At 32.9% G+C, this 288,358-nt stretch overlaps 3 protein-coding genes and 2 long non-coding RNA genes across 9 annotated transcripts; 2 read left to right on the top strand and 3 right to left on the bottom strand.

Annotated features, from left to right (window-relative positions):
- Window positions 1–58,272: 58,272 nt before the first annotated feature.
- LOC142242789 (uncharacterized) lies at window positions 58,273–59,222 on the bottom strand. The gene is made up of 3 exons (XR_012724193.1): window positions 58,815–59,222; window positions 58,552–58,753; window positions 58,273–58,481 (listed from the first exon to the last, which is right to left on the bottom strand). It is a non-coding gene; the product is annotated as an uncharacterized LOC142242789 (long non-coding RNA).
- Window positions 59,223–150,286: 91,064 nt separating this feature from the next.
- On the bottom strand, window positions 150,287–282,538 carry Brf (Brf RNA polymerase III subunit). The gene is made up of 8 exons (XM_075291948.1): window positions 282,329–282,538; window positions 281,898–282,266; window positions 280,769–280,873; window positions 162,250–162,399; window positions 156,691–156,917; window positions 155,831–156,627; window positions 155,647–155,759; window positions 150,287–150,791 (listed from the first exon to the last, which is right to left on the bottom strand). The coding sequence occupies exons 1-8, from the start codon at window positions 282,399–282,401 to the stop codon at window positions 150,652–150,654; spliced, it is 1,974 nt and encodes a 657-aa protein (XP_075148063.1). The 5' UTR covers window positions 282,402–282,538; the 3' UTR covers window positions 150,287–150,651.
- lute (BTB/POZ domain containing protein 3 lute) lies at window positions 182,620–270,771 on the top strand. 4 transcript variants are annotated; one of them, XM_075291942.1, is made up of 6 exons: window positions 182,620–183,333; window positions 221,705–222,226; window positions 265,166–265,720; window positions 265,802–265,952; window positions 266,018–266,692; window positions 268,528–270,771. In XM_075291942.1, exons 2-6 carry the CDS (start codon window positions 221,821–221,823, stop codon window positions 269,102–269,104), a joined length of 2,364 nt encoding a protein of 787 aa, XP_075148057.1. In that variant the 5' UTR covers window positions 182,620–183,333; window positions 221,705–221,820; the 3' UTR covers window positions 269,105–270,771. The 4 variants fall into 4 exon arrangements, with proteins under 4 accessions (XP_075148057.1, XP_075148058.1, XP_075148059.1 ...); XM_075291943.1 differs by having other exon boundaries at window positions 182,621–183,333; window positions 265,805–265,952; XM_075291944.1 differs by lacking the exons at window positions 182,620–183,333; window positions 221,705–222,226 and adding an exon at window positions 244,246–244,573.
- Window positions 246,873–250,608, top strand: LOC142222023 (uncharacterized). 2 transcript variants are annotated; one of them, XM_075291947.1, is made up of 6 exons: window positions 246,873–247,119; window positions 248,854–249,185; window positions 249,239–249,292; window positions 249,359–249,543; window positions 249,893–250,046; window positions 250,112–250,608. In XM_075291947.1, exons 2-6 carry the CDS (start codon window positions 249,077–249,079, stop codon window positions 250,258–250,260), a joined length of 651 nt encoding a protein of 216 aa, XP_075148062.1. In that variant the 5' UTR covers window positions 246,873–247,119; window positions 248,854–249,076; the 3' UTR covers window positions 250,261–250,608. The 2 variants fall into 2 exon arrangements, with proteins under 2 accessions (XP_075148062.1, XP_075148061.1); XM_075291946.1 differs by lacking the exons at window positions 246,873–247,119; window positions 249,359–249,543; window positions 250,112–250,608 and having other exon boundaries at window positions 247,126–249,185; window positions 249,893–249,937.
- Window positions 282,539–283,030: 492 nt separating the features above from the next.
- On the bottom strand, window positions 283,031–285,871 carry LOC142222021 (uncharacterized). The gene is made up of 7 exons (XR_012718244.1): window positions 285,538–285,871; window positions 285,141–285,472; window positions 284,745–285,076; window positions 284,360–284,680; window positions 283,975–284,295; window positions 283,590–283,910; window positions 283,031–283,525 (listed from the first exon to the last, which is right to left on the bottom strand). It is a non-coding gene; the product is annotated as an uncharacterized LOC142222021 (long non-coding RNA).
- Between the last annotated feature and the right edge of the window lie 2,487 nt (window positions 285,872–288,358).

The raw sequence follows: 288,358 nt of genomic DNA, 5'->3' as shown, positions 1-288,358 counted from the left end.
AGAGAAAGTCAAAATCTTTGGATCCAAGTAAACTTTTTTGAGTGTATGGACCGATATGGAGAAATTTTTACATGTCTTTTGGAGGCCATATACAAACACAATGTACAAAATTGTGATTGGATAAAATTTGGTCCTCCAAGAGGCTCCGGAGGTTAAATCTGGGGATCAGTTTATATGGGGGCTATATATAATTATAGACCGATATGAGACCAAGGATCGGGTGAAATTTGGTTCTCTAAGAGGCTCCGCAAGCCATATATGGAAGTCGGTTTATATGAGGGCTATACGTTGAAGTGGTCCGATATAGCCCATTTGCAACACCATCCGATCTACGTTTACAGCACATACTTGCGCTAAGCTTCACGTCGATAGCTTGTTTCTTTGGAAGTTAGCGTGATATCAAGAGATGGCATTGAGCACATGGAATCGGGCAGCACTCAGTGATAAGAGAGAAGTTCACCAATGTGGTATCACAATGGACTGAATAGTCTAAGTGAGCCTGATACATCGGGCTGCCACCTAACCTAACCTAACCTAAGAGATGGACGGACGGACGGGCATCACTAAATCGACTCAGAATTTAAAAACACGACCCAGAATACATATACTTAAACCAATATTTCGATATGCTACAAACGGAATGATATATAGCACCATTCTATGGCGGACGGTTAATTAACCCTTCGACGGGAGAGAAATTTCCTGGGGACCTTTTTCATTTTCAAACTGAAATTACATCTTGATGGTCCAGACCCCAACATGTATTCCAAGGAAAATGTATCTAGAATCGTTTAAAAAAGTTTCAAAGCGACTCGATAAATATTATAGTTTCTATTGTGATTTGAAGCATTTTAGTACGGAAATGTTTGAAAAGGTCTTCTAGGACCTTGTACAAAAATTTCGAGAAATCGTTAGTAAATGCACGGTATTTTCGATTAATTTATTGATTAAACAGATCTCTGAAACGGAAACGGAAAAACATATAGACATCAATGAAGAAATTAGTGATGATGACGATGGTGAAGAAGAAGAAACTGATGCTCTGCAACTGATATGAACCAATTTCTCCTTGGTAATTAGAGTGTCAAATTTCAACCGGATCGGATGAAATTTTGAGACTTAGACTAGGTTAGGTTAGGTGGCAGCCCGATGTATCAGGCTCACTTTGACTATTCAGTCCATTGTGATACCACAGTGGTGAACTTCTCTCTTATCACTGAGTGCCGCCCTATTCCATATGAAGCTCAATGACAAGGGGCCCCCCACATTGCAGTCAATGCACTAAGAGAAGTTTTGAAACACTCAGAAATGTCACCAGCATTACTGAAGTGGGATAATCCATCGCTGAAAAAATTTTGGTGTTCGGTCGAAGCAGGAATCAAACCCACAACATTGTGTATGCAAGGCGGGCATGCTAAGTTAAATACTAATCGGATCGAATAAACTTTGCTCTTCCAAGAGTATCAAATTTGGGGGTCGATTTATATGGTGGCCTTACCTGAAAGTGGCTCCATATGGAACATTTGCAGATGCATCCGACATACATCAATAACAACTACATGTACAAAGTTTCAAGTCGATATCTTGTTTTGTTCAGAAGTTGGCCTGCTTGATCGAAGAATTTCACCACTACCCAGAATATGTTATGAGACCGATGTGTTTCAAATGGAATACAAATTTTGGAGGAGGGTATAAAAAAATGTAAACATATATTTTCATATAAAATTGCGTAAGATAATTACAAATTCCGTGGGGCCTTTTGCTCCGTATAAGGGCAACGGATGACTCAACCGTCGGAGGGTGGAATGAACTTCGCGTGTAATTAATATAAAGAACATCTTTGAGAGACCATTTTTGGAAGTATTTTTAATGTTGTGCCTTTCATTTGTATACCCTCCACCATAGGATGGGGGTATATTAACTTTGTCATTCCGTTTGTAACACATCGAAATATTGCTCTAAGACCCCATAAAGTATATATATTCTGGGTCGTGGTGAAATTCTGAGTCGATCTAAGCATGTCCGTCCGTCCGTAGTTGTTATTGATGTAGGTCGGATGGTATTGAAAATGGGCCATATCGGTCCACTTCATATAAAGGGACCCTCAGATTTGGCTTGTGGAGCCTCTAACAGAAGCATTTTTCATCCGATCCGGCTGAAATTTGGTACATGGTGTTGGTATATGGTCTCTAATAACCATGCACAAATTGGTCCACATCGGTCCATAATTATATATAGCCCCCATATAAACCGATCCCAAAATTTGGCTTGCGCAGCCTCAAAGAGAAGCAAATTTCATCCGATCCGGCTGAAATTTGGCACATGATGTTGGTGTATGGTCTCTAACAACCGTGCAAAAATTGGTACACATCGGTCCATAATTATATATAGACCCCATCATTAGCGTAGCTAGAAAATTTTCCTAGGGGCGGCTATAGCCCCCCTAGCTAAAAATTAATAGACTGAAGTTATAGATTCACTTAAACGTCTAATGCCCAATCCTGCCTTTAGGCGGGCTTCGTTATATGAGGAAGCCTTTAGTAAAACACACATTAAGCCAACAAAACTGGGTAAAATAAAAAGAAAATTTCGTTAAAACTGTTCAAGAAGCTTTGCAGCATATACTGAATTTTACCGTATACATTTTTCTTGTGGCAAAAAAATTGGGGCATTAGAGGGTTAATATTTTATTTTATAAAAATGAATAAAAGTCAGACTTCAACATAACTAGACAATTAATTTATAATAAAGCAACTAATAGTTCCATAATTTTTCCCAGCAAAAAAAAAAATTGGAAGTTGTTCTACAGACACAACTTTATGGTAAAAGCACTTCCAAAAATGTCCTCATTAAGATGCTAATTGTTTTAGCTATACAGGAAGTTTTTAAATTCAATATCTACAACTTTTTTTTCATATTTTTAATGGGTATTTGTTAAAATACGTTAAAAAAGGGTAAAAATTAATAACATTTTGCCACAAAAAAGCCAACTCTATTCTAGAAATATCGATAATTTTTGGAAATGTTCGAGGTCAAACGTTTCGGTGTAAGAATGCATTAAAAACTTAAAAAATTTGTATTTGGAAAAATATCACAGAAATTTTTAATTCACATTCAAAACACTGAATTCAGTGCAACAGCTGTTGAAATGGTGGACATCCGTCCTAGGACAAGCCCATGTTATATTCATAACTTCTGCGCCAATTTTCCACCACCTCCGGATCCAAATATAACATTTTCATTACTTTTTTGGTAACGCTTTTTTGCTGGATATATAAAAACAATGGAAAATCGTAAATAGGTTTTCAAATTCTGGGGGGGCGCTAAAATTTTTCTGGAGGGGTCTAAGACCCCTCCCCAGAGGCCTTCCTACGCTTATGGACCCCATATAAACCGATCCCCAGATTTGGCTTGCGAAGCCTTAAAGAGAAGCAAGTTTCATCCGATCCGGCTGAAGTTTGGTACATGGCGTTGGTATATGGTCTCTAACAACCGTGCAAAAATTAGTCCACATCGGTCCATAATTATATATAGCCCCCATATAAACCGATCCCCAGATTTGGGTTGCGGAGACTCAAAGAGAAGCAAATTTCATCCGATCCGCCTGAAATTTGGTACATGATGTTGGTATATGGCCTCTATATATAGCCGATCTCCAATCACACCAAAATTGGTCCATATCCATCATTTTATTTCTATAGAAAATTTTGTCAAAATTTTATTTCTATAGAAAATTTTGTTAAAATTTTATTCGGTTCATAATCAAATTTTCATCATTGTCAAAATTTTATTTCTATAGAAAATTTTGTCCAAATTTTATTTCTATAGAAAATTTTGTTCAAATTTTATTCGGTTCATAATCATGGTTGCCAGTCGAGCCAAAAATAATCTACCAAGATTTTATTTCTATAGAAAATTTTGTTAAAATTTTATTTCTATAGAAAATTTTGTTAAAATTTTCTTTCTATAGAAAATTTTGTCAAAATTTTTATTTGTATAGAAAATTTTGTCAAAATTTTTATTTGTATAGAAAATTTTTAGTTGTATAGAAAATTTTGTTAAAATTTTATTTCTGTAGAAAATTTTGTCAAAATTTTATGTTTATTTTATCAAACTGAATTACATACGTATTTGATCGATCTTTGTTGATTTAATATAATATATACCACATATGGACTTACATACAATTTAGAATATGGTGTTAGAAGGTTTTAAGATACCTTGGCATCGCCAAGCGTTACCGCAACTTAAGTAATTCGATTGTGGATGACAGTGTTTAGAAGAAGTTTCTACGCAACCCATGGTGGAGGGTACATAAGCTTCGGCCTGGCCGAACTTACGGCCGTATATACTTGTTACCTCCTACCGTACTTATGATTGATGTCAATCCTTAAAATTTAAACATTTTTTTCTATAATTTCCACAATATGTAGAATGTGTCATCTCAATAGCTGGACAATGTATAAATTTTCCATTTATTTGGCATTTAGCACGACTGTATACAGGGGGAGAATGCTCAACATAAATACCCACCCATCCACTCAGGAAGCACAGCCACGACCATTCATGGATCCATAAAATGATACATGATGACTATGATGGTTACGATGACAATGGCAGCGGCAAAGGCAATGATCAAACAAATACACCCCTGGGCATTATTATCGGATGAATTCCTTTAGGTGGTTGGTGGTGGTGGATTGATTTCAAATATTTACTTAAGCAAAGGGAGCAATATCTTCACCATGATGTTCGTTTGTGAGCCTGAATATGTGTGCATGGGTACATGTAAGTGGCTCTGTGTGTGTAAACACATGCATATCATTGATTTATATCAATGACGTCCATATTCGCTAGTATCAATAGCGGCGTTATACAATCTGTTCCCATCATGCTACCAAGAAGAAGGACATTTCCCTCCTATTCGTATTCGTTATTACTTCGTTGTACGGGGTATATCTTGGGGTAACCTGCCGCGAATTATTAGCGTTTGTATGTGTGTTTGGAATAATATGGCATAGACATGGTCACAAGTGAATGAGACATGGTTGTTAAGTCATGTAACATTGATTTGTCAGACTGTAATGAAAATCTTCGAGACCATAAAACTCCTGACCTATAGGTATAGCATAATAATCATGAAATCATACATTAACGCATTTTTCGATGAAAAAACCTTTAAAGTTAACTGACATAAATGAGTAATTATTAGCTAGACCACTGATGAAATTATTGTAAAGGGCCTAGTTCAAGGCTTTTTGGGGAAAAATAATTCAAGCCGTGTAAGAAAGACACCAATTTGGGCGAAGCTGACTTCATCATATCCTAAATAAATCTTATACTCGTAGAAATTTCAGCATGCAGAACATTCTCGGACCAAATCTTAATTACCCAAATCATGGATCAAATATAATAGCTTCCTTAAAAATCCCGTCTTTGTAGCGGGTTATTTAATAATATATATGGGTATGGTGAAACATACAAAGGGCTCGTTTCTCGAAAATAAATTTAAACTATCCCCACAAACCACATGGATGAATTTATGAGAACAAGTTTTGTTAGAGTTTTAAAGGAATCTTTAACATCTCTTCTATATATGAGTGAAAGAAAATCGAATGAAATAACACATTCCATATGATTTGATAATCTTAATTCTGTAGATTATTATCCCTATTAATAAAATAACCATGAAATGTAAAATCTTGAAATTTGACTTTTAGCTTCGCGTACTTTGGATTATATGTTATGGGTGCCTTTTAATTTCCTCAAGAATTTGAAAAAAGAGAAAGATCTATATGAAGGCTATACTAAATCAAGTATATACGGCCGTAAGTTCGGCCAGGCCGAAGCTTATGTACCCTCCACCATGGATTGCGTAGAAACTTCTACGAAAGACTGTCATCCACAATCGAATTACTTGGGTTGTGGTATCTCAAAACTTCTTAATATCGTTTTCTAAATTGTGAGTTAGTCCATACGTGGTATATACTAGACAAAAAATGTATGTATAGGTAAGTGTAGAAATATTTACGAATCGATATGGACTTTTGCAAGCGACCCCCATTTTGAAATATGGGGGTCGCTTACATGAAGGCTATATACAATTATGAACTTGATATGGACCAATTTTTGTGTGATTGGGGATCGATTTATCTGAGGGCGGAGATGGACATAGTTAGGCATGGGTGTTAACGGCCATATACGGTTTATATGGGGGCTATATATAATTATGGACTGATATGAACCAATTTCTGCATGGTTGTTGGGTACCATATACTAACATCATGTACCAAATTTCAACCGAATCGGATGAATTTTGCTCTTCCAAGCGGCTCCGGAGGTCAAAACTGGGGATCGGTTTATATGGGGGCTATACGTAAAAGTGGACCGATATGGCCCATTTGCAATACCATCCGACCTACATCAATAACAACTACTTGTGCCAAGTTTCAAGTCGATAGTTTTTTTCGTTCGGAAGTTAGCGTGATTTCAACAGACGGACGGACGGACGGACATGCTCAGATCGACTCAGAATTTCACCACTACCCAGAATATATATACTTTATGGGGTATTAGAGCAATATTTCGATGTGTTACAAACGGAATGACAAAGTTAATATACCCCTATCCTATGGTGGAGGGTATAAAAATTTTGCCCAATACTCCAAGAGAAGGGATCAAGTCACCTCAAACTTGTTTCAAGAGCAAAACGTTATTTTTTGGATTAGGAACATGCAACATGTTTATCACAACCATTTTATTAATCACCCGCTTCTTATTGAGTATTATTTTCAGCGACGAAGCAAATTTTTGGCTCAATGGGTATGTAAATAAGCGGAATTGTCGATTGTGGAGTGAAGATTAGCCAGAAGCATTGCAAAAGCTATCACTGCATCCGGAAAAAAGTCACAGTTTTGTATGGTTTATGGGCTGGTGGCATCATTGGACCATACTTCTTCAAAGGGGATGCGAATCATAGCGTAACTGTGAATTAGAGGTGTGCACGTAACACGAAATTGTCATGACTCACGAAAATTTTTGTGATTCACGCGTGAATCGTGAGTCACGCTGATGGTAACGGCGTGAGTGAGCGTGATTAACAAACCAAATGTCGTGCGTGAGCGTGAGTCGCGAAAATAATTTCTTCGTGAGTGTGCGTGATTAACGAATTTCGGAAAAATACGCTCACGAAAATTATCCCGCCCACGGACATAAAACCCTTACGAGTTGAATTCATTTCAAGGTAAATTACTCATAAAGTTATTCGTAAGTCACGACAATTTTCGTGAGTCATGGTATTTTCATGCGTGAGTATAAATTTTCTTTTCGTGAGTGTGTGTGAGTCCTACCAAACAATATCGTGCGTGAGTACGATTTTACCGTCGTGAGTGTGCGTGAGCGTGAGTAAAACATTACTCACGTGCACACCTCTACTGTGGATGGTGAGCGCTTCATCGCACAGTGGTCGGTGCTGTATGGAGTTAGCGGCCAAAAATACTTCCAGTATGGGTAACATCGTGAAACTTCGATCACGGCTTTATAATTATGTCAGAACTGTTTAATGATAAAATGGAATTGATTGATGACGTTTTGGTATAGTCCCCTATATAGACCGATCTCCCGATTTTACTTTTTGGCCTTCTAGAAACTTTAGTTTCTATCTGATTTGGCTGAAAATTGAAATCTAGAGGTGTTTTAGGACCAAAAATTGGAGTACTGAAAATATTGAGTATTGGTCCATGTTTTGGTATAGCCCCCATATAGACGGATCTCCCGATTTTATTTCTTGGTCTTCTAGAATCCGTAGTTTTTACCCAATTTGGGATCTTGGGCTTATACAAACCGTAGTTTTTATCCAGTTTGCCTGAAATTGGAAAACTAGAGGTATTTTGGCACCATAAAGAGATGGGCCGAAAATGGTGAGTACCGATCCATGTTTTGATATAGCCCCCATATAGACCGATCTCCCGATTTTACTTCTTGGGCTTCTAGAATCCGTAGTTTTTACCCAATTTGCCTGAAATTGGAAATCTGGAGATATTCTAGGAAAATAAAGACACGTGCCGCAAATTGTGAGTATCGGCCCATGTTTTGATATAGCCCCCATATAGACCGATCTTACTTCTTGGGCTTCTAGAATCCGTAATTTTTACCAGGGCTGTGGAGTCGAGTCAATTTTGCTCGACTCCGACTCCAGCATTTCTTATTAACGTGAACTCCCACTCCGGAGTCGACTCCAGGGGGTGTACCTAAATCTCATTTTAACAATATTCCAATTATAATTTTAAGGTGTAGTGTTCCAAAAATAGACCAATATAACTATTCTATTTTGCCATATGTGTTTATATGTCCTAAAGATCCCTAATTTTAAATTTTGATACGACTCGACGACAAATCTCAGCATTTTAGGGATGTAAAGAACTCAACATTTTAATGTCAGGCCAATAAATTAAAATACGACACAAGACTATATAGAGACCACATCAAAATATGGGTATAACAACAATCTCCAGAATATGTATTTATAAAATCAAAAAATTTCAAAAAATAATTAGGCTTCCAGAAGTTTAAGAAGTAAAATCCCGGTATTAATCGATATAGGCATTTTATAAAAAATAAAAAAAAAATAAAAAAAATATAAAAAAGAAAAATACACAAAAAAACATAAACTGCCAAAAATTAGAATAAATATATATAAATATAATATAAATAAAATGGTGAAACATCGATTTATAAATGGTGTATCAGTTATGGACATTAGAAGCCATTAATTTAATGTAAAGAAGTTCGAGTGGCTTTGATGAAACAAACATTCTCCCAAAAGACCGGCTCAGATGGCACGTTGGCAGAGGTTTAATTTAAAATTACAGCTTCCAAGGACATCGGGTGTATATGGAGATTTCTCAAGTAATTATCTCCATATACAAAATATGGGCCCACGGTAAATTTCCGCATTTATTTATGGATCTCAAATAACTCTAAATTCAAAATTTTGACAAATATTATGAAAATTTTAGACTGGGAAAAACTTCTTAAAACAAGTCGGAAGATGGGTTTATATGTAGGTGCTACATCACAAGCTGTCCGGTATGACCCGTCTTCGAACTCAACATGTCTACCAAAAAATTTAGAACGTTAGGTTTAACTGCTATATTGCCTTAAAATTATACCTTTATCAAGAGTACATAAATGGTCAAAAATCGATATTTTTATATGTTAAAAATGGACAATAAAGGGTGATACGGTCAAAATTTGGTCAAGGGAAAAAGCGTGTAAATCAGTGAAATCGTTTATTTAAAAAATCAAATTAAATTTCTTTTTCAAGTTCAATTAGTATAAAATTCAGTAAAAATATTCAGTTAGGCTTTCGCTTTTCCAAATCCGAATTGCCGGGCCTCACGCTTGACACCTGCCATCAGATTTTGTACAGCCACCTTGTCCACCTTCTTCGCCGCAGAAAGCCAGTTTGCCTTGAACTGCTGCTCGTCCTTAGCAGTTTTTTGGTCTTCTTTAGGTTCCGCTTGACAATAGCCCAGTATTTCTCAATTGGGCGGAGCTCTGGCGTGTTGGGAGGGTTCTTGTCCTTGGGAACCACCTGCACGTTGTTGGTGGCGTACCACTCCATGGCCTTTTTACCGTAATGCAAGATGCCAAATCCGGCCAAATTTCTTGGTTGACAGTCCCGGAAGCTATGAAAATGCTGCTTTGCAAGCCACAGGTACAGATGGCTTGCCAAACCAGATATTTCTTTGCGAACTTTGACAGTTTTATGTGCTTGAAAATATCTGTTACCTTTCCCCTTCCTTTTGCCGTATAAAACTCCTGTCCCGGAAGCTGCTTGTAGTCGGCTTTGACGTCGTCCATTACCACGCAGTCAAACTTCGTCAGCATCGTCGTGTACAGCCTCCGGGATCGCGCTTTGGCCGTCGTATTTTGTTTATCATCGCGATTTGGAGTCACTACCTTCTTGTAAGTCGATAGTCCGGCTCGTTTTTTGGCTCGATGCACGGTTGTAGGCGATACACCCAGCTTATTTGCGGCATCTCGGAGAGAGAGGTTAGGGTTTCGCTTGAAACTACCGGCAACTCTCTTTGTCGTCTCAGCGGCTTCCGGTTTTCGATTTCCCCCCGATCCAGACTTCCTGGCTGTCGACAAACGTTCCCCAAACACTTTAATTACATTTGTAACGGTTGATTTGGCAACTTTTAGCGATTTTACCAGCTTTGCGTGCGAGTAGCTCTTTTCATTCAATTTTTTACAACATGCTTTTTTATATTTTTAATGGGTAATTTTAACTTTTTTGTTTAAAACTGGTTAAAAACATTTTAAGAATTCATAAAATGGTATAAATTATTTAAATTTTGTCGAAAAAATGCTAAATCCAATCTGAAAAAAATTGTGAATTTTTGAAAATATTTGAGTTCAAACGTTTTAGACAAGCGTTATAATCCATTAAAAAGTATTTATTTGACAAAATATATATTAATTTACATCCAAAACATTGAATTCGGATCGCACCTAAAGAAGTGATGCAAATTCAGTGAACCGCCTGTTGAAATATCTTATGACAAGCCCATGTTAAATTCATCGCTTCTGCGTCCATTTTGCACCACTTCTGGATCCAAAAAGAACATTTTCATTACTGTTTTGGCGACGCTTTTTTTGGTGGGTAGTTTTATCGGTCCATTTGATAAGGCCTCCATATAGAACGATTTCACTTATTGAGGGTATAGAAGGGGCACTGATCATGAAAATTGCTTGAAACTGAATGCAAAATTTCCAGATTTTACATCTCGTAGTCATTTAAATAATTGGGATGCAAATCCACAGATTTTAGATTTCAAATAAAGGCATTATTTCATCATTTTCTTGCATACTTACAAGAGATGTTTATGATTCCTCTAAAATTCAAAACAAAAAATGGTTCTTATAAATTCAGAATCTGATCTAGTCTTCATAGGTAAAATCATTACATTTATCTGTGCGAAGCGTACTGGTTGAACTGATCTGTCATCAAAACCCCCTGAAATTGTCAAAGGAAACTATTATATTTGATTCATGGTGGTGGGTATTTAAGATTCGGCCCGGCCGAACTTACTACTGTATATACTTGTTTTGTTTAATATATACCCCGTATGGACTTACTTACAATTGAGAAGACGGTGTTAAGAAGTTTTAAAATACCTTGCCACCGGTAAGTGTTACCGCAACCCAAGTAATTCGATTGTGGATGACAGTCTTTAGTACAAGTTTCTATGCAATCCATGGTGGAGGGTACATAAGATTCGGCCTGGCCGAACTTACGGCCGTATATACTTGTTTTGTTTGAAATAGGTTAAAAACAGTGTAAGAATTAATAACATGGTACAAAGTTTCTAAATTTTGTCTAAAAAAATACTAAACCCATTCTAGAAAAATTTAATTTTTTTTTTTAATATTTGAGGTCAAGCGTTTCAAACGCATTAAAAATCATTAAAAAGTATTTATTTGGCAAAATATCACAAAATTTATTCAATTCACATCCGCTTAATTCGGATCACTTCTTTAGCATTGATACAAATTGAGAACAGCGGCTGTTGAAATGGTGGATATCCGTCCTATGACGAGCCCACAGTGTTGCCAATTTGGTGCTTTTAGCACCAAATTTAGTGCTTTTTGATTTCTAAAAAGCACCAAATTGCCTTTTTGGTGCCTTTTCAAAAAAAGCACCAACTTGGTGCTTTCTGGCATTTTCATTTAGTGCTTTTGGTGCTTTTTTATTTTGAACAGTATTAAGTTTAATTGATACAAAAATTTTGATTAGACTTTCAAGAGCCGAAGAAACTCAAATTTATTGCCAAATATAGAATTTGATTGTTATGAAGTTGGTATTGATTATTTTTTAATTAATATTGTTATTTAGGGTATTCTGTAGGAAAGTCGAACGATGAGTGCCGAATTTTTGAATTTGGTAAAGATGTCATTAAAAACGTTGTATTAAATTCACAAAAGCACGCAGAATTAGAATAAGCAATAGACTTCTTCCATATATTAATATTTTGAAAGTTGAAAAACATGACTGATCAAAATGAATTGGACGAAAGCATTAAAACTGATCAAAGTGTATACTTAAATAGCGGTTCATAATGGTGAGTACTAAGTTCGAGTTTTGCCGCTAAAGTGAAAACTATATCAGTAAAAACGGTATAAAATTATGCATATTTGCTGGAAATTTTATTATAATGGGAAATAGCCAAATTTTCACAAAGTTTGTATTCCTTAAAATGAATTATTAAAGAAAAATAATTGTGAAAAAATGACTATTTTAGCAGCTAAACTCGATCTTAATACCCACCTTAACTTCTTAAAATTCCATTCATAATACATCTTCGGAAGTTTTTTTTTTTAGTACAGCATTTAATTTTCGATTTTGTGGTGGAAGGTGGTATGTTAGAATTTATAATATATTTTTGGTGCTTTTTGGCCTTGGGGAGTTGGCAACACTGCGAGCCCATGTTAAATTCATCACTTCTGCGGCAATTTTGCACCACTTTCAGAACTTTTTTAGGACGCTATTGTTGCTGTGGAGCTATCTATATTTCAATCCATGGAGTTAATGTGTTATAATAATATTTGAACTATCGAATTATCCATGTAAATACTATTTAAGTATATTTGTTGTTGTTGTTTTTTCGTTTATTTGTATACTGGTAACACCTTCTTGCTGTCACTTCTCTGTAACCCAGATTCTTTTCTCTTGAGATTGACATTGATGGCTAAATGAACGAAATATCTGGACTGACACATTTGGAATGCTTTGGGGGTTTCTTAATTGGACATTGAAGCCTGTGGTAAAAATCACACACACACACACACAAACCGTTTTGAAAATCCAACGCTAAACCCTTTAAGTGTCGGATGCATTGACTCAGACAATTGAACTGCTTGCTAACCTAAAATACAACCAAGTTTTCTATCTCTAGCTGGTGTTTGGCTGGGAAAATAAATGGGTATTCTTTATGTGGAAGTGGAAGAGAGATGTGATGATGAAAAAACAACATCACACGAAGAACAATTAACACCCATACGCCCCTGGGTCCAGTAGTACAAATGAAACAATCAAATAAACAATAGTTTATTGATTGATTTCTTCATTCATTTCCCCACCCAGCTTTTGCTCTCTCTCTCTCTTCCCCTCGCTCTCTCATACACGCACACACACAAACTCTGCTCAATGTGCATTCATACCCAATTAGAAAGGACGGAACGAGAGTATAACATACAGATAGGAAAAGAAAATTAAATGGAAATACTTGGACAATTACAACAACAATGCATGTTATTGTTTTATATGTTGAGCTATTGATTTGTTTGTTTTTCATGTACATAGAGGTTAAACCCATCTACTGGGTGAACCCATTGATGGTACACTCAACAACAAAAGTGAACCCACCAGAAAATAAAATGTAGCTTATTTTTAGAAATTATTATACCCTGCGCCACACTGTGGAAAATGGTATTATAAGTTAGTGCATATGTGTACAACACCCAGAAGAAGACGAGCTAGACACATTAGTGTCTTTGGCACTAATGCTCAGGATCAGCGTTACCGTTGGGAATTTTCAAAAAGTTGCATTCGTCGAAAAAAGTGCTACAATTATTTTTGAAAAGTGGCACATTCTTTCTATTAACTTATACCACAAAAAAAAAACTTAAAATATTGTACAATATTAAAGAAAGCAATTCAGATATTCCATAAATAAAGTAAAGTACATATTTGTTTACAGTTACTTGTAATGAGATGATCATGAAGAATCCCTTTCTTAAGTTCCTTGTCAACTAAATTTGGAGTTGACAGCATGAAATAACAAGTTTCTACTTTGTTAATTTGTTTTTCATCAAAGTAAGCTTTGAAAGATGTGTTCAGCGCTCTGCTATGAGGAAACGTTAAAATATATTTTGAGAATTCATACAAACTGGCAAACAACTGCTCATTAAAATTATTTTTTACATTTACTAATTTGAACAAAAATTGGCCATTTTTGTACTTTCATATAATTGCTATAACTGGGATCTTCAGATTTAAACTCTACTAAGTTAAGCTTGTTTCTAAACTCATCAGACCTTTTAATTATATTTACGATATCAAAATAATTTATATCATCAGTGGTATTTGAGTAATGCGGATCTAAGATTCTTCACCACTACTGTGGTACAGGGTACCAAATTTCAACTGACTCGGATGAAATTTGCTTCTCCAAGAGGCTCCAAAACCAAACCGGTTATATATGGGGGCGACATATAATTATAGACCGATGTGGACCAATTTTTGTATGGTTGTTAAATATCATATACTACCACCACGTACCAGATCGGATGAATTTTGCTTCTCCAAAAGACACCGGAGGACAAATCTGCGGATCGGTTTATATGGGCGCTATACATAATTATGGACTGATATGAACCAATTCCTGCATGGTTGTTGGATACCATATACTAACATCACGTACCAAATTTCAACCGAGTCGGATGAATTTTGCTCTTCCAAGGGGCTCCGGAGGTCAAATCTTTGGATCGGTTTATATGGGGGCTATATATAATTATAGACCGATGTGAACCAATTTCTCCATAGCTGAAATTTGCTTCTCTTAGAGGCTCCGCAAGCCAAATCTGGGGATCGGTTTATATGGGGGCTATATATAATTATAGACCGATGTGGACCAATTTTTGTATGGTTGTTAGAGACCATATACTAACACCATGTACCAAATTTCAGCCGGACTGGATGAAATTTGCTTCTTCTTGGTACATGGTTAGGTTAGGTTATGTGGCAGCCCGTTGTATCAGGCTCACTTAGACTATTCAGTCCATTGTGATACCACAGTGGTGAACTTCTCTCTTATCACTGAGTGCTGCCCGATTCCATGTTAAGCTCAATGACAAGGGGCCTCCTTTTTATAGCCGAGTCCGAAGGGCGTTCCACATTCCAGTGAAACCACTTAGAGAAGCTTTGAAACCCTCAGAAATGTCACCAGCATTACTGAGGTGGGATAATCCACCGCTGAAAAAATTTTTGGTGTTCGGTCGTCGCAGGAATCGAACCCACGACCTTGTGTATGCAAGGCGGGCATGCTAACTATTGCACCACGGTAGCTCCCTGGCAAAGTAATGGCCCCTGTTTTTGGGATGCGCATGGAATAATTTTTATCGATTATCTTGAGAAGGGAAAAACCATCAACAGTGACTATTACATGGCGTTATTGGCAAAACGGTCCCATATGAAAAAGAAGAAAGTATTGTTCCACCAAGACAACGCACCGTGCCACAAGTCATTGAGAACGATGGGAAAAATTAATGAATTGGGCTTCGAATTGCTTCCCCACCCACCGTATTCTCCAGATCTGGCCCCCAGCGACTTTTTCTTGTTTTCAAAGCTGAAAAGGATGCTCGCAGGGAAAAAATTTGGCTGCGATGAAGAGGTGATCGCCGAAACTGAGGCCTATTTTGAGGCGAAACCGAAGGAGTACTACCAACATGGTATCAAAAAATTGGAAGGTCGTTATAATCGTTGTATCGCTCTTGAAGTGAACTTTGTTGAATAATAAAAACGAATTTTGACAAAAAAAAATGTGTTTTTCTTTGTTAGACCGGGGACTTATCAGCCAACCTGTTATATAAATGAAAAAGCAAGTAGTCCGATTATTATACCCTAAACCACATAGTGGTTAGGGTATAATAAGTTTGATCGGCCAAAAAATGTGCCTACCATAAATATTGATTTTAGACCCCATAAAATATATACCGATCGACTCAGAATCACCTCCTGAGTCGATCTAGCGCTTGGTGTCCGTCCGTCCGGCTGTCCATGTATTTGTTGTTCACAGGATTCCGGCCGCAATTATTAACCGATTTTAATGAAATTTGGTACAGGGAGTTTTTTGGGATCAAGGACGAACCCTATTGAATTTGGAAGAAATCGGATCAAATTTAAATATAGCTCCCATATATATGTATCGCCCGATTTCGACAAATGGGGTCACGTTGCGCGTTTTTTTAAACGGATCGTCACCAAATTTGGCAAAAGGTAATCTTTTCCATCGCCCTTGAAGTCTGCAAAATTTCATCCAAATCGGTTCAGATTTAGATATAGCTCTCATATATATGTATCGCCCAATTTTCCCAAATTTGGCCACTAAACCTTTATTTATCAACCGATCTTACTCAAAGTTGGCTAAATATAATCTTCTATAGCACTAACTATATGTGCAAAAAATCATCGAAATCGGTTCAGATTTAGCTATAGCTCCCATATATATGTACCGCCCGATTTTTCTAAATTTGGCCATAGAACCCTTATTTATTAACCGATCTTACTAAAAGTTGGCTAGATCCAGTCCTCTATAGTACTAACTATATGTGCAAAATTTCATCGAAATCGGTTCAGATGTAGATATAGCTCCCATATATGTATCACCCGACTTTGAAAAATTCGCCCCTAATAACCTTATGTTTGACCATACAGGCCTCATTTCTTAACTGATCTTACTCAAATCTTGCACAAGGTAACCTTTTGTGGTATTAATCAAACCCGCAAAATATTATGCAAATTGGTTCAGATTTAGATATAGCTTCCATATATATGCATCGCTCAATTTTCCCAAATTTGGCCATAGTACTCTTATTTATTAACCAATGTTACTCAAATTTCAAATTTTGATGTACTAGCCGATCGTACTTATACGTACACGCAAAAAAATAATTCTTTCCTCCCAAACGAAATTTTAGACAAACAAAGTTCGTTTCTCATTTGCTTTTCGCTGTAAGGAAGTGTATTTGGAAGAAAAGTATATACTTTTTGTGATAAACGTTTATTCTTTTCCAGGATGTAAAAACAATTTCATAAAGCCTAGCTCAAAAAAAAACATTATTTTCTTGCTAATTGCATTGTCCCTCACATCTTTCTCACATCCACGAGGATTTTTAGTTCTTAACACCTTTTCCTGTAATACCAACAATGTAGAAGAAATTATACGATTTTATAAATTGTTAAAATTTTTTTTACCTTTCGCCTGGACGGAGAATCGAACCGCGGACCATGCACATTGTAAGCCAACACACTAACCACTGAGCTATGTACCTGTTATGGTCATCAATAGATAAATATCAATATAAGTTATAGTTATATAGCATTGCGGCGCCCACGAACCGAATAAACAAAGTTTATTTAACAGAAACAAACACTTAGTTTGGCACCGTGGAGCAGTGGTATCTACGTCCGACTCTCATGCCAAGGGTCGTGGGTTCGATCCCTGCTTCGGCCAAAGTTTTTTTTTTTGCTTTTGTTTTTTTTTTTTTACATATATTCCAGATATATTCGGAAGATTCCGAAAAAATGTTCAACATTACATTGTACTATATTAAATTTTGAACTGTAAAATGTGTCTTATTAAAGACCTAAAGTCAGAAAAGAACAGTGTTTGATATAAACGAAATGGACTGTGTTGTTATTTCTAAAATATTTGGTGATAAAAGTTTAAAATTTTCGAAGCAATTCAAAAAACTCTAACAAAAGAAAAACGTTTTCGGTACACGTTTTCCAAACGTTTTTTTTCTTTGCGTGTACTTGTAGCTTTTATATAACAATATTGCTCGATTTTTACAAATTTGTATTTATTACCCACACTAATTTAACGATTTTCTCTTTTTTAATAATGGGCTCAATATTAGTGGCATACTAACTCCGTACACGCAAAGAAAAAAAACGTTTGGAAAACGTGTACCGAAAACGTTTTTCTTTTGTTAGAGTTTTTTGAATTGCTTCGAAAATTTTAAACTTTTATCACCAAAAAAATTCGTTTGTTACAAAATTTTTATTTTTTCAATAAAAAAAGTTATTTTTGAAATAACAACACAGTCCATTTCGTTTATATCAAACACTGTTCTTTTCTGACTTTAGGTCTTTAATAAGACACATTTTACAGTTCAAAATTTAGTATAGTACAATGTAATGTTGAACATTTTTTCGGAATCTTCCGAATATATCTGGAATATATGTAAAAAAAAAAAAAACAAAAGCAAAAAAAAACTTTGGCCGAAGCAGGGATCGAACCCACGACCCTTGGCATGAGAGTCGGACGTAGCTACCACTGCTCCACGGTGCCAAACTAAATGTTTGTTTCTGTTAAATAAACTTTGTTTATTCGGTTCGTGGGCGCCGCAAGCTATGCTATATAAATATAACTTATATGGATATTTATCTATTGATGACCATAACAGGTACATAGCTCAGTGGTTAGTGTGTTGGCTTACAATGTGCATGGTCCGCGGTTCGATTCTCCGTCCAGGCGAAAGGTAAAAAAAATTTTAAAATTTTATAAAATCGTATAATTTCTTCTACATTGTTGGTATTACAGGAAAAGGTGTTAAGAACTAAAAATCCTCGTGGATGTGAGAAAGATGTGAGGGAAAATGCAATTAGCAAGAAAATAATGTTTTTTTTTTTGAGCTAGTCTTTATGAAATTGTTTTTACATCCTGGAAAAGAATAAACGTTTATCACAAAAAGTATATACTTTTCTTCCAAATACACTTCCTTACAGCGAAAAGCAAATGAGAAACGAACTTTGTTTGTCTAAAATTTCGTTTGGGAGGAAAGAATTATTTTTTTGCGTGTAGGTGCAATATCAACACAGCCAGTGTTGCTAGAAGGGGAAATTCCCTATATGTAGGGTTTTTCTAATATTTAGCGTCTTGTAGGGACGTAGGGCCACAATGTAGGACATTTTCACTCAACACAATTTGTAATAATTTTTACATTTTGGTGGCTCTAGAGGAGGAAATTAGAAGCCGGCAAAGCTTGATATTTAACAATGTGTGGTAAACTATATTCCTGTAGAGAGTTTTGTCAACATTTTATTTCTATAGAACATTTTGTCAAAATTGTACTTCTATAGACACTTTTTTCAAAATTTTATTTCTATAAACAATTTTCTCAAAATTTTATTTCTATAGAATTTATTGCCAAATTTTATTTCTATAGAAAAATTTCTCACAACAATTTGTTTATAGAAACTTTTTCCAAAATTTTATTTTTATAGAGATTTAACAAAAAAGATTACTAATTTGGGTAGAGTTCTACAAACTGTGGCAACCGTGGTGGTAATAGAAATTTATATTCTAAGTTATATACGTTGCATATTCATGTTTTAAGATAATAAAGTATTTAGAACCATTTTAGTTTTGTAAAATTTTTGAAATTTAACGAAAAATATAGTAAAGAAAATTATTTGGGAATGTATGGGAAAGCAGGGAACTTTTTTTGTCCTTGTAGGGTAAACCGAACATTTTCCGTGGCAACATTGACTATGAGCTATAGTCAGATTGACACAAAGCACCCATAAACATGTACCCCTTAATTTTCTTAAATATGCAACTGCGGTTTATCTCCCAGACCTATATGCTACCCCACAAATGCTTATGATTACTAATTCTGTAATGGTGGTTTAGGGTATGATATAGTCGGCCCCGCCCGACTTTCTACTTTACTTACTTGTTTTTTTTTTTTTTTGTTAATGTACGGGACACGTGTGTAGAAAGCATGTAGTGATTAATCAGTACTTCAGTTGTTTTGCCAGATTTCCCCTGACCCTACTCTTTAAAAGAGTTCAAATCTTTTCGAATTTGTTTTCCGATCGAAGGATATGGTTGACTAAGTTAACGAAAATATGCTTCGGGAAGCGCAGCGATGAAAAAGCCTTCCATATACCTAAACTACCTCTAGATTTTGAATTTCGTGTAAATCTGATCAAATTTGGACTTCTAGAAGCCCAATAAATCAAATCTGCAGATCGGTCTATATGAAAGGACCGATACACATCATAATCGACACATATATTTGCGGACCTATAATACCCTAGAGTTTGAGTTTCACAACTATCGGTTAAAAATTGAGATTTCTAGAAGCCCTAGAAGTCAACTTAGGTCTATCTGGCGGCTCTAGAAAAACATGGGCCGTTACAAACCTCATTCGGCACATTTGTTTATGTATCCATAATATCCATAGGTTTCCATTTTAAGCCAGCTGGTTGGTATTAAGGTGTATTTTGTTGCTTTTTTTCATCTATCAATTACAGTTTCGTTTCAGTCTGGAGGATAATTTGAGGCTTACCCTGTACCATAGTACTAATTTACGCCCTTTTTAATTAAGTTTTCTTCTCTTGGTTGGTATTTGCTTTTCAAAGGATTTTCTTTTCAGCTTCCGGCCATACTGTGGCTAGGACAACCAACAAAAAAAAAAGTTTATGTAATTGACTTCTGATCCAGGAGAATACAAATTCTTCAAATTATCTTGATTTGCTATATGAAATCGTGTGGGAGAAAAAAACTATAAAGTTGTTTACTATTATTAGCAGCATGGTATCCGGTCCGTCGTACTGCCAAATGTCATAATCCTAGCTTGGATTAGGTTATGTAAGTGACACCTCCTTATTGCAAGCTTACTAAGACCACTCCAGCAAAAAAAAAGGAGCCTCGAAAAAAGTAGTTTGGATCTCCAATTTGTGATCCGAAAGTAGTAACATCTTGGATCATATCCAATGAATTTTACATGGGCTTGTCCTTGGATGGAAGTACTCCGTTCTTGGATCCTTTACATTTCTTTAGAAGTTGTGCCTTTGAATGAAGAAACTAAAAAACTAAACTTTCATTTTTTTCACCAATTTTTTGGGGGACCTGTCCATTGGGGCCAATAAAGCCTTATATGTTTCAAAAGTCCACAGTATCATCCGATCGATGAAGAGAATTTATACGAAAATATAGAACAATTTTAGATCCACAAAGAGGGCACACCTCTGTATGTAATGTAGTATATATCGGTCCATTGTTTGGTATAGACCTCATATAGACCGATTTCCGGATTTAACTTCTTGGGCTTCTAGACCACGATTTTTTTTATCCGATATGCTTAAAATTCAAAATGTAGAGGTACCGCAGGTCCACAAAGAGGTATGCCGAAGATGGTGTGTATCGGTCAATGTTGCAGTATAGCTCCAATATAGACCGATTTGCCTTGAAACACCCCAAGTTTCAACTCATTTGTCTGAAATTCAACATCTAATAATGTTTTAGGACCACAAATATGGTGTGCATCGGTCCATGTTTTGGTAAAGCCCCATATAAACCTGTCTCTAGATTTGACTTCTTGGGCTTCTAGACACCCAAATTTTTTATCAGATTTGTCTAAAGATGTAAATTAGGTGCACAAAGACCTTTGTCGAATTTCAATTCCATGAAGCGTTGCCAAGTTTTTTATCTCAAACTCTTTACATTGTTAACCGAACACGAACAAATTTCCTTTAGACCATTTTCTGGGGACCTGGGGCCAATAAACACGTACAAGTTTCAGAAGTCTACAATGTCATCCGATCGATTAAGAGAATTTATACGAAACCAATGGGAAGTACACCTTCGTGTACAATTTTTGGGCAATGAAAATCCGAACGAAGTTTTAAAGACGTTTGTCGAATTTCACTTCCACGAAGCGTTGCCAAGTTTTATTTCTCAAACTCTTTACATTGTTAACTGAAAACCAACAAATTTTTTTAGACCAATTTTTGGGGACCTGCCCAATAGGGCCAATAAGGCCGTACAAGTTTCAGAAGTCCACAGTGTCATCCGATCGATGAAGAGAATTTATACGAAACCAATAGGAAGTACACCTTCGTGTACAATTTTTGGGCAATGAAACCCCGAACTAATTTTCTCAATTTTTGGGGACCTATCAATGGGGCCTGGCGACCTAGGGCTTTACTAAACCTTAAATAGCTGACAAGCTTTTTATCATCTTATCTCTCCTTTTTTCTCAGATCGGGTTGTATTCATTGACATGAGAGAAGTTCATCCTTGTCCCTCCAGGGATATTAGTGCAAACAATTAATTTAAAATCATTTCCAACCTTCATTTAATACCAACATTTCTTTGAACCGATTTATTGTTCTTGTAGCTATTTCCAATCAGAACCCAAGAATTCACTGACTTTGTAAACCCAATTGAATCTTTACTTAATTCCATCTGTACCATTTTCCTTCTTTACTGATAAGGATGTGTGTTAGCTGTTGTCTGCTTAAGACAGTAAGCACAAACCAAGGTAAAACACACAAAATGGCGTTTTGGAATTCCTTTGGATCCTTTTGAATTAATCTGGTTGTGCTAGCCACGGCAGTATGGGGATGTGAGAAAGAAAGATAAATTAAAAAGGATTTCAAGATTAAATTATTCGAAGTATATTTGTGTAAATTGTTGTGATTTTTTATTATTTTTTTTCCAACCGGAAATCCTTGCACACGTATGTGAATGATTATAGATAGTGGTATGTGGGTCAATTGGTTTTTCTTTCAACATCTAAGACAGTGAAATCATGTTGGTGTTGGTTTTTAGTGCTATGAAAAAATATCAACAATTAAATGAGAACATGTGGCAAAGAAAATCAGTGATTTTTAGTAATTGAAATGAAAATACACAGTCCTAGCGAGGTGAGGTCAAGGGGTAAGTACATCCGAGGCCGATGAAGTTTTACTAGACTAAAATCTTCTGAAATATCGCCAGAATTAAACAACGAGGTTTTGATTTTTGTCTGAGCAAATTGGGGACTGAGTGTTGACAAAATTAACATTCAACAAACACGTTGTTCATAGCTAAATTCCAAATACTTGGACGGATGATCGAGGTCAACCAAATAAACCTCGACACAAGCAAAACTGAAACCAACGTCCGAGTAAAATAAAATCAAGGTACAATGGATAGTTCAGTCTATACCCGAGTCTTAACGGAGTTTCTCATTATGTGTAAGAGTTAAATGTAATTTTCCGTACTGAAATAAAACGATCTATTAAATCTTAACAAGTACATACGGGCGTAAGTTCGGCCAGGCCGAAGCTTATGCACCCTCCACCATGGATTGCGTAGAAACTTCTACTAAAGACTTTCACCCACAATCGAATTACTTGGGTTGCGGTAACACTTGCCGATGGCAAGGTTTCTTAAAACTTCCTTACACCGTTTTCTATATTGTAAGTTAGTTCATACGTGGTATATATTAAACTAAAAACAAGTATATATGGCCGTAATCTCGGCCAGGCCGAATCTTATGAACCCTCCACCATGGATAGCGTAGAAACTTCTACGAAAGACTGTCATCCACAATCGAATTACTTGGGTTGTGGTATCTTAAATCGTTTTCTAAATTGTGAGTTAGTCCATACGTGGTATATATTAGACAAAAAAGGTATGTCTATTTAGATAAGTCTAAAAATAATTACGAATCGATATGGACTATTGCACGGTACGTAGGGAGGCAGAATTGAAATTTGTGTGATTGGGGATCGATTTATCTGAGGGCTATATATAACTTTAGACCGATATGGACCTAGTTAGGCGTGGTTGTTAAAGGCCATATACTAGCACAATGTACCAAATTTCAACTGACTCGGTTGAAATTTGCTCCTCCAAGAGGCTCCAAAACCAAATCTCGGGATCGGTTTATATGGGGGTTATATATAATTATGGACTGATATGAATCAATTCCTGCATGGTTGTTGGATACCATATACTAACATCACGTACCAAATTTCAACCGAATCTGATGAATTTTGCTCTTTCAAGGGGCTCCGGAGGTTAAATCTGGGGATCGCTTTATATGGGGGCTATATATAATTATGGGCCGATTTCGACCAACGTTTGCATGGGTGTTTGAGGCCATATATTAACACCACGTAACAAATACCAACTGAATCAGATGAATTTTGGTCTTCCAAGAGGCTCTGGAGGTCAAATCTGGTGATCGGTTTATATGGGAGCTATATATAATTATGCACCGATGTGGACCAATTTTTGGACCAATGGTCATTAGAGACCATATACAAACACCATTTTCCAAATTTCAGCCGAATGGGATGAAATTTTCTTCTTTTAGAGGTTCCGCAAGCCAAATCTGGGGATCGGTTTATATGGGGGCTATATATAATTATTGACCGATGTGGACCAATTTTTGCATAGTTGTTAGAGACCATATACTAACACTATGTACCAAATTTCAGCCGGATCGGATGAAATTTTCTTCTCTTAGAGGCTCCGAAAGCCAAATATGGGGATCGGTTTATATGGGGGCTATATATAATTATGGACCAATTTTTGCATGGTTGTTAAATACAATATACTAACACTATGTACCAAATTTCAGCCGGAGCGGATGAAATTTGCTTCTCTTAGAGGCTCCGAAAGCCAAATCGGGGGATCAGTTTATATGGGGCTATATATAATTATGGACCAATTTTTGCATGGTTGTTAGAGACCATATACTAACACCATGTACCAAATTTCAGCCGGATCGGATGAAATTTGCTTCTATTAGAGGGTCTGCAAGCCAAATTTGGGGGTCCGTTTATATGGGGGCTATACGTAAAAGTGGACCGATATGGCGCATTTGCAATACCATCCGACCTACATCGATAACAACTACTTATGCCAAGTTTTAAGTCGATAGCTTGTTTCGTTCGGAAGTTACCGTGATTTGAACAGACGGACGGACATGCTTAGATCGACTCAGATCGACCCTTTCCTTTCTTATTTTCCCCACTCGTACACTAAGGGAGAGCTATCTCCCTAGTGTTAAGCCTCCTTCCCCATTACACATCACCCCATCATAAAATGGAGGAGAGCCGTCGTATAATCGTAAGACTGTTTTTCCTTTACCCTACACCACTATAGGTGCGAAGTATAATGACTATTGTATAAGTTGTCATGACGTGGAGGAAAAGGAATCAATTAAACACCTCTTGTGTGAGTGTCCTGCTTTTTGTGTAAGGCGTAAGCGAATTTTAGGAGCTATAGCTTTAGATTACTGGCTGACCTGGAAACGTTAACTTAAGCAGTTTGTTAATGTTTTTGGAGCAATCTGGTTGGTTCCACAAAAGTAAATAATAGAGAAGGTTCAGTGGTTAAGACTAGAAGTGCCCATATGTAATAGGTACTTTTAGTTAAATGTGGTATCACAATGGACTGAATAGTCTAAGTGAGCCTAAAATTTAATCGGGCTGCCACTTTAACCTAACCTAACCTAACCTTACCCTACACCATTCATCTTCTTTCACTGGAGAAGAGCTATCTAGTTGTGAGTTTCCTTTCCTCACCTACATAGTCCCGTTCTAGAGGAGAGTTGCCTCTCGAGTCGTAAACTTCTTTTCTTCACCTACACGGTCCCGTTCTGTGGGAGATGTCTCTCGAGTCGTACACTGGAAGAGAGTTGTCTCTCGAGTCTTACGCTTCCTTACCTCACCTACACGGTTCCGTTTTTAGACTGGAGGAGAGCTGTCTCTCGTGTCGTAAGCTTCCCTCCCTCACCTTCACGTTCCAGTTCCCTGGAGCTGTCTCTCTAGTCGTGATCCCGTGCCTAACCTCGTCCTAGCTTTGGAGGAGAGTAGTCTCTCTTGACACGAATCACTTGTCATACCTCTAGCCCTGGCGCCGAGGGGAAACCTCATCCTGACCCACCATTGGACCGCAAGGGAAGCAGAATCCGATCTGGGAGCACCCACGCCACTACAAATCCCTTGCTGATAATCGAAAACGTTTGCTGACCACCAAGTCCGAGTACAGCTGGGTCTTATTAAACCTCTGGCCCTGCCGACCGGTTCAACACCCAGGATCGTCTGGCATCAAGATAGTTTTTCTTTTGCACTTCTTCTGTAAATTAACCATAACATAATAAACTCCATTCCTTTCTCCTAAACCATAAACTTGCCTTCTCGCTCTTCTCCGTCCACGAAACCAAAACTTTCAAAAAAGTTTTTCAGCGGTGGATTATCCCACCTCAGTAATGCTGGTGACATTTCTGAGGGTTTCAAAGCTTCTCTGAGTGGTTTCACTGCAATGTGGAACGCAGTTCGGACTCGGCTATAAAAAGGAGGTCCCTTGTCATTGCGCTTAACATGGAATCGGGCAGCACTCAGTGATAAGAGAGAAGCTCACCAATGTGGTATCACAATGGACTGAATAGTCTAAGTGAACCTGAAATATCGGGCTGCCACTATACCTAACCTAACCTAAAACTTTCAGTGACGAGACCTGGCCCCGTGAGCTTACCCTAGTCAGAAAGGGGGTAAAATCTCGCCGTTATATAACCTAATTAAATTTTTGGCGATGAATCTCCGTTAATGACCGGTGTTGGGAAGATGTTCTCTCACCTTGGTATTACTGCATTTATGTCTCAGTAGTTTTGTATAAAAGTTTCCATAGGAATTTAGAAAAATCAAAAAGCATTTTGCAATTTCTTGAGTAAGGAAAGGACACAATTTAGATCTGCCAGAAATATATATTATAATGCAAAAAAAAAAAATGATATCAAAAAGAATTATTGATTACCTATTATTGGATGCTAAACCGATAAGTCAAACAATTGAAGTCTTGTAACAAAATCCTCGTGAGGATAGATCTACTGCTTTGTCATATAAAGGCTGCCAGGAGCCAGTGGTGCGGCAGCATCAGATATAAACATAAAGCTGATAGGCATAACGAAATAAATTTGAAGATAGCGATTGCCTTTAATATCAATTGAACACATAATAGACCTTGCAGATATCTAAAGTTTTAAGAAATCAAGAAAAATATAAATCCTATCCCAACCATTTCAAGATGTCAAAAATTTGATATGAAATATAACTAAATGGAACCTCATTCTGGCTAATTATCTTACTCTTCCTTCGCTTTAAGAACATTAAAAAAATTTATTTAGAATTGATTCCGAGCCAAAGATTTATGGGGAAATTTTCTTATCTGCTTTTCCTCAAAAATCGAAGATCACTGAAATCAACCTTAAATATCACCATAAAATTCTGGAAAATTGTCTTGCATTTCCTCTCACATAGAAAATGTAAATTTCATCAATCATTTTGTGGAACATATCGAAACAATTCTCCATATATTCTAAATCTTAATGTTCTCATTTCGTTGTTCTTCCTTAGATTTACCAATTAACAAACTGACAATAGGAATGCTGTTTCATGTCCAGCATTGTTGGAATTCACATGCTTTGGTTTTTTGCTGAAATCGTTCATCGTCCGGAAGGGCTAATTTGGAACAGCATCAAATATGCTGGCGGAAAAAAGAGTCAGTGGCGAATGGCAAACTGATGCCAAGTTGACGACATGATGCCGGCTTCCGTGGGTAAGCAACAAACACAAAATACGAAGGAAAATAAAAACAATACCCAATGCCAAAAAGAGAATGGTAGAAACAATGGAAAAACCGAAACCAGCGAAATCAAACTTATGTTGCCGGATGAATGGTTTAGCTGTTTCCATTGCTATTGTGGTAAACTTTAGAGATGTGCTAGTGGGTGATTCAAATCAAATCTTCAAAAAAATCGCCTTTCTAACATATGTTCCAAACATATTTTGCAGGAAGCACATATATTATTGGATATTGCCGAAACATTATTATGTTTGTTTTATGTGAACATATTATATGTTTGGAAGCATTTTGAGCCCAAAAATATTATATGCTTGGAAGAATTTTCTCCCCAAGAAGATTGTGCTCATTCCCTCACATAATTTTCACTTCCACGAAATTTTTAATTCTTGGCACCTTTTTCTGTAATATAAATAATGTTGAAGAAATTATTCAATTTTATAATTTCTTTTCAATTTTACCTTTCGCCTGGACGGAGAATCGAACCGGGAACCATGCAATTTGTAAGCCAACACACTACCACTGGGCTACGTAGCTGTTATAGTCACCAATAGACAATTATCGTTATAAGTTACATTTATATAGCATCCCAGCAAAAAAAGCGTCGCCAGAAAAGTAGTGAAAATTTTCTTTTTGGATTCGGAAGTGGTGCAAAATTGGCGCAGAAGCGATGATTTTAACATGGGCTTGTCATAGGATGGAAGTCCTCCATTTCAACTGCCGTTGCACTGATTTGCATCACTTCCTAAGGTGTGATGCGCATCCAGTGATTTGGATGTGAATAAAGAAATTTTGTGATATTTTGACAAATAAATAATTTTTACAATTTTTGTATGATTTTTAACGTATTATAACGCTTGTCTAGAACGTTTGACATCAAATATTTTTAAAAATTCGCAATTTTTCTAGAAAGGATTTAGCATTTTTTTCGACAAAATTTAAATAATATGCACTATTTTATTAATTTTTAATCTGTTTCTAACCCATTTGAAACAATAAAATTTTAAATTTCCCATTAAAAATATGAAAAAATCGAGTTATAAAAAAGTGACTCAAATGAACTTCCTGTGCAGTTAAAATAAAGAACATCTTTGGGAGGACATTTTTGGAAGTGCTTTTCAAGTTGTGCCTTAAGAAGAACTACCAAATTTTTTTGCTGGGATAGTTTGCAGCGCCCACCAGCCCATGCAAACATAACATTATTTAACATTATATTATTAGCATACGTTCCGATTTCTTTTAACGAACCAAGAAAAAAAATTGTGCCCATAATGCCAAAATGATAAACAAAACACATGTCCACACATACATAAAATGCTGCTCTCAAGACGAAAACACACGCTGTTTCTTTTTCAAATGTCCATTCTCTTGGTTCCGAATGTCTATTCTCTTTACTCCGAATACTCATCCTAATATTCAAATTAAATAATATTTAGACTTAAGCATATCAAATTTTTGGCCTTATAAAACATTTTTCCGAAACAACATACAAGCGGTTTCACAGAAATTGCTCTCTTTTCATTCTCTCGCTGTGTTATGTTGATATCTTTCGTCAACCCTCCCGGTTTCCATCTCTATTTCTTTCTCTATACTCTCTCTCTCTCTCTCTCTGTCGCTCTCTGAATAAAATATCACAACATATATATGTTTACTCGAAATTTGTAAATTTATATATGTTTACATTCACACATATTATTTTTATAAAACATTCATGCCCCAAACATAATATATTCTAACATATTAACATATGTGTCCCAAACATTTAGTGTTAGTTTAGGAACATTACATGTTTGCACTTAAATATATTGTGTTTAAAAATTGTGCCCGAAACACATTTTGTTTATATCGGAACATATGAAAAACATATTTTTCTAACAGTGTATGCAATGATTCATGACAAATGAACATCTTGAGAAAACTTAAAATGTTATTGAATATATCTAAAACTGAGACTGACGTTGTTCTATATTGGAATTAGATCGGTTTATAATTAGGCAAATTACTGCAAATATTTAGGAAAATGGGTTGGTACATAAATACCCAGCAAAAAAAGTTTAGACTATATTTTGTGGGGCTATGTTAAAGGTTATGTCTATATAGGGAAGTCCGTTTCAAATGATGCATTGGAAGGCAACATGGAAGCATTGATTCGTGACATAACGGTAGATATTCTGATATTCTGAAAAGAGCCAATGAATTATTTGATACGCAGTTGTCGCCAACATTTGCATAAAAGAATCTTCAAATAATAAATTACATGTATCGTATGGACCATACTATCGATTCAAATAAAGATTTCAAGCATTTTCCTCAATTGTATGTGTTGCTCTGTTGAAAAATTAATTTTGCACCACTTCTGGATACAAAAATAACATTTTCACTACTTCTCTGGCGACGCTATAAATCGATAGGCATTACACTATAAACCGAATTGTGGTGAAAATAGGTTACCTAGTTTTTTTACAACTAGTAGAGAAGAGCCAACTTTTTGAAAAAACAATTTTTCATATTGGTTCGCTTAAAATTAGCAAATACTTATAGATTGATTGACAGTGGAGTCTTCTTTACTTTACGAAACATCAGTTGGTACGCTCACGAACGAAAAAAAAACTGTTTTTCGGTGTAAAAATAATATGTTTGGAATTTGAATTTCTATATGGAAATTTGGCCCTTAATGGGGCTAATAAATCTCCGGTCCGGTGGATCTTACGGCCGTATATACCCTTATTTACTTAAAATAAATAAAGCTTAATCGATTTACTTGAAATTTTCCTAGACCATAGCATACATTTAGTTCCTGAGGTAAAGAAGTTCTATTTAATTTTTGATATCTGGACCGAGATATTTTCTCTAAGGTTGTCTAAGTGGTGTCACACACTAATTGCTAAGAGATAGAGGGAGAGAGAAAGTTCTACACCTATAATTTATTTCACCCCAAAGTATTTTTAACAACAAATTCAAAGCCACTCACCCATTCATCTCTATACGAAAGTGTTGAAGAAAATTGCTGCTGCTACTAGTGCATCGGTGTCAATGGTGCCATCACTATTTCCATGTATTCACTTTGTCATGTTGCCTATTTCTTCTGTTTTAGCTACTACCGCTTCAGTTGCTGCAACATTGGGAATTACTTGGGACAGCTGCGCTTGGTGTGGCGCATTCATTGTTGTTCAATGCTCTGCCATGCTGCTTTTTAGATTTTTGGCGCCAATAAGCCATTTTGTTAATTTGCTGCATTTATCAACTATCCAATAGTCCAAAGCTTGCTCAAATGCATTTGTTTTGGAGGAGTAGTGAAAACAACAATGAAATTCAGAAGGAACATATGAAGGGCCCTGAAATAGGAATTTTTTTTTTTCGATTTATTTCGCAGACATGATAGTTTCATTCTAATAATTATGCATATGGAGAAAGTCTCTATACGAGTACTATACTCAAATAAACATTTAAATAGTGCCCTTCACTTAAAGATTTTTTTATTAATTCCAAGTCAAAGAAACAGTTTCATTTAAATAAAGATAATTTAAAGAACAAATTCGGCATTAAATCTAGGTGCCATAAACTTAAAATTGCTAACCAAGAGTACGTCTGACATACCACCGACAATACCGTGGGCTTAGGAATAATTAGGTTAGGTTACATACCCTTATAGGACGAAATTTTTCGTGTTTTCTATACGTAAGATAGGATGGTGATGAGGGTTTAATATGTTTGTTATTCCGTTTGTACATGGTTAAAACGCACATCAGCTGGATTATATGAAATTTGTACCTCCAATCTGCTCCGGAAGCTCAAATCTGGGGATCGGTATATCTGTGGTCACAAGCCATAACAGCCGAAGTCTGTTTTTCAATATTTTCAGTAGAGGAGTTTAAAGTTTTGAAATCAGAAGAAGGTGTTACAATACCATACGACCTACATCCACGGTTGCCACAGTTGGTAGGATTCTATCAAATATGGTAGATGTTTGACTGTTTGGTAAATTGTGACAACACTTTTCTCTATACAATTTTGACAAAATTTTCTTAGAAATAAAATTTTGACAAAACTTTTTATAGAAATTAAATTTTGACAAAATTTTCTATAGAAATACAATTTTGACAAATGTGTCTATGATTGACAAAATATTCCTATACAAATAACATTTTGACAAAATTTTCTATAGAAATAAAAGATTGACAAATTATTCCTATAGAAATAAAATGTTGACAACATTTTCTATAGAAATAAAATTTTGATAAAATTTTCTATAGAAATAAATAAACTGACTGAATTTATTCTGATAATTGGTTGATAGTTTTGCTGCAAGTAGAGGATGCTGATGAGGTATGTGGTAATTCCGAAACGTGCGTCCATCCAACCATCTTGCAGTCTATAGGGCTTTGCCCAAATAAATTTGACAAACATTCTTTTCCTCTGTTGGTTAAGCTACACTTGTAGTTTAGTCAATGTATGGTTTTAGGCTGCAATAAAAACCAACATCAATGCTTAAAGAACAAAACCAACAATAACAAAACAAAACGAATGGAGAAATAAAATTTTGATAAAATCTTCTATAGAAATAAAATTTTGACACAATTTTTGGCAAAATTTTTTAAAGAAATAAACTTTTGACAAATTTTCCATAGAAATAAAATGTTGACAAAAATTTCTATAGAACTAAAATTTTAACAAAAATTTCTATAGAAATAAAATTTTGACAAAATCTTCTATAGAAATAAAATTTTAGCAAAATTTCTATAGAAATAAAATTTTGACAAAATCTGTTATAGAAATAAAATTTTGGCAAAATTTCATAGAAATAAATTTTTGACAAAATCTTCTATAGAAATAAAATTTTGACACAATTTTCTATAAAAATAAAATTTTGGCAAAATTTTCCATAGAAATAAAATTTTAACAAAATTTTCTATAGAACTAAAATTTTGACAATATTTTCTATAGAAATAAAATTTTGACAAAATTTTCTTCGAAATAAAATGTTGACAAAATTTTCTATAGAAATAAAATTTTGGCAAAATTTTCCATAGAAATAAAATTTTCTATACAAATAAAATTTTGACAAAATTTTCTAGAGAAATAAAATTTTGACAAAACTTTCTAGAGAAATAAAATTTTGACAAAACTTTCTAGAGAAATAAAATTTTGACAAAATTTTCTAGAGAAATAAAATTTTGACAAAATTTTCTATAAAAATAAAATTTTGTCAAAATTTTCTATAGAAATAAAATTTTGACAAAATTTTTCTATAGAAATAAAATTTTTGGACAAAATTTTCTATAAAAAAAAATTTTGGCAAAATTTTCTATAGAAATAAAATTACAAAAAAAAAATTTCTACAGAAATAAAATTTAAAAAAAAAATTCTATAGAAATAAAATTTTGACAAAATTTTCTATAGAAATAAAATGTTGACAAAATTTTCTATAGAAATAAAATATTGACAAAATTTTCTATAGAAATAAAATTTTGACAAAATTTTCTATTGAAATAAAATTTTGACAAAATTTTCTATAGAAATAAAATTTTGACAAAATTTTCTATAGAAATAAAATTTTGACAAAATTTTCTATAGAAATAAAATTTTTGGACAAATTTTTCTATAGTAATCGGAGCCACCATGGTACAATGGTTATCATGCCCTCCTTGCATTCACAAGGTCATGGGTTCGATTCCTGCCTCGACCGAACACAAAATTTTTTTCAGCGGTGGATTATCCCACCTTTCTGAGTATTTCAAAGCTTCTCTAAGTGGTTTCACTGCAATGTGGAAAGTCGTTTGGACTCGGCTATAAAAAGGAGGTCCCTTGTCATTGAGTTTAACATGGAATCGGGCAGCACTCAGTGACTCAGCACTGAATAGTCTAAGTGAGCCTGATACATCGGGCTGCCAACTAACCTAAGCTAACCGTATATAGAAATACAATTTTGAAAAAAGTTTCTATAGAAATAAAAGATTGGCAAAATATTCGTATAGAAATAAAATTTTGACAAAATTTTCTATAGAAATAAAATTTTGACAAAATTTTCCATAGAAATAAAATTTTGACAAAATTTTCTATAGAAATTTTGAAAATTTTTTCTATAGAAATAAAATTTTGACAAAATTTTCTATAGAAATAAAATTTTGACAAAATTTTCCATAGAAATAAAATTTTGACAAAATTTTCTATAGAAATAAAATTTTGAAAATTTTTTCTATAGAAATAAAATTTTGACAAAATTTTCTATAGAAATAACACGCAGAGAAGAAACAGGATTGTCACAATCATATTCGAAGAGCAAAATAATATGATAGGAGCTATTTTTGCGGCGACCATGTAACATTTTCAACTGCAACCATGTTGGCTCAGTGAAAATGGTTCTAAGAAAAATAAAATTGTTCTCATCTAAAATGTTATTATATTGATAATAAGAATTTTCATTGTTTATTTGTATTTATAACTAGCGTAACCCGGCCCGCTTCTTCAAATATCACAAAATCAGGTATACGATACAATATCAATTTCATAACCTCTCTCACGTCCTCAGTAAATTTCAAATAAATTGGAAAAGTTTAATTGTTTCTCTGTATGTACTTAAGGAGAAGGGGATGTCCCTCTATGCCCATTTATTTTTCCCCGACCAAATATTAAAAAATCAGGAACCTGATGTAAATTTCGTAACATTTTAACTTTTCCGCAAAATGAAAATCGCGTATACCTGCTCAATTTTTTTTATAAAATTCTTTTCGCTGCAAAAAATTAAAAAATTAAATGTTCACTAAAACAATGTATGACCATGTAATAGTTCTAGACGTGTCTATACGTAACCTATAAAATAACCTTTTTATCTGCAAAACAGTAAAAAAACTTGAATGGTCAGGTACATGATTTTCCCGACCATGTAATGGTCTCAAATTCTATCATTTCAATAATAGAACATGTTTGCGGCATTTGATAACCATTTAAATGCTTATTGCCAACATATATTTTTCTCGGCTCGAAAATTATTTTTACAAAGACAAAATACATAGTTTTCGCTAAAATTACCTACTCTAGATAAGCATTAAATGGATGCGGCAACCATGTCCAAATATGTTTTTTCTGTGCGTGAAAGTTTTGGCAAAATTTTCTATAGAAATAAAATTTTGTCAAAATATGTATAGAAATAAAATGTTGACAAAATTTTCTATAGAAATAAAATTTTGACAAAATTTTCTATAGAAATAAAATTTCGACAAATTTTCTATAGAAATAAAATATTGACAAACATTTCTATAGAAATAAAATTTTGATAAAATTTTCTACAGAAATAAAATTTTGACAAAATTTTCTATAGAAATAAAATTTTGACCGGTTCCAAAAAGAACATTTAACTACTTTTTGGGCGACGCTTTTTGCTGGGAACATTTGACAGTCAAAAAACATTTGTTCGCATTGGATGCCACACAGCTTGTCAATCGCCGAAAAAACGATCGTGTCGATTGCTCGAAAGAAATGTTCGTAGTGCTTTGAACTACGTCTATGACATCAAGATATTCTAACAAAAAAGAACCACGAAAATCAATTGAGGCCTTATAATGCCAGTGTAACTTCTTCCGACAAACACTGTCTCATCATGATTGCCTATGTAATTGCATGTGTTTTTGGAGCTAAAAACACATTTAGACGATTTAAATGTTTTTCTTCATTCATTAGAAGTTTGCAGGCATAACATAGGGATGGAAAAAAGGAAAAAGAGAAACAACAATATTATGCTGCAACTTTACATTTAATTCGAATTTCATTTTCATTGAGAAGAAAATGTGTGCTACAAATTTCGGAAAATCCGGACAGACTAAATTTGGATACATCTAGTGATTGTCTAAATGTTATCAGAAATTTATTGCAAATGCTTTCTGTTTGTCGTATCTTTTGTGAAATGGCAAATTTCACTTTTGTTCCTTAAACAAAGTTTCTTTGTTAAATTTCCTATTAAATCTAAACTGACCCCTGTCGCATTGTTTTAAGTGAAATGCATTATAAATTATTTTATGAGAATTTTTGGTGTAGCTCATTTCGCACCGGCATTGTTCGCTGTTTGGTAATGGTGAAATTTAAGTTACTATGGGGGAATTTATAAAGTTAAAATTTAGATTTGTAATAGAGTAACCGAGAAGAGCTAAAGTCAGGAGGAGCCCACTATACGAGTATGTCACTCTTTAGTATATATCGGCCCATTTTTTCATATCGCCTCCATATAAACCGATTTCCCGATTGGATTTCTTGAGGGCATGGAACGGCAAGTTTTATTGGTTGAAATTGAAAACCTTGGGGTATTTTATGCCAATAAAAGTATATACGGCCGAAAGTTCGGCAATGCCGAATACACCATGATATGCGTACACAGTTCTACTAAAGAATATCAACCACAATCTTATTACCCGGGTTATGGTAACCAATTGGCAATAGCAAATATCGTTTTATTTCTCTTCATTGTCTTTTAAATTGCAAGTTAGTCCATATGAAGTCTACGTTAGATAAGAAAGCCAGATTAAATACATATATAAAGCTCATTAGTTCTTGGTGCGTTTACAGAGAGGAGTCTATAGATAATTTTGAATAGATATGAGCCAATTTTCCCATGGTAATAACGGGTCAAATTTCAACCGTATCGTATAAAAATTTTGACATAAATCATTTTTTCACTTGTAAAAAAATCTTAGGTTGTAAATGTAGCTCTCCCTTGAGTAATAGATCTGCTGAAGCAGTTTCGTTACATTACGTTAACTGGCGCCCAACGTGGGACCTCAGAAAACATCTCCTGAGCATTCGCTTCAAATTGCTCGTATATATTAAGGATGAGGTTATACAATATTTTCTCATTTTCTTTAAGGTTATTCTGGATTTCTTCAAGCCAGCATTGCGGACGTCAAATCGTCAAAGAATTACACAAAGAAAAAAAACGTTTGGAAAACGTGTGCCGAAAACGTTTTTCTATTGTTAGAGTTTTTTGAATTGCTTCGAAAATTTTAAACTTTTGTCACCAAAAAAATTCGTTTGTTACAAAATTTTTATTTTTTCAATTAAAAAAAAATATTTTTGAACCAACAACACAGTCCATTTAGTTTATATCAAGCACTGTTCTTTTCTGACTTTAAGTCTTTAATAAGACACATTTTACAGTTCCTAGTAAAAATGTAATATAGTAGTATCCCAGCAAAAAAAGCGTCGCCAAAAAGGTAGTGAAAATGTTCTTTTTGGATCCGGAAGTAGTGCACAATTGACGCAGAAGCGATGAATTTAACATGGGCTTGTCATAGGATGGAAGTCCTCCATTTCAACAGCCGGTGCACTGAATTTGCATCACTTCTTTAGGTGTGATCCGAATTCAATGTTTTGGATGTAAATTAAAAAATTCTGTGATATTTTGTCAAATAACTAATTTTTATAATTTTTTTATAATTTTTAATAGATTCTAACGCTTGTCGGAAACGTTTGACCTCAGATATTTTCAAAAATGCACAATTTTTTCAGATTGGATTTAGCATTTTTTCGACAAAATTTCAATAATTTGTACCATTTTAAGAATTCTTAAACTGTTTTAAACCAATTTAAAAAAAGTAAAAATTACCCATTAAAAATATGAAAAAAGCAAGTTATAACAAATTGAATTAAAAGAACTTCCTGTGTAGTTAAAATATCTTCTGGAAGAGCTTTTAAAGTTGTTCCTTTGGAAGAACTCCCAAATTTTTTTGCTGGAATGTAATGTTGAACATATTTTCGGAATCTTCCGAACATATGTGGAATATATTAAAAAAAAAATTTTGTTGTTCGGTCGAAGGGATCGAACCCACGACCCTTGACATGCAAGGCGGACGTAGCAACCACTGCTCCACGGTGCCCAACTAAATGTATGTTTCTGTTAAATAAAGTTTGTTTAACTGGCTCGTGGGCGCCGCAAGCTATGCTATATAAATATAACTTATATGGATAATTTTCTATTGATGACAATAACAGCTACATAACAGGTTGGCTGATAAGTACCCGGTCTAACAAAGGAAAACACATTTTTTGTCAAAATTCGTTTTTATTATTCAACATAGTTCCCTTCAAGAGCGATACAACGATTATAACGACCTTCCAATTTTTTGATACCATTTTGGAAGTACTCCTTCGGTTTTGCATCAAAATAGGCCTCAGTTTCGGCGATCACCTCTTCATTGCAACCAAATTTTTTTCCCTGCGAGCATCCTTTTGAGGTCTGAGAACAAGAAAAAGTCGCTGGGGCCAGATCTGGTGAATACGGTGGGTGGGGAAGCAATTCGAAGCCCAATTCATGACTTTTTGCCATCGTTCTCAATGACTTGTGGCACGGTGCGTTGTCTTGATGGAACAACACTTTTTTCTTCTTCATATGGGGCCGTTTTGCCGCGATTTCGACCTTCAAACGTACCAATAACGCCATATAATAGTCACTGTTGATGGTTTTTCCCTTCTTAAGATAATCGATAAAAATTATTCCATGTGCATCCCAAAAAAACAGAGGCCATTACTTTGCCAGCGGACTTTTGAGTCTTTCCACGCTTCGGAGACGGTTCACCGGTCGCTGTCCACTCAGCCGACTGTCGATTGCACTCAGGAGTGTAGTGATGGAGCCATGTTTCATTCATTGTCACATATCGACGGAAAAACTCGGGTGTATTACGAGTTAACAGCTACAAACATCGCTCAGAATAATCGACACGTTGTTGTTTTTGGTCAAATGTGAGCTCGCGCGGCACCCATTTTGCACAGAGCTTCCGCATATCCAAATATTGATGAATGATATGACCAACACGTTCCTTTGATATCTTTAAGGCCTCTTCTATTTTGATCAACTTCATTTTACGGTCATTCATTTTACGGTCGTCGGTAACCACCTCTTTCGGGCGTCCACTGCGTTCACCGTCCTCCGTGCTCATTTCACCACGCTTGAATTTTGCATACCAAGCAATTATTGTTGATTTCCCTGGGGCAGAGTTCGGAAACTCATTATCAAGCCAAGTTTTTGCTTCCACCTATTTTTTTACGTATTTTATCAAAACACGAAATTCCTTTTTTCCATTTTTTCACAATAATAATAAAAGTTGCTTCACAAAAGACGCTCACAAAAGTCGGCTAATGCCCTGGGATGGTACACTACGTTAGTAAAAACAAGTATAAATATACAGCACTAAGTTCGGCCGGGCCGAATCTTACATACCCACCACCATGAACCACATATTAGAGTTTCCTTTGAAATTTCTGGAGGGCTTGAGGACTTGAGGACACTTCCCGAAGATAAATTTAAAGATTTCACCTATGAGGACTATATCAGACTCTGGATTTATAAGAACCATTTTTGTTTGAGTTTTAGAGGAATCATTAACATCTCTTGTAAGTGTGCAAGAATATTATAAAATAACGTCTTGATTTGAAATATTAAATCTGTAGAAGTAAAATCTGGAAACTTTACATTGAGTTTCAAGCAATTTTCATGATCAGTGCGCCTTCTACACCTGCAAGAAGTGAAGTCGGTCTATATGGAGGCATTACCAAATGGACCGATAAAAACTTAATCCGATACACGTTTTTGTGAGCCTAAAATACCAGAATATTTACAATTTCAGATAAAAACTACGGTTTCTAGAAACCCAAGGAGTTAAATCGGGAGATCATTCTTATATGGGCTATACTAAAATATGGACCGATGCTCACCGTTTTCGGCACACCTCTTTATGACCCGAAAATACCTCTAGATTCCCAATTTCAGGTAAATTGAATAAAAACTGCGGTTTCTATAAGCTCAAGAAGTAAAATCGGGAGATCGGTCTATATGGGGATCATACCAAAACATGAACCGATACTCACAATTTTTGGCACACGTATTTGTGGTCCTACAATACCTCTAGATTTCCAATTTCAGGTAAATTGAATAAAAACTGCGGTTTATATAAGCCCAAGAAGTAAAATCGGGAGATCGGTCTATATTGGGGCAATACCAAACATGGACCGATATTCACCATTTTTGGCACACCTCTTTATGGTCATAAAATACCTCTAGATTTCAAATTTCAGGCAAATTGGATAAAAACTACGATTTCTTTAAGCCCAAGACCCCAAATCGGGACGTCGGTTTATATGGGGACTATATCAAAACCTGGACCGATATAGCCCATCTTCGAACTTGACCTGCCTGCAGACAAAAGACGAGTTTGTGCAAAATTTCAGCACGATTGCTTCATTATTGAAGACTGTAGCGTGATTACAACAGACAGACGGACATCGTTATATCGTCTTAGAATTTCTCCCTGATCAAGAATATATATACTTTATATAATCGGAAATCGATATTTCGATGTGTTACAAACGGAATGACAAACTTAAAGGGTGATACGGTTAAAATTTGGTCAATATAAACTTGACGTATTTCTTTCAATTTTGCATTTAAAAAACATGAACCCCCCTCATTTTGAAGGTGTGTGTGTGTAGAATGTTGCTCCTATTTTGATTTTGGAATTCACTCTTCAGTTGTCAAAATGCCGTCCAAGCAAGAAGAGCAGCATATCAAAATTTTGCTCGCGCATCACGAAAATCCGAGCTACTCGCACGAAAAGCTGGCAAAATCGCTAAAAGTTGTCAAATCAACCATTACAAATGTAATTAAAGTGTTTGGGGAACGTTTGTCGACAGCCAGGAAGTCTGGATCGGGGGGAAATCGAAAACCGGAAGCCGCTGAGACGACAAAGAGAGTTGACGGTAGTTTCAAGCGAAACCCGCAAATAAGCTGGGTGTATCGTCTACAACCGTACATCGAGTTAAAAAACGAGACGGACTATCGACTTACAAGAAGGTAGTGACTCCAAATCGCGATGATAAACAAAATACGACGACCAAAGCGCGACCCCGGAGGTTGTACACTGCGTGTAATGGACGACGAAACCTACGTCAAAGCCGACTACAAGCAGCTTCCGGGACAGGAGTTTTATACGGCAAAAGGAAGGGGAAAGGTATCAGATATTTTCAAGCACATAAAACTGTCAAAGTTCGCAAAGAAATATCTGGTTTGGCAAGCTATCTGTACCTGTGGCTTGAAAAGCAGCATGTTCATAGCTTCCGGGACTGTCAACCAAGAAATTTACGTGAAAGAGTGTTTGAATAAACGTCTGCTGCATTTCCTGAAGAAAAATGGTAGTTCCGTACTGTTTTGGCCGGATTTGGCATCTTGCCATTACGGTAAAAAGGCCATGGACAAGAACCCCAAGGACAAGAACCCTCCCAACACGCCAGAGCTCCGCCCAATTGAGAAATACTGGGCTATTGTCAAGCGGAACCTAAAGAAGACCAAAAAAACTGCTAAGGACGAGCAGCAGTTCAAGGCAAACTGGCTTTCTGCGGCGAAGAAGGTGGACAAGGTGTATGTACAAAATCTGATGGCAGGTGTCAAGCGTGAGGCCGGGCAATTCGGATTTGGAAAAGCGAAAGCCTAACTGAATATTTTTCCTGAATTTTATACTAATTGAACTTGAAAAAGAAATTTAATTTGATTTTTTAAATAAACGATTTCACCGATTTACACGCGTTTCCCCTTAACCAAATTTTGACCGTATCACCCTTTATTATACCCCGTCACCATTCTATCGTGGTGGGTATAAAAATATGGGAAACATTTTAATCTGAACCAATTTTGAGGCAACTTGGCAAAAGTGTATTTATGATTTATCGGTCGATAGATATGTATTAGAAATAAAGGAAAATTTGAGTTTAAGACTTTACAAGTTTTCGACTTAGCAGTGGCGATTTTATAAAAACATATATATGGAAGCTATATAGAAATCTGAACCGAAATCTGACATAAATACTTCGTATTTTAATTCTACTCCCTGTGCTAAATTTAATGTAAATCGGACTACCACTTTGAACTCTGTGGTCATATGACGGAAAATCGAATGAAAGACATATATGGGAGCTGTATCTAAATCTGAAGCGATTTCAATAAAATTTAGCACACTTGACTACACTACTAATTGTACTCCTAGTGCGAAACTTCAACCAAATTGGGCTAAAACTCAGGCTTCTGGGGCCATATAAGTCCATATGGGGCGAAAGATATATATGAGAGCTATATCTCAATCTGAACTGATTTCACTCAAATATGACACACCTGACTATAGTACTTATTGTTCTTCTGGTGCAAAATTTCAAGCAAATTTGGGTAAAACTCTGGTTTCTGGGGCCATATAAGTCCATATCGGGCGAAAGATATATATGGGAGCTATATCTAAATCTGAGCCGATTTCATTCTAATTTTACACACTTAACTATACACACAAAGAAAATTTAAAACTCAGCCAACGAAAAATTTTCATTGATATAACGAAACATTTTCGTTAATACAATGAAAATATTCGTTAATATAACGAAACGCTACGTTGATTGACAGAAAATTCGTTATAACAACGAAAAATTTCGTTGTATTAACGAATTTGTTTCATTGGCTGACTTTTAACGACACATTTCGTTAATATAACGAAACTTTTTCTATTAGTGTACGAGCAAGTGTTATGCTTGGGCAAAATTTCAAGCAAATCAGGGTAAAACTCTGGCTTCTGGGTCCATATAAGTGCATATCGGGCGAAAGATATATATAAATCAATAGGTTCTATTCTGACCCAAAACAGGAACTTGTACCAAGTTTGAAGGCGATTGGACTTAAACTGCGACCTAGACTTTGATCACAAAAATGTGTTCACAGACAGACGGACGTACGGACGGACATGGCTAGATCGACTCAGGTAGTGTTGGTTTAAGGTATCATATATTCGGTTGTCACCACCATTTACCAAATAAGAAACTTATAGATTTTTTACGAATATAATTTCCGTTAGAACTGTAAAAAGAGTAGTGATTTATTCAACACTTAAATGTGTTTCACGCCAACAAACTTTCTCACACATTTGTTTTCCATATCCTGTAAGTCAAGACATTTCGTATGTGCAAGTGTAAGAGTAAGTCCGCATAAAATGCCATTTGTGTGTATATATGTACATATCAGTACATCTAAAAGTATAAATGTAATTGTGATTTTTAGACAATCAAAACCATTCTCAATGCAATATTTTTCTCATACACATTTCTTTTTCTTCTAATGTTTACAAAATGTCTTTGCGCCCTAACTTTGTTGTCCCAAAAACTTCCACTCTCCTTATAGATGAAGGGAAATCGAAAAGGACAACGACACATTTTGGGTTAGTGTGCTCCGTTTTTGGTGTGTAATTTACGACAGACAGCAGAAGTGATTCGAAGGAAAAAGTTTTAGTTTTCTGTTGCAATTTCTTGCAAACAATTTATTATTTGGCACAGCTTTTCTGCGCTAAATTATGTCACATTTTCCGTAAGTTGGAGTTAAGTTCTATTTAATAGTGTCATTGTTTTAATTAACGAGATTTTTTTTGGTTCCTGTCCTATGTCGTTGTCGCCGTCGTCATCGTATTTGCCCATCCTATCCATGACGTTGGTCGTTTTTTGTTTTTGTGGCCTTTCTGAATTACGTTTGCCCCTCCATTTCTGTTCGCATTTCAATTAGAGATGTTCTCAGTTGAAAAATTAGTTGCGATAAATTATGTATTTAGTTATGCCCTCGAGTTTTGTCTATGCTATTCTACTGACATAGCGTTTAAGCATTTTACTTTAATTGCAAATTTAGGGTAAAATCTCGAATTATCAAAATATTTGCCAGCAAAAAAAAAACAGAATTGAGTAACAACTAAGTTTAAAACATTAAAAAACTAAATTTTCTAAAATTTTCAAACTGAGCAGGAGCCCATTTAATATTAGTTAAGGACTAAGAACTGAATAAGTACACAAACAAATAAAAGCATAGATACAAATAGATACGATAATATGGATCGGTACACACGATATTAGAAGAAAAATCGAGAGATAAGCCCATATGGTATTTTTATACCCTCCACCATAGGATGGGAGGTATATTAACTTTGTCATTCCGTTTGTAACACATCGAAATATTGCTCTAAGACCCCATAAAGTATATATATTCTGGGTCGTGGTGAAATTCTGAGTCGAGCTGAGCATGTCCGTCCGTCCGTTTGTTGAAATCACGCTAACTTCCGAACGAAACAAGCTATCGACTTGAAACTTGGCACAAGTAGTTGTTGTTGATGTAGGTCGGATGGTATTGCAACTGGACCATATTGGACCACTTTCACGTATAGCCCCCATATAAACCGACCCCCAGATTTGGTTTGCGGGGCCCCTTAGAGAAGCAAATTTCATCCGATCCGGCTGAAATTTGGTACATGGTGTTAGTATATGGTCTCTAACAACCATGCCAAAATTGGTCCACATCGGTCCATAATTATATATAGCCCCCATATAAACCGATCCCCCGATTTGGCTTACGAGGCCTCTAAGAGAAGCAAATTTCATCCGATCCGGCTGAAATTTGGTACATGGTGTTAATATATGGTCTCTAACAACCATGCAAAAATTGGTCCACATCGGTCCATAATTATATATAGCCCCCATATAAACCGATCCCCCGATTAGGCTTGCGAGGCCTCTAAGAGAAGCAAATTTCATTCAATCCGGCTGAAATTTGGTACATGGTGTTAGTATATGGTCTCTAACAACCATGCAAAACTTGGTCCACATCGGTCCATAATTATATATAGCCCCCATATAAACCGATCATCAGATTTGACCTCCGGAGCCTCTTGGAAGACCAAAATTCATCAGATTCAGTTGAAATTTGGTACGTGGTGTTAATATATGGCCTCAAACTCCCATGCAAAAATTGGTCGAAATCGGTCCATAATTATATATACATAAGCTCCATATAAACCGATCCCCATATTTAACCTCCAGAGCCCCTTGGAAGAGCAGAAATTCTTCCCATTCGGTTGAAATTTGGTACGTGATGTTAGTATATGGTATCCAACAACCATGCAGGAATTGGTTCCTATCAGCCCATAATTGTATATAGCTCCCATATAAACCGATCCCCAGATTTGACCTCCGGTGCCTTTTGGTACGTGGTGATCGTATATGATATTTAACAACCATGCCAAAAGTGGTCCATATCAGTCCATAATCATATATAGCCCCATATAAATCGATCCCGAGATTTCGTTTTGGAGCCTCTTGGAGGAGCAAATTTCATCCGAGTGAGTTGAAATTTGGTACATTGTGCTAGAATCCATATCGGTCTATAATTATATATATCCCTAAGATAAATAGATTTCCAATCACACAAAAATTGGTCCATATCAAGTTCATAATTGTATATAGCCCCCATGTAAGCGACCCCCATATTTCAATTCTGGCTCTCTACGTACCGTGCAAAAAGTCCATATCGATTCGTAATTATTTGTAGACTTAACTATACATAACTTTTTTGTCTAATATATACCACGTATGGACTAACTCACAATTTAGAAAACGATGTTAAGAAGTTTTAAGACACCACAACCCAAGTATTTCGATTGTGAATGACAGTCTTTCGTAGAAGTTTCTACGCAATCCATGGTGGAGGGTACATAAGATTCGGCCTGGCCGAACTTACGGTCATATATACTTGTTGGACCTAAAATATCTTCAGATATAAACCAAAATTTTAGAATAGAATTTTATGGACCTAAAATACCTCTAGATTTCCATTTTCATGCAAATCCGATAAAAATTGTGGTATCTACAAGAACCAATTCGGTTTATATGTAACCAAATCGGTTTACTAGGGGCCTATCAAAACCTGGACCGATATAACCCGCCTTCGAACTTGGCCTGCGAGCAGACAAAAAAACTAATCTGTGCCAAATTTTAAAACGATAGCTCCATTTTTGAAAGATATAGCGGAATTAAAAGAGACAAACGGACACACGGAAGACTTTAGATCGTCTTTGAAGTTCTCTCTGATCGAGAACACTTATACACTTTATACAGTGTGGCTGATATCAGGTATGAAAGTATGAAGTGAGTGTAAAGATACAAATGTCTCGAAGGGAACGAGCCATTATTTTATTTTTGGTTTGTTTGCTGTGACGTCTGTGAAAAATATTTAGTATACATTAAGTCATTGAACAGACACCGTCATATTTTTTTATCGTTTTAAAAATGTCGAATTTTGTACCAGAAAGTGATAATTTTCGGAAAGCATTAATTTTTAAGCATTAATTTGTAACTCATCGAAATATTGCTCTAAGACCACATAAAGTATATATATTCTGGGTCGTGGTGGGTGATGTAGGTCGGATGGTATTGCAAATGGGCAATATCGGTTCAGTTTTACGTATAGCCCCCATATAAACGGATCCCCAAATTTGGCTTGCGAAGCCTCAAAGAGAAGCAAATTTCATCCAATCCGGCTGAAATTTGGTACATGATGTTGGTATATATTCTCTAACAACCATGCAAAAATTGGTCCACATCGATCCATAATTATATTGTTACGTTTTTACATTGAGGCGTATTTAATTACCCGATAATTAAAACGCAGTTCTTTTCAAATAACGACAATGTACAATTTATTTGTTTAACTGATTGGTTTCACTTATTTGCTCTACGATGTATACTGTATAAACTTTAGCTTACGACGGACTTGACAGCTCTCTCCGCTAGGGATTTATATACCGAGATATGATGATTTCGAATGTTCTCGCTAATTGGCCTACAACCTTCTAGATTAATCTACTACTATCTGGTACGCACATATTTATCGGCTTATGTTCATTGTCTTGGCTATCTAGGACATTCTATAGGGCGTTACACAACTTTTAGGCTTATGCTCATTGTCTTGGCTAATAATCTAGTGCATTCTACTATCTGGTTGATGTCGTGCAGGCATAACATATGTGATTATGGTCATATTACTACAATTATAACAATAAGTAAAACAAAAGGCATTACTTTTACAATGAACGATTGGAAAACTAAGAACACAAAAGATGTTTAGGAATGTACTAGAAAATAAAGAAATGACTCTAACAAGCTATGACGCAATTCCATCGTTACAATTTGAAAATTAAATTAACGGAAACTAATTTTAATGAACTTAAATCTAGAAATACCACATTCGTAACAATATATAGCCCCCATATAAACCGATCCCCAGAGTTGGCTTGCGAAGCCTCAAAGAGAAGCAAATTTCATCCGATCCGGCTGAAATTTGGTACATGATGTTGGTATATGGTCTCTAACAAACATGCAAAAATTGGTCTACATCGGTTCATAATTATATATAATCCCCATATAAAACCCATATAAAAGTAGTAAATTTCATCCGATCCGGTTGAAATTTAGTACATTATGTTGGTATATGGTATCTAACAAACATGCAAAAATTGGTCTACATCGGTTTATAATTATATATAATCCCCATATAAACCGATCCCCAGATTTGGCTTGCGGAGCCTGTAAGAGTAGTAAATTTCATCCGATCCGGTTGAAATTTAGTACATGATGTTGGTATATGGTCTCTAAATAACATGCAAAAATTGGTCTACATCGGTTCATAATTATATATAATCCCCATATAAACCGATCCCCAGATTTGGCTTGCGGAGCCTGTAAGAGTAGTAAATTTCATCCGATCCGGTTGAAATTTGGAACTTGGTGTAAGTATATGGTCTCTAACATCGATGCCAGAATTGGTCCATAATTATATCTAGCCCCCATATAAATAGTTCTCCAGATTTGACCTCCGGAGCCTCTTGGAGGATAAAAATTCATCCAATCCGGTTCAAATTTGGAACGTGATCTTAGTATATGGCCGCTGACAACCATCCCAAAAATGGCCCATATCGGTTCATAATTATATATAGCCCCCATATAAATCGATCCCCAGATTTGACCTCCGGAGCCCCCTGAAAATGCAAATCTCATCCGATCTGGTTTAAATTTGTAACGTGGTAGTACTCGTATATGGCTGCTAACAACCATACCAAAATTAGTCCATATCGAACCTTAGTTATATATATACCCGATCCCCAATCACACACAAATTGGTCCATATTCGCTCATAATCACGGTTGCCACTCGAGCCAAAAATAATCTACCAAAATTTTATTTCTATAGAAAATTTTGTTAAAATTTTTATTTCTATAGGAAAGTTTGTTAAAATTTTTATTTCTATAGAAAATTTTGTTAAAATTTTTATTTCTATAGATAATTTTGTTAAAATTTTATTTCTATAAAAAATTTTGTGAAAACTTTATTTCTATAGAAAATTTTGTCAAAATTTTTATTTCTATAGAAAATTTTGTTAAAATTTTATTTCTATCGACAATTTTGTCAAAATTTATTTCTATAGAAAATTTTGTCAAAATTTTATTTCTATAGAAAATTTTGTTAAAATTTTTATTTCTATAGAAAATTTTCTTAAAATTTTATTTCTACAGAAAATTTTGTCAAAATTTTATTTCTATAGAAAAATTTGTCAAAATTTTATTTCTGCAGAAAACTTTGTCAAAATTTTATTTCTAATGAAAAGTTTGTGAAAATTTTTATTTCTATAGAAAATTTTGTTAAAATTTTATCTCTATCGACAATTTTGTCAAAATTTATTTCTATAGAAAATTTTGTCAAAATTTTATTTCTATAGAAAATTTTGTTAAAAAAATTATTTCGAAGAAAATTTTGTCAAAATTTTATTTTTATAGAATTTTTTTTTAATTTTATTTCTATATAAAATTTTGATAAAATTTGTATTTCTATAGATAATTTTGTTAAAATTTTATTTCTATAAAAAATTTTGTGAAAACTTTATTTCTATAGAAAATTTTGTCAAAATTTTTATTTCTATAGAAAATTTTGTTAAAATTTTATTTCTATCGACAATTTTGTCAAAATTTATTTCTATAGAAAATTTTGTCAAAATTTTATTTCTATAGAAAATTTTGTTAAAATTTTTATTTCTATAGAAAATTTTGTTAAAATTTTATTTCTACAGAAAATTTTGGCAAATTTTTATTTCTATAGAAAATTTTGTTAAAATTTTTATTTCTATAGAAAATTTTGTCAAAATTTTATTTCTATAGAAAATTTTGTCAAAATTTTATTTCTATAGAAAATTTTGTAAAAATTTTATTTCTGCAGAAAATTTTGTCAAAATTTTATTTCTACTGAAAATTTTGTGAAAATTTTTATTTCTATAGAAAATTTTGTCAAAATTTTATTTCTACTGAAAATTTTGTCAAAATTTATTTCTATAGAAAATTTTCTCAAAATTTTATTTCTATAGAAAATTTTGTCAAAATTTTATTTCTATAGAAAATTTTGTTAAAATTTTATTTCTATAGAAAATTTTGTTAAAATTTTTATTTCTATAGAAAATTTTGTTAAAATTTTTATTTCTATAGAAAATTTTGTTAAAATTTTATTTCTATAGAAAATGTTGTCAAAACTTTATTTCTATAGATAATTTTGTTAAAATTTTATTTCTATAGAAAATTGTATGAAAACTTTATTTCTATAGAAAATTTTGTTAAAAATTTATTTCTATAGAAAATTTTGTCAATATTTTATTTCTATATAAAATTTTGTCAAAATTTTATTTCTATAGAAAATTTTGTTAAAATTTTATTTCTACAGAAAATTTTGTCAAAATTTGGTTAAGCTACACTTGTAGTTTAGTCAATGTATGGTTTTAATCTGAAATAAAAAACAACAACAATGCTTAAAGAACAAAACCAACAATAACAAAAAAAAACGAATGAAAATTTTATTTCTATAAAAAAATTTTTTAAAATTTTTATTTCTATAGAAAATTTTGTTAAAATTTTTATTTCTATAGAAAATTTTGTCAATATTTTATTTCTATAGAAAATTTTGTTAAAATTTTATTTCTATAGAAAATTTTGTTAAAATTTTTATTTCTATAGAAAATTTTGTTAAAATTTTATTTCTATAGAAAATTTTGTTAAAATTTTTTGCTATAGAAAATTTTGTCAAAACTTTATTTCTATAGAAAATTTTGTTAAAATTTTATTCTTATAGAAAATTTTGTCAAAACTTTATTTCTGTAGAAACTTTTGTCAAAATTTTATTTCTATAGAAAATTTTGTCAAAATTTTATTTCTACAGAAAATTTTATCAAAACTTTATTTCTATAGAAATTTTTTTCAAACTGAATTATATACGTATTTAATCGGCCTTTTTTAATTTTATATATGCCACGTATGGACTAACTTAAAATTTAGAAGACGGTGTTGGGAGGTTTTAAGATACCTTGTCATCGGCAAGCGTTACCACAACCCAAGTAATTCGATTGTGGATGACAGTCTTTAGAAGAAGTTTCTACGCAATCCATGGTGGAGGGTACTAAAGCTTCGGCCTGGCCGAACATACGGCCGTATATACTTTTTTGTTTTCGTTTGAAGTGCTGCAGAGATGCATCGAATGCTTGTCGAGGCATAATTTTAACGTTTCACAAATATTGATTTTGATTTTATTTAAAGCTAGGGTTGCCAGATGATGGTTGCCGAAATCCGGGACATTGCGCCGTATATTCCGGGATTGGTCGGGACAGGCAAAAACAGTCACAATTTTCAAAAATAGTTGCAATTCCTGAAATAGTTGAAATTGGAGCCTCTGAAACTTTCTTCCAAGATGGCTGCGATGATCTTATATCAAGTTGTCGTTTGAAATTCGGAAGCCTAAACTCATATTTACTGCAAATTACTTTCGGTTGTGACAAAACAAAATTTAGATCGCTGCTTCTTTCGTAGTGCCTTTTGACACTAGGAATTTGAGTATCGCCATGGACATGAATTTGGGTATATTTCGCATCACAGTTGGCGTTTGTTATAAATAGTGTCACTAAAGAGTCTATGGTAGCGATAGGGATAAAATCGATTTTGAAATGTTGGCAAGCAACACAGACTTGAATAGAGTTGTACACTAACCATGAACTGATAATTATAATTTTTAAAAATAGTTTTCACAGAAAAACGTTTGAAATAAAATTAGATACCTACGTATATTTTTTACATTTTCTGCTCAAGTGAAAGCTGATGATTCGAAAGACAGTGATACGAGTAGTCATTTGATTTGTTTCTGTTAGTGATGAGATTGAATGAAATGGCAAAAAATCTGACAGACAAACGTACATTTAAAACGTATGAAAATCCAAGACAATACATATTTTTGAAAGCGATTTAATTTCAAATCGTTTTCTTTTCTAAGAATTGGGAAAAATTAAAACATATGCCTTGAACAATTGAAATTCCGGGATTTTTGGCAAATTTTGTGAAAGATTCGGGATAATTCCTGGAGGCGAAATTCCTGGACAATCCTGGTGAATCCCGGCCACATGGCAAGCCTGTTTAAATCTGATCCAATATGACCTCTTACTATGTGATTAATATCCCAGCAAAAAAAGCGTCGCATAAAAGTAATGAAAATGGTACAAAATTGATGCAGAAGCGATGTATTTAACATGGACTTGTCATAGGACGGAAGTCCTCCATTTCAACAGCCGTTGAATTTGAATCACTTCTTTAGGTGTGATCCGAATTCAATGTTTTAGATGTAAATTAAAAAATTCTGTTATATTTTGTCAAATAAATAATTTTTATAATTTTTTTCTAATTTTTAATGGATTCTAACGGTTGTCGGAAACGTTTGACCTCAAACATTTTCAAAAATGCACAATTTTTTTCAGATTGGATTTAGCATTTTTTTCGACAAAATTTAAATGATTTGTACCATATTATGAAGGGATCCACCGTGGTGCAATGGTTAGCATGCCCGTCGTGGGTTCGATTCCTGCTTCGACCGAACACCAAACAAAGTTTTTCAGCGGTGGATTATCCCACCTCAGTAATGCCCAGCAAAAAAATTTCGAAGTTCTTCCAAAGGCACAACTTTAAAAGCACTTCCAGAAGATGCACTCCCAATGATGTTCTTTATTTTAACTACCAGGAAGTTCTTTTAATTAAATATTTTATAACTTTATTTTTCATACTTTTAATGGGTAATTTATTTTTTGTTTCAAATAAGTTAAAAACAGAGTAAGAATTCATAAAATGGTACAAATCATTTAAATTTTGTCCAAAAAAATGCTAAATCCAATGTGAAAAAATTGTAAATTTTTGAAAATATTTGAAATCAAACCTTTTAGAATCCATTAAAAATTATAAAAAATTACAAACATTATTTATTTGACAACTAAACAAGTGATTTAAATTCAGTGCAACGGCTGTGAAATGGAGGACTTCCGTCCTATGATAAGCCCATGTTAAATTAATCGCTTCTGCGTCAATTTTGCACCACTTCCGAATCCAAAAAGAACATTACTTTTTTGGCGACGCTTTTTTGCTGGGTGCTGCTGACATTTCTGAGGGTTTTCAAATCTTCTCTAAGTGGTTTCACTGCAATGTGGAACGCCGTTCGGACTCGGCTATAAAAAGGAGGTCCCTTGTCATTGAGCTTAACATGGAATCGGGCAGCACTCAGTGATAAGAGAGAAGTTCACCAATGTGGTATCCCAATGGACTGAATAGTCTAAGCGAGCCTGATACATCGGGCTGCCACCTATCTTAACCTAACCTAGCATTTTATAAATTCTTACTCTGTTTTTAACCTATTTGAAACAAAAAAGTTAAAATTACTATTTCAATAAAGCCAATTTAACTCTATTTTAGTTCATGGAATTATTATGTTTGGAGAAAGTTTCCTTTACTCTAATAATTTTTTGTGTACGTTAGTTAAATTAACTAAAACCGAGGAAAAAAATATACTCAAATGAAGCATAAAGATTAACTAATTTCGTGTCTTCCACAAAATAGTTCAGAATTTCTTTTAATTTGTAAATTTTACCAAAAATGCGTCCATCATGAACTTCGTATGTCACAAAAGACATTCCTAAAATTTTGAACTTCAAGTTTTTCCTTCAAACTACAAAATTTTCTTTAACAAGTGAAAAAACTTAGTTATGTCTAATAAATTTTCTTGAATTTGTCGAAAAATATTTACTTATTTTTATGACATCAGCGTGATGCCAACTTTTGTACACCCAGAGAAATGATTGGTTGGAATTCGAATACGACAACAATTTGATAGGACACACAATTTTTAATTGTGAGGAATAATTGCTAGTCACTTCTCTAAGTTATAACTTATTTGTTTTGCTAATCTTTACCATAACCAACTGAAGGTCTCTGTAACAAATAAGTTGGTTGTGTTAACAGATTTGATAGTTATACATTGAATTTGTTGCTATGGACAACGTATATATGACAACATTAATTATATAAAACTCCAAAATTCAAATTTTTCGTTAACATAATTCAATTTTTTATAACATTGCTCTCAAGAATAGTTGTGAGTGAAATATTTTTTTTTTTATTTTGATAGCTGCATTCTTAAATGGTAAGTTTAACACCAAATGATATTAATACCACTCAGTCTTAACCTTTCCCTAATTTTCAGCCATTGATGGTTTTTTGGTCTGTGGCAAATTTCTGAATGTTTAATTGCGAACAATTTGGATTGTAAGCAATCTGTATGAAGTGGATGAAGAACTTTGCAATGATCCTTAATAACATCAAACTGCTCAATAAGCATACAATCGTATATGTCCTTTGCCACGTTGAGAATCTCACGATTCGACATTAAACAACTCCACAGGTAAATCCCAGTCAGCTTGGACATTAAAGCAAAAATTATAGAATTGTGTCTTTTCTTTTTTCTTCCAGAATTTAGAAACGAAATTCGAGCACAAATGTTGATAGTGCCGGTACATCATTTTGTAAAAATCTCCGCTGTAGGAGAAAAGATTTTTATACCCTCCACCATAGGATGGGGGGTATATTAACTTTGTCATTCCGTTTGTAACACATCGAAATATTGCTCTAAGACCCCATATAAACCGATCCCCCGATTTGGCTTGCGAGGCCTCTAAGAGAAGCAAATTTCATCCGATCCGGCTGAAATTTGGTACATGGTGTTAGTATATGGTCTATAACAACCATGCAAAAATTGGTCCACATCGGTCAATAATTATATATAGCCCCCATATAAACCGAGGCCGCTAAGAGAAGTAAATTTCATCCGATCCGGCTGAAATTTGGTACATGGTGTTAGTATGTGGCCTCAAACTCCCATGCAAAAATTGGTCGATATCGGTCCATAGTTATAAAGGGTGATTCTTTTGAGGTTAGGATTTTCATGCATTAGTATTTGACAGATCACGTGGGATTTCAGACATGGTGTCAAAGAGAAAGATGCTCAGTATGCTTTGACATTTCATCATGAATAGACTTACTAACGAGCAACGCTTGCAAATCATTGAATTTTATTACCAAAATCAGTGTTCGGTTCGAAATGTGTTTCGCGCTTTACGTCCGATTTATGGTCTACATAATCGACCAAGTGAGCAAACAATTAATGCGATTGTGACCAAGTTTCGCACTCAGTTTACTTTATTGGACATTAAACTAACCACACGAATGCGTACAGTGCGTACAGAAGAGAATATTGCGTCTGTTTCTGAGAGTGTTGCTGAAGACCGTGAAATGTCGATTCGTCGCCGTTCGCAGCAATTGGGTTTGTGTTATTCGACCACATGGAAGATTTTACGCAAAGATCTTGGTGTAAAACCGTATAAAATACAGCTCGTGCAAGAACTGAAGCCGAACGATCTGCCACAACGTCGAATTTTCAGTGAATGGGCCCTAGAAAAGTTGGCAGAAAATCCGCTTTTTTATCGACAAATTTTGTTCAGCAATGAGGCTCATTTCTGGTTGAATGGCTACGTAAATAAGCAAAATTGCCGCATTTGGAGTGAAGAGCAACCAGAAGCCGTTCAAGAACTGCCCATGCATCCCGAAAAATGCACTGTTTGGTGTGGTTTGTACGCTGGTGGAATCATTGGACCGTATTTTTTCAAAGATGCTGTTGGACGCAACGTTACGGTGAATGGCGACCGCTATCGTTCGATGCTAACAAACTTTTTGTTGCCAAAAATGGAAGAACTGAACTTGGTTGACATGTGGTTTCAACAAGATGGCGCTACATGCCACACAGCTCGCGATTCTATGGCCATTTTGAGGGAAAACTTCGGAGAACAATTCATCTCAAGAAATGGACCGGTAAGTTGGCCACCAAGATCATGCGATTTGACGCCTTTAGACTATTTTTTGTGGGGCTACGTCAAGTCTAAAGTCTACAGAAATAAGCCAGCAACTATTCCAGCTTTGGACGACAACATTTCCGAAGAAATTCGGGCTATTCCGGACGAAATGCTCGAAAAAGTTGCCCAAAATTGGACTTTCCGAATGGACCACCTAAGACGCAGCCGCGGTCAACATTTAAATGAAATTATCTTCAAAAAGTAAATGTCATGGACCAATCTAACGTTTCAAATAAAGAACCGATGAGATTTTGCAAATTTTATGCGTTTTTTTTTTAAAAAAAAGTTATCAAGCTCTTAACAAATCACCCTTTATATAGGCCCCATATAAACCGATCCCCAGATTTGACCTCCAGAGACCCTTGGAAGAGCAAAATTCTTCCCCTTCGGTTGAAATTTGGTACGTGATGTTAGTATGTGGTATCCAACAACCATGCAGGAATTGGTTCCTATCAGTCCATCATTATATATAGCTCCCATATAAACCGATCCCCAGATTTGACCTCCGGTGCCTTTTGGAGAAGCAAAATTCATCCGATCTGCTTGAAATTTGGTACGTGGTGGTAGTATATGATATTTAGCAACCATGCCAAAAGTGGTCCAAATCAGTCCATAATCATACATAGCCCCATATAAACCGATCCCGAGATTTAGTTTTGGAGCCTCTTGGAGGAGCAAATTTCATCCGAGTGAGTTGAAATTTGGTACATTGTGCTAGTATATGGTCGTTAACAACCATGCCTAACTAGGTCCATATCGGTCTATAGTTATATATAGCCCTCAGATAAATCGATCCCCAATCACACAAAAATTGGTCCATATCAAGTTCATATTTGTATATAGCCCCCATATAAGCGACCCCACATATTTCAATTCTGGCTCTCTACGTACAAAAAGTCCATATCGATTCGTAATTATTTGTAGACTTACCTATACGTAACTTTTTTGTCTAATATATACCATGTATGGACTAAATCGCAATTTAGAAAACGATGTTAAGAAGTTTTAAGATACCACAACCCAAGTAATTCGATTGTGGATGACAGTCTTTCGTAGAAGTTTCTACGCAATCCATGGTGGAGGGTACATAAGATTCGGCCTGGCCGAACTTACGGCCGTATATACTTGTTTAGTCGTAGTTTGTGGTTCAACAGATTCTATTCTTTGTATTAGGTCATTAATCAATAAAAAATGTTAAATAAATATATAATTAAATAAGAACTAAAAAGAATTGAACAAATAGATGGTTTCTTTAACTTCGCAGGCTTTAGTTGTCCGACAAAAACAGTTAGTTGGTTTAACAAACAAATGAAATCCTATTGGTTCTGACTGCCAATTTGACTGTTAATGTGCCCAAATTGTAGTTATCCAAACAATTTTATGTACAGTTGTCACAGACAACAGTTGGTTGCTTCAACAAACTATTCCGATAGTAGGAAGAACCAAATAATTTGGTTGGCAAAAGAATTGGTTGGCACAACAAATTAGTTTTCTGTGTGTAATACTGTTTAGTTAAAATTATCTACAAATATTCAAAATTTTCTAAAATTAACCGAAAGTTTTCTTTCCGGTTGGTTCACTGTTTTTTCAGTGTATTGATTAAAATTTCATATTAAATTCATCAATATTCGAGTTATGCATTTATAAAATATTTAGCACTACTAATATTTCCTTAATGGCTCATTTCACATTATCGTTACTCGATTTCACTTAAAATGATCCTAGTTCCTTTCACTCATTGCATTGCATTAATAATTAATTGAATTTTAAATTGTGTAAGCAAAAAGGCTCTCATGGCTCACGTGCGGAATGTAATGAAACACCTGTCATGCTAATTTAAAGGACTCCGCATACTAGAACCAGAAAGAATCAACGCAAACAAACCAAAAAAAGACGAGCCCATCGCCACTGAGTATACCATTTTAATTAAGCCTAATTGACCTCCGTTGTGTATCACATTAAATATTCAGATTGTAAAAATAATCTGTAAACACAATGAATTGTTAACGTCAATGTTGATTATTCCCTACGATAGGAATTTTGTTGTACATGGGTACATTTTCCAAGGAATGTTTTCATATAAAATAAATAATGTAATTACAGGTAATTAATCTATATTTCGTTATCGTTTTATAGACTGTCTCAAGTGATGGTATTTAAGGGAATTTAAAATCAAAAAGATCTTAAATTGAGATATTTGAAAAACTAAAAGATTATCGCAATTAGGCGAGATGTTGCCAAAGACTTGTGGTGTGAGCAAAATTTTATTTATGGTCACTGTGAAACATTTCTAATACCCTATAAATAAATAAAGGGCTATATTTAGACCCAACACCATAGAATGGTGATTGGGGTATAATAAATTTGTCATTCCGTTTGTAACACATGGAAATATTGATTTCCGACTATATAAAGTATATATATTCTTGATCAAGGAGAAATTCTAAGACGATATAACCATGTCCGTCTGTCTGTCTGGATGTCTGTTGTAATCGCGCTGCTGCCTTCAATAATAAAAATAATAAAGCTCAGAGCCATAAATAAGTGTGCCGAAAATAGTGCCAATCGGTTCACATTTTGGTATAGCCCCCATATAGACCGATCTCCCAATTTTACTTCTTGGGCTTCTAGAAACCGTATTTTCTATCCGATTCTCCTGAAATTGGAAATCTATAAGCACTTTATGACCAAAAATAGGTCTATCGAAAATTAGGTGTATCGGTCCATGTTTTGGTATAGCCCCCATACAAACCGACCCCCCGATTTGGGATCTTGGGCTTCTAGAAACCTTATTTTCTATCCGATTTGCCTGAAATTCAAAATCTAGAAGTATTTTAGAACTATAAATAGGTGTGTCGAAAATGAGGAATATCGTTCATCGTCCATGTTTTGCTATAGCCCGATCTCCCGATTTTACTTCTTGAGCTTCTAGAAACCGTAGTTATTCAGTTTGCTTGAAATTTTAAATCCTGTTTTGAGGACCATAAATAGGTGTTTCAAAAAAATTGTGTATCGGTAAAAATTTGGATATATCCCCCTTATAAACCCGCCCACCGATTTGGTGTCTAAATTCTGTAGGTTTTTCAGAACCACAAATAGGTGTGCTGAGTTTTGTGTATCGGTGCATATTTTTGGCATAGCATAGACATAGACTGATGTCCCGATTTAACTCCTTGGGCTTATATAAACCGTAGTTTTATCCGATTTGCCTGAAATTGTAACTGATTTAGTTTTTATCGCTCCATTTGGTAAGGCCTCCATATAGACCGATTTCACTTCTTGATGGTATAAAAGTGGCTTGAAACTGAAAGTAAAATTTCCAAATCTATAGATTTTAGATTTCAAATCAAGGCGTTAATGAATCATTTCTATATATTATCGTTCTATACGTTATCAAGTAACCCGCTATATATTATCAAGTAACAACAACAACTGTTATATCTGATTCATGGTGGAGGGTATTTAAGATTCGGCCTGGTCACAAGCGTAGTAAGGCCTCTGGGGTGAGGGCTTAGCCCTCTCCAGAAAAATATTAGCCCCCCTAGAATGAGAAAACTTATATATGATTTTCCATTATATATTGTTACTGCACACAGAAAACAAATTTGTTGTGCCAACCAATTTTTTTGCCAACCGATTTATTTGGTCCCATCTACCATCAGAATATAACCGACAATATTTGTTAGAGCAACCAATTCCTGTCGGGCACAACAATACATAAATTGTTTGGATAACTAAAATTTGAGCACATTAACACTCTAATTGGTAATCCCAACCAATAAAATTTCATTCGTTTGTTAAAACAACTAATTATTTTTTCGGACAACCTTATGAAATTAAGAAACCATCCTTTGAAGTAAGTTTAATTTATATTTAATTTTATTACATATTAATATTTTTTGTATTGATTATTGAGCTAATAAAAATCGTCATCTGTGGAACATTTTTGAACTGGAAAAGAAACTTCACAAAATAGCTAGTTGCGATGTTTGCAAACCAATCTGCATAATTTTCAGGCCCAAGCAGGTCCTCGGCCTATAAGAATTCCTCTAAACCTGTTATCTCCGATTTCATAAATCTTATTGGTGGACAGTTCTCAAAATATTTTGCTTTTAAAGCCTGAAAGAAAAAAATACCTAACGAAATTTTTGTGTTAATATCCAATTTGGTGTGATGGCAAAATTTGTCTAAAAGTACGCGCCTTACATGATTACATATACCATTCGGTTTGAGTCGCAGAAGTAAAGCCAATGTATCCGAAACACCTACAGAGCTTAGAACTGAATGGAAATGTTTCAGTTGCGGTACTTATAATTACGGGATCGATTTTCAGCGTGACTCTGAACTCAGGCATGGATCATGAAATGTTGTCGTTACATCGGAAGTCGTCACATTTGTTGAGATATCCCTAGAGGGAAGAAGGTAAAGAGTGAAGAGTATTAATTTAATTTGATGTTTAAGTTACTTACCACTTAAGAATACAGCTACCCAATTTAAAAATATACAAAAAATCTCTCAGGCTTGGCCACTCTGAAAACCGGCACCTACCAAACGTGGACGGTTTTCTAACTGGACACCTGCCAAATGTGGACAAAATGTATAACTCACAGCAATCCTTTATGGACAGAATGTTCTCTAAATTTTAGTAAACGTCATCAAAATATTGAATTGAAATTTAAAGAATTTAAAGTTGATAATTAATTAGGCAAAACACAATATATTTGTTGTTATATATGTATATGTAGCCCATAGCAACCAATTCCCTTTATAACTATCAAATCTGTTAACACAACCAACTTAGTTGTTAAACAGACCTTCAGTTGGGCATGGAAGCATATTGGCAAAAGAAGTCAGTTAGCACAACGGGGTGCAATAAATTGAAATGGTTGCTTACTTCAATATGTAAATAACGACCAATACTTGGTCGTGTGTACCAACTTTCGGTCACACCGCTATTATATTGGTTATATAAACTATCTAACAAAAGAAATAACTAACAATTATTCCACACAATTAAAAATTGTGAGTCTCCACTATCAAATTGTTGTCGTAATCGAATTCCAACCAATCATTTCTCTGGGTGTGCAGTATAGATAGGAGGGCTGTAGCACCCCTGGTTAAAAAGGTCTACATACAACAATGGGCCTCGCCGAACTTACTGCTGTACACCGAAAGAATTCTCTTCGTTTATTTTAAGAAGAATTCTTCATTAACTATTCTTCGTGAATTCTTCATTAAAACAACGAAATTTTCATTCATTTTCGTAAATTTTACGAAGAACATTTTACGAATATACGAAACTTATACGAACTATTCTACATTAACTTTTCTTCGTCAAAAGTTCGTACTTTTAACGAAACTTTCTTCAAATTTCATGAATTTTGTGAAGAAGTTTTTACGAATATTTTACGAAACATTCTGCGTTCAAATTTCTTCATAAAAAGTACGAAACATTTTCTTAGAAATAACGAAGAAGTTTCTTTGAAGTTGTAAAATTTCCGTTCGCGGCATTAAATTGTCTTTTATAATGTGCTTGAGTATATTACTTTATTCTATTTTTTTATGCAAGTCTATGCTACTTCTCATTTGGGTGATAGCGCGCTATGAACAAAAGTGAAGCAATAAAACTAAAAATTATTCAAAAACTTAAGATGTAAAGTAGTAATGTCATTTTTCACAGTTGTAACTATAACCAAATGCACTTTCGACTGTAAATTTTTTTCTAAAAGTTCAAACATTTTTGAAAAAAAGTACGAAAGTTTTTCATAAAAAGTACGAAAATTTTTCATAAAAACTACGAAAATTTTTCATAAAAAGTACGAAACATTTTCATAAAAAGAACGAAATTGTTTCATAAAAAGTACGACGATTTTTCATAAAAATTACGAAGATTCTTCATAAAAAGAACGAATTTTTTTCGTACAAACTACGAAAATTTTGGAAGAACTTTTCTTCGTAGAAAGTACGAAATATTTCGTACTTTTAATGAAAAGTTTCTTTGGTTGTAAAACAATGACAAATTTCGTTCTTTTAACGAAATTTTTCGTTCTTTTTACGAAGAAAATTCTTTCGGTGTATATACTTGTTTTGGGAGCCATCGTGGTGCAATGGTTAGCATGCCCGCCTTGCATACACAAGGTCGTGGGTTCGATTCCTGCTTCGACCGAACACCAAAAATTTTTTCAGCGGTGGATTATCCCACCTTAGTAATGCTGGTGACATTTCTGAGGGTTTCAAAGCTTCTCTATGTGGTTTCACTGCAATGTGGAACGCCGTTCGGACTCGGCTATAAAAAGGAGGTCCTTTGTTATTGAGCTTAATATGGAATCGGGCAGCACTCAATAATAAGAGAGAAGTTCACCTATGTGGTATCACAATGGACTGAATAGTCTAAGTAAGCCTTAAATCTCGGGCTGCCACTATAGCTAACCTATCCTAACCTACGAAATTCTAACAAAACTGCTTTGCAAATTCATTAAAAATGTAATAATGAATGTTAGAATAATTGACAAAGTTGTTATTCTATGATGTTACACAGAAAAAAATATTTCCATTTAAAAAGTTAATTGATATTGAAAACGTAATCATTTAAAAATTAACTAATTGTAGCAGTTAACTTTTTATTCAAATACAAGAATAAATTCAATTAAGAAGATTATTGAAAATATTTACACATTTAATTAAAATATTTATTCTCCCAATTAACTTTGTAATTGAATAAAAAAGTATTTACAATTAAAGACATAATTGAATATTTTATTCGGAAATAAGAAGTTTCATTGGTTGGTCTCTAATCTAAAGAAAAATCTAACTATAATTATATTCAGAAAATTCATAATAAAGTATAAACTCTTGTAAAACTACAAGAAAAATAATTATAAATAAATAAACAATAATATATAATGAAATTTTCTACCAAAATCAATTAAATTTTTTATTGGACCCATTAACACAACAATTGAAAGTGACGGAAACAATGTGAAAGTGAAGAAAACAATGAAATTTTTAATCAAGTACATTTTTCATTCCTAACTAATTCTGTGATTGATACTATTATTTTCATGATTTAAGAAATTTCAATTAAAAAATTAATTTTTTTCTGTTTATAAGTTCTTTTCCCGCAGATTTCTGTTCCTATGAAAATTATTAAAGAATGGTTATGCCATCAATATCCCCAAGTCGGCACAATGCCCCTACCTCATGTCCATCGAAAATTCGTGATCGATTCTGAAAAGACGGCTAATACCCACCAAAGGTTGCGAAAATTTTTCACGAAATAAGACAACAACATGGCAACAAAATTTAATTTTATACAAAATCTTGTTAGAAGTATGCCCTAACGTATTAAATGTGCCAAAAAAACAAACACAGAGTTTGGTTGGGTGGTTATATTTTCACAGGCATTTCAACTTTAAAGTACGGTTCTGCAAGCGGCCAAATCGAGTAGAAGTCGTAGGTTAAAGTGGCTGCCCGATTTAGTTTAAGTCGATTTACGACTATTCAGCCCATTGTGATAGAAGTCGTAAGTTAAGTTAGATTCTACTGTATTTGTTTATATTTGAAAGTACATAACACGAATCCGCCATAATTTTCAAATTCTTTTGCATTATTATTTTTGGAATATACTCCAAGTTTTTATACCCTAAACCACATAGTGGTCAGGGTATAATAAGTTTGATCGGCCTAAAAAATGTGCCTACCAGAAATATTGATTTTAGACCATAAAATATATACCGATCGACTCAGAATCGCCTCCTGAGTCGATCCAGCGCTTGGTGTCCGTCCGTCCGTCTGTCCATGTATTTGTTGTTCACAGGATTCCGGTCGCAATTATTAACCGATTTGGATGAAATTTGGTACAGGGTGTTTTTTAGGCAGAAGGACGAGCGCTATTGAATTTGGAAGAAATCGGATCAAATTTAGATATAGCTCCCATATATATGTATCGCCCGATTTCGACAAATGGAGTCACGTTGCGCTTTATTACAAACCGATCATCATCAATTCTTGCACATAGTAAAATTTTTCATCACCCTTTAAGTCTGGAAAATTTCATCGAAATCGGTTCAGATTTATATATAGCTCCCATATATATGTATCGCCCGATTTTCCCAAATTTGGCCATAAAAACCTTATTTATTAAGCGATCTTACTCAAACTTGGGTTACTCTAATCTTTTATGGTACTGACAATATGTGCCAAAAATAATCGAAATCGGTTCAGATTTAGATATAGCTCCCACATATATGTATCGCACGATTTTGCCAAATTTGGCCGTAAAACCGTTATTTATCAACCGATAGTACTCAAAGTTGGCTAAATATAATCTTCTATACCTCTAACTGTATGTGCGCAATTTCATCGAAATCGGTTCAGATTTAGATATAGCTCCCATATATATGTATCGCCCGATTTGGTCAAATTTGGCCGTAAAACCCTTATTTATCAACCGATCGTACTCAATGTTGGCTAAATGTAATCTTCTATAGCTCTAACTGTATATGCGAAATTTCATCGAAATCGGTTCAGATTTAGATATAGCTCCCATATATATGTTTCGCCCGATTTTGTCAAATTTGGCCGTAAAATTTATCAACCGATCGTAACCAAGGTTGGTTAAATGTAATCTTCTATAGCACTAACTGTATGTGCAAAATTTAATCGAAATCGGTTCAAATTTAGATATAGCTCCCATATATATGTATCGACCGATTTTGAAAAAATTTCGACCAAATAACCTTATTTTTGACAATAGGGCCTCATTTATTAACTGATCGTACTCAAATTTTACATAAAGTGACCTTCTGTAGTATCAATCATACCTGCAAAATATTATGCAAATTGGTTCAGATTTAGATATAGGTCCCATTTATATGCATTGCTCGATTTTGTCATATTTGGCCATAATATTCCTATTTATTAACCTATGTTATTAAAATTTCAAATTTTGATGTACTAGCTGATCGTATTTAGATTTACATGTAGCTCTTACATAAATCTATTGCCCTATTTGCAGAAATTTGGATTTATTACCCACAACTAATTGACCGATTTCCTCTTTTTTAATAATGAACTAAATATTAGTGGCATACTAACTCTTTTGGTGCAAAATAAACTATAGCTCCTAATATTAGACATTTCTGCTCAGATTTAGACAAGACGCCCATAAACATGTACCCTCCTTTATGTTCTCCAAAACCTATACCAATGATACTCCAAAACCTATACCTTATGTTTACTAATTCAGTAGGGGTGGTTTACGGTATGATATAGTCGGCCCCGCCCGACTTTCTACTTTACTCACTTGTTTTATGATACATTGTTCCCCCTCTCTCCCGAAAAAATATCGAAAGCAGTTTAAACCAGTGTTGCCAGGTTAGGGGTTTTCCCCCCAAATTTAGGGGGTTTTTCACGTTTAGGGGGATTTTTGGGGGTAAAAAAATATCTTGGACCTATTAAAGTGGAGCAATTCTCAAGCAAATTCGGAACAATTTTGGCATGAGTTATGAGAAAAAAGAAGCGAGAAGTCAAGAAGAAGATCCTAAATCAAAAATTTTCTGTTGAAAGGGCATTTTTAATATTTGACACAATTAAAAACAATCGTATTTGAACTTAGCAGCTGAAAGCATTTTAAGAGTAAACCTGCTTTTTAAATTGATATACATATAGTATAATTACATCCAAATAAAAAATAATTTCCTCAGGGACGAAATTTTAAACAAACGAAAATCTCTCTTGTTATAAAGTATTTTCTTAAAGAGCAAATTTTATTTTTTATTTACTTCAAAGAAAAAATTTTCAGCATCAAAAGAAAACTTAGTTTGTCCAAAATTCCGTTTCCCAGAAAAGAAAACTCTTCTTTCAGTATATTTATTTGTGTTAAATTCAATTTTTAATGTGGATCACTACGGGATTTTTTCACGAAATTTGGGACGCCTTTTTGTACTTTTTACATTCTTAAATTTTTTGGGGGTTTTTGAAAAAAGCCTAGACCAATTTAGGGGTTTTTTTCTTAAGATTTGGGGGGAAGAATCAAAAATCACCTGGCAACACTGGTTAAATCCTAAACTTGACAACAGTGTTAGAAAAATAAATGCAATTGTGCAAAAGAGCAAAAAACATTGGAGAAAAATATGTCTATTTATAAGGGAAACGAAGAGAGCGTAAGAGAATAGTGTGTTTTTTTTGTTTTTGGAGCAGCTAAATTCGTAAGCTTTATGGTGTACACATTTATTTTGAGTAAATAAGTTACGTATGTATGTGTTCATGTGATAAAAAAACGACAAAGTAAATAAAAAACTAACCTGGTGAAATTGGTTCCTTTCATTCTTTTCTTGAATTTACCTCATATTGTCTGAAGTTTTCATAACTAACGGTAAACGAAACACGAAATATTTGTTTACATTCCAACACCCAAAAGAAGTCGATCACAACGTACATCCGAACAGTTTGTAAATGTCTTTTATAATCATCATCATTATGAACGATAAAATGAAACACCACATATTTCGCATACAGTAAACCGAAATCAAACAAGTTGATCACGACACACATCAACCGAACCGCACAAGTATAAAAAACGAACTGACAATGTGTGTGGCTCTTAAGTTTTTGGCTACCGAAATAAGGAAACGGCTGCAAAGTGCAAACGTATGGTAACGGAACTTGTCTCTTTCATTCATAGTTAATTCAAGCATGCAATGGTAAGGGGCAGGAAGGGGTTTCTGAGAGACATTAATTGAGATTATTGCCTCTCAGAAATTAAATTAATATTAAGAGAACGGAGTTCCTACATTATCGTTATTTAGTTAGGAGAGAAAAATTTAATGTCTTATTATAAACGAAGACGAAGAGAGCAAACGATAAGTGTTTTGTTTTTGCTAGCACTCTCAACAGCTATACTGTAAGCCATACGGGTGTACATAATTATTTTGAGTAAAAGAAAAAATGTAATGTATGTGTGCATGCGATAAAATTGGCATAAAATGTTCACAACTACTAACACACTCGACAAAATCAATAAGGGACAAGCCTGGTGAAGTTGACTTCTTGCATTTATCTATTGTATCGTATTGTATTCTCACATGTTGTCAACGGAGTTAATAATTAACGGTATACGAAAATGCGAAAAAATTTTTTACAAACAAACACCCAAACGAAGTCGATCACAACGTACATCCGAACAGTTTGTAAATGTCTTTTATAATCATCATCATTATGAACGATAAAATGAAACACCACATATTTCGCATACAGTAAACCGAAATCAAACAAGTTGATCACGACACACATCAACCGAACCGCACAAGTATAAAAAACGAACTGACAATGTGTGTGGCTCTTAAGTTTTTGGCTACCGAAATAAGGAAACGGCTGCAAAGTGCAAACGTATGGTAACGGAACTTGTCTTTTTCATTCATAGTTAATACAAGCATGCACGGTAAGGGGCAGAAAGGGGTTTCTGACAAACAATAATTGAGATTATTGTCTCTCAGAAATTAAGTTTATATTAAGAGAACGGAGTTCCCACAATTATTGTTATTTTATTAGGGGAGAAAAATTTAATATATTTTTATAAGCGAAGACGAAGAGAGCATAAGATATGTTAATTGTGTTGTTTTTGCTAGCACTATCAACAGCTATGTTATACTGTAAGCCTTACGGACAGGGCTTCCAATTTTGCCGATTTATCGGCATTTTGAAGATTTTTTACTCAAAAAAGGACAATTCCGATTTTTTCCGATTTTAACGATATTAACTCCGTTCATTAGACACATAGTTTAGAGAGTTAAACTTTTTATATTTTGGAGAAATTTTTGAAAATATTAAAATACACAGAAAAAAATTTCCGTAGTTAAACTAACGCTAAATTGAACTTATTTTTATTGGAAAAAAATTATTTGCTTGTAGTTAAATTTTATTGTTGTTATCGAAATTTTCCACAGCTTAATGAAATCTTACTTTTTTTAAGTATGTCTCAAAACTTTTATAAACTAACCGTGAGTATAAAGTTCAATGACCGTACACATAAGTTCAATATGAACTAAAACAAATGAACATTTTCGTACGATTCCCAAAAATAGTAAAAACGAGCTACTGTATGGTTAAAATGGTCATGATTTGGCGCCAATGATTTTCTTCTTTAATTTTAGTTCATTTCTTCTACCATAATAGGGAGTAATTTCGAGAACTGCAGTACAACGGGGCATTACATTTTCCTGGTTTTAACAACGCTTTATGGAAATCTCACAATGTGGAGTAAAATTTAGTTCAATTTTCGTGCGTGGTAGTTCATTCTTCCTATAAAACAGTTCACTTTTTTTTCGGTGTAGATTTCAAAAAATTTTGGGAAAAAATCGAAAACATAACATGGAATACTTTGGCTTTTCGAGTTTTGTCAAAATTCGTTCAAATAATCATGATTCTTACAACTCCACAGTAAAGGTGGGTATTAAGTTCGAGTTTTTTCACTAAAGTGAAAACTAAATCAGTAAAAAAAGGAATAAAATTATACATATATGTTGCAGATTTTTTTATAACTTGATGGGGAATAGCCCAAAGCAAGTTTTCACAAAGTTTGTATTCCTTAAAATGGATTATTAAAGAAAAGTAATCGTGAAAAAATCATGTTTTTAGCGGCTAAACTCGAACTTAATACTCACCTTAAACGTAGAAATTTTAAGCAAAAAACTAAAATTAGATGATAGCTGGAGAATAATTCATTGGAAGGAATATCTGTTCCAAAAATAACCTAAAATGAAATAACTCAAGTTGTTTTAATACCAAAATTGATAATTATTTACTCAAAATGTGCAAAAGAAACTTTTACTAATTATGATAAAATTCTAGTACAGTATAAACAAATAACCACATATAGACATATCTAGCGGAAACACCATAAAAATTCACCTGTGAAAACACAGGACTTTTTCTTGAGTTTCAAAATTTTAATTTTTTTTTTAATTTTTAAATAAAAATTTTACTCAATTAGTAACAATATTTTGGAAAAATAGATTTTTTATACAAAAATTACGAAATATTTTTGTTTAACTAGAAAATGATTTTTAAGTTAATGTTATTTGCATACAAAACTGATTTCTTTATATTTTATTTTATTGAAATGCATAGTTGTTGTGTACATTGCTTTTCTGTGAAATAAATACTTTTGTTTTGTGTTTACCCAAAAAATATAAAAATTTTAATATTATTTATATCGCCGATTTTTTGACGATTTTTAAATTGCAAGTGCCGATTATCACGATTTTTATCGAAAAAAGTGACGATTTTTCTTGAAATTTTATTGGCAGCCCTGCTTACGCGTGTACATAATTATTTAGAGTAAACATTAATGTATGTGTGCATGCGATCAAATTGGCATAAAATATTCACAACTATTAGCACATTCGACAAAATAAATAAGAGACAGTGGTGAAGTTGATGTAGAGGTGAAGTTGATGACGCATATTGTCATCAGAGTTCATAATTAACGGTAAACGAAAACGCGAAACATTTCTTTACATACAACCACCCAAAATAAGTCGATCACAATGTACAGCTTCTGTAATGTCTATTATTATTAACGATAAAATGAAACAAGTATAAACGGCCGTAAGTTCGGCCAGGCCGAATCTTATGTACCCTCCACCATGGATTGCGTAGAAACTTCTACGAAAGACTGTCATCCACAATCGAATTACTTGGGTTGTGGTATCTTAAATCGTTTTCTAAATTGTGAGTTAGTCCATACATTAGACAAAAAAAATATGTGTAAGTAAGTCTACAAAAAATTACGAATCGATATGGACTTTTGCACGGAACGTAGGGAGCCAGAATTGAAATATGGGGGTCGCTTATATGGGGGCTATATACAATTATTGATATGGACCAATTTTTGTGTGATTGGGGATCGATTTATCTGAGGGCTATATATAACTATAGACCGATATGGACCTAGTTAGGCATGGTTGTTAACGGCCATATACTAGCACAATTTCAACTGACTCGGAAGAAATTTGCTCCTCCAAGAGGCTCCAAAACCAAATCTCGGGATCGGTTTATATGGGGGCTATATATAATTGTGGACTGATATGGACCACTTTTGGCATGGTTGTTAAATATCATATACTACCACCACGTACAAAATTTCAACCAGATCGGATGAATTTTGCTTCTCCAAAAGGCACCGGAGGTCAAATCTGGGGATCGGTTTATATGGGTGCTATATATAATTATGGACTGACATGAACCAATTCCTGCATGGTTGTTGGATACCATATACTAACATCACGTACCAAATTTCAACCGAATCGGATGAATTTTGCTCTTCCAAGGGGCTCCGGAGGTCAAATCGGGGGATCGGTTTATATGGGGGCTATATATAATTATGGACCGATTTCGACCAATTTTTGCATGGGAGTTTGAGGCTATATACTACCACCATGTACCAAATTTCAGCCGAATCGGATGAAATTTGCTTCTATTAGAGGCCTCGCACGCCAAATCGGGGGATCGGTTTATATGGGGGCTATATATAATTATGGACCGATGTGGACCAATTTTTGCATGGTTATTAGAGACCATATACTAACACCATGTACCAAATTTCAGCCGGATCGGATGAAATTTGCTTCTCTTAGAGGCCTCGCAAGCCAAATCGGGGGATCGGTTTATATGGGGGCTATATATGATTATGGACCGATGTGGGCCAATTTTTGCATGGTTGTTAGAGACCATATACTAACACCATGTACCAAATTTCAGCCGGATCGGATGAAATTTGCTTCTCTTAGAGGCCTCGCAAGCCAAATCGGGGGATCGGTTTATATGGGGGCTATATATAATTATGGACCGATGTGGACCAATTTTTGCATGGTTGTTAGAGACCATATACTAACACCATGTACCAAATTTCAGCTGGATCGGATGAAATTTGCTTCTCTTAGAGGCCTCGCAAGCCAAATTTGGGGGTCCGTTTATATGGGGCTATATATAATTATGGACCGATGTGGACCAATTTTTGCATGGTTGTTAGAGACCATATACTAACACCATGTACCAAATTTCAGCCGGATCGGATGAAATTTGCTTCTCTTAGAGGCCTTGCAAGCCAAATTTGGGGGTCCGTTTATATGGGGGCTATACGTAAAAGTGGACCGATATGGCCCATTTGCAATACCATCCGACCTACATCAATAACAACTACTTGTGCCAAGTTTCAAGTCGATAGCTTGTTTCGTTCGGAAGTTAGCGTGATTTCAACAGACGGACGGACGGACGGACGGACATGCTCAGATCGACTCAGAATTTCACCACGACCCAGAATATATATACTTTATGGGGTCTTAGAGCAATATTTCGATGTGTTACAAACGGAATGACAAAGTTAATATACCCCCCATCCTATGGTGGAGGGTATAAAAACAAAAACACAACATATTTCGCATACAATAAACCGAAATCAACAAGTTGATCATGTTACACAATATCAACCGAACCGCACAAGTATACAAGTTGAACTAACAATGTGTGTGGCTGCTAATTTGTTGGATACCTAAAGAAGGAAATGGCAGCAAAGTCCACGCGTATGGAAACGGAACTTGTCTCTTTCATTCATAGTTCATGCTAGCATTGTGTGGTAAGGGGCAGGGAGATTCTTCAGACATACTTAATAATGGAGATTTTTTTGTCAATTCTCTCCAAGAGACCAAGTTTATATTAAGAGAAACGCGCTCTTTCAATTGATGTGAGTTAGGGTTTGTGTATGTGTGTGATTTTTTACTTTTGTTTACAAATGCACGGTACAGTTAAACATGATTTTTGCGGAATACAAGTAAGAAGTTGAAAAAATGCCTTTTAATGTTTCCAATTACAGCTAAATTAGAGATGGTATGGAATAGTCTAAGTGAGGCTAAAAATAAATCGGACTGCCATTTTAACTTATCCTTTCCATATACACTGAAATCTGTGTTAAACAATGGCAAAAAATAAAAGAAAATTTATGAATGTGGAAATAAATTTCAATGACCATAGAAATAACTTAAATGGTAAGGTAACTAAAGCAAAAGACACATATCAAAACAAGCGAGTAAAGTAGAAAGTCGGGAGGGGTCGACTATATCATACCCTAAACCATCCCTACTGAATTAGTAAACATTGTTTTTGGTATCAATGGTATAGGTTTGGGGAAAAACCGCATTTCCATATTTAAAAATGATGAATGGGAGTTTAATCACAATCTGAACAAAATGTCTGATTTTAGGAGCTACAATTGATTCTGAACCAACAGAGTTAGTTTGTCACTAATATTGAGCCCATTATTAAAAAAAAGAGGAAATCGCTCAATTAATGTGGGTAATAAATCCATATTTCTGAAAATATGGCAACAGATTTATGTAATAGCTACATGTCAATCTAAATACGATCGACTAATACATGTACATTTGAAATTTGAGCAACATTGGTTATTAAATAAGAGTATTATGGCCAAATTTGGGAAAATTGAGCGATACATATATATCGGAGCTATATCTAAATCTAAACCGATTTGGATGATATTTTCCAGAATTGGTTGATACCACAGAAGGTTACTTTGTACTAAATTAGAGTAAGATCGGGTGTTAAATATGGCTATTATGTTCAGAAATTAAGTTGTAAGGGGAAAATTTTTGAAAAACGGGCGATACATATATGGAAGCTGTATCTAAATCTGAACAGATTTGAATGATATTTTGAAGGTTTTGTTGATATTACAGGAGATTACCTTGTGCTAAATTTTAGTAAGATCGGTTATTAAATGAGGTCACTATGGTCAAAAATAAGGTTATAAGGGGCAAATTTTTCAAAATCGGTCGCTACATATATATGGGAGCTATATATAAATCTGAACCGATTTGGATGATATAGAGTCAGTCTTTTAGAAGATTAGAGTAAGCCAAGTTTGAGTAGGATCGGTTGATAAATAAGGGGTTTATGGCCAAATTTGTGAAAATCGGGCGATACATATATATGGGAGCTATAGCTAAATATGAACCGATTTCGATGATTTTTTGCTCATATAGTAAGTGCTATAGAAAACTAGATTTGGCCAATTTGAAGTCAGATCGGTTGATAAATAAGGGACTTATGGCCAAATTTGGGAAAATCGGGTTATTCATATAAAGGGTGATTCTTTTGAGGTTAGGATTTTCATGCATTAGTATTTGACAGATCACGTGGGATTTCAGACATGGTGTCAAAGAGAAAGATGCTCAGTATGCTTTGACATTTCATCATGAATAGACTTACGATCTGCCGCAACGTCGAATTTTCAGTGAATGGGCCCTAGAAAAGTTGGCAGAAAATCCGCTTTTTTATCGACAAATTTTGTTCAGCGATGAGGCTCATTTCCGGTTGAATGGCTACGTAAATAAGCAAAATTGCCGCATTTGGAGTGAAGAGCAACCAGAAGCCATTCAAGAACTGCCCATGCATCCCGAAAAATGCACTGTTTGGTGTGGTTTGTACGCTGGTGGAATCATTGGACCGTATTTTTTCAAAGATGCTGTTGGACGCAACGTTACGGTGAATGGCGATCGCTATCGTTCGATGCTAACAAACTTTTTGTTGCCAAAAATGGAAGAACTGAACGTGGTTGACATGTGGTTTCAACAAGATGGCGCTACATGCCACACAGCTCGCGATTCTATGGCCATTTTGAGGGAAAACTTCGGAGAACAATTCATCTCAAGAAATGGACCGGTAAGTTGGCCACCAAGATCATGCGATTTGACGCCTTTAGACTATTTTTTGTGGGGCTACGTCAAGTCTAAAGTCTACAGAAATAAGCCAGCAACTATTCCAGCTTTGGAAGACAACATTTCCGAAGAAATTCGGGCTATTCCGGCCGAAATGCTCGATAAAGTTGCCCAAAATTGGACTTTCCGAATGGACCACCTAAGACGCAGCCGCGGTCAACATTTAAATGAAATTATCTTCAAAAAGTAAATGTCATGGACCAATCTAACGTTTCAAATAAAGAACCGATGAGATTTTGCAAATTTTATGCGTTTTTTTTAAAAAAAAAGTTATCAAGCTCCTAACAAATCACCCTTTATATGGGAGCTATATCTAAATCTGAACCGATTTCGATGACATTTGGCACACTTAAAGGGTGGTCAATTGGATTGCTTTGTGTCAAATTTGACGCCGATCGGTTAGTAAATAAACGCAATCTGACCCCATTTATCGAAATCGGACGATACATATATATGGAAGCCTATTTCTAAATTTGATCCGATTTTTTCCAAATAGCGTTCATCTCTGTACCAAAAAACCGCTACATACCAAATTTCATCAAAATCGGTTAATAATTGCGACCGAAATCCTGCGAACAACAAATACATGGACGCATGGACGGACACCAAGCGCTAGATCGACTCAGGAGGTGATTCTGAGTCGATCGGAATATATTTTATGGGGTCTAAAACCAATTTTTCTGGTAGGCACATTTTTTGGCAGATCAAAGTTATTATAGCCTGACCACTATGTGGTTTAGGGTATAAAAATAGAAAGATGTATTAATAATTGTTGTATTTTCTGCCCAAATTTTGAAGCTTCATTCCACAATTATTCAATATCAAATTTCTAAAATAATTTCGCAAAAATCTTGCTCAAAAGTTTTGAATGATATGCAAATTTGATTGTAAGATTGGTTGTAAAACTAATCTCATAACAATTCAGATACCCTTAATGCAGAGAATGAAGCCGCCGAGTCCCGCCGCCGATTTTAGTCGCCGCTGACCAATTTTTGTCTGTCGAAGCCGCAGCCGAATATCTAGACTCATCTCGACTCAAAATTAGCCGCCAATTAATCAAAAATATTGATTTAAATCAGAAAAAATTATTAATAATTGTTGTACTTTTTGTCAAAATGTTCAAATGGGATTGTAAGATTGGTTGTAAAATTAATCTCATTACCATTCGGATAACTTCAAATTGATTTTATAATGGATAATTGTCCGCCGCCGAATATACAAATTTATGTTGGCTAAATTAGTGCCAGCGACAAAAATGGGTCGGATTCATTATCTTCATTGGGCATTTTCCTAATCAGGGCTTGCCACGAAATATTGTTGAATTGACTTACATTTTATTTATTATAAAATATTATATTTACTACACTAAAACTTTATTCATCTTCAGTTATTTATTTTTCATGCGTTAATGTATCCCCCATATCTCGAAAAACCATCGAAAACAGTTTACTCCTTTAATTTGACAATTGTTTTACAAAATTAAATGTCATTATGTGAAAGAGAAAACATTGGTGAAACATTTAATGCCTTTTAAGGGAAGACGAAGAGAGCGCTTTTGCGAATGTTCTCAGCAGCTTATAAGATTTATGAGTGTTCACTGTACGAAATTATTTTGAGTCTAAAAGTTATGTATGCCAGCATGCCATTAAATACCCATAATATTTTAACTACAATTAAATCACTCGCCAAAATAAATAAGAGACTAACCTGTTGAACTTGATTCCATTCATTTCTCTTTTGTATTCTTGTCTCGCATATAGTTTGCAGAGTTCATAATTAACGGTAAACGATAACACGAAATATTTGTTTGCATACAAACACCCAAAAGAACTCGATCACAACGTACATCCGAACAGCTTGTATAATGTCTATTACCACCATCATTATTAACGATAAAATAAAACATCGCAAAGTTCGCACACAATAAACCAAAATCAAACAAGTTGATCACGTCACACAATATCGACCGAACCGCGCATGCATAAAAATCGAACTGACAATGTGTGCGGCTCTTAAGTTTGTGGATACCGAAATAGGGAAACGGCTGCAAAGAGCAAACGTATGGAAACGGAACTTGTCTCTTTCATTCATAGTTAATTCAAGCATGCAATGGTAAGGGGCAGGAAGGGGTTTCTGAGAGACATTAATTGAGATTATTGCCTCTCAGAAATTAAATTAATATTAAGAGAACGGAGTTCCTACATTATCGTTATTTAGTTAGGAGAGAAAAATTTAATGTCTTATTATAAACGAAGACGAAGAGAGCAAACGATAAGTGTTTTGTTTTTGCTAGCACTCTCAACAGCTATACTGTAAGCCATACGGGTGTATATAATTATTTTGAGTAAAAGAAAAAATGTAATGTATGTGTGCATGCGATAAAATTGGCATAAAATGTTCACAACTACTAACACACTCGACAAAATCAATAAGGGACAAGCCTGGTGAAGTTGACTTCTTGCATTTATCTATTGTATCGTATTGTATTCTCACATGTTGTCAACGGAGTTAATAATTAACGGTATACGAAAATGCGAAAAAATTTTTTACAAACAAACACCCAAAAGAAGTCGATCACAACGTACATTCGAACAGCTTGTATGTCTTTTATTATTATTATCAATGATAAAATGAAAAAAAAAACAACATACTTCGCATACAATAAACCGAAATCAACAAGTTGATCACGTCACACAATATCAAACGAACCGAACCGAACCGCACAAGTACAAACATCGAACTGACTATGTGCGTGGCTGCTAAGTTGTTGAATACCGAAGGATGGTAATGGCTACAATGTTCAAGTGTATGGAAACGAAACTTGTCTCTTTCATTTATAGTTAATAGAAGCATGCTACGGTATGGGGCAGGGAGATTTTCCAGTGTTGCCAATTTGGTGCTTTTAGCACCAAATTTAGTGCTTTTTGATTTCCAAAAAGCACCAAATTGCATTTTTGGTGCCTTTTCAAAAAAAGCACCAACTTGGTGCTTTCTGGCATTTTCATTTAGTGCTTTTGGTGCTTTTTTTATTTTGAACAGTATTAAGTTTAATTGATACAAAAATTTTGACTAGACTTTCAAGAGCCGAAGAAACTCAAATTTATTGCCAAATATAGAATTTGATTGTTATGAAGTTGGTATTGATTATTATACCCTTCACCACTACTGTGGTACAGGGTATAATAAGTTTGTGCATTTGTATGTAACGCCAAGAAGGAAAAGTCTGAGACCCATCTTTTAGTATACCGATCGTCTTAGAATTAAATTCTGAGTCGATTTAGCGATGTCCGTCTGTCTGTCTGTCTGTCTGTCTGTCTGTCTGTCTGTCCGTCTGTCTGTCTGTTGATGTATTTTTGTGTGCAAAGTACAGCTCGCAGTTTTAGTCCGATTGTCCTAAAATTTGGTATAGGGTCCTGTTTCGGCTCAAAGACGATCCCTATTGATTTTGGAAAAAATCGGTTCAGATTTAGATATAGCTGCCATATATATTTTTCACCGATCTGGTCATAATTGGCGTGTATATCAAGCGATCTTCCTCAAATTCCGTACATCTGAATATTTTATGAGTCTCGAAAAACTTGCAAAATATCAGCCAAATCGGTTCAGATTTAGATATAGCTCCCATATATAGCTTTCGCCCGATTTACACTCATTTGCCCACAGAGGCCAATTTTTTGCTCCGATTTAGTTGAAATTTTGCACAGGGAGTAGAATTAGCATTGTAGCTATGCGTGCCAAATTTGGTTGAAATCGGTTCAGATTTAGATATATCTCCCATATATCGGTTTCGCCCGATTTACACTCATATGGCCGTAGAGGCCAATTTTTAACTCCGATTTAGTTGAAATTTTACACAGGGAGTAGAATTAGCATTGTAGCTATGCGTGCCAAATTTGAAATCGGTTGAAATCGGTTCAGATTTAGATATAGCTCCCACATATATGTTTTTCTGATTTCGACAAAAATGGTCAAAATACCAACATTTTCCTTGTAAAATCGCCACTGCTTAGTCGAAAAGTTGTAAAAATGACTCTAATTTTCCTAAACTTCTAATGCATATATATCGAGCGATAAATCATAAATAAAGTTTTGCGAAGTTTTCTTAAAATTGCTCCAGATTTAAATGTTTCCCATATTTTTTTACTAACATTGTGTTCCACCCTAGTGCATTAGCCGACTTAAATTTTGAGTCTATAGATTTTGTAGAAGTCTATCAAATTCTGTCCAGATCGAGTGATATTTAAATGTATGTATTTGGGACAAACCTTTATATATAGCCAACACATTTGACGGATGTGATATGGTATCGAAAATTTAGATCTACAAAGTGGTGCAGGGTATAATATAGTCGGCCCCGCCCGACTTTAGACTTTCCTTACTTGTTTTTTAATTAATATTGTTATTTAGGGTATTCTGTAGGAAAATCGAGCGATGAGTGTCGAATTTTTGAATTTGATAAAGATGTCATTAAAAACGTTTGTATTAAATTCACAAAAGCACGCACAACGGAAATAGGCAATAGACTCCTTCCATATATTAATATTTTGAAAGTTGAAAAACATCACTGATCAAAATGAATTGGACGAAAGCATTAAAACTGATCAAAGTGCATACTTGAATAGCGGTTCATAATGGTGAGTACTAAGTTAGAGTTTTGCCGCTAAAGTGAAAACTATATCAGTAAAAAAGGCATAAAATTATGCATATTTGCTGCAAATTTTATTATAACTTGATGGGGAATAGCCAAAAGCAAATTTTCACAAAGTTTGTATTCCTTAAAATGAATTATTAAAGAAGTTGTAATTGTGAAAAAATGACTATTTTAGCAGCTAAACTCGATCTTAATACCCACCTTAACTTCTTAAAGTTCAATTTACAAATTCACAAAAGTTCTATAAAACATCGTTGGAAGTTTTTTTTTTGTTTTTTTTTTTAGTAGAGCATTTAATTTTCGATTTTGTGGTGGAAGGTGGTATGTTAGAATTTATAATATATTTTTGGTGCTTTTGGGCCTTGGGGAGTTGGCAACACTGAGATTTTCAGTCATTTTTATTAATGGAGATTTTGCTCAATTCTCTCTCAAAAACCTAGTTTTTATTAACAACACCGAACACCTACAATTAGTGTTGTTGAGTTAGGGCTTTTAGAATTGATTTGTGTGTGTGTGGGGGGGGGTGTATTTTAATTTTGTTTACAGAAAACTGCGTCCCCTTTAAGCTTTGTACAGTCAAACACGATTTTAACAAGTTTATGGAATTACAATTAAAAAGTTAGAAAATCTCAAAGACGATTTTTAAATTAGAGATGTCATTATTTTAACCACCCAGAATAAGTAAGAAAAATCACGTTCTTTACAGACCGATTTTGCAAATGTTTGGTCTTTTGCATTTAGACGAATATATTGTTTTCATAACTTTTGGTCTAGCATCCCATATTATATACGCCGATTGAATCAAAATCATCTGGCAAACCGAAATATGTGTTGTAGATTGTCCCTAAGTCTATTTGTGCCTTATAATGGCCTTGGGCATGAGAACTATCAGTTCTTTCTTCACAATTTTTATTACCGCTTTACACTCTACAAAAAAGTGTCAGTACACTAAAAAAAGTGAACCTCTATTTCACTAAAACCAATTTAACTTTTTTAGTTTTAGTTATTGGAATTATTGTGTTTGGAGAAAGTTTCCTTTACTCTAATAATTTTTTGCGTGCGTTAGTTAAATGAACTAAAAAACGGGAAAAAAGTATACACAAATGAAGCATAAAGATTTACTAAATTGGTACTTCTCACAAAATAGTTTATTATTTCGTTAAATTTGCACAATTACTACAAATGCGTCCATCGTGAACTTTGTATGTCACTAAAGACATTCTTGCAATTTTGAACTCCAACTTTTTCCTTCAAACTAGAAATATTTCTTTAACATGTAAAAAAAATTAATTATGTCTAATAAATTTTCTTGAATTTGTTGAAAACTATTTACTTATTTTTAAGATATCGGCTTGATGTCTGCATTTGTAATACTGTTTAATTAAAGTTTTCTAATATTAACCATAATTTTTCTTCCTTTAGGGTTACTGTTTTTTTCAGTGTAAAACCAATTTAACTTTATTTTAGTTCATGGGAATAATTATTTAAAATATGAGGAAGTTGCTTACACATTTATAAGTTTTTCTTTACTTCAGTTACATGAACCAAAATTGAAAAATAATACACACAAATGTAGCATAAATTATTTATAAAGTCGAATTTCATACAAAGTAGTTGAAGATTTGCTAAAAGTTTTAAATTTTACTATCTTCAACGTCGTATTTTGACTCTAAAAACTATAAAATCATAGAAAAATATTATTAAAATGCTTAACAAAAAATAGAAATTCTGGGGAAATTTGTAAAAAAAGTCAATACATCCACTATTTCAAGTTTTACTATTTTTTATACCGTTCACCATAGGATGGTGGGTATATGGTCTCTAACAACCATGCAAAAATTGGTTCATATCGGTCCATAATTATATATAGCCCCCACATAAACCGTTCCCCAGATTTGACCTCCGGATCCTCTTGGAGGAGCAAAATTTAGAACGTGCCGTTAGTATATGGCCGCTAACAACCATGTCAAAATTGGTCCATATCGGTCTATGGTTATATATAGCCGATCCCCAATCACAAAAAAATTGGTCCACATCGGTTCATAATAAGGTTGCCACTCGAGCCAAAAATAATCTACCAAAATTTCATTTCTATAGAAAATTTTGCAAAATTTTATTTCTATAGAAAATTTTGTCAAAATTTTATTTCTATAGAAAATTTTGTCAAAATTTTATTTCTATAGAAAATTTTGTCAAAATATTATTTTTATAGAAAATTTTGTCAAAATTGTATTTCTGTAGAAAATTTTGTCAAAATTTTATTTCTGTAGAAAATTTTGTCAACATTTTATTTGTATAGAAAATTTTGTTAAAATTTTATTTTTATAGAAAAGTTTGTCAAAATTTTATTTCTATAGAAGATTTTGTTAAACTGAATTATACTCGTATACGTATTTAGCCGGCCTTTTTATACCCTCCATCATAGGATGGGGGTATATTAACTTTGTCATTCCGTTTGTAACACATCGAAATATTGCTCTAAGACCCCATAAAGTATATATATTCTGGGTCGTGGTGAAATTCTGAGTCGATCTAAGCATGTCCGTCCGTCCGTCCGTCCGTCCGTCTGTTGAAATCACGCTAACTTCCGAACGAAACAAGCTATCGACTTGAAACTTGGCACAAGTAGTTGTTATCGATGTAGGTCGGATGGTATTGAAAATGGGCCATATCGGTCCACTTTTACGTATAGCCCCCATATAAAGGGACCCTCAGATTTGGCTTGTGGAGCCTCTAACAGAAGCATATTTCATCCGATCCGGCTGAAATTTGGTACGTGGTATTGGTATATGGTCTCTAACAATCATGCAAAAATTGGTCCACATCGGTCCATAATTATATATAGCCCCCATATAAACCGATCCCCAGATTTGGCTTGCGGAGCCTCAAAGAGAAGCAAATTTCATCCGATCCGGCTGAAATTTAGTACATGATGTTGGTATATGGTCTCTACCAACCATGCAAAAATTGGTCCACATCGGTCCATAATTATATATAGCCCCCATATAAACCGATCCCCAGATTTGGCTTGTGGAGCCTCTAAGAGAAGCATATTTCATCCGATCCGGCTGAAATTTGCTACATGGTGTTGGTATATGGTCTCTAACAACCATGCAAAAATTGGTCCATATCGGTCCTTAATTATATATAGCCCCCATATAAACCGATCCCCAGATTTGGCTTGTGGAGCCTCTAAGAGAAGCATATGTCATCCGATCCGGCTGAAATTTGGTACATGGTGTTGGTATATGGTCTCTAAAAATCATGCAAAAAGTGGTCCACATCGGTCCATAATTATATATAGCCCCTATATAAACCGATCTCCACATTTGGCTTGCGAAGCCTCAAAGAGAAGCAAATTGCATCCGATCCGGCTGAAATTTGGTACATAGTATTGGTATATGGTCTCTAGCAACCGTGAAAAAATTGGTCCACATCGGTCCATAATTATATATAGCGCACATATAAACCGATCCCCAGATTTGGGTTGCGGAGCCTCTAAGAGAAGCAAATTTCATCCGATCCGGCTGAAATTTGGTACATGGTCTTGGTATATGGTCTCTAGCAACCGTGCAAAAATTGGTCCATATCGGTCCATAATTATATATAGCCCCCATATAAAACGTTCTCCAGATTTGACCTCCGGAGCCTCTTGGAGGAGCACAATTCATCCGATCCGGTTCAAATTAGGAACGTGGTGTTAGTATATGGTCGCTAACAAACATACCAAAATTGGTCCAATCACACAAAAATTGGTCCATATCGGTTCATAATCATGTTTGCCACTGAGCCAAAAATAATCTACCAAAATTTTATTTCTATAGAAAAATTTGTCAAAATTTTATTTCTAGAGAAAATTTTGTTAAAATTTTATTCGGTTCATAATAAAATTTTCATCATTGTCAAAATTTTATTTCTATAGAAAATTTTGTTCAAATTTTATTCGGTTCATAATTATGGTTGCCACTCGAGCCAAAAATAATCTACCAAGATTTTATTTTTATAGAAAAATTTGTCAAAAGTTTATTTCTATAGAAAATTTTGTTAAAATTTTATTTCTGTAGACATTTTTGTCAAAATTTTCTTTCTATAGAAAATTTTGTGAAAATTTTTATTTCTATAGAAAATTTTGTGAAAATTTTATTTCTATAGAAAGTTTTGTTAAAATTTTATTTCTGTAGAAAATTTTGTCAAAATTTTATGTCTACTTTGTCAAAATGAATTATATACGTATTGGATCGATCTTTTTTTATTTAATATATACCACGTATGGACTTACATACAATTTAGAAGGCGATGTTAGGAGGTTTTAAGATACCTTGCCATCGGCAAGCGTTACCGCAACTCAAATAATTCGATTGTGGATGGCAGTGTTTAGAAGAAGTCTCTACGCAATCCATGATGGAGGGTACATAAGCTTCGGCCTGGCCGAACTTACGGCCGTACATACTTGTTTTAGTTTAATATATACCACGTATGGACTAACTTACCATTTAGAAGACGGTGTTAGGAATTTTTAAGATACCTTGCCATCGGCAAGTGTTACCTCAACCCAAGTAATTCGATTGTGGATGACAGTCTTTAGTAGAAGTTTCTAGGCAATCCATGGTGGAGGGTACATAAGATTCGGTCTGGTCGAACTTACGGCCGTATATACTTGTTTTTTTTTTGGTCTATAATACCATTAATTAGCATTCAACTGGTATGCATGCCGAAGTTAAATTAAAAATGTCCACATATGGATACTACATCAGATCTGGTATTTATCAACTTGAACTTCTTGTCTACACCCAAAGAATTCTCTTCGTTAATTTTACGAAGAATTCTTCATTAACTATTCTTCGTGAATTCTTCATTAAAACAACGAAATTTTCATTCATTTTCGTAAATTTTACGAATATACGAAACGTCTATGAAATATTCTACATTAATTTTTCTTCGTAATAAGTTCGCACTTCACATTTCATAACTTTTGTGAAGAAATTTTTACTAATTTATGAATATTTTATGAAACAGTCTACGTTAAAATTTCTTCATAAAAAGTACGAAACATTTTCTTAACGAAGAAGTTTCATTAAAATTGTAAAATTTCCGCGACATTAAATTGTCTTTCTTTTATTCTACCACCACACTTGAAATGCGTAATAAGTACTTATTACGATAATTTATTATACCCTGCGCCACACTGTGGAACAGGGTATTATAAGTTAGTGCATATGTTTGTAACACCCAGAAGGAGACGAGATAGACACATGTTGTGTTTGGCAATAATGCTCAGGGTGGGTCCCTGAGTCGATATAACCATGTCCGTCTGTCCGTCCGTCCGTCCGTCTGTCTGTGAACACATTTTTGTGATCAAAGTCTAGGTCGCAATTTAAGTCCAATCGCCTTCAAATTTGGCACATGTTCCTTATTTGGATCAGAATAGAACCCCATTGATTTTGGAAGAAATCGGTTCAGATTTAGATATAGCTCCCATATATATCTTTCGCCCGATATGCACTAATATGGACCCAGCAGCCAGACTTTTATACCGATTTGCTTGAAATTGTGTACAAACATAAAACTTAGTCGTATAGTTAAGTGTGCAAAATTTGATTGAAATCGGTTCAGGTTTAGATATAGCTCCCATATATATCTTTCGCCCGATATGGACTTATATGGCCCCAGAAGCCAGATTTTTTGCCGAATTTGATTGAAATTTTGCACATGGAGTAGATTTAGCATTGTTGCTATGCGTGCCAGATTTGGTGGAAATCGATTCAGATTTAGATATAGCTCCCATATATATCTTTCGCCCGATATGCACTTATATGGACCCAGAAGCCAGAATTCTATCCCGATTTGCTTGAAATTTTGCACAAGGAGTACAATTGGTAGTATAGTCATGTGTGCCAAATTTGATTGAAATCGGTTCAGATTTAGATATAGCTTCCATATATATTTTTCACCCGATATGGACTTATATGGCCCCAAGAAATTAACTCGGGAGATCGATCTATATGGGGGCTCCACCAAAACGTGGACCTATACAAACCATATTTGCACATTTATTTTTAGACCTACGGCACCTTGACATTTTGAATTTCCGGAAAAGCGTACAAACATTATTGTGCCTAAGGCACGCCATATTCGGCACAACTATTTATGGAGCAAAAGTACCTCTATGTTATGAATTCCATACAAATCGGATAGTATTACAAACGGAATGACAAACTTATTATGCTCCACCACCTATCTATAGTGGTCGGTATAAAAATATCCCGATGTTGGCACACGCAAAACTATTTTTGCAAAATAAGTATCGAACATGGCCCAATAACTTGAAATTTTGAATACTCGGTGTTCGCATATAAATATATTCCAATTTTAAAGTTTTCCGCCATTATATACGGACATTTCGATGCAATCCACTTAAAAATTTGGCTCATAAAGCCCATATGATGCGAACTAATAGAGATAAACGCTAGAGGTGTGTACGTGAGTAATAGTTTACTCGCGCTCACGCACACTCACGACTGAAAAATCATACTCACGCACACTCACGCACGATATTTTTTGGTAGGACTCACGCTCACGAACATTCACGAAAAGAAAATTTGTACTCACGCACGAAAACGTCGTGACTCACGAAAAATACCGTGACTCACAAAAAATATCGTGACTCACGAATAATTTACTGATTAATTTACCTTACCAAAGTGTCTGAAAACATGAGCATTATTAAAATCGAGAGTGTTATTAAACTCTTAACAACCCAGGTGTCACAAGAATTTTAATTGAATTTAACTCTTAAGCGTTTTGTGTGGGTGAGTAGGAATATTTTCGTGAGTGTAATTCGTTACTCACGCACACTCACGAATATATTATTTTCGTGACTCACGCTCACGCACGACATTTTGGTTTGTTAATCACTCTCACGCGCTCTCACGGTGTTGTCATGAGCGTGACTCACGCAGGAATCACGAATATTTTCGTGAGTCACGACAATTTCGTGTCACGTGCACACCTCTAATAAACGCATACGCTCTCGAGTGTTTTTTGGAGGATTTTACGAGCTCGTGGACATTCGGCTATTAATTGAGAATTGTGTGCTAATGCTTACAATCAAATAATAAACTATTAAAATAAAGTACTTTTACACACCAGAAATAACAATTTCCTCCGAAACGAAATTTTATCAGAAACTAAGATTTCTTTTCTTGATAAAGTTGTCTCCTTATAGGCAAATGAATCTTTATTTATAGTACCCGTTTCCACGTTTTTCTCCAACGAACTTTATTTGACCCGAACGAAACAAGTTTGACAACAAAAGAAAATTTCGCTAGTCTAAAATTTCGTTTGTGGGGAAATAAATAATTTTTCTACGCATAGTTGCTTAGTATCAATTAATTTTTTTGTTATATTGAAGTTTGAATTTAAAACTGTATTTTACTAATGTTTAGCTAGGAGGCTAGTGCTTCCCAGGAATAGTGTCTAGATAAATTAATGTCGATATGAGAATATTTAACAACATATTTTAAACGAATTTTACACAGCTTCACAGCGTTTCACATCTTCCCTATAGAACAATATTCTTTGCTTTCAAAGACTTGAGTAATATCCTTAATAATTATCAGTTATGCTAAGAAATTTCATTCAAATAAATCGCTAGAGAGGAAATATCCTTGGTTACCAACAAATTTCTTAGGTATATTGCAACACTTTACATCCTAACATGTTAACCAGATCTATTCCGCAGCCATTAACCCCACTTCATTGTCTACAATCGCACTATTATGTTCACATTCCAATGCATTCAATGACAATCGATATCTGTGGAGATTCTGTGCATAGGAAACCTCTTAGCATGCCGATACGTAATACGCACAGGCACCTACATCCTTCAATGTCCCATTGTAAGTACATTCCGAACATCTGTAATTAACCAGTTTCCTTCCGTATTTACACTGCCATTGTTGTTGTACACAGCAGGAAGGAAAGCGTATCTTACATGTTTGCCTATGGATTAAATGGCATTCACCATTTACGGTCAAATTGCACCTTTTGAGGAAATTCATTAATTATTTGTCCACATTAACTTAGGCATTAAGCTATTACGTGTGAGTGTGAGCATGAAGACTAAAAGAGTTAATGGCAATGAACCAGAAAACGAATATTTATATGGGGAATTGCATTTACGGGCAATAGGGAACACGTGGTATACATTCAGAAAATTTTTTTCATAATCGCATCTCCCATCATATGAAATTTATTTAGAGCTTTAATTGCCCCGCATTAAATGAGTCAGTATAAATTTTACAAGACAGCCTATTTAATGTGCTAATAATTCAAATATTTTTATACCTTCCATTATAGGTTGGGGGTATACTAATTTTGTCATTCCCTTTGTAACTCATCGAAATATTGATCTCAGGTTTTGGTGGGGATCCCATCATTTCATTTGTACCTGATGATTCTTTCTAATAGTCGTGGAAAAATTAGTAGACATCGGTCCATAATTATATATAGGCCCCTATTGTTACGCACACAGAATTTGGTTTCATGGGAGGGGGTCCGTTCGAAAATTTACTCTTGATTCTAGTTGACCATGACAACCTCCTGGAGGAGCAAGATGATTCGATACGGCGTTCATCAAAAATTTGGTGTTCTAAGTCATTACGAGTATATGCCCTTTAACCCTTTTGACCCCGAATTTTTATAGGTATCGTTAAAAATTTTTTTTTTACTTTTAATCATGTTGAAGTCATTTAAGAAGCGTCTAGCCAAAATTTCGGGTCGCCACGCCCATTCGTTTAGGCGGTAGAGAATGTTGGCTGTGGGCAACTTTGGGTAATTGTGACTACAAACTATTTTGTTTTGTAATGATAGACGTATTACGTTTTATTGGATTTTTTGTTAAGTTTTTTGTTATTTTATAGTAAATATATACTTAAATGCGCGCGTGAGTGGAATTTCAATCACGCTCACACACATTCACCAAGAAATATTTGTACTCACGCATGCCATGTAGGTAGGAATTCACGGTCACGAAATGAAAAGTCATACTCGCACACGCTCACACATGAACAATGTTTATGTCTCATGCTTTCGCACGATTCACGACAATTTTCGTAATTCACGACAAATCTCGTAAGTCACGAATATTTTCGGATCAGGACAATTTTCGTGGCTCAATAAATTCTGGAAATTAACGAAATTTCTCGCGACTCACGCTATTGAAATCTTAAGCGTGATTAAATATGTAAAGAGGATTAAAATCGGTGAGTTTGAATTTAATCGTGAACGTGAATTTGTTCGTGATTGTGACTTTTTGTGTCTGTTTTACCGTGAGTGCGAATTTTATCGTGAATATGAATTTTATTGTTAACGTGAATTTTATCTTGAGCGTGAGTTGGATCGTGAGCGTGTGTTGGATCGTGAAAGTAAATTTTTATCGGGAGCGTGATTTCGGAGAAAGTTTACTCACTCACAATCACGAACACAATTTGATTTTTACTCACGCTCACGCGCCACACATTTTTCTTTAATCCCGTTCACGCACATTCACGAGGTTTCGTTTAAATTTAATTCACGAGATTTCGTTTAAATTTCATTCACGGCTTTGCGTGAATCACGCGTGACTCACTAAAATGTTTTGTTTTTTCTTTTTGTTTTTAACCCATGTCAATTTAACTGGCAGTGTAAAAAACCAAAGTATTATAAAGCGTCAATATTCGTGCTAATCCCCTAGTATGTTGCCAAGAAGTGGCTTCCTTCCTTTTTACGATTCCTTCCAAATTCCCCACTGCACTGCAGATATGTTTTCCACATCATCGCCGCATTTCTCGTCACTGCACCCAGAGAAGGAATATGATCACCTCAAACATGTTTCAAGAGCACCATGTTACTTTTTCGCAGTGACCATGTAACATTTTTGTCGCAAAAATATTCTTTTCTCGTCAAACATAGCATGCTTTCCGAAATCAGATACATAATGTCCGAGAAAAGAACATGGTTTCGACAAACATGCTACATGTTTTCCGTGAAAAAGTAACATTTTGCTCTTGAAACATGGTTGGGGTGATCATATTCCTTCTCTGCGTGTGGGACATCCCAATTGAAGTTCAAAATTTTTTTCAAAATCATTGTTTTTCAAACCTTTTTTCTCCAGGTCTTATGTTCAAAAATATGTAATTTTACTACCACAATTGCCCAAAGTTGCCCACAGGCAACTTTTCAATTTTAAAAATTTCCCATCTGTTGTTTTTTTGCAATTCTAAGATTTGACTTCCAGAAATATTTTATTTGACATGCACTACAATAGATTTAATAAAAACTTTCAACATTTTAGTTGTAATTTTTGAAAAAAGTAACATGTATAAAAACCTCTTTTTAAATTCGCAAATATTTTTTTCTTGAGGTACGTGCGTATTAATGAACATTTTTTTTTGCTAATTGACAACCAAATTAGCTGATTTTTCATTCAGCTTGAAGAAAACACTTGTAGCTTTCGATACCGTTGGAGTTTTATGAACAAAAACAAAAACAACGCTGACAGTGAGTCTCAAAACACAAAAAATTGCCCACAGGCAACTTTAGGGTCGAAAGGGTTAATAACCATTCCAAAAAATTACTTTATCGGTCCAAATTATTTGTAGTCCCAGGTAGGTTTTTATTTTACTCATGGAGGGGGAAGTTTCAGCTCCGATATAAATCCTAAATTGTTTCCCCATAATAGTCGCATTTACAGTGACCTTATATACAAAGAATACCATCACTTGAGAAGGAAAATTAATTCTGTGAGCCGTTCGTAGGCTCGTAAGCACGATAGTAGTTTGCAAAAAGTTCATTTTGAAACTTGTTCTTGACTGAAACCGCAATTATAGGGATGTTTTATTCAAGCACAGCACAGTATATTACCTTTGTCAGCCACCGTGGTGCAATGCTTAGCATGCCCGCCTTGCATACACAAGGTCGTGGGTTCGATCCCTGCTTGGACCGAACACCAAAAAGTTTTTCAGCGGTGGAGTATCCCACCGGTGACATTTCTGAGGGTTTCAAAGCTTCTCTAAGTGGTTTCATTGCACTGTGGAATGCTGTTCGGACTCGGCTATAAAAAGGACGTCCCTTTTCATTGAGCTTAACATGGAATGGGGCAGCACTCAGTGATAAGAGAGAAGTTCACCAATGAGGTATCACAATGGACTGAATAGTCTAAGTGACCGATATGAAATTGGTCCATATCGGTCCATAATTAAATATAGCCCTTATATAAACCGATCCCCAGATTTGATTATGAACCGATATGGACCAATTCTGGCATGGTTGTTAGACACCATATGCTAACACCACGTACCATATTTCAACCGGATCGGATGAAATACGGTTCTCTTAGTTTATATGGGGGCTATATATAATTATGGACCGATGTGGACCAATTTTTGCATCGTTGTTAGATACCATATACTAACACCATGTACCAAATTTCAGCTCAATCGGATGAAATTTGCTTCTCTTAGAGGCTCCGCAAGCCAAATCTGGGGATCGGTTTATATGGGGGCTATATATAATTATGGACCGATGTGGACCAAATTTTGCATAGTTGTTAGAGACCATATACTATACTGGTATATACCGTGTACTACATTTCAGCCAGATCGGATGAAATTTGATTCTCTCAGATGCTTGCGGATCGGTTTATATGAGGGCTATATATAATTATGGACCGATGTAGACCAATTTTTGCATGGTTGTTAGAGACCATATACTAACACCATGTACCAAATTTCAACCGGATCGGATGAAATTTGCTCCTCCAAGAGGCTCCGCAAGCCAAATCTGAGCGTCGGTTTATATGGGGACCAGGGATCCGGAGCGTGGAGCGGAGCGGAGCAAGCCCTTTTTTTGCCGGAGCGGGAGCGGCATTTCTAAAATCCGGAGCGGAGCGGGAGCGGAGCGGTTTCCAAATGAAAAACCGCTCCGCTCCGAATAAAATATTACTTGAATGAAATGTGTAACTTTGAAATTACACTGTGTAGGTAATTTCAAATTTAGCTAGTACTTAGCGTAGTGTGAATAAACGTTTAAAATGTACGATATGTATTTTTGTACGTACGTACATTGGGGAAAACACAAGGTGTTTTTTAGTAATTGTTTTCAAAAACGGCAAATGTCAAAATATATATCTAGTATGTGTTGTAAAAGTAACAACAGTACTTTCGATCAATTTCATCCCGTATTACTACAAAGATGTTTGTAATGAACGTCAAATAAATGCAATTAAACGATCTTATTTATATTTAATTTTTTAGTTTTCTACACTGAAAAAAATATTGTCGTGAAGTCAAAGATTCCATGTCCTTAGAATAAGAATACAAATTTTGCTTAACATGGAAGACGCATTTCTCAAATAAAGTTTTTTTTTCTTTTCCAAAAGGCAATAAACTTTTGAATGAAGTTGTAATGTCCTTATAATTAAGTGATTTTACTTAAAAATGTATGATACACATGAAAGATAAAATTGTTGAGGTAAGGTCAACGTGACTTTAATAATTAAGAAAAATTCTTTAAAATTAATAAAATTGTCTTTAAATTTGTTTCCTTTTTGCATCTTGCCTACAAAGCAAAAAATCGTTAAGACATGTTTTTCAACACTTTATTTTAAAGACGCTTTTTACTTGAAACATAGCATAATTTCTACTGGAAGTCGAGTCTTAATATGGAAAAAAATAACTCGTTAACTCGTTTTTAAAGGATTTTGATAACAACTGACGAAAAAAATCTAAAAAAATGAAAAATTAACATTTGCTTCCTAGAAGCAAGTACATAACCCCCAAATTTTGAAAGAGAATTACGTCTTTAAAGTATCCTTACTTGTATTCTCCGCTTCTTTGGCTCGGAATTAATACCCAAACTGTTAAAGTAAAGACAAAATCTTTGGAACCGGGCATGCTTTTTTTCATTCACATTTGCTTTACTATTGTACTATATCCTAGCATTCTCTTATTTCTGATATAGGTTCTCGAAAATTTAATTAAAATTATGGATAGTTTCAATTTTGGTTGAAAAATGTGCGCATATACATTTATTATACAATAAAGGGGAAAAAAGCGCAATTAGGTAACACTAGATCTGAGTAAGAATATTCGTAGGTATACCACGGACTGATGTCGATGGAGGTTGTTGCAAACATAAACATACACACACATTACAAATATAACAAAACCTCTTCTCTACGTCTGTTGCAAAACAAAAAAAAACTTTCGGAGAGTAGTTACTTCTACTCTGTGTATAGACTTTCAATTCCAATCAGCGTTGCCGTTTTGGTCCGATCGGACCAAAATTGGTCCAAAAGATTTCTAATTTTTAAATTTGGTCCGATGGTCAGACCAAACAGAATTTGGTCCATTTTGGTCCATTTTCATAAATTTGGTTTCTATCACATATTAAATAGTAGATGGTGCACCGCAAAGAATATTGTCGGGAGTCCAAATATTTCACATGCTTAAAATACGAATACGAATTTTGCTTAGAATAGAAGACGTATTTCTCTGAAAAAAAGTTTTTCCTTGTCTAAAAGTCTCTAAACTTTTCAATGAAGTCTGTTTGTCCTTATAGCTAAGTGATTCGACCTAAAAATGTGTATCCTAACATGAATGCAAATTTCGTTTTAATGAAGTCAAAATGGATTTAATATTTCTGAAAAAATCTTCAAAATTAATAAAATATTTCAACACATTGTTTTAAAGTCATTATACCCTAAACCACATAGGTGTTAGGGTATAATAAGTTTGATCTGCCAAAAGAAATGTGCCTACAAGAAATATTGATTTTAGACCCCATAAAATATATACCGATCGACTCAGAATCACCTCCTGAATCGATCTAGCGCTTGGCGTCCGTCCGTCCATCCGTCCGTCTGTCCATGTATTTGTTGTTCACAGGATTTCGGTCGCAATTATTAACCGATTTTGATGAAATTTGGTACAGGGAGTTTTTTTGGGCACAAGGACGAACGTTATTGAATTTGGAAGAAATCGGATCAAATTTAGATATAGCTTCCATATATATGTATTGCCCGATTTCGACGAATGGGGTCACATTGCACTTTTTTTACTAACCGTCGTCAAATTTAGCACAAAATAATCTTCTGTATCACCCTTTAAGTCTGAAAATTTCATCGAAATCGGTTCAGATTTAGATATAGGTCCCATATATATGTATCGCCCGATTTTGTCAAATTAGGTCATAAAACCCTTATAACCGATCTTACTCAAAGTTGGCGAAATGTAATCTTCTATAGCACTAACTATATGTGCAAAAAATTATCGAAATCGGTTCAGATTTAGCTATAGCTCCCATATATGTACCGCCCGATTTTTCTAAATAAAATAAAACTCAATTGAACAAATAATACAATGTTTGTACTATAATTTTCTCGAAGAGGATCGGAGCGGAGCGTGGAGCGGAGCGGAGCGATTTTTTTTTTCTCGGAGCGGAGCGGTTTTTTTTTCTCCGGAGCGGGAGCGGAGCGGAGCGAAAAAAATGGACCGCTCCGGATCCCTGGTGAAAATCAATCCTTATATTTCTCGGTGATGGTTGTCTGTCCACAAGATGGTGATATGGATAGTTACTGCGATACTAACCAACGAGATAATGCTTTGACAACATGTAATTGTGTCTACGCACAGGGATTATCTTGGTCTCTACATAAAGATGATCCAGCGGTGTACTGCGGAGACATCCTGTAGCACTTCCAATGGCTGCGTTATGAGAGATCTACGTCTTATTCCCCTGCGTGTCACTTGTGGCGGGTATCCACACTGGCGCTGCCTAGTTTACCACTGACTGGGCAATTGCTTTACTACTCCATCTATGTCTATGACTGCTTTACTTCTACCAAGTGCTGCCGATAGGTGACTTGAGGACCATGTTTCTACCGCGTAGCTTGTTCCAAATTGCAGTGACAAGAGCAGACGATTTGAAAAGGCTATAACACAGATAATCTTGGGGTAGTTTTTAGTAGGAATTATTACGCTACCGACTCTGGCAATCAAATGCCTGCCTACTTCAGCTGACTCTGTAGTGAATAGTGTGGTACATGTTGTTTCGACCATTGGGACATTAGCAATGCTTCATGTCAGCCAAAGATCCCCACTTAAAATCTTCCAATTTTTGTTCTCCAAATCTAAAAAATCGCACGAGGAGTGTTTACTGTCTTATTAGTCATTAGCTCGTGAATCATTTCTTATTTATAAGAAGGAGTCTCCCTGTAAACATTCTCTAAGTGCATCTGAATGCTGCAACATTTCTTTTGTCCTCCTCCAATAATCATAATTACACCCATTGCATTTTATTTGTTCTACTCTGATTTTTGTGGTTTATATTGGGACTAACTCTTGGCATAGGTGTTATGACTCGCCCGATGCTAAAGTAAACCCACCCATAAAGTAGCATCTCGAATACATCTCTTCACATGAGTGCCTATTTAAATAAACGTTTTCTAAATAGGACTTATATATCACAAAGTCCATAGGCCCGTTAAAATACATGCAAACACACACACACATACTCACACATTTATAGGTAGTATACACATCCCATAGAGTTTGAATGTTTATAGTTTTATTATTGTTGTGGATTGTGAGATTTTACACCAACTGGGTACAAAATTGTTAACGATCCCATATAAAATACTACACCTATAAGCACACATAACAATTTCCACAGACACACATACGCTCAAAGACACGCATATTCCAGTAAAAGTTTTAAACCTCAACAATTTATACAAATATACGCTCATACATGAAGCATATGTTCATATATCGTTGATGTTGGAACAACACCCATATCCTTGTGCCATTCTCATTTGTGGAAATCAAATAAAATAATTCTTAAACTTTTCGTTTATAAGCCTACTTGACAAACTTTTGCCACAGCTATTGTTAGTGTCGGTGGACTAGGATTTTTGGGGGAGGTACAAGAACCAGCCACAGAAATCAAAATGTACCTGTAACTGATTTTATGTGAATTTCAATGATATGAGATATTCCACACACACAATATGGCTGCGAAAATAAATTAACATCGAATTGGGATATCTTCAGAAAATACAAAGATCGCAACTTCACTGTGCTGCCATGTTCATAAACAGGACGACCCCTATTTGCACCAGCCAGGTGCTATGAGAACAACGGCCACCACAGCTCTGGGGGTACTGATGGGAATCTGCTCACTTGATCTGCATACCAGGTGAGGTGATACTCATGAGACTTAAGAGCCTTGGCTCACTCGGAAACGCGGATTGCAGACACACAGAACTCGTTGCTTCAGTTTGGCAAAATAGAGGACAGACTATATGACTGAAGAGCTTGGACTCGCTCGAAAACGCGGATTTTAGACACACAGAATTCGTTGCTTCAGTTGAGCAAGATAAGAGGACAAACTATATGGCTATTCAGCATGTATATGAGGGCACGTTGAAATCGATTATACCAAGTATAGAAGCTTGGCAAGAAATGCACATACATTTTGGACATCTGAACATTTACAAGGATGGATCGAAAATGGTTGAAGGCACTGGCAGTTGTATTTACTGCAAAGAGTTGGTGATTAGAGTGTCATATAAGACGGACGGCGGATGCAGCATTTTCAGACGGAGGTATTTCCCATTGCAAAAGCTGCTGAACTCCTGTAAACTCATCCGGTATTCCGAAGCGATATCAGCTTCTTCATCGACATTCGAGCTGCAATAAAGGCCTTGGATAATCCGAACATAACGTCGAAGGTGGTTAGCCGCAACATAATATTATTCTATGCTGGGTAACTGTTCATTATGGAATAATGGGTAATGTGAAGGCGGCTGTGCAAGCTACATAAGGCGCATGCGGAACAAATAACATCGGGGTTTTCTTCCCCTGCTATCTTTAACAGGTTGTCTGATAAGTCCCCGGTCTAACAAAGAAAAACACATTTTTTTTGTCAAAATTTGTTTTTATTATTCAACATAGTTCCCTTTAAGAGCGATACAACGATTATAACGACCTTCCAATTTTTTGGTACCATTTTGGTAGTACTCCTTCGGTTTTGCCTCAAAATAGGCCTCAGTTTCGGCGATCATCTCTTCATTGCAGCCAAATTTTTTCCCTGCGAGCATCCTTTTGAGGTCTGAGAACAAGAAAAGGTTGCTGGGGCCAGATCTGGAGAATACGGTGGGTGGGGAAGCAATTCGAAGCCCAATTCATGAATTTTTGCCATCGTTCTCAATGACTTGTGGCACGGTGCGTTGTCTTGGTGGAACAACACTTTATTATTTTTCATATGCGGCCGTTTTGCCGCGATTTCGACTTTCAAACGCTCCAATAACGCCATATAATAGTCACTGTTGATGGTTTTTCCCTTCTCAAGATAATCGATAAAAATTATTCCATGCGCATCCAAAAAAACAGAGGCCATTACTTTGCCAGCGGACTTTTGAGTCTTTCCACGCTTCAGAGACGGTTCACCGGCCGCTGTCCACTCAGCCGACTGTCGATTGGACTCAGGAGTGTAGTGATGGAGCCATGTTTCATCCATTCTCACATATCGATGGAAAAACTCGGGTGTATTATGAATTAACAGCTGCAAACACCGCTCAGAATCATCAACACGTTGTTGTTTTTGGTCAAATGTGAGCTCGCGCGGCACCCATTTTGCACAGAGCTTCCGCATATCCAAATATTGATGAATGATATGACCACACGTTCCTTTGATATCGTTAAGGCCTCTGCTATCTCGATCAACTTCATTTTACGGTCATCCAAAATCATTTTGTGGATTTTTCTGATGTTTTCGTCGACAACCACCTCTTTCGGGCATCCACTGCGTTCACCGTCATCCGTGCTCATTTCACCACGCTTGAATTTTGCATACCAATCAATTATTATTTATTTCCCTGGGGCAGAGTCCGGAAACTCATTATGAAGTCAAGTTTTTGCTTCCACCATATTTTTTCCCTTCAGAAAACAGTATTTTATTAAAACACGAAATTCCTTTTATTTCACAATAACAAAAGTTGCTTCACAAATCTATCTCACAAACTAATTGACTTACAGATGTCAAATTTTGACACGAATCATTTGAAGGTTGGTACTATATAAAAATAATATGCACTTAATACTAGCGACGCCACCTATGTGTCAGACCGGGGTCTTTTCAGCCAATATAGCAGGGTCTTTCACCCTGCTATCTTTATATATTTACAGAATCAATGTCAAATACAATGATTTACGGAATGGACATTGGGCTGCGTGCAACCCAAATTTATATGGGACGACAAGAGTAGTAAGAACTCTGGATTTCTGATGCGGAACATAGAGAGGATTTGATACCACTAATAGACATCATAACAGTATATAACACATAGGGTAAGGATTGGTTTAATGAGTGATGATATTTGTAGATGGCGTCTGGACCCGGAGTCAACGGAAGACTCCTACAATTTTTTGTGCCAGCGTCCGGCATTATCTTTTAGAAGAAACAAGATACTAGGCTCCTTTTTCTTTGAGGATATTACCGATGTACGGGACTGTAATCTGAAGGATATACTTGCCTCACTTCAAGGCTTCTGGATGAAATTCCTAGAAAATTCGCTTGGAAGTCGTTTGGAAATGCAAATATGATAGAATGAAGTCCTGACGGAGGAAGATAGATGATGAAGAGGAGAGAAACAACTATGAGGAATAACAATGAACCAATAGGGTCTAAGTGGAAGCCAATTCATTTTGTAGGGATCTATAATCTAGCCTGTCCATGCTGGCCAGATGGTGTTCCGGACATCATCAACCTAGGAACCGCTCGCTGGTCGAATTGCTCAACTTCCCAGCAGAAGCGGCGGAACTCGAAGACGATCGTGATGAACAACGTCGGCCTAGACGTGCTTATAAGGGAACTGAATCATGAGATTACTAAGGTAGCCACTGGTACAGGTAATTTAAGGGGCCCTCTCGGATCCCGCTACAAGGCATGGGATAGGATCTCAGTCATCTCTGGCGATTAACTGACAGTGAGTGGTAGACGGAAAGGAGACATTCATCCCATACGCGGACACATCACAATTTAGCCCAGTTGAAGTTCCCAATATCATCAGTAGCGCAAAAACCAGCAGCAAACAAATGTTGGGTTCTTCAGTATCTATGCGGGCGCCATACCTTGAATTTAGTAAAAGAAAACCAGATCAAGCCCACGTGCAGTGAAACTAAGAGTTCCCCAAGATAGAGTGATATCACTGGCACTGGTGAAGCTCACCCTATATTCCACCCCCTTCTACCGGCGTTGAGAGTGTATCATATGCGCACTAGTGTAAAATCATGGAATCCGGGCCCATTGTTAATGACAACTGCGATCGATTAAATGTCTACCTTGCCGATTTTACCAGTTATTTCGCTGCTAGAAATATGAGGATATTTGCCACCAAATACTCAAACACGCTATTCTCTACATGGACGGCAGAAGTACGCATACAATTGAGTGTCAGAGTCGATGGTGAAACAATTCCGTCTATAAACAACCCCAAGATTCTTGGTGTTATATTCGACGGCCTTTTCAACTCGTCTGTGCATGTCATTGCAATTTGTGACAAGGTACCACGGTTGGTAGAATTCTACAAATGGTAGATTAGTTACTGTTTAGTAGATTGGTAGAATTCTTGACAAATTATTCCTCTCCAACTAAGAGGTACTTCACTTCACAAATTTTCTATAGAAATAAAATTTTGACAAAATTGTCTATAGAAATAAAATTATCATAATTTTTTTTGTAGAAATAATAATTTTCTATAGAAATAAAATGTTTACAAAATATTCTGAACAAATAAAATTTTGATAAAATTTTCTATAGAAATAAAATTTAAAAAAAAAAATCTATAGAAATAAAATTTGGACAAAAGTTTCTATAGAAATAAAATTTTGACAAAATTTTTTATAGAAATAAAATTTTGACAAAATTTTCTATAGAAATAAAATTTTGATAAAATTTTGACAAAATTTTGACAAAATTTTCTATAGACATAAAATTTTGACAAAATTTTCGATAGAAATAAAATTTTGACAAAATTTTCTATAGAAATAAAATTTTGCAAAATTTTCTATAGAAATAAAATTTTGACAAAATTTTCTATAGAAATAAAATTTTGACAAAATTTTCTATAGAAATAAAATTTTAACAAAATTTTCTATAGAAATAAAATTTTGACAAAATTTTTTATAGAAATACAATTTTGGCAAAACTTTCTATAGAAATAAAATATTTGATAGAAATAAAATGTTGACAAAATCTTCTGTGGAAATAAAATTTTGACAAAATTTCCTATAGAAATAAAATGTTAACAAAATTTTCTATAGAAATAAAATTTTGACAAAGTTTTCTATAGAAATAAAATTTTGATCAAATTTTTTATATAAATAAAATTTTGATAAAATTTCCTATAGAAAAAAAAATTGACAATATTTTCTATAAAAAATGTATGAAAACATTTTGTGTAGAAATTAAGTTTTTACAAAACCTTCTATAGAAATAAAATTTGGAGAATATTTTCTATATAAATAAAACGTTGAGAAAAAATTTTCTACGGAAATAAAATTTTGACAAAATTTTCTATAGAAATACAATTTTGATAAAATTTTCTATAGAAATAAAATTTTGACAAATTTACTATAGAAATAAAATTTGACAAATTTCTCTATAGAAATAAAATTCTGGCAAAAGTTTCTATAGAAATAAAATTTAACCAAAATTTTATATAGAAATTAAATTTTGACAAAATTTTCTGTAGAAATAAAATTTTGACTAAATATTCTATCGAAATAAAATTTTGATAAAAATTTCTATAGAAATAATATTTTGACAACATTTTCTATAGACATACAATTTAGACAAAATTTTCTATAGACATAAAATTTTGACAAAATTTACTATAGAAATAAAGTCTTGACAAAATGTTCTATAAAAATAAAATTTTGACCAAATATTCTATCGAAATAATATTTCGACAAAACTTTCTATAGAAATAAAATTTGGAGACAATTTTCTATATAAATAAAACGTTGAGAAAAAATTTTCTACGGAAATAAAATTTTGACAAAATTTTCTATAGAAATACAATTTTGATAAAATTTTCTATAGAAATAAAATTTTAACAAATTTACTAGAGAAATAAAATTTTGACAAATTTCTCTATAGAAATAAAATTCTGGCAAAAGTTTCTATAGAAATAAAATTTTAACAAAATTTTATAGAGAAATTAAATTTTGACAAAATTTTCTGTAGAAATAAAATTTTGACTAAATATTCTATCGAAATAAAATTTTGATAAAAATTTCTATAGAAATAATATTTTGACAACATTTTCTATAGACATAAAATTTTGACAAAATTTTCTGTAGACATAAAATTTTGACAAAATTTACTATAGAAATAAAGTGTTGACAAAATGTTCTATAAAAATAAAATTTTGACAAAATGTTGTATAGAAATAAAATTTTGACAAAATTTTCTATGGAAATAAAATTTTAACATAATTTTCTACAGAAATAAAATGTTGACAACATTTTCTATAGAAATAAAATTTTGACAAAATTTTCTATAGAAATAAAATGAAGCAATTCAATGTAATTGCGAAATATTGAAAAATAAAGAAACCAATTCATACAAAAAAAAAACGATCTCAAGCTTGATTAATTATTTTCTATTGGATAAAAGAAAGATCGAATAAAATCAAAATTTCGAAATAAAATTTGACAAAATTTTCTATAAAAATAAAATTTGACATAATTTTCTATAGAAATAAAATTCTGGCAAAAGTTTCTATTGAAATAACATTTTGACAAAATTCCTTGATCTGAATAAAAGCTTATGTATTAAAGCGCACCAAGAAAATGGCCGATAACACATCGTACTCTTACAACAACCAAAACTAAGAAAAATTTCACTAAATTGTACGTAGAATCAGTGTACGTACACTTTGTAAATATATAACGACCCATATGTTGAGGTATACTTTCTACTTCTGCCCTCAAAGATTCCTATCCCACAAAACGTACGAAATTGTTAAGCCTTCGAGCCACAGACCTATTAAAAGTGTACAAAAAACAACATCAACAACAACAACAAAATACAATGTACCAAAGAGTTCCTCTTCTCCTTGTAAGAATGCTCTCATCATATAGAGTTCTATATAACATAAGAGGAGAGTATAGAGGCAATGTCCTACATTCCATGGGATCCATATGTTCTAAAGGTGGAACTAACCACCATAAATAAAATAAACTTCAATTACTGCCGTAAAACCTTAAACAATTTAACCTTTTAGGTAGGCATAAACACAACAACAGCAAAATCATACAAATAACATACAAACAACAACTATTAGCCAAAAGTTTACTAACAAAATTAATAATGGGCCAAAAGTAAAAAAGGAGAACACATTTTAAATCGACCACCTTTTAAGTCTGGGTGAAAGCAATAGATGCGAATCACAGGGGATGCATTGAAACCTTTTTAAAGTGGCATGCAGATTTGGTGTTAGTTTAATATAATGAATATAATGAGATAGAAGCGATTAGTGTTTAGAGATTAAAGCCTTTAAAAAATAAATGTAAAAATTTATTTATCTTTTTTATGTGTTCACTTTACATCAAATATGAACTTACAAAAAATCAAAGCCTATTAGCTACAGTTACATTAACCAAAAAAGAAGTGAATCCAAAAGGTAGGAAAATGTAGATTATTTTCAATAATTTTAACTAAACTGTATTACACACAGCGATATCACAAAAATAAGTAAATATTTTTTATGGCAATTTCAAGAATATTTCATAGACAAAATTATTTTTTTTTTCACATTCCTAGTTTGAAGGAAAACTTTGGAGTTCAAATTGCAAAAATGTCTGTAGCAGCATACCAAATTCAAGACAAGCACTTGTTTAGTAAAATTTAAAAATTTTAAGAAATTCTGAACTATTTTTTGGAAAATATGAATTTAGTAAATATAATGACTTTTCCCTCCCTCAAATTTTCAGGAATATAGAATAAGTTGTTGCAGCCAGGCCGATCTGTGATTTTAATGCCTAACATAATATTTGTCAATTTTTTTTATTTCTATTAAAAAAATTCTCAAAATTTTGTTACTATAGAACATTTTCTTACAATTTTATTTTCTCACAATTTTATCTTCTCACAAATTGTCTCCAAATTTTATTTCTATGGAAAATTTTGCCATACATTTTTATATAAATTATTGTCAAAATTTTATTTCTATAAAAAATTTGATGAAAATGTTATTTCTACAGAAATTTTTGTCAACATTTAATTTCTATAGAAAATTTTGTCAAAATTTTATTTCTACAGAAAATTTTTTTTATTTCTATTAAAAAAATTCTCAAATTTTTGTTACTATAGAAAATTTTCTTACAAAATTTATTTTTTCACAAATTGTCTCAAAATTTTATTTCTATGGAAAATTTTGCCATACATTTTTATATAAATTATTGTCAAAATTTTATTTCTATAAAAAATTTGATGAAAATGTTATTTCTACAGAAATTTTTGTCAACATTTAATTTCTATAGAAAATTTTTTCAAAATTTTATTTCTACAGAAAATTTTTGTAAATTTTTTTTTATTTCTATTAAAAAAATTCTCAAAAATTTTTTACTATAGAAAATTTTCTAACAATTTTATTTTCTCACAAATTGTCTCCAAATTTTATTTCTATGGAAAATTTTGCCATACATTTTATATAAATTATTGTCAAAATTTTATTTCTATAAAAAATTTGATGAAAATGTTATTTCTACAGAAATTTTTGTCAACATTTAATTTCTATAGAAAATTTTGTCAAAATTTTATTTCTACAGAAAATTTTTGTAAAAATTTTTATTTCTCATTTTATCCAAATTTTATTTTTACAGAAAATTTTATCACCATTTTTTTTTCTTTAGAAAATTTTGTTAACATTTTTTTCTATAGAAAAATTCCTATATAAAATTTTCTCACAATTTTATTAGTATAGAAACTTGTCTCCAAATTTTATTTCTATAGAAAGTTTTATAAAAATTTCATTTCTATAGAAAATGTTCCCATACATTTTTATATTATCCCATATATTTTTTATAGAAAATATTGTCAAAAATTTTTTTTATAGAAAATTTTGTCAAAATTTTTTTTTCTATAGAAAAGTTTGCAAAATTTTATTTCTATAGAAAATTTTGTCAAAATTTTATTTCTATAGAAAAGTTTGCAAAATTTTATTTCTATAGTCAAAATTCTATTTCTATAAAAAATTTTATCAACATTTTATTTCTGTTAAAATTTTTTTTTTGAACATTTTATTTATATAGAAAATTGTTTCCAAATTTTATTTCTATAGAAAGTTTTGTAAAAACTTCATTTCTGTAAAAAAAAAATTGTCATACATTTTTTTATAGAAAATATTGTCAAAATTGTTTTTCTGTAGAAAATTTTATCAAAATTTTATTTCTAAATTTTGTCAAATTTTTATTTCTATAGAAAATTTTGTCAACATTTTATTTCTGTAGAAAAAAATTTTCTGAACATTTCATTTATATAGAAAATTGTCTCCAAATTTAATTTCTATAGAAAGTTTTGTAAAAACTTCATTTCTATACAAAATTTTCTCATAAATTTTTTTAAAGAAAATATTGTCAAACATTTTTTGCTATAGAAAATTTTATCAAAATTTTATTTCTATAAAAAATGTGATCAAAATTTTAGTTTGTCAAAATTTTATTTCTGTAAAAATTTTTTTCTAAACATTTGATTTATATTGACAATTGTCTTCAAATTTTATTTCCATAGAAAGTTTTGCAAAAATTTAATTTCTATAGAAAATTTGCCATAAATTTTTTAGAGAAAATATTGTCAACATTTTTTTATAGAAAATTTTATCAAAAATTTATTTCTATAGGAAATTTTGTCAACATTTTATTTCTATAGAAAATTTTGTCAAAATTTTATTTCTATAGAATATTTTGTCAAAATTTTATTTCTATAGAAAATTTTGTCAAAATTTTATTACTATAGAAAATTTTGTCAAAATTTTATTTCTATAGAAAATGTTCTCTAAAATTTATTTGTATAGAAAATTCTCTCATTTTTTTCATAGAAAACTTTCTCAAAATTTTATTTCTATAAAAAAATTTTTCTAATTTTTTTTCTATAGAAAATTTAAGTATCTCATAGTTGGAGAGGAATATTTAACAAAGCAAAAACTTCAAGAATTCTACCAATCTACCAAACAGTAAAAAATCTATCAGTTTTGGTAGAATTCTACCAACTGTGGCAACCTTGGTCTGCACTCATCGCTCAAAAATGCCAATGATTGATCCGGTGTGTGAGAACTTGAATTTTCGTGGTAAAGAGTGATAGTGTATCACTCAAAACTTACTTTTCTGCGATAAGTTCGAGTTTTAGTAATCGTGAAAAATGGCGATTTTAGCGGCTAAACTCAAACTTAATACCCACCTTTTAGAAAACAAGTATATACAGCAGTAAGTTCGGCAATGCCGAATCTTAACTACCCACCACCATGAATCAAATATAACAGTTACCTTTGAAAACTTTTCGTCGTAGCGTGTTACTTGATAATATATAGCGGCTTACTTGATAATGTATAGAATGATAATATATAGAAATGATTAAATAACGCATTGATTTGAAATCTAAAATCTATAGGTTTGGATATTTTACTTTCATGATCAGTGTGGTTCCAAAATACATCTAGATTTCGAATTTTAGGCAAATCGTATAGAAAATAAGGTTTCTACAAGGCCAAGACCCCAATTAGGGGGGGTGGATTATATGGAGGCTATACCAAAACATGGACCGATACACCTCATTTTCGCCACACTTATTTTTGGTCCTAAAATACCTATAGATTTCCAATTTGAGAAAAATCGGATTGAAAATATGGTTTCTAGAAGCCCAAGAAATAAAATTGGGAGGTCGGTCAATATGGGGGCTATACCAGAACATGGACCCATAGGCACCATTTTCGACACACTTATTTATGGTCCTAAAATACCTATAGATTTCCAATTTCAGGCATATCGTATAGAAAATACGGTTTCTAGAAGCACAAGACCCCAAATCGGGTGGGGGGTCGGTTTATATGGGGGCTATACCAAAACATGAACGGATATAGCCCATCTTCAAACTTGACCTGCTTGGAAACAAAAAACGAGTTTATGCAAAAATTAAGCAAGATAGCTTTATTATTGAAGGCTGCAGCGTGATTACAACAGACATCCAGACAGACGGACATGGTTATGGGTTGGGTTGGGTTAGGTGGCAGCCCGATGTATCAGGCTCACTTAGACTATTCAGTCCATTGTGATACCACATTGGTGAAATTCTCTCTTATCACTGAGTCCTGCCCGGTTCCATGTTAAGCTCAATGACAAGGGACCTACATTTAATAGCCGAGTCCGAACGGCGTTCCACATTGCAGTGAAACCACTTAGAGAAGCTTTGAAACCCTCAGAAATGTCACCAGCATTACTGAGGTGGGATAATCACCGCTGAAAATCTGTTTGGTGTTCGGTCGAAGCAGGAATCGAACCCACGACCTTGTGTATGCAAGGCGGTCATGCTAACCATTGCACCACGGTGGTTATATCGTCTTAGAATTTCACCCTGATCAACCATATATATACTTTATATAGCCGGAAATCGAGATTTCGATGTGTTACAAACGTAATGACAAACTTATTATACCCCCATCACCATTCTATGGGTATAAAAAAGTGGCGACTTTTGTTGGATTTGACTTATCTGCAAACGGCCATACATTCACAATATCATAGACATATTACGAAACATCTCGATCGTATTTTTGGACATTTCTTTCGACCAATCGACACGAGCCGTTTTTCAGCATTAGACAAATTTTGTGGGATCCAATGCGAACTAATTTTTTGGCGGTCAAACGTGCATGTAATTTTGAATGTATCCTGGTTCCACTAATGCCCAAGGTTGTCTCAATGTCACGATAGGTCATATTGCGATCTTGCAGTATAAGTTGGCTCATATCATCAATGGTCTCCGTAACAACAACTGAATTTACATCAAATTCGCCTTAGAGTAAACTTTGTCTCCGGTTGAATGCATCATAACATCGATAAACACTGGTCCCTGACGGAGCTTAATCGTGAGCGATAGAGCTATCAGTGAGCAGATTTGCGAAGATGATGTATTACTTCTTTATTTCATCATATAAATTTTGTTTGTACAATTTCAATATGAGTATGTTTATAATATAAAATAATATAAGATAATATAAAGAAGATGAATTTTAATTCATGTGTCATGTTACATTGTAACATCTGGCAATAATGTTTGCTTTCAATTGAATTCATTTATAAGAAAGTTTCTATATCGTAAACAGTAACTTATGTATTTTACAAGATTTTTCCAGTGATTTATATCTCGGCCGTCTAATAATTCAATTACTTCATTTAAGCTTAGAACATTCCTTTTTAATTATCGCCAACCTATTTTCTCGAAATACAGGGCATTGCCCGATGAAATGTTCAATAGTTTCTTCTTAATGTAGATTGCAGAGACTACATTGTCTTCTTTCCTCATTAGCTCCAAATATGTTGCTATTTAGATTTAACACACCTGCTCGAGCTCGAAATATAGTTGATACCATTTCGATTGGGTTTGAGTCCATAATATAGTATTGTGATCTCATGTGATCAAGATATTTGTATATTCGTCTTTCACTTGCCTGCTTTCGCTGAATGTGTGTTGATAAGTTGTGTATTTTTGTCCTATATAGCAATTCATTACTGAAGCAGTTCCATTATTCTTGCGATGAAATTATCTGTGGCCAGGTTAAGTTTATTTTATTAACGTGAGCTTTTAATTCTTTAACCCAAAAACTATTCCTTTCAATTAAAAATCTTGTTAATTGTTTAGACAAACGGTTTGCATTGTAGCTTAACATTACTTTTCCTATATATTGGATGTGCAATTTCAGGGTATATAAACTTGTTTCCTTTACATTAGTCTCCAGTGCAAGTCCATAATTTGGTGTATCAAAAAAATATTACGGCTACCCGTAATATTTTTTTGAGGAAGAATCTTTGTACACAATTCACTTCATCCGCAAATCCAAAGCCCCAAACTTGGGCTGCATACGATAAAATCGATCTGCAAACAGCATTGTAGATATTCCATTTTGCACTAATGGCTATGTCTTTTTACTAAGGAAATCTTTCCATGTTGTGTTTATTGCAATTTTTGATTGATTTGCTCTATTATTGACATGTTTTTATACCCTCCACCATAGGATGGGGGTATATTAACTTTGTCATTCCGTTTGTAACACATCGAAATATTGGTCTAAGACCCCATAAAGTATATATATTCGGGGTCGTGGTGAAATTCTAAGTCGATCTGAGCATGTCCGTCCGTCCGTCCGTCCGTCTGTTGAAATCACGCTAACTTCCGAACGAAACAAGCTATCGACTTGAAACTTGGCACAAGTAGTTGTTATTGATGTAGGTCGGACGGTATTGCAAATGGGCCATATCGGTCTACTTTTACGTATAGCCCCCATATAAACGGACCCCCAAATTTGGCTTGCGATTGCTCTAAAAGAAGCAAATTTCATCTGATCAGGCTGAAATTTGGTACATGGTGTTAGTATATGGTCCCTAACAACCATGCAAAAATTGGTCCATATTGGTCCACTTTTACGTATAGCCCCCATATAAACGGACCCCCAAATTTGGCTTGCGATTGCTCCAAGAGAAGCAAATTTCATCCGATCCGGCTGAAATTTGGTACATGGTGTTAGTATATGGTTTCTAACAACCGTGCAAAAATTGGTCCATATCGGTCCACTTTTACGTATATGCCCCATATAAACGGACCCCCAAATTTGGCTTGCGATTGCTCTAAGAGAAGCAACTTTCATCCGATTGCTTGCGATTGCTCTAAAAGAAGCAAATTTCATCTGATCAGGCTGAAATTTGGTACATGGTGTTAGTATATGGTCCCTAACAACCATGCAAAAATTGGTCCATATTGGTCCACTTTTACGTATAGCCCCCATATAAACGGACCCCCAAATTTGGCTTGCGATTGCTCCAAGAGAAGCAAATTTCATCCGATCCGGCTGAAATTTGGTACATGGTGTTAGTATATGGTTTCTAACAACCGTGCAAAAATTGGTCCATATCGGTCCACTTTTACGTATATGCCCCATATAAACGGACCCCCAAATTTGGCTTGCGATTGCTCTAAGAGAAGCAACTTTCATCCGATCCGGCTGAAATTTGGTCCACATCGGCCAATAATTATATATAGCCCCCATATAAACCGATCCCCAGAGTTGACCTCCCGAGCCTCTTAGAGGAGCAAAAGTCATCCGATCTGATTGAAATTTGGTACGTGGTGTTAGTATATTGTCTCTAACAACTATGCCAAAATTGGTCCATATCGGTCCATAATTATATATAGCCCCCATATAAGCCGATCCCCAGATTTGATATCCAGAGTTTCTTAGAGGAGCAAAATTCATCCGATCCGGTTGAAATTTGGTACGTGGTGTTAGTATATGGTCTCTAACAACCATGCTAGAATTGGTCCATATCGGTTCATAATTATATATAGCCCCCATGTAAATCGATCCCCAGATTTGTCCTCCGGAGCCTCTTGGAGGAGCGAAATTCATCCGATCCGGTTGAAATTTGGAACATGGTGTTAGAATGTGGTCTCTAACAAATACGCAAGAATTGGTCCGTATCGGTCCATAATTATATATAGCCCCCATATAAACCGTTCCCCAGATTTGATCTCCGGAGCCTCTTGGAAAAGCAAAATTCATCCGATCCGAAATTTGCAACGCGGTGTTAGTATAAGGCCGCTAATAACAATGCCAAAATTGATCCATATCGGTCTATAGTTATATATAGCCGATCCCCAATCACACAAAAATTGGTCCATATCGGTTCATAATCATGGTTGCCACTCGAGCCAAAAATAATCTACCAAAATTTTATTTTTATAGAAAACATTGTCGAAATGTTATTTCTATAGAAAATTTTGTCAAAATTTTATTTCTATAGAACATTTTGTCAAAATTTTATTGCTATAGAAAATTTTGTCAAAATTTTATTTTTAAATGTAATTCGATTGTGGATGACAGTCTTCAGTAGAAGTGTGTACGCAATCCATGGTGGAGGGTACATAACTTCGGCCTGGCCGAACTTACGGCCGTATATACTTGTTTAATTTAATATATACCACGTATGGACTATGTGGTATATATTACGGTGTTAGGAAGTTTTAAGATACCTTGCCATCGGCAAGTGTTACCGCAACCCATGTAATTCGATTGTGGATGACAGTCTTCAGTAGAAGTTTCTACGCAATCCATGGTGGAGGGTACATAAGCTTCGGCCTGGCCCAACTTACGGCCGTATATACTTGTTTAAAAATCATCCTTGACGTTAATAATACTCCTAAATACTTGAACTTGTTGACTATATTCAGTTGTGTTCCTTTATATGTCCACTTTTCTTCGCTTCTTATGGGATCTCCATTTCGAAAGATAACCACTTCTGATTTTTCTCTATTGACTTCTAAGCTCCACATATCACAGTATTCCTCTAGTTTCTTAATCGTGCTCTGTAGTGTTGCTATATCATCAGCTAGAATGACGATATCATCTGCGTAGAGTAAAATTCTGATATTTAGCTGCTCAATGTTAAGCCCGCCTCCCAGATAATGGTACAAGTCATTTATATATAACGAAAATAATAAGGGGGATAATAAACATCCTTGTTTAACTCCTGCACTAGTATCAAAGTAACCAGATATCTCCTCGCCGTTCCACACCGATGATGTTGTACATTTATATATATTATTGATCACATTCGCGAATTTTGTAGAAACTCCTAGAGCATGTAGTTTGTAAATAAGTGACGGTCTAGATATTTTATCAAATGCAGCCTTGAAGTCGACGAAGAAAGCATAGACCTTCCTTTTTTCGGCCAACTTCAGGTGTACGATAGCAGCAAGGCTATATATATTATCTGTAGTGGAATAGTTTTTTCTAAATCCGGACTGATAGTCAACCAAAACGTTGTCCTGCTTTTTGTGTAAGGCGTAAGCGAATTTTAGGAGCATATAGCTTTAGATTACTGGCTGACCAGGAAAACGTTAACTTAAGCAGTTTGTTAATGTTTTTGGAGCAATCTGGTTGGTTCCACAAAAGTAAATAATAGAGAAGGTTCAGTGGTTAAGACTAGAAGTGCCCATATGTAAAAGGTACTTTTAGTTAAATGTGGTATCACAATGGACTGAATAGTCTAAGTGAGCCTGAAATTTAATCCTGCTGCCACTTTAACCTAACCTAACCTAAAACGTTGTGTTTTTCCACCCACACGCTCACAAAAAATCGCTTCTGTAACATATACTCCCAAACATATTTTGCTTCAAGCATATATATTTTTGGGTATTGCCCAAACATTTATATGTTTGATCTCTTCCAATATATAATATGTTTGAAAGCATATTGGTCTAAACAATATATGTTTGGGTAGTCTAAGTTCCAAACATTTTGTATTTTTGCATCCAAATTCAATAATGTTGTCTTCCAAAAAACAATATGTTATTATGTGAACATATAATATGTTTGGAAGCATTTTGCACCCAAAAATATTATATGTTTAAAAAAATTCTCCCAAACAATATTGTGCTCAAAATTTTATTTATTTATTTATATATTTACAATCATAATGAATTATGAAAATAAACAGGTAATATAGGTGCTAACAACATAGGTTTTCGACCTGAATGCTCAAAATTTTGTTTCTGCCCAATTGTATATTCGCCGACATCTTTCTCACTTCCACGAGATTTTTAGTTCTTAGCACCTTTTTCTGTAATACAAACATTGTAGAAGAAATTATTCAATTTTATGATTTTTATACCCACCACCATAGGATGGGGGGTATATTAACTTTGTCATTCCGTTTGTAACACATCGAAATATTGCTCTAAGACCCCATAAAGTATATATATTCTGGGTCGTGGTGAAATTCTGAGTCGATCTGAGCATGTCCGTCCGTCCGTCCGTCCGTCCGTCCGTCTGTTGAAATCACGCTAACTTCCGAACGAAACAAGCTATCGACTTGAAACTTGGCACAAGTAGTTGTTATTGATGTAGGTCGGATGGTATTGCAAATGGGCCATATCGGTCCACTTTTACGTATAGCCCCTATATAAACGGACCCCAAAATTTGGCTTGCGAGGCCTCTAAGAGAAGCAAATTTCATCCGATCCGGCTGAAATTTGGTACATCGTGTTGGTATATGGTCTCTAACAACCATGCAAAAATTGGTCCACATCGGTCCATAATTATATATAGCCCCCATATAAACCGATCCCCCGATTTGGCTTGCGAGGCCCCTAAGAGAAGCAAATTTCATCCGATGCGGCTGAAATTTGGTACATGGTGTCAGTATATGGTCTCTAACAACCATGCAAAAATTGGTCCACATCGGTCCATAATTATATATAGCCCCCATATAAACCGATCCCCCGATTTGGCTTGCGAGGCCTCTAAGAGAAGCAAATTTCATCCGATCCGGCTGAAATTTGGTACATGGTGTTAGTATATGGTCTTTAACAACCATGCAAAAATTGGTCGAAATCGGTCCATAAGTATATATAGCCCCCACATAAACCGATCCCCCGATTTGGCTTGCGAGGCCTCTAAGAGAAGCAAATTTCATCCGATCCGACTGAAATTAGGTACATGGTGTTAGTATATGGTCTCTAACAACCATGCAAAAATTGGTCCACATCGGTCCATAATTATATATAGCCCCCATATAAACCGATCCCCCGATTTGGCTTGCGAGGCCTCTAAGAGAAGCAAATTTCATCCTATCCGGCTGAAATTTGGTACGTGATGTTAGTATATGGTCTCTAACAACCATGCAAAAATTGGTCCACATCGGTTCATAATTATATATAGGCCCAATATAAACCGATCACCAGATTTGAACTCCGGAACCTCTTGGAAGACCAAAATTCATCTGATTCAGTTGAAATTCGGTACGTGGTGTTAATATATGGCCTCAAACTCCCATGCAAAAATTGGTCGATATCGGTCCATAATTATATATAGGCCCCATATAAACCGATCCCCAGATTTGACCTCCAGAGCCCCTTGGAAGAGCAAAATTCTTCCCATTCGGTTGGAATTTGGTACGTGATGTTAGTATATGGTATCCACCAACCATGCAGGTATTGGTTCCTATCAGTCCATAATTATATATAGCTCCCATATAAACCGATCCCCAGATTTGACCTCCGGTGCCTTTTGGAGAAGCAAAATTCATCCGATCTGCTTGAAATTTGAAACGTGATGGTAGTATATGATATTTAACAGCCATGCCAAAAGTGGTCCATATCAGTCCATAATCGTACATAGCCCCATATAAACCGATCCCGAGATTTGGTTTTGGAACCTCTTGGAGGAGCAAATTTCATCCGAGTGAGTTGAAATTTGGTACATTGTGCTAGTATATGGTCGTTAACAACCATGCCTAACTAGGTCCATATCGGTCTATAGTTATATATGGCCCTCAGATAAATCGATCCCCAATCACACAAAAATTGGTCCATATCAAGTTCATAATTGTATATAGCCCCCATATAAGCGACCCCCATATTTCAATTCTGGCTCTCTACGTACAAAAAGTCAATATCAATTCGTAATTATTTGTAGACTTAACTATACATAACTTTTTTGTCTAATATATACCATGTATGGACTAAATCACAATTTAGAAAACGATGTTAAGAAGTTTTAAGATACCACAACCCAAGTAATTCGATTGTGGATGATAGTCTTTCGTAGAAGTTTCTACGCAATCCATGGTGGTGGGTACATAAGATTCGGCCTGGCCGAACTTGCGGCCGTATATACTTGTTTTTAGTTTAATTTTACCTTTTGCCGGACGGGGATTCGAACAGCGGACCACACCGTTTGTAAGGATCAAAGAAGTAGCTGATCAATTGCCCAAGGAAAAATAAAATGTTAATTTTGTAATAACAAGCAACAACCACCAACTTAATTCAATATCGCTCCCTGTTAAATAGCGCTCCAAGCTACTAAACACATATATGTTTATAGGCTATTTCTAAATTAATATATGTTTGCATCCAAGCATATTATATTTACAAACATTTTATGTCCCAAACATAATATGTTCTAACATATTAACATATATGTCCCAAACATGTTATGCTAGTTTATGAACATTATATGCTTGCACTCAAAAATATTGTGTTTAAAAATTTGTGTTCCAAACATATAATGTTTATAGCCAAACATATGAAAAAAAAGTCTTTTTCATCCGTGCAGTTATAAAGCCTTTCATTCAATATGCCCATCATGACTTTTGCAATGCAGTTCATGAATGAAATTCCCCTATAATTTGATGCATGAGTTGGATCCCCCTTTTTATATATTGTGAATATTACTGAATTTTTAAAAAGATTTGCGAAGAATAATCATAATGTTGGCCCTAAATAAAAACATAGTATCGCTATATACAAAAGCGGAATTATATTTTTTTCTACAATTTCGTTTCAGAGGAAAGGAAGGGTTTATAACCGATTTTACCATTCTAAATGATACACCGTCAAAAAAATCGCTTCTGTAACATATAACACAAATATATTTTGCTTCAAACATATATTTTTTCAGGATTGGTCCAAACAAAATATTGTTTGTATTGTTCAAACATATTATGTTTCACCTTATAGCATGCACTGGTAGAAAAAAAATTTGAATGAAATTTTCTTTGTGTGGATATATTTTTAAGGCGGCAATTGGTTACTTCCATTAATTTACTTGCAGCATACTCTCTAGGTCTCTCTTTCCAAACACATATATGTTTATAGGCTATTTCTAAATTAATATATGTTTGCATCTAAGCATATTATATTTATTTACAAACATTTTATGTCCCAAACATAATATGTTCTAACATATTAACATATATATCCCGAACATGTTATGCTAGTTTATGAACGTTATATGCTTGCACTTAAAAATATTGTGTTAAAAAATTTGAGTTCCAAACATATAATTTTTACACACAAACAATATGAAAAACAGTCTTTTTCGTCCGTGTAGGGAGATATATGAGGCTCGGCACCGGAGGAATCGGCCACATTCTTGTTTGTTTTCAATTTAATCGAGCTTATTCTTGGATTCCTTTACCCAATACATTTAATAATTATATTGACTTAACGTACTATGAAATTAAGATATTCATATAGACTTAATAAAATAACAAAATAATAAATACACCTGAGAATACCAACGACTATCACGTGTTCCCCGAAAGATATAATTCAATGAGGTTGTTGAAGTTGAAGAGAACAAGAAAACCACATCTTCTTTGACCAGATGAAACCTAAGAATTACCTTTGGGGCACGTTTCTGTGGCTTATTTTTTCAATTTGATTAATTATTTTATGTGGCTCCGTACGAGTGATTATAGATAAATACTCCAATAATTAGGAAATCTAACACAGGCACACACACACACACACACCCACATGCCAAAGGTCGAATATAAGAATGCGAGCTAAGAAAATTATCAAGGATTAAATGAGAATTATCAGTAAAGGACATGAAATATCCCTTTTTGTGTTCCATTGCAACTGGATGTGTGTCCTTATGTGGTTTGTTCTGCAGAAAAACCATTCCCTTAGGTCACAATGATATGGAAGAAAATTAATTGAAACCCATTTGATTTGGGTTCACAAAAGTTTACAGTGCAATGCTTTAGAGAATTTACTTTGGGTGGCGAGATACTTAATCAATACGATTGTGTTTCTTGGCATTAAAGTTTCTGATATGAGGTAGACAATAATCGACTATGAAATCATTGGAATATTGAATTGTTGTTGATAAAAAAAAACTTATAGCTGATGTGTGAAGATGCTGCATTGAATTGTTAACATTATTGATTAAATTTTTAACTGTTAAATGTAATCACTTTAACTATTGTTTCGTTATATTTTTCAAAAATAAATATAATAAGTCTGAGTCAAATTTATAATAAATAAACAAAAATTTAAAGTCTCATCAATTTATATTTGTAAACAATCGCTCCAATAATATATGCTCCCAAGCTTATTCTGCTTTAAACACGCACACATATTTTCAGACTTTTGTCATCAGATAATCGATATCGGTTCATTTTTCAATACAAAGAATGTTCCGGTTAAGGCCTTTTTGAATCCGAAATTTATATCTAATTTTGATCTGCAATCTAAGCTGTTTTTCCTTAATTGGCAAATTCATATAGGTCATGTATACACCGATCTTCCTAAAGAATTCTTGTATAAGGGTCCCAGAGTTTAGGGGGTTACAGATGATTACGCAAAGAAATAATACACTTTGAAATGTTTCCTTGGGAAAAACAATTTAAAGCTTCTTGCTTTATTCTATACTCTATTTGAACTAAATTAAAATATGGCGGTTACAAATGATCCAGGCATTAAATTCTACTTTACAAGAACTATAACTTATGTGATGTGTAAAAGTAGTTGTAAAATTTACATGAAAAAATACTTCATTTGAAATTAATAGATCAATAAGTATATACGGCCGTAAGTTCGGCCAGGCCGAAGCTTATGTACCCTCTACCATGGATTGCGTAGAAACTTCTACTGAAGACTGTCATCCACAATCGAATTACTTGGGTTGCGGTAACACTTGCCGATGGCAAGGTATCTTAAAACTTCCTAATACCGTCTTCTAAATTACAAGGTAGTCCATACGTAGTATATAGTAAACTAAAGAAGGCCGTTTAAATACGTATATAATTAAGTTTAAAGTTTCTATAGAAATAAAATGTTGACAACATTTTCTATAAAAGTAAAATTTGGAAAAACTTTTCTATAGAAATAAAATTTGGAAACATTTTTCTATCGAAATAACATTTTGACAAAATTTTCTAGAGAAATAAAATTTTGACAAAATTTTCTTCTATAGAAATAAAATTTTGACAAAATGTTCTATAGAAATAAAATTTTGACAAAATTTTCTATAGAAATAACATTTTGACAATGTTTTCTATAAAAATAAAATTTTGGTAGATTATTTTTGGCTCGAGTGGCAACCATGAATATGAACCAATATGGACCAATTTTTGTGTGATTGGGGATCGGCTATATATAACTATAGACCGATATGGACCAATTTTGGCATGTATATTAGCAGCCTTATACTAACACCACGTTGCAAATTTCAACCAGATCGGATGAATTTTGCTCCTCCAAGAGGCTCCGGAGATCAAATCTGGGGAACGGTTTATATGGGGGCTATATATAATTATGGACCGATATGGATCAATTCTTGCGTGTTTGTTAGAGACCAAATTTTAACACCATGTTCCAAATTTCAACCGGATCGGATGAATTTTGTTCCTCCAATAGGCTCCGGAGGACAAATCTGGGAATCGATTTATATGGGGGCTATATATAATTATGGACCGATATGGACCAATTTTTGCATGGTCATTAGAGAACATATATCAATACTATGTATCAAATTTCAGCCGGATCGGATGAAATGTTCGTTTCTTAGAGGCTCCGCAAGCCAAATCGGGGGATCGGTTTATATGGGGCCTATATATAATTATGGACCGAGGTGGGCCAATTTTTGCATGGTCATTAGAGAACATATATCAATACTTTGTATCAAATTTCAGCCGGATAGGATGAAATTTGCTTCTCTTAGAGGCTCCGCAAGCCAAATCGGGGGATCGGTTTATATGGGGGCTATATATAATTATGGACCGATGTGTATCAATTTTTGCATGGTTGTTAGAGACCATATACTAACACCATGTACCAAATTTTAGCCGGATTGGATGAAATTTGGTTCTCTTAGATGCTCCGCAAGCCAAATCGGGGGATCGGTTTATATGGGGGCTATATGTAATTATGTACCGATATGGACCAATTTTTGCATGGTTGTTAGAGACCATATACTAACACCATGTACTAAATTTCAGCTAGATCGGATGAAATTTGCTTCTTTTAGAGCAACCGCAAGCCAAATTTGGGGGTCCGTTTATATGGGGGCTATACGTAAAAGTGAACCAATTTTTGCATGGTTGTTAGAGACCATATACTAACACCATGTACCATATTTCAGCCGGATCGGATAAAATTTGCTTCTCTTAGAGCAATCGCATGCCAAATTTGGGGGTCCGTTTATATGGGGGCTATACGTAAAAGTGGACCGATATGTCCCATTTGCAATACCATCCGACCTACATCAATAACAACTACTTGTGCCAAGTTTCAAATCGATAGCTTGTTTCGTTCGGAAGTTAGTGTGATTTCAACAGACGGACGGACGGACGGACATGCTCAGATCGACTCAGAATTTCACCACGACCCAGAATATATATACCTTATGGGGTCTTAGAGCAATATTTCGATGTGTTACAAACGGAATGACAAAGTTAATATACCCCTATTCTATGGTGGAGGGTATAATAATATACCCCCATCCTACAGTGGAGGGTATAAAAATAAGAGGTAAAAATATATTCAACAAGTAAGTAAAGTAGAAAGTAGGGCGAAACCGACTATATCATACCCTAAACCACCCTACTGAATTAGTAAACATTATTTGTGGGGTATCAATGGGTTGGGAGATACACCGCATTTCCATATTTAAGAACATTAAGGGGTAAATGTTTACCGGAGTTTTATCACAATTTGAATAGATGTGTTTAACATAATATTAGCAGCTATAGTTGATTCTGTACCCACAGAATTAATATCCCAGCGAGCAATTATGTCCGACGTGTCGGACGTCCGAAAACGTCTGCTAAATCTCTGGTATTATATCAGACATTTAGCCGAAATTCTGTTATTTCTTCTTTCTTTATCCGACTTTGTCTGCACATTCTCGGATCATTTTTCAGACGATGTCTGCACAATCTCTGAAGTTTCGTACGAGAACTAACCGACGTAGTCGGCAGAATCTCTGAAGGGAATTTTGTCAACCGAGATTTGACCGAAAACCTCTGCAAAAGTTCGGAAGGAATTTTGGTTTTTGCATTTTGTTATTATTTTTGCATTCCATTGTCAGTTTCTATTGTGATATCGCGCGGAACAGATCGTACAAATAAAACGGTGAGTGAATAAACAAAATAGTGGCAAAGTGAAGTGTTAAAATAGTAAATAACAATATCATAACGGTGTTCTAAAAAAAAATAAAAAAAACTTATATTTAAAGACGACAACATTGCTTCGAAATTTTCTTGGTCAAATACGAACAACAACATACCTGTCAAGGATTTCTATTTTATAAAGTTGTTTAAAGGTATTTACAACAGCGCTATTGTTATTATTATAATTTTAATGATTATAACTTCATTTTTTAGATCTCACATTTGAAAGAACTCCTCAAGCGTCGAACTCTACTATTGAATTAAATATGAAGGCTGTTTTCAATGCAGCAAAAGATCGACTGAATAAAAGAAATAAGAGAAAGATAGCCGAACTATACTGTATATATTTTTTAACAATATTAGGTTACATTATATGTAATATATTAATATTTAATTTACAAACTACCATTGAATTGAACAAATTAATATGATCTCTTAGCATAACATAGATTTTTAATAACTTTGAAATATAATTTTAGTTTAAAATCTTTTTAAATAACTTTGAAATAAAATTTTAGTTTTAAATCTTTTTAAATAACTTTGAATCACATTTTTAATTGTCCGAAAAAAGTCCGAGCTTCTCGGTAGAAAGTCGGACAAAGTGTCCGACAATGGTCCGAATTTCTCCGAACAAAATCGGACATAATGTCCGAGAAAGGTCCGAGATGCTCTGCTAAATGTCGGGAAAAATGTCCGAGAACTGTCCGAGATGCTCTGCTAAATGTCGGGAAAAATGTCCGAGAATTGTTCGAGATGCTCTGCTAAATGTCGGTCAAACTGTCAGATTTCCCTCAGAATTGCCCATCCGAATTCGGACAGAATTCTGTCGGAATGTCGGGACAATCTTCCGATTTCCCTCAGACATTTCGGTCCGAATTCTTGTCAACCGCTCATTATACTTTCCGAACGAATTCGGACCGAATTCGAAATCAGACTCGGATGATTTAGCAGACGTTCTGTCAGAATTCGGTCCGAATTCGGAAGTAATTGTTCGCTGGGATGTCACTCATATTAAATCCATTATGGTCAGAAATATGGTTATTACACTCAAAAACAACGTTTACTTGGATCCAAAGATTTTGACCTTCCCTTAAAGATTTTGGTATTGATTCCGAGCCAAAGATGCGGCCTCTTTAAAATAGAGAAGACCTATCTGGCTTTAAATCTAGAACTAATAAAATTAAAATTAGGATACAGATCTCATTTATCAAATTTTCATTTTCCTTTCGCGGGTTATTAATAAATGTAATCACGTACAAACAAATTCCAGTTTAAAAATCCAAATTATAACGGATACTTGAAAGTAAAAAAATGTTTTCTTAATTCCAAAAAGCTTTAAACCAAAGACGCTAAATCCTCAAAATAAATCTTAGCCCATATTTGAAACGTTGTTTTTTTAATTAATTTAAGGTCAATTTCTTTAAATCAAAAATGTGTTTCTTTACTTTAAGGAAAATCAGCCGTAGACATGCGACTTTAACGGAGGCATGCAAATTTATAAAATTTGTGTCCTAAATTTAATGAAAAAAAAAATTCAACTAAAAATTCAACACTTTATTTTTATTAAATTTTCATTATTTTAAAGAAATTTGTCGTTAATATTTTGTAAATTTCGAACCTTAAAATTTAGAGTGCGTAATCTTCAATATCATGTAAATATTTTTTTTTCAGTGTATGACAAGCCCATGTAAATTTCATTGGATATGATGCGAGTTTGCACTATTCCGGATCACAAACTACTTTTTTGTAAGCTCTTTTTTTACTGGGATGTCTATGAGATGTTAAGATAAAATCGAAATAAAATTCCAATAGCAGTCGATATGCCCTTAGCTGTAATAAGTAATAATCATAACTAAACTAAACATTTAAATATGTAAATATGTATTATCTATGGGCAAATTAAAAGGAAAACTGAAAGATTTAATCGAAAACTTTATTAATTCCTATGTACTATTTTTGTGAAAACAGTACTTTAGATCTCTTATGTCCTTGTATCCTCTAGTCATCACAATGGACTGAATAGTCTAAGTGAGCCTGTATCTTAATCGGGCTGCCACTTTAACCTAACCTATCCTCTAGTCATGAGATTGTTTAAATGACTATATTTTAGTTTTCTCCATTGTTTACTCACAACCAAATAATGGCATTTCGTTAATACGAAATTTCCAAATGAAAGGATACGCTATCAGGTGTGACCAAATATTGATTAAATAAATGCATATATTGTATACGAAAGTATTTGAGATAGATTAAATTGGAAAATTTCTATTTCCAAAATATTAACTCACCTTCCCAAGAATTCGGACATGGAGACATGTAGATCTTTCTTCCACCCTAACTAGTAGTGGCAATGTAATGGTACATTGGCTTATTTTCCACTGTTGTTGTCATGGCCACTGGTACATATCCAATATACTGGAATCTATCGAATTAATCAAAACTTCAACGAATTCGTTTATTTTGCTGTGGTCTTATTGCCATGACTATACGAATATGTCCCTCCACATTGCCCTTATGCAAATATGACTTAACTTGAATATTCTCATACTTTAGCCCATATTTAATATTGTGTCAGTCTGTCAACTGTATTTATCGGGTGATTAGAACAACCTCTTGGGTGTTGCTATTTGACACTATTCCCAGTATTATTCATTCATCCTTCACACAAAAGGCAGATGCTCTGTTCCATTGACTATTCCAAGGATTTCATTCAATATTAATTGACCATTACTTGCATGTTTGGACACTGCAAAACCAAACATGTATGTATGGCTAAGGCCAATGCATGTCCATACACATTTATCCAACGAGTAGGCCATAGAGTTAACAAAAGCTATAAACTCTAGAGAAAAGTATACACCTTATATTGGTATTGGCCTCTCCATTGGTCATCATTTGGGGGTTCCCTCTTTACGACAACGACAAGCTGTAGGAAAATTATGCATGAAGTTTGTGGCAGAAACGCCCCGTACATTATTAAAGACTCCTTATGCAAATTAGTAAAATTAGTTCCAGACATTAAATGTTAACTTTCAAATGGCAATCACTTAGCCTAACATTTCGTATAACATTCATATGAAGGATGGAAAGAGTCATACGCAAATCACGAGTACAAAGGATGAAATATGGATGTCAGTAGGCCTTTCGATGACGATAACTAAATAATTATTTTTGGCTATTGTGGAGAAACGCAAACGTTACATCTATACGTGGGATGTACTGAAACGCTGTAAAAATCAAGGCTTTATTCTATAACCGATCGATGGATACATACGCCAGTAGCTGTATAGAACAGGATTTCATAATAATTTCATAATAATCCAGGATTTCATAATAATCCAATGCATTGAAGAAACATGGTTGTCACGATCATAGTTGAAGAGCATAATAATATGATTAAATATTTTTGTGGCGACCATGTAGTATTTTTGCCGCAGACCTGTGTGCCCAGTGAATATAGTGTTAAGAAATATGCTGATGATTTAAGATGTTGCTGATATTGATGAAAAAAATTTTGTTCGCATCAACAGAACATCTAAATTTGTATGGTCTTAGAAAAAACAAGTATATACGGCCGTAAGTTCGGCCAGGCCGAATCTTATGTACCCTCCACCATGAATTGCGTAGAAACTTCTACGAAAGACTGTCATCCACAATCGAATTACTTGGGTTGTGGTATCTTAAAACTTCTTAACATCGTTTTCTAAATTGTGAGTTAGTCCATACGTAGTATATATTAGACAAAAAAGTTATGTATAGTTAAGTCTACAAATAATTACGAATCGATATGGAGTTTTTGAACGGTACGTAGAGAGCCAGAATTGAAATATGGGGGTCGCTTATATGGGGGCTACAATTATGAACTTGATATGGACCAATTTTTGTGTGATTGGAAATCGATTTATCTGAGGGATATATATAACTATAGACCGATATGGACCTAGTTACGCATGGTTGTTAACGACCATATACTAGCACAATGTACTAAATTTCAACTCACTCGGATGAAATTTGCTCCTCCAAGAGGCTCCAAAACCAAATCTCGGGATCGGTTTATATGGGGCTATATATGATTATGGACTGATATGGACCACCTTTGGCATGGTTGTTAAATATCATATACGATCACCACGTACCAAATTTCAAGCAGATCGGATGAATTTTGCTTCTCCAAAATGCACCGGAGGTCAAATCTGGGGATCGGTTTATATGGGAGCTATATATAATTATGGGCTGATAGGAACCAATTCCTGCATGGTTGTTGGATACCATATACTAACATTACGTACCAAATTTCAGCCGGATCGGATGAAATTTGCTTCTCTTAGATGCCTCGCAAGCCAAATCGAGGGATCGGTTTATATGGGGGCTATATATAATTATGAACCGATGTGGACCAATTTTTGCATGGTTTTTAGAGACCATATACTTACACCATGTACCAAATTTCAGCCGGATCGGATGAAATTTGCTTCTCTTAGAGGCCTCGCAAGCCAAATCGAGGGATCGGTTTATATGGGGGCTATATATAATTATGGACCAATGTGGACCAATTACATGGTTATTAGAGACCATATACTAACACCATGTACCAAATTTCAGCCGGATCGGATGAAATTTGCTTCTCTTAGAGGCTTCGCAAGCCAAATTTGGGGGTCCGTTTATATGGGGGCTATACGTAAAAGTGGACCGATATGGCCCATTTGCAATAGCGGACGGACGGACGGACGGACATGCTTAGATCGACACAGAATTTCACCACGACCCAGAATATATATACTTTATGGGGTCTTAGAGCAATATTTCGATGTGTTACAAACGGAATGGCAAAGTTAATATACCCCCCATCCTATGGTGGAGTGTATAAAAACAAAGCAAAATGAAATTGATCACGAAACAAGTATATAGGGCCGTAGGTTAAGTCGAATCTTATGTACCTTCCAACATGGATTGCGTACCAAGTTCTATTAAAGACAGCCAATCACAATCTAGATACAGTGAAACCTCTGAAAGGTGGACACCCACGGTCGCTTAAATTTTGTCCACATTTTGGAGGTGCCCAGTTATGAGATGTTAATTTCAATGTGTTAATATAGCAAACGCCCCGGTATAGATTCATTTCTTAAATCCACATGGAGTGTGTGTTAGATAACAAAGGCAGATTAAATACCTATATAACCTTCTTTAGTTCTTGATTAATTTAAAGAGAGGACTCTATACCAATGTTCGCATGGAATTGAAGGGCCACATATCACCCGGCTCCTCAGTAAGTGAAATCTATATGGGGCTATATACATATAATTAGGGACCAATATCGACCAATTTTCGCATGGTTCTTACACCCAAACAAGGGATATGATTACCCCAAACATATTTCAAGGGCAAAATTTTATTTTTGGATGGTGAACATCGAATATGTTTGTCGCAACAATGATATTTTCTCGAAAATTATGTATTCTCTACACGATAAAACACATTTTTACGACAAAAATGCTCAATGTTCACTTCCAAAAATAACATTTTGCTCTTTAAAGAGGTTTGAATTGATCATATTCCTTCTCTGCGTGTAGAGGGCGTATACTAACACGTAACTATATTCAAACTGATTGCAAGAGGCTACAGTATTTAAATCTGGGGTTCGGTTTATATGGGGATTATATATAATTAAGACTGGTATGGACCATAGTGGTCCGATTTGGCATATTTGAAAATTTAATTAAATCTTATTCTATAGAAAATTTTGTCAAATTGTTTTTTTCCAGAGAAAATTTTGTCAAATTTTCTTTCTATAGAAAATTTTTACAAAAGTTTATTTCTATTTTTTTCAAAATTTTATTTCTATAGAAAATTTTGTCAAAATTTAATTAAAACAGGTAAGGAAAGTCTAAAGTCGGGCGTGGCCGACTATATTATAACCTGCACCACTTTGTAGATCTAAATTTTCGATACCATATCACATCCGTGTTGGGGACTACACTGTTAGAAAAATATGTTTTTCATATGTTCCGATATAAACAAAATGTGTTTCGGGCACAATTTTTAAACACAATATATTTAAGTGCAAACATGTAATGTTCCTAAACTAACACAAAATGTTTGGGACACATATGTTAATATGTTAGAATATATTATGTTTGGGGCATGAATGTTTCATAAAAATAATATGTGTGAATGTAAACATATATAAATTTACAAATTTCGAGTAAACATATATATGTTGTGATACTTTATTCAGAGAGCGACAGAGAAAGAGTTAGTATAGAGAAAGAAATTGATATGGAAACCGGGAGGGTTGAATAAAAAGTTATCAACATAACACAGTGAGAGAATGAAATGAGAGCAATTTCTGTGAAACCGATTGTATGTTGTTTCGGAAAACTTTTTTATAATAAGGCCAACAATTTGGTATGCTTAAGTCTAAATATTATTTAATTGGAATAGTAGAATGAGTATTCGGAATAAAGAGAATAGACATTCGGAACCAAGAGAATATTTAGACATTTGAAAAAAACAGCATATTTGTAGTACAGAAAAAGATGCGAAGAACTCAAAAATTTCGTGGAAGTGAAAATTATGTGAGGGAATGAACATAATCTTCTTTGGGGAATTCTTCCAAGCATATACTATTTTTGGACTCAAAATGCTTCCAAACATATAATATGCTCACATAAAACAAACATATTAATGTTTCGGCGGTATCCAATAATATATGTGCTTCCTGCAAAATATGTTTGGAACATATGTTAGAGAAGCGATTTTTTGAGGGTGTATATATAAAGGTTTGTCCCAAATACATACATTTAAATATCACTCGATCTGGACAGAATTTGAGAATTTGAATTTAATTTAAGTTGGCTAATGCACTAGGGTGTAAAACAATTTTAGTAAAAAAAATATGGGAAACATTTAAATCTGAAGCAATTTTAAGGAAACTTCGCAAAAATTTATCTATGATTTATCGCTCAATATATATGTATTAGAAGTTTAGGAAAATTAGAGTCATTTTTACAACTTTTCGACTAAGCAGTGGCGATTTTACAAGGAAAATGTTGGTATTTTGACCATTTTTGTCGAAATCAGAAAAACATATATATGGGAGCTATATCTAAATCTGAACCGATTTCAACCAAATTTGGCACGCATAGCTTCAATACTAATTCTACTCCCTGTGCAAAATTTCAACTAAATCGGAGCAAAAAATTGGCCTCTGTGGTCATATGAGTGTAAATCGGGCGAAAGCTATATATGGGAGCTATATCTAAATCTGAACCGATTTCAACCAAATTTGGCACGCATAGCTACAATGCCAATTCTACTCCCTGTGCAAAATTTCAATTAAATCGGAGTAAAAGATTGGCCACTGTGGTCATATGAGTGTAAACCGGGCGAACGATATATATGTGGGAGATATATCTAAATCTGAACCGATTTCAATAAAATTTGGCACACTTGACTGCACTACTAATTGTACTCCTAGTGCACAATTTCAACCAAATTGGGGTAAAACTCTGGCTTCTGGGACCGTATTAGTCCATATCGGGCGAAAGATATATATGGGAGCTATATCTAAATCTAAACCGATTTCAACAAAATTTGGCACACTTGACTACACTATTAATTGTACTCCTAGTGCAAAATTTCAACCAAATTGGGGTAAAACTCTGGCTTCTGGGACCGTATTAGTCCATATCGGGCGAAAGATATATATGGGAGCTATATCTAAATCTGAACCGATTTCAATAAAATTTGGCACACTTGACTATAGTACTAATTGTTTTTCTTGTGCAAAAATTTAAATTTAAATTTAAATTAGGATAAAACTCTGGCTTCTGGGGCCATATAAGTCCATATCGAACGAAATATATATATATATATATATATATGGGAGCTATATCTAAATCTCGACCGATTTCTTCCAAAATCAATAGGGTTCTATTCTGAGCCAAAACACATACTTGTGCCAAATTTGAAGTCGATTGGACTAAAACTGCGACCCAGACTTTGATTACAAAACGTGTTCACGGACAGACGGACATGGCTTTATCGACTCAGGAGCCCACCCTGAGCATTTTTGCCAAAGATACCATGTGTCTATCTCGTCTCCTTCTGGGTGTTGCACACATATGCACTAACTTATAATACCCTGTTCCACAGTGTCAAACTTTTATTTCTATAGCAAATTTTGTCAAAATGTTAGTTCTATAGAAAATTTGGTCAAAATTTTATTTCTATAGAAAATTTTTGTCAAAATTTTATTTCTATAGAAAATTTTGTCAAATTTTTTTATATAGAAAATTTTGTCAAAATTTTTTTTATATAGAATATTTTGTCAAAATTTTATTTCTATAGAAAATGTTGTCAAATTTTTTTCTATAAAATATTTTGTCAAAATTTTATTTCTGTAGAAAATTTTGTCAAAATTTTATTTTCATAGAAAGTTTTTACAACATTTTATTTCTGTATAAATTTTTGTCAAAATTTGTTTTTTCATAGAAAATTTTTACAAAGTTTTATTTCTATAGAAACTTTTTTATCAAAATTTAATCTTTAAACAAAAATTTGTCAAAACTTTATTTCTAAAGAAAATTTTGTCAAAATTTTATTTCTGTAGGAAATTTTTTCAAAATTTAATTTCTATAGAATATTTTATTAAAATGTTATTTCTATAGAAAATGTTGTCCAAATTTTATTTCTTTAGAATATTTTATCAAAATGTTATTTCTATAGAAAATTTTTTCTATTGAATATTTTGTCAAAACTATATTTCTATAGAAAATTTTGTCAATATTTTATTTCTATAGAAAATTTTTTAAAAATTTTATTTCTATAGAAAATGTTGTCAAAATTTTATTTCTATAGAAATTTTTTTTAAAAATTTTATTTCTTTAGAAAATTTTGTCAAAATTTTATTTCTATAGAACATTTTGTCAAAATTTTATTTCTATAGAAAATTTTGTCAAAATTTTATTTCTATAGAAAATTTTATCAAAATTTTATTTCTATTAAAAATTTTGTCAAAATTTTATTTCTACAGAATTTTTTTTTTAAATTTTTTTTCTATGGAATATTTTGTCAAAATTTTATTTATATAGAATATTTTGTCAACATTTTATTTCTATGCAAAATGTTGTCAATTTTTTTTCTATAAAATATTTTGTCAAAATTTTATTTCTATAGAAAATTTTGTCAACATTTTTATTTTCATAGAAAATTTTTACAACATTTTATTTTTGTAGAAAATGTTGTCAAATTTTATTTTCATAGAAAATTGTTACAAAATTTTATTCGTATAGAAAATTTTTATCAAAATTTAAACTTTAAAAACAAATTTGTCAAAACTTTATTTTTATGGAAAATGTTGTGTACGTTTTATTTCTGTAGAAAATTTTGTCAAATTTTATTTCTGTAGGAAATTTTATTAAATTTTTTTCAAAAATTTCGTCAAAATTTAATTTCTATAGAATATTTTGTTAAAATCTTATCTCTCTATAGAAAATGTCGTCAAAATTTTATTTCTTTCGAAAATTTTGTCCATTTTTTTTCTATAAAATATTTTGCCAAAATTTTATTTCTGTAGAAAATTTTGTCAAAATTTTATTTCTGTAGGAAATTTTGTCAAAATTTTATTTCTGTAGGAAATTTTGTCAAAAATTTCGTCAAAATTTAATTTCTATAGAAAAATCTTTAACAATTTTATTTCTATAGAAAAATTTTTTATCAAAATTTAATTTTAAAAAATTTTTGTCAAAATTTTATTTCAATAGAAAGTTTTGTCAAAATTTTATTTCTGTAGGAAATTTTGCCAAAAATTTCGTCAAAATTTAATGTCTACGAGTATAGAATATTTCGCCATAATTTAGCACCCAAAATATGTACCACTTATTTTTCTAATATATATTAACATACAATGGTAGTGCGAAACATCACACATAGTATGAGATTTCGGTTTATCTCCCAAACTTATTTTAATAATTGGTAGTTTTTGTTCTTGTTTTTTTTTTTTAATTTCTTGATTCAAATGAACTTCAATGTAAAAAATCCAAAAACGAAGTATTTCTGTTCTATGACAAGCACATATAATTTTCATTTGTGATGATCCAAGTTTGCACAACATACGGATGACAAATCGGGGATCCAAAACTACTTGTTTGGAAGCTCTTTTTTTTTTGCTGGACAGTCATTTGTAAAGGGTTCAAACCTATTTGATAAAGAGTGTTTACTTCCTTGAGGTTAGTTCAAATTCACTTAGACTATACAGTTCACAATCGAGAGCTCCTTTTTCTTATAACTGAGTACTGTCTGCTGACTCCATGTTTAGCTCACTCAAGGATACTCCTTTTTATGGCGTTTCTCATTATGATGATTAGTTTTGTAACACTTAGAAATTTCACCAGGTTAGGCTAGGTATAGTGGCAGTCCGATATTTCATACCACAGTTGTGAACTTCTCTCTTACCACCGTTGATAAACTTTTTTATGTGTGTGCTCCAAACTGGGATTGAACCCATGAACATTTGGATGAAAGACGGGTATGCGAGTAGCTCCACCCTTTGTATGCACACAAAAAAAAATTTTCTGATTCAATCACGAAATTAATTGATCCAATTAATTTTTTAATTGAAATGTCTTCAATCACAGAAATGATAGTATCAATTAAAAAATTAATTGAAGGTCAATTAAAAAATAATTGATCCAATTAAAAACTTAATTGATACTATTAATTTTTGTGATTGATTTTTGTTTCAATTAAACAATTTGTTGATTCAATTAAATTTTTAATTGAATATTTTTTAAAACTCAATTAAAATTTTAATTGGAAAATTTTTCGTGAAATTTTTTTCTGTGGTAAAGGTGGGCATACTAGGCATTGTGTCACGGACTCCGGATGTTGCTAGTACCATTAATTCAGGAAAATTTTATTGAACTTATTGAAGGCCTTAAGGCCCATAAACGAAAATCTTTCGATTAATTTCGTTTACCCCTATCAAATGACCATCTTGATCTTAAATATAGAAGGACATACAAATACATGCACGCATGCATGCTGTCCATAATTAGATATGCTCGAAAACGAGGCTGAGGCCAAACATATGAGAATGAGGTGGATAAATATTTCTACTATATGCATATATACCTTCCTACTATATATTGAGAGGACAATGTGGATGGTGACCAATATACATGACATTGTTGCCTTATATTTGACCAAAATGGATGAAAGAAATTTGCCAAAAGATCGACATGCATGCACCCATGAAGAGTTCTAATGATGTCGCTATGCTAGGGTTTGTTCGATGTGGTATATGTGGGTTGATCGGTTTGTGCATGTGTAGTAGGTCGGTAGATAGGTAGGTAGGTGGTGGTGATGGACAGTTTTCATTATTGGCCAATGTAGTTGCCAGCAGCATCTTCCATTCGTACATATCAATGAATTCTCATACCCCTGCTCTCATATCTATGCTGGACAACCCATAACCCACCCACTTGATTCAGACTACTAATTTTGGGCCATTTAAAGCACTTTACTGCAGCAATAATGTTAATGATTCCTGGCGCCTGTCCCTCTTAAACTGTTATCGCAGATGTCTTCATCTAATGCCACATAAACTTTACACTCTGACGCCATTAAACGAGGCCAAAAGGTATACCGTATCCTTAGTAAATTGAGTGCATCGAAGCTCTGAAGGATTTTGGCAAATAGGCTTCGTCTGTCAAACATTAGGGACTCAAACAATGCGTAGGGATCATTGCAAGATTTCTCAAAATAAATGACAATTATTTGAGCCTCTGTTACTAAGCTCTTTTACAATGGCCTAAAGTTCTAATAATAGGAATTTGGCTTATTAATCCAATTACATAGATAATTCAAAATGTTAGTTGTTAGGAAACAAAAGAACAATTCGAAATTATATGTTGCACAGTGGGATGGGATAAAATACACGAAAATTTAGTGGGTAGATGACACGAAATATTACCAATTCAAATGACTCTAGTATTAGTTGTTAAAATATCTTAATTGATTCAAATTTAATACTATATATTCTGAATTTCAGAATATTCTGGGAATGGAATATTGTAACGACGGGTTTTTCTCGCTCCTCGCTGGGGTAAAAATCACGGGGCCGGGGTACGTCACAGAAAATACTTATCTTTGGACAGAGGAAAGAAGAAGACTAGTTAGCTTTTGTTTAGTGAAGGTTATCTTTATTGAGTAGATCAAAGCAATTTGAAAATCGCGTGGCTAGAAAGATCGCACACCTCTAGATATGGGGTAAAGGGGAGGAGGAAATGTAGGAACGCGTAGCTAGAATGGTCGCACACCTCTAGCTATGGGATAGGAAAGGAGTAGGGAGAAGAAAGAACACGTAACTAGACTGGTCGTACACCTCTAGCTATGGGGTAGGAAAGGAACTTTAGGAACGCGTGGCTAGAGTGGTCGCACACCTCTAGCTATGAGATAGGAAAGGAGTAGGGAGAAGTAGGAACACGCGACTAGAGTGGTCGCACAACTCTACCTATGGGGTAGGAAAGGAAATGTAAGAACGCGTGGCTAGAGTGGTCGCACACCTCTAGATATGGGGTAAAGGGCAGGAGGAAATGTAGAAACGCGTAGCTAGAATGGTCGCACACCTCTAGCTATGGGATAGGAAAGGAGTAGGGAGAAGTAGGAACACGTGACTAGAGTGGTCGCACACCTCTACCTATTGGGTAGGAAAGGAAATGTAGGAACGCTTGGCTAGAGTGGTCGCACACCTCTAGCTATAGGGTAGGAAAGGAAACGTAGTAACGCGTGGCTAGAGTGGTCGCACACCTCTAGCTATAGGGTAGGAAAGGAAATGTAGGAACGCGTGGCTAGAGTGGTCGCACACCTCTAGCTATGGGATAGGGAAGGAATAGGGAGAAATAGGAACACGTGACTAGAGTGGTCGCACACCTCAACCTATGGGGTAGGAAAGGAAATGTAGGAACGCTTGGCTAGAGTGGTCGCACACCTGGAGCTATGGAATAAGGAAGGAGGAGGGAGAAATAGGAGCACGTTACTAGAGTGGTCGCACACCTCGACCTATTGGGTAGGAAAGGAAATGTAGGAACGCGTGGCTAGAGTGGTCGCACACCTCTAGATATGGGATAGGCAAGGACGTGTAGGAACACGTGGCTAGAGTGGTCGCACACCTCTAGTTATGGTATAAGGAAGGAGGAGGGAGAAATAGGAACACGTGACTAGAGTGGTCGCACACCTCTAGCTATGGGATAGGAAAGGAAATGTAGGAATGCGTGACTAGAGTGGTCGCACACCTCTAGCTATGGGATAGGAAAGGAGTAGGGAGAAGTAGGAACACGTGACTAGAGTGGTCGCACACCTCTACCTATGGGGTAGGAAAGGAAATGTAGGAATGCGTGACTAGAGTGGTCGCACACCTCTAGCTATGGGATAGGGAAGGAAGTGTAGGAACGCGTGGCTAGAGTGGTCGTACACCTCTAGCTATGGGATAGGAAAGGAGTAGGGAGAAGTAGGAACACGAGACTAGAGTGGTCGCACACCTCTAGCTATGGGGTAGGAAAGGAAATGTAGGAATGCGTGACTAGAGTGGTCGCACACCTTTAGCTATGGGATAGGAAAGGAGTAGGGAGAAGTAGGAACACGTGACTAGAGTGGTCGCACACCTCTATCTATGGGGTAGGAAAGGAAATGTAGGAACGCGTGGCTAGAGTGGTCGCACACCTCTAGCTATGGGATAGGGAAGCAGTAGGGAGAAATAGGAACGCGTGGCTAGAGTGGTCGCACACCTCTAGCTATGTGATAGGGAAGGAAGTGTAGGAACGCGTGGCTAGAGTGGTCGCACACCTGTAGCTATGGAATAGGGAAGGAGGAGGGAGAAATAGGAACAAGTGACTAGAGTGATCGCACACCTCTAGCTGAATTATTACTACCTTCACTCTACGAATTAGTCTACAGATTCCAAATATCTACTGCAGTGCTCACTTACCCCGTTGATGTTACCTCCTTGCCTGCTGTTGATTGACTGTCCTTAATCTCACATATTGCCTGCCTTTTATACCCTGCGTAATAGGTGATGGTCACCTGTTATGTTGTTGGTTTCTAACGGCAACTGATTTACTTCAATTACTTTAGGATATTAACTTCAAATCTAATAATTCACCGTTTGTTGCAATTAAATATAAAATAACTTTAATTTACTAATTATATAATAGAACAAAACAATCTAAATTCAAAATATCATATAAAAACAAAACAATAAAAATGAAATTCAGATAAAATAAAAGAAAGAAAAAGGAATAATGTGGAGACGAAAACGAATATGGTGACTTTCGGCGTCACAATATTCTGAATTTCAGAACAGTGTAACCTTTGGGAATTTCGAAAAAGTCGCACAAATAATCTCATAGCGATAAAAAAGTTCGCATATATTTATGAATGATATGGACCAAGAGACAGAATTTTATATTGTAGAAAAAAATTAATTGATAACAGCTGATAGTCATTGAAAAGGTATGCGTAACAAAACGACTGTATCACGTAAAAATATTAACCTGATACTAAAGATTACGAAACCTAAATTTAAGGATATGCAATTTACAAAATATTAAAATAATGAAATTTTAATTAAACTAATGTTTATAATCTTTGTTTCATTATTATCTTAACAGAATGCTTACTTCAATTCTCCGTTTCTTTGGCTCGGAATCAATATCAAAATCATTAGGTTAGGTTAGGTTAAAGTGGCAGCCCGATTAAATTTCAGGCTCACTTAGACTATTCAATCCATTGTGATGCCACATTAACTAAAAGTACCTATTACATTTGGGCACTTCTAGTTTCAACCGCTGAACCTTCTCGATTATTTTCGTCTGTTGAACCAACCAGATAGTTCCAAAAACATTAGCAAACTGCTTAAGTTAACGTTTTCCAGTTCCGCCGCTTAAAGGTTAAAGTGGCAGCCCGATTAAGATTCCGGCTCACTTAGACTATTCAGTCCATTGTGATAGGTTAGCTTAGGTTAAAGTGGCAGCAGGTCCGCCGGTAATCTAAAGCTATATGCCCCTAAAATTTGCTTACGCCTTATACAAAATTTAGGACACTCACACAAGAGGTGTTTAATTGATTCCTGTTCCCCAGCATCATGATAGCTCATACAGTGGTCATTATAATTCGCGCCAATAGTTTTTCAAAATGGCCTATCAGGCAGCGACCCGTTATAGCAGATATCAGGAGTGATATCTGACGTCTCGAGAACACTAGCATATCTAGTGCGCGGTTTAAGTTTAAATGGGGCCATATTTACATGGTGTCGTTACAACTCTTGCAATTCTCCCATGGAACATTTGGCATCATAACAGCCTTCTCACGCAGTAAGAGCTTGTAGGTAGCCAGAGGCATACCAACAGATTCTAGCTACCCTGGAATATGTAAGGTAGTCCCTAGCCTTGCTAACTCATGGTCGCAGTTCCCCGGTATATTCCTGTGACCAGGCGCCCATATTAGGTGAATATTGTGCTGCTCAGCCATTTCATTGAGAGTTTTGCGACAGTCGATGACCGTTTTGGAGTTAAGGAACATAGAGTCCAAGGAGTTTGCCAACACTTTTTGGAGCATTACTTCCCTGCCAATTCGCCACCTCTCTTATTGCAAATCATTACTGTAAAGACAAAATCTTTGAAACTAGGAATGCTTTTTTTCAGTGCTGTCCGAACGGCGTTTCACAATTTTCTCACCCAGAATCATCGATAAAACTTTCGTTAAAAAGAAAATTTCATTAAAATTGAGCCAACGACAGTTTTTCATTTATACAACCAAATTTTTTCATTGAGACAATGAAAATTTTCGTTAATACTCGTATTACGAAACGATTCATTGTTTAAAAGAAAATTCATCATAATAATGACAAATTTCGTTGACGAATTTGTTTAGTTCGCTCAATTTTAATGACACATTTCGTTGATGTAACGAAACTTTTTCTACCAGTCTAGAATAAATGGACATAACCTTCTTTCCCTTCAACCCATACACATCGCAATCTTATCACATTCCATTAGAAATTGAACATCATTAAGATGTTACTACTTAAGGCGTTCTATACTTTTGTCAATCACTTGGTTCATTTATTGTTGTAACTTTGAGTCCACATTATGGGATGCCTATATAGGCATAGCAAATTCATAAGTGTTAGTGTCTACGGCATTCTGTGAATATGTAAATCGAGTACATTATGCGATGCATTGGCTGCTCTAATGAACGGTCCAGTAGAGATGGGCATTTGCTTTTAACGTTACATGAAGAATGTCTCGAATTCTCCATTAGGCTTAGGAGCATTTACGTGTAACAAACAAATGCTTGACATTTTGATAAAACACGCTGAAAAATAGTTGTGGCGTGGACAATAGTCCACGAAAGCTTTTAAACGGAGATTTTGATTAGGCATTGTACTAAATAATTGGTTACGGTGTCGGGTAAGACAGCCAATCTTAACCATTTTCGGGAATATGACATAGGAATCTACAATTCGCAAATAGTTAACACAATTTAATAAAGACCAACATAAAAAAATTGTTTCTGTACCACAGGTGATGGACTTCTTTCTCAATGATTGCTGCCCGATACTATGTTTAGCTCCATGAGTAGGGGCCTCCTTTTTATAGCCGAGGCCGAATGAAAATTTTATGAAAATTTTATTGCTATAGGAAATTTTGTTTTTAATTTTATTTCTATAGAAAATTATGTCAAAATTTTATTTCTGTAGAAAGTTATGTTAAAATTTTATTTCTATAGAAAATTTTGTCAAAATTTTATTTCTATAGAAAATTTTGACAAAATTTTATTTCTATAGCAAATGTTGTCAACATTTTATTTCTATAGAAAATTTTGTCAAAATTTTATTTCTATAGAAAATTTTATCAAAATTGTGTTGCTATAGAAAATTTTGGTCAACATTTTATTTCTATACAAAATTTGGTCAAAATTTTATTTCTATAAAAAAGTTTGTTAAAATTTTATTACTATAGAAAATTTTCACAAAATTGTATTTCTATAGAAAATTTTTTCAACTTTTTATTTCTATAGAAAAGTTTATCAAAATTTTATTGCTATATAGAAAATTTGTTCAACATCTTACTTCTATAGAAAAGTTTATCAAAATTTTATTGCTATAGAAAATTTTATCAAAATTGTATTCCTATAGAAAATTTTTTTCAAAATTTTATTTCTATAGAAAATGTTGTCAAAATTTTATTTCTATAGAAAATTTTGTCAAAATTTTAGTTCTATAGAAAATTTTGACAAAATTTTATTTCTATAGAAAATTTTGTCAAAATTGTATTTCTATAGAAAATTTTGTCAAAATTTTATTTCTGTAGAAAATTTTGGTCAAAATTTTATTTCTGTAGAAAATTTTGTCAAAATTTTATTTCTATAGGAAATTATGACAAAATTTTATTCCTGTAGAAAATTATGTTAAAATTTTATTTCTATAGAAAATTCTGTCAAAATTTCTATAGAAAATTTTGTCAAAATTTTAGTTTTATAGAAAATTTTGACAAAATTTTATTTCTATAGAAAATGTTGTCAAAATTGTATTACTATAGAACATTTAGACAAAATTTTATTTCTATAGAAAATTTTGTTAAAAATTTTATTTCTATAGACAATTTTGACAAAATTTTATTTCTATAGAAAATTTGGCAAAAATTTTATTTCTATAGAAAATTTTGTCAAAATTTTATTTCTAGAGAAAATTTTTGTCAAATTTTTATTTCATTGTTGTTGTTTTTGATTTTAGCTTAAAACCATGCGTTGACTAAACTACAAGTGTAGCTTAACCAACAGAGGAAAAGAATGTTTGTCAAATTTATTTGGGCAAAGCCCTATAGACTGCAAGATGGTTGGATAGACGCACGTTTCGGAATTACCACATTCCTCATCAACATCGTCTACTTGCAGCAAAACTATCAACCAATTATCAGAATAAATTCAGACAGTTCACTAAACCCAAAAGTAAACCACACTTGCAGTCTATAAGGCTTTGCCCAAATAAATTTGGCAAACATTCTTTCCTCTGTTGGTTAAGCTACACTTGTAGTTTAGTCAATGTATTGTTTTAAGCTGAAATCAAAAACAACAACAATGATTAAAGGGAAAAAAACCAACAATAACAAAACAAAACGAATGAAAAACAAGTATATACGTCCGTAAGTTCGGTCAGGCCGAATCTTATGTACGCTCCACCATGGATTGCGTAGAAACTTTTACGAAGGACTGTCATCCACAATTGAATTACTTGGGTTGTGGTATCTTAAAACTTCTTAACATCGTTTTCTAAATTGTGAGTTAGTCCATACGTGGTATATATTAGACAAACAAGTTATGTATAGTTAAGTCTACAAATAATTACGAATCGATATGGACTTTTTGCACCGTACGTAGAGAGTCAGAATTGAAATCTGGGGATCGGTTTATATGGGGCCTATATATAATTATGGACCCATACCGACCAATTTTTGCATGGGAGTTTGAGCCCATATATTAACACCACGTACCAAATTTCAACTGAATCAGATGAATTTTGGTCTTCCAAGAGGCTCCGGAGGTCAAATCTGGTGATCGGTTTATATGGGGGCTATATATAATTATGGACCGATGTGGACCAATTTTTGCATGGTTGTTAGAGACCATATACTAACACCATGTATCAAATTTCAGCCGGATCGGATGAAATTTACTTCTCTTAGAGGCCTCGCAAGCCAAATCGGGGGATCGGTTTATATGGGGGCTATATATAATTATGGACCGATGTGGATCAATTTTTGCATGGTTAGCAGAGACCATATACTAACACCATGTACCAAATTTCACCGGATCGGATGAAATTTACTTCTCTTAGAGGCCTCGCAAGCCAAATCGGGGGATCGGTTTATATGGGGGCTATCTATAATTATGGACCGATGTGAACCAATTTTTGCATGGTTGTTAGAGACCTTATACTAACACCATGTACCAAGTTTCAGCCGGATCGGATGAAATTTGTTTCTCTTAGAGGCCTCGCAAGCCAAATTTGGGGGTCCGTTTATATGGGGGCTATACGTAAAAGTGGACCGATATGGCCCATTTGCAATACCATCCGACCTACATCAATAACAACTACTTGTGCCAAGTTTCAATTCGATAGCTTGTTTCGTTCGGAAGTTAGTGTGATTTGCAACAGACGGACGGACGGACGGACATGCTCAGATCGACTCAGAATTTCACCACTACCAAATTTTAACCGGATCTGATGAAATTTGCTTCTCTTAGAGGCCTCGCAAGCCAAATCGGGGGATCGGTTTATATGGGGGCTATATATAATTATGGACCGATGTGGACCAATTTTTGCATGGTTGTTAGAGACCATATACTAACACCATGTACCAAATTTCAGCCGGATCGGATGAAATTTGCTTCTCTTAGAGGCCTCGCAAGCCAAATTTGGGGGTCCGTTTATATGGGGGCTATACGTAAAAGTGGACCGATATGGCCCATTTGCAATACCATCCGACCTACATCAATAACAACTACTTGTGCCAAGTTTCAATTCGATAGCTTGTTTCGTTCGGAAGTTAGCGTGATTTCAACAGACGGACGGACGGACGGACATGCTCAGATCGACTCAGAATTTCACCACGACCCAGAATATATATACTTTATGGGGTCTCAGAGCAATATTTCGATGTGTTACAAACGTAATGACGTGGAAACCTTTTTTCGGAAGGTTCAAGTGTGGTTTACTTTTGGGTTTAGTGGACTGCCTGAATTTATTCTGATAATTGGTTGATAGTTTTGCTGCAAGTAGAGGATGCTGATGAGGAATGTGGTAATTCCGACATCCAACCATCTTGCAGTCTCTAGGGCTTTGCCCAAATAAATTTGACAAACATTCGTTTCCTCTATTGGTTAAGCTACACTTGTAGTTTAGTCAATGCATGGTTTTAAGCTGAAATCAAAAACAACAACAATGATTAAAGGAAAAAAACTAACAATAACAAAACAAAATTGTATTTCTATAGAAAATTTTGTCAAAATTTTATTTCTATAGAAAATTTTGTCAACATTTTATTTCTATAGAAAATTTTGTCAAAATTTTATTTCTATAGAAAATTTTGTCAAAATTTTATTTCTATAGAAAATTTTGTGAAAATTGTATTTCTTTAGAAAATTTTGGTCAAAATTGTATTTCTGTAGAAAATTTTGTCAAAATTTTATTTCTATAGAAAATTTTGTCAAAATTTTATTTCTATAGAAAATTTTGTCAAAATTTTATTTCTATAGAAAATTTTGTCAAAATTTTATTTTTATAGAAAATTTTGTCAAAATTTTGTTTCTATAGAAAACTAAATCAAAATTTTATTGCTGTAGAAAATTTTGGTCAAAATTTTATTTCTATAGAAAATTTTGTCAAAATTTTATTTCTATAGAAAATTTTGTCAAAATTTTATTTCTATAGAAAATTTTGTCAAAATTTTATTTCTATAGAAAATTTTGTCAAAACTTTATTTCTATAGAAAATTTTGTCAAAACTTTATTTCTATAGAAAATTGTGACAAAATTTTATTTCTATAGAAAATTTCGTCAAAATTTTATTTCCATAGAAAATTTTTTCAAAATTTTATTACTATAGACAATTTTTTTGTCAACATTTTATTTCTATAGAAAATTTTGTTAAAATTTTATTTCTATGGAAAATTTTGTCAAAATTTTATTTCTATAGAAAATTTTGTCAAAATTTTATTTCTATAGAAAATTTTGTCAAAATTTTATTTCTATAGAAAATTTTGTCAAAATTTTATTTCTATAGAAAATTTTGTCAAAATTTTATTTCTATAGAAAATTTTGTCAAAAATTTATTTCTATATAAAAATTTTCTCAAAATTTTTGTCAAAACTTTATTTCTGTGGAGAATGAAAATTCGATAAATAAGATCTCTTTCCTAATTTAATTTTATTGATCCTAGATTTAAAGCCACATAGGTCACTAAAATAGTCTTAATTTTAAAGAATCAATACCAAAATCCTTAAGGGAAGGTCAAAATCTTTGGATCCAAGTAAACTCTTTTTTGAGTGTGTGATGAAGAGTTTAACATAATCCTCCAAGTTTTATAGAAAATACATCCTTCAAATACCAATTGACTTTATCAACTACAATCGAGCATTCCCAAGACTTTTTTCGCTGCAAATTTTTTTGATGGCATCATCTATGGGAGATAACCGAAAATGAAATCCCTCGATAATCAGATTCCCCAATTGTCTTGAATCTTTGCATTGGCAACATCATGGCATTTGGACAAGTCGATTCGTACTTGTTTCATCATTACTGTTTTCCGAGAAGCACGTAAATAAACTCATTCACAGATGCCCAGATGTACATGTCCAGAGTTCCATACCAAAACGCAAAACGAAACGGAAACAGCAAAAAAATGTGTCAACATAACTTTAAGTTAATCAACAACTACAACCAAAGGGATAACGTTGTGGATTCCAACAAAACCCAAAAACGAATAAGAAGCTCAACTATCACATATTTATGGACACTTCCTTAGGATTATTGAGAGTAACAAACCAAAAGCTAGGACAAGTAAGTCAATTGTATGCAAATATCGACTTGGAACAACAAACAACAACAGCTTGTTTTGCCCCCAAAATGAAATGTCGTTGTGAATGGAAACAAATCGAACCTCCTCTTTTTAGGGAACTACCACAAGGACACGAGTGTATGCATTGGTAGTAAGAGGAACATTTTCCATCACAGTTCATTTGTTACAAGGTCTCTCTCTCTCTCTTTCGACTAGTCCTGAACAACAATCACATGCCGAATAACCTCACGGACATTGGCTACATAACTGGAACACTAGCCAGCAACAACATCCTTTACCATTAAGCACGTGACATTTGGAAATTTTCACTAGAACGAAATCATGTCGAGGTGTCAAATTCAAATGGACATTTTAGAAAATTTGATTTAGGAAATAATCCAGAACGTTACACAAAAACCAATGATTTACCCTCCAGCAAGCATTAAGGTGAGAACGGATAACCAAGAAGTGAATAATTTGAAAGAGAGACTCGATTACAGAAGAAATGTTCAAGGTAAAATTCATATTCGTCTATCATATACACTTAGAAAAAGGTCCTTCGTAAATAAAGGAAATAATTTCATCAATTCAGTTAAGCTATTTTGTTTCTATTAAGAATTTTTTTTCTCAAAAAAAATTATTTGATTCAATTATTAGGATTTTTCGTTTGGCTTGAGGTCATGAATAAATGAAAATGCTGGTGTAATTATATTTCATTGCTTTATTATTGAAAAATTGCTATTTCGGATATTTCGATACACCTTCTGTGATCATCTTCAGCGAGATATTATATTTCACAAAGTAATGGACTTTCTCCACACAGAAAAAAAGTAAACTACATTATGGGAAAAATTAACTATCTCGTGAGAAAATTTAACTAAATTTGTATTCCACATTTTGAGATTCATTAAACTAACGGAAATTTTCCGACATTTTTGGATTTTTAATTATCATTTACGAAATTCATCTTTCTCGAAAAGAAAAAATTAACTAAAAACAAGTATATACGGCCGTAAGATCGGCCAGGCCGAATCTTATGTACCCTCCACCATGGATTGCGTAGAAACTTCTACGAAAGACTGTCATGGACAATCGAATTACTTGGGTTGTGGTATCTTAAAACTTCTTAGCATCGTTTTCTAAATTGCGAGTTAGTCCATACGTGGTATGTATTAGACAATACGTACACAGAAAAAAATATCACCAAAATATTTCCAATTAAAAAGTTAATTGAAGTTGAAATTTTTTTCAATTAATAAATTAATTGATACAATTAACTGTTTAATCATGATAGAAACATTAAGTTAATTAAGTCAATGATTGAAAATTTTAAAATTTGTAATTAAAAAATTAATTGATACAATTAACTTTTTAATCTCGGGAGACTAATTAAAAATGTATTTCGGAAGACTAATTAAAAATGTATTTCAAACAATCATTTGTTAATCCAAATAAAAACTCTAAGCCAATTCAGAAAGTAATTACAAATAGTTACCTTTTTTAATTAATAAATTAATTGAGTTTTGCAATCAACATCAATTAAATTTTTAATTGAATCAATTAAAAAATTAATTGAAATTTGCTGAAAAAATCAATTAATTTTTTAATCAAGAATTTTTTCTATGCCCAATTAAAACAGTGATTGATACTATCATTTTCGTGATTGAAGACATTTCAATTAAAAAATTAATTGGATCAATTAATTTGGTGATTGAATCAGAAACATTTTTTTTTTGTGTGTAGAGAGCCAGAATTGAAATATGGGGGTCGCTTATATGGGGGCTATATACAATAATGAACTTGATATGGACCAATTTTTGTGTGATTGGGGATCGATTTATCTGATGGCTATATATAGGTTAGGTTAGTATAGGTTAGATTAGGTGACAGCCCGATGTATCAGGCTCACTTAGACTATTCAGACTGTTGTGATACCACATTGGTGAACTTCTCTCTTATCACTGAGTGCTGCCCGATTCCATGTTAAGCTCAATGACAAGGGACCTCCTTTTTATAGCCGAGTCCGAACGGCTTTCCACATTGCAGTGAAACCACTTAGAGAAGCTTTGAAACCCTCAGAAATGTCACCAGAATTACTGAGGTGGGTAATCCACCGCTGAAAAACTTTTTGGTGTTCGGTCGAAGCAGGAATCGAACCCACGACCTTATGTATGCAAGGCGGGCATGCTAACCATTGCACCACGGTGGCTCCCAGGCTATATATAACTATAGACCGATATGGACCTAGTTAGGCATGGTTGTTAACGGCCATATACTAGCACAATGTACCAAATTTCAACTGACTCGTATGAAATTTGCTCCTTCAAGAGGCTCCAAAACCAAATCTCGGGATCGGTTTATATGGGGGCTATATATGATTATGGACTGATATGGACCATTTTTGGCATAGTTGTTAAATATCATATATTACCACCACGTACCAAATTTCAACCAGATCGGATGAATTTTGCTTCTCCAAAAGGCACCGGAGGTCAAATCTGGGGATCGGTTTATATGGGGGCTATATATAATTATGGACTGATATGAACCAATTCCTGCATTGTTGTTGGATACCATATACTAACTTCAACCTAATCGGATGAATTTTGCTCCGGAGGTCAAATCTGGTGATCGGTTTATATAGGGCCTATATATAATTATGGACCGATTTCGACCAATTTTTGCATGGGTGTTTGAGGCCATATATTAACACCACGTACCAAATTTCAACTGAATCAGATGAATTTTGGTCTTCCAAGAGGCTCCGGAGGTCAAATCTGGTGATCGGTTTATATGGGGGCTATATATAATTATGGACCTATGTGGACCAATTTTTGCATTGTTGTTAAAGACCATATACTAACACCATGTACCAAATTTCAGCCGGATCGGATGAAAGTTGCTTCTCTTAGAGGATTCGCAAGCCAAATTTGGGGGTCCGTTTATATGGAGGCTGTACGTAAAAGTGGACCGATGTGGACCAATTTTTGCATGTTTGTTAGAGACCATATACTAATACCATGTACCAAATTTCAGCCGGATCGGATGAAATTTGCTTCTCTTAGAGGATTCACAAGCCAAATTTGGGGGTCCGTTAATATGGGGGCTATACGTAAAAGTGGACCGATATGGCCCATTTGCAGTACCATCCGACCTACATCAATAACAACTACTTGTGCAAAGTTTCAAGTCGATAGCTTGTTTCGTTCGGAAGTTAGCGTGATTTCAACAAACGGACGGACGGACATGCTCAGATCGACTTAGAATTTCACCACGACCCAGAATATATATATATATATATATGGGGTCGTAGAGCAATATTTCGATGTGTTACAAACGGAATGACAAAGTTAATATACCCCCCATCCTATGGTGGAGGGTATAAAAAATCTGAGGCGCCGGATCATTCCCATTTTAACCACTCTGTAGTTAATTTTTACTATTTTTGAGAAGTGTATGAAAAACTTCTTCTGTTTTAGTTAGAATTGAACTAATTTTATGCCATTGAAATTTTTCTGCCATCTAGTTCATAAATTTTTAGAGACATACTTGGAATAAAGAAAAAATCGTTGAGCTGGGGAAAATTTCTTACAAAATTTTAAATATAAACTAAAGCAAAATAAAATTTTTGCAATAAATATTAGTTCATTTTAGCATCAGTTTTACAACAAACTTTTTTCCTGTGCAGTTAGATATGATAATTATAAAATTCCAAAGGTCAACTAAGAAAACTAAACAAATTATTTGATTCAGTAAAAAAATCGTTTTTCATATAAAAATTTTGAATTTTTCAGGTTAATCACGAATTAACCCCCCTACCGCTCTACGACGCTTATTTAAGGTGATATAAGCTAAACAAGTTTTTATATAAAAAATTTAAATTTTTCAAGATTTGGATGGCAATTTCGATTTTTTGGCGATAATCACGAATTAAGCTTCGTTTTGCTCTACGATCCTTAGTTGAGGAGATATGAGCGGAATTTTCAAATTTTTTGGGGTGATCACGAATTAACCTTCGTTTTGATCTACGACGATTAGTTTAGTTTTTATACCCTTCACCACTACTGTGGTACAGGGTATAATAAGTTTGTGCATTTGTATGTAACGCCAAGAAGGGGTAATCATAGACCAACCTTTTAGTATACGGATCGGCTTAGAATTAAATTCTGAGTCGATTTAGCGATGTCCGTCTGTCTGTCCGTCTGTCTGTCTGTTGGTGTATATTTGTGTGCAAAGTACAGCTCGCAGTTTTAGTCCGATTGTCCTAAAATTTGGTATAGGAATTTGGTATGGTATCGCCCGATTTACACTCATATGACCACAGAGGCCAATTTTTAACTCCGATTTAGTTGAAATTTTGCACAGGGAGTAGAATTAGCATTGTAGCTATGCGTGCCAAATTTGGTTAACATCGGTTCAGATTTAGATATAGCTCCCATATATATGTTTTTCTGATTTCGACAAAAATTGTCAAAATACCAACATTTTCCTTGTTAAATCGCCACTGCTTAGTCGAAAAGTTGTAAAAATGACTCTAATTTTCCTAAACTTCTAATACATATATATCGAGCGTTAAATCATAAATAAACTTTTGCGAAGTTTCCTTAAAATTGCTTCAGATTTAAATGTTTCCCATATTTATACCCTTCACCACTACTGTGGTACAGGGTATAATTTTTTACTAAAATTGTGTGTCCACCCTAGTGCATTAGCCAACTTAAATTTTGAGTCTATAGATTTTGTAAAAGTCTATCAAACTCTGTCCAAATCGAGTGATATTTAAATGTATGTATTTGGGACAAACCTTTATATATAGCACCCAACACATTTGACGGATGTGATATGGTATCGAAAATTTAGATCTACAAAGTGGTGCAGGGTATAATATAGTCGGCCCCGCCCGACTTTAGACTTTCCTTACTTGTTTTCATATAAAAATCAATTTTTTTTAGGATTTGGATGGAATATTTGATTTTTAGGGGTGATCACGAATTAACCCCCCTTTTCTCTCTAGCACGATTGGTTTAGGAGATATGAACAAAAGAAGTTTTCCCTATACAAATTTTGAATTTTTCAGGATTTGGATGGATTGATTGTTTGGAGTGATTACGAATTAAACCCCGTCTATGTTAGCGCTAGAAACTAGAGCAAAAGAAGTTTTGGGGTGATCACGAATTAACCCATTTTTCGCTCTACGGCGCTTAGTTTAGGAGATATGAGCAAAACAAGTTTTTAGTTTAAAAAGGTTAGGTTAGGTTAGGTTATGTGGCAGCCCGATGTATCAGGCTCACTTAGACTATTCAGTCCATTGTGATACCACAGTGGTGAACTTCTCTCTTATCACTGAGTGCTGCCCGATTCCATGTTAAGCTCAATGACAAGGGACCTCCTTTTTATAGCCGAGTCCGAACGGCGTTCCACACTCCAGTGAAACCACTTAGAGGAGCTTTGAAACCCTCAGAAATGTCACCAGTATTACTGAGGTGGGATAATCCACCGCTGAAAAACTTTTTGGTGTTCGGTCGTAGCAGGAATCGAACCCACGACCTTGTGTATGCAAGGCGGGCATGCTAACCATTTAAAAATTTTAATTTTTCACGATTTGGATGGAATTTTAAATTTTTTGGGCGTGATCATGAATTAACTCCCTTTTCGCTCTATTACGCTTAGTTTAGGATATGTGATCAAGAGAAGTTTTTCATATTAATTTAGATTTCTTCAGGGTTTATATGGAATTTTCGATTTTTTGGGTGATCACACTGCCTATAACGATAATTTTTTTTAAAGAGCACCTTACACTCCACATGAATAGGATGTCAAATTTGGGATCCGTTTATACGTGAGTTATATTTAAGGATGGTTTATATTGGGTCCGATAAGGCCCTTTGCAATAACTGGTCACCTACAACAATAACAACTTCTAGTGCCAATTTTCAAACTGATCCCAATAAACACAGGATGAGCGTTTTTCAAATGCAACAATTTTTCAGTTTGAGGGTAAATATAATTTTCAACATAAATTCAACTTGACTTGAAATAGCTCATCTTCAATACATCTTCAAATTGTTTGCGAATTATTTCCCATTTGCCAAAATGTTGACGAAATCTTTGAAAAGGTGTTGAAGATAATATGAGAAAACTTTGACAAAACACTACCCTAAAATGCAACGAAAAAACCATGTGGTTTTCAATACTTATTTGTGCAACGAAGTTCGTGGTCAATTGGAAGAAAAAAAATGGAAAATTTTAGACAAATAACCAAATAGTTTATAAAAATAGGTAAGTGAAAATAAAAAATGAAATAAAACTTTATGGAAGTCACTAAATGTATATCTCTTTGCAGAAAACTAAAATTATGGATTCTGCGTTCTTGAAAACATTAAAAAGCTGACCGGTGAAAAAATGGTGGACAATTAACTGGAACTGTTTCAAATAGTTTATAATAATTGGTACGTCAATATGAAAAATTAAATCAACACTTTAGAGAAGTCACTAAATTTAAATCTCTTTGTAGAAAACTAAAATCTTTGGATGCTACATTCTTGCAAACATTAAGAAGCTGACCAATGAAAAATGAGTGACTTATCGACAATAAAAAGTTTCCAGAAACATTACAAGTGCAACCAATTAAAATTGTTAAAAACAACAAATTATTGAAATCAAAAAACTTCTGGATGAAAATGTGCAGCACATCGTCAGTTTAATTCATATGCTATTATCAGTTTAAAATGGATATTTTGTGAATTCCTTCTGTTGGAAATCAATTCTAACACGCGGTCAGTACGTTCCTAATTTCAAATTACCCGCATGTTAATAAATTTTAATGCTGTTTTATGACACCAAAAGGAAGGAAAACGAATTATCAATGCAAAAGTGTTTAAGATATTTAAAGTTTTGTTGTTTGTTTTTATTTTGTTCTTATTTGTTGATATGTTTAATAAGATTATTATTTATCAATTGGTATTGTAGTGTATTATGTAGTGTAGTCCATTATTATATATTTTATTTTGATGAAAATGAATAAATTATACAAAATTCATAGAATTTTGGCTTTGACTTTCAATTTGAAGTGTGGATATCATTCATACAAATTTAGGTTGAAAAGTATTTGCAACGATATTAATTTTGAATTTGACTCGCATCGAAAATTGTTTGACAAATTATTGAGTAGCGATGCATTTCAATTTGAGGATAACACTTGAGATATTATTGCTAATGTGTTGAATTTCACTGTTGAGGGTAATGTCTGTTTTTTGTTGAGAACGCGATTTTCTCAACAATTTCTCAACTTGAATATTACCCTAATCCTTTGAAAAAATGTTTGAAAAATTGTTGAAATTTAGCATTTTTCAAACGTTTGTGTTTATTGGGATGAGTTGCTTATTTTATTGGTAATCCCTAAGAATATGCTATAAAACTATCACTAATATGTAGGGATGCCAATAATACAATATCTACATATTAATGTATAATGTAAGCCAAAAAATATGCAACATAAAATTGTATATATATTTTGTTAGAAAAAACAAAAAGATAAAATGACGAATTAAGTGTTGGTAATGAAATAGGTAAATTGAATTAACATACATCATTTGTCAGAGAGAATAAAAAGACAAGAGAACGAAAAGCGCTCTTCTACAAAAACAATAAATGTCAACCGTATAGATGTCGCACAATGCCGACAGAGAGCTGAACTGGTTGACGCCGACGCAAACTGTATGATATTTCAGATAAGCGCCGACAAAAACTGCACGATATTAGAGAAATTTTCCTCATGACTGCCACCTACTGAAGCAGTTTCGCTTCACAGTTTCGTTCTCTTGTATTTTTATTCTCTCTGCATTTGTAGCAGTGTTCCCAGTATTGGGGATTTTCCCCCAAATTGGAGATATTTTTCCATGAATGGGGACGAAATTTCTGAGTTGGGGATTTGGTGGGGAATTTCCATAAATTTTGGGGATTTTTGTGGGGATTTTTTCGAGAAATCGGTTTAATCTTTTTTATAAATAAAATTTTATTTCTATCGAATATTTTGTCAAAATATTATTTCTGTAGAAAATGCTGTAAAAATTTTATTTTTATCGAAAATTTTGTCAAAATTTTATTTCATTATTGTTGTTTTTGATCTCAGCTTAAAACCATGCATTGACTAAACTACAAGTGTAGCTTAACAAACAGAGGAAAAGTATGCTCGTCAAATTTATTTGGGCAAAGACCTATAGACTGCAAGATGGTTGGATGTACAGCTGTTTCGGAATTACCACATTCCTCATCAGCATCCTCTACTTGCAGCAAAACTATCAACCAATTATCAGTATAAATTCGGGTAATTCACTCAACCCAAAGTGAACTACAGTGGAACCTTCCGAAAAAAGGTTTGATAGTCGGCTACTGCCTAAACAAATTTCCTTTGCCAAGCTCAAATCATCGATTTGAATGTAGTTGGCTGGGTTTGTTTTTGAGCGTGCTTCCTCTATCTTCATTCATTTTGTTTGTTATTGCTGGTTTCTCTTCAATCATTATTGTTGTTTTTGATCTCAGCTTAAAACCATACATTGACTGAACTACAAGTGTAGTTTAACCAACAGAGGAAAAGTATGCTTGTCAAATTTATTTGGGCAAAGCCCTATAGACTGCAAGATATTTGGATGTACAGCTGTTTCGGAATTACCACAAAATTTTATTATATTATATTTTATTTCTATAGAAATTTTTTTCAATATTTTATTTCTATAGAAATTTTTTCATAATTTTATTTCTGTAAAATATTTTGTCAAAATTGTATTTCTATGTAGAAAATATTCTCTAAATTTTTTTATATAGACAAATTTCTCAAAATTTTATTTCTATACAGAAAATTTTGTGAGAAGTTTATTTCTTAACAAAATTTATGAAGTACCTCTTTGCAAAATCTACCAAAACATTAAAAATTCTACCAATCTACCAAATAAAACAAGTAAGGAAATCTAAAGTCGGGCGGGGCCGACTATATTATACCCTGCACCACTTTGTAGATCTAAATTTTCGATACCATATCACATCCGTCAAATATCTTGGGGGCTATATATAAAGGTTTGTCCCAAATACATACATTTAAATATCACTCGATCTGGACAGAATTTGATAGACTTCTACAACATCTATAGACTCAAAATTTAAGTCGGCTAATGCACTAGGGTGAAACACAATGTTAGTAAAAAAAAAATTTGGGAAACATTACATCTAAAGCAATTTTAAGGAAACTTCGCAAAAGTTTTTTTTATGATTTATCGCTCGATATATATGTGTTAGAAGTTTAGGAAAATTAGAGTAATTTTTACAACTTTTCGACTAAGCAGTGGTGATTTTACAAGGTATTTTGACCATTTTTGTCGAAATCAGAAAAACATATATATGGGAGCTATATCTAAAACTGAACCGATGTCAACCAAATTTGGCACACACAGCTACAATACTAATTCTACTCCCTGTGGAAATTTTCAATTAAATCGGTGTAAAAGATTGGCCTCTGTGGTCATATGAGTGTAAATCGGGCGAACGATATATATGGGAGCTAAATCTGAACCGATTTCAATAAAATTTGGCACACTTGACTATAGTACTAATTGTTCTTCTTGTGCAAACTGTTAAGCAATTTAGGGTAAAACTCTGGCTTCTGGGGCCATATAAGTCCATATCGGGCGAAATATATATATATGGGAGCTATATCTAAATCTGAACCGATTTCAATAGGGTTCTATTCTGAGCCAAAACACATACTTGTGCCAAATTTGAAGTCGATTGGACGACCGAACACTAAAAAGTTTTTTAGCGGTGGATTATCCCACCTCAGTAATGCTGGTGACATTTCTGAGGGTTTCAAAGCTTCTCTAAGTGGTTTCACTGGAATGTGGAACGCCGTTCGGACTCGGCTATAAAAAGGAGGTCCCTTGTCATTGAGCTTAACATGGAATCGGGCAGCACTCAGTGATAAGAGAGAAGTTCACCACTGTGGTATCACAATGGACTGAATAGTCTAAGTGAGCCTGATACATCGGGATGCCACATAACCTAACCTATAACCTAACCTAGACTTTGATTACAAAAATGTGTTCACGGACAGACGGACATGGCTATATCGACTCAGGAGCCCACCCTAAGAATTTTTGCCAAAGACACCATGTGTCTATCTCGTCTCCTTCTGGATGTTGCAAACATATGCACTAACTTCCCAGCAAAAAAAGCGTCGCCAAAAAAGTAATGAAAATGTTCTTTTTGGGTCCGGAAGTGGTGCAAAATTGACGCAGAAGCGATGAATTAAAAATGGGCTTGTCATAGGACGGAAGTCCTCCATTTCAACAGCCGTTGCACTGAATTTGCATCACTTCTTTAGGTGTGATCCCAATTCAATGTTTTGGATGCAAATTAAGGAATTCTGTGATATTTTGTCAAATAAATAATTTTTATAATTTTTTATAATTTTTAATAGATTCTAACGCTTGTCAGAAACGTTTCACCTCATATATTCAAAAAAATACACAATTTTTTCAGATTGGATTTAGCATTTTTGTCGACAAAATTTAAATGATTTGTACCATTTTATGAATTCTTTCTCTGTTTTTTTGCTGGGTTATAATACCCTGTTCCACAGTGTGGCGCAGGATATAAAAATCTACCATTTCTGGTAGAATTCTACCAACTTTGTGAACCCAATTTACTACTTGAATAGTTAGAAAGAATTTTTCGTTCATAACGGCAAGGTGTCCGACTCCCATTTTCATATCTCCAGAATTTGGAAGACGATCGCCAGTCTCTTGGTGTTGTGGTTCGAAATCTTGATCTTATTGCAGCTTGCTGGATTTGAAAAATACTGGCAACACTGGTAGCAATGGCAAGAAGCTTCTTCACAATAAACGCAAGCATGTGGCTTTTACAAATTGCCTTACAAATTGCTTGCTTTCAACTTAACATATTCTCGAATAATAGAAACATAGAAATTAATTCCAATAGTTAATATATATTAAGAATATGTTACCAATCTATTGAATTTTATTGTTGTCGATCAGCGTTGCCAATTTAGCTTTTTTCCCGCTAGATTTGGCTTTTTTTTGAAGACGTTTAGCGGGAAAAAATGCATTTAGCTTTTAGCTTTTTTTCTGGCTTTTTTTTCATGACCCTTTTAGCTATTTTTGGCTTTTTTTATTTTCGACATATTTCTATTGAAATATGGATAAATCGGCGTTTTTATCTAAGCCTTGCTGCAAGTATAAGGGTTTCCACATATTTCAAAGCTCAGTTGAAACATTAATAATGAGTCCAGCCATTATGCGGGCATTTTTGTAGCAAATACACCTTGTTGTAAAGTTTTTTCTTTATATACATAAAAGTTATCGTAAACTTTAAATCTACTATTACCATACAAATTTGTTAGATAAACTGTCAGTAAATTATTGGGAATATTATCATTTGACTCGTTTATCCTTTTTATGTTATTATAATATTCTAAAGTTATTACGATATTACTAAATTAAAATAGTAGATGTGAATAGCTTTGTGCACTGAAAAAATATTGTCGTCTCCTTAAAATACGAACGCGAATTTTGGTTATAATAGCATTTATGAATTTCTTTTATATAAACTGTTTTCCTTGTCCAAAAGACGATAAAGTCGTTTTGTCCTTATAATTAAGTGATTCAACTTAAAAATGGGTATGTTTTCATGAAAGAAGGAAGAATTAGTGAAATAGTCTTTAAATGTGAGGAGTTTTTGCATCTTAACCACAAACCAAAATAGCGTTCAAAAATAGAAGACGTTTTTCAACACTTTATTTTAAAAACGTATATATACAATAATTTCTACTTGAAGTCGAGTCTGAATTTGGAAATTTAAGTTGGCGTTAGCACGTTTTTAAAGCACTTTGATAGCTCATGAAGAAAAGGAAAATGTTTTTACTGGGAAATGTAAACTATAGGTATTTTCTACAATTTAAATAAAAGTAACGTATTTCGAATTTTTCACAATTTCAAAACCAAACTAAAATTTTATTTAAAAAAATGACAAATCATTTTTTTACCAAATCCAAAGCATGCTTAGATCATTTAATATTTTAAAATAAGAAGTAAATAAAATAGAGGTGTTGGGAAGGTAGCTCCCACAAGACGAAGGACTTCCAGTAAAAAATTTGTGATAGTAATCAAAATGTATCGAATACGCAAACATAGCTAATATGCAATGCAAATGAAAATAATATGCATTGTAAGTGAAATAAAGCCTTTAAGTTTGTTAAATTTCAATCAAAAATGTGACTTTTGATACAAAAAAATTTAGCTTTTTTCTAGCTATTTTTTAGCATTTTCTAGATTTTTTTAGCTATTTTTTTGGGCAAATCTAGCGGTTTTTGGTGAAACAATTCTGGCAACGCTGTTGTCGATAATGTATGCAATTTGTTAAGAAGCAGATTTTCTCACATAAGATAATTTCTTGAAAAAGGTTTGAAAGCTTGTTCAATACAAGCATTTATCCAAAACATAAGTTTATTTGGCTTAAAACACTTGAAAGTATCTATTTGATTCCCACATTTTAGTTACTCTAATATCCTTTGTAGTTTATTACGAAAATTTCCAAAACATTTATATAGTAAACTCAATTTTTTATTCATAATCATACTATAAAAAAGCATTATTACTATTATATACCTGTAAGGAGTACACATTATAAATTAAATGAATTGAAACTAAAAGAAAACCTAAAATTGGAATATATTATGACTCAATTGTTAAGATATCGATATATGATAGATATAGAGAAATCACAAATCTTTTAAAAATGTCAAAAGTAGTCGTATGTACAAAAAGCCTTTGTACACACACACCACAAGAAAATTTTCTTATAAAAACATGATTATATTAACTTTTACTAAAGATCAAGTATCTTAAAAATAACTTAGCCTATAGACGTCGAAAGAGTGTAATTAAATATGTTGAAGATTTAAATTTAATAATTATCTTCATCGTAGCCATAGTAGTCATCATCTTCGTTACCATCGTTCAACATATCCTTAAGTGATGAATATTCTTTTTCAGGTTCCGGTTCAATATCTTCATCGGCAATGGCATCTTCATCCTCAATATCATCTAAAATGAAACGCAAGGGGAAACAGGTTAGTATAAATATATTTTACGTACAGTTGTTGTTATTGTTATTTTATTTGGTAATCGACCTTTGGTTCAAATTCTTAATTTTTGTTTAGTTTTGTAATTAAGCTCGACCAAAATGTATTATTAATGTGCTGGAATTTTACCAATTGATCGTTCTATTGGGTGTATATTAACCTTTTCCGATTAGCTAACAAGTAAATTAAAACACCGAAACTATGTGTTGTATTCATTCATTAATAAATAACTTTGCGAAATTGTAAAGGGCAATGTGTCATTGAGCTTAACATGGAATCGGGCAGCACTCAGTGATAAGAGAGAAGTTCACCAATGTGGTATCACAATGGACTGAATAGTCTAAGTGAGCCTGATACATCGGGCTGCCACCTAACCTAACCCAACCTAAAGGGCAATGTGTAATGAGCCTTGCAGACTATAAGTTTATCCGGACGACAGTGTTCGTGTCGAACATATTCCATATATTGGCCACATTATAAGTTAAGTCCGAAGGCATAATCGATACTGCTGCATGTTTATGGGATCGATAACACATTTACCCATTATTTAGTCATCAACGAATTGTCGTATCGATTGGACACACTGTAAGTTTCTTTACAAACACGGAACTTCCGTCCAGAAAAACTTATAATATGTAAGACGCATAAGGTAATCACCTTTCCTTTCCTGTCCTTTCCTGTAGCAAGGTGGCTTGTATTTGGCTCATTTATAAATCAGTATGTGTCAGTATTTAACTAGAGCACAGTAAAGCGGATTATTGACACTTGATTGAAGCGACGTTTTCAACCAATCGGCTAGCCTAGTTCTCCATTTTTGTTTTTGTTGCAGACAATGAATCCTGTTATGCAATCTCAATTGCATCAAAATGTTATTTTTATAGAATATTTGGTCAACATTTTATTTCCATAGAAAATGTCAAAATTTTATTTCTGTAGCAGCAAATGTTGTCAAAATTACATTTCTATAAAAAATTTTTCAAAATTTTATTCGTTTAAAAATTTTTGTCAACATTTTACTTCTATAAAACATTTTGTCAAAATTTTACTTCTATGGAAAATTGTGTCAAAATTTTATTTCTATAGCAAATATTATCAAAATTTTATATCTATAGAAAATTTTTAAAAATTTTATTTTTATAGCAAATTTTATCAAAATTTTGTTTCTATAGAAAATTTTGTCAAAATTTTATTTGCATATAATGTTTGTGAATTACCTCTTAGTTGGAGAGGAATATTTTGTAAAATCTACCAAACGTTATTGTACTTCGCTTTTAAACTTTCTGTAACAAATTTAATACTGTGATTGAAAGTGGAAATCGTCCCAGAAAAATTCCAAAATCACGATGTTATCCCCAGCCAAATCCTCAGATCCCCAAAGTAAAAAAAATATCCCCAACCACAAGAAAAAAATCCCCAGTTTGGGGAAAAATCTCCTAATCTGACAACACTGTTTGAGACTGATTAATGCATTTTGAAACAGATTGAATAAAAACAAAATAAACTTTTTATTTCTATAGAAAATTTTGCCAAAATTTTATTTCTATAGAAAATTGAAGTACCTCATAGTTGGAAAGGATTGTTTTGCAAAATCTACGAAAACATCACGAATTCTGCATTTACCAAACAGTAAAAAAAAATCTACCAGTTTTGGTAGAATTTTACAAATTGTGCTTATGGCTCGGAATAAATAACAAAAAATAAATCAAAATAAAAATTCTAAATATAAAATACAACAAGACACTCTGGTCACATTTAGCACTATTATCAAGTCATGCGACCACGACTTTGCGTTTTGTAGAAAATCCAAAATTCACTTTTCAGCAGCACTATGAGAGGCTGAAAACGATAACTTTGCGGCAATTGGTAGGCAAGCAACAGATCTTCGACAGGGTGTCCTCGCAATATCCCAATCAGTCATGTTACTGTGGAGAATACTCAGGAATAACACCAGCATTACTGATAGAAGATAAACCAATCGAAACTGGTAAATAGCCGCTTTACATTCAATTTGGGCATGCCGACCAGAGAACGGCTGCGATCTACCGCAACCGACCAGTGTATTCAGTAAATACCAATATTTGCAATCTTAAAACACCAATTGGTAAAAAAATGTCAACCACTAATATCCACGACTGTCGGTGTTTGTTAGTATGAGTGTTGGTCCCTCGAAAACACCGTAGTAAAGCAATCACACAAACTGGTTACCTGTGTTGCCAGGTGATTTTTGATTCTTCCCCCCAAATCTTAAGAAAAAAACCCTAAATTGGTCTAAGCTTTTTTCAAAAAACCCCAATAAATTTCAGAATATAAAAGTACAAAAGTGGTCTTTTATATTCTGAAAAATCCTGTAGTGATACACTTTAAAAATTAAATTTAACACAAATATATATCCTGAAAGAAGAGTTCTTACCTGAGAAACGAAATTTTAGAAAAACTAAGTTTTCTTTTGATGCTAAAAATTTTTTTTTCGTTTGAAGTAAATAAAAAATAAAATTTGCTATTTAAGAAAATACATTAAAACAAAAGAGATTTTCGTTTGTTTAAAATTTCATCCCTGAGGAAATTATTTTTTATATTGATGTAATAATACCGTATGTATATCAATTTAAAAAGGTTAGGGGTTTTCCCCCAAAATGTAGGGGGTTTTTTCACGTTTAGGGGGATTTTTTGGGGGAAAAAATTATTTCGGGGGATTTTAGGGGTTTTTTTCACGTTTAGGGGGATTTTTTGGGGGAAAAAATTATTTCAGACCTTATAAAGTGGAGCAATTCTCAAGCAAATTCGGAACAATTCTAGCATGAGTTATGAGAACAAAGATGCGGAAAGTCAACAAGAAGATCCTAAATACAAACAAGTATCCAATAGCATTATTTTCGTTATCTTTTTTAAACTCTTCTGTTGAAAGGGCATTTTTAATATTTGACAAAATTAAAAACAATCGTATTTTAACTTAGCAGCTGAAAGCTTTTTAAGAGTAAGCCCGCTTTTTAAATTGATATACATATTGTATTATTACATCCATAGAAAAAATAATTTCCTCAGGGATGAAATTTTAAACAAACGAAAATCTCTTTTGTTTTAAAGTATTTTCTTAAATAGCAAATTTTATTTTTTATTTACTTCAAACGAAAAAAAATTTAGCATCAAAAGAAAACTTAGTTTTTCTAAAATTTCGTTTCTCAGGTAAGAACTCTTCTTTCAGGATATATATTTGTGTTAAATTTAATTTTTAAATCACTACAGGATTTTTTTCACGTAATTTTGGGACCACTTTTTGCACTTTTATATTCTGAAATTTTTTGGGGGTTTTTGAAAAAAGCTTACAACAATTTAGGGGTTTTTTTCTTAAGATTTGGGGGGAAGAATCAAAAATCACCTGGCAACACTGAATCACACTTAAGTGCCACACTCGTTTTTATTTTGTTTACCGAGCGTTGTTACGATGTCGATTCGTTTAAGATTGCAAGGCACTGCATACGAACATTGTTATATACTAGTGGTGTTTTTATTCTCGCATTTGTATCAATGTAAAAGATCGCATGGTAATTGGTGTCTTACTCACTGCCACCGACATTTTGTGGGTAAGATTGCAATATGAAAAAAAAACCACCGGTTGCAGTTCTCTGATGTCGACCTCTGTACTACGGTGGCTGCAGGGTAGAGGTGTACACGTGACATTAAATTGTCGTGACTCATGTTGTAATAATAACAGCGTGAGTGTTCGTAGTGGCATTCGGGCCCACTGTTGATAACATCTGCGATTGATTAAACGGCTACTCATACCACTTCTTTCACCACTACTACCAAATCCGAAGCCACACTATACACTATATGGACAGCATAAGTACGCAGGCAGTTGAAAATTAGTGCCGATGGCGAAACGATACCCATCATAAATTACCCAAAAATTCTCGGATTCGTATTCGGCAGCCTTTCAAGTTGTCTGGCCATGCCACTGCATGGGAGCCACCGTGGTGCAATGGTTAGCATGCCCGCCTTGCATACAAAGGGTCGTGGGTTCAATCCCAACTTCGGCTATAAAAAGGAGATCCCTTGTCATTGAGCTAAACATGGAATCGGGCAGCACTCAGTGATAAGAGAAAAGTTCACCATTCTGGTATGGACTGACAATGGAATGGAGAATCTACGAGATTAATCCTGTTCTCGAAGTTCATAGCACCGGAGGAAAGAAACCTCTAACGGCAGACTAGGATAGTTTTGGACCAATTAAGATCGGGCAACTGAAGCCGCTTCAGTTCCGACCTTTCAGTGATTGATAGCAGCGTAGCTGACGTGTGTTCTATCTGTAATAAAGGACACTCCTCAACTTTTCGTGTACCAAGCCAAACTACCCGACATACCATCAGATCAATCTAAATGCATCCCACCTCGATCTGGATGTAAGCTGATGTACAAAAAGCGCAACACAAAAATGGATGGGAACAACAACAACAAAACGAACCCGAATTCTGAGTGACTGAGTTCAAATTGGCTAAAATAAATCCACATTCATTCTTTATATATTCGAATACAAAATTAAGTGGGGTAAGGTCGTTCTGAGTGCTGCCCACTTCTATCGTTAGCTCTACGATAAAGGATATTTTGTAAACAATGGATTTGTGACGTTACCAATATAAAATAGGTTTACATGATTGAAACTTATCCAATTGGTTTTATCGCTACGAAGCAGCGAAAGAAGTAGGATGACAGACTTGATAATATGATAGAAAGAGCGTAGTCATAGAAAAACATCCTTCATCTTTATACAACACAATGATCGATTATGCTATTATTAAATAAATAAATATTATAATTACCATTTTCCACAATGACATCATCTTTGGGTTCAGGTTCAGCAACAGGTAGGCCCATTTCCAATTTAGGTATTTTAGCACTTGGGCCACCAATAGAATACGATGGTTTACCGCGGCTGAAATAAATATAAACAATGTATCATTAATTGCTAATTGTTAATACACTAATAGGATAGATTAAACAAACCCATGTTTTGTATGAATTGGTCCAGACTCTACAACAACTGGTAACTGACTTATATCCAGTTTAGGCTTTATGTTAATCTCATCACGATTGGCTTCTTGCTTGACAATACCGCCCATTGGGTTATCACTGTTAGATCCACCTGCACTAGTACTAGCTCCTCCCTCTGTTAACGTTTTAAGAATATCGTAATTGATTTTTGTAGAGATTTTCTTTTCCTGCAACATCTTCTCTATAGCCTCGCCCGCTGTGGTCGAAGGACCAATAACTTTTTTACGAGATTTACGTTTCTTTTTCTCAGGTTTACCTTCCTCTCTCTCCTTGGCCAGTCTTTCCTCTTTCTCCTTCATTTCTTGGAGATACTCTGCATTCAAAGCTTTCCACATGACATTCTTCCTCTCAGCCTCTTCATGGGTTAGTATGTAGTTATTGATTTCCTCATCGTCTAATCCCTCCAAATCTAATTCACTAACTTCTTCCTTTGATTGTGCTTTTTCTAATTCTAACAGTTCACTTTGTGTTGGTCGACACATCGATTCTATATCGGGTTTTAGACCTTCAATCACAAGTTTTTGTGTTTTAGGAACAGCGGGCGCCAAGTCTGGAGTTTCGGCCAAACACTCTTGGATAGCTTCCAGACTTGATTTTTCTATGAATTCTGCGGTTTCTTCCTCTTCGAATTCATCTGTTGCCGATGAGCCAGTTAAACGTTTTATTGAAGCTTTTTGTGAACGTTTGAGATCCTGTTCCAATTGTAAATCGATTTCCTTTTGTAAGGCAGTCAATTCGTTCTCGCCAATCTGAAAAATGGTTAATTTTAATTTGTTTCCATAAGAATTAAATTAAATAATTTGATTTCTTACATCCTTTATACGATCTCGATCCTTTTTGCGTGCAGCTTTGAATGCCGGAGGATCCTGTTCCGCTTCCAAATCCACAGACATAAATTCATCAAGTGTTAGAGCACTTGAGGGTGTATCGGCGAATTCTGTCAGTCTTTTACGTAAGGTGGATTCGTGAATTTTCACAATTCGTACAATATCCGAGATCGTACGACTATATTCGTGCATACGAGCAGCAATAAGAAGAGCTAAAACAGAATTTCATTATCATGATGTCCAGCTTTTATATAAAATAATTGTAATGTAAAAATCATAATCATATCGATAATCATAAATTATTTGCCGATGAAAGCCAGTTGAAAAAGTCGGAAAATGGACGATAAAAACGACCATAAATCGATGAAAATTTTTTTTAAATTTTTATGAACTTGACCATAAATAGCCCAACAGAAAGATTTAAAAACAAGTTCAGTTGGGTCATAACTTTAGGTTACATATTTGCCCTGAACATTCCTGAAGAAATGAAGAGGGCTTTCTCTCTTATCAACGAATATAGTTGGGTTCTACCTCCACCGTAATAATAAGAGAACGAACCTCATACGTACAACACGGTATAAGGCTTCAATTACAGAGACGTTTTACAAGAAAACGATACTCAGAAATTTCAATAGAATTATGGAGGGCTTTTATCACAACTGAAAAATTGTGTGAACGTCTTCAGAGTTTACAATTGAATTTTAAACACACAAAAATATTTTGTGTCTTCAATCATGAAATTAATTGATGTAATTAGTTTTTAATTGAAGTGTCTTAAATCACAGAAATGATAGTATCAATTAAAAAATTAATTGAAAGTAAATAAAAAAATTAATTGAACCAATTAAATTTTCAATTGAAATTAAGTGAAGAAATACGGTGGAAGCAAAAACTTGGCTTGATAATGAGTTTCCGGACTCTGCCCCAGGGAAATCAACAATAATTGATTGGTATGCAAAATTCAAGCGTGGTGAAATGAGCACGGAAGACGGTGAACGCAGTGGACGCCCGAAAGAGGTGGTTACCGACGAAAACATCAAAAAAAGTCTACAAAATGATTTTGAATGACCGTAAAATGAAGTTGATCGAGATAGCAGAGGCCTTAAAGATATCAGAGGAACGTGTTGGTCATATCATTCATCAATATTTGGATATGCGGAAGCTCTGTGCAAAACGGGTGTCGCGCGAGTTCACATTTGACCAAAAACAACAACGTGTTGATGATTCTGAGCGGTGTTTGCAGCTGTTAACTCGTAATACACCCTAATTTTTCCGTCGATATGTAACAATGGATGAAACATGGATCCATCACTACTCTCCTGAGTCCAATCGACAGTCGGCTGAGTGGACAGCGACCGGTGAACCGTCTCTGAAGCGTGGAAAGACTCAAAAGTCCGCTGGCAAAGTAATGCGCATGGAATAATTTTTATCGATTATCTTGAGAAGGGAAAAACCATCAACAGTGACTATTATATGGCGTTATTGGAGCGTTTGAGGTCGAAATCGCGGCCCCATATGAAGAAGAAAAAAGTGTTGTTCCACCAAGACAACGCACCATGCCACAAGTCATTGAGAACGATGGCAAAAATTCATGAATTGGGCTTCGAATTGCTTCCCCACCCACAGTATTCTCCAGATATGGCCCCCAGCGACTTTTTCTTGTTCTCAGACCTCAAAAGGATGCTCGCAGGGAAATAATTTGGCTGCAATGAAGAGGTGATCGCCGAAACTGAGGCCTATTTTGAGGCAAAACCGAGGGAGTACTACCAAAATGGTATCAAAACATTGGAAGGTCGTTATAATCGTTGTATCGCTCTTGAAGGGAACTATGTTGAATAATAAAAACGAATTTTGACAAAAAATGTGTTTTTCTTTGTTAGACCGGGGACTTATCAGCCAACCTGTTAGTTCATAGAGCAGTTCGAAAGCGTTAGGTCCCCAAAGATAGCCAACGATCCGGCACAATTTATATTCTATATCTTTAAAGCCTCTGGGAACCGACCGAATCGCGATATTAATGTTCAAGCCTCTGGCCGTACTGGGTGGTGAATACCTAACCAGAATATTGAATTTATTGTTAGATTAGGTTAGGTTAAAGTGGCAGCCCGATTAAGTTTCAGGCTCACTTAGACTATTCAGTCCATTGTGATACCACATTTAACTAAAAGTACCAATTACATATGGGCACTTCTAGTTTTAACCACTGAACCTTCTCGATTATTTTCTTTTGTTGAACCAAACAGATTGTTCCAAAAACATTAACAGACTGCTTAAGTTAACATTTTCCAGGTCGGCCAGTAGCTATATGCCCCTAAAATTTGCTTACGTCTTACACAAAATGCAGGACACTCACACAAGAGCTGTTTTATTGATTCCTTTTCCTCCGCATCATGACAGCTCATTATACTTCGCACCAATAGTTTTTGCAAATTCGCCTATCAGGCAGCGACCCGTTATATCAGATATCAGAAGTGATATCTGACATCTTGAGAACACTAGCATATCTAGTGTGCGGTTCAAGTTTAAATGGGCCATATTTGCTTGGTGTCGTTACAACTCTTACAATTCTCCCATCGAACATTTGCCTTCTTGACGGCCTTCTCACGCAGTAAGAGCTTGCAGGTTGCCAGAGACATACCAGCAGATTCTAGTTCCCCTGGAATATGTAAGGTAGTTCCTAGCCTTGCTAACACATCTGCTTCACAGTTCCCCGGTATGTTCCTATGACCAGGCACCCATATTAGGTGAATATTGTACTGCTCAGCCATCTCGTTGAGAGATTTGCGGCAGTCTATGGCCGTTTTTGAGTTAAGGAACACAGAGTCCAAGGATTTTATTGCAGGTTGACTGTCTGAGTATATATTAATGCCAATATTTGTTGGAACATTACTTCTCAGCCAATTCACCACTTCTCTTATTGCTAATATTTCAGCCTGAAAAACACTACAGTGATCAGGTAATCTTTTCGCTATTCGAAGTTCCAGATCTTTAGAATATACTCCGAAACCCACTTGGCCATCCAATTTGGAGCCATCAGTGTAGAAATCTATATATCTTTTATTCCCCCGGGTCCGTGTACACCACGCCTCACTGTTGGGAATTAGAATCTCAAACTTATTGTCGAAAAGTGGTCTCGCCAAAGTGTAATCCACTACGTTAGGCACATCTGGCATTATTTTGAGGACCGAACTGTGACCTAACTTTTTTCCGACCACAGCGATAGCTCGCGCAATCGCACAGCCGTTGTTGCAGCTGACTGTTTGGCCAAAATGTCTAAAGGCAATAGATGCAGTATGACATTAAGGGAATTTGTTCCTGTCTTGCTGAATGCGCCTGAGATACAGAAGCACGCCATACGCTGAACTTTGTCTAAACTTGTTGGCTGGTGAAGTGCCGGCCACCAGACTACAACACCATATAGCATAATAGGTCTAACCACTGCCGCGTATAGCCAATGTACAATTTTTGGTTTTAGTCCCCACTTTTTCCCTATTGCCTTTTTGCACGAGTATAAAGCTACCGTTGCTTTCCTCACCCTTTCTTCAATATTAAGCTTAAAGTTAAGCTTCCTGTCCAAAATAACGCCAAGGTATTTTGCACACTCACTAAAGGGAATTTCAATACCCCCTAAGGAAATGGACCTAACCGTGGGAGTTTTGCGATCTTTGCAGTACATGACTAGTTCTGTCTTTGCAGGCCATTATCTTTCGCCCATTTCTCAGTCATCCGGAGGGCTCTCTGTATAATATCTCTAACTGTTGATGGGAATTTTCCCCTGACTGCTAGCGCCACATCATGTGCGTATGCCACCACTTGTATCCTTTCTTTTTCTAGGGAAACCAGAAGGTCGTTTATAGCAACATTCCAAAGAAGAGGTGATAGAACTCCTCCTTGAGGAGTGCCTCTATTCACATAACTTTGTATGTTTGCTTGTCCTAGTGTGGTTGAAATGCATCTCTTCCTTAAAAGTTCGTCTAACAGCCTAAGTATAACTGGATCAACATTCAGAGTTGTCAGTCCATTTAATATCGAGCTCGGATGGACGTTATTGAACGCCCCTTCGATGTCTAGAAACGCCACGATTGTGTATTCTTTGACAGATAGTGAGCTTTCAATAAAGCAGACTAGTTTATGTAGACCTGCCCTTCGAGTATGCATGTTGTCGTTTCGACAGCAAACTTGAATCGACGCTAGTTCTAAGATAAATATCTACCATCCTCTTTCTATAGAGTCGTAAGTAGGAATGAGGATAAGCTGAGTGGTCGGAAATCCTTCGCACTCGAGTGAGAGGCTTTTCCCGCTTTGGGTATGAAAACGACTTTTGTTTCCCTCCACTTTGCTCCTCTAGGAGGCTCCGGAGGACAAATCTGGCGATCGGTTTATATGGGGCCTATATATAATTGTGGTTTATGTGGAGCCTATATAAATTATAAAAGACGGACGGACATCGCTAGATCGACTCAGAATTTCACCAATATTATTCGAACCCGATTACTGGTTTTTATGAAAGGAATCACTTTTGGTCTCTACAGGTAAGTTATTATTTTTTTATTTTTATTTCTATTCACTTTTTGCAATGTTTTAACAAAGCTATTCACTTACTGCAATGTCAGTTACTGCAAAGCAAAAATGTTTTCTTAACCCTCTAATGCCCAATCCCGCCTTTAGGTGGGCTTCATTTAATAAGGAAGCTTTTAGTAAAACCCTCCTTAAGACAACAAAAATGGGTAAAATAAAAAGAAAACTTAGTTGAAACTGTTCAAGAGGCTTTGCAGCATATACTGAATTTTACCGTATAAATTTTTGTTTAGTTTTCTTGCTTTTGTGTCGTTAATATTGAAAATTTAAAAAAATTGGGACATTAGAGGGTCCATTTCACAAAAACTTTATATCAAAAATGTTAATCCTAAAAATAAGTCTCGCCTATTTATGAAGCTTTTTCGGAGAGACAAAATTTCTTGTCCAAAATTTAATTAAAAAACAAACTCAATTATTTTTTTATTTTAAAGAAATCTTTACTTAATGCAGTGTAAATAGCATGTTCTCAAATTTTGGATGCATAATCTTTCACATTTTTTTTTTCAAAGAAGAACAATAAATCCACAATTAGGGGACATAACCTTAAAAGGCTATGTACGGACCGAATTAACTATTATTATTTTTCCTAAAACTAATATACAGAGTTGCTTCAATGCAAGCAAATAAAACCATGTTAGCTTTGAAGACAGATCGAGTTCAAAAATATTTAATTTTTAAGTATTCTACATTAAAACTAGTTGGGATAACCACTAACAGATATTGCATTCAGTAAAGGAATGCAATTTCTGGTCATAGCTAAAGTGAATGACCAACATGACAAGTTTTTTATGTTAATATTTTTTAGTGATCTACTAGAAATGATGCTTCAAGGGACACTACAAAATAAACATCCGCATTGAAAAGGCAAAAAGGGGCACGTACGAAACCAGTAAACATATATTCAGGTATTAAAATTAAAACAAAAAAATCTACAAAAACAGGAATAACTGAGTAAAATGAACTTACCAGCACCACAGAGACCAGTTGGCCTTCGTCCTGAATGAATTGAATCTTTTTTCATACGTTGAACAATGCGCAATGCCGTCATTGATACCTCATGGGCTTTTGCGCCAAATTGCAATTTATTAGCGAATCGCATAATGTACAGGCAGGGATCTGAAATGAAGAATGAAAACGTGATACACACCCCCACATGAGTAATTTTAAAATAAAATAATTTTTTTCATTTATCAATTTACTAAGTTTTGGCTAACTAATTTAATCTTTACTATAAAATCAAATACGAAAATTGAAGAAGATCGGTTCATAAATACGTCAATTTAGATCAAATTGGCGATAAATATCAAGGATGGAAATGCAGTACTACAGTATTTTTTTCAATACTTGTTCACCCTGGTCATTACCCCCGCGAATTATTTTGTACCTTTTGTGTAGACATTTTTGAGCCGATATCAGATTTATGGTACAATAGTTTTGACAAAATATTTTAATATTTTGAGTAACAGGTTGCCTGATAAGTACCCGGTCTAACAAAGAAAAACACATTTTTTTTGTCAAAATTCGTTTTTATTATTCAACATAGTTCCCTTCAAGAGCGATACAACGATTATAACGACCTTCCAATTTTTTGATACCATTTTGGTAGTACTCCTTCTGTTTTGCCTCAAAATAGGCCTCAGTTTCGGCGATCACCTCTTCATTGCAGCCAAATTTTTTCCTTGCGAGCATCCTTTTGAGGTCTGAGAACAAGAAAAAGTCGCTAGGGGCCAGATCTGGAGAATACGGTGGGTGGGGAAGCAATTCGAAGCCCAATTCCCATGAATTTTTGCCATCGTTCTCAATGACTTGTGGCACGGTGCGTTGTCTTGGTGGAACAACACTTTTGTCTTCTTCATATGGGACCGTTTTGCCGCGATTTCGACCTTCAAACGCTCCAATAACGCCATATAATAGTCACTGTTGATGGTTTTTCCCTTCTCAAGATAATCAATAAAAATTATTCCATGCGCATCCCAAAAAACAGAGGCCATTACTTTACCAGCGGACTTTTGAGTCTTTCCACGCTTCGGAGACGGTTCACCGGTCGCTGCCGGCTGTCGATTGGACTCAGCAGTGTAGTGATGGAGCCATGTTTCATCCATTGTCATGAAAAAACTCGGGTGTATTACGAGTTAACAGCTGCAAACACCGCTCAGAATCATCAACACGTTGTTGTTTTTGGTCAAATGTGAGCTCGCGCGGCACCCATTTTGCACAGAGCTACTGCATATCCAAATATTGATGAATGATATGACCAACACGTTCCTTTGATATCTTTAAGGCCTCTGCTATTTTGATCAACTTCATTTTACGGTCATTCAAAATCATTTTGTGGATTTTTTGATGTTTTCGTCGGTAACGACCTCTTTCGGGCGTCCACTGCGTTCACCGTCCTCCGTGCTCATTTCACCACGCTTGAATTTTGCATACCAAGCAATTATTGTTGATTTCCCTGGGGCAGAGTTCGGAAACTCATTATCAAGCCAAGTTTTTGCTTCCACCGTATTTTTTTACGTATTTTATCAAAACACGAAATTCCTTTTTTCCATTTTTTCACAATAACAAAAGTTGCTTCACAAAAGACGCTCTATCTCACAAACTAAAGGGTAATTCTTTTGAGGTTAGGATTTTCATGCATTAGTATTTGACAGATCACGTGGAATTTCAGACATGGTGTCAAAGAGAAAGATGCTCAGTATGCTTTGACATTTCATCATGAATAGACTTACTAACGAGCAACGCTTGCAAATCATTGAATTTTATTACCAAAATCAGTGGCAGAAAATCCGCTTTTTTATCGACAAATTTTGTTCAGCGATGAGGCTCATTTCTGGTTGAATGGCTACGTAAATAAGCAAACTTGCCGCATTTGGAGTGAAGAGCAACCAGAAGCCGTTCAAGAACTGACCATGCATCCCGAAAAATGCACTGTTTGGTGTGGTTTGTACGCTGGTGGAATCATTGGACCGTATTTTTTCAAAGATGCTGTTGGACGCAACGTTACGGTGAATGGCGATCGCTATCGTTCGATGCTAACAAACTTTTTGTTGCCAAAAATGGAAGAACTGAACTTGGTCGACATGTGGTTTCAACAAGATGGCGCTACATGCCACACAGCTCGCGATTCTATGGCCATTTTGAGGGAAAACTTCGGAGAACAATTCATCTCAAGAAATGAACCGGTAAGTTGGCCACCAAGATCATGCGATTTGACGCCTTTAGACTATTTTTTGTGGGGCTACGTCAAGTCTAAAGTCTACAGAAATAAGCCAGCAACTATTCCAGCTTTGGAAGACAACATTTCCGAAGAAATTCGGGCTATTCCGGCCGAAATGCTCGAAAAAGTTGCCCAAAATTGGACTTTCCGAATGGACCACCTAAGACGCAGCCGCGGTCAACATTTAAATGAAATTATCTTCAAAAAGTAAATGTCATGGACCAATCTAACGTTTCAAATAAAGAACCGATGAGATTTTGCAAATTTTATGCGTTTTTTTTTTTTTTTAAAGTTATCAAGCTCTTAACAAATCACCCTTTAATTACAGACGTCAAATTTTGACACTCATTGACAATCATTTGAAAGTTGGTACTATATAAAAATAATATGCATTTAATACTAGCGACGCCATCTATTTGTCAGACCGGGGACTTATCAGCCAACCTGTTAAGTCTTTACCGAACGTATTTTCTAATAGCCTTTTACAAATTTGGCAAGACAGACAAGTTCAAGCGGAAAGAAAATCTCGATCCCCATTTTCATGAAGCTCAGTTAGTGTTCCGTTAACTAACGAACTTTTAAATCGTATTATGGACATAGCTGTCATCTTGTCTATATATTCCATATACCAGTTAGGAACTTAACTGCCAAAATTTTTTCAGTTAACGTTAACCGTAGAGAAGATATTTGCAATTTACTTTCCGTTAACTGGAAGTTATAGCCAAACGGAGCTACATGAAAATGGCCGTTAGTCGAAAAAAGCATGTGATTCTATATTACGCTTCCACGCGAACACTTTCTAGATAAGAAGTTATCGATCGCGTACTAAAATCTTACCAAAAACATCCAAAACAAACGGGCGTAAGTTCGGCCAGGCCGAATCTTATGTACCCTCCACCATGGATTGCGTAGAAACTTCTACGAAAGACTGTCATCCACAATCGAATTACTTGGGTTGTGATATCTTAAAACTTCTTAACATCGTTTTCTAAATTGTGTGTTAATCCATACGTGGTAGAGAGCCAGAATTGAAATATGGGGGTCGCTTATATGGGGGCTATATACAATTATGAACTTGATATGGACCAGTTTTTTGTGATTGCGTATCGATTTATCTGAGGACTATATATAGCTATAGACCGATATGTACCTAGTTAGACATGGTTGTTAATGGCTATATACTAGCACAATGTACCAAATTTCAACTGACTCGGATGAAATTTGCTCCTCCAGGAGGCTCCAAAACCAAATCTCGGGATCGGTTTATATGGGGCCTATATATAATTATTGACCCATGTGAACCAATTTATGCATATTTGTTAGAGACCATATACTTACACCATGTACTAAATTTCAGCCAGATCGGATGAGATTTGCTTCTCTTAGAGGCTTCACAAGCCAAATCGGGGGATCGGTTTATATGGGGACTATATATAATTATGGACCGATGTGGACCAATTTTTACATGGTTCTTAGAGATCATATGCTGACACCATGTACCAACTTTCAACCGGATCGGATGAAATTTGCTTCTCTTAGAGTCCCCGCAAGCCAAATTTGGGGGTCCGTTATATGGGGGCTATACGTAAAAGTTGACCGATATGGCCCATTTGCAATACCATCCGACCTACATCAATAACAACTACTTGTGCCAAGTTTCAAGTCGATAGCTTGTCCAAGTTTCAAGTCGATAGCTTGTTTCGTTCGGAAGTTAGCGTGATTTCAACAGACGGACGGACGGACATGCTCAGATCGACTCAGAATTTCACCACGACCCAGAATATATATACTTTATGGGGTCTTAGAGCAATATTTCGATGTGATACAAATGGAATGACAAAGTTTATATACCCCCATCCTATGGTGGAGGGTATAAAAATATTATTTTGCAAAAAATTATTTCTTCAGAAAGTTTTGTCAAAATTTTATTTCTACCGAAAATTTTGTCATTTTTTTTTTTTGAAAATTTTGTCAAAATTATTATTTTATTTTTTTATCGACATTTTATTTCTATAGGAAATTTTGCCAAAATTTTATTTCTATAGAAAATTTTGTCAAAATTTTATTTCTATAGAAAATTGTGCCAAAATTTTATTTCTACACACAAAAAATTATCACCAAATTTTTTTCAATTAAACACTTAATTGAATTTGTAAACGGATTCAATTAATATGTTAATTGATTCAATTAATTATTTAATCAAATCCGAATAAAAACCAATTAAAAAAATGATTGATATTTGTTACGTTTCCAATTAAAATATTAATTGATTCAATCAATTTGTTAATCAATTCGGAAATAATTTTCAATTACAAACGTGATTGAAATTTTTCCGTTTCCAATTACACATGTGATTGATCCAATCACCTTTGTGATTGAAACTGAATAATTTTGAGCAATGGAAAGAGCGAAAAGAGAACAAGAGAATGGGTATTTATTCAACAATGTATGATGGAGAGATCAGTGTGTGGAAGTAACTCGTAACGAACGGTTGGGTTTTTCGCGTAAATTGAAAAACATGATTGGCGACATTCTGTCTGCTGCATTCAAAATGTGTGCATAAATATTTTGGACGCAACAACAAATCATAGCAAAGGGTTAAAATAAATAAAGTGTGCAACAACAAACGGCCACGTGGTAAAGGTTTGAAAAAAATATATGACAGAACGCATTTGAAATTACCTGTGTTTGTGTTTTGTGGTCTTGTAAAACTGGAAAACAATCTACGTTTATTGAAGGTAAGAAATTGTGAAATGTGAATACCGTTTTCCATTGAAGCCTGTTTACATTAAACGGACTAAAATAATATATTTTTTATTCATTTCTTTTAGTGACCAATTTTATATCGTGAAATTGACCAATCAATCCCATCAACTCCATCATTTTATCAAATATATAATAATATGTTTGCAATAAAAAAGTGGGTACCGTATTGATCTTTTAAAATTATAATTTTTTTCACTCCTAGTTTTCTTAAAACCAAGAGCGGTATGGGTTTGTTGGAAGATTCACCTTGAAGTTGCGAAGTAGCGTTGGCATTAAATTGCATTTTTGTTTTACCTGCCTTTTTCAGTTTGAACCCAAGTAGAGAGCAGTATATCTGGTATATAAACTAATGAGCTGAATTATGTAATGGTAAAAAAGTTCTTTCTTTTGGATTTAAAAATATGAAAAATATCCGAAAATAATAAAAATATGTATTTTCCATTTATATTTTTTCTATTTCCAGAATTTGCAAAGTATCATCAATATAATACCAAATATTACATTGCTTTCCCATTATTTTTGTCTTTGGTTCAAATTTTAATAGACGATTTTAATGTGTGGAAATTTTGGAAAGGAATTTTTACTAAAATTAAATTACCGAGCTCCTTAATACACCTTTTTATGCTAAAAGACTACAACTGCAAAAGAAGATTATAAATCTGCAACCTGGAACTAAAAATTTAACTTGATATTCTATGCAGGTAATGTTTAACAAAATTAACTTTTAATTGAACAAAATTAAATTCGAATTATTCTGTTTACTTTCAGAAAAACTAATTTAGCTTATAGGCTGCTGATTTATTGGAAATCTAGGCGCATCTACATATTAGAAGGAACATGCTGACATTGTTATTATTATAAGGAAGATAATGATTTATATAATTTATTTTTTCACCCTATAGTTGTTATTGATAGTAGTTGTATTTGTAAGTTATGTTAGAACAAAACCCAAATGACAAGAATCAAATTTGTTTGTCTATTGCATAATTCAAAAAATATTAAAATATTAAATATGTTTTATAAGAAACACATATTTTCTTTTATTTCAAAAGAAAAAAAAAACTAAATACGATTTTGGGGTCGCAACATATAAATTTTTTGATCGAAATTTATAGCCAATTTCAATTAATTTTTTAATTGAATGAATCAAATAGTTGATTGATTTTTGTCGCGAAATTAATTAAAATTTTAATTGATTCAATTAAAACTGTGATTGAATTTTATGTTAAAAATCAATCACGTTTTTAATTGATTCAATCACACAATTAATTGATTCCGTGACAAAAGTCAATAAAATTTTTAATTAAAAATCGTGTTGGGTTTCAATCAAAAAAGGGTGATTGATATTATCATTTTCGTGATTGAAGACATTTCAATTAAAAAAATGATTGAATCCGCGATTTTCGTGATTGAAATAAAAAAAATTTTTTTGTGTGTATAGAAAATTTTGACAAAAGTATCCTTGGTTCTGCGTCGATAGAATCTATGAAAATTTGTTAATAAATGTGAATTTTATAGCGGTAATACGAAATGGAACATATATGTTCCATTCGTCTTCAAAGGGTTAACTGACTTTTTGCGAATTTTATTAAAAGTTTACTGTATCAGTTAATCTTTTAATTGATTACGCTTTCGATATCAATCAACGTTTTATTTGGAAATATCCATGAAATTCTTGCCCATGCGAAAATTGCTTTAAAAATGAAATCTTGATAACTTTAATTGTATTTAAGCATACATATTTTGCATTTTGCGAATTCGTAAATCAGAACATGGGGATAATCTTTGTTATTGAGTCCGTTGTTATTATATTTTCATTGGAGAAAAGGTAATAAACTACATTACGGTGATCTGTTGACATGCGTATGTAATTTAGTACACAATTCTATGCGAACAGAAAAAACACAATTCTATGCGAACAGAAAAAATAGTAAATAAAATTATGAACTTGACATCTAAAACTCTAGCCGACCCTGAACAACATTGTATTGATCCATGCACCCAATTTGTTTTCCATGAGAGTGCAACATCGACTTTTACTACAAAGTACAACAAAACAAGTTTAAAAGAAACAAATGCCACAACATGGAGAGTTCAGAAAAGATCAACATTTAATGTAAATTAACAAAAAAAAACTGCTTCAATAGAATTTAATTAATTTTACAAAAATTATCTCTACATAAAAAAACTGCAACAAACGCGATAAGAAGCGTGATTAGATCGGACTTGAAGAATATCTTTTAATACATATGCAATAAAAATGCAAAAGGAATTTTACGCCAACGAATATCGTTTGGAAATTTTTTTATCGCGGTTTGGAAGAATAATAATTTTGTTTGTTTGGAAGAATAATAATTTATTTTTGTGATAAACGTTGACGTCTTTTACAGAATGTAAAATAAATCCTACACAGAAAAAAGTTCAACAAAATTTTTAATTGAAACAAAAATCAATCACAGAAATTATTTGGATCAATTAATTTCGTGATTGAAGACAAAAAGAATTCAAATTTATTTTTAATTTTTTGGCTTAATTCATCTTTCCTTTGGCGTATGTAATACAAGGTATGTAGAACTAAATATCAGATTTTATAAATTATTTTATATCCTCCACCATAGGATGGAGGGTATACTAACTTTGTCATTATATTTGTAACACATCGAAATATTGGTCTCGGACTCCAAAAAGCATATATATATATATATATATATATATATATATATATATATATATATATATATATATATATATATATATATATATATATATATATATATATATATATATATATATATATATATATATATATATATATATATATATATATATATATATATATATATATATATATATATATATATATATATATATATATATATATATATATATATATATATATATATATATATATATATATATATATATATATATATATATATATATATATATATATATATATATATATATATATATATATATATATATATATATATATATATATATTCTGAGTCGATTTATCAATATTCGTCCGTCTGTATATCTTCTGAACGAAATAAGCCTTCGACTCGAAACAAGTAGTTGTTATTGATATAGGCCGGATGGCATTGTAAATGGACTATATCGAATTTTATAAACCAATCCCCAGGTGTCATTCCAGGAGCCTCTTGGAAATGCAAATTTCATCCGATTCAGTTTAAATTTCGTACTCAATTTTAGTTCATAATTATAAATCGATCCCCAAATTTGACTTCCGGAGGCGCTCTCGGAGGGGCAACTTTATTTGGACTAATGACATTTCGTCTCAGCTCCTCTTTATATTCTAAAATAATTAGTTTGGTTTTAATCTTTGCTGCAACTTGAACTTCTGCTCTAAGACTTGACAGCGAATAATCAAAATTAATTTTCAATGCAATGTGCTCATATCGATGATCCCATTTAAAAGGAAGAGTTTTTCATGGCAATTCGCATCACTAAGGCAGACAGGCATCCCAGGACTATTTCATTACTACTACTACTGCTGCTGTTGTTGCTATTGCTGCCGGAGAAGTCATTGTAATGAAAAATTTACGAAATTGCATTAGTTAGCACCACCATTCACTCAGTAATTTCTTTTTCCATTTTCGACTCAATCAAAAGGCAATTTGGTCGAGTGCTTGACACAGTCAGGACTACTGGCAGCAGTTTAGGAGAAGCACATTTTGTTTATTCATCCAATGCCAGTCATACCTCTTCTTCTTCTTCTTATTTTTCGTCCGTCGTCATTCTTCAGCACATTTAAGTGAGTGACTGAATGAAGGAGAAACTGTCTTTCAACACAAAAAAAAAAAAAACAAAAATGAAGAAGGCACAAAACTGGAGATGCCCTCCTCTTTTTTCCTATTTGCAGGAATGAGTGCTGACTGCATCTCAAACGTGAATTGCTTCGAAATCGTTTTTGGACTGTCATCTACGACGCTGTTATCATTCCAGTCTTGCTTCAGATATAGCATCCAAAAAATTCTGCAAACACTCTCGTCTCAACATTTGGATAGCCTGGGATCCTGAGATTGTTGCAATTGCAACTCCAGGAAGTACTTGTGAAATAATAAATCAATGATTTCATTGAGAAAGAAAAATACATGGTGCTGGCGATGAAAACGATGAATGGGGATGATGACGTTTTCCAACAAGTTGCACAAATAATCGTTTTTCATTTCAATGATTATATTCAGCACTTACGAAAAAATGACTCGTGATTTTAAAGTGAAGAAATAAGTCTTAGCCTGTCAAATAATTCCAGCAAAACAATTGAGAAATGTTTAAAATTTAAAATAAATTAAAGTAAATCGAAAATATGTTTTTATTTCTAATCAAATCAAACGTCAACTCATTTTTCTTTATATTTATAATGAAGTTGTTTTGATCGCCCAAACCTTTGCATCAGTGCAGCGTTCTTTTAAAGCCAACTTTACTCCATTGTGTAAATTTAGCATTGATCGAAAAAATGGTAGTACGATGCTGAGCGATTAGAGGTATACGATAGATATATCACAAATTCCCAGCAAAACCCTTCCAACTTTTGTCGAGTCATCAACGATGTCTTTGGTCTTGTGTTGTACTGATGGGGCACAAATCAGTTCTATCCTAACAAGAAACTTTATAATTCGGTTTACTTCAGAATGTTATTTCTATAAAAAAATTCGTCGAAGTTTTATTTCTAAGCAATAATTTCATAGTTTCGGCTAAGAAGAAGCTTTATTTCTTTTGAAATTCACCAATGTGGTATCACAATGGACTGAATATTCTAAGTGAGCCTGATACATCGGGCTGCCACCTAACCTAACCTTCTATTGAAAACGTCGACAAAATTCTTTCTATTGAAAATTTCGTCGAAATTTTATTTCTATTGAAAATTTCGTCGAAATTTTATTTCTGTAGAAACTTTCATCCAAAATCTTATTTCTACGGAAAATCGCGACGAAATGTTTTATATAGAAAATTTCGCAAGTGTTTGTTTAATACAAAATATAATCGAAATTTTATTTCTATAGAAAATTGAAACGAAATATAATTTCTATAGAGTTTGTCGAAATTTTATTTCTATGCAAAAATTCGTCGAAATTTTATTCCTGTAGAAAATTTCGTCGACATTTTATTTCTATGGAAAATTTCGTCGAAATTTTATTTCTATAGAAAATTTCGTCGAAATTTTATTTCTATAGAAAATTTCGTCGAAATTTTATTTCTATAGAAAATTTTGTCGACATTTTTTTTTCTATGGAAAATTTCGGCGTAATTTTATTTCTATAGAAAATTTCGTCAAAATTTTATTTCTATAGAAAATTTCGTCGAAATTTTATTTCTATAGAAAATTTCGTCAAAATTTTATTTCTATGGAAAATTTCGACGAAATGCTTTATATAGAAAATTTTCGCAAGTATTTGTTTTTATAGAAAATGTAATCAAAATTGTATTTCTATAGAAAATTTGGTCGAAATTTTATTTCTATAGAGTTTGTCGAAATTTTATTTCTATGAAAAAAATCGTCGAAATTTTATTTGTATGAAAAAATTCGTCAAAATTTTATTTCTATAGAAAATTTTGTCGACATTTTATTTCTATGGAAAATTTCGTCAAAATTTTATTTCTATAGAAAATTTCGTCGAAATTTTATTTCTATAGACAAATTCTTCGAAATTTTATTTCTATAGACAATTTCGTCGAAATTTTATTTCTATGAAAAAATTCGTCGAAATTTTATTTCTATAGAAAATTTCGTCGAAATTTTATTACTATAGAAAATTTCGTCGAAATTTTACTTCTATAGAAAATATCGTCGAAATTTTATTGCTATAGAAAATTTTGTCATTTTATTTCTATGGAAAATTTCGTCGAAATTTTATTTTTATAGAAAATTTCGTCAAAATTTTATTTCTATAGAAAATTTCGTCGAAATTTTATTTCTATAGAAAATTTCGTCTAAATTTTATTTCTATATAAAATTTCGTCGAAATTTTATTTCTATAGAAAATTTCGTCGAAATTCTATTTCTGTAGAAACTTTCATCCAAAATCTTATTTCTACGGAAAATTTCGACGAAATGTTTTATATAGAAAATTTCGCAAGTATTTGTTTAATAGAAAATATAATCGAAATTTTATTTCTATAGAAAATTTGGTCGAAATTTAATTTCTATAGAGTTTGTCGAAATTTTATTTCGACAAAAATGTTTTCTATAGATGATATAGATCATCGAAAATTTTATTTATTTCTATAGACAATTTCCAAGAAATTTTATTTATTTATTTAATTTACCAGCGGTCATTTGGACAAAATGTTGATAGAATTCAATCATTAGATCTCTAGTATTCAAAACAAAAATTAACATTATTAATAAATCAAAAATAAATCAAATCCTAGAAATTTTATTTCCATAAAAAATTTCCTTTTGTTGTTTTTGATTTCAGCTTAAAATCATACATTTACTAAACTACAAGTGTAGCTTAACCAACAGAGAAAAAGAATTTCCTTAATTCTTTTTTTAACTTCTATGGAAATTTCATAGAAATTTTACTGCTATAAAAAATTTCCCAGAACACATCACATTTTATAGAAAATTTTTCCAAATTTTGCATCTATAAAAATTTCTTCCAAATTTAATTTTTATAGGCAATTTTATCCAAAATATTATTTCTATAGAAATTTTCGTCCATATTTTATTTCCATATAAAATTTTATCTAAATTTTGTTTCTGTAGAAATTTTCGTAAAATTTTATTTCTATACAAAATTTCCTAGAATTTTATTAAAAAAATGCCTAAAAATTGTATTTCTATAAAAAATTACCTAGAAATTTTACTTCTATAAAAAGTTTCCGAGAAATTTTATTTCTATAAAAAATTCTAAAAATTTTACTTTATAAAAAGTTTCATAGAAAATTAACTTCTATAAACTATTTCCTAGAAATTAAAAGAAAAGTTCCTATAAATTTAATTTCAATAGAAATATTGTCGAAATTTTATTTCTATAGAAAATTTTGTCTAAATTTTACTTCTATAATAAATTTAATCCAAAATATTATTTCTATAGACAATTTTATTTCTGTAGAAAATTTCGTCGAAAAAATCCTAGAAAATTCATTCCTATCAAAAATATTCATGAAATTTTATTTCTATAAAAAATACCTAGAAATTTTAAAAAGTTTCCTAGAAAATTTATTTCTATAAAAATTTTTCTTGAAATATAAACAATTTCCTATAAATTAAATGTCTACATTAAAATTCTTCCAAATTTTATTTCTATAGAAAATATTTTTCAAATATTATTTTAATAGCAAATTTCATCGACATTTTATTTCTAAAGACAATTTTCTACCATTTTTATACCCTGTGCCACACTGTGGAACAGGGTATTATAAGTTAGTGCATATGTTTGTAACACCCAGAACGAGACGAGATAGACACATGGTGTCTTTGGCAATAATGCTCGGGGTGGTTCCCTGAGTCGATATAACCATGTCCGTCTGTCCGTCTGTCCGTCTTTCCGTCCGTCCGTCCGTCCTTCTGTTTGTGAACACATTTTTGCGATCAAAGTCTAGGTCGCAGTTTAAGTCCAATCGACTTCAAATTTGGTACATGTTCCTGTTTTGGGTCAGAATAGAACCCTATTGATTTTGGAAGAAATCGGTTCAGATTTAGATATAGCTCCCATATATATCTTTCGCCCGATATTGACTAATATGGTCCTAGAAGCCAGAGTTTTGGCCCAATTTGGTTGAAATTTTGCACTAGAAGTACAATTAGTAGTGTAGTCATGTGTGCCAAATTTGGTTGAAATCGGTTCAGATTTAGATATAGCTCCCATATATATCTTTTGCCCGATATGGACTAATATGGTCCTAGAAGCCAGAGTTTTGGCCCAATTTGGTTGAAATTTTGCACTAGAAGTACAATTAGTAGTGTAGTCATGTGTGCCAAATTTTGGTACAAATCGGTTCAGATTTAATATAGCTCCCATATATATCTTTCGAAAAGTTGTAAAAATGACTCTAATTCTCCTAAACTTCTAATACATATATATCGAGCGATAAATCATAAATAAAAGTTTGTGAAGTTTCCTTAAAATTGCTTCATATTTAAACCTTTCCCATATTTTTTTACTATTATTGTGTTTCACCCTAGTGCATTAGCCGACTTAAATTTTGAGTCTATAGAATTTGTAGAAGTCTATCAAATTCTGTCCAGATCGAGTGATATCTAAATGTTCGTATTTGGGACAAACCTTTATATATAGCCCCCAACACATTTTACGGATGTGATATGGTATCGAAAATTTAGATCTACAAAGTGGTGCAGGGTATAATATAGTCGTCCCCGCCCGACTTTAGACTTTCCTTACTTCTTTTTTACTAACATAGTGTTCCACCCTAGTGCATTAGCCGACTTAAATTTGAAGTCTATAGATTTTGTAGAAGTCTATCAAATTCTGTCCAGATCGAGTGATATTTAAATGTATGTATTTGGGACAAACCTTTATATATAGCCCCCAACACATTTGATGGATGTGATAAGGTATCGAAAATTTAGATCTACAAAGTGGTGCAGGGTATAATTTAGTCGGCCCGCCCGACTTTAGACGACCAAAAAAACTATTTCCTCCATTGAAAAAATTCTAAAAATTTTACTTTATAAAAAGTTTCATAGAAAATTAACTTCTATAAACTATTTCCTAGAAATTAAAAGAAAAGTTCCTATAAATTTAATTTCAATAGAAATATTGTCGAAATTTTATTTCTATAGAAAATTTTGTCTAAATTTTACTTCTATAATAAATTTAATCCAAAATATTATTTCTATAGACAATTTTATTTCTGTAGAAAATTTCGTCGAAAAAATCCTAGAAAATTCATTCCTATCAAAAATATTCATGAAATTTTATTTCTATAAAAAATACCTAGAAATTTTAAAAAGTTTCCTAGAAAATTTATTTCTATAAAAATTTTTCTTGAAATATAAACAATTTCCTATAAATTAAATGTCTACATTAAAATTCTTCCAAATTTTATTTCTATAGAAAATATTTTTCAAATATTATTTTAATAGCAAATTTCATCGACATTTTATTTCTAAAGACAATTTTCTACCATTTTTATACCCTGTGCCACACTGTGGAACAGGGTATTATAAGTTAGTGCATATGTTTGTAACACCCAGAACGAGACGAGATAGACACATGGTGTCTTTGGCAATAATGCTCGGGGTGGTTCCCTGAGTCGATATAACCATGTCCGTCTGTCCGTCTGTCCGTCTTTCCGTCCGTCCGTCCGTCCTTCTGTTTGTGAACACATTTTTGCGATCAAAGTCTAGGTCGCAGTTTAAGTCCAATCGACTTCAAATTTGGTACATGTTCCTGTTTTGGGTCAGAATAGAACCCTATTGATTTTGGAAGAAATCGGTTCAGATTTAGATATAGCTCCCATATATATCTTTCGCCCGATATTGACTAATATGGTCCTAGAAGCCAGAGTTTTGGCCCAATTTGGTTGAAATTTTGCACTAGAAGTACAATTAGTAGTGTAGTCATGTGTGCCAAATTTGGTTGAAATCGGTTCAGATTTAGATATAGCTCCCATATATATCTTTTGCCCGATATGGACTAATATGGTCCTAGAAGCCAGAGTTTTGGCCCAATTTGGTTGAAATTTTGCACTAGAAGTACAATTAGTAGTGTAGTCATGTGTGCCAAATTTTGGTACAAATCGGTTCAGATTTAATATAGCTCCCATATATATCTTTCGAAAAGTTGTAAAAATGACTCTAATTCTCCTAAACTTCTAATACATATATATCGAGCGATAAATCATAAATAAAAGTTTGTGAAGTTTCCTTAAAATTGCTTCATATTTAAACCTTTCCCATATTTTTTTACTATTATTGTGTTTCACCCTAGTGCATTAGCCGACTTAAATTTTGAGTCTATAGAATTTGTAGAAGTCTATCAAATTCTGTCCAGATCGAGTGATATCTAAATGTTCGTATTTGGGACAAACCTTTATATATAGCCCCCAACACATTTTACGGATGTGATATGGTATCGAAAATTTAGATCTACAAAGTGGTGCAGGGTATAATATAGTCGTCCCCGCCCGACTTTAGACTTTCCTTACTTCTTTTTTACTAACATAGTGTTCCACCCTAGTGCATTAGCCGACTTAAATTTGAAGTCTATAGATTTTGTAGAAGTCTATCAAATTCTGTCCAGATCGAGTGATATTTAAATGTATGTATTTGGGACAAACCTTTATATATAGCCCCCAACACATTTGATGGATGTGATAAGGTATCGAAAATTTAGATCTACAAAGTGGTGCAGGGTATAATTTAGTCGGCCCGCCCGACTTTAGACGACCAAAAAAACTATTTCCTCCATTGAAATTTATTTTCTATAGAAAATATTAGAGAGAAACTAAATGGCTTTATAAAAACGTTTCTTTAGAAACTTCAGTTAATATATAACTTCTATGAGTTAATTTAACAAGTTCGAAATTCATTTCATGACCATAAACTCTCTGTACAAATTTTGCAACTGATTTGAGTTGAATGAATTTATTCTCTCTTAAGACTTAAGACCTTCTTCGATAGTCGAATGTGATTGAATTTAGTTGATATCTTTGGTTAATATTTAATTCTGAATGTTAACATAGGTCAATAAATGACTACGTCATACCAAGGCCATTTGCTTTAATCTATGGCAACAACTTAGTTCTAGCCATGAGTTTACAACTAAGCTGATGGATGCTTGCTGTGGTATTTCATATTCTCTCGTTCGCCGTTGTCTGTTTGGTTCAGACTCTGCAACCCGGCATTAGAAGTTTAAATGAAAATAAAACTCGAAATTTTAGTTCAAGATTTTGTCTACAAGCAAACATATTTTGTGCGTCTACATTAGATTCTACTCTACTCGAAGACTGTAGATTCATGATCGGCTTTTTTCAGAGCGCACATTAGTGGTTTAGACCAGAATAAATACATGGCGTGAATAACAACCATTGACAATTTTAAACGTGACCATGAAAATTATTTTTTGGTAATGATAAAAAGATTCTTAGTTGTTTTATACTTTACGTTAATATTGGAAAGCTTTTTGTTTTATATACTTGAACCAAACAACATAAATGAATTTAACAGATTGTCGCCAATCGTTTTTATCCAGTCTGACGTTCAAGAAAATGCAACATGTCTTGTGACCATTGGAAATGTGGACATCTTGGATAGGGATTCTAAATTATATATTATTTGCGTTCATATTTGTCATTAGAATGAAATCAAAAGTAACATCAAATTTTAGAATCAGTTTAGATTTAGTCGATTTGGCTACTTTTGACATGAATTATAAACTTCAAACGACCGACAAAGCCATCACACGATTCACGAAAGTGGCTCTGCAGTAATTTGGTCCATTCCTGGCGAAGCACTGTCGACACTTTGGTATTTTTTAGTACCAGTCCTGAGATTTTGATGGCCATTGTGCGGTACAAATGAGCGCTTTGAATGCGGTGCTGATAAGTCCTGTTGGCATTTGTCTGCCCAGGATTTTAATACTGTATTTACGATGGTTGCCTTTTACATTTCGGGACTAGAGAACAAGAACAAATATTAATCATCGAAAATCGCTTTATGTTTTTTTAAATATTCCCCATTAGGACTTAGACTGTCTGCTCCATACGCGTTATAAGCACGGTTGCCACAAAAATGGTAGATTTTTTACTGTTTGGTAGATTGGTAGAGTTCTTGATATTTTGATAGATTTTGCAAACTATTCCTCTCTAACTAAGAGGTACTTCATAAATTTTCTATAGATATACCGTTTGACTAAATTTTCTATAAAAAATAAAATTTTGACAAAATTTGTCTATAAAAAGTAAAATTTTGTCCAAATTTTCTACAGAAATATAATTTTGACAAAATCTTATAAGAAATAAAATTTTGACAAAATTTTCTATAATAATAAAATTTTGACAAAATTTTCTATAGAAACACATTTTTGACAAAATTTTTTATAGAAATATAATTTTGACAAAATCTTCTAAGAAATAAAATTTTGACAACATCTTCTATAGAAATAAAATTTTGACAAAATTTTCTATAGAAATAAAATTTTAACAAAATTTTCTATAGAAATACAATTTTGACAAAATTTTCTATAGAAATAAAGTTTTGACAAAATTTTCTATAGAAATAAAATTTTGACAAGAATTTCTATAAAAAATTAAATTTTGACAAAATTTTCTATAGAAATAAAATTTTTACAAGAATGTCTATAAAAAATTAAATTTTGACAAAATTTTCTATACAAATAAAATTTTGACAAAATATTCTACAGAAATAAAATTTCGACAAAATCTTCTATAGAAATAAAATCTTGACAAAATTTTCTATAGAAATATAATTGGGACAAAATTTTCTATAGAAATATCATTTTGACAAAATTTTCTTTAGAAATATCATTTTGACAAAATTTTCTATACAAAAAAAATTTGACAAAATTTTCTATAATAATAAAATTTTGAAAACATTTACTATAGAAATAAAATATTGACAAAATTTTCTATAGAAATAAAATTTTTGACAAATTTTCTATAGAAATAAAATTTTGACAAAATTTTCTATAGAAATATAATTTTGACAAAATTTTCTATAGAAATAAAATTTTGACAAATTTTTTTATAGAAATAAAATTTTCTATAGAAATATAATTTTGACAAAATTTTCTATAGAACTACAATTTTGACAAAATTTTCTATAGAAATACAATTTTGACAAAATTTTCTACAGTAATAAAATATGGACAACATTTTATATAGATATTAAATTTTGACAAAATTTTCTATGGAAATAAAATTTTGCAAAGTAATATTTTTTTTGGTAGTTTTGTGGTAAAATGTTCTCCAAATTAGATAAATTAGTTTTGGGTAGATAGATTTTGCAAAATATTCCTATCCAACTAAGAGGTACTTCATAAATTTTCTATAGAAATAAAATTTTGACAAAATTTTCTATAGAAATAAAATTTTGACAAAATTTTCTATAGAAATAAAATGTTGACAAAATTTTCTATAGAAATATAATCTTGACAAAATTTTCTACAGAAATAAAATTTTGACACAAATTTTTACATATATTTTTATATTACATATATTTTTTGACAAAATTTTATATAGAAATAAAATTTTTAAAACATTTTTATCGAAGTAGAATTTTAACAAAATAAAATAAAATTTTTAAAATTTTGACAAAATTTTCTATAGAAATAAAATTTTACAAAATTTTCTACAGAAATAAAATATGGACAAAATTTTATATAGATATTAAATTTTGACAAAATTTTCTATGGAAATAAAATTTTGCAAAGTAATATTTTTTTTGTTTGGTAGTTTTGTGGTAAAATTTTCTCCAAATTTTGGTTGATTATTTTTGGCCCGAGTGGCAACCGTGGTTATGAGTCACCTTAGCACATCGCCACCGTGGTGCAATGGCTACCCATGCATGCACGGGGGTCATGGGTTCAATGTCAGTTCCGACCAAACACCAAAAACAATTTGCAGCGCCCGTGGACGAAACCGTGAACATTCCGTTTTGATTTTTCATGAACGTTTCCGTTTCATTTTGTTACCGTCCGTTCACGATTTTGGAACGTAATTTTTTCTATTAGTGTACAGTCGACTGCTTTTTACTTTCGGGCCTATACGCCATCAAAAAACATCGCTTCTGTAACATATACCCCAAACATATTTTGCTGCAAGCATATAAATTTTCAGGATTGGTCCAAACAAAATATTGTTTATATTGTTCAAACATATTATGTTTTAACTTAAGGCATATACTGGTCGTAAAAATTTTTAATGAAATTTTCTTTGTGTGGATATATGTTAAAGGTGACTCTGTCTAAACACACACACACACACACACACACACATATATATATATATATATATATATATATATATATATATATATATATATATATATATATATATATATATATATATATATATATATATATATATATATATATATATATATATATATATATATATATATATATATATATATATATATATATATATATATATATATATATATATATATATATATATAGGTTATTTCCAAATTAATATATGTTTGCATCTAAGCATATTATATTTACAAACATTTTATGTCCCAAACATAATATGTTCTAACATATTAACTATGCTAGTTTATGAACATTATATGCTTTGCACTTAAAAATATTGTGTTAAAAAATTTGAGTTCCAAACATACCATTTTTACACCAAAACATATGAAAAGCAGTATTTTTCGTCCGTGTATGCGTAGACCCACGATTGTCCAATCCCGAAATATAACAGTCATCCCCCGTAGAAAATTTTTCCGATAATGATCGGCATATTTTTACCCCACAGTCAATGAATACGAGCAGGGAGCGACCATCGGTTGTTACGGCGTTCTACACCAATATAATCGGCGGCGCTTGAGTTTTGGTAGCCCCAGAAGGTGTCGAGTTTCAGCTGAACTCTTTGCCTAGTAAAAACGATCCTTTTGTTTATTCACAAACTGCTCAATTTGAAATGACTTTTCATCAAAGAAAACCAAATTCAGTAACTTTGGTGAAAACGAAACAACTGCATGGCTTTTTCCAGTATGCCCTTTTTTGTGGCATCGGTAAGCCCTTGCACTTTCTGGAACTTCAATGACTTTAATCCAAGATCATTTTTCAATAGGTATCGCAGTCGTCCTCGCGATATGTTCACGAGCAAGTTTTCTACCAATGTGGCGTGGATTCCCATCAAATATTGCCTTCATTTTTTGGATTATTTCGTCGGTGTTGTTACAGTCTTTTCGTCCACTTTTTGAACGCGATTCAACACTGCCAGTATCCCGGTAACAAGCAATTTAAATGCTGAGGAGCTCTAATGATAAAATAAACTGACACTGCAATAAATTTGTTATTAATTTGCGGTTAAGAAATGATAGCAACCTTAAATTGGTTGCAATACATATCAGCTACCCTGTATAAGGTTTATGGAATCTTATGTAAAATTTTACTTGCATTCTAAACAGAATGACAAAGCGTGTATGCAAGAGGGCATAAAAATAGTAAACAAAAATTTAAATAATTATTATTTGCTGCTACACCATTGCCATAATCAAGACATAAAACAAAATCGCCAAAATTGCTGAGAGAGCAGAGCTTAACTCTGCTGGGGAGAGCAGAGCAAGGCCGAATAACATTGGTTGTATGTTAAACAAACTATTAGGCCGAAACTCAAAGTGAAGCTTAATATGAGCAACTGTTGTTGATGTTGGCGAGCATAACGAAAACGAACGTTGAGTTGTAAACAACATTTTCTTCGGTCAATTCGACCACAGAGCGTCATCGAGAGTATAGCGAACGCGTGCAAAAAGAAGTCTCCTAGACCAAGCGATCAAATCACAGATAAACAGATGATGGTGGTGATCCATAAGTAAAACTAAAGAAAGAGGCCTAAACTCAAAACAAAACAGCACTCAGAAAGTGGCCAATAGATGACGGTTGCACGTAATTAAAATAAAACCGCGACGGTAAAAAGTAAATAAAGAAAAAGTTTATATGACAAAAAATAAACACAATAGCAAAATAAAGTGTAAAAATAATTTGCCAAAAATGTGTACATTTTAATTGTGTTTGTTGTGGATTTTACTTTTGAAAAAAAAAATCTCAATTCGTTCTATATTTCAAATGGTTAGGGATGTTGAAGTACCATTCCAAGGTTGAAGTGTTACTGTTTTGCAATGTCATCATTAGTGGATGGGTGTAAAATTCACCAAAAGAAATGCTATCATCGTTAAAAAAAATAATTTCATTTCAAAAGTGCTTCAAGTGATCAATATATAAAATTATGGAATTTGCAAAGTAAAATGTAAACGAGTGAAAATATATGAGCCGATTTATATGATTATCATCAAATGTTCATATTTGTGTTCTTGTAGTTCACGCCACCTTCAATGATTTATAAGTGCAGATCAACTTAATTTGGAGCAAAAAGCGGAGGTGAGTTAAATTGAAGTAAAAATATTTCACACGAATGTGATGATACTGTCTTATAGTAAAATAGGCTGATCCATTTATGCTGACCTTCTTTTAAAAGTTAATTCCAATTCAAACCTACAGTTTATAATATATGTGCAACAATTATGGCATGGGTTATCATTTTTGCGAATGTCAACAGTTGTAAAATATTCAAGTCAAAATTTTAAAAATTATAGTTATATATAATATATAATTATATATATAATATATTAATTATATATAATTATAGTTAAATTCCAAATTTTCAAAAGTTAAAAAATATAAAGCCAAAGCTATTTTTCTAAAACTTTTAAGAAACGAAAAAATAGTTTTTGATCTGATTAACCACAATTTTCATGAAGCTCCGTTAGTACTACACTGAAGCATGGAGCATGCCAGTTACAAACTTAACAGCTTAAACTTTTTCAATTAAAGTTAACCGGAGAGAAGATATTTGCAATTTACTTTCAGTTAACTCACAGGTAAAGCCTAACGGAGCTACAACAAGTCTTGGGCTGCTAGAAACCGAAGTATTTTAAGACCCCAAATAGGTGTGCCAAATATGGTGTGTATTGGTCCATGTTTTTATACCCTTCCGAGACCCGTCGTTTAATACACCGATCGTCTTAAATTCTGAGTCGATTTAGCTATGTCCGTCTGTCTGTCTGTTCATGTATTTTTGTGTGCAAAGTAGAGGTATGCACGTGACACGAAATTGTCGTGACTCACGAAAATTTTCGTGATTCGTGAGTCACGCTCATGACAACAGCGTGAGTGTGCGTGATTAACAAAATGTCGTGCGTGAGCGTGATTAACAAACCAAAATGTCGTGCGTGAGCGTGAGTCACGAAAATAATATCTTCGTGAGTGTCCATGAGTAACGAATTACACTCACGAAAATATTCCTACTCACCAACACTGGTAGAAAAAGTTTCATTATATTAATGAAATGTGTCATTAAAATTGAGCCAATGAAACAAATTCATTGATATAACGAAATTTTTCGTTATTATAACGAATTTTCTGTTATTCAACGAAACGTTTCGTACTATTAACGAACATTTTCATTGTCTTAATGAAAATTTTTCGTTGTATCAATGAAAAATTTTCGTTGGCTCAATTTTAATGAAATTTTCTTTGTGTGAACATAAAACGCTTGAGAGTTAAATTCAGTTACAATTTTAGTGACACCTGGGATGTTAAGAGTTTAATAACACTCTCGATTTTAATAATGCTCATGTTTTCAGACACTTCGATAAGGTAAATTAATCATAAAATTATTCGTGAGTCATGATATTTTTCGTGAGTCACGGTATTTTTCGTGAGTCACGACGTTTTCGTGCGTGAGTACAAATTTTCTTTTCGTGAGTGTGCGTGAGCGTGAGTCCTACCAGAAAATATCGTGAGTGAGTGTGCGTGAGTATGATTTTTCAGTCGTGAGTGTGCGTGAGTAAACCATTACTCACGTGCACACCTCTAATGCAAAGTACGGGTCGCAGTTTAAGTCCGATCGTCCTCATCTTTGGCATAGGGTGTTTTTTCGGGACAAAGGCCATCGCTATTGATTTTGCAAAAAATCGGTTCAGATTTAGTTATAGTTGCCATATATATTTATCACCGATCTGGTCATAATTGGCGTGTTTATCAGCCGATCTTCTTCAAATTCCGTACATCCGAATATTTTTTGAGTTTCGAAATATCAGCCAAATCGGTTCAGATTTCGATATAGCTCCCATATATATCTTTGGCCCGATATGCGCTTATATGGTTCCAGAAGCCAGAGTTTTACCGTGATTTGTCCGCAATTTTTTACAAGAAGTAGAATTGATATTGTCGTCAATTGTGACAAATTTAGTTGAAATCTGTTCACATATCTTTCGCCCGATTTAGGCTCATATGACCACAGAGGCCAAAGTTTACGTGAAAGTTTGCACAGAGAATTGAAATTCTGCCAATGCTTGCTAAATTTGTTTGAAATGGGTTTAATTTAGATATACAGTGACTCACACGTCTAACGAGACGCGTGCAACTTCAAATTAAAATTTATGATATAAAGGGTGGTTAAAATTTCAAGGGCCGATGTTGATGTTGAATAAAACACAAACCATTTAGGAAATTATTGTAATTTTATTTTATTATGATATATTGGTATTACTCAATTATGTATGGAGCAAAATATCGGCCAAATGGGCGCCGCGACCTCGGTGGCACACCTTCATCCGATGGTCCAAATTTTCGATGAGGCATAATGGCGGTTCTATGCCGTTAATGTGCCGAATTATCTCATCCATTAGCTCTTGAATTGTTGCTGGCTTATCGACGTACACCTTTTCTTTCAAATAACCCCAAAGAAAAAAGTCCAACGGTGTCAAATCACATGATCATGGCGGCCAATTGACATCGCCATAACGTGAGATAACACGGCCATTGAATTTGTTGCGCAAAAGAGCCACTGTTTCGTTAGCTGTGTAGCAAGTGACACCGTCCTGCTGAAACCACATATCGTCCACATCCATATCTTCCAATTCGAGCCATAAAAAGTTCGTTATCATCTCACGATAGCGAACACCATTCACAGGCCTGACCGGCCTCATTTTGGAAAAAATACGGCCCGATGATGCCGCCAGCCCATAAACCGCACCAAACAGTCACTCATTGTCGGTGCATTGGCTTTTCGATAATCACTCTTGGATTCTCATTCGCCCGAATGCGGCAATTCTGTTTATTGACGAATCCACTGAGGTGAAAATGTGCCTCATCACTGAAGATGATTTTTTTCGAAAATTGATCATCCACTGTTGCCATTTCTTGGAACCATTTAACGCGTTGTTGGATTGTGTATCTCTCCATGGTTCAAATTGAGTAAGTCTGAAATAGAGAAATGTCAAATAAAATTCGGAAAAAAAACTTGACGTTTAGGTGTGGTTCACATTCAACATCGGCCCTTACAATTTAACCACCCTTTATATATGTGGAAAATAGACATAATTTATTATTATTATTATACACAATCTCAATATTGTCGAGCACGTTTGGCATGAAATTGTACGAAAAATTTACCAAATGGGCATTCCAATGTCCAGGAGCTCAAGTCATCTATTTTGGAAGCATGGATCAATATGGATCCTCAAATTTGCAAAAATCTTGTGTCTTCAATACCAAAGAGGCTATATGCTGTAATATCTGCTAAAGGATATGCGACAAAATACTAATAATAATACGCTTTTTGAATAATCCGGTTAGATGTGTGGAATGAATTTCATACTTTTTGTTACATTTTTTAAATTTATATATTAAGAGTGTGCCTTTTTGCTTTATAATAGAATAATAAAAATTTTGTTTATTTAGGTGTATCATTTTACCCATAAATCTAAATTTTTCACAGAGATTTGATAAAATTAAACCTAACATTGATAACGTCCAGTTAGACGTGTGAGTCACTGTAGGTCCCATATATATCTGTCGCCCGATTTAGACTCATATGACCATAGAGGCCAAAGTTTTACTCCGATTTATGTGAGGCTATTCACTATCTATGCACTAATAGAAAAAGTTTCGTTATATTTACGAAATGTGTCGTTAAAAGTCAGCCAATGAAACAAATTCGTTAATACAATGAAATTTTCCGTTATTATAACGAATTTTCTGTCAATCAACGTAATGTTTCGTACTATTAACGAATATTTTCATTGTATTAATGGAAATGTTTCATTATGACAATGAAAATTTTTCGTTGGCTGACTTTTAATGAAATTTTCTTTGTGTGTGCCAAATTTGGTTAAATCGGTTCAGATTTAGATATAGCTCCAATATATATCTTTCGCCCGATTTAGATTCATATAACAACTGGAGACCAAATTCTCATTTCTACACTAATAGAAAAAGTTACGTTATACTAACGAAATTTGTCGTTAAAAGTCAGCCAACGAAACGAATTCGTTAATACAACGAATTTTTTCGTTAATATAACGAATTTTCTGCAAATCAACGTAAAATTTCGTACTATTAACGAATATTTTCATTGTAGTAATGAAAATGTTTCGTTATATCAATGAAAATTTTTCGTTGGCTGACTTTTAATGAAATTTTCTTTGTGTGTATTTACTTGAAATTCTGCACTAAGAGTATAATTAAGATTTTAGCATTATGTACCGAATTTAGTTCAAATTGGTATAGATTTGGATACAGCTCCCATATATGTAGGTCTGAATTTTACAGTAATTGATTTTATTTTACTGTGAAAAAAAAGTAATCGAATTGATCGAATTTTAGATAAAGCGCCATATATTCTTCCGATTTAGGACAAAAAGCACAACGTTCGCTGTCGTCAACTTTTCACAGAAGATTTAGATAAGGTTCCGGCTGTTGACCACCTATCTTGGTGAAATGTAGCCAATATCCTAGTGAAATCACCACTGCTAAGGAGCACAAATAAAAATTCCTTAAATTGTCCTATACCTCTAATACGTATGTATCACTGGATAAATCATAAATTCACTTTTGTGCAATAAAATTTCTTTAGCTTAATATTTCCCATATTTTTTACTTAATTCAGGGCGTTAGTTGATTTAAATTTAAATTCAATAGATTTTGTAGAAGTTTAAAAATGTTTCTCCAAATCGGTTCTGATCCAACTATTTGTATATGGGAATGTAAACTTTTATATAGCTCCCAACAAATTTGAAGGTGTTGATGTGGTATCAACAACTTTGGTCTACATAGTGGTGAAGGGTATAATATAGTCCGCCCCGCCCGACGTTAGACTTTACTAACTCGTTTTTTTTTTTTTTTTTTTTTTTTATAACCCTCATATAGACCGATCTTCCAATTTGACTTCTTGGGCTTCTACACACCTCAATTTTTATCCGATGGATATCTAGAGGTATATTAGATCCTATAGGTATGCCAAATATGTGTGTGTATCGGTCAATGCTTTGGTACAGCCCCCATATAGACAGATCTCCCGATTTAACTTCGTGGACTTCTAGAAATCGCAATTTTTATCGGATTTTCCTGAAAATAGATGCAGTCTGGCTACACACGAAAATTTTCGTGACTCACGTGTGAGTCGTTAAAGTGCGTGAGCTTGAGTCCTACCAAAATATGTCGTGCGTGAGAGTTTTCCGTCATGAGTGTGCGTGAACGTGAGTAAAAAATTACTTACGTGCACACTTCTACTCCAGCTGACCGTTCGAAAATTTTCGTTGGCTGAATTTTAATGAAATTTTCTTTGTGTGCAGTACGTGTGCTTGGCTAAGTAATAAATTACCGTTTTCGGACATTTATAATTCGTCTATAGAAGACGGTGTTCGGAAATTCATCACGCAAACTCAACAAATCATTTTCTTTCTGTCAGTCACAGAAATAAAAAATTCGGGAAAATGTTTCCAATAATTGAGTATCAAGCAAGTATATACGGCCGTAAGTTCGACCAGGCCGAATCTTATGTACCCTCCACAATGGATTGCGTAGAAACTTTTACGAAAGACTGTCATCCACAATCGAATTACTTGGGTATGGTATCTTAAAACTTCTTAACATCGTTTTCTAAATTGTGAGTTAGTCCATACGTGGTAGAGAGCCAGAATTGAAATATGGGGGTCGCTTATATGGGGGCTATATACAATTATGAACTTGATATCGACCAATTTTTTGTGATTGGAGATCGATTTATCTGACCGATAAATTGACCGATATGGACCTAGTTAGGCATGGTTGTTAACGGCCATATACTAGCACAATGTACCAAATTTCAACGGATGAAATTTGCTCCTCCAAGAGGCTCCAAAACCAAATCTCGGGATCGGTTTATATGGAGGCTATATATGATTATGGACTGATATGGACCACTTTTGGCATGGCAGTTAAATATCATATACTACCACCACGCACCAAATTTTAACCAGTTCAGATGAATTTTGGTCTTCCAAGAGGCTCCGGAGGCCAAATCTGGTGATCGCTTTATATGGGGGCTATATAAATTATGGACCGATATGGACCATTTTTTGCATGGTCATTAGAGACCATATACTAATACCATGTACCAAATTTCAGCTGGATCGGATGAAATTTGCTTCTCTTAGAGGCTCCGCAAGCCAAATCGGGGGATCGGTTTATATGGGGGCTATATATAATTATGGAGCGATGTGGACCAATTTTTGCATGGTTGTTAGAGGTCATATGCTGACACGATGTACCAAATTTCAGCCGGATCGGATGAAATTTGTTTCTCTTAGAGTCCACGCAAGCCAAATTTGGGGGTCCGTTTATATGGGGGCTATACATAAAAGTGGACCGATATGGCCCATTTGCAAAGCATCCGACCTACATAAATAACAACTACTTGTGCCAAGTTTTAACGTCGATAGCTTGTCTCGGTTCGGAGCCACCGTGGTGCAATGGTTAGCATGCCCGCCTTGCATACACAAGGTCGTGGGTTCGATTCCTGCTACGACCGAACACCAAAAAGTTTTTCAGCGGTGGATTATCCCACCTCAGTAATGCTGGTGACATTTCTGAGGGTAGCAAAGCTTCTCTAAGTGGTTTCACTGGAATGTAGAACGCCGTTCGGACTCGGCTATAAAAAGGAGGTCCCTTGTCATTGAGCTTAACAAGGAATCGGGCAGCACTCTGTGATAAGAGAGAAGTTCACCACTGTGGTATCACAATGGACTGAATAGTCTAAGTGAGCCTGATACATCGGGCTGCCACATAACCTAACCTAACCTAACCTTCGTTGGGAAGGTGGCGTGATTTCAACAGACGGACGGACATGATCAGATCGACTCAGAATTTCACCACGACCCAGGATATAATTACTTTATGGGGTCTTAGAGCAATATTTCGATGTGTTACAAACGGAATGACAAAGTTAATATACCCACATCCTATGGTGGAGGGTATAATAATATTCAATTAAAAATTTCATTGATTCACCATTTTTTTTTTTTTTTTTTTGATTGAAACAAAAATCTATCACAAAAATTAATAGTATCAATTAAATTTTTTAATTGGATCAATTAATTTTTTAATTGATACTATCATTTCTGTGTTTGAAGACATTTCAATTAAAAATTAATTTGATCAATTAATTTCGTGATTGAACACAAAAAATATTTTTTGTTTGAGTATGATTATAGCAACTTATTTTGTTCAGTTTGAAGCTCGCCAACAGTAACCGGTTGTGTTTTTCCAGCCAATATTACGGCGAAAAATATTTTCGTCAGTACAAAGAAGGACTTTGGTCTTACATGAAAACCAAATAAATTAAGATTTGCGTCCTAGTATAAAGTACTCTGACGCTTATTCACGTCCTAAATATAGCCCTATTACTCTCCGCTTCTTTAGAACCATAAACTGAAGATGAAAAATTACTTCTTGAATAGCGAAAGTACAAATTCTGATTTAACTTGCAAACCGTTTTAGTTATGTTTTTTTTTTTAATTTTTGAAATAATTTCTGTAAGATTATGTTACGGTTCAACTCCATGATGGGATATGAGTTCGAACCGAACCAAGTGTCCCACAAATATGTATCTTTGCTTTGGGTACATACGGATATAAATGACCATGTCGATTCTGTTTTTCTTTTTATGCATATTAAATTGTGTCAAGTTTGAATACAATAATATAGAAGTGTGGACATCGTATAAGGTCTTAAATAAACCTATAAATATGCAATTTAATTTGTAATTAAAGTATCTCATTGATTTCCGACCAAACGAATGCATTACGTCAATAATTTCATTTAAAAATTATATAATTCTCAACTATAAATTGAAGACATTACAGAACAATCCCCAGTAACAGTTACATCAATGACATACGATTATTTTTTGGGTATTACAAGTTTTACTTAACCCTCTAATGCCCCAATTTTTTTTTTTTGCCAGCTGATTAAATTTTCAATGTTAACGACACAAAAGCAAGAAAACTAAACAAGAAAAATGTATACGGTAAAATTCAGTATATGCTGCAAAGTCTCTTGAACACTTTAAACTAAGTTTTATTTTTATTTTACCCAGTTTTGTTGTCTTAAGATGTGTTTTACTAAAAGCTTTCTTATTAAATGAAGCCCGCCTAAAGGCGGGATTGGGCATTAGAGGGTTAATACATAACACTAGTTAACCTTCTATCAGGGCTATACAGTGATTTTATGAATGAACAAATGAAGCGACCTATCGAAACAATGTCATGACTAAATACATATTTAAACATCTAATATATATTCGTAAACCTATATTTATGTATTATGTTAAAGAATAAATTTATTACATTTATTTTATGTCTGTCAGAAGTTCAGTAATTTTATATTTCTATGAACAACAACTAATAAAATTTAAATTTTCTCCATGAACATAATAAGAACCCTGCCTGATTACTAATAAAAACGTATACCCCAAAAAAAATCACATTTTTTTGTCAAAATTCGTTTTTATTATTCAACATAGTTCTCTTCAAGAGCGATACAATTATTATAAAGACCATCCAGTTTCGGCGACCACCTTTTCATTGCAGCCAATTTTTTTCCCTGCGAGCATCCTTTTGAGGTCTGAGAAGAAGAAAAAGTCGCTGGGGCCAGATCTGGAGAATACGGTGGGTGGGGAAGCAATTCGAAGCCCAATTCATGAATTTTTGGCATAGTTCGCAATGACTTGTGGCACGGTGCGTTGTCTTAGTGGAACAACACTTTTTTCTTCTTCATATGGGGCCGTTTTGTCGCGATTTCGACCTTCAAACGCTCCAATAACGCCATATAACATAATAGTCACTACACGCAAAGAAAAAAAAACGTTTGGAAAACGTGTACCGAAAACGTTTTTCTTTTGTTAGAGTTTTTTGAATTGCTTCGAAAATTTTAAACTTTTATCACCAAAAAAATTCGTTTGTTACAAAATTTTTATTTTTTCAATAAAAAAAGTTATTTTTGAAACAACAACACAGTCCATTTCGTTTATATCAATCACTGTTCTTTTCTGACTTTAGGTCTTTAATAAGAAACATTTTACAGTTCAAAATTTAATATACTACAATGTAATGTTGAACATTTTTTCGGAATCTTCCGACCATATCTGGAATATATGTAAAAAAAAAAACTTTGATCGAAGCAGGGATCGAACCCACGACCCTTGGCATGCAAGTCGGACGTAGCAACCACTGCTCCACGGTACCAAACTAAATGTTTGTTTCTGTTAAATAAACTTTGTTTATTCGGTTCGTGGACGCCGCAAGCTATGTTATATAAATATAACTAATATGGATATTTATCTATTGATGACCATAACAGGTTCATAGCTCAGTGGTTAGTGTGTTGGCTTACAAAGTGCATGGTCCGCGGTTCGATTCTCCGTCCAGGCGAAAGGTTAATAAAATTTTAAAAATTTATAAAATCGTATAATTTCTTCTACATTGTTGGTATTACAGGAAAAGGTGTTAAGAACTAAAAAACCTCGTGGATGTGAGAAAGATGCGAGGGAAAATGGAGTTAGCAAGAAAACAATTTTTTTTTGAGTTTGTCTTTATGAAATTGTTTTACATCCTGGAAAAGAATAAACGTTTATCACAAAAAGTATATACTTTTCTTCCAAATACACTTCCTTACAGCGAACAGCAAATGAGAAAAGAACTTTGTTTGTCTAAAATTTCGTTTGGGAGGAAAGAATTATTTTTTTGCGTGTATTGATGGGTTTTTCCCTTCTCAAGATAATCGACAAAAATTACTCATTGCGCATCCCAAAAAATAGAGGCCATTACTTTGCCAGCGGATTTTTGAGTCTTTCCACGCTTCGGAGACGGTTCACCGGTCGCTGTCCACTCAGCCGACTGTCGATTGGACTCAGGAGTGTAGTGATGGAGCTATGTTTCATCCATTGTCACATATCGACGGAAAAACTCGGGTGTATTACGAGTTAACAGCTGCAAACACCGCTCAGAATCATCAACACGTTGTTGTTTTTGGTCAAATGTGAGCTCGCGCGGCACCCATTTTGCACAGAGCTTCCGCATATCCAAATATTGAAGAATGATATGACCAACACGTTCCTTTGATATCTTTAAGGCCTCTGCTACCTCGATCAACTTCATTTTACGGTCATTCAAAATCATTTTGTGGATTTTTATGATGTTTTCGTCGGTAACCACCTCTTTCGGGCGTTCACTGCATTCACCGTCCTCCTTGCTCATTGCACCACGCTTGAATTTTGCATACCAATCAATTATTGTTTATTTCCCTGGGGCAGAGTCCGGAAACTCATTATCAAGCCAAGCCGTTTTTTTTTTTACAATAACAAAAGTTGCTTCACAAAAGACGCTCTATCTCACAAACTAATTGACTTACAGACGTCAAATTTTGACACGAATCATTTGAAGGTTGGTACTATATAAAAATAATATGCATTTAATACATCTATGTGTCAGACCGGGGCCAACCTGTTACGCTAAGCGCAATTCGCATTCTTATTTTAGTCATGAAATATTTGGACTGACGATAATATTTTTTTCAGTGCACCTTAGCCCAATCTTTTCGATTATCACACATCAGATTTTCATGAGCTCTACTACTTTTATTGTTTCATGAACTACTTTATTTATTCATGTGCTGTCCACGCTTACAATTTAGCTCTTGCTAATGCTGCAGAGAAGTACTTCCCTCATAGAATATACATTTGGGACATTAAACAAGATTTCCATTGAAAGGCAATTGCATACCAATTTTGAACTAATTTACATCCTAGATCTTGCCTGATATTATTTGGGCCAGAACTACCCTTGTCAGCCGTGGGAGGTCTCTCTCCTCCGGTGCTATGGGCGGTGGTCGGACTACTAGAACAGGATTAACCTTGTAGTTTCTCACCGATTCAGCTACAGTATCCTCATCAATCCTGTTTAGACCTGTCTGGTATGCTGCCTGATCTAGAGGCACTGCAATGGTTAGCATACCCGCCTTGCATACACAAGGTCATGGGTTCGATTCCTGCTTCGACCGAACACCAAAAAGTTTTTTCAGCGGTGGATTATCCCACCTCAGTAGACGTTCAATCGATGACATATATCATCAACAATGGGTCCGGATGCCATGATTGTACAATCGTCCGCATATGATACCAGAGAGAATAAAAAGACAAGTGGACAAAACTGCGTCAGTAGGTGGCAGTCATGAGGAAAATTTCTCTAATATCATGCAGTTTTTGTCGGTGCTTCTCTCAAATATCATACAGTTTGCGTCGGCGTCACCCAGTTCAGTTCTCTGAGGCTTTACGAAACGTAAGGAAAATAGGATAGAATCTTGGGGTAATTTGTGGTCGAAATTATTTCGCCGTCGACTCTGACATTCAACTGCCCGCGTACTTCCGCCGTCCATGTAGTGAATAGTGTGGCTGAGGATTTGGTGGGAGATATCCTCAAATTTCTTGCATTGAAATAACTAGTAAGATCAGCGAGGTAGACGTTCAATCGATCGCATATATCATCAACAATGGGCCCGGATTCCATGATTGTACAATCGTCCGCATATGATACCAGAGAGAATAAAAAGATAAGAGGACGAAACTGTGAAGCGAAACTACGTCAGTAGGTGGCAGTCATAAGGAAAATTTCTCTAATATCATGCAGTTTTTGTCGGCGCTTCTCTCAAATATCATACATATTGCGTCGGCGTCACCCAGTTCAGTTTACGAAACGTAAGGAAAATAGGATTTAGGTTAAAGTGGCAGCCCGATGGAGATTCAGACTCACTTAGACTATTCAGTCCATTGTGATAAAAATAGGATTTAGAACCTACTTTGTAATAATAACAAATGTTCTTTTATATAAATCTTTTCATTCTATTAACTCTTTTGGCAGACAATTTGAAATTATAACTGCCGATGCCTTTATAAACAATTTATCAAAACAGCGCTTCGACCGCAAAGTCGGTATTACCAACGCTGCAGGCATTGTGCGACATCTATACGGTTGACATTTGTTGTTTTTGTAGAAGAGAAATTTTCATTCATTCATTCTCTTGTGTTTTTATTCTCTCTGATGATACAATCTCGACGCCGCCAGGAAGGGTGGACTCGAGGACATGTAGAGATTAAACAGTCCCGGATTTATCACCCCACCCTGGGGAACTCCCTGTTTAACTCTACACACAGAGAAGGAATGTGATCATCTCAAACATGTTTCAAGAGCAAAATGTCATGTAACATGTTTATTGCAAAAATGTTGTTTTCTCGCCAAACATAACATGTTTTCCGAAAACAGATACATAATTTCCGAGAAAATATCGTGGTTGCGATAAAAATGTTACATGGTCACCATCCAAAAATAATATTTTGCTCTTGAAACATGTTTGAGATGATCATATTCCTTCCCTGGGTGTACGGAGTTCTGACTTCTTGTCCCTGAATTCCACGTACGACTGGCGTCCGCACAGATAATTCAGAACCCAATGGTCATTATTTCATTTCTCGTTTTGGCACTCACTTTATTTAGCTAATTACAATAATTATGGATTATCGTAAGTATTTTTTTTTTTGGTTTTTATTACTTAGCGAAGCAGACTTCATATATCTAGAACTTCGTGGAATATATTCCGGTATTCCTTTTTTTTTTTGCAAATCGAGAAGCACTTGACGATTTTGTTATGTCAATAAACCAGAAGCATTCACATACCAAAATAGGCAAAAATATGTATGGTTTATGACTGAAATATTTAGCAGACATGTGTGAATTTTTTTCTTTTGACAAATAAATACTCATCAAAACAATGGCTAAATTTAATCTTATCCAAGTTTTTGAAAAAAATGCATCAAACTGCGGTAAGTTTTTAATTCACTATGTTTTTTGATTAGAGCCAATAAAGTATTCAGGAATATTCATTAGAGATAAAATATCGGCAATTTTACATGCATTAATAAGAGACATTAGTTTCCATATATTTCGTCGAAATCCTTTGAATAATCAAAATTTAAAATTTCTTTAAATAATGTTGTAAAAATGATGTATGAAAATTAATATTGGTCGACAAAATGTAGAAGAAATTTTCTTTAGAAATAAATATGACATTTCGATATATTAAGAAATAAAATTTGTACAACATTTTCTAAACAAATAAAATATTTTATAAAATTTGTATAGAAATTCTCTATAGAAGTAAAATATTGATAAAACGTCCAATGGAAAATTTTTATGCATAAGTGGAAATCCAATCTTGACATAATCGAAGGGAGATTCCCAGGAAATCTTTACAAATAATTTAAAAATAGACATGTCAAATCTAGTAATAATTCAAGAAAAGTAGTTTAGACGCCTTATTGTTTAGACGTCTTTAGTGTAATTCAAATCTAATAATTCAAATCTAAGAGATTAATCAAATTGTGATTTTCATAATTCGTCTTAATTTCCGCCGACCAATTAGAGGCAGTTGTTAACATTTTACTAATCATCACAATGAACTCAATGAATGTAGCAGACGTTTAAATTGTCATTAAAGTAAAGTTTTTGTTTAGTATGTAGTTGAGGTGCCAACGTTCGAGCTCTCAAAATTTAAAGACCTTACGATAAGAAACTGTAAAATGTGAATGTATTCTTGGCTCGGAATCAATACCAAAATTCTTAAGGGAAGGTCAAAATCTTTGAATCCAAGTGAACTTTTCTTTGAATGCAGTCTTTGAGCCCTAATGTATACCAACAATTTTCAAATAATTTCTAAAATTTATAGATCCAGGATTTTTATACCCTCCATCATAGGATGGGGGTATATTAACTTTGTCATTCCGTTTGTAACACATCGAAATATTGCTCTAAGACCCCATAAAGTATATATATTCTGGGTCGTGGTGAAATTCTGAGTCGATCTAAGCATGTCCGTCCGTCCGTCCGTCCGTCTGTTGAAATCACGCTAACTTCCGAACGAAACAAGCTATCGATTTGAAACTTGGCACAAGTAGTTGTTATCGATGTAGGTCGGATGGTATTGAAAATGGGCCATATCGGTCCACTTTTACGTATAGCCCCCATATAAAGGGACCCTCAGATTTGGCTTGTGGAGCCTCTAACAGAAGCATATTTCATCCGATCCGGCTGAAATTTGGTACATGGTGTTGGTATATGGTATCTAACAATCATGCAAAAATTGGTCCACATCGGTCCATAATTATATATAGCCCCCATATAAACCGATCCCCAGATTTGGCTTGTGGAGCCTCTAAGAGAAGCATATTTCATCCGATCCGGCTGAAATTTGGTACATGGTATTGGTATATAGTCTCTAACAATCATGCAAAAATTGGTCCACATCGGTCCATAATTATATATAGCGCCCATATAAACCGATCCCCAGATTTGGGTTGCGGAGCCTCAAAGAGAAGCAAATTTCATCCGATCCGGCTGAAATTTGGTACATGATGTTGGTATATGGTCTCTAACAACCATGCAAAAATTGGTCCATATCGGTCCTTAATTATATATAGCCTCCATATAAACCGATCCCCATATTTGGCTTGTGGAGCCTCTAAGAGAAGCATATTTCATCCGATCCGGCTGAAATTTGGTACATGGTATTGGTATATAGTCTCTAACAATCATGCAAAAATTGGTCCACATCGGTCCATAATTATATATAGCGCCCATATAAACCGATCCCCAGATTTGGGTTGCGGAGCCTCAAAGAGAAGCAAATTTCATCCGATCCGCCTGAAATTTGGTACATGATATTGGTATATGGTCTCTAAAAACCATGCAAAAATTGGTCCACATCGGTTCATAATTATATATAGCCCCCATATAAACCGATCCACAGATTTGGCTTGCGAAGTCTCCAAGAGAAGCAAATTTCATCCAATCCGGTTGTAACTTGGAACATGGAGTTAGTATATGATCTTTAACAAGCGTGCCAGAATTGGTCCATATCGGTCCATAATTATATATAGCCCCCATATAAAACATTCTCCAGATTTGACCTCCGGAGCCTTTTGGAGGAGCAAAATTCATCCGATCCGGTTCAAATTAGGAACGTGGTGTTAGTATATGGTCGCTAACAACCATACCAAAATTGGTCCAATCACACAAAAATTGGCCCATATCGGTTCATAATCATGGTTGCCACTAGAGCCAAAAATAATCTACCAAAATTTTATTTCTATAGAAAATTTTGTCAAAATTTTATTTCTAGAGAAAATTTTGTTAAAATTTTATTCGGCTCATAATAAAATTTTCATCATTGTCAAAATTTTATTTCTATAGACAATTTTGTCAAAATTTTATTTCTGTAGAAAATTTTGTTCAAATTTTATTCGGTTCATAATCATGGTTGCCACTCGAGCCAAAAATAATCTACCAAGATTTTATTTCTATAGAAAATTTTGTCAAAAGTTTATTTCTATAGAAAATTTTCTTAAAATTTTATTTCTGTAGACATTTTTGTCAAAATTTTCTTTCTATAGAAAATTTTGTGAAAATTTTTATTTCTATAGAAAATTTTGTGAAAATTTTATTTCTATAGAAAATTTTGTTAAAATTTTATTTCTGTAGAAAATTTTGTCAAAATTTTATGTCTACTTTGTCAAACTGAATTATATACGTATTGGATCGATCTGTTTTGATTTAATATATACCACGTATGGACTTACATACAATTTAGAAGATGGTGTTAGGAGGTTTTAAGATACCTTGCCATCGGCAAGCGTTACCGCAAATTAAGTAATTCGATTGTGGATGGCAGTGTTTAGAAGAAGTTTCTACGCAATCCATGATGGAGGGTACATAAGCTTCGGCCTGGCCGAACTTACGGCCGTATATACTTGTTTTTAACTTAAAAAGTCATAGATGGTTTATTTCGATGTGTTACAAATGAAATAATAATGTTAACATACTCAATCAATCCTATGGATGAATGGTAAAAAACAAACTACAATAAAATATTCAAATCATTAATTGCACAATTATGCATACAAGGGTCTACTATGCACCTTTGTACACGTTTTTAGTACATACACATATACAAGTATAAATATGTGTAAATAAAGGGTGATTTGTTAAGAGCTTGATAACTTAAAAAAAAAAAAAAAAGCATAAAATTTGCAAAATCTCATCGGTTCTTTATTTGAAACGTTAGATTGGTCCATGACATTTACTTTTTGAAGATAATTTCATTTAAATGTTGACCGCGGCTGCGTCTTAGGTGGTCCATTCGGAAAGTCCAATTTTGGGCAACTTTTTCGAGCATTTCGGCCGGAATAGCCCGAATTTCTTCGGAAATGTTGTCTTCCAAAGCTGGAATAGTTGCTGGCTTATTTCTGTAGACTTTAGACTTGACGTAGCCCCACAAAAAATAGTCTAAAGGCGTCAAATCGCATGATCTTGGTGGCCAACTTACCGGTCCATTTCTTGAGATGAATTGTTCTCCGAAGTTTTCCCTCAAAATGGCCATAGAATCGCGAGCTGTGTGGCATGTAGCGCCATCTTGTTGAAACCACATGTCAACCAAGTTCAGTTCTTCCATTTTTGGCAACAAAAAGTTTGTTAGCATCGAACGATAGCGATTGCCATCCACCGTAACGTTGCGTCCAACAGCATCTTTGAAAAAATACGGTCCAATGATTCCGCCAGCGTACAAACCACACCAAACAGTGCATTTTTCGGGATGCATGGGCAGTTCTTGAACGGCTTCTGGTTGCTCTTCACTCCAAATGCGGCAATTTTGCTTATTTACGTAGCCATTCAACCAGAAATGAGCCTCATCGCTGAACAAAATTTGTCGATAAAAAAGCGGATTTTCTGCCAACTTTTCTAGGGCCCATTCACTGAAAATTCGACGTTGTGGCAGATCGTAAGTCTATTCATGATGAAATGTCAAAGCATACTGAGCATCTTTCTCTTTGACACCATGTCTGAAATCCCACGTGATCTGTCAAATACTAATGCATGAAAATCCTAACCTCAAAAGAATCACCCTTTATATTCTGGCAAATGAATTTTAAAACTTTTCACTAGTCATTAGGCTCCTATTGTATGCGACTATTTATTCACCATACTCTTTGTTGGTGTTTTTATTTCTTAATTTAATTTCGAAAAAATGATTTGCACAAATCCCAGTAAATCTTCCTAAATCATATTACGTACCATACAAAAAAAAACTGAACATTTTTTAAGGAAGAAAAAAAACAAACCACAAAAAATACATCAAATTGTGGACAACGAAATACTCGTATGAACTATGATTCTGTAAAATTTTGTAACTAAATGAAAAATGATTTGATTTTTTTATTTGTTGCTGTAGTTGCTGACATATACTAGGTAATATTGTTTGGGGGCACTTCACACCTGCATTCACTTACATTCATTAAACTCTATAATGATTGCTGAGGATTTCAAAAGTCAGACAGAGTTTTTTTTTATTTCTCTTCTCTTGTGTTAACTATTAAGGGCTCTTGGCTAGACATTAGTGTTTGTTCAACATTTAAGTCAAAAAGCTTGCAACAATATCTAATCTAGCCCAGTTACCTACAAATACATGCATCGTTTTTAATAAAGAAACTGACAAGCGAAACGTCTATTGAACTTTTGATTAAGAGCCTCTAAGATGTAAATCGGTAGCATGTTATTTATGCTTCATTTTCTGTCATAATCGATAATTATTCACTGAGATTGCATCAACTAAAGTCTTTTGGATAAAATAGTTCATATACGAGAGGAGTATGACAAGTTGGCATATTTTAAAATCATCATATTTGCTATTATAAAACTTCATGTTTTGTTAACCCTTAAATGCGCACTGTATCTTTTAAGATACAACCAGAAAGAAATTCTTAAATTCGCAAAAAAATAATTCTCTCCTCCCAAACGAAATTTTAGACAAACAAAGTTCGATTCTAATTTGCTTTTTGCTTTAAACAAGTTTATTTGGAAGAAAAATATATACTTTTTGAAACTTTTATTCTTTTCCAGGATATAAAAGCTATTTCATAAAAACTAACTCACAAAAACAATCTTTTCTGGCTAATTGCATTTTCCCTAACATTTTTCTCCCTTCTACGAGGTCTTTAAGTTCTTATCACCTTTTTCTGTCAAAATTGAAAACCAAATTTTGACCAAAAAATTCAAAGAAAAAAATACAAATTGGAAGTTAAATAATACTTACTAGAGACGAAAGTAATGTTGGTAAAAAAAAATATGTAATGTAAAAATATCTCTATACTCTACTAAAATCAAATATTTATTAGTAATTAAAAACTTAGTTTAATTTTCAAAAAAAAACAGATCCAACATTTTTTTTAATGTGGTATGCAGCTGTTCTTTTTACCATTTTGCATATTATATATGTGTTTCGGAAGAATCGGTGATCTTGTGCATTTAAGGGTTAATATAATGTCTCCTACTATCACCATCAATATGAGTGGACGTAGCAACTTTGGGTTGTGTTCGAAACTTATATTGGGAGCGCAAATTAATTTTTTTTTTTTCAAATATTTGGTATTTTCCGAAAAATAGACTGATCAATCTTTCTGACAAAATACGAATATCGCAATGAAAACTCGTTGTTTGACTCAGTAAGCAAATCAAACCAATTTTTGGCTTCCGCATAAAAACAAAGATACTGAACAGCCAGGTCATGCGTCATCGATCGGAACAAGACTTTTTTATCTTGACTACAAAGCAAAAAAAAAGCGTACAAAAATGGGAAGTTTTTTACCTGAAATATAGCAAATTTCTACTTGATGTCGAGTCTGAACTTAAGTTGTTGTTAACTTGTTTTTATAGGACTTTCATAGCACATGAAAAAAACCCACTTTTAAAAGTGGGTTTTCATAGTCGGTTTTTCTCGGTTAAAAAAAAAATTACATTTCCCGAAACCGGTACACAATGTTTTTAACTGGTTTTTATAAAACCGTTAAAATACGTATTTTATAAGTTAATTTTATTGTCATAAAAATCAACGTAAACAAGTATATATGGCCGTATGTTCGGCCCGGCCGAATCTTATGTACCCTCCACCATGGATAGCGTAGAAACTTCTACGAAAGACTGTCATCCAGAATCGGATTACTTGGGTTGTGGTATCTTAAATCGTTTTCTAAATTGTGAGTTAGTCCATACGTGGTATATATTAGACAAAAATGTTATGTATAGTTAAGTCTACAAATAATTACGAATCGATATGGACTTTTTGCACGGTACGTAGAGAGCCAGAATTGAAATATGGGGGTCGCTTATATGGGGGCTATATACAATTATGAACTTGATATGGACCAATTTTTGTGTGATTGGGGATCGATTTATCTGAAGGCTAAATATAACTATAGACCGATATGGACCTAGTTAGGCATGGTTGTTAACGATCATATACTAGCACAATGTACCAAATTTCAACTGACTCGGATGAAATTTGCTCCTCCAAGAGGCTCCAAAACCAAATCTCGGGATCGGTTTATATGGGTGCTATATATGATTATGGACTGATATGGACCACTTTTAGCATGGTTGTTAAATATCATATAATACCACCACGTACCAAATTTCAGCCAGATCGGATGAATTTTGCTTCTCCAAAAGGCACCGGAGGTCAAATCTGGGGATCGGTTTATATGAGGGTTATATAAATTATGGACTGATATGAACCAATTCCTGCATGGTTGTTGGATACCATATACTAACATCACGTACCAAATATCAACTGAATCAGATGAATTTTGGTCTTCCAAAAGGCTCCGCAAGCCAAATCTGGGGATCGGTTTATATGGGGGCTTTATATAATTATGAACCGATGTGGACCAATTTTTGCACGACTGTTAAAGACCATATACTAACACCATGTACCAAATTTCAGCCGCATCAGATGAAATTTGCTACTCTTAGAGGCTCCGAAAGCCAAATCGGGGGATCGGTTTATATGGGGGCTATATATAAATATGGACCGATGTGGACCAATTTTTGCATGGTTGTTAGAGATCATGTACTAACACCATGTACCTTAATTGTAATTTTCTGCTCTTAGAGGGTCTGCAAGCCAAATTTTGGGGTCCGTTTATATGGGGGCTATACGTAAATGTGGACCGATATGGCCCATTTGCAATATCATCCGACCTACATCAATAACTACTACTTGTTCCAAGTTTCAAGTCGATAGCTTGTTTCGTTCGGAAGTTAGCGTGATAGCAACAGACGGACGGACGGACATGCTCAGATCGACTCAGAATTTCACCACGACCCAGAATATATATACTTTATGGGGTCGTCTTAGAGCAATATTTCGATGTGTTACAAACGGAATGACAAAGTTAATATACCCCCCATCCTATGGTGGAAGGTATAAAAATAATTTATTAATAAAAGATGGTCACAATGTTTTTAATTTATATGTACGTTGTATTTACTTAGAAGACTTTTATGGCAGTCTATAACTATGACCGGTTTTAAATGCCTACATTTGGTATTCAATTGACAGTTTTACATTGAAAAATAAAGTTTTACCGGTCCACCGAAAAATTTTTTTTCGGCAAAATCGGTTGGTCACCGTATAAATAATTATTTTTCGCAGTCATAATATTATTGGCGGTTACCACATTTCTATATCCACCACAATAGAATGGTGATGGGAGTATAATAAGTTTGTCATTCCGTTTGTAACGCATCGAAATATTGAAATATTGATTTCCGACTATGTAAAGTATATATTCTTGATCAGGGAGAAATTCTAAGACCATATAACGATGTCCGTCCGTCTGTCTGTCTGGATGTGTGTTGTAATCACGCTACAGCCTTCAATAATAAAGCTTTCTTGCTTAATTTTTGCACAAACTCGTTTTTTGTCTCCAAGCAAGTCAAGTTCGAAGATGGGCTATATCGGTCCACGTTTTGGTATATCCCCCATATAAACCGACCCCCCCCCCCCCCGATTTGAGGTCTTGGGCTTCTAGAAACCGTATTTTCAATCCGATTTTCCTGAAATTGGAAATCTATAGATATTTTAGGACCAAAAATAGGTGTGTGGAAAATGGGATGTATCGGTCCATGTTTTGGTATAGCCCCCATATAAACGGGCCCCCCATTTGGGATCTTGGGCTTCTAGAAACCTTATTTTCTATCCGATTTGCCTAAAATTCGAAATCTAGAGGTATTTTAGAACCACAAATAGGTGTGTCGAAAATGGGATGTATCGGTTCATGTTTTGGTATACCCCCCATATAGACCGATCTCGTAATTTTACTTCTTGGGCTTCTAGAAACCGTATTTGCAATACGATTAGAAATCTAAAAGTATGTTAGGACCACAAACAGGTGTGCCGAATATGGTGTGTATCGGTATATGGTTTTCTATAGCCCCCATATAGCCCGATTTTTCGAGTTTACTTCTTGGGCTTCTAGAAACCGTAGTTTTTATTCAATTCGCTTGAAATTCGAAATCTAGAGATTTCTGAGGACCATAAATAGGTGTTCCGAATAAATTGTGTATCGGCATAGATTTTGATATATCCCCCTTCCGGCCCTCCGATTTTGGGCTTGAAATTGTAACGGATTTAGTTTTTGTCGCTCCATTTGCCTCCATATAGACCGATTTCACTTCTTGAGGGTATAGAAGGCTCACTGATCACGAAACTTGCTTGAAACTCAAAGTAAATTTTCGAATTCTATAGATTTTAGATTTCAAATCAAGGCGTTATTTCGTCATTTCCATATATTATCACATTATCAAGTAACCCGCCATATATTTTCAAGTAACACGCGAAAGTTTTCAAAGGTAACTGTTATATTGATTCCTGGTTGTGGGTATTTGAGATTCGGTCTGGCCGATTACTCAACATAGTTCCCTTCAAGAGCGATACAACGATTATAACGACCTTCCAATGTTTTGATACCATTTTGGTAGTACTCCTTCGGTTTTGCCTCAAAATAGTCCTCAGTTTCGGCGATCACCTCTACATTGTCGCCAAATGAGTTAACAGCTACAAACACCGCTCAGAATCGTCAACACGTTGTTGTTTTTGGTCAAATGTGAGCTCGCGCGGCACCCATTTTGCACAGAGCTTCAGCATTTTGCTTCCACCGTATTTTTTCCCTTCAGAAAACAGTATTTTATCAAAACACGAAATTCCTGTTTTCCATTTCTTTTCACAATAACAAAAGTTGCTTCACAAAAGACGCTCTATCTCACAATCTAATTGACTTACAGACGTCAAATTTTGACACGAATCATTTGAAGGTTGGTACTATATAAAAATAATATGCATTTAATACTAGCGACGCCATCTATATGTCAGACCGGGAACTTATCAGCCATCCTGTTACCTTCTAATATGATTTGGAATCACCTATGCCACAATTAGTAGAATTCTATATGGTAAAAATATTATTTTTTTTTACTGTTTGGTAGATTGGTTTGACACGAAGCATTTGAAGGTTGGTACTATATAAAAATAATATGCATTTAATACTAGCGACGCCATCTATATGTCAGACCGGGAACTTATCAGTCATCTTGTTACCTTCTAATATGGTTTGGAATCACCTATGCCACAATTAGTAGAATTCTATATGGTAAAATTATTATTTTTTTACTGTTTGGTAGATTGGTAGAATTCTTGCTATTTTGGTTGATTTTCCAAATATTCCTTTCCAACCATAAAAAAAAAAATACAAAATTTTCTGCAAAATACAATTTTGGTCAAAAAATTAAAAAAAAAGTATATACGGCCGTAAGTTCGGCCAGGCCGAATCTTATGTACCCTCCACCATGGATTGCGTAGAAACTTATACGAAAGACTGTCATACACAATCGAATTAATTGGGTTGTGTTATCTTAAAACTTCTTAATATCGTTTTCTAAATTGTGAATTAGTCCATTCGTGGTATATATTAGACAAAAAAGGTATGTATAGGTAAGTCTACAAATAATTACGAATCGATATGGACTTTTGCACGGTACGTAGAGAGCCAGAATTGAAATATGGGGTCGCTTATATGTGGGCTATATACACAGAGAATACAGATTGGTTGTGACAATCGAATTTATTGCCAACCTCCTATTGGCAGTTGTAGCAACTATTAGTTGGCAGTTGTGTCACCCGACTGATTCGGTCGACACAACTAATACCTCATATGGTAATGGTTGGGTCTGCCAACGACACCGGTTGTGGCTACCTTCTTTATTTGGTTGTGCTGCCCAACCTTAATAATACTCATGACCAAATTAAAAACCAAATCCTTCCCAAATAAATATAATATTTTATTTTATTTAAAAAAATGTATAATGGTGCATATAAATCTAAATACAATGTATTTGATATCAAATGATGCAAATAAATGATGATAATAAATTAAAAGAAACCGATTTTGATTCAATGGTCAAATCATGGACTGGGCGATCCTAGGGATAAATACCTGTTGAAATGTAGCAACGCATCCGTTTTATCATGCAAAGGAATTTAGAAATTAAACATATAGTATAAGAAATTGGGTTGTTTTCCAATCCGGTCTGGAGCACATAATGTAATCTGGATCTACCTGGTGTGTCCAACTTTTAAGGTTGTTTTTGTAGAATCATGGAGATACATTACATAGCTGCTGTTTCAATTTGTGATGTTATTCTGACATATAATATAACCTGGTTTCCCTGCATATTTGACTCACTGACCATTGAAAAAGTGTATTTCTCATCCTATCTGTTACATACCGAATTCTCCAGATAATTTGGTGCATATTTAGATAATTAAAAAATTACTGCAGCTGAAAATGCTGTCGTTTTAATTTGAAGTCCGAAAAATATGTCTTCTTTAGATATGAAATTAATATTTTAATAGAAATGGCATTTGTAAAATAATTCAAATGACATTCGGTTGTGAAAACCATCCGTAAGTGGTGATAACTAAGTGACAGTTACGACAATTAATTACGGCAGGTCGTGTCATCCGAATTCAAGCATAAGTTTTCAAAGTAGAGATATTCAGTTCCTACAACTGTCTGTCGTCTAACACAAACGTAAATCCATTGAAATAGTGGAAACATTATAGTAAAGACCAACGTATGATTGCTAATATAGTACATAGATTGGGGTAATTGATATTTAATTATAAATGTAAAATTTTCATTACTTCAACCGATTTCCAACCAACCTCTTCTCTGTGTGTACAATTATGAACTTGATATGGACCAATTTTTGTGTGATTGCGGATCTATTTATCTGAGGGCTATATATAACTATAGACCGATATGGACCAAGTTAGGCATGGTTGTTAACGGTCATATACTAGCACAATGTAGCAAATTTCAATTGACTCGGATGAATTTGCTCCTCCAAGTGGCTCCTAAACCAAATCTCGGGATCGGTTTATATGGGGGCTGTATATGATTATGGACTGATATGGACCACTTTTGGTATGGTTGTTAAATATCATGTCCCAACATCACGTACCAAATTTCAACCGAATCGGATGAATTTTGCTCTTCCAAGGGGCTCCGGAGGTCAAATCTGGGGATCGGTTTATATGGGGGCTATATATAATTATGGAGCGATGTGGACCAATTTTTGCATGGTTGTTAGAGATAATATACAAACACCATGTACCGAATTTCAGCCGGATCGGATGAAATTGGCTTCTTTTAGAGGCTCGGTAAGTCAAATCGGGGGATCGGTTTATATAGGGGCTATATATAATTATGGACCGATGTGGACCAATTTTTGCATGGTTGTTAGAGACCATATACTAACAACATGTACAAAATTTCAGCCGGCTCGGATGAAATTTGCTTCTTTTAGAGGCTCGGAAAGCCAAATCGGGGGATCGGTTTATATGGGGGCTATATATAATTATGGACCGATCTGGACCAATTTTTGCATGGTTGTTAGAGACCATATACTAAAAACATGTACAAAATTTCAGCCGGCTCGGATGAAATTTGCTTCTCTTAGAGGATCGGTAAGCCAAATTTGGGGGTCCGTTTATATGGGGGCTATACGTAAAAGTGGGCCGATATGACCCATTTGCAACACCATCCGACCTACATCAATAACAACTACTTGTGCCAAGTTTCAAGTCGATAGCTTGTTTCGTTCGGAAGTTAGCGTGATTTCAACAGACGGACGGACGGACGCACGGATGAAAAAGACTGTTTTTCATATGTTTGGCTATAAACATTATATGTTTGGAACACAAATTTTTAAACACAATATTTTTGAGTGCAAGCATATAATGTTCATAAACTAGCATAACATGTTTGGGACATATATGTTAATATGTTAGAACATATTATGTTTGGGACATAAAATGTTTGTAAATATAATATGCTGGGATGCAAACATATATTAATTTAGAAATAGCCTATAAACATATATGTGTTTAGTAGCTTGGAGCGCTATTTAACAGGGAGCGATATTGAATTAAGTTGGTGGTTGTTGCTTGTTATTACAAATTGAACATTTTATTTTTCCTTGGGCAATTGATCAGCTACTTCTTTGATCCTTACAAACTGTGTGGTCCGCTGTTCGAATCCCCGTCCGCCAAAAGGTAAAATTAAAATAAAAAAAAACTATATAAAATTGAATAATTTCTTCTACAATGTTTGTATTACAGAAAAAGGTGCTAAGAACTAAAAAATCTCGTGGAAGTGAAAAAGATGTCGAGGAATATACAATTAGGCAGAAACAAAATTTTGAGCATTCAGGTCGAAAACCTATGTTGTTAGCACCTATATTACCTGTTTATTTTCATAATTCATTATGATTGTAAATATATAAATAAATAAATAAAATTTTGAGCACAATATTGTTTGGGAGAATTTTTTTAAGCATATATTTTTGGGTGCAAAATGCTTCCAAACATATTATATGGTCACATAATAACATATTGTTTTTTGGAAGACAACATTATTGAATTTGGATGCAAAAATACAAAATGTTTGGAACTTGACTACCCAAACATATATTGTTTAGACCAATATGCTTTCAAACATATTATATATTGGTAGAGATTAAACATATAAATGTTTGGGCAATACCCAAAAATGTATATGCTTGAAGCAAAATATGTTTGGGAGTATATGTTACAGAAGCGATTTTTTTTGAGGGTTCGGACATGCTCATATCGACTCAGAATTTCACCACGAATATATCTACTTTATGGGGTCTTATAGCAATATTTCTATGTGTTACAAACGGAATGACAAAGTTAATATACCCCCATCCTATGGTGGAGGGTGTAATAAAATATTTTAAATTTGGTAGATGTTTGGTAAAATTTTCTTAAAATTTTGGTAGATTATTTTTAGCACGAATGGCAATCGTGATTGGAATTATTAGACTTCTAAAGGGAATCTGTTATAAACTAATTATCGATTTAAACAAATGATAGGGTACTTATGTTAAATTACTTGGCGAGTAAGGACAATTGACCACTTTTTAATTTGGAATTGATATAGTTTGTGCTAAATTCAATATCGGTGAAAACGGTCGGACGGACTGCTGTAGCTGGATCGTTTCAACAAGTGAGTTTGGTTTTAGATCTAGTATTTCTGAGGAAAGTGATAATTTTATTAATTAAAAAACAAAACGATTTTATTTCTACAGAATAATTCCAATGAAATATTTTCGCATCATTTCATTTTTTAAAATTTCGCCGACCTTTTATTACCACCATAAACCTTTGAATCTTGTCGAATTGCTACTAACAATGAAACAACTCTTGTTTTCATCTAACTTAATTCGATATATGCCTCATTTATAATGAGCTGACATCAAACACATAAATCAATACTGGAACAGCAATATGCATATCGCTCAGATTTATTGCTATAAATGACAATGATTATATACTTATTTTATATGTTTCACATATGAAATAGGAGCACAGTGTTTGCACATTCACAGCTTAAGTCAAAAAATTATCATTTTTCTTCAGTTAGTTCAAGTTGTTTTATAAGATGTAACAAAACATATAAAATGTACGGCTTATTATGATAGCAGCAGGCAATTGAATGTGCTACCGGAAGCCATATGTTCAAAATATTTTCGTCTGAAAAAACCATGACCTAACCAAATATGAAACGATATAGGTAAGGAAATTAGCTTGAATTTAAATTGGGCCAAATTTTTGTAAAGGTAAAGGTGCTGTTTTTAAAATTTTAATTTTTTTAAGCACCCCATGGGATGTAAATATTTAATTTGCTACGGTCAATTATTATAAAACGAAAGAGTATCAAAAAACGCAAGGGGTTGTGGACGAAATTAAGATGGCCTTCTGAGGCGAATGGCCATCGGTCTGAGCATGCGAAAAAATAGTGTTGCACTCGTGAGTATCCGGAGATACCAAGTACGTTTTGAAAAAATTAACTTCATACACTCAAAAAAGTAAACCCTCTATTTCACTAAAGCCAATTTAACTTTATTTTAGTCCATGAAATTATTATGTTTGGATACATTTTTCTTTTCTCTAATATTTTCATACTTCTCACAAAATAGTTCATTATTATCTTTATATTTTTAAATATTACTTCAAATGCGTCCAGGGTTAAATTAGTATAGTACTAAAGACAATTTTGCAATTATTAACTCAAATTTTTCCTTCAAGCTACAAAATCTTAAGCTACAAAACCCCCGTTTTTAGTTCATTTCCCTAACGTTCGCAAAAAATATTAAAATCAAGGAAACTTTCTCAAAACATAGTAATTCCATGAACTAAACTAAAATTAAATTGGCTTTAGTGCAATATGAAGTTCACCACTCTATGTATAAATTATGTTTGTTTAGACACAAAAAAATATCAATTAATTTGATTGTCAATACAATTAAAATTATGTTTAAATTTGAGCTAACAACGTATTTTGTAAATACAATTACGATTTTAGTCACTTTAGCAACTTATTTTGTTATATCAACAAATATATAGTTGCACTTCAAAATTTTCTGTAACAACAATTTATTGTTAGCTCAAAAATTATAATATTATTTTGTGTGTATGTTTACCTCCTATTTATACCCTTCACCACTACTGTGGTACAGGGTATAATAAGTTTGTGCATTTGTATGTAACGCCAAGAAGGAGTAATCATAGACCAACCTTTTAGTATACGGATCGGCTTAGAATTAAATTCTAAGTCGATTTAGCGATGTCTGTCTGTCTGTTGGTGTATTTTTGTGTGCAAAGTACAGCTCGCAGTTTTAGTCCGATTGTTCTAAAATTTGGTATAGGGTCCTGTTTCGGCTCAAAGACGATCCCTATTGATTTTGGTTCAGATCGGTTCAGATTTAGATATAGCTGCCATATATATTTTACACCGATCTGGTCATAATTTGAGTGCATATCAACCGATCTTCCTCAAATTCATTTGCCCACACGCTCACAAAAAATCGCTTCTGTAACATATACTCCCAAACATATTTTGCTTCAAGCATATACATTTTTGGGTATTGCCCAAACATTTATATGTTTGATCTCTTCAATATATAATATGTTTGAAAGCATATTGGTCTAAACAATATATGTTTGGGTAGTCTAAGTTCCAAACATTTTGTATTTTTGCATCCAAATTCAATAATGTTGTCTTCCAAAAAACAATATGTTATGTGAACATATAATATGTTTGGAAGCATTTTGCACCCAAAAATATTATATGCTTAAAAAAATTCTCCCAAACAATATGCTCAAAATTTTATTTATTTATTTATATATTTACAATCATAACGAATTATGAAAATAAACAGGTAATATAGGTGCTAACAACATAGGTTTTCGACCTGAATGCTCAAAATTTTGTTTCTGCCTAATTGTATATTCCCCCACATCTTTCTCACTTCCACGAAATTTTTTAGTTCTTAGCACCTTTTTCTGTAATACAAACATTGTAGAAGAAATTATTCAATTGTATGATTTTTTTTTATTTTAATTTTACCTTTTGCCGGACGGGGATTCGAACAGCGGACCACACAGTTTGTAAGGATCAATGAAGTAGCTGATCAATTGCCCAAGGAAAAATAAAATGTTAATTTTGTAATAACAAGCAACAACCACCAACTTAATTCAATATCGCTCCCTGTTAAATAGCGCTCCAAGCTACTAAACACATATATGTTTATAGGCTATTTCTAAATTAATATATGTTTGCATCCAAGCATATTATATTTACATACATTTTATGTCCCAAACATAATATGTTCTAACATATTAACATATATGTCCCAAACATGTTATGCTAGTTTATGAACATTATATGCTTGCACTCAAAAATATTGTGTTTAAAAATTTGTGTTCCAAACATATAATGTTTATAGCCAAACATATGAAAAACAGTCTTTTTCATCCGTGCACAGAGGCCAATTTTTGGCTCCGATTTAGTTGAAACTTTGCATAGGGAGTAGAATTATCATTGTAACTTTGCGTGCCAAATTTGGTTGAAATCGGTTCAGATTTGGACATATCTTCCATATATAGCTTTCGCCCGATTTACACTCATATGACCACAGAGGCCAATTTTTAACTCCGATTTAGTTGAAATTTTGCACAGGGAGTAGAATTAGCATTGTAGCTATGCGTGCCAAATTTGGTTGACATCGGTTCAGATTTAGATATAGCTCCCATATATATGTTGTTCTGATTTCGACAAAAATGGTAAAAATACCAACATTTTCCTTGTTAAATCGCCACTGCTTAGTCGAAAAGTTGTAAAAATGACTCTAATTTTCCTAAACTTCTAATACATATATATCGAGCGATAAATCATAAATAAACTTTTGCGAAGTTTCCTTAAAATTGCTTCAGATTTAAATGTTTCCCATATTTTTTTACTAAAATTATGTTCCACCCAAGTGCATTAGCCAACTTAAATTTTGAGTCTATAGATTTTGTAAAAGTCTATCAAACTCTGTCCAAATCGAGTGATATTTAAATGTATTTGGGACAAACCTTTATATATAGCACCTAACACATTTGACGGATGTGATATGGTATCGAAAATTTAGATCTACAAAGTGGTGCAGGGTATAATATAGTCGGCCCCGCCAGACTTTAGACTTTCCTTAGTTGTTTTTGAATACGTTTTAGTTTTATACTCAATTATTAAAAAAGGACAAAATCACCGAATTTAAGTATGATTTCAATATTGAAGATTTTTTCTCAAACTTTTAGGACAAATTGAATTCAGTTCAATAGGATTTTCTTTTATATAAAGATAACTATTTGTTCTTGTAGATCGTACGATCATTCGAAAGAAAAGCTGTCCCTCGTATTTGAATTAATTTTGGGATTTTCTATTTTTGACATTTCGTTGGTTTTGAGCGATATTAAATCTTAATAACTGTGTTGAACATTTTCAAACATGTTTACCTTAAAATTTTATTATTACAATTATATGAAATTAGTCACAATCAAATATTTACATTGCCATTTAAATTATTACGTAATAATTTATTTGTACTCAGGGAAACCGAAAATGTCTCCTACTTGAACAAAGTTATAATTATTCAAACGGAATATTTTACGAGACAATAGTGGGAAATTGTTTAGGATTTTGTAATGCCTTTACAATAACTTCCACACATTGTCAATTGTTTTAGTTAAAGGTCACAGAGAACGCGTAACGCACAGGTCGACCGGCGCTGGACACCTTAGCATAGATATACCAGCAAGACAAATATTCAAAAATAATCGGAAGAATAATTAAGAACGAAATTCCGTTTTGTTCTACAGTATTTCTTTAAGAGAAAATAAACCAATATGATAGACACGTAGCTCCATGCTCACTTGGTCAATATGATGGCCATAAAAAATAGGTCCCATCATATTATTTTGGTCTTCGAATATGATCGTGACAATCATTGGTCTTCTTTACGGGTGGTGGTGTATATGTTTGCAGCACCCTGAAGGTGATGAGATAGACGATGCTGTCTTTGACAAAAATACTCAGAAACACTTCCTGAGTCGATTGAGCGATATCCGTCTGTTTGTAAACACATTTTTGTAATCGAAGTCTAGGTCGTAGTTTTAGTCCAATCGTCTTCATATTTGGTACAAGTATGAGTTTTCGGTCTGAATAGATCCATATTCATTTTGGTCCAAACGGTTCAGATTTAGATGTACACTCAAAAAAAAAAAGTGAATCCTCTAGTTCACTAAAGCCAACTTTATTTCAGTGATATTTAAATGTATTTGGGACAAACCTTTATATATAGCACCTAACACATTTGACGGATGTGATATGGTATCGAAAATTTAGATCTACAAAGTGGTGCAGGGTATAATATAGTCGGCCCCGCCAGACTTTAGACTTTCCTTAGTTGTTTTTGAATACGTTTTAGTTTTATACTCAATTATTAAAAAAGGACAAAATCACCGAATTTAAGAATGATTTCAATATTGAAGATTTTTTCTCAAACTTTTAGGACAAATTGAATTCAGTTCAATAGGATTTTCTTTTATATAAAGATAACTATTTGTTCTTGTAGATCGTACGATCATTCGAAAGAAAAGCTGCCCCTCGTATTTGAATTAATTTTGGGATTTTCTATTTTTGACATTTCGTTGGTTTTGAGCGATATTAAATCTTAATAACTGTGTTGAACATTTTCAAACATGTTTACCTTAAAATTTTATTATTACAATTATATGAAATTAGTCACAATCAAATATTTACATTGCCATTTAAATTATTACGTAATAATTTATTTGTACTCAGGGAAACCGAAAATGTCTCCTACTTGAACAAAGTTATAATTATTCAAACGGAATATTTTACGAGACAATAGTGGGAAATTGTTTAGGATTTTGTAATGCCTTTACAATAACTTCCACACATTGTCAATTGTTTTAGTTAAAGGTCACAGAGAACGCGTAACGCACAGGTCGACCGGCGCTGGACACCTTAGCATAGATATACCAGCAAGACAAATATTCAAAAATAATCGGAAGAATAATTAAGAACGAAATTCCGTTTTGTTCTACAGTATTTCTTTAAGAGAAAATAAACCAATATGATAGACACGTAGCTCCATGCTCACTTGGTCAATATGATGGCCATAAAAAATAGGTCCCATCATATTATTTTGGTCTTCGAATATGATCGTGACAATCATTGGTCTTCTTTACGGGTGGTGGTGTATATGTTTGCAGCACCCTGAAGGTGATGAGATAGACGATGCTGTCTTTGACAAAAATACTCAGAAACACTTCCTGAGTCGATTGAGCGATATCCGTCTGTTTGTAAACACATTTTTGTAATCGAAGTCTAGGTCGTAGTTTTAGTCCAATCGTCTTCATATTTGGTACAAGTATGAGTTTTCGGTCTGAATAGATCCATATTCATTTTGGTCCAAACGGTTCAGATTTAGACGTACACTCAAAAAAAAAATTGAATCCTCTAGTTCACTAAAGCCAACTTTATTTCAGTTCATGGAATTATTATGTTTGAAGAAAGCTTCCTTTACTCTAATATTTTTTTTGCGTACGTTAGTTAAATTAACTAAAAAACTGGAAAATATTATATACAAATAAAGCAAAAATATTTACTAAATTCATACTTCTCACAAAATAGTTAATTATTTCTTTAAAATTGTAAATTTTACTACAAAGGCGCCCATCTTGAACTTCGTATGACACTAAAGACATTCTTGCAATTCTGCAAGCAAAAAATTTCAGTTTCAATCACGAAATTAATTGATCCAATTAATTTTTTAATTGAAACGTCTTCAATCACAAAAATTATAGTATCAATTAAAAAATTAATTGATCCAATTAAAAAATTAATTGATCCAATTAAAAAATTAATTGATACTATTAATTTTTGTGATAGATTTTTGTTTCAATTAAAAATTTGTTGAATCAGTTAAATTTTTAATTGAATATTTTTTAAAACTCAATGAAAATTTTAATTGGAAAAATTTTCGTGAAATTTTTTTCTGTGTGCACTCCAATTTTTCCTTCAAACTATACAATTTTCTTTAACAAGTGAAAACAATTAATTATGCCTAAAAAATTTTCTTGAATTTGTCGAAAAATATTTACTTATTTTTATGCTATCGGCGTAATATCAGCTTTTGTAATCCTATTTAGTTAAAATTTTCTAAAAACAATCAACATTTTCTAAATTTAACCAAAATTTTTCTTCGTGGTGGGTTCACTGTTTTTTCAATGTAGCTTCCATATATATCTTTCATTTCAATTTTATTTCTTTAGAAAATTTTGCCAAAATTTTATTTCTATAGAAAATTGTGTCAAAATTTTATTTCTATAGAAAGTTTTGTCAAAATTTTATTTCTATAGAAAATTTTGTCAAAATTTTATTTCTATAAAAAACTTGTCAAAATTTAATTTCTATAGAAAATGTTGCCAAAATTTTATTTCTATAGAAAATTTGTCCAAATTTTATTTCTATAAAAAAATTTGTCAAAATTTTATTTCTATAGAAATTTTTGTCAAAAATTTTATTTCTATAGAAAATTTTATTTCTATAGAAAATTTTGCTAAGATTGTATTTCTTTAAAAAATTTTATTAAATTTTTATTTCTATAGAAAATTTTGATAAAATTGTATTTCTTTGAAAATTTTTATCAAAGTTTTATTTCTATATTGTTGTTTTTGATCTCAGCTTAAAGCCAAGCATTGACTAAACTACAAGTGTAGCTTAACCAACAGAGGAAAAGTATGCTTGTCAAATTTATTTGGGCAAAGCCCTATAGACTGCAAGATGGTTGGATGTACAGCTGTTTTGGAATTACCACATTCCTCATCAGCATCCTCTACTTGCAGCAAAACTATCAACCAATTATCAGAATAAATTCGGGTAATTCACTCAACCCAAAGTGAAATACACTTGAACCTTCCGAAAAAGGGTTTAATAGTCGGCTACTGCCTAAACAAATTTACAAGCATATCTCTTTTCCTTTGCCAAACTCAAATCATCGATTTGTATTTAGTTGGCTGGGTTTGTTTTTGAGCGTGCTTCCTCTATCTTCATTCGTTTTGTTTGTTATTGTTGGCTTCTCTTCAATCGTTATTGTTGTTTTTGATCTCAGCTTAAAGCCATGCATTGACTAAACTACAAGTGTAGCTTAACCAACAGAGGAAAAGTATGCTAGTCAAATTTATTTGGGCAAAGCCCTATAGACTGCAAGATGGTTGGATGTACAGCTGTTTCGGAATTACCACATTCCTCATCAGCATCCTCTACTTGCAGCAAAACTATCAACCAATTATCAGAATAAATTCGGGTAATTCACTCAACCCAAAGTGAAAAACACTTGAACCTTCCGAAAAAGGGTTTAATAGTCGGCTACTGCCTAAACAAATTTACAAGCATATCTCTTTTCCTTTGCCAAACTCAAATCATCGATTTGTATTTAGTTGGCTGGGTTTGTTTTTGAGCGTGCTTCCTCTATCTTCATTCGTTTTGTTTGTTATTGTTGGCTTCTCTTCAATCGTTGTTGTTGTTTTTGATCTCAGCTTAAAGCCATGCATAAAAACCTTTTTTCGGAGGGTTCAAGTGTGGTTTTTGTTGGGTTTAATAAACTGCCTGAATTTATTCTGATAATTGTTTGATAGTTTTGCTGCAAGTAGAGGATGCTGATGAGGAATGTGATAATTCCGAAACGTGCGTCCATCCAACCATCTTGCAGTCTATAGGGCTTTGCCCAAATAAATTTGACAAACATTCTTTTCCTCTGTTGGTTAAGCTACTCTTGTAGTTTAGTCAATGTATGGTTTTAAGCTGAAATAAAAAAACAACAACAATGCTTAAAGAACAAAACCAACAATAACAAAACAAAACAAATGGAAAAAGAAGAGGAGGCACGCTCAAAATAAACCCAGCCATGTGAATTCAAATCGATGATTTGACAGTGGCATAGGAAAAGAAATATGTTTGTTTCGAATTTATTTCGGCATAAGCCGGCTATCAATGTAAAACCTGTTTTCGGAGGGTTCATGTGTGGTTTTTGTTGGGTTTAATAAACTGCCTGAATTTATTCTGATAATTGGTTGATAGTTTTGCTGCAAGTAGAGGATGCTGATGAGGAATGTGGTAATTCCGAAACGTGCGTCCATCCAACCATCTTGCAGTCTATAGGGCTTTGCCCAAATAAATTTGACAAACATTCTTTTCCTCTGTTGGTTAAGCTACTCTTGTAGTTTAGTCAATGTATGGTTTAAGCTGAAATAAAAACAAGTATATACAGCAGTAAGTTCGGCCGGGCCGAATCTTAAATACCCACCACCATGAACCAAATATTAGGATTTCCTTTGAAATTTCAGGAGGACTTGAGGACACTTCCCGAAGATACATTTAAAGATTTCACCTATGAGGACTATATCAGATTCTGGATTTATAAGAACCATTTTTGTTTGAGTTTTAGAGGAATCATTAACATCTCTTGTAAGTGTGCAAGAAAATTATAAAATAACGTCTTGATTTGAAATTTTAAATCTGTAGATTTTCACCCGAAAAAAAAAAATTTTACATTGAGTTTCAAGCAATTTTCATGATCAGTGCGCCTTCTATACTCACAAGAAGTGAAATTGGTCTATATGGAGGCATTACCAAATGAACCGATAAAAACTTAATCCGATACACGTTTTTGTGAGCCTTAAATACGAGAATATTTACAATTTCAGGCAAATCGGATAAAAACTACGGTTTCTAGAAACCTAAGGAGTTAAATCAGGAAATCGTTCTTATGGGGGCTATACTAAAATACCGACCGATACTAACCGTTTTTGGCACACCTCTTTATGGCCCAAAAATACCTCTAGATTTCCAATTTCAGGCAAATTGGATAAAAACTACGGTTTCTATAAGCCCAAGAAGTAAAATCGGGAGGTCGGTTTATATGGGGGCTATACCAAAACATGGACCGACACTCACCATTTTTGGCACACCTCTTCAAGGTCCCAAAATATCTCTAGATTTTCAATTTCGCGCAAATTGGATGAAAACTACGGTTTCTATAAGCGAAAGACCCCAAATCGGGAGGTCGGTTTATATGGGGGCTATACCAAACCATGGACCGACACTCACCATTTTTGGCACACCTCTTCAAGGTCCCAAAATACCTCTAGATTTTCAATTTCGCGCAAATTGGATGAAAACTACGGTTTCTATAAGCGAAAGACCCCAAATCGCGAGGTCGGTTTATATGGGGGCTATACCAAAACATGGACCGACACTCACTATTTTTGGCACACCTCTTCAAGGTCCCAAAATATCTCTAGATTTTCAATTTCGCGCAAATTGGATGAAAACTACGGTTTCTATAAGCGAAAGACCCCAAATCGGGAGGTCGGTTTATATGGGGGCTATACCAAAACATGGCCCGATATAGCCCATCTTCGAACTTGACCTGCGCGCAGACAAAAGACGATTCTGTGCCAAATTTCAGGACGATAGCTCCATTATTGAATGCTGTAGCGTGATTACAACAGACAGCCAGACAGACAGACAGACGGACAGACGGACATACTTATATCGTCTTAGAATTTCTCCCTGATGAAGAATATATATACTTTATATAGTCGGAAATCGATATTTCGATGCGTTACAAACGGAATGACAAACTTATTATACCCCGTCACCATTCTATGGTGGTGGGTATAAAAACAACAACAAATTTTATTTCTATAGAAAATTGTGTCAAAATTTTATTTCTACAGAAAAGTTTGTCTAAATTTATTTCTATAAAAAATTTTGTCAGAATTTTATTTCTATAGTCTATTGTCAAAATTTCATCTCTATAGAAAATGTTGCCAAAATTTTATTGCTATAGAAAATTTTGTCAAAATGTTATTTCTATAGAAAATTTTGTTAAAATTGTATTTCTTTAAAAAATTTTATTAAAATTTCTATAGAACATTTTTAAAAATTTTATTTCAATAGAAAATTGTATCAACATTTTATTTATATAAAAATTTTGTCAAAACTTTAAAATTTTATTTTTTAAAATTTTTTTTTAAATTTTATTTATATAGAAATACTATATATTTACTATATTTATTGCTATAGAAAATTGAAGTATCTCTTATTAGGAGAGGAATATTTGGCAAAATCTAGCAAAACATAAAGAATTCTACAAATCTACCAAACATTAAAAAATCTACCATTATTGCTAAAATTGTACCAATTGTGGCAACCGTGATCGTGATGCGTTCCAATCGGTCAATATATATTTTCAGTTCCCATAAACTAATTTTTCGCCCGATATAAACTTTTATGAGAACAGCAATAAATATAGTAAAAATATAGTATTTCTATAGAAATAAAATTTTAAAAAATTAAAAAAAATTTAAAGTTTTGACAAAATTTTTTATATAAATAAAATGTTGACATAATTTTATATAATAATTTCTATAGAAATAAAATTTTGACAAATCTTTTTATGAAAATAAATTTTTACAAAATTTTCTATAGACATAAAATTTTTGATAAAAATTTCTATAGAAATAAAATGTTGACAATTTTTTTATAGAAACAAAATTTTAACAAATTTTTTTACATAAATGTTATCCCGGTTACTCCAATTTACTTGAAATTTTGCACAGAGAATATATAGACATTTTTTCTGATTCATTCAAAATTAATTGATACAACAAATTTCTTAATCAGTCGCAGAATTAATAAGAAATAAAAACTATACTTGATTAAAACAATTATTTTTTACTTTGGACAATGAATTATGTATTATTATATTGTAATATTATTTATTTGTAATTTATTAATGAACCAATGAAAGTATGCATATATACTGAATTGTTTTCTCTGCCGACATTAAATAATATAATTATTATTTTTTTTTTTTGATTGAAATTGCTTCAATCACGATATAAAAATAATACTTCATTAAAAAATGAATTGATTTCTTAGCATCTTTCAATTACTTTTTTTAATTCGTGCAATTTAAAATTTATTTGATATTGGTCGTAATACTCAAATAATTTGTTAATTGATGTAATAAATAATTTATTGCATAATTATTTATTATATTTTTCTATGAAATAATTTTCTTATTTTCCCGATTATAATTATACTTAGGATTTGACTTAAAATTTAATGAACCAAACTCCGAACAAAATTTTAAATTATGAAAATATTTTTTCAATTTAATTAATATGTTGATTGGGATTGTCCCTAAAGTAATAATGTCTGATACCATAATATCAGACAAAACTTTTCTTAGAATCTAGTAAGAATATAAAGTATAGATAAATCTCATATTTGTACAAATATCGCCTGATTTGGCCAAATAATATGGTCCCAAACTCTCCATTCGGAACCTATCTTGACACAATCATGCACATTTCCTTGTAAAATTGCTATGGAGTACTAATATGTTATTATAAAAAAAATATTAAAAAGAAATCTAACCAATTCATTAAAAAATATTACAAATTTATTTTTTTTTTATTTCAGAAAATACAACGAAACAATTCTACAAACTTATCTAAAAATAAAAATCTCGTTAACTTTGGAGATCAACTAAATCTTATGATGATGAAGTTGAGGATTTCTATGGTGGATCGAGAAAGATGATCGAAGCATTTGCCAATCATTTTAGCAGTCATTTGGTCAGGCATTTATTCTATTGGGCTAATATTGTTTTCTCAGAATCAAGTGATTCGGATACTTCCGATTCAGAAAACGGCCTCAATCTGAAGATCTCAAATTTAATTAATAAATTCCATGCACCACTGGAACGTGGAGTACAGATATTGGATCATTTACTAACACTGGACGAAGACGATTTCAACGAGCACTGGGGTAGTGCCTATAATCACAACTATGAATTGGATCTTGGAGGAGGTGGTGGTGGCAATGACAATGCGAACGTTGGTGGCGGTAACCAGAATAGGCAGCGACAACAACAAGTCGATGTAGAAAATCAAGAAGTTTTAGATTATATCAATCATCCACATTATATTATAAGAAGAAATAGTAAGTAAATATTTTAAATATGTACGGACGGAACATCAACAAATTTATTTATATTATGCTGAAACTATTGCTAACCGTAATATGAATATAATTAACACAATTGTTAACATAATATTTGCCGGTGGTTGGATATTATGTTACAAGCACAGCAAATAAAGGTCGAAAAACTCATTAAGCAGTGGCGTAATATGGGGGGGATATTCATTTTGCTTTTTTTATAAAATCAAATTGTAGCAAAATCTTACTTATAACATGTATATACGGCCGTAAGTTGGTTCAGACAGAATCTAATCCAATTTAAACTTTATACACAGAAAAAAAGTAAACTGTTTTATAGTTTACTGCGAGAATTGAAATAAATTATAATCCACATTTTGAGATTTCCACAAACCGTTGTTAAGACCAGCAAAATTTAATACCTAGTTGCACTTTTTAACTGCAGTTCACGAAATTACACCCTCTCATAGAAGAAAAAATTAACTAAAAACAAGTATATACAGCACTAAGTTCGGCCGGGCCGAATCTTAAATACCCACCACCATGAACCAAATATTAGGGTTTCCTTTGAAATTTCAGGAGGGCTTGAGGACTTGAGGACACTTCCCGAAGATAAATTTAAAGATTTCACCTATGAGGACTATATCAGATTCTGGATTTATAAGAACCAGTTTTGTTTGAGTTTTAGAGGAATCATTAACATCTCACACTTACAAGTGTGCAAGAAAATTATAAAATAACGTCTTGATTTGAAATCTTAAATCTGTAGAAGTAAAATCTGGAAATTTTACATTGAGTTTCAAGCAATTTTCATGATCAGTGCGCCTTCTACACCCTCAAGAAGTGAAGTCGGTCTATATGGAGGCATTACCAAATGGACCGATAAAAACTTAATCCGATATACGTTGTTGTGAGCCTAAAATACCAGAATATTTACAATGGAGTTAAATCGGGAGATCGTTCTTATGGGGGCTATACTAAAATATGGACCGATACTCACCGTTTTCGGCACACCTCTTTATGACCCGAAAATACCTCTAGATTTCCAATTTCAGGCAAATAGGATAAAAACTTCTGATTCTAGAAGCCCAAGAAGTAAAATCGGGGAATCGGTCTATATGTGGGCTATACCAAAATATGGATCGATACTCACCGTTTTCGGCACACCTCTTTATGACCCGAAAATACCTCTAGATTTCCAATTTCAGGCAAATAGGATAAAAACTACGGTTTCTATAAGCCCAAGACCCCAAAACTGGAGGTCGTTTTATATGGGGACCATACCAAAATATGGACCGATACTCATAATTTTTGGCACACGTATTTGTGGTCCTACAATACCTCTAGATTTCCAATTTCAGGTAAATTGAATAAAAATTGCGGTTTCTATAAGCCCAAGAAATAAAATCGGGAGATCGGTCTATATGGGGGCTACACCAAAACATGGACCGATACTAACAATTTTTGGCACACCTCTTTATGGTCATAAAATATTTCTAGATTTCAAATTTCTGGCAAATTGGATAAAAACTACGATTCCTATAAGCCCAAGACCCCAAATTGGGAGGTCGGTTTATATGGGGACTATATCAAAACCTGGACCGATATAGCCCATCTTCGAACTTGACCTGACTGCAGACAAAAGACGAGTTTGTGCAAAATTTCAGCACGATTGCTTCATTATTGAAGACTGTAGCGTGATTACAACAGACAGACAGACGGACATCGCTATATCGTCTTAGAATTTCTCCCTGATCAAGAATATATATACTTTATATAGTCGGAAATCGATATTTCGATGTGTTACCAACGAAATGAGAAACTTATTATACCCCCGTCACCATTCTATGGTGGTTGGTATAATAATGAAGAAAATCATTGGCGCCATATTATGGTCATTTTAACCATGCTTACTATTTTTGTGAATCGTACGAAATTACCTTTTGCGTTAGTTCATTGAACTATTGCACAGTCATTGAACTTTATACCCACGTTTAGTTCATAAAATGTTTGAGTTAAGTATGTCAAAGGAAAATTTCATTGGGCTGTGGAAAATTTCGCAATAACTAATAAAATTTAACTATAACCAAATAATTTTTTGCAATAAAAATAAGTTAAATTTAGCGTTAGTTGAACTACTGATTTTTTTCAGTGTAGCTACATGTGTTCAGCGTCGATAATTTCAAATTTTTTGAAAATTGGTTGATAAATGTATATTTTAAAACGGAAATACCAAATGGGACATATATGTCCCATTCGTCGTCAAAGGGTTAAATACCAATTCAATTCTTGACCGGTTTTTATATATTGTAGAGAAATCTATAAATAATTATGAGTCGATATGAACCAAATTTCGCGCTATAATCATAGAGCCAAATTTCAATCGGATCGAATGAAATTTGGTCCTACATGAAGCTCCAGAAATCAAATTTTGGGTCGGTTCATATGGAGGCTATATATAATTATGGACCGACGGTGGTTCCCAAGTTTTGGATACAATGGTTAGCATGCCCGCCTTGCATACACGAGGTCGTGGGTTCGATTCCTGCTTCGACCGAACACCAAAAAGTTTTTCAGCGGTGGATTATCCCACCTCAGTAATGCTGGTGACATTTCTGATGGTTTCAAAGCTTCTCTAAGTGGTTTCACTGCAATGTGGAACGCCGTTCGGACTCGGCTATAAAAAAGAGGTCCGTTGTCATTGAGCTTAACATGGAATCGGACAGCACTCAGTGATAAGAGAGAAGTTCACCAATGTGGTATCACAATGGACTGAATAGTCTAAGTGAGTCTGATACATCGGGCTGCCACCTAACCTAGTATAGGGCCGCTAACATCCATGCAAAATTTGGTCCATATCGGTCTATAGTTATATATAGCCAATGGCCAATTATACAAAAATTGGTCTAAATCGCCAAAAATAATCTAAAAAATGTTATTTCTATATGAAATTTTGTCAAAATTTTATTTCTATAGAAAATTTTTTCAAAATTTTATTTCTATATTTTTTTTTTCAAAATTTTATTTGTAGACAAAATGTTATCAGCGTTGCCAGAATTGTTTCACAAAAAACCGCTAGATTTGTCCAAAAAACTAGCCAAAAAAGCTAAAAAATTTTAAAAAATAGCTAGAAAAAAAGCTAAAATGTTTTGTATCAAAAGTCACATTTTTGATTGAAATTTAACAAACTTAAAGGCTTTATTTCACTTAAAATGCATATTATTTTAATTGTATTCATTTTAATTCAATTTCTGTGAGACTGTAAGAAAATTTAAGTCATATTAGCTCTGTTTGCATACTCGATACATTTTGATTACTATCACAAATTTTTACTGGAAGTCCTTCGTTTATATTTCCTAGTAAAAACATTTTTCCCAGTAAACTTGCAATTGTCAGCTGGTTAATCATCAACAAGTCCAATGTGCGATATATTGCACAATGTCACATAGAACTGCATAAGAAAATATCAATATATTTCGTTTTAACTGAATTAATGATAAATTCGTGAACGAGTACACTTCTCCTAATTTTACCCAAGAGAATAAAATCCATTCTAACTGTCTTGCAAGTTTATATTGAATAACTTTTATTCGAAAATTTCCCATACAAACCTATTGTTGTCTAATTTTCGTAAATGTAAATCCAGTCCATTAATATATAGCAGATTTGTTTTGATCCTATCACTACGAATTTTTTCATTGCATTTTTTTGATGTTAAAATAAATAATACCACATTCAAAACTTTATTTCCTTAATTATTTCTATGTTCGGTTCCAAAGATTTTGTACACTAAGGATTTTGGTATTGATTCCGAGTCAAATTTGAATTTATTCGTTTTTTCAGATTTTTCTTCATGAGCTATCACAGTGCTTTAAAAACGTGCTAACGACAACTTAAATTTCCAAATTCAGACTCGACTTTAAGTAGAAATTATTCTATGTATACGTTTTTAAAATAAAATGTTCAAAAACCTCACAAAACGCTATTTTGGTTTGTGGTCAAGATACAAAAACTCCACAAATTTAAAGACTATTTCATTAATTTTAAGAATTTTTTAGAATTGACCCTAGCCTTCTTTCATGAAAAACTACCCACTTTTAAGTTGAATCACTTAACTATAAGGACAAAAAAAATTTATCGGCTATTGAAGAAGAGAAATTCACAAACGCTATTATAACCAAATTATAATAACATAAAAAGGATAAACGAGTCAAATGATAATATTCCTAATAATTTACTGACAGTTTATATAAGGAATTAAAATATGTGGAAAACCCTATTCTGGCAGCAAGGCTTAGATAAAAACGAAGTTTTATCCATATTTCAATAGGAACATGTCGAAAATAAAAAAAGCCAAAATTAGCTAAAAGGGTCATGAAAAAAAGCCAGAAAAAAAGCTAAAAGCTAAATGCATTTTTTCCCCGCTAAACGTCTTCAAAAAAAGCCAAATCTAGCGGGAAAAAAGCTAAATTGGCAACGCTGAATGTTATCAAAATTTTATTTCTATAGAAAATTTTGTCAAGACTTTATTTCTATAGAAAATTTTGTCAAAATTTTATTTCTATACAAAATTTTGTCAAAATTTTATTTCATTACATAATTTTGTCAAAATTTTATTTCTATAGAAAATTTTGTCAAAATTTTATTTCGATAGAAAATTTTGTAAAATGTTATTTCTATAGAAAATTTTGTCAAAATTTTATTTCTATAGAAAATTTTATCAAACTGATTTATATACGTATTTAATCGGCCTTTTTTGTTTAATATATACCCCGCATGGACTAATTTACAATTTAGAAGACGATGTTAAGAGGTTTTAAGATACCTTGTCATCGACAAGTGTTACCGCAACCCCAGTAATTCGATTGTGGATGACAGTCTTTAGTAGAAATTTCTACGCCATCCATGGTGGAGGGTACATAAGATTCGGCCTGGCCGAACTTACGGCCGTATATACTTGTTTTTGTTTTTTTAATTTCCCCCTCCCCAATATACGCTTCTGTTTTTCACTTTTATTTTCAATTCAATGCATTCGCAGTCGCACACACACGCCCCCTAAAACTGGTCATAAGATAGGTCTATTCCTCATTGTCGTCGACAGACAGACAACAAAATTTAATGCTTCTTCCGTTGTACCGTATTAACTGGTTTCCAGCTTTTGGGTAACGTAGACTACAAAAAAAGAGTTGGCTTCAACCAAACCTCTCACCAAACAACGAAGAAAATTTTAAACCTTCAGATAGACCAGTAAATACAAAAAAACAACAACAACAAACATATACATAAATAAGATAGAAAAACAAAAATTTCAAGTTCAACATACAAAAAACAAGGAAGTATAAAATACCAAAAAAAAAACACAACGAAAGAAAAATAACAAGCTTATGACCAAAAAATAAATAATCGTAGCTCTATCGAATAACAATAAAAATATCAGTCAATACTCACTCGTATAACAAAATAATGCGTGCAAATTATACAAAATAAAAGTGTAGGACAAAAACGTCTAGAATACAAATTGATGTGCTGCTTATATTAATATAAAATAATATTGATGTCCATTTAGTGCCAAAAAAAGTAGTTATCAAAAAGTAAAAAATTGAAGTTGTTCTAAAACTATTAGCCCATAGTATTTTCTTAGATATTCTATTACGTTTTTCTAATTCCTAGGAAGTAGTAATGCAAAAGTACTTAAAATGCACTATTTCGTTTTTTTTTTTTTTTTGTTTTTTTTGTAATGAAAACGTTTTTATATCCTCTACCATAGGATGGGGGTATACTAACTTTGTCATTCCGTTTGCCATATTTTGGGAGAAATTCGGAGTCCCTCTAACGATGTCCGGCCGTTCATCTGTTAAACTCAAGCAAACTTCCGAACAAACCAAGCTTTCGACTTGCAACTCGGAACAATCAGTTACTATTGATGTAGGTCGGATGGTATTTACGGTTGCTACAGTTGGTAGCATTCTACTAAAAATGGTAGATTTTTTACTGCTTTATAGATTGGTAGAACTCTTGATATTTTCGTAGATTTTGCAAAATATTCCGCTCAAACTTAGAGGTACATCAAAGTAGAAATAAAATTTTTTCAACATTTTCTATAGAAATAAAATGTTGTCAACATTTTCTATAGAAATAAAATTTTGACAAAATTTTCTATAGAAATAAAATTTTGACAAAATTTTCTATAGAAATAAAATTTTGACAAAATTTTCTATAGAAATAAAATTTTGACAAAATTTTCTACAGAAATAAAATTTTGACAAAATTTTCTATAGAAATAAAATTTTGACAAAATTTTCTATAGAAATAAAATTTTGACAACATTTTCTATCAAAATAAAATTTTGAAAAAATTTTCTACAGAAATAAAATTTTGACATTATTTATGAAAATAAAATTTTGACAAAATTTTCTATAGAAATAAAATTTTGAAAAAATTTTCTTTAGAAATAAAATTTTGACAAAATGTTCTGTAAGAATAACATTTTTACAAAATTGTCTATAGAAATAAAATTTTTACAAAATTTTCTATAAGAATCAAATTTTTACAAAATTGTCTATAGAAACAAACTTTTTATAAAATTTTCTATAGAAATAAAATTTAGACAATATTTTCTATAGAAATAAAATTTTGACAAAATTTTCTATAGAAATAAAATTTTGACAAAATTTTCTATGGAAATAAAATTTTGAAAAAATTGTCTATAGAAATAAAATTTCTACAAAATGTTCTATAGAAATAAAATTTTTACAAAATTTTCTTTAGAAATAAAATTTTGACAACATTTTCTATAAGAATAAAATTTATACAAAATTGTCTATAGAAATAACATTTTTACAAAATTTTCTATAGAAATAAAATTTTGACAACATTATTTATGAAAACAAAATTTTGACAAAATTGTCTAAAGAAATAAAATTTTGACAAAATTTTCTATAGAAATAAAATTTTGACAAAATTTTCTATAGAAATAAAACTTTGACAAAATTGTCTATAGAAATAAAATTTTGACGAAATTTTCTATCGAAATAAAATTTTTAAAATATTTTTTAAAAAATAAAATTTTGGCAACATTTTCAATAGAAATAAAATTTTTACAAAATTTTCTATAGAAATAAAATTTTGACAAAATTTTCTAGAGAAATAAAATTTTGACAAAATTTTCTAGAGAAATACAATTTTTACAAAATTTTCTATAGAAATAAAATTTTGACAAAATGTTCTATAGAAATAAAATTTTGACAAAATTTTCTATGGAAATAAAATTTTGTCAACATTTTCTATAGAAATAAAATTTTGACAAAATTTTCTATAGAAGGTTCAGGTGCAGTTCACTTTGGGTTGAGTGAATTACCCGAATTTATTCTGATAATTGGTTGATAGTTTTGCTGCAAGTAGAGGATGCTGATGAGGAATGTGGTAATTCCGAAACAGCTGTACATCCAACCATCTTGCAGTCTATAGGGATTTGCCTAAATAAATTTGACAATCATACTTTTCCTCTGTTGGTTAAGCTACACTTGTAGTTTAGTCAATGCATGGCTTTAAGCTGAGATCAAAAACAACAATAACGATTGAAGAGAAGCCAACAATAACAAACAAAACGAATAGAAATAAAATTTTGAAAAAATTGTCTATAGAAATAAAATTTTTACAAAATTTTCAATGTCAATATAGAAATAAAATTTTGACAAAATTTTTTTTAGAAATAAAATTTTGACAAAATTTTTTATAAGAATAAAATTTTTACAAAATTGTCTATAAAAACAAAATTTTCTATAGAAATAAAATTTTGACAACATTATTTATGAAAATAAAATTTTGTCAAAATTGTCTATAGAACTAAAATTTTGACAAAATTTTCCATATAGAAATAAAATTTCGACAAAAATTTCTATTGAAATAAAATTTTGAAAATATTTTTTATAGAAATAAAATTTTGACAACATTATGTATAGAAATAAAATTTTGACAAAATTTTCTATTGAAATAAAATTTTGAAAATTATTAAACTAAAAATATTTCTAATTAAAATAATAATTAAAAATTTTCTTCGGAAATAATTACATATATAGATAATTACATATATAGATATAGATATACTATGCATTGGTTCATTTAGGTCAATTCCATAGAAAAATCTACAGTTATAATCGGAAAATTCGGTAGATAGTTCTAAATCGTATTTTTTACCAAAATTAATTAAATTTTTAGTTGAACCAATTAATTGCCGGAAGAACTCAATTAATTTGTTAATCAAGTATATTTCTTATTTCTAATTAATTCTTTGGTTGATACTATAATTTTCGTGATTGAAGAATTTTCAATTAAAAATTAATTAAGAGTGTGCTATTTTAGGGGAGCAGTTTGACTTTCTTTTTAAATAAAGTTCCTTTACAATTTGCTTTACTTCAAAATACGAATAACCTACGTTTGATATTACAAACAAATTGTAAAGAAACTTAACAAAAATTCGGTGGCTTTGGAAGAGTTGTGGTGGGGAAAAATTTACCACAAAAACAAAAACATTCAAATATAATCAACAAAAAACATCAAAAATGTTTAAGGCTAAATCATTTGTAGTTGATATTCTGCATTGATAATTGAATACAAATTGATTTAAACTTGACCATACCTCAATGTCGGAGCGACAGACAGGCCGCCCTATTCTTATATTCGATTCAACTTTACCAGTACCAATTTTCCCATCTATGCATAATAATGGCGAAAATAATTAAGCCGATATTTTTTGTATTGTGTTGTTATTATATTTTTGTTTTTATATAGATTGGACACGACTTTGTATACTGTGATTTAATTATCATCATTTAATTTTGGTAGTTGAGCTTTTGTTTTTTTTTTCCTCTCTTGGAGAAGTTGACCAAACCAAACAATTTGCTTTATTAGCAATATTTCCCTAACTCCGGAATTGGGTTAAGGTTTTCTTTCATATAATTATTGACATGGGCAGTAGTAGTAACCTTTTGCAGTTCTGTGTGTAAAGATAATATTCTAGGCCATTGTGTATTAGGTGGCTATGGTAATGATTGTAGCACAAAGAAAAAGAGCTGTATTGAAAAAATAAATTTTATCTAAGCAAAACAGAATACTAGCATCAAATAAGCTGTGTGTTGAAAAACTTCAAAAGAATCTTAAAAACGTCCATCAACTCATTGCCAATTCAATTTTTCGGAGGATGTGATGGAAAAATATTTTTTTTGTGTTTTTTCTAGATTCCCAATTACAGGCAAAACAGATAATTTTTTTTTGTGCTTAAAATTTTAAATTTTCGAAGAAATTCAAAAAACTCTAACAAAAGTAGTACGTTTTCGCTACACGTGTTCCAAACGTTTTTTTTTTCTTTCTGTGTACATAAATAATCAGAATTGTCGATTTTAGAGCGAATATCTATTTTTAGAATAATTCGATAAAATGGTTGGAAAAAATTATAATAAGCATATTAAAAATCATATTATCGACGATTTGAAAGCAGGTGGATCGCAAACAGTAAACTGCCCACAAATCAATTGTGTCTTGATTTATAAACCGTGGCTGCACCAAAACTGTACACAGAGGTGAAACACAACTTAAGACTACGCTAAAAGGTCGTAAAATTAAAAGAACAATATATAATATAGAGAGATCAATATATCATATCAACCATAACGAGACGGAGAGCTTTAGAATTCGGAGTGCCGTCATACAAAAGTGTTAAAAAAACACTTGTTGTTAAGAAAAATAGGACAGTTCAAAAACTATCTGAAATGATATGAGAAGCGGTTGGAATGTATTCTATTTTCCGACGAACCAAAAGGTTAACGTGCACGATTTGGTTGACAGATGTTTGGTACGAAGGCCCAAAGATGAAAATCCTAATCCAACACAGAAAAAATATCACCAAAATATTCCCAATTAAAAAGTTGATTGAAGTTGAAAACTTTTTCAATTAAAAAACAAGTAAGGAAAGTCTAAAGTCGGGCGGGGCCGACTATATTATACCCTGCACCACTTTGTAGATCTAAATTTTCGATACCATATCACATCCGTCAAATGTGTTGGGTGCTATATATAAAGGTTTGTCCCAAATACATACATTTAAATATCACTCGATTTGGACAGAATTTGATAGACTTCTACAAAATCTATAGACTCAAAATATCAGTTGGCTAATGCACTAGGGTGGAACACAATTTTAGTAAAAAAAAAAAAAATATGGGAAACATTTAAATCTGAAGCAATTTTAAGGAAACTTCGCAAAAGTTTATTTATGATTTATCGCTCGATATATATGTATTAGAAGTTTAGGAAAATTAGAGCCATTTTTACAACTTTTCGACTAAGCAGTGGCGATTTTGCAAGGAAAATGTTGGTATTTTTACCATTTTTGTCGAAATCAGAAAAACATATATATGGGAGCTATATCTAAATCTGAACCGATGTCAACCAAATTTGGCACGCATAGCTACAATGCTAATTCTACTCCCTGTGTAAAATTTCAACTAAATCGGAGTTAAAAATTGGCCTCTGTGGTCATATGATTGTAAATCGGGCGAAAGCTATATATGAGAGATATATCCAAATCTGAACCGATTTCAACCAAATTTGGCACGCATAGTTATAATGCTAATTCTACTCCCTATGCAAAATTTCAACTAAATCGGAGCAAAAAATTGGCCTCTGTGGACAAATGAGTGTAAATCGGGCGAAAGCTATATATGGGAGCTATATCTAAATCTGAACCGATTTGGCTGATATTTTGCAAGTTTTTCGAGACTCATGAAATATTCGGATGTACGGAATTTGAGGAAGATCGGTTGATATACACGCCAATTATGACCAGATCGGTAAAAAATAAATATGGCAGCTATATCTAAATCTGAACCGATTTTTTCCAAAATCAATAGGGATTGTCTTTGAGCCGAAACAGGACCCTATACCAAATTTTAGGACAATCGGACCAAAACTGCGAGCTGTACTTTGCACACAAAAATACATCAACAGACAGACAGACAGACAGACGGACATCGCTAAATCGACTCAGAATTTAATTCTAAGCCGATCCGTATACTAAAGGTTGGTCTATGATTACTCCTTCTTGGCGTTACATACAAATGCACAAACTTATTATACCCTGTACCGCAGTAGTGGTGAAGGGTATAATTAATTGATACTATTAATCTTTTAATCAAAATAGAAACATTAAGTCAATTAAGTCAATGATTGAATTTTTTTATACCCTCCAACATAGGATGGGACTATATTAACTTTGTCATTCCGTTTGTAACACATCGAAATATTGCTCTAAGACCCTATAAAGTATATATATTCTGGATCGTGGTGAAATTCCGAGTCGATCTGAGCATGTCCGTCCGTCCGTCCGTCTGTTGAAATCACGCTAACTTCCGAACGAAACAAGCTATAGACTTGAAACTTGGCACAAGTAGTTGTTATTGATGTAGGTCGGATGGTATTGCAATGGGTCATATCGGTCCACTTTTACTAATAGCCCCCATATAAACGGACCTACAAATTTGGCTTGCATACCCTCTAAGAGAAGCAAATTTCATCCGATCCGGCTGAAATTTTGTACATCATGTAAGTATACGGTCTCTAACAACCATGCGAAAAGTGGTCCACATCGGTCCATAATTATATATAGCCCCCATATAAACCGATCCCTAGATTGGGCTTGCGGAGCCTCTAAGAGATGCAAATTTCATCCGATCCGGTTGAAATTTGGTGCATGGGGTAAGTATATGATCCCTAACAACCACGCAGGAATTGGTCCATATCAGTCCATAATTATATATAGACCCCATATAAACCGATCCCCAGATTTGACCTCCGGTGCTTTTTGGAGAAGCAAAATTTATCCGATCTGGTTGAAATTTGGTACGTGGTGTTAGTATATGATATTTAACAACCATGCCAAAAGTGGTCCATATCGGTCCATAATCGTATATAGCCCCCATATAAACCGATCCCGAGATTTTGGTGTGGAGCCTCTTGGAGGAGCAAATTTCATCCGAGTCAGTAGAAATTTGGTACATTGTGCTAGTATATGACCGTTAACAACCATGCCTAACTATATCCATACCGGTCTATAGTTATATATAGCCCTCAGATAAATCGATCCCCAATCACACAAAAATTGGACCATATCAAGTTCATAACATAATTGTATGTACACGCGAAGAAAAAAACGTTTGGAAAACGTGTACCGAAAACGTTTTTCTTTTGTTAGAGTTTTTGAATTGCTTCGAAAAAATTCGTTTGTTACAAAATTTTTATTTTTTCAATAAAAAAAGTTATTTTTGAAATAACAACACAGTCCATTTCGTTTATATCAAACACTGTTCTTTTCTGACTTTAGGTCTTTAATAAGACACATTTTACAGTTCAAAATTTAATATAGTACAATGTAATGTTGAACATTTTTCGGAATCTTCCGAATATATCTGGAATATATGTAAAAAAACAAAAGCAAAAAAAAAACTTTGGCCGAAGCAGGGATCGAACCCACGACCCTTGGCATGAGAGTCGGACGTAGCTACCACTGCTCCACGGTGCCAAACTAAATGTTTGTTTCTGTTAAATAAACTTTGTTTATTCGGTTCGTGGGCGCCGCAAGCTATGCTATATAAATATAACTTATATGGATATTTATCTATTGATGACCATAACAGGTACATAGCTCAGTGGTTAGTGTGTTGGCTTACAATGTGCATGGTCCGCGGTTCGATTCTCCGTCCAGGCGAAAGGTAAAAAAAATTTTAAAAATTTATAAAATCGTATAATTTCTTCTACATTGTTGGTATTACAGGAAAAGGTGTTAAGAACTAAAAATCCTCGTGGATGTGAGAAAGATGTGAGTGACAATGCAATTAGCAAGAAAATAATGTTTTTTTTGAGCTAGTCTTTATGAAATTGTTTTTACATCCTGGAAAAGAATAAACGTTTATCACAAAAAGTATATACTTTTCTTCCAAATACACTTGCTTACAGCGAAAAGCATCCCAAACGAACTTTGTTTGTCTAAACTTTCGTTTGGGAGGAAAGAATTATTTTTTTGCGTGTAGACCCCATATATGCGACCCCCATAATTCAATTCTGGCTCTCTACGTACCGTGCAAAAGTCCATATCGATTCGTAATTATTTGTAGACTTACCTATACATACCTTTTTTGTCTAATATCTACCACGTATGGACTAACTCACAATTTAGAAAACGATGTTAAGAAGTTTTAAGATACCACAACCGAAGTAATTCGATTGTGGATGACAGTCTTTCGTAGAAGTTTCTACGCAATCCATTGTGGGGGGTACATAAGATTCGGCATGGCCGAACTTACGGTCGTATATACTTGTTTTTTTTTTTTTTTAATTTTAAATTTTTAATTAAAAAATTAATTGATTAAACAATTAAATTTTTAATTAAACTCGTAAGAATAAGACAGTTAAAAAATTATGGATATATTTTTTAAAATGTTAATTAATTTTTTTTTTTTGAAACTATAAATTCTTGAATCAAACTAAAAAGGATTAAAACTAGTTATAGAAAGTGATTGAAATATAACAGTATATCGATTACAAATAGTTTCGTTTTTAATTAAAAAATTAATTGCATTTTGCAATCAACATCAATTAAAAAATAAATTGAATCATTTAAAAAATTAATTGAAATTTGCTAATGAAATCAATTAATTTTTTATTCAAGTATTTTTTTGATGCTCAATTAAGACTGTGATTGATACAATCATTTTCGTGATTGAAGACATTTCAATTAAAAAATCAATTAATTTTGTGATTGAATCTGAAAAAATAATGTTTGTGTGAAGATACACAAAAACATCCGTCAAATATGGTGGGAGCAATACTATAGTCTGAGGGTATTTTTCTGGACAAGGTATTGGCCCTAATCATAGAATCCTGTCAATGCTAGAAAGATGTGGTATTTACATTTAAAGTTAAGAGCAACATTTTTTTAACACAAAAAAATATTTTTTGTCTTCACCAAAAATTATTGATCCAATCAATTTTTAATTGAAATTCCTTTAATCACAGAAATGACAGTATCAATGTCAATGTCAACGTCAATTAAAAAATTATAATTATAAAAATAAAAAAAATGTATAATTATATAAAATAATTGACACACTTAATTTTTGTGATTGACTTTTGGTTAAATTAAAAAATGTGTTAAAACAATTTAATTTCTAATTGAATATTTTTTAAAATTCAATTAAAATTTATATCGATTACAAATAGTTTCGTTTTTAATTAAAAAATTAATTGAATTTTGCAATCAACATCAATTAAAAAATAAATTAAATCATTTAAAAAATTAATTGAAATTTTCTAATGAAATCAATTAATTTTTTAATCAAGTATTTTTTTGAAGCTTCATAGAATCCTGTCAATGCCAGAAATATGTGCTATTAACATTTAAAGTTAAGAGTAAAAATGTTTTTTAAACACAGAAAAAATATTTTTTGTCTTCAATCACCAAAAATAATTGATCCAATCAATTTTTAATTGAAATTCCTTCGATCACAGAAATGACAGTATCAATGCCAACGTCAATTAAAAAATTAATTGGTCCAATTAAAAAATCATTATTATAAAAATAAAAAAATATAATTATATAAAATAATTGACACAATTAATTTTTGTGATTGATTTTTGGTTAAATTAAAAAATGTGTTAAAACAATTAAATTTCTAATTGAGTATTTTTAAAATTCAATTAAAATTTGTATGCCGTTTATGGGTCACTTAATACTAGTTGCAAATATTTTGAACAAGCAAAAACCGTTTTTTTAATGAATTTTATAAATTCTCAAAAAGACTTCGTCGTTAGTTTCCTTATTCCCTAAAATCTTTAAGCACGAAAATTGCATTAAAACCTTGGTTTTCGATATTTTTATTTTTATTTTATTTATGTTTTAAACAGCACTGTATATAATATCTAATGAAACTAAATACCTTTTGAAAAGCAAAACCCTTTTTTAATGTAATTTATTTTTTATTTTTATATAGGGTTGCCATTTTGGTCCGATCGGACCAAAATTGGTCCAAAAAATTATTAAATTTTAAATTTGGTCCGATGGTCGGACCAAATGGAATTTGATTGATTTTGGTCCATTTTCGTTAAATCGGTGACTTTTCAAAATTTTTAAAATTTTGACAAAATTTTCTATAGAAATAAAATTTTCATTCGTTTTGTTTGTTATTGTTGGCTTCTCTTCAATCGTTATTGTTGTTTTTTTTGTTTTTTGATCTCAGCTTAAAGCCATGCATTGACTAAACTACAAGTGTAGCTTAACCAACAGAGGAAAAGTATGCTTGTCAAATTTATTTGGGCAAAGCCCTATAGACTGCAAGATGGTTGGATGTACAGCTGTTTCGGAATTACCACATTCCTCATCAGCATCCTCTACTTGCAGCAAAACTATCAACCAATTATCAGAATAAATTCGGGTAATTCACTCAACCCAACGTGAACTACACTTGAACCTCCCGAAAAAGGGTTTGATAGTCGGCTACTGCCTAAACAAATTTGCCAGCATATCTCTTTTCCTTTGCCAAACTCAAATCATCGATTTGTATGTATTTGGCTGGGTTTGTTTTTGAGCGTGCTTCCTCTATCTTCATTCGTTTTGTTTGTTATTGTTGGCTTCTCTTCAATCGTTATTGTTGTTTTTTTGTTTTTTGATCTCAGCTTAAAGCCATGCATTGACTAAACTACAAGTGTAGCTTAACCAACAGAGGAAAAGTATGCTTGTCAAATTTATTTGGGCAAAGCCCTATAGACTGCAAGATGGTTGGATGTACAGCTGTTTCGGAATTACCACATTCCTCATCAGCATCCTCTACTTGCAGCAAAACTATCAACCAATTATCAGAATAAATTCGGGTAATTCACTCAACCCAACGTGAACTACACTTGAACCTCCCGAAAAAGGGTTTGATAGTCGGCTACTGCCTAAACAAATTTGCCAGCATATCTCTTTTCCTTCGCCAAACTCAAATCATCGATTTGTATGTATTTGGCTGGGTTTGTTTTTGAGCGTGCTTCCTCTATCTTCATTCGTTTTGTTTGTTATTGTTGGCTTCTCTTCAATCGTTATTGTTGTTTTTTTGTTTTTTGATCTCAGCTTAAAGCCATGCATTGACTAAACTACAGATCAAAAAACAAAAAAACAACAATAACGATTGAAGAGAAGCCAACAATAACAAACAAAACGAATGAAGATAGAGGAAGCACGCTCAAAAACAAACCCAGCCAAATACATACAAATCGATGATTTGAGTTTGGCAAAGGAAAAGAGATATGCTGGCAAATTTGTTTAGGCAGTAGCCGACTATCAAACCCTTTTTCGGGAGGTTCAAGTGTAGTTCACGTTGGGTTGAGTGAATTACCCGAATTTATTCTGATAATTGGTTGATAGTTTTGCTGCAAGTAGAGGATGCTGATGAGGAATGTGGTAATTCCGAAACAGCTGTACATCCAACCATCTTGCAGTCTATAGGGCTTTGCCCAAATAAATTTGACAAGCATACTTTTCCTCTGTTGGTTAAGCTACACTTGTAGTTTAGTCAATGCATGGCTTTAAGCTGAGATCAAAAAACAAAAAAACAACAATAACGATTGAAGAGAAGCCAACAATAACAAACAAAACGAATGAAGATAGAGGAAGCACGCTCAAAAACAAACCCAGCCAAATACATACAAATCGATGATTTGAGTTTGGCAAAGGAAAAGAGATATGCTGGCAAATTTGTTTAGGCAGTAGCCGACTATCAAACCCTTTTTCGGGAGGTTCAAGTGTAGTTCACGTTGGGTTGAGTGAATTACCCGAATTTATTCTGATAATTGGTTGATAGTTTTGCTGCAAGTAGAGGATGCTGATGAGGAATGTGGTAATTCCGAAACAGCTGTACATCCAACCATCTTGCAGTCTATAGGGCTTTGCCCAAATAAATTTGACAAGCATACTTTTCCTCTGTTGGTTAAGCTACACTTGTAGTTTAGTCAATGCATGGCTTTAAGCTGAGATCAAAAAACAAAAAAACAACAATAACGATTGAAGAGAAGCCAACAATAACAAACAAAACGAATGAAGATAGAGGAAGCACGCTCAAAAACAAACCCAGCCAAATACATACAAATCGATGATTTGAGTTTGGCAAAGGAAAAGAGATATGCTGGCAAATTTGTTTAGGCAGTAGCCGACTATCAAACCCTTTTTCGGGAGGTTCAAGTGTAGTTCACGTTGGGTTGAGTGAATTACCCGAATTTATTCTGATAATTGGTTGATAGTTTTGCTGCAAGTAGAGGATGCTGATGAGGAATGTGGTAATTCCGAAACAGCTGTACATCCAACCATCTTGCAGTCTATAGGGCTTTGCCCAAATAAATTTGACAAGCATACTTTTCCTCTGTTGGTTAAGCTACACTTGTAGTTTAGTCAATGCATGGCTTTAAGCTGAGATCAAAAAACAAAAAAATAAAATTTTGACAAAATTTTCTATAGAAATAAAATTTTGACAAAATTTTCTATAGAAATAAAATTTTGACAAAATTTTCTATAGAAATAAAATTTTGACAAAATTTTCTATAGAAACAAAATTTGGATACAATTTTCCATAGATATAAAATTTTGACAAAATTTTGTATAGAAATAAAATTTTGAAAAATTTGGAAAAATGATCCCCTGGTACGAATGTTGGTCCAATTTTAGAAAAATTTTGGTCCAAACTAAAAAATCATTGTGGCAACGCTGTTTTTATATTAAAACAGATTAAAGTTATTAAATTATCATTTTTTAATAATTTGTTCTTTTAATATAAACAAGATTTTTATTTTTTTTCCAAAAAAAAAAAAAATTCTTAAACGTCGTTTTTTCTGATATCTTATATCAATTGTCTACTGTGAAATTCAATAGTTGGTTAAGCATTTCCTATTTAAGATTAATGACTGTTGAATAGCCCCATATAACCAATCAACATTCTACCTTATTGCCTAGAGATAAAATTCTACTCATATCAAACTTCTAGCTGGCTGACACGTTGGAATTCACACATTCGCTTGCATGTGCGTTCGTCTGGAATGATGTGAAAAAAAACACCCACTATCGCATCAGCTATTATTTAATAAAGCAACCAGAATTGCATTGTAAGCAGCTCCATTGGGAAACTACTGCTCAAATATGCAATGCTTGTGTCATGTGTAAGCAGATAAGTGTGTAGTGGCTGGGTGGCGAATGCATCTTTACCTATCATGTCTATGCGTTGTCGTCTCACCAGAATCTGGGAGCTATTGCTGTCTGTCATCATCATTGGCAAAACAATCTAAGGCAATATTACCATCCGTATTATTATGCAAATGTGCAGTTAAAAGTAGTTATCCCAATATTTATTAACAATTCATGATACATGTGAGTAAAGTGAGCGTGAACGACTCTGAGAGAGAAAAAAGAGAGAGGGGGCATATAACGAGCTCGTTATTTAAAGATACGAAAATATGGACTCCCTCGCATACAAATTAAAGAAAGACGACGAGTTTTGCATATGTTATCATTTTGCATGTGGACAAATAGACGGTAGATTCATTTTTACTGATTAGACTTTTAGTCTGAAACATTGCATTTAATTGTCTGTTTGTATATTTGCGTAAGTTTTAAAAGTGTGTAAACCTCCAAATTAATTCACCTAAATTCAATTTAAATGCAAATGTACATGTACATGTAGTCCATAAGTAGGTCTTCAAGTGATTTTTGTTTGCATTCCAACAGATGCAAAACCAAGTTATTTAAGGTAAATAGGAAATTTAATTTAATTTTTATCTCAATATCAATACCATAAGGAAGTTTGAAAATCAAAGCTATTATTTAAACGAAATGACATTTTCGTTTACTAAATAGGTGTATAGCAAGGGAACAGGAAATACTTACTGGCATCGTTCTTTTGATTTGAAGACACTGACCTCTAGTGTCAAATGTCGTAAATGTTTGATAAACACAACTTTCTAAGTTACCAATTAATTAGTACATATTGGCAACACCTTAAAGTGTATAGGGTTGCCGTGTACACACAAAGAGATAAAATGGGCAGTAATTTATCCCCCACAAGGCACAGCGCATATTCTGATGAAGGAGCTTCATTACATGAATATTTCTTGCACTTCAAGTATTTTTGTAAATCATAATATTAAATAGAAGCGAGATCGTTCTCAAGCTTTAATAATTATCTTCTATTTAATACGCGAAAGATCAAAATTTCTAAAGTAAATCATAATATTTAATTTCGGGGTCTGTATCGATTACCTGCTAACATTTATTATCATTTAACATTACTTTTGTAACAACTTGTATATCCAAAATCCATCTAAAGGTGGATACTAACAGGTTGGCTGATAAGTCCCCAGTCTGACACATAGATGGCGTCGCTAGTATTAAATGCATATTATTTTTAAATAGTACCAACCTTCAAATGATTGGCGTCTGTAAGTCAATTAGTTTGTGAGATAGAGCGTCTTTTGTGAAGCAACTTTTGTTATTGTGAAAAAAATGGAGAAAAAAGGAATTTCGTGTTTTGATAAAATACTTTTTTCTGAAGGGAAAAAATACGGTGGAAGCAAAAAATTTTCCTGACAATGGGTTTCCGGACTCTGCCCCAGGGAAATCAACCATAATTGATTGGTATGCAAAATTCAAGCGTGGTGCAATGAGCACGGAGGACGGTGAACGCAGTGGACGCCCGAAAGAGGTGGTTATCGACGAAAACATCAAAAAAATCCACAAAATGACTTTGAATGACCGTAAAATGAAGTTGATCGAGATAGCAGAGACCTTAAAGATATCAAAGGAACGTGTTGGTCATATCATTCATCAATATTTGGATATGCGGAAGCTCTGTGCAAAATGGGTGCCGCGCGAGCTCACATTTGACCAAAAACAACAACGTTTTGATGATTCTGAGCGGTGTTTGCAGCTGTTAACTCGTAATACATCCGAGTTTTTCCGTCGATATGTGACAATGGATGAAACATGGTTCCATCACTACACTCCTGAGTCCAATCGACAGTCGGCTGAGTGGACAGCGACCGGTGAACCGTCTCTGAAGCGGGGAAAGGCTCAAAAGTCCGCTGGAAAGTAATGGCCTCTGTTTTTCCCTTGAGAAGGGAAAACCATCAACAGTGACTATTATATGGCGTTGTTGGAGCGTTTGAAGGTCGAAATCGCGGCAAAACGGTCCCATATGAAGAAGAAAAAAGTGTTGTTCCACCAAGACAACGCACCGTGCCACAAGTCATTGAGAATGACGACAAAAATGCATATTCTCCAGATGTGGCCCCCAGCGACGTTTTCTTGTTTTCAGACCTCAAAAGGATGCTCGCAGGGAAAAAATTTGGCTGCAATGAAGAGGTGATCGCCGAAACTGAGGCCTATTTTGAGGCAAAATGGAAGGAGTACTACCAAAATGGTATCAACAAATTGGAAGGTCGTTATAATCGTTGTATCGCTCTTGAAGGGAACTATGTTGAATAATAAAAACGAATTTTGACAAAAAAAGATTATTTTGTCGCTAAACTTGGTTTTCTAAAAAAAAGTAATAATGTTAATTCTCAAAATTTGGTAAAAAAATTAACATATTAAATCGACGTTTCAAACATGCAAAAGGGATATTTTTTGTTTTAAAATGGAGTTTTTAATTTTTTAAAACTTGAACGTCGGCTTTTGACTAATATTTGTTGATGGTTCCCACTAGGCACGAAATCCTCGTAAGATGATTGCAATAGACAAATATCAGTTGGCTCCTACATGATTTCAGCAAAATCTCTTTCAAAATCCCTTATACTGCCTTCTGCAACTGTGGTCTTAATACTAAAAATGCGCGTTTTGTAACCCTGTCCCAATTTTAATTGTAGATGAATGTGTGTGCACATATGGGTTTGTGTTTGTTTTGATATATTTGAGAAGTTTTTATGTTGGCAAAAAACGAATGTAACTCAATTGTTTGCTCCAAAATTAAGTCAAAAGAAATCAATAGCTCAACGGTTAATTTATTGTTAAAATCATAATATTTACCGTGAACTGAAGTGTCCCAACGTTTACTTCTTCTACTTTTAAACAACAAACAGCTGTTAAATCCTCAAATCAACGAAATTTCGTTATTTTGCCAGTTTGAACACTTGAGATTTGTAGAGATTTAAGTTCTAAATAGTGAGATTTCGTGCCTAGGGTGAACGTAGTATTAGGTTAGGTTAGGTGGCAGCCCAATATTATTGGTACACTTAGACTATTTAGTACATTGTAGTATCTACCACCACTGTGGTAGGTGAACTTCTCTTTTATCACACCCGATTCCATGTTATGCGCCGTGCAGACTATAATTTTATCCGGACGACAGTGATCGTGTCGAACATATCCAATATATCGGCCACATTATAAGTTAAGTCCGAAGGCATAATCGATACTGCTGCATGTTTATGGGATCGATAACACATTTACCAGTTATTCAGTCACCAACGAATTGTCGTATCGATTGGGCACACTGTAAGATTCTTTACAATCACAGACATTCCGTCCGGAAAAACGTATAGTCTGGAGGACGCATTAGCTCAGTGACAAGGGACCTCCGAACGGCGTTTCACATTGCTGCGAAACCACTTAGAGAAGCTTGGAAACACTCAAAAATGTCACCAGCATTACTAAGAGGGGATAATCCATCGCTGAAAAACTTTGTGGTGTTCGGTTGAAGCAGGGTTAGCATGCAAGGCGTGCATGCTAGCCAGTGCACTACAGTACAATTTTTTGTCAACAAAAAAATAAATTTTTAATCACATTTTTGCGTTTGAACGTCCCATTACAAATTTTAGGTTCTCAACACAATGAAAAAATGCCACAAGTATTCGTGCTGTGGCAACACTGATTAACGAAGAAAACAATATAAGCAAATACAGAAAACTAGCAAATGTTGGCAACGCCATCACGAATAAGAGTCAATACAAAAACTAAATAATCAACAAGGCAGACAAAGCAGCAAAAGATTAGTCTTGATAGAGCTGAAAAAGGAAAAATTTCTTTGAAAACCCCCACAAGCTTAAAATTTGATTAAATAAATGTGTGAATAAACAAATACAAGTCAAATTCATTATAAAAAAATGCAGCAGAAATTTGTGGAATAAATTCTGAAGTATACACACGAAAAAAAATTTTGTGTAAAAAGAAAAGGGGCGACAACAAAATTGACGGTAGAATAAAAGAAAAAATGGCTCAATGGCCAATGATTATGGGTAAACGAAATCAGGAGGCCATGTCACAAATGAATGCCTGGATAAATGGTGAGTTCAAATCAACAGGGTCCAAGGTGAAGACAAAATGCAATGGGGCTACCTCCATTTCGGGAAGAAAGTGCAAAAATAGAATACACATATGAAAGTACATAAATACACAAATTATCACTTAAGAATTAGCAGCAGCAGCAGACAGAATATGTGTGTGTTCCATAAAAAATATGACATACACATAGTAGTACAGTGGGAAAAAACAAGTACGGCAGACAATTCATAACAAGCAGCTCAGTCAACCAACGTCGAACTTAGTCGCTACAGTAGATTTTGTATGGTACACTAACAGCAACAACGACGTCAGCGCATTGATACATTTAGTGTAGAGCGGGAGGGGTTAAAGAACCTTCACCACAATCAAATACGTCATCATTTGTTTGCTTGCTGGCTGGTTTATATGTTCTCCACACTCGATACTCTGTTTTAAAAAAATGTTATTTGTTTCTTCTTGGGCAATTTTTTTTTATTGATTTTTGCTTTCAACCATCCCTCTTCTAGAGTTTAACGTAATGTTCATTAAGAAAGCAAAACAAGTTAAAAAAACAGCTGCCTCCAGTTTTTGATAGGGTGCATGCCTTGCAGGAGCGCTCATGGAACATATACTATGATATGCACTTTTTTTTTGTATGGTTTCAAGTCAAACAAAGTTTTGAGGAGTATGTTTGTTCTTCTTTCTGGTTATTTTATTTTTTCCCTTCGTCGGGCAGTCACTGAGTAGCTGGCTCTTTGTTTTGTTAGCAAGTACAAGGAAACACATTGGATAGGTTCTAGACGAACAAACACGCTCTTACATAAATATTCACATGCGAATGCGGAAATCAACAAAAAGTGAAACAAATGAATATAAGGGCCATACTTTGTATAAAACAAGTCGACCTATTATTATGCTACGCTTTCGTTCCAAAAAATTGAAGGAAGAAAAGTTTCGAGTAGACAATATTGTGATTGATCGTATGGAAATGAGTCCGAACTAAATTTCTTATCACAATGGACTGAATAGTCTAAGTGAGCCACATAATAATTCGGACTGCCACTTTAAAATTCTTCGGCTATTTATTTACGTTTTTATGGATTATTAGACGAAATCTCCATAGTTAAAATATTTTGATCGGGACAAGTAGCCAAGAAACTGCAAAAAACTTTACAATACAGAAAAAATATTATCAATTAAAAAAGCTTATTGTTTAGGTTATTATGTACATAGAAAAATAGTTGTGGCAAAAAAGAAATATAGGCTGCAATTGATTCCTTAATATTGGCTTTTTTATTATTGATCTAAAATAAGTTTAAATGGTTATTTGATTCTTTTTCTTAAATATAGTCCAGTTCAGCTTAGCTACTTTTTTTATTTGCTCTATGGAAGATCAAGTGAGCAATAAATAAATAAAACTGGGATTTTTTGGCCACAACCAATGAATAAATGTCAAAAACTAAAACATTTGCTTGAGGCTGCCTGTTGTTATAGAGACACTGAAACTAACAAATCCATCTGTGGTATGGTGGTGAATATCGTTAAAAACTGAATTTCTGAAGCTATACGTATATAAAATAAAATTAATCAACCTACAGCAATTTTTGAAAAGCTTAAGGTGAGGAACATGGTCACTAGGAAATCGCTCCCGATTTTTTCTTTACAACATTTTATATAAAATGGAGGGATAAATTCTACAAAAAACATTATTTTTAGTACCATTTGGTAAATCAATATTCCCATTACACTTCCAAAATCTACTTTAAAAATTTTTAAGTGTATTCCCAGCAAAAACTAGGTAACCACAACTCATTACATTTTGCATTACCAGTAGTCAAACTGTCATTACACTTTGCATTACATTGCGGTGAGTTATAATGACTTTCTTGTAATGACAATAATAAGTAGTTATCGGTAATTTGTGATGATTATTCTCAAAATGTAATGCAGTTGACCGATAATTTCATAATAAAATAGAATAAATAATGACATAATTTAGCATAAATATTAACATAATTGTGCTTTATGTTTAAATGAGTCAAAAATAATATAATATGTAAGAGTAATTCTTGAGATTTTCCGTTTAGAAACATTCTTCATAATAATGGTGTTTTATATGTGTAATCTTATCACACAAATATTGAATAAATGCTGTATTAGGTATATTATAATGTAGTTTTAGAATTTAACTCCCTGAAACAATTCAAAAATGTTTCTGTATTAGTCATGAAATTAATTTTATCTGCTTTATATAGTTTTGTGATTGATGTTACATGTTTTGTACAACGTTATATTCCCTGTATCAAAGTAGTGAAAGCTTTTAAAGTTAAGTGACATCAAAGTAACGCTCGTTATCGCTAGCGTATTTAATTGTGTTTTGAAATGTCGTAGCTGCCACAATTGTATGCATCGCCGGCGAAATTACATACGTGTGTTTAATCGATTACAAATAAAAAAACAGCGCGCTTTTTCTCGATAAGTGTATGTGAGTTTGTAAAAGAAAATACAGAAATTAAAAGTTTGTGATTGTGCATTTCGTTGAAAAAAAAAACTTCATTAAATACAGCAGGTCAGTCAATTATTCAAAAACTACAAATGATTACCAAGCGGCATCACAGGAGACTGGTAAAATCGGAGAGGGAAAAATTTTTGAAATTAATGGATGGATCTCAAGCTTTTGTTGATAATAGTGATTTCAATGTTAGAAAGGAGCAGCCAACGAATTTGCCAGACAGGTGTACAGAAGTTTCCCTTGCGGCTTCATCTGTGACAAGCGACAACTCCGTTGACGATATTTCCCTGTCCGAGAATAACAATCCACAAGAAAGTGATGAATTGTCTCTATCTGAAAAATTGAAATTTTGGTTTCTGAAGCACAAACCTACTGTGCAGTGTACTCGTAGTATTTTGAAGATTCTGAAAACAGAAAATTTGGACGTTCCAGTATCAGTAAAAGGTTTACTGGGCCAAAAGGAAAAATGCAATGACCGCACCGTTTCTCCGGGAAAATATGTGCATATTGGACTTAAAAGGCAGATAATAAAATTTGCACACAGCATTCCTTCTAGCATTTGTGAACTTGTGTTGGACATCGGAATTGATGGTTTATCCCTTTTTAAAAGTTGTCCACTCGAAGTGTGGCCAATTCTTGGTCACGTAAAAAATATTAAAGATTCCCATGTATTCATGATTGGATATTATGTTGGAAAAAAAAAACCACATGACATAAACAGTTTTCTACATGACTTTGTAAATGAATACTCCAGTTTTCAAACAAGTGGGTTGCTGGTCAATGAAAGGCGGTTAAAATTAAGTATACGAGCTTTTGTATGCGATGCTCCAGCGAAATCATTTGTTTGCGGTATAAAAGGACACGTCTCATTTAATGGATGCGCCAAATGCCAACAATGCGGTCAAAGAATCGATAATGTAAACACTTACTCTGTTTTACCTGGTTTAAGCCGAAATGACGACGACTTTCGTTTAAGAAAGTATAATAACTTCCATACCAAGATGCACCAAAATATGGAACTGAGCTTAGAAAAGATCGGAATTGGAATGATATCGCAGTTTCCTATTGACTGCATGCACGCAATAGATCTAGGCGTTATAAAAAAAATTCTTGCTCGTATTACAAACAAAACTGCAATTTTACCAGTTTCCTCAAAAGCTATACTATCTATTTCAGATAGTTTACTAGCTCTAAAGCCATATATCCCACGAGAATTTGCTCGTAAGCCGAGAACTCTTGTGGAAATTTCAAGATGGAAGGCTACCGAGTTCCGACAATTTGTTTTGTATACAGGAATAGTAGTTTTGAAAGACAATTTACCCGATGAGCTGTATGAACATTTCCTTTTACTTCACGTAGCATACAGAATTTTACTCCTTTCACCGTGCAATGCGAAAATCGAACAAGCACAACAAATATTGAATAATTTTGTAGAAATATTTCCAGTGGTTTATGGACGATCCAGTGTGTCATACAATGTACACTCTCTTTTGCATTTACCAGAATGTGTGAAGCAATTTGGAAACCTAAATGATTTCTCAGCATATTGTTTCGAAAACTTTATGCAAATTATAAAAAGATCTGTAAGAATGTCGAGACACGTAATACAGCAAATTTACAACTCATTCGCTAATACATATATCGTACCCGAAAGACCGTCTTTGGGTCCAAGATTTCATAGAAAAATTATACAATCAATACTGACCACTAAAGGATATTTTAGTTGCAAATCACCTGATAACGTATGTCTAATGAATAATAAAACTTTTTTAAATATTTCGAAAATTATAGACGAATCAACATTTCAAGCAAATACATTCAAAACTTCAGAAAGCTTTTATACCAATCCAATAAATTCTGAAGAATTGGACATTGTCTTCGCTGAAACTGACTACGAGGAGAAGCAACAGTACTCGTTTACAGACATATTGGCCAAAGTTGTAAAAATTCCATACAAGAGTGGTTTCGTTCTTATTCCCCAAATACACTCTTTTTGTTAGAATTCTCATTTGAAATGGACAACGCAAAGAGGCAAAAACTTTCAAAAAGTAAAAGTTCGGCTTGCAATAATACCAATGATGAACTTTTTTTGGCAATACGTGCAGAAATTAACCATATTAAAGGTAAAATGAATAGCAAGGATCGGCATGCAAATTGTAATTGTTATTCATTTCAGATTTAATCAAACAAAAGGAACAGATTGACGAAACAAGATACAACATGGTTTTACGTAAGTCTCTTCTACTTCGTAGTACTATACGGGTCGTTCAGTAAACCAGGAATTCATTTTTCGTAGAGACTCTAGCGAATCAAAATTTAACGATTAGCAATTTATTGGCCGAACAAAAAGTTGCATTACAGTCCCTTTCCAAAAGTGTAAATGGAGTATCACTACAATTTTTATCCATGTTTCCAATCGAGACGGAGGCAGAACTTAATAAGTTTGAACGCACAATCAATGAAGACAACAGAGATCATATCGTATGTATTGAAACTACTAAAACTATTGCACTTATGGTATATCCATTAACCGATACCTCAACTACTAGTGAATATAAATTGAACGGATGTAATCTAGTCAATTTATATGTAAAATTCTTATGGTTTGGATGAAGCGCTATATTCATTGTCCGCATCTGAAAAGAAAGTTTTAATGTCAAATGTAAATGGCTCATCAGCAAGCGTTGTGATTAATCGTCATAAATAATGTTGAATGCATTTTTTGTCATTGTGCTATAATGATACATACTATTAGATGCGGATACCACTATTTTTTTTTTACATGAACATGGTCCCCTCCAATACTTAATTATTTGTTTTTCTTTTCAAGGTAACATCAATTCGATCACTCCTAATTGGAAAAGGAATTGTAAAAGGACTTACATCGATAATAAAGCAAAACTTACTACTTGAGTACAATTTTCAAGGTATACATAACAAAAAGCCTTTACGAAATTTCAAAAATCTTATGAAAGTTCTTGAAAGTAAGTGAACATGTTAGAAAATAAAACTCGAATTTCTTCTTCATTAATATTTTTCCTTTTAATAGTGGCATCATTCAATACTGTACAAGATAACAAAGACACATTCGAAGACAGCATAAGAAAGGCCATAAAAAATGCGAAAAATCGTCATTTCAAAAATAAGTGCATAAGTGAAAAATCTAAGTCATCATCCAATGAAGATCCTATAGTCTAATAATTGTTTTGAATTTATAGATATAGTGTAATTGATCTAATGTGAAAACCACAGAATTATATCGCATGATTGCGTAACCAATGTTCCTTTTGTTTTTAAGATATCTCTTGATTAAGCCTTTTATATTTTCTTTTGTTAAATTTCTTAAAATTTAACCACTATACACAACCTTTATATATTAGTTTATATTTTACTGTAGAAAAATATGTTTTGTTTCAAAAACTATTCGATAAAAAACCATCCATGTATGCAATTACATAATTTTCATTCCAAAAATATTAACATATAAGTTCACGTTAAATAATTCTTAATAAAAATGACTGAACGTTTAATGAATTAGTACCAAAACATCGTTGGTATTTTATTTGTACAATATTCTTTCCTATTCATGTAGCGTAGCATCGCAATGCAGTATTTAAACGTCGTTTTTTTGGTCCATTAGAACCAGTGGGAGAAGTAATTATTTTCAAGGATTGGATACCTGAGATAATAAGTGGTTATTTTTCAAACTTTGGTATATCTATGAATAAGTGGTTACATATTAGGTGATTATATGTTTTAAATTCACTACTTATTTTATGGCCGAAGGTATGCCTGGGGTGAAGTACTTTCCTCCTAGGACATGCGTATGTAAATGTAATCCGGAGCGATGCCAATTTATAAGTGGTTATTTCTTTTTTATTAGGCTTACCTACAAGATTACCGGGTAATGAGAGTTTTTGCTGGGTTGTTCTTTGTAATCAAATCCATTTTTAGTAGATTTTGAGTCTAATGTGAATGGGGTATAATTTAGCCTAAGTATAGAGGAATATACAAAATAGTTTAATTGTTCTAGTTATTTTCGTTTAGATATTCAATTACTTTGGAAATTGCATTCTCCTATTTGAATTAGGTACCAAATATAATCCACCGCTGAAAGTTTTTTTGTATTTTCTGTATTACAAGATATCTTATTTTAGTATGATTTATGGCTGATATAAGCGATTAACATAATATTACATTGTCAGTGGCCCAGACAGCGCCTTATAACTGTAGCTTTAGGCGATTTCTAATTTATTCAAAAGTCTAAATATATGCCACATTGAAGCAGGTTTCCCTTTGACCGGGATCCCTGGAAATTCGAAAAAAATTTCCGCTTTCCCGGGAAGAGAAAAAGAAAACCCTAATGGTCACCAAATCACTTTCCATATAATTTGAGAAAAACAAACCTTAAATTCATATAGATATGAGCTGATCAATTGGCAAAAATTTACACGCAATGGAATGGCTCCTCTTCAGGAAATACATTCTCGGTGAAAAATAATGACACGGAATTTTGAATCAAAAATGTTGAATCATCCCCATCTAACGCTTTCCCAATTTTATAAAGGAGACATCGACCATATATTAAAATGATTACTTTGACAATAAGCCCGTACTTCTATGGAAACATTTTCCAACCTTGACGATTCTATAGGAGAATTCTTCTATGCATAATCAAGATCATGGGTAATGTTACCTGTTTATATGCCACGCCAAACCGTATTCACAAACATTGGCGACTAAAAACTTTGATGTATTAAAGCATCAAGATGGTTCATATTTAAAATTGACATTTTGTTATGCATGGCTTTGTTTTGAAGAAACGCTCAATGGACCGGCAGAATTCGAGAATATGTTTAACAGAGATAATTTGGCCGCATTTCCGATATAATTGAATCGTATCTTTCTTAAGAGATGCTGGTGGGTAGCAATTTTGTAAATGTATGATTTTTTCCTGCCTTATAATTAAAGTGCGTTTTTAAATCCAAGTGCGTTTAATTAAATTAATTAAAGTGCGTTTAAATTTTCATTAGAAACTTCCCTTAACATCCGAGACGTGCGAATAAGAATAAGATTGATGTTCTTCTACAATCCGCACCACGTGAAAAAGCTTCAAGGAAGGTGGTAGTAATACAATTAGAGCAGCTTAGAATCTTTCTACGTTTAGTCAAGCGAACAAGCTCAAAGTAGAATTGTAAAGAAAACTTCAAACGACAGTTTCCTAATCTTAGGTTAGGTTAGGTGACAGCCCGACGTATCAGGCTCACTTAGACTATTCAATCCATTGTGATACCACATTGGTGAACTTTTCTCCCTAATTTTACAATTACGGGATAATTTTAATTAAAAACCTAAAAACTTGATTTTTATCTTAAAAAAGTAGGAGTCGACTTGTGATAGCAACCAAAAATCGTCTAATCCAAATTTAAAGAAAAGAAAAAAAAAACTACTTTCCGAAATTTTATTTTCGATTCGGCCTTTTTAATTGTTTTCAAACATCGTTGTTATTTTTGGGCTTTTATTTTTTTTTATCCAACGTTTCGCTTGGCGATTCCAGCTTCTTCAGGGATGGTATTTATTATTGAATATTTAATCTTTCGTCTGTCTAATTTCTATTGCCCTTTTAAAGTTTTCTTATTCGCTAACATATAACATGAGACAAACAAAAAACTTTAAATATTTGCTGAAAATAATCAGATTTAAAACTATTTTGTAAAAATCAATAGCTTAAAAAGTACCCCTTTTTATTTTCAATATAAATTCTTGGCTAAAACAATTATTTGCGATTATTATAGCAACATTAAATATATTTGATAAAAATAAACTATAAAAAATAATTTGTTTGCGGCACTTTTCTGGCTAGTGATGGTGTGATGGTGCTAACGTTTCAAGTTTGAAAAAAATTACAAGAAAAACTTACAGATCTATCTTAAATTTGTTTTCATTTCTTATAATTATTATTTTTGTTTTTCTATTATTGGCCAATTATGTTTACTCAAAGATTATAGTTTTTCTCTTAGTTTACTATATTTCGAGATTGGCATTAGGAAATCGATATTTGTCAACGTTGCAAATATATCAATAAAATTGATACATAACGTATCGAATATAAATCATCATATTTTTCTCTAAATGATGTAAACGTGACATATGTGCTTGCATATACACCCACATATGTATTTAAATATATATCCCTTTTGGAAGTCAACATCATAATAAGCCTATATTACCGAAATTGGTAGACGATAGAGTGTTATGAAGTACTACGATAAGAGAACATACACACATATCCATAGTAACAAATATACTTACAGGTTTTTTGTTACATGCATAAATTTGCCTATATACACATGGAAGAAGAAACATAAAAAGAGGTGAATAAAAAGTAATAATATTAAATTGTGCAGGGCCTTATTTGGCAGCAGATAGGCTGCATAAAGAAATTTGTGATAAGATAAATGATAAGATCGACCTAAAACTATCAATGCTGATTGACGAAACGAGAGCTGGCGTTTTATTTAAAAAAAGCTTTCGGTACGAGCAGCAGTAACCTCCATAAATTTCACCTAATAAAATCAAACTAATGTATGGTACATTGGCGAATTGAATGCTGGTCTTCTGTTCAAGCTTCGTACTATAAAATAAAATCTAATTATTTAGTGGACAACTTGGACATATGTCTGGTTTTGATCCTTTATAGGCTTTGTAGGTTAGGTTAGGTTAAAGTGGCAGCCCGATTAAGATTCAGGCTCACTTAGAATATTCAGTCCATTGTGATACCACATTAACTCTTTGTAACTAATATCATTATCTGCCTTGTCTGTTTTGTTCATAGTTGGGACAGGGTGTTATCACTTTAAGTATTCTTTTTATAAGCCTGAGAACTTATTGGTTGGTAGGACAGAAGACTTTTTAAACATAAATACTCATACTCTATGAGTCTGAATAAAAAGTCATACACAAGCTTTCCCTTCCAATTATTATTATCTTTATTTGTAATTTAAAGCTTTAATGATCCAGACTTTAAAGGTTGAGGTAAATTACTAAAAAACAATTAAACCTCGATGCAAAACATATTTTATTTATAATTTATAAATTTCTCTTAAATTAAAAAGAAAACTATAATATCATATAATCTTCAAACTTGCCCTTTCAATTTTTGGTTCATTTTGGTAAATATCAAAAATTGAGATCGACTAAAATCAAAAGTTGATAAATTTTGACCAGCATAAAAAATCTATCTGTCAAATTGAGTCGTTACTAAAATAAAAAATCGTATTATCAAAGTCGACATGAACGTCGAAAATTCGATTTACGGCCATTTTCATGTAGCTCCGTTAGGTTTTAACTGCCAATTAACCCTCTAATGCGCAATCCCGCCTTTAGGCGGTCTTCGTTAAATCAGGAAGCTTTTAGTAAAACATGTCTTAAGACAAAAAAGTTTAAAATAAAAAGAAAACTTAGTTAAAACTGTTCAAGAGGCTTTGCAGTATATACTGAATTTTACCGTATACATTTTTCTTGTTTCGATTTCTTGCTTTTGTGTGGCAAACATTGAATATTTAATCAGCTGGCAAAAAAATTTATGCATTAGAGGGTTAACAGAAAGTAAATTGCAAATATCTTCTCTCCGATTAACTTTAACTGAACAATTTTCGGCAGTTAAGTTCCTAAGTGGCATATGGAATATATAGGCAAAATGACAGTTATGTCCATAATACGGTTTAAAAGTTCGTTACTTAACGGAACACTGACGGAGCTTCATGAAATAATCGAATTTCGCTGCAGTGAACTTCCATAAACTGAAGCGCTTCCAAGGTAATCAAAACCAATTTGTGGATTTTGTTAAAAATCTCAATTTCAGTGTTTTCAAGGCCTCAAAATTTTTGGACACTAAATTTGATGAGGTCCCTTGTCATTGAGCTTAACATGGAATCGGGCAGCACTCAGTGATAAGTTCACCAATGTGGTATCACAATGGACTGAATAGTCTAAGTGAGCCTGATACATCGGGCTGCGACCTAACCTAACCTAACATCGATGTTCTTTTCTCATCTTGTGTAGGCCGCCTTCTTGGGTAATCGACAATGTCTATAATTTTAATGGCCCATTTCAAAGAAAACCAGTAAAATACAGCGTATTTTTTTGCTAGCGTCTATTATTGACGCACGTTCAAAACAAATACTGAATTAGCCGCCATCTGGTGGAACCAGGTAGATGGATAAACAATGGATTTAAGTTTCCTACGCATAATATATGCGGAAACCATATTTTGGTATGAAAGGCTGCTTTGTATGTATAATGACTAGCTTTAGGCAAATTTGAAGGCTTGATAAAAATGGGTTACCTTAATTGTTAACATCGAAGGATATGACATAAAACCACATATACATTGCTAACAAAACTTTGTTCAAAAGCATACCAAACTTGAAGTCTCTCCAAAAATTATCTATAACCATAAATTTCCCTTAAATGATTTATGGTTCTTTACTCTTTCCAAGAATTCAAAAATATTATTGGAAATGAGGTCATTCGGAAGAAAATTTGGAATAAGTGTCTTAATGTAATTCATTAATGCTTAAATGCCTCTTTAAGATTTAAATGAATTCAGGCCCATTGCACTTTCATACAAATCTGCTAATGCTTAGCCACTACTAGCACACAGCCTTCTGGTACATAAGTTATGAGATGCTACATTTAAAGTTTATTTTGGTCACATGCACAACATTTCATATTTTAACAGGAGAAACGACAACAAACCAAAGAACATGTTAGCCAACAACAATGAGAAGAAAAAGAAACACAAGAACAACAACAACAAAACCAAGCAGCAGTGGTGTCAAACGGGAGAAACTCAAACAAACAAAAATCATGGAAAAGATAAATGCATTGCCTGCCACAAATCTAGACATATTATTTGTTCACTCTTGTTATTAGACACAGGAGTTTAATAGCTAAGGGAGGAGGAAATAGGCACAGAAACGGAACAAGAAATGATGGGCCCCCGAATATGAGACTACGACAATCACGATGGCACCTTTTTTCCAACATTGCAGCAATGAGAAAAAAAACGAAGTCGTTTTTATATTTTTATCGCTATCATTTGCGCGTTGTGTGTCCGGAACAACCATACCCTCCCTCCTTTTTTGGCCTTGTTATTGTTGTTTAGCTTCCTTAGCCAAGACGACGATGAAGGAGAAGTAAGTGTGCGACATCATAAAGTTGTTCAGGCTTCCCTATTCAGTTAAAATTTTGATTTCATAAAAGACACAACATTTTAGCAGTTTTGTCTTTTCTTTTTTTTTATTTTTTTGACTTGGTGTGGCGTTCTTTCTTATTTTTTAATGCGGTTATTTTTGTACAACCAAAAGAACCCCCCATATATAAACCACTCTGTCTGCGTTCACGTATATTTTCCAGCTTTCCTTTCCCCCTTCTCTCCATGGTCGTTTGTCAGAGTTTTCATACATACATCTGGGGTATTATTGTGGCTAAATAACATGTGTACTGTTGGCACCCAGCTACAAGAAGAACAAGAAGACGACGTATCCTAAAGAGGGCCTCCGTCACGAAGCAAAGGAAAGAAGTGAAGTGGGGGCATTAGGGAGTTTCGTAAAAGAATTGTGTGCAGTTTTTTTTCTGCCGCGCGTTATTTCTGTTATTGTTGTTATTCCTCTTATTTTTTTTTCTTTTTATTCTGTGCGCTCTGCTGTCTGCTATTCTTCTTCCAAGAGTCAATATTATTGAGGTGTTGTTGGTTGAAGTGATGGCACGCGTTAAAAACAGTTGCAGCAGTCTCGCGGTATCACCAACATCATCACCACCACTACCATTATCGTTGTCATTTTCTTCATCACATTATTCATTAAGGACACAATTCGGTCCAAATATAAAGTTTTTAATGGAAAATTAAAATAAAAATTAAGAAAACAAAAAACGATTTGTTTTTAAGAAATACAGAAATCGTGCGTGCTCTTATTTTTAGTTCTGTTATTCGGTAGTGTTCGATTTATTGTTCTTGTTGGCCGCTATCGCTCGTTGTTGTTATTAAAAAAAAGTATTATTAATAATAAAGCTAGTCGTCATTGTTGTTGTTGCTGTGGTATTGGTTACATTAAAAATGTCATGGTTTTATATCGTTTCATAGATATTTTGGATGCAATAGGTAAATGTTGACGAAAAAGAACATTGAAAATTCGCAATTAAACAGACCATTGAAGACTATAGTCATGTATGCTCGTAAAGCATAAAGTAAAATAAAAAAAAGAAAATTTCGATGTGTTAGTATATAGTATTTTATACTTAATAGATTATGAGTTTAATTCCAAACATAAATGATTTTGGTATTCATAATTGTTTAACAAAACCTCTAAGAAGTGGTGTCTCACACTCTGTGTCATGTGACAAAAATAAATTCGGAATATATCAAACGTAGAGTATATCTAAAGAAATCAGGCTGAGCAGAATTATTGAAAGTTTGCAGATCAGTGATGTTTATTTTGTGTAAAGCCAGTGTTGTAGATTTTTAATATTAGAAGTTTTGAATCAATTTCATATTGATTTCGTAAAACAAAAACTTTTGTTTATTTTGGATGGATGCTATCCTTAGCTTTTGAATGTCTCATAGTTTTTAATGTTGTACTCAATGCATAGAAGATTTACGAAAAAAGGCAATCATATATTTTCTCAAAAAAAGGATTGATGGACAATATTGGATATTAAAGAATTTCAATGGACTACAAAATTTTTCGCATTTATAAACTTGCGCTTTTGCAAATCCCTTTAAAACCTGGTAGGGAAGGATCCAAGAAATCACCGAGTTTTTTTTTGCTTTTTGCGTTAAAATTATCCAAATTTTCCATGGAAATTTGTCTGTGGCTTTTATTTTTATCCAACAACAATAGAGAATTTATATTTTTATTCATTTTACCCATTGCACTTTATGACATAGTTGTATATACACTATGAATGTCTATATGCACTAATGCAAGATGAAAAAGTTTGATAATTGTGTTAAAAATACATTTAGCAAATTTCAATTGCATGGCAGATGATGACAAATGAAAACTACGAGCAAGCGATAGAATGTAATGTAGTTTGGTTGTCTGCCTTCGCGAGAGAGATCCAAACCCAGGTATTTTGAGTCCGTTTTTCTCGGATTTAAAAATTTTGGAATTTATATGAATATGAATAAAATATTTGAAAAAATCTATTTGTCATAATAAATCAACTTAAAACATTCAACAATTTATTAAAAGATAGAACCAATTTCATCTTAATTTTTATGTACGTTGGATTTATTTGGAAGTGATTTTATTGCTGTTTATTAATATAACCGGGTCTAGTTGTTTACATTTGTCGTAGAATTGGCAAATTTACATAAAGAATTTAAAAAACTAACCCCCGGTTTTAAAGGCCTCAAAAATACCGGTTTTTATCGGAACCCAAAAATAAGATTTTCAATAAAATCGAAAATTGGTGTAAAAAGGATAAATCGCTCCTAGGGTTTTGATCGCTCTAGTTGTTAGAAACGCTGAGACTAACAAGTCCATTTCAATACCATAGATGCTGAAATTTTCTTTTATAAATGTGAGCTGAACGATTCTATGTTGAGCTGAATGAGACTGGAAAAAACTTATTTCTCATAACAGATTCGGAACGGAGAGAAAGCTGTTAAGAAAGCACAATAATTTAATTTGTCCGAAATTGTCGACATAACACTTCCCAATAAACACAAGCACTAGAGAAATTCTTATATTAAGCTCGTTTTCAGGCATTTTTTTTAAAGGATTAGAGAAATTATTGAGAAAATCTCGTTCTCAACAAAAACCTGGCATCATTTTCAACAGGGAGCCACCGTCGTGCAACGGTTAGCATGCCCGCCTTGCATACACAAGGTCGTGGATTCGATTTCTGCTTTGACCGAACACCAAAAAGTTTTTCAAAGGTGGATGTTCCCACCTAAATAATGCTGGTGACATTTCTGAGGGTATCAAAACTTCTCTAAGTGGTTTCACAGCAATGTGGAATGCCGCTCGGACTCGTCTATAAAAACAGGGTCCCTTGTCATTGAGCGTAACATGGAATCGGGCAGCACTCAGTGATAAGAGAAAAGTTCACCAATGTGGTATCATAATGAACTGAATTGTCTAAGTGAGCCTGATACATCGGGCTGCCACCTACCTAACCTAACCTATCTTCAACAGAAGAATACAATATATCAGCAATAACTTCTCAAATTAAAATTCATATTGGAGAAGATGTTGAAAGGCAAGTAATTTGCAAGGCTAGTTGAATATATTTGAGGATGGGTACACACTCAAAACCGCTCATTCTTGTGTTTATTGGGTTAGAATCACGGTTGACACAGTTGGTAGGATTCTACCAAAAATGGTAGATTTTTTACTGTTTGGTAGATTCGTAGAATTCTTGAAGCTTTCGTAGATTTTGTCGCAACATTCCTCTCCAACTAAGGGGTACTTCATAAATTTTCTATAGAAATAAAATTTTGACAAAATTTTCTATAGAAATAAAATTTTGACAAAATTTTCTATTGAAATAAAATTTTGACAAAATTTTCTATAGTAATAAAATTTTGACAAAATTTCTATAGAAATAAAATTTTGACAAAATTTTCTATAGAAATAAAATGTTGACAAAATTTTCTATTGAAATAAAATTTTGACAAAATTTTCTATAGAAATAAAATTTTGACAAAATTTTCTATAGAAAAAAATTTTGACATAATTTTCTATAGAAAAATAAAATTTTGACAAAATTTTCTATAGAAATAACATTTTGACAAATTTTTCTGTAGATATAAAATTTTGACAAAATTTTCTATAGAAATAAAATTTTGACAAAATTATGTAATGAGAAAAAATTTTCACAAAATTTTCTATAGAAATAAAATTTTGACAAAATTTTCTATAGAAATAAAATTTTGACAAAATTTTCTATAGAAATAAAATTTTGACAAAATTTTCTATAGAAAAACAAAATTTTGACAAAATTTTATATAGAAAAATAAAATTTCGGCAAAATTTTCTATAGAAAAATAAAATTTTGACAACATTTTCTATAGATATAAAATTTTGACAAAAATATTTTCTATAGAAATAACATTTTGACAAAATTTTCTATAGAAATAAAATTTTGGCAAAATTTTCTATAGAAATAAAATTTGACAAAATTTTCTATAGAAATAACATTTTGACAAATTTTTCTATAGATATAAAATTTTGACAAAATTTTCTATAGAAATAAAATTTTGACAAAATTTTCTATAGAAATAAAATTTTGACAAATTTTTCTATAGATATAAAATTTTGACAAAATTTTCTATATAAATAAAATTTTGACAAAATTTTCTATAGAAATAAAATTTTTACAAATTTTTCTATAGAAATAACATTTTTACAAATTTTTCTATACAAATAAAATTTTGACAAATTTTTCTATACAAATAAAATTTTGACAAAATTTTCTATAGAAATAAAATTTTGACAAAAATGTTTTCTATAGAAATAACATTTTGACAAAATTTTCTATAGAAATAAAATTTTGACAAATTTTTCTATAGAAATAAAATGTTGACAAAAATTTTCTAAATAAAATTTTGACAAATTTTTCTATAGAAAATGTTGACAAAATTTTCTATAGATATAAAATTTTGACAAAATTTTCTATAGAAATAACATTTTGACAAAATTTTCTATAGAAATAAAATGTTGACTAATTTTTTCTATAGAAATAAAATTTTGACAAAATTATGTAATGAAAAAAAAAATTCACAAAATTTTCTGTAGAAATAAAATTATGACTAATTTTTCTATGGAATAACATTTTGAAAAAAATTTCTATAGAAATACAATTTTGACAAAATTTTCTATAGAAATAAAATTTTGACAAAATTTTCTATAGAAATAAAATTTTGATAAAATTTTCTATAGAATAATGGATAGACAATAATTGTAAAAAAAATTTTTACAATATATTGTCTATCCATTATACTTGACTTATATCGTCTATCCATTATAGAATTAAGAGAAATTGAAATAAATGTAAAATGTTCAGGTTCGGCATTTTTGCCTAAATGTAGTAATGTAGTTAGGCTTCTGCCAAATTGGCGTTCAGTTCGCTTCTATCTCTAAAATCAGCCTTGCACATACAATTTAGATCAGTTTTCCTCATTTTATCGATTTTTTGTCTTAATTTTTCATACAATTGTCCCAATTTTCATCATAGTTTTAGTTTCTACAGTTTAAATGACTAAAAACTAAATAGATGCACCTATCAAAATACGAAAAGAAAATAATTTTAGGACATTATTGAAATCCATCTGTACACGTACATCACTTTATATTTTTGTGTTTTCCGTTGAACCTTAAAAATATTCATTCAAAAAGATAATCATTTGCTATCCATAAGATTAAAAAAAACATGGAACTGCATCCCTGTACACACTTTTTGGTGTTTTCTACGAAAAAGTATAAAGTATACATTTTTATGTTTCACAGATGTGTAGACAAACGAATATGAACTTAATAAATTGATCTAACTTAATGTTACGTGTCTTAGTATCCACAAAATGATTTATAAGCATCTAGCATCCCTGGTGAATTGCGACGTGAGTTGTCTGTCTCATTAGTTTTTTTATTTTATATTCTATATTTTTGTTGTTTTAATAAGCCTGAACTAATTCTTATCGAAGAACAATGACAAAGTAAAAGCGAACTATCTAATGGAAATCCCAATGGTTGAAAGAAAAGTTTGAAAACACTCAATGGATATTATATACACAGAAAAAAATATCACCAAAATATTACTAATTAAAAATTTTATTGAAGTTGAAAACGTAATTAATTAAAAAATTAACAGATTCAGTTAACTTTTCAATCAAATTAAAAAATAAGATCAATTAAAAAATTAGTTAACATTTTTACTTTTTAATTAAAATATTAATTATCGCAATTAAAATTTGTATTCAATTAAAAAATATTTCCAAATAAAAAATATGTAATTGAAAATTCTGGTCGTAAATAGTTTCTATATGTATATTATTTAGAACCATTAAATTTTGGCTCAAATAAAATAAAAATAAATTAAAAACGCTATATCGTATAAAAATTATAAGAGAATTACTTCATCTAAATATGAAGTAATTATTAATAAATAAATAATTGATAACCTCATATAAAAAATTGAGTTTTGCGAAAAAAATGCATTAAAAAATTAATTCTCAATTTCAATTAATAAATTAATTAGATCAATAAATTTCGTGATAGAATAAGAAAAAATGTTTTTCTATGATATATGTGATATAATATAATTATTCTCGTTATTTAAAAATTGGATCTAATTACTTGTCCCAATAAAATAATTATTTAATCATTTGACTATATACAAGATAGCTGACACGAAGTGTTACCAATACAAAAGGTCCTATTTTTCATGAAAATAATTGATGCAAGTAACTAACACTTATGCAAGTAATCTGAATTTTTAAAATCCATTAACTTTTGGTCGTAAATATTAACCTGAGTCGGTCAAACGATGAACCAGATGTTCACCCATTGTGTGTACTGGATTTTTTTTAGCTATTTTTGGTTTCCACATGCTTAATGTGAAGTCATCCAGTCTAGTTGGTAATGGTCCACGACCAAAATGTCTGACGTATTATTTTCACATTTTCGATTTTCATTTCGATTGTCACAACCAGTGATACAGTTGTGCGACTTTAGTTGCAATTTGCAACGTTTTTGGCTTTTTGTTTGCTACTCTTTTAAAATCTGTGACTAAAGACGTAAACAGGAAAAATTTTTATTTGTTAATCGATGATCCACCCAAAAATCTACATACGGAATACTCCAATTCTGAGTGGAAAACTCTGATGGAGAATACGATAAGAGAAAAGTTTAAAGAGCTATGCAAATTGCTCCAATATAAATAGGTTAGCAAAAAAGGCCAAATAGTTGTTATCCATTCAAAAAGTCAACTTATAACGTAGAAAAAAGGAAGCATATAGAAGACATTGAACATTCTTCAGAGACTGAAAAGTTAAAACTGGTAGAATTTCTGCCAAGTTAAGGCCGGTACTATGTTCTTTCTTGCGAAAAAAATTTATAGAAACCATTATTTTGCACATAGAAAGCGGTGTTTCTTTAGGTAACAGGGAGCGCTATTGAATTAAGTTGGTGCTTGCTGCTTGCTATTACAAAATTAACATTTTATTCTTTTTTTTTTTTTTTTGAACAAAAATATTATCCGTGTTTGCGTTGTAAACCCAAAAAAATAGTTTTAATAAATAAATTATTTCTTAATTCACATTGCAAATGGCGCCATGCTATAAACATCAGTTTTTCAACTCGAAAAAACAAAGTACCACAAATGGAAAAAATTTCGCTAGTTTTTCGCATTTTTTGGTTTTGTATGAAGTTTCAACGCGAAAACCGAACAGAGTACCGGCCTTTATCAATAAACAATTTTCGCAAAATTTATTGAATTTTATACAATAAAGTGTCAAAAAATTACTTTAAGTTTTTTGTATTTTTTTATTTTTTCGTTGAATGTTGTACACACAAAAAAATCTGATTCATTCACGAAATTAATTGATCCAATTATTTTTTTAATTGGAATGTCTTTAATCAATGATAGTATCAATAAAAAAATTCATTAACAGTCAATTAAAAAATTAATTGATCCAATCAATTGTGTGATTGATTTTAATTTCAATTACAAAATTTGTTGATTCAATTAACTTTTTAATTGAATATTTATTAAAACTCAATTAAGATTTTAATTGGAAAAATTTTCGTGAATTTTTTTTTTGTATGCTGTAAAAATATTCACCAATAAAAGCAACTGTTTTGTGGGACTTTTTTTTTATAAAAATTCGACTTTTTGTGCGACATTTTTTTTTTTAATTTGCAACACTGATAACACTGGTCACAACATCGCGGACTTCGTTGAATTCAAGACTTCATTCGTGGAAAACTACCCACGATTTATGCTACGATAGACAAAACATTTTGCTTACTTTGAGGTGTAAGAGCTCACCAACAAATAACGACTAATTTCGAACTTGTAAACTTAGTAATATAAACATCAGGTAGCAGTTATTTTTAGTTTTACAGATATGTCCAAATGAACTTGGTAACATCACGAGTAACCCTATACCCTATAGAATTTGTACAAAATGTTGCAGCTATCAGGTTATTAAAATTTGATTTATAGTGTTATGAATGAAGCAACTTTTGTTATTGTGAACGATACCTACGAATTGCAACTTCCGTCTTGCAATCAACAAATAAAAAGGCAGCCGGACGGATAGAAAACTTTGACTAAATCGATTCGAATTCTGAGTGTATTTTTTTCCAGCAGATCAATGTTATTATATACTAACCACATAATGTGGGATTAGAATTAACAAGCATTAGAAATTATCTGTAGAGATAATGGATATTATCGTGTTGTGAATTATTGATAAGAACAGTTGATTAAATCAAAAAAACTATATTTTTCAGCAAAGTACAGCAATTACACCCCCAATTTCCAATATGTTTGTATGGAATATTTATCAACATTTTTTTAATCTTTATGCGCTATTATTTTTTACTTTTGTTATTCTAAACATTAACTAATACTAGTCCCCCCAATTAACGGATATATGCAGTTAGTCAATATATACTCCTGACACAGTTTTGATTGATATATGCCAGATATGCTATACAATCATAATAAACGCATATAAAAAAAAAATGATTGCGATTATCATTGAAGGTCATGTTACAATACCAACACAACACAACACCATAGCCATAGTATGAGGAAATCTAGATTTGTGCCATAAAATGCATTATTTGAAATACTACATGGTCATATATAGACAAACATGTACCACACATAGGAGCATACCATCCAAGTAATCGAGAATAAAATAAATAGAACTTTAATGTAAACAAAGCATAAATTATGGGCATAAGCTTGTCCAAGCAATATAATAAATATGTATATTCTCTTTTCTTTTTTCCCCGTTTTCATCGTTTGTGCCATCATCATCATCGTCACTATCACACATCTCATATTCGATGACGACCAATAGTGGAAACTTTGAATAATGGCAATGGTATGCTGCTCTCCCCACCACATAATAATTCAGGCCATCAACAACAACATCAACAACAGCAGCAGCAACCACAACAATCAACACGTGGCAGCAGTGGACTCTCATCAGCGGGTGCAGCTGCAGCCGGTGGTGGCTTGCCCACAGCTGGCGGAAATGAAAGAAATGTTAATAGTAGTGGCTCAGTTGCTGCTGCCTCATCTGGGGAAAATAATATACAAATAACACAACCGATAAGTGCACCCTCATCGCCTTTGGCCTCGCCGGGAGCCATTAGTCCCTCATCATTTTGTTTGCCATCAAGTTCGGCGGGTTCAACAATGGGAGCTGCCACAAATGGCAGTGGCTCATATGTCTGCCCAAATGGCGTTAGTTCGAGCAGTTTGTCCTATGCCAATTTGGGAGCCTCAAATTCAAATGATACAGCCGATCCCAATTGGCAAGCGACAAAGGCCACAGTGTTAGAACGCAATGCAGCCATGTTTAATAATGAGTTAATGTCGGATGTCCGTTTTGTTGTGGGTGGAGATTTTGGTAAGAAGCACTTGACTTTTTTTGGTTCGGAATATCGAAGAAATGTGCTGAATTTTTCATTTTTTTCGTTTCTTCTTTAAGTAGATACTGTTCAAACTATACCAGCTCATAAATATATTTTGGCTACTGGCAGTTCAGTATTTTATGCAATGTTCTATGGAGGTTTGGCCGAAAACAAAAATGAAATTAAAGTGCCTGATGTGGAACCATCGGCTTTTCTCACCTTGTTGAGGTTTGAAAGATTTTTTTGTCTACAATTGAACTTTTTTAATTGACCATTATTTTTATAATTTTCAGATATTTATATTGCGATGAAATACAACTGGAACCTGATAATATACTCGCCACACTATATGCTGCCAAAAAGTATATAGTTCCCCATTTGGCCCGAGCCTGTGTAAACTATTTAGAAGTTAAGCTAACGGCAAAAAACGCCTGTCTACTTCTCAGTCAATCACGTCTTTTCGAAGAGCCCGAATTGATGCAACGTTGCTGGGAAGTAATCGATGCTCAGGCCGAGATGGCCATAAAATCTGAGGATTTCGTCGATATTGATCTGAAAACATTCGAATCGATTTTATGGCGTGAAACATTGAATTGCAAAGAAATTCATTTGTTCGAGGCTGGTCTGAATTGGGCTCAAAATTGTTGCCAAAAAATGTCCATTGAATGTAATTCACAAAATATGCGCAAAGTTTTGGGACAAGCATTGCATTTAATACGTATACCCACAATGTCATTGGATGAATTTGCCAATGGTGTTGCTCAAACAGGCATTCTAACCTCCCAGGAGACAATAGATATGTTTTTACATTTTACGGCTAAGGTTAAGCCATCGCTGAATTTCCCCACAAAACCAAGAGCTGGTTTGAAGACACAAGTATGTCATCGTTTTCAATCTTGCGCATATCGATCGAATCAATGGCGTTATCGTGGACGCTGTGATAGTATACAATTTTCGGTAGATCGTAGGTAAGTAAAAGAAAATTGTTGCCAATAATCATACAATACCGATTAAAAAAATTCGGAAAGTCGAACCTCTATAAATTGAGGCCTCAAAATGGAAAAACGAAATAAATTCCCTATTTCCTATTCCTATTACCATATATCATACGGAAGCTGTCTATATATGAAACGAAAGAATATTGATATTGGTTCTTCTATTTCGAAAGGCAAGTCACTTCATATTTTGCCGTCGAGCAGGAGTCAAACGTATACATCGTATAAAAAACGGCGAGTGATCGTGGTGCAATTGTTGGCATGGGTTGATATCAATTTCGTCCTAACACCAACAAGTTTTTCAGCGGTAGATTATCCCCTCTCAGTAATGTTGGTGATATTTCTGACTGTTTCAAAGCTTGTCTAAGCGGTTTCACCGCAATGTGAAACGGATATAAAAGGAGATCCCTTATCATTGAGCTAAACATAGAATCGGGCTGCAATCACTGATAATAGTCCACCACTTGGACTGAATAATGTGAGACTAAAAAAACTGGCTACTAAAAACTGGCTACTAACTAACCAAATTGATTTGAATACAAGTGACGCTATTCGAATGGGTTTTCGTGATTTCCAGTAACTGGTCAAAACTTCAAATATTGGGGACTATCAATAAAAAAATGTTTCAAAATGTATTTAAATTAAATTTTAAATCAAAAGTTGCTATCATCATAGCTATAGAGCGGCTGTATTTTTAGCCAAATTGTTGCAAAGACAGATATTTCGAATTTTCACATGGTCATCAGCACCCTTTATTCGACAAAATACTAATTCCAACTATTTGACATAAAGGCATAGCAAATCTTCAATTTTAGAGAATTCGTAGCCTACTTTGCATAAAAAGACCATTGGTAAGCACTCCACCTCTATATAAAATAGGATTTGAATGGTTCAAATACTTAGAAATGTCGCCAGCATTACTGTGGAATTTTAACAACCGTTGATTAATGTTTTGGTATTTCCATTTGTAAGCACTCCACCTCTATATAGGATTTGAATGATTCAAATATTTAGAAATGCCGCCAGCATTACTGTGGAATTTTAACAACCGTTGAATAAAGTTTTGGTGTTTCATCAATCTGGATTGAAGTCCTAGTCTTTTAGGTGGATGATACTGTCCCCCATCTCAATTAGATGATTTTACAACAATGACCAGGCGCTCAAAAATATTCGAAGTGAAGGAAATGAAATGCCGAGTACAAAATCCTATTTTCGCTGCATGATCTACCATGTACCACCCATTGATTTAAGATTGAAAATTTCAACCAAAACACGAAAGTCAAAGATTGAAAATTTCAGATGTCAATAGTAATTGGCTAATGAGTTAAAAGCTGGATAATCGCTCAATAATGTGACGATTGTTCTGAACTTATTGGTCTTTTAAAACTCTTGTGCATTAAAAAAGAATGTGTGTGTTCATTTAAAAAAAAAACTATTATATGATTCCTACCAATGATTTTTATGACTCACACAATAATTACTCAATGTTGGGAAATATGAAGTACCCAGGATCGCAATTTATTTTTTTATGATCGTCGCTATAAATCTTTGGCTTGTGAGAAAATTCAATTTTACTAAGTGGAAGCCAAAATTCCACCACAACACATTATTGTTTTACAATCATAACACATAACATTTTAATAGGGAGACTACGACAAAATTTTCAATTTTTGAAAGTATCCACTTTTTACTACGCACATTTCGAAGAACGAAAAGACGAAGCTTATATTCTTGGAAATGATAAAATCACTATCACATTACATAAAAAACTTATTTTTAATATTCCCTTTTTTCCAATTCTTTTACAGGATCTTTATTGTCGGCTTTGGTTTATATGGATCTTCAACTGGTGCTGCAACATATAATGTTAAAATCGAATTGAAACGTTTGGGTCGCACTTTAGCCGAAAATGATACCAAATTCTTTTCTGATGGTTCCTCAAATACCTTCCATGTATTCTTTGAAAATCCTATACAAATTGAACCTGAATGCTATTACACAGCATCGGTTATATTGGATGGCATTGAATTGTCGTTCTTTGGTCAAGAAGGTATGTCCGAAGTTTGCATGGGTAATGTGACATTTCAATTCCAATGCTCCTCGGAAAGTACAAATGGCACTGGTGTACAAGGTGGACAAATACCCGAATTGATATTTTATGGTCCAACAGCGGTATCATCACCAATGCAATCGATGTGTGCTAGTCCCATAGGAGAACTAGAGGCAGCTACAGCGGGTCTATTAGTAACGGGCAGTAATTCGGGATCTAATGGTGGTAATTCGGCACAAAACCGAAGTAATCGTAATTCTAGTGAACTGACAGCAAATTGTGATGATATATTAGGGGCAAGTTCTAGTTCAGATGGTGGACCTTCAGCAAATTAAAGTCCATAATGGAAACAAAATTAAAAAAAAGACATAAAAAGCGAAGAGCCAAACATCATGAAACATACAACATAAACATACATACAAACATTGAAACAATGGTTTTTTCTCTTTCTCTCATTAGAAATATAGCAACAAAAACGAAAATACAATAGTTATAATTATTATTATAGTCATTTATATACTAGATGAACACCCACACAATCACCAAAACTACTACATTACATGCATACATAAAAGATTTCGTTACAAACATACATCATTTGTATACACTTTCGATTTTGAAAAATTTTACAACATAACTACTACATAAATATTCTAAAACAAAGCAAAATATACCAGAAAATATAGAAAAAAAAAACTGAACAATAGAAATGACGACTTAAACGATATGGAAAAAGGAAACAAGAAGGGAACACAAAAGTCTGTTACATTCAAAAGAAAAGCCTAACTAAACTGAATTAAAATAACAAAAACAAAATATGTAAGCAATATAGCAAATGAGATCTAAAACAAACTAAACAAATCATTACAGGCCTAATTTATATTCGCCAAATTATTTTAACAATTCTCCATATTTATTCTTCACAACATATTGAAAAAAACACACAATGCAATATATAACTAGCATTTTTGCAATAAACTAGATGAACACACAAAGGCAATCAACTAAACAAAAATTAAAGAAAAGAACACAAAAACAATATATTGGAATTTTGAAAAAAATATATATATAAATCTAAAAACTGGGATCTTTAAATGAAACTTAATAATTAGAAAACAAAACAAAAATTTCACTTATATATATATATACATATATATCTTCTATATATACAAGCCACATACATATATACAAATTATATATATACCTAAAAAAACAAAAAAACGGACAACCCAAGTCATATTTCATAAAATTACAAGTAAAACAAAATAAAACGCAGTTATTATATTACGTTATTAGTGTAGTTTATCCTTGATAGAGTTATGAGTATTTGACCAGTTAACAACAAACACAAAGACAAAAGAAAAGCAAAAACAAAAACAAAAACAAAAAAGTTAAAAGAACAAAACATTTTTTTAAAACTTAAAGAAAACTACAACCAAATATTTATTCCCTCACATATAAGTCGCATCAAAAAAACAAAACGAACGTCAAATGTATTACAACAAATGGTATTTCATTACTAATTACAATAAATTATTCATTAAATTCCCAGCATTATTATAATAATTATACCAAATGAGCCTATTGATATATAGTATATTCGGTTTTCATTTTTAATACGTTACTTAAAACATATTGGCATTTATAATGATATGATAATACAATACATTCGTATGTATATATATTGGATTGTCTATTACTATTCATTTTAGAGATTTCCCAAAAATTTCCCATTATGTTTTTGTATTCTATTGTTCACTACGGTGTAATCCTGTTTTTTTTTATTATTATAAAATTTTGTTCCTTCTTATTTTTTGTGCCTTTTATTAAACGCAAAATGAGTTACACCATGCTTCATGTACTGATTATGCATTTTCTAAATATTTTTTTAGTTTTGATTATATCTCCGCATAAATTGAATTTAATTATTATCGATATAGTTATAATCTCCTATTGCATTGAATAATAAATAAAATAAATAATTTTTAGAAATTTTTATGAATATGGATCTTTTTTATTAAAGAAACTCTGAAGTAATAAGTGACTGTAAGTATTTTAAATCAGATTTTCTCAACATTTTATTTCTAAAGAAAATTTGGTCCAAATTTTATTTCTATTTATAAACAAAATTTTATTTCTATAGAAAATTTTGTCAACATTTTATTTCTATAGAAAATATTGTCAAAATTTTGTTTCATTCATTCATACTTTATTTGTAATTTCAAAGCCCCATAGCCAATTATAACAAAATTACACAGACTACAATACAGTCTACTAACAAATACACAAATTCTATAGAAAATTTTGTCAATTTTTATTTGTATAGAAAATTTTTTCAAAATTGTATTTCTATAGAAAATCTTTTTGTCAAAATTTTATTTCTGTAGAAAACTTTATCAAAATTTTATTTCTACAGAAAATTTTGGTCAAAATTTTATTTCTATAGAAAATTTTGGTCAAAATTTCATTTCTATGGAAAATTTTGTCAAAATTTTATTTCTATAGACAATTTTGTCAAAATGTTATTTCTATAGAAAATTTTGGTCAAAATTTTATTTCTGTAGAAAATTTCGTCAAAATTTTATTTCTATAGAAAATTTTATTTCTATAATAAAATTTTGTCAAAATTTTATTTCGAAATAAAATTTTGACAAAATTTTATTATAGAAATAAAATTTTCTTTAGATCTAAAGAAAATTTTATTTCTATAGATAATTCTGTCAAAAGTTTATTTCTATAATAAAATTTTGTCAAAATTGTATTTCTATAGTAAAATTTTGTCATAATGTTATTCCTTTAGATAATTTTGGTCAAAATTTTATTTCTATAGAAAATTTTGTCAAAAATTTATTTCTATAGAAAATTTTGTCAAAAATTTATTTCTATAGAAAATTTTGGTTAAAATTTTATTTCTATAGAAAAGTTTGTCAAAATTTTATTTCTATAGAAAATTTTGTCAAAATTTTATTTCTATAGAAAATTTTGTCAAAATTTTATTTCTATAGAAAATTTTGTCAAAATTTTATTTCTATAGAAAATGTTGCCAAAATTTTATTTCTAAAGAAATTTTTGTCAAAAATTTATTTCTATAGAAAAGTTTGCAAAAATTATATTTCTATAGAGAATTTTGCCAAAATTTTATTTCTAAGTAAAATTTTGTCAAAATTTTATTTCTATAGAAAATTTTGTCAAAATTTTATTTCTATAGTAAAATTTTGTCAAAATTTTATTTCTATCGAAAATTTTGTCAAAATTTAATTCTATTGAAATTTTAAACAAAATTTCGTCAAAATTTTATTTCTATAGAAAATTTCGTCAAAATTTTATTTCTATAGAAAATTTTGTCAAAATTTTATTTCTATAGAAAATGTTGCCAAAATTTTATTTCTATAGAAAATTTTGTCAGAATTTTATTTCTAAATAAAATTTTGTCAAAATTTTATTTCTAAAGAAAATTTGGCCAAAATTTTATTTCTATAGAAAAGTTTGCAAAAATTATATTTCTATAGAAAATTTTGTCAAAATTTTATTTCTATAGAAAATTTTGTCAAAATTTTATTTCTAAATAAAATTTTGTCAAAATTTTATTTCTGAAGAAAATTTTATCAAAATTTTATTTCTAAAGAAAATTTTATCACAATTTTATTTCTATAGATAATTCTGTCAAAATATTATTTCTATAGTAGATTTTGTCAAAAATGTATTTCTGTAGAAAATTTTGTCAAAATTTTATTTCTAAAGAAAATTTTATCAAAATTTTATTTCTATAGATAATTCTGTCAAAATTTTATTTCTATAGAAAATATTGTCAAAATTTTATTTCTATAGAAAATATTGTCAAAATTTTATTTCTATAGAAAATATTGTCAAAATTTTATTTCTATAGAAAATTTTGTCAAAATTTTATTTATATAGAAAATTTTACCAAAATTTTATATCTATAGAAAATTTTGCCAAATCAACAAATTTTTTAATTGAAACAAAAATCAATCACAAAAATTAATAGTATCAATTAATTTTTTAATTGGATCAATTAATTTTTTAATTGACCTTCAATTAATTTTTTAATTGATACTATAATTTCTGTGATTGAAGACAATTCAATTAAAAAATTAAGTGGATCAATTAATTTCGTGATTGAATCAGAAAAATTTTTTTTGTGTGCATGAGCCTCCGTGGTGCAATGGTTAGCATGCCCGTCCCGCATACACAGTGTCGTGTATGCAGGGTGTCCCAACACCAAAACGTTTTTCAACGGTGGGCTATCCCCTGGTGACATTTCTGAGTGTTTCAAAACTTCTCTAATTGGTTTCACTGCAATGTTTAACACCGTTCGGACTCGGCTATAAAAAGAAGGTCCCCTGGCATTGAGCTTAACATAGAATCGGGCAGCACTCAGTACTGTGGTACCACAATGGACTGCATAGTCTAAGTGAGCCTGAAATATCGGGCTGCCACTACACCTAACCTACATGTGCATTTAGAAAGGTTTAGGGTGTATTGAACAAACATATGTATTGACAACGAATCGATTTGTTCTGTTAAACCCACAAGGTTCTTGTCGATGTGCCAAAAACTATCAATAGCTTCATGGTAGATACAATGCTAAACGTAGCATGGGCATTTATAACCCACATTGTCTGATTTCTGACAATGCTTTAGATCCATGAATTAAATCTTTTATCAATTTGTGTCTTATATCTGGCCAGGAATTTTTTACAAGGTGAAATACTTATATTTCGTTACACCCTCAAATTGGCATATCTTACTTCGCGACACTTTTTAGTCCAATATTGAAATTGGTAAATATTTTCTGCAACAGAATCTTTTCATTCTAATCAATAGATGAGGATTTGGTAGAATTCTTGTTGTTTTGGTAGATGTTACAAAATATTCCTCTCCAACTAAGTGGTACTCAATTATCTATAGAAATAAAATTTTAACAAATATTTCTATAGAAATAAAAATTTGACAAAATTCTCTATAGAAATAGGATTTTGACAAAATTCTCTATAGAAATAGAAATACCCAGCAAAAACTCTCATTACCCGGTAATCTTGTAGGTAAGCCTGTTTAAAAATGAATAACCACTTATTAATTGGCATCGCTCCGGATTACATTTATATACGCATGTCCTACGAGGAAAGTACTTCTCCCCAGGCATACTTTCGGCAATGAAATAAGTAGTGCTTTTAAAGCATATAATCACCTAATACGTAATCACTTATTCGTAGATACACCAAAGCTTGCAAAATAGCCACTTATTCAGGCAACCAAATCTCGAAAATATTAAGGATTTTAAGCCCCTTTTTTTATAAGGCAAATGGCATTTGAATTCTAGTTTAAGTGCATTTTGGAAGTGTAATGTGAATGAGGTATAAGAAAGCATTTATTTAAAACATAATATGATAATGTCATTTATTTAAAACACAATTATTATGAATTATTTGTGATAAAAATTTCTTAGCAGAAAAATCATCAGCATTAACGTTACATTACATATTCTTTTTGATTTTTTAAGTAAATGCTCAATTATGTGAATAATTATATCTAATGGTACCGTCATTTATTCCATTTTATTAAGTCATTAACAACCAAAAAAATTGAAAATAACAATTCAAAAATTACCGAGAAGTATTTTTTTGTCATTACAAGTTAGTCATTATAACTCACCGCAATGTAATGCAACGTGTAATAACAGCTTTACTCCTGGTAATGCCAATTGCAATGATATGTGGTTACCTAGTTTTTGCTGGGTAGAAATAAAATTTTGACAAAATTTTCTAAAGAAATAAAATTTTGACAAAAATTTTCTATAGAAATAAAACTTTGACCAAAATTTTGTATAGAAATAAAACTTTGACCAAAATTTTGTATAGAAATAAAAATTTCAAAAAATTTTCTATAGAAATAAAATTTTGACAAAATTTTCTATGGAAATAAAATTTTGACCAAAATTTCCTATAGAAGTAAAATTTTGACCAAAATTTTCTATAGAAATAAAATTTTGACCAAAATTTTCTAGACAATAGAAATAAAATTTTGACAAAATTTTCAATAGAAATAAAATTTTGACAGAATTATCTATAATATAAAATTTTGATAAAATTTTCTTTAGAAATAAAATTTTGACAAAATTTTATTTAGAAATACATTTTTGGCAAAATTTTCTATAGATATAAAATTTTGGTAAAATTTTCTATATAAATAAAATTTTGACAAAATTTTCTATAGAAATAAAATTTTGACAATATTTTCTATAGAAATAAAATTTTGACAATATTTTCTATAGAAATAAAATTTTGACAATATTTTCTATAGAAATAAAATTTTGACAGAATTATCTATAGAAATAAAATTTTGATAAAATTTTCTTTAGAAATAAAATTTTGACAAAATTTTCTACAGAAATACATTTTTGACAAAATCTACTATAGAAATAATATTTTGACAGAATTATCTATAGAAATAAAATTGTGATAAAATTTTCTTTAGAAATAAAATTTTGATAAAATTTTCTTCAGAAATAAAATTTTGACAAAATTTTATTTAGAAATAAAATTTTGACAAAATTTTCTATAGAAATAAAATTTTGACAAAATTTTCTATAGAAATAAAATTTTGACAAAATTTTCTATAGAAATATAATTTTTGCAAACTTTTCTATAGAAATAAAATTTTGGCCAAATTTTCTTTAGAAATAAAATTTTGACAAAATTTTATTTAGAAATAAAATTCTGACAAAATTTTCTATAGAAATAAAATTTTGGCAACATTTTCTATAGAAATAAAATTTTGACAAAATTTTCTATAGAAATAAAATTTTGACGAAATTTTCTATAGAAATAAAATTTTGACGAAATTTTGTTTAAAATTTCAATAGAATTAAATTTGACAAAATTTTCGATAGAAATAAAATTTTGACAAAATTTTACTATAGAAATAAAATTTTGACAAAATTTTCTATAGAAATAAAATTTTGACAAAATTTTACTTAGAAATAAAATTTTGGCAAAATTCTCTATAGAAATATAATTTTTGCAAACTTTTCTATAGAAATAAATTTTTGACAAAAATTTCTTTAGAAATAAAATTTTGACAAAATTTTATTTAGAAATAAAATTTTGACAAAATTTTATTTAGAAATAAAATTCTGACAAAATTTTCTATAGAAATAAAATTTTGGCAACATTTTCTATAGAAATAAAATTTTGACAAAATTTTCTATAGAAATAAAATTTTGACAAAATTTTCTATAGAAATAAAATTTTAACCAAAATTTTCTATAGAAATAAATTTTTGACAAAATTTTCTATAGAAATAAAATTTTGACCAAAATTATCTAAAGGAATAACATTATGACAAAATTTTACTATAGAAATACAATTTTGACAAAATTTTATTATAGAAATAAACTTTTGACAGAATTATCTATAGAAATAAAATTTTATTTCTATAATAAAATTTTGTCAAAATTTTATTTCTAAAGAAAATTTTATTTCTATAGATAATTCTGTCAAAAGTTTATTTCTATAATAAAATTTTGTCAAAATTGTATTTCTATAGTAAAATTTTGTCATAATGTTATTCCTTTAGATAATTTTGGTCAAAATTTTATTTCTATAGAAAATTTTGTCAAAAATTTATTTCTATAGAAAATTTTGTCAAAAATTTATTTCTATAGAAAATTTTGGTTAAAATTTTATTTCTGTAGAAAATTTTGTCAAAATTTTATTTCTATAGAAAATTTTGTCAAAATTTTATTTCTATAGAAAATTTTGTCAAAATTTTATTTCTATAGAAAATTTTGTCAAAATTTTATTTCTATAGAAAATGTTGCCAAAATTTTATTTCTATAGAAAATTTTGTCAGAATTTTATTTCTAAATAAAATTTTGTCAAAATTTTATTTCTAAATAAAATTTTGTCAAAATTTTATTTCTAAAGAAATTTTTGTCAAAAATTTATTTCTATAGAAAAGTTTGCAAAAATTATATTTCTATAGAGAATTTTGCCAAAATTTTATTTCTAAGTAAAATTTTGTCAAAATTTTATTTCTATAGAAAATTTTGTCAAAATTTTATTTCTATAGTAAAATTTTGTCAAAATTTTATTTCTATCGAAAATTTTGTCAAAATTTAATTCTATTGAAATTTTAAACAAAATTTCGTCAAAATTTTATTTCTATAGAAAATTTCGTCAAAATTTTATTTCTATAGAAAATTTTGTCAAAATTTTATTTCTATAGAAAATGTTGCCAAAATTTTATTTCTATAGAAAATTTTGTCAGAATTTTATTTCTAAATAAAATTTTGTCAAAATTTTATTTCTAAAGAAAATTTGGCCAAAATTTTATTTCTATAGAAAAGTTTGCAAAAATTATATTTCTATAGAAAATTTTGTCAAAATTTTATTTCTATAGAAAATTTTGTCAAAATTTTATTTCTATAGAAAATTTTGTCAAAATTTTATTTCTAAATAAAATTTTGTCAAAATTTTATTTCTGAAGAAAGTTTTATCAATATTTTATTTCTAAAGAAAATTTTATCACAATTTTATTTCTATAGATAATTCTGTCAAAATATTATTTCTATAGTAGATTTTGTCAAAAATGTATTTCTGTAGAAAATTTTGTCAAAATTTTATTTCTAAAGAAAATTTTATCAAAATTTTATTTCTATAGATAATTCTGTCAAAATTTTATTTCTATAGAAAATATTGTCAAAATTTTATTTCTATAGAAAATATTGTCAAAATTTTATTTCTATAGAAAATATTGTCAAAATTTTATTTCTATAGAAAATTTTGTCAAAATTTTATTTATATAGAAAATTTTACCAAAATTTTATATCTATAGAAAATTTTGCCAAAAATGTATTTCTAAATAAAATTTTGTCAAAATTTTATTTCTAAAGAAAATTTTATCAAAACTTTATATTATAGATAATTCTGTCAAAATTTTATTTCTATTGAAAATTTTGTCAAAACTTTATTTCTATTGTCTAGAAAATTTTGGTCAAAATTTTATTTCTATAGAAAATTTTGGTCAAAATTTTACTTCTATAGGAAATTTTGGTCAAAATTTTATTTCCATAGAAAATTTTGTCAAAATTTTATTTCTATAGAAAATTTTTTGAAATTTTTATTTCTATACAAAATTTTGGTCAAAGTTTTATTTCTATACAAAATTTTGGTCAAAGTTTTATTTCTATAGAAAATTTTGGTCAAAATTTTATTTCTTTAGAAAATTTTGTCAAAATTTTATTTCTACCCAGCAAAAACTAGGTAAACACATATCATTGCAATTGGCATTACCAGGAGTAAAGCTGTTATTACACGTTGCATTACATTGCGGTGAGTTATAATGACTAACTTGTAATGACAAAAAAATACTTCTCGGTAATTTTTGAATTGTTATTTTCAATTTTTTTGGTTGTTAATGACTTAATAAAATGGAATAAATGACGGTATCATTAGATATAATTATTCACATAATTGAGCATTTACTTAAAAAATCAAAAAGAATATGTAATGTAACGTTAATGCTGATGATTTTTCTGCTAAGAAATTTTTATCACAAATAATTCATAATAATTGTGTTTTAAATAAATGACATTATCATATTATGTTTTAAATAAATGCTTTCTTATACCTCATTCACATTACACTTCCAAAATGCACTTAAACTAGAATTCAAATGCCATTTGCCTTATAAAAAAAGGGGCTTAACCCTGGAAAGTCATCCTTATTTTTTGTACACTAAAGTCATCCTTCGTCATTTTGACTACGGCTTATTTCAAGACGCTATAATTTGCATCGTGCGCAAAAATGAGAACCAAAAATTAGTTTATTTTCTTATTTTTTAAATAGTATAAGACAAAAAATCATAAAATTGTTGTATTGGTATAACTTAAATTTATAATTTCCCCATCCACCAAAATGCATTTTAAATAGAAAATTAAATTAAGCGTCGTCATTTTGACGAAGGATGACTGTCCAGGGTTAAAATCCTTAATATTTTCGAGATTTGGTTGCCTGAATAAGTGGCTATTTTGCAAGCTTTGGTGTATCTACGAATAAGTGATTACGTATTAGGTGATTATATGCTTTAAAAGCACTACTTATTTCATTGCCGAAAGTATGCCTGGGGAGAAGTACTTTCCTCGTAGGACATGCGTATATAAATGTAATCCGGAGCGATGCCAATTAATAAGTGGTTATTCATTTTTAAACAGGCTTACCTACAAGATTACCGGGTAATGAGAGTTTTTGCTGGGTATTTCTATTTCTATAGAGAATTTTGTCAAAATCCTATTTCTATAGAGAATTTTGTCAAATTTTTATTTCTATAGAAATATTTGTTAAAATTTTATTTCTGTAGATAATTGAGTACCACTTAGTTGGAGAGGAATATTTTGTAACATCTACCAAAACAACAAGAATTCTACCAAATCCTCATCTATTGATTAGAATGAAAAGATTCTGTTGCAGAAAATATTTACCAATTTCAATATTGGACTAAAAAGTGTCGCGAAGTAAGATATGCCAATTTGAGGGTGTAAAGAAATATAAGTATTTCACCTTGTAAAAAATTCCTGGCCAGATATAAGACACAAATTGATAAAAGATTTAATTCATGGATCTAAAGCATTGTCAGAAATCAGACAATGTGGGTTATAAATGCCCATGCTACGTTTAGCATTGTATCTACCATGAAGCTATTGATAGTTTTTGGCACATCGACAAGAACCTTGTGGGTTTAACAGAACAAATCGATTCGTTGTCAATACATATGTTTGTTCAATACACCCTAAACCTTTCTAAATGCACATGTAGGTTAGGTGTAGTGGCAGCCCGATATTTCAGGCTCACTTAGACTTTGCAGTCCATTGTGGTACCACAGTACTGAGTGCTGCCCGATTCTATGTTAAGCTCAATGCCAGGGGACCTTCTTTTTATAGCCGAGTCCGAACGGTGTTAAACATTGCAGTGAAACCAATTAGAGAAGTTTTGAAACACTCAGAAATGTCACCAGGGGATAGCCCACCGTTGAAAAACGTTTTGGTGTTGGGACACCCTGCATACACGACACTGTGTATGCGGGACGGGCATGCTAACCATTGCACCACGGAGGCTCCCGCTCATGCACACAAAAAAAATTTTTTCTGATTCAATCACGAAATTAATTGATCCAATTAATTTTTTAATTGAATTGTCTTCAATCACAGAAATGATAGTATCAATTAAAAAATTAATTGAAGGTCAATTAAAAAATTAATTGATCCAATTAAAAAATTAATTGATACTATTAATTTTTGTGATTGATTTTTGTTTCAATTAAAAAATTTGTTGATTCAATTAAATTTTTAATTGAATATTTTTTAAAACTCAATTAAAATTTTAATTGGAAAAAATTTCGTGAAATTTTTTTCTGTGTGTAGTAAAATATGGAGACCGGTTTATAAGGAGTCTGCAACAAAACCCGGACCCTTTTAAGCTCATGTTCAACCTGCCTGAATTAATTTCTTTTTATTGCCACATTTTCAACTGGAAGCCAAGTAAACAATGTCTTCGACATTTCGACATTAAAAAATGCAATAATCGATCGAGCATATCTATATAATTTCACTTCAAATACCAATCGACCGCACATACTGACTCGTCAAGAAAATACACCGTGTCAGCGAAAATAAGTTCTATCACAATTTCTTGTTCTCAGATCTCAAAAGAATGCTAGCTAGGAAGCAAACTAGCCGAAACAGGGACTGTTTCATCTAAAATGCTTTATTTCTTTAGTTATAGTTGAAATTGTTTGGATTCAATTTCAATAGAGCTATCTATTTGTCAGGGGGCCATCAAAAAAATCCGGCACCAAATACAATGTTTCATTATTTCTAAAAATGTTTGTGTTAATTAATTCATTGTATGCACCACGCGTCCCCAATTAAAAATATTGTAAATATATTAAACAACTTGAAAGACTATTAAAATAGGACTTACCGACTGATGGTATATTTATGCAAAGGGCATTTGATAACTTTAGATAAGTTCGACCAAGCTCATATGAGCATATTTGTTGCACATCGCTGATGTCAATTAATAAATCTGGAAAAGAAAGTACAATTTAGTTAGGCAAAAAATCAAAAATATATAAGTGGTATCCACAGGGGGGGATTGAATCAATGACACTAAACATTTGGAATGACTCAGTAACAGGCCGATGACTTTACAAGTTAGAAGTTAAGCAAATGGTTTTTAAAAGACTGGATTTTGGAAATAAAATTGATTTTCAATTGAAATGGTGAATTTACGATGTTTGTTCTTGTCTATTCTGGAATGTTGGTGGGAACTTTGTAGAGTATTTGTTAAAAACAATATTCGAATATTCTTTGAGTATAAAGCAAGAATATAACCGCACAAAAAAAAACACCAAAATATTTCCATTTAAAAAGTTGATTGAAGTTGGAAACAAAGTCATATAATTAATAATCATAATTAAAAAAATTAATTAAAACAATTGATCAAATAAATTAAAAAATAAAGATTGCTAAGAAAATTATTGAATTTTTTTAAGTTTTCACTTAAAATATTAATTATCCCAACATTTTAATGTAATAAATGTTTCCAATTAAACATTTTAATTTAACAAATGTTTCCAATTAAAAGTATAATTGAAGATTTTGTTTGGAAATATTTACTTTCTATATTGAATCACGTAATATTGACTCAAATCCAAAGAAAAATGCAACTATAATTACAATCACGAAATTCATAAGAAAGTATAAACTCTTACAAAGTTAACTCCAAAGATAATTTTTTTTTTTTGACATATGTCGTAAAGAGACAGTTCCACGTAGTTTGCTTTTTATATAATTTATAATCTATGATTCAATTTAAAGTAAATCCCAATATGACTTCGTATATACTCTTTTTCTCTGGTTCAGACTCAGCATTCATGTGAAAGAAATGCTTTACAAATTATATTTGAACACGGACAGTTAAACTTTCCGTGTCAAATTGTTTGAATGTCGATTAATTATAAAGAGCAGAATTAAATAGCCATCCACGTTAACTTTCAATTTTAGAAAATTTTGCTAACCTTTAGAAACAGAAAATTCTATGTACTTACGCGATGTTCCTTCCGTACGACATGTAATATACACACAAGCAGCATAGATATGTGTGCTCTTACGACCACGAGTGAGATGGCGCATTAATGCCATTTTAAAAAAATTCAAAGCCGTATCAATGTAATGTTGAGTCAATTGCAATTGTTGACAAAGATGTGTTATTTCGCGCTTTGCTTTCTTCAATGTAACTTCGCGAGACTCGGTGCCAGAGCCAACTTGAAATTTTCCATAGCCATAGTTGGTGGCACCACCGGAAGATTCAGCCGAAACAAATTGACCAATAGCAGAGGCACCATGGCCAACCTCTTCGAACTGAATTTCCGAAACAATCAAAGAATCCTCAAGAACCGAACCGCAATTCGTACAAACTAAAGAATAATAGAAAATGTAATTAAAAAGTGGATGGAAGTATGCATCAACAAATGAATACCTCTGTCGCCACGTGCATTATCTTCTTCGATATCGGTGGAACCGCAATTGCGACACTTTACGCCCGACGACATTGTGACAATTTACTCGCGATTTATTTAACTAATCCGTAAAATAATCGTCAAAGTTTCTAATTTAGCTTCAATTTTAACAATCTTTTGTACGATTTTTTTGCAAGAAGTCAACAATCAATAGCAAACACAAAAACTCTTCTGAACAGATGTTTACAATCTGCCAAAAATGTAAACAAAACGTTTACTGTGATCAGCTGTAGTAACAGTTGATTCAATTGGTAGTATTGAAGAAAAATTTTTAGTCTGGCAATGACGGTTTTCTTTTGTTTTCAGTACTGCACTGTCTGGCGCCAAGAGAATAGACCCAATAAACACAAACGTTTGAAAAATACTAAAATTCAATAATTTTTCAAACATTTTTTCAAAGAATTAGGGTAATATTCAAGTTGAGAAATTGTTGAGAAAATCGCGTTCTCAACAAAAAACAGACATTACCCTCAACAGTAAAATTCAACAAAATAGCAATAATTTCTCAATTGTAATCCTCAAATTTAAATGCATCGCTACTCAATAATTTCTCAAACAGTTTTCAATGTGAGAAAAATAAAAAACTAGCATTGTTGCGAATACTTTCAAACCACAATTTGTATGAAAGTCAATCCTAGTTCTAACTGAAAGTCAATACTAAATTTCTAGGGATTTTGTAAATTTTATTATTTTTTCGTTAACAAATATAATAATCTTAAAAATAACATTAATAATATATGAAAATAATAATATTATACCAATCAAAATGTAATTATCTTATTAAACGTATTAATAAATAAAACTATGAATACAACTTTAAATATCTTAAACATTTTTACATGTATAATTCCATTTCCTCCATAATGTTGGTGTCATTAATATGCTGGCAATTTGAAATAATTACTATCGAGGATCTTGCTGGCTTGTGTGTTAGAATAGATTCCAGCAAGAGGAAATCACAAAATATCAAACTGATGACGGGTAAATTGATGTAATGCACATTTTCATCCAGAAGTTCTTGATATAGGAATTGTTGCACTTTGTTTTAATTGGTTGCACTTTGTAAGTTTTCTGAAAACTTTTCTTTGTTGTTTCCTTCATCGGTTTTTCATCGGCCAACATCTTCCAAGAATATACCATTCAATGATTTTAGTTTTCTGCAAAACAATCGAGTTTTGTGATTTCCATTATGTTTTCATTTCACTTTTTATTTTGACTTACCAATTTGTATTTCTTCCAACTGACCACGTACTTCGTGATTTCCTCAAGAATGTTGGTGTTACAAAATTGTTGTTATTAAAATACTGGCAATTTTCAGGAACTTGATGACCAGATAATTGGAATAAATTTCCAGCAATTTCAATTCACAAAATAACAAATTAAACCGATGATGCACATTTTCACCCAGAAGTTCTTGATATAGGAATTGTTGCACTTTGTTTTAGTTGGTTGCACTTTGTAAGTTTTCTGAAAACTTTTCTTTGTTGTTTCCTTCATCGGCCAACATCTTCCAAGAATATACCATTCAATGATTTTAGTTTTCTGCAAAACAATCGAGTTTTGTGATTTCCATTATGTTTTCATTTCACTTTTTATTTTGACTTACCAATTTGTATTTCTTCCAACTGACCACGTACTTCGTGATTTCCTCAAGAATGTTGGTGTTACAAAATTGTTGTTATTAAAATACTGGCAATTTTCAGGAACTTGATGACCAGATAATTGGAATAAATTTCCAGCAATTTCAATTCACAAAATAACAAATTAAACCGATGATGCACATTTTCACCCAGAAGTTCTTGATATAGGAATTGTTGCACTTTGTTTTAGTTGGTTGCACTTTGTAAGTTTTCTGAAAACTTTTCTTTGTTGTTTCCTTCATCGGCCAACATCTTCCAAGAATATACCATTCAATGATTTTAGTTTTCTGCAAAACAATCGAGTTTTGTGATTTCCATTATGTTTTCATTTCACTTTTTATTTTGACTTACCAATTTGTATTTCTTCCAACTGACCACGTACTTCGTGATTTCCTCAAGAATGTTGGTGTTACAAAATTGTTGTTATTAAAATACTGGCAATTTTCAGGAACTTGATGACCAGATAATTGGAATAAATTTCCAGCAATTTCAATTCACAAAATAACAAATTAAACCGATGATGCACATTTTCACCCAGAAGTTCTTGATATAGGAATTGTTGCACTTTGTTTTAGTTGGTTGCACTTTGTAAGTTTTCTGAAAACTTTTCTTTGTTGTTTCCTTCATCGGCCAACATCTTCCAAGAATATACCATTCAATGATTTTAGTTTTCTGCAAAACAATCGAGTTTTGTGATTTCCATTATGTTTTCATTTCACTTTTTATTTTGACTTACCAATTTGTATTTCTTCCAACTGACCAGGTACTTCGTGATTTCCTCAAGAACGTTGGTATTACAAAATTGTTGTTATTAAAATACTGGCAATTTTCAGGAACTTGATGGCCAGATAATTGGAATAAATTTCCAGCAATTTCAATTCACAAAATAACAAATTAAACCGATGATGCACATTTTCATCCAGAAGTCCTTGATATAGGAATTGTTGCACTTTGTTTTAGTTGGTTGCACTTTGTAAGTTTTCTGAAAACTTTTCTTTGTTGTTTCCTTCATCGGTTTTTCATCGGCCAACATCTTCCAAGAATATACCATTCAATGATTTTAGTTTTCTGCAAAACAATCGAGTTTTGTGATTTCCATTATATTTTCATTTCACTTTTTATTTTGACTTACCAATTTGTATTTCTTCCAACTGACCACGTACTTCGTGATTTCCTCAAGAACGTTGGTGTTACAAAATTGTTGTTATTAAAATACTGGCAATTTTCAGGAACTTGATGGCCAGATAATTGGAATAAATTTCCAGCAATTTCAATGCACAAAATAACAAATTAAACCGATGATGCGATCATCCAGTAGTTGTTGATATGGAAAAGCATAAATACCAAGTTTTTTTGGTTGCACTTTGATTTATGGAAACTTTCTCTTCTCGATAAGCCACTACCATTTTTCATCGGCCAGCCTCTTAATGTGTCCAAGAATCAGCATCCAAATATTTTAGTTGTCTGCAAAGAGATTTGAGTTTAGTGACTTCCTTCAAGTTTTCATTTCGTGTTTTAGTTTTACTTACCAATTATTATAAGCAATTTCAATTGATTATTAAAAAATTTCCACATTTTTGTATTTCTTCCACGAACTTTGTTGTCCAAAGTAGTATTGAAAACCATGTGGTTTTTTCGTTGCATTTCAGGGTAGTGTTTTGTCAAAGTTTTCTCCAATTATCTTCAACACATTTTCAAAGTTTTCGTCAACATTTTGCCAAATTGGTTGTAATTCGCAAACAATTTGAAGATGAATTGAAGATGAGCTTTTTCAAGTCAAGTTGAATTTATGTTGAAAATGATATTTACCCTCAAACTGAAGAGGTGTTGCATTTGAAAAACGCTCATCCTGTGTTTATTGGGGAATTTGAATCACACGCTGTTGAAGAAAAATGGAATTGCAACCAAATAAACGCAAGCATTGGCGAAATATTTATATTATTTAACCTGCATGCCCGCCTTGCATACACAAGGTCGTGGGTTCGATTCCTGTTTCGACTGAACACCAAAAAGTTTTTCAGCGGTGGATTATCCTACCTCTGTAATGCTGGTGAAATTTTGAGAGTTTCAAAGCTTCTCTAAGTGGGTTTACTGCAATGTGGAACGCCGTTCGGACTCGGCTACAAAAAGGAGATCCCTTGTCATTGAGCTTAGCATGGAATCGGGTAGCACTCAGTGATAAGAGAGAAGTTCACCAATGTGGTAACCTAACCTCCCAAATATTTTTATACCCTGCGCCACACTGTGGAACAGGGTAGTATAAGTTAGTGCATATGTTTGCAACACCCAGAAGGAGACGAGATAGACACAGGGTGTCTTTGGCAAAAATGCTCAGGGTGGGCTCCTGAGTCCATATAGCAATGTCCGTCTGTCCGTGAACACATTTTTTTAATCAAAGTCTAGGTCGCAGTTTTGGTCCAATCGACTTCAAATTTGGCACAAGTATGTGTTTTTGCTCAGAATAGAACCCTATTGATTTTGGAAGAAATCGGTTCAGATTTAGATATAGCTCCCATATATATATATATTTCGCCCGATATGGACTTATATGGCCCCAGAAGCCAGAGTTTTACCCCAATTTGGTTGAAATTTTGCACTAGGAGTACAATTTGTAATGTAGTCAATTGTGCCAAATTTTATTGAAATCGGTTCAGATTTAGATATAGTTCCCATATATATCGTTCGCCCGATTTACACTCATATGACAACAGTGGCCAATCTTTTACTCCGATTTAGTTGAAATTTTGCACAGGGAGTAGAATTAGCATTGTAGCTATGCGTGCCAAATTTGGTTGTAATCGGTTCAGATTTAGATATAGCTCCCATATATAGCTTTCGCCCAATTTTTAACTCTGATTTAGTTGAAATTTTGCACAGGGAGTAGAATTAGCATTGTAGCTATGCGTGCCAAATTTGGTTAAAATCGGTTCAGATTTAGATATATCTCCCATATATATATCTTTCGCCCGATTTACACTCATATGACCACAGAGGCCAATTTTTAACTCTGATTTAGTTGAAATTTTGCACAGGGAGTAGAATTAGCATCGTAGCTATGCGTGCCAAATTTGGTTGTAATCGGTTCAGATTTAGATATAGCTTTCGTCCGATTTACACTCATATGACCACAGAGGCCAATTTTTTGCTCCGATTTAGTTGAAATTTTGCACAGGGAGTAGAATTAGTATTGTAGCTATGCGTGCCAAATTTGGTTGAAATCGGTTCAGATTTAGATATAGCTCCCATATATAGCTTTCGCCCGATTTACACTCATATGACCATAGAGACCAATTTTTAACTCCGATTTAGTTGAAATTTTGCACAAGGGGTTGAATTAGCATTGTTGCTATGCGTGCCAAATTTGGTTGAAATCGGTTCAGATTTAGATATAGCTCCCATATATATGTTTTTCTGATTTCGACAAAAATGGTCAAAATACCAACATTTTCCATGTAAAATCGCCACTGCGTAGTCGAAAAGTTGTAAAAATGACTCTAATTTTCCTAAACTTCTAAAACATATATATCGAGCAATAAATTATAAATAAACTTTTGCGAAGTGTCCTTAAAATTGCTTCAGATTTAAATGTTTCCCATATTTTTTTTTACTAACATTGTGTTCCACCCTAGTTCATTAGCCGACTTAAATTTTGAGTCTATAGATTTTGTAGAAGTCTATCAAATTCTGTCCAGATCGAGTGATATTTAAATGTATGTATTTGGGACAAACCTTTATATATAGCCCCCAACACATTTGACGGATGTGATATGGTATCGAAAATTTAGATCTACAAAGTGTTTTGTTTAATATATACCCCGTATGGGCTAACTTACAATAGAAAAGACGGTGTTAAGAAGTTTTAACCCAGATATGCCGACCGTACTATATGTAGTACACCTGTTATGTTCAGGTTTCTGCGTTTACAGTGCTTTACATTTTCTAATCTACTTGTTGGTGTGCTACAGAATATAACGGCCCGTCGGCATATCTGGGTTAAGATACCTTGCCATGGGCAAGTGTTACCGCAACCCAAATAATTCGATTGTGGATGACAGTCTTTACTACAAGTTTCTATGCAATCCATGGTGGAGGGTACATAAGATTCGGCCTGGCCGAACTTACGGCCGTATATACTAGTTATTTACTTCAATAGAACATTTTTTAGAGTCAAATATAAGTTTGTCTACAATTTCGTTCTTCAGAAAAGGAAACTCTTCTTTTAGTGTACGCAAAATTTAGTCGAAATCGGCTAGATGAAGAGTTTGAGACTTTTGCTACTTTTTCTACATGTACGACGTGTATGTGACGATTACGACGTTTACAACTTAACGACAGTTGCATACCTTAAAA

The sequence above is a fragment of the Haematobia irritans genome, chromosome 1 (genome assembly GCF_050003625.1).
Source record: "Haematobia irritans isolate KBUSLIRL chromosome 1, ASM5000362v1, whole genome shotgun sequence".
Classification (NCBI taxonomy): domain Eukaryota; kingdom Metazoa; phylum Arthropoda; class Insecta; order Diptera; family Muscidae; genus Haematobia; species Haematobia irritans.
The sequence above is the reverse complement of the archived record's forward strand: the minus strand, read 5'-3'. Positions and strand labels throughout refer to the sequence as shown.

Excerpts from the sequence above, each read along its gene's own strand:
- Brf (XM_075291948.1), bottom strand. The coding sequence starts at position 282,401 with ATGTCGTCGGGCGTAAAGTGTCGCAATTGCGGTTCCACCGATATCGAA. Across the intron at positions 282,267-282,328 it reads TAATGCACGTGGCGACAGAG|TTTGTACGAATTGCGGTTCG; the intron begins GTATTCATTTGT and ends ATTATTCTTTAG. Across the intron at positions 156,918-162,249 it reads AACTGGTCTCTGTGGTGCTG|CTCTTCTTATTGCTGCTCGT; the intron begins GTAAGTTCATTT and ends ATTCTGTTTTAG.
- lute (XM_075291942.1), top strand. The coding sequence starts at position 221,821 with ATGATCGAAGCATTTGCCAATCATTTTAGCAGTCATTTGGTCAGGCAT. Across the intron at positions 222,227-265,165 it reads TTATATTATAAGAAGAAATA|TGGAAACTTTGAATAATGGC; the intron begins GTAAGTAAATAT and ends GACGACCAATAG. Across the intron at positions 266,693-268,527 it reads CAATTTTCGGTAGATCGTAG|GATCTTTATTGTCGGCTTTG; the intron begins GTAAGTAAAAGA and ends ATTCTTTTACAG.
- LOC142222023 (XM_075291946.1), top strand. The coding sequence starts at position 247,146 with ATGATTACCAAGCGGCATCACAGGAGACTGGTAAAATCGGAGAGGGAA.